Genomic DNA, 258,264 nt, shown 5'->3' on the forward strand with positions numbered 1-258,264 from the left:
ACATGGATGATCATAGATATCTCCGAATTAACTTGTTAAGAGATGTTATTATTCATCTCTAGACCAGGCAGGACTTGAACCAACGCCTTCTTTCTCAGACATAGGGACACTTCCAGTGCCACAAAATCCTCAGACAGTTACATACTTTATTCTTTTAATAGTTATCAGTAGCAAGGCCGGCATTTGTTCCCCACCCTACCCTAACCTGAAATTGATTAGCGTGATGGGCCATTTTAGAGGGCAATTTAGCTTCAGCCACATTATATATCTGGAGTCACATGTGGGCCAGTCAAGGTCAGGGTGTTACATGTCCTTCTCGATATGGCTGAGTGAACTAGATGGGCTTTTACAACAATTGATGGTAGCTTCAAGACACTGTTACTGAGATTAGCTTTACTTTTAAGAATTATTGACCAAATTAACATTCCACCAGGTGCTGCCGGGTGTGTGCGTGGGTTTGAACTCATGACTGACACTAGAGTCTGGGTCTTTGGATTGTGAGTCAAGTGACAATCCAGAGACAAATTGGTAGAATAGACAGATGGGGGCATTTGCAATTTTATGTAGAGAATTGTGAAGTGATCCATTTTGGTAAATAGCGATACTATATTGAACAAAATGGTACAAAACTAAAGTGGCTGCAGCAGCGTAGGGACTTAGATATATTTGTGCATATGTAATTTCACATGGCAGAAAAGTTGGGCATAGTTAAGAAATCAAAGTCATGGGTGTCATAACAGGGGCATTGATAAATGTTTACAAAGCTCTTATTTGGCCTCAACTGTGTACTGCATCCAATTCTGAGGACCACACTTTTAAAAAGATATGAAGGCATTCGAGAAGATGCAGGTAAAATTCGCCGAATGGTTCCTGGGATAGGCAATTTCAGCTAGGTAGATTCGTAAATTGAGACAGGTTTCTACAATGAAGACAAAGTTTAGAGGAGATTTGATTGAGCAATTTAAAATTGTGAGATGTCTGGACAGAGCAGATGGGGAAGAAACTGTTCCCACTTTTGAAATAATCACAAAAGAGGGCACTGGTTTAAGGAAATTGGTAAACGGAACAACAGACAGGAGTGAAAAAGACTTATAAAGTGAGTGTTTTGGATTAGGAATGACCAAGACTGTGTTAGACAGAAGGTGAGTCGTAGCTTTCAAAGAGCAATTGGATTATAATCTGAAAAAGGAAATAAAATATACAGGATTGCAGGGAGAGTGGCAGAAGGTGAATCCCTTAAGCTGTTACATACATGATAGGTTAAATGAGCTCCTGCGTTGTAAACATTCCATGATTCTATAGTTCTTCCCTGAAGAGACATAAGCGAACTGGGTGGGTTTCAGACCGCAGATTCCCATTCAATTTTAATGATAAAACAATTAAAACACCAGGAGGTTAAATTCTGAAAATATCACACTTGAATTGGAATGCAAACTCTTTGAATTAGTAGCCAAGAGCAAAACATGAAAAACCCGTGGACATTGGGAAAAACAAAATGGAGGGAATCTGTATTAAAAGTAATGAACTGTACTAAAAAGAAACAGCCCAAATTTGAAAGACATAAATACTCATCCAGGATTACAACAATTAAAAAAATGTAATTTAACAAAGTACCAACTCAACAATCAATTGTTAATTAATATACAGATATACGGATTAAATTCACACCCATAAGTAGCTCCCACTGTAACAGGCATATTAAGAAGAACTTCTAAACTTTGAAACACTATTCTACATTTAAGGACAATCATTGTAGGAGCTCATGCCAACTTTTGCGTGAGGTGTTAAGCCAAAACCACATCACTCCACTCTGTTGGACCGTTAGGATAAAGAGCAGGGGACCTATCCTCAGTGTCCTGGGCAAAAATATATAAGCGTCAGTAAACATCCCATTATGAGACATAGATGGTCCATTCATTCTCACGTGATGCACAGAATTGTCTGCTGCTTTTCCACATTTCAACATTGGCTATAAAGCTCTTTGGCATATTCTAAGATTGTGGAAGGAGGTAGAAAGGAAAGCTTTTCGCTGATCTTCTGCTTTCTACGCATGAGAACAACTTGAGAGTAGCCCCTACAGTGAGGGAGAGCCCAATACCAGATTCAGAGTGACAGAAGCCCCAATAGGAGACCACAGAGTGAGGGAGGCCCCAGTGGGTGACTACAGATTAAGGGAGCCTGCACAGTGATGAAGACCCTGACACAAAGTGAGAGATAGTCCAATAGGGAACCACACAGTGAGAGAGAAACCAATGGAAACCACACAGCAAGTGCGAAACCAATGGGAATCTGCAGAGAGTCCTTGACACCAGACCCAGTGAGGGAGAACCTAACAGCATGAGCAAGGGAGATCCCGACAGCATGAGCAAGGGAGATCCCAACAGCAGTAAACAGTGATGGGACTGCACAGAGCAGGGGAGGTCCCGATGGGACAATGCAGAGCGAAGGAGACCCTGATGAGACTGTGCAGAGTGAGGGAGACCCTGATGAAACTGTGTAGAGTGAAGCAGATTCTGATGAGACTGTGCAGTGAGGGTGACCCTGATGGGATTGTGCAGAACGTGGGAGACCCTGATGAGACTGTGCAGAACGTGGGAGACCCTGATGAGACTGTGCAGAACGAGGGAAACTCTGATGAGACTGTGCAGAGCGAGGGAGACCCTGATGGAACTGTGTGGAGTCAAGCAGATTCTGATGAGACTATGCAGAGCGAGGGAGACCCTGATGGGGTTGTGCAGAACGAGGGAGACCCTGATGAGACTGTGCAGAGCAAGGGAGACCCTGATGAGACTATGCAGAGCAAGGGAGACCCTGATGGAACTGTGCAGAGTGAAGCAGATTCTGATGGAACTGCGCAGAGCAAGGGAGACCCTTATGGGTCTGTGCACAGCAAGGGTGGTTCAGAGTGAGGGAGACCTGACAGGTCTGTACAGAGTTAAGGGTCCCTCTACACCGGCTCCGCGTAGGTGCTGGCCGTGCCAAGTAGGGCCAACCTACAGTTGTCAGCTGTAGTTTTGCTGTGCTGCTCTTTGAGATGTCGGCGGAGGGCGGGCTTGTGGGCGAAGCTCATGTGGCAGTAGTGGCAACAGTGAGGCCTGGCACCGCTGTGCAGGTTCATGTGGTCCTTGAGCGATCGGTTCTGGGTGAAGGTGCGGCCGCAGACGGTGCAGAGGTAGGGCTTGATGCCGGTGTGCACGTGGATGTGGCGGGCCAGGTTGACCCGCTGGTGGAACACCTTGCCGCATCTGGGGCACATGAAGAGCTTGTGGGCCTTCATGTGGGCCACCAGGTGCTCCGGGTGCTGGAAGGCCTGCGCGCACACGCTGCAGTGAATGGGCCGAGGGCAGGCCGGGCGGCCCAGGGGGGGCCCGCTCTCCTTGGCCGCCGAGCTGTCCTCATCGGAGGAGGAGCCCCTGCCACCGACCAGCACCGAGCCGTCCTCCTCCTCCTCCTCGGCAGCCTCGGAGAGCTCGGGGTGGGCCCCCTGCCGGGGGTCGCTGGGTTGGCTTCGAGAAGGTTCCGCCGCCGCCGCCGGGCCGTCCACCTCGGTGACCACGTAAACGTCATCGTCGTCGGTTGTCTCTGACGCCTCCTGGGCCCGAGCGCGAGGCCCAACGGTCACCCTGTCGTCCTCGAGCTTGATCCGGGGGTCGATGCACGTGGAGAGTGCGCGCCGGCACTCCTCCACCACGTGGTCCATCTGCAGGTAGCTGGCCGCCGTCAGGTAGCCGAGCACCTCCCCGCAGGGCACGTCGAGCGAGCCCGTGTAGCATGAGAGCAGCAGGCGGGAGAGCATCTCGGCGCCCTCGCTCAGCGCCACGCGCACCTCGGGCGACGGCTGCAGCAGGAACTGGTCGCGCAGGAACGGCGAGCACGCGGCCAGCACCACACGGTGGCCCGCGAACCGCAGCTGGCCTGTCACCACGGTCACGTCGCAGAAACGTTCCTCCACGCGGAGTTGGTTCATCCGGCTCAGGGTCGTCGACTCGTGGTGGAGGAACTGGAACTGAAGGACCTCTCTCGGCGCCATGGCCTCTCGAACTGTTCGAAATGGAGAGAGAGAGACAGATACACAAAAACAAAATGTCAAAGCCCCTCGTGAAACTGCGCCTGAGAAATAACCACCAAGGGGGACACGGAAACAAAAAAACAATTCCGCCCAACCGGGTCGGTGTCACGTGTAATGCGCCAATGGAGTCTACCCACATCTTTCCAGCTGCTTTTAGACTTCTGAAAGGACCTCGCAGCGGTAACTTTGTATTCCTCATTCTGTTCAATCACCCTGGGATCTTTGTGTCTCTGTACTGTTATGATCCGCTGTACTGCACCTGAAACAAAACTTTTCACTGTACTTGGGTACATGTGACAATTAAAAAAAAATCAAATCGTCCAAACCTCCACGCTTGGACAACTGTCAGTGTGGAGTTTGCACATTCTCTGCCTGTCTGTTGGTTTCCTCCCACAGTCCAAAGATGTTCCCGTTAAGTGAATTAGCTATGCTGTGTCCAGGGATGTGCAGGCTAAGCAGAATAGCCATGAGAAATGCAGGATTGTGGGCTTCAGAGGGTTGGTGAGGACTCAATGGATCGAATGGCCTGCTTCCACACTTTCGTGATTCTATGATAAACCCATCATTGTTACCTTTCAATCCCTTCTTCCTCTTGTGCTCACTAACTTCCTCTTCTGTGCAATGTGCAGCATTAGTTTCAATCTGTGTCTGTGGGAGTGAGTTTCACATCCTTCAGGAAAAAGACATTTCTCCTGAATTTCTTATTGGATCTTTAGTTATAGAACCAAGAATGCAGGACAGAAGAGTCCTATCTGCCAATCAAGTAGGGTAGCACAGTGGCTAGCACTGCTGCCCCACAGTGCTAGGGACCTGGGTTAAATTCTAGCCTCAGGTGACTGTCTGTGTGGAGTTTGCATATTTTCCCTGTGTCTGCATGGGTTTCCTCTGGGTGCTCTAGTTTTATTTCACAGTCCAAAGATGTGCAGGTTAGGTGAATTGACCATGCTAAATTGCCCATAGTGTTTGAGAATGTATTGGTCAGGTGCATTAGTCATGGGAAATGTAGAGTGGTAGGGGAATTGGTCTGAGTGGGATACATTACAGAAGTTCGGTATAGACATGTTGGGCCAAATTGCCTGTTTCCACACTGTAGGGATTCTATGACAAAATGTCTGTAAATCTATACTAGTTCCACTTTCCAGCACTTGGTCCATATCCTTGAATGTTATAGCATTTTATGTGCTCACTCAAGTTTTTTTTTGAAGGTTGTGAGATTTCCCACTTCAACTACCTCCCAGGCAGTGCACTCCAGATTCTCACCACACCTGGGTGAAAACTATTTTCCTCAAATCCCTTCTAATCCTCTTGCTTCCCATCTTAGAATGTTGCCCCTTATTCAAACAAGGGGGAAATAGCTGTTTTCTATCTAACCTGTCCATGCCCTCACAATCTGATATACCTCAATCAGGTTGCCTCTCAGTCTTTTCTATTCTAAAGTAAGCAACTTCACTTACCCAGCTTCTCTTCATAGTAAATATGCCCCATCCCAGGTAACATCCTGATGAATCTCCTCTACACCCCCTAAAGTGTGGTGACCAGAAGTGCACACAAATGTCTAGGTGTGTCCTAACCAAAGTCCTGTACATCTCCAACATAACCTCCCTGTTCTTGTAATCTCTGCTACAACTCATAAAGGCAAGTGTCCTGTGTGCCTTCATAACTACCCAAATAACCTGGCCTACAACCTACAGAGATCTGTGGACAAACACCTCAAGATTTCTCTGTTCCTCCTGTCCTTCCATTCATTGAGTACTCCCTTGTTACTTCTTCCAAATTGCATCACCTCACATTCTTAAGAGTTAAAATCCATCTGCCCAACTCATCTATTGCCTCCTGTAATCTAAGACTTCCCTCCTCACTGGCAATCACCTGGCCAATCTTTGTGTTATCTGTAAACTGATTTATCATACACCCACATTCTCATCTATACAATTTATCTATGTCACAAACAATAATGGACCCAGCAACATTCCTGTGGTACAGTACTGCAAAACAACTTCGAGTCATACACCACCCTGTGTCTCCTACCACCAAGCTAACTTTGGATCCAGCTTGCCAAGTTACCCAGGATCTTTAACATTTTCAGTTTCCCATGCCGGACCTTTTTTGAAGATTTATGGTCTTTGCCAAAAGATTAAACATGCTCTCAGAATCCACACTGTCAAAATTTTCCTACTTGTAAACATATTAGGCCACCTCTCTGCCACATTTTTCAGGAAAAATAAAGAGGACTGTGCCAGCCTGTCAATTCTTTCTGATTATCCTTATGAATCAACTCTGCACACTTTTCACTGTCTGTAAATCCTATTTGTAATATGTCGACCTCTAAATGTGGTCTAGCCAACATCTGAAGTGGGTTTTGTGTAGCTTTTCTACTTTGCAATCCTGTTCAACCAGATACAAAGCCTAGTGTTTATTTTGCTTTTTTTTAAAAATGGTTTTGCTAAAAAGTAGTTCAATCTGTAATGACTGATGTATTTATATTCCATGATTTGTTTGTCCCTCTAACCTACCTGGATTTGCACACAGTAAGTGCCCTTCCTATCTTCTACAAAATGCATTATTTTATATTTACATATTCAGCATCATTTGTCAAATATTTGACCCTTCTGTAAATTTACTAACATCTTGCTCAAATTGATTGCTTTCCTTCGCAGTGAAACAATGAAACTAACAGCAGGAATCTATATAGTTCCCAGCACCTGCTCCACCACTTAGTACAAGCATGGATTACCTTGGGCTTCAAATCCCCTTCTTCACAACTCCTCACAACCCTTTGATTCCTGTGTGATCAAACCAGCTGTCCATTTCAGCCTTAAATATACTCAATGATGGGGTATCCATATTCATCTCGGGTCAAGTAATTCATGACTCACAACCTCTAGCAAAGCAATTCTCCTAATCTTGATTCTAGACTAATGACTTCTTATTTGAAACACTGCCCTTTGTTCTAGATTCCCCATCCAGGGGCAAACAACCATTCAGTATCAATCTTGTAAAGGCCACTTTAAAATGCTGTATGTTTGATTGAGATCATCCCTGAGTCTTCTAAACACCAGAGAATATAGGTCAACCTGCACATCCCAGGGAGAAATCTCATGAATCTTTTCTGTACCAAATCCAAGTATGTCCTCTCTTAAAAATGGAGACCAAAATTGGACACAAGATGTGGTCCGTTGAAAGCTCTGTACAGCTGCAGCTGGACTTCTTTTATTCTTGTCTTCCCAGCTCCCTTGCAATAAAGGCCAAACTATCCCTCCTCACAATTTGGTATTGTCATGTGGAAACGTAATGTTGTGGCTCAAAGAGGGGCAGGACGAGATGTTAAATATTCCAACATACAAGGTGCTCAGGAAAGGGAAGAATAAAAAAGGCAAGAAGTGGCGATACGAGTTAAAAAGTGCAGGAGAAAAAAAGGGTATCCCAGAGAGATCAAAGACAACCGATTTGGCTTGAGCCAAGAGAACAGAAAAGGAGCAATTCAATTGCTTTGTGTAGCCCACAGGCTGTTAGCATAGGCCCACCCAGTGGGAAGGCTGCAGAGGAAAGGAAATTTGCAAGGAATTTACAAAGCCACACAAGAATCATGGAGTTGTCACAATGTGGGGCTGTAGACCTGTAGAACGTAAAGGGCACAACAGGGAAAGTGTTTTGAGAAGGTATAAAGAACTTCTCCTCAAGATGGTGCCAGAGGACTGCAGAACTGCAAATGTCAGATTCTTGTTCAAAACAAAGGTGTGAAGTTTAGGCCAGTCAGTTTAACTTTGGTGAGGAAGCATCTGGAGAAAAAAAGAACTCAGGACAAAACTAATAGCCATTTGGGCAAATGCAGATTTAATTAAGGAATGCCAACACAGATTTGTTAAGGGAATATGCTATTTTACGAACTTGCTGGAAATTTTTAATGAGGTGGCAGAAAGGATTGATGGAAGTAATGCTATAGATATGATGTGCACGGACATACAATAGTTTGACACAGTGCCACACTACATACTTGTGAGCAAAGTTATGGTTGATAGAATAAAAAGACAATGTTATCATGGATTTCAAATTGTCTGAGTGACAGGATGCAAAAAATACTTGTGAATGGGTACTTTTGAGTTGGAAGGAGTGTAGCTCCCCAGAGATCAGTGCTGGTAGCCTTGCTCTTTAAGACATATTTTAATGATCTAGACCTTGCTGCACAGGGCACAATTACAAACTTTGCAGATCACACAAAACTTGGAAGCGTTTTGAATGTAAACAAGTTGGTGGTATGGACAGACAAGTGGCAGATTAATTTCAGTGTAGATATCCCTGAGGTAATTGAGTTTGGTAGAAAGCATACAGACAGGCAATATAAAATAAAGAGTGAACAGGAGCAGAGGGAATTTGATGTACCTGTGAATAAGACATGTGAGTAAGAGAGGGGGAACAGCATTGTTGATAAAGCACACTATATCCTAGGCATTATTAATTGGAGCATGGACGCCAAGAGTGGGTTGTGCTAAATTTGTGAAAGACAGTGCTTCAGCTGCTATTAGAGTATTGAATCCAGTTTTTGGAAATACAAGAAAGCATTGAAGTACAGAAAAGATTAGCAAGAATAGGTCCAAGTATGAGGAACCTCAGTTATTTGGATTGATTGGAGAAGTTGAGACTGTTTTTCTTGCAGAAGAGAGGAGATTTGACAGCAGTATTCAAATTATGAGGAATTTGGACAACATAGATAAAAGATTGTTCCCATTGCTCATTGAGAAGGTCCAGAGTTAAGGAAGTTGAAAAAAGAAACAACAGAGGTACATCTTCATGTAGCAAGCAGTAAATATCGCATGCATGTGCTGCCTGAGAATGCCTGGAGGCAGTTTCAATCAAGGCATTCAAGAGGGAGTTAGGTTGAAAAAGGAAGTGAGTGCAGAGGTACGAGAAGTGGCTCTGGATGTGTGTATTAAGACCATTGATATAGGAACAAGGGTAGGTCCCTCAAGCCTGCTCCAATATTCTGACATTCCTAAATGTTTACTTTGCTGTATTTTCCCTATAATCATAGATTACTCTAACGATCAGGAATGTATTTACCTAAACCTTAATTTTCCACAAGGACTCTACTCTCATAGCTATCTATAGCAAGAAATTACAAAGACACTTCTTCATTGTCTTAAAATTGGTACTGTTTTATTCTGAGACTTTGCTTTCTATCCTGGATTCTCCCATGATAGGAAACATCCTCTCAGCATTTATCCTGTCAAGTCCCTTAAGCATCCTATATACTTCAATGCTATCACCTCTCATTCTTCTAAACACCTTTGAGTAGAGTCCCAGCCTCTTAAGCCCTTGCACAGAGGACAATACCAGAGATAATCCTCCTGAATCTTCTCTGCCTCTGCTTGATACCTTTGTTTAAATAAAAGGGACAAAAATATCACAGTAAACTAGATATGGTCTCACGAGTACCTTGTACAGTTACAGTAAGATGTCCCAACTCTCATACTGCAACCCCCTTGAAATAAATCACATCCTGACTTCCATAACACACAAAAAAACTGAAATAGTTACAAAAACTCAGCAGGTGTAGCAGCTTGTTCTCGACAGTTCTGAAGGGTTATTGAACCTGAAACGTTAACTTTGCTTTCTCTCCACAGATGCTGCAAAACCTGAGGTTTTCCTATATTTCTGTTTTTGTTTCTGATACTCAGCATCCGTAGTTCTTGGGTTTTCCAAGATTTCATGAGCATTCCCAATTACCTGTATGCTACCTTTCTGTTTTCATTTAGAAACCTGTTCTGTGTACGAATACGACAGGTCAAAAGAGCTCCTTCTATAGGCTAGTAACTTCTAGTAACCATTTTCTGATATAACCAACCATGGGCTGAGCATAACAAATGCTGGAGATCTGTGAAGTGCCTAGTCTGAAGATCAGGTGTTATTCCTTCAGTTTGCACTATGATTGACTCTAGCGTGCCAAGGACAGACAAGTGGGCATGCAAGCAGGCCACTATGTTAAAATGACTGGCTGCAGGCCAGACAGGGTTGTGCTTGCACACAAACTGAAGGCATTCTGCAAAGCTGTCAGCCAGACTGTTCATACTGTAGAAACCAAACACAGACTGAGTGACCCCTTTGCAGAATACCTCCAGCCTCATCTTCAGACTAGGCACTTTACAGCCTTCTGGATTTAATACTGTACTGAGTTCAACACCTTCAAATTGTGAACCAACCCCCCCCCCCCCCCCCCCCCCCCCCCCAATTCCTTGCATTTTTATTAGCTTCACTTGTTACATTCTCTGTCACAATGTTTTCTCTCCCCTTGCCCAACACCAGTGGGACTGTTTGTTCTTTCAAGTCTGGCAGTTAGAGATACCATTGTTCTGCATTCTCACATTCCCAGCACTTAATCTGAACTATCAACATTCTTTCTCCCTCAGCGTTCTACACTCTCCACCCACCCCTCCCCAACTATAACATAAATACTATCCCTTCCCCATTTCATTTCAGTTCTGATGAAGAATCATAGATATGTACAGCATGGAAACAGACCCTTCTGTCCAACTCATCCATGCTGTCCAGATATCCTAAATTAATCTAGTCCCATTTGAATTGAATTGAATTTATTGTCATATGCACAGAGGCACAGTGAAGAGCTTTGTCTTGCGAGCATTTGCCAGCACTTGACCCATATCCCTCTAAACCCTTCCTAATTTTAAATGCTGTAATTGTACCAGCCTCCACTACTTTCTCTGGCAGCTCACTTCATACACACACCGTCCTCTGTGTGGAAAACGTTGCCCCTTAGGTCCCTTTTATATCTTTCTAATTCTAATTCTAGTCTCCCCAACCCCAGGAAAAGTCCTCGTCTCTTTATCCTATCCGTGCCCCTCATGATTTTATAAACCTCTACATCAAAAAGTCATCTGGACTCGAAACGTTAGCTTGCGCTATTTCTCTCCCTCCACGGATTCTGTCGAATTCTCTGTGATCTCCAGCTTTTGTTGTTCTCAGAATGGTTTCCAGCATCTGCAGTGATTTGCTCCGACGTGCTTTGAGCACTTCCCACTCCCTCGTTGAAGAAGCACTGGCCCTTTAAAGGCTGGTCCTGCCCCTTCATCTGGTCAGGCCCCGCCCCCGTGCAGGTTAGGTCCCGCCCCCTCCGCTGCGCAATGACGTCACGGGCCGGGAGCCATGGCTTCCCTGGATGCTGAGGTGAGACAGCCGCTGAGGGAAGGGAATTCCTCTTTCCGATTTAAAAAATCGCCGCGACCCCCCACTTAACGCCGGGGACGCTTAGGCTGCTCTTCGCCCAACCCCGCTCAAATCCCATCCCGGCTTACATCTAAAACCGAGGCTTTTTCCTTTTCCCCTCCCCCGCTCTTTGCTGCTCCGTCGGCTCCGAGTCCACAGCGGCCATGGGTCTGAGGCGCTTTGTGAGGCGGAGAGGGGGAAGGAGACTGCTGATTGACAGCTGGGACCAGGGAACCTGGGCAACGCATGTGCTCCCCCTTGCGTTGGATTGAGTGGAATGCGTTATGCGCGATCCAGGGCTGAGGTTTGCGGGCGATCGATCGCGTCACCCCGTAACCTGTGTTGCGTATTGGCTATGTGTTGTGGGCTAGCTACGGAATGCATTACACAGGGTTAGGGTTGGCCTGCGATAATTGATGGTAGAACCCTGCGTCCTGTTTAATATATGTATCCCCGCCCCTTGGAGTGTTTGGACATGCGCTGCACAGAGGTTGGGGTGGAGAGAAAGGTGCGAACCCTGTAATCTGTGTAATGCAGTGACCTCCCGTTGTTGGCGGCTGGGAGGTATGCATTATACAGGCTTCGGCTGGGCCTTGATGGTCTGTATGATTGGTTTCCGATCCCCATATCCTGCAGAGTAAATAAACTGCTACTTGTTAACGTTGCAGAATGTCCGTTATCCAAGGTCCGGGGTGCGAATCTGGCCGACTCTATGGGTAGACATGCTGCCTTGTTGCTGTGCAATTTTTTTTTTCTCGGCAGGGTTTATTTGATTAATTTGCCAACCTGGGATTCTGTCCAGTTACTTTCTCTTCAGCTCAATAAAAGTGCCATTTTTATGTTGTAGATGGTGTATTATCATTTTTGTAGCGATGTTAAAATGCTCGAAAATTTGCCATATTTACTTGTCCGGATAATGCATACCTCTTTTCAGTTCTCTTTATCAACCTTGAAGATCGTTCAGAGGAAATGCTGCATTTTAATCTACCTTTCAATTATATATTGGGTCAAATGGTTAAGTTAAATACAAAGTTATGTGGGCAGATAGCCTTTTTCTGAGCGGCTGAAGGAAGGTGCGAGGGGAGTAGGTCAGACTTAGCACTGTTGATTGGCAAAGGTAGCAAGATTTGGTGTCAGAGGAGAACTGACAGAAGGCCATCCCAGCTGTAATGCATTCTCATGCCAAACAGACTGCTTCCTACATGTGTCAAGTTGGAGATTTGAGCCCAGTGTGGAATGAACACGTTCAATAGGTGATACGTGTCATGTTATCAGAGTACTTAACTAATTTTCAGCACAGAAGGTGTTTCTGTAAGGAGATGTGTTTCCGCCAATCATTCTTTTCAGACAATAAGTTGCAGGGCCCTTTCCCACTGATGCCCCCTTGGTGAAAAAGTACACTTCTAATCCCCTCTTACCTTTCTATTTATTTGTTTAGAAGCATAGTGTTTGGTTGTTGATTTCTCTGAAGGAAATGGATCCTTCCTATCCATACTGTCTATGCTCTTCATCATAGTTTACACTTCAATCAAATTTCCACTCAACCTCCTTTGTCCCAGAGAAAACACTTTCCACCAACATTCCCACTAAACTGTACAACTGCTCTGATGTGTAAACACATCGATTGGTATGCTAATGCCGTTTCCAATGTTAACTTTCGGTTTCAAAGTCTTGCACAAAAATAAACAGAATTAGAATGTAGCCGCCACACTGTCTGACCTTTCCTCATTGCTAAACTTTGTCACTCCCAGCAACTTCTGTGAACTTCCTCTGTGCCATCTTTAGTGCTCTCAAAGGCTTTTTGGAAATACAGATAATTTACATTGCTACAACACCACCATCTACTTTGCTACCTCCTCAAAAAGCACAATAATGTTGGTCAAGCAAGATCTTTGCTTTTGGAATCAATGCTGACATATCATTACTTTCCAATTCATTGTCACATTACATTAGCTATTTATTAGTCCTCTGGTGCACCCTTTTTCCTAATTAATTTTTTTTAAAGTGCAAAATTCCTTCTTCCCCAGCTTAATCCTTGACCAAGCGAGGAACTGATTTTAAAAAAAAGTGTTTTCCAACTTAGAGACCTGTCCTACCACTGTCTTTCTGTTCCTCTACACTTCTCAGTATCCTGACATCTATTGTGTATTCCTTCATCTTTTATTTCCCAAATGTGTTGCTTAGCTGTAGATTGTATTCTGCATGCCAAGTTCTGGTGCTGATGCTGGAAGTGTAAGGTGTTGCAAAGACCAAATCAGCTCCCAAGCAGATCATCTGAAGGCTTTTGCCAATGTTGTTAAGCAGTGGGATGAAGGACTTGTGTTGATTACTAGGTTACATGGTTACTAGGTGACAAATTGGTGCAGCTTATATTGAAGGGCAATTTGACAAATTGTTTCCAAAATTGGTTTTCTGGCAGGAAGCAGAGGGTGGTGATTGAAGGCTGTTTTGTAACTGAAAGCCTGTGTCCGGAAACTTACCATAGGGTTCGGTGCTCACTCCCTTGCTGTTTGTTTTGATGATCTATTGAGCTAGACATGAATGGAAGACATATGAACAGTAAGTCCGCATTTTACGCAAAAAAATGGATTTGGGAAATAGCCAGGAGGAAATCCATGGACTACATGATTACAGGTGGGCTAAATTTAATCCTGAAAGGCATGAAGTAATGCATTTTGAGAGTACTAACAAATAAGGACGTTCACATTGGATGGTAGGAGCCTGGGAAGTACAGAAGATCAGAAGGACCTTGGTGTGCATGTCCATAATCCATAAACATAGCAGTGTAGGCCGATTAAAGTGGTATTGAATACAAGAGCAAGGAGGTTATGATGGAACTGTTTGTAATGTTTGTTCGTCCACAGCTTTTTTTTCAGTTTTTAGTTCTGTTGTCACACCAAGGGAAGGATGTTACTGCCCTAGAGAGGGTGCAGGAAGTTGCTTGGATTGTGTGATTCAGCTATGAAGAGATAAGCTGGGCTTGTTTTCCTTTAAAGCAGCAAAATAGTCAAAACGTATAGTGCTGGAAAAACACAGGTCAGACATCATCCAAGGAGCAGGAGAGGCAACGTTTTGGGCATTAGCCCTTCATCAGGAATGATGAAGGCTAATTCCCAATGAAGGGCTAATGCCCAAAATGTCGACTCTCCTGCTCCTCAGATGGTGCCTCACCTGCTGTGATTTTTTTCAGTGCCACGGTTTTCGACTCTGACTCTCCAGCATCTGCAGTCCTCAAATTCTCCTAAGGCAGAGAAAGCTGAGAAGGAATTTGATTGAGGTAAACAAAGTTATGAGAGACATGCGGTAGATGGAGAGAAATGTTGCCCCTTTTGAGGGGCTAAAAACCAAGGGGCAATAAACGCAAGACATTTAAAGGGAATTTGAGGAAATCCTTCTTTACTCACAGGATTGTGGGTATCTGGAACTCGCTGCTTAAAAGTACAGTAGAGGCAAGACGCGTTAAGACATTTTAGAAGTACTTATATGAATACTAGAAATGCCATAACACACAAGTCCGCAGGTAATATGTTCAAAAATGGGATTAGAGTAGATGGATATTTGATTACTAGCACTGACATCGTGAGCCAAAGGGCCTTCTTTCCATGCTGCAAAACTTTAATTCTATATCCAGCCAGATGGCGTTGGTTAAGTGAAACCAAATCTGCCAGAATCCTTGTTGACTCAATCAAAACTAATCATCCTTTCAAAGGCTTCTGTTGGGTCACCCTCTAGCATATCCTTTCCTGACCTGTACCCACACAATTCTGTTTCCATCTTTTAATAATCTCTGCCTTTTCTCCAGTACTTACTACACTCTTTTTATGATAAAGTACCAGAACTGCATATTGTACTCTTTAGTGTGGTGTAGCTGAAAATGTGTTGCTGGAAAAGCACAGCAGGTCAGGCAGCATCCAAGGAACAGGAGAATCGACGTTTCGGGCATCAGCCCTTCTTCAGGAATATTGCCCGAAACATCGATTTTGCTGCTTCTCTGATGCTGCCTGAACTGCTGTGCTTTTCCAGCATCACTAATCCAGAATCTTCTTAAGTGTGGTGTAACCAGGGTTCGATACTTGTTTAGCATAACTTATCTTTTCATTTCAGAACTAGGGGCCATACATATAAGACAGTTACTAATACATCCAGAAGTCAAATGACACAGGTTATAATCCAACCAGGTTTATTCAAAACCACAAGCTTTTGGAGCATTTCTCCTTCATCAGGAAACTGATGAAAGAGCAGCGCTTCACAAGCTTGTGATTTTAAATCAGCCTGTTGTTGATAACCTGGTGTTGTATGACTTCTGACTTTGTCTACCCCAGTCCAAAACCAGCACCTATGCATTTAAAAATTCCAATTGTGAATTCAGGAAGCAGGTTTTTTGAGCAGTGTGTGGTAGAATGTGGGACTCACCACCCTGGAGAGCAATCGAGAGCTATCGTAACTGCCTTTTAAGGGAAAACTGGATGACTGCATGAAGAAGGAAAAGAAGGATGTGTTACTATACGGAAGTCGAATCCCTCTGTTTAATTAAACCAAACACCCAAAAAAGCTGGCCTTGCCTTGTAATCTGTTAAAATATGAATGACAGAGAACTCCTAAATTCTGCTATTTAAATAAAAATAGCAATTTATCATCTTAACGCTTTTAGTGAACACTAAACAACAACTATTCACAAATTCAAGCCCCCCACTTTTCTTAATTACTTACTATCTGACCCTACTTTGTAAAACAAAGTATGCTGTTCCAATTACACACTTATTAAACATTACAGTAACTTAATCTTAAGACCACACAGTCTCTGATTTTCTGCTGCCTTCAGTCTTCTGGCTGCTGATCTCCCTGGGTCTAATTTTTTTTTACTGTGAGTAGGTTTGACATGCAAAGGCACCTTTGATGGAGAGTGTTTTCTAATTTCTTTGAAAGCAGGATGTTAGATGGGCAGTTAGCTCTCCTGCTTTGGTCAATGGCAGTTGTTGGACTACTGGTGCTGGAAAAGCACAGCAGTTCAGGCAGTATCCAAGGAGCAGTAAAATCGACGTTTCGGGCAAAAGCCCTTCATCAGGAATATTGCCCGAAACGTCGGTTTTGCTGCTTCTCGGATGCTGCCTGAACTGCTGTGCTTTTCCAGCACCACTAATCCAGAATCTGGTTTCCAGCATCTGCAGTCATTGTTTTTACCAATGGCAGCTGCTATCTGACCAATTTTCTAAATACCCGCATGTTTAATGCCCCCCATGACACATTAAATTCCTATAAATTGATTGATTTCCAGGTGTCAAGATAATAAATTCAAACTCGATTGGGTTTTAGTATCCTGGCCATAATTTAAACTGAGTAGTTAAATTCAAATTGTTGTCAAAACAGCAACCAAAACTCAAGTCTCCATTTAACAGCCATTTGCTGCATGTATTTATTTTGGAACAGCTCGTCTCCCAGCCTTTCCTTGATTCTGCACTTTTAAGTTTACTTCAAAATTCAGAAAATAATTTTGTATTTTAAAACGAATGTACGTGCTTTCGACTTTGTAAAAGATGCAGTGATAGGATGGGTTGAAGAGGGTCATGTGGAGCCTCAGCTAGATGGACTGATTGATCTGTTCCTGTGCTGTAAATACCCCTTTTGTTACAATCCCACAATTGAGAAATCAATTGAAAGCAACGCTTTTTTATTGTCAGTGAAGCTAATGGTCGAGCACCTGCTGCTCCTCAGCTTGTGTTGTAAACTTTTCACTGTGTTTGATGGTCCAGGACAGGCCTTAGCTCAAAACAGAAGGCGCTGTTTCTCCTTGACGGTATGGTGAGTCGGATCAACAGTTTTGATCGCTTCCCTCTCCGTACTGTTCCTCGCCTTGTGCCTCAATCTCAGCCCTCTGTGACACTCTTCCGATGGAAAGCAGGGAAGTGTGGAATGCAAAAAGATGGAGGTTTCTTTTTGGGGCGAAAATAAAAAAGCCTCGGAGAAAGAGAGGGTTGGCGTTCTTCTCAAGTGCCAACTCCTCAACCCCATAGGACGCTTCCTGTTTTGCTGTGAGACGTGGTGATAGGGATCTGTCGGAATGTTGAGGTAGGACCTTCGAATCGATATAGTTCTCTTGGAACATCCTGAGTTGTTTTGCTTTCCTTTTCACAGGTGGTGGCTAACAGCCCGGTTGAAGCTGCAGTAGAACCAGAGCTCCTGGTACTGGACACAAGCCCCAGCTGTGAACTCGTCCAAGGTAAGATTACAGATTCAAAACGAACTGTTGTTCTGTCAGCAAAGGGCACAGCAATACGGCGTCGAGTGCAGAGAGAGGGAGGACACAATAATTTGCTTCTGGGGGTCCTCATGGTGAGTAGGGTTGCTGGCCAGTACAGTGGTAAGGAGAGAACTCCTTTGAGTGGTGTCTTGGGACCTTTTGTTCTCTTCCTAGTCAGGTCAAAGGGCTGAGAGATAGATAGCGGATGTGATTTAATATGGGAAAATGAAAAGTCAGCGAGATTGGATGGAAGCCGGGTGACTCTGCATGCGGCGGCAACCTATCTAATGTCAAGTAGCAGGAGAGCGACCTAGGTTTGGGTCATGCTGTTGATGTGGTTTCTTCAGTCAGTAGCTGTGCCTTTTCAGATAAGGTTGGGATGACAGGCCTTGGGGACAGGGATCTGAGGTAGGAGTGAGGTCTAAGGAACGTGGGGAGAGTAGTGAGTGGTGCTCTGGTCAGTCTGAGGAGAGAATGAAGGTCGGAGGTCTGTGGAAGGGATGAGGTGTAGTGAGAAATGAAGTGGGGAGATTCAAAGACAGGAGCAAGGGACTGCTAAACAGCAGAAGCAACATGTGAAAGGCAACTAAGTGAACCTACAACAAATGGAATCAGATCTGAAATCTCCAGTCCTGCCATATCTCGTTAAGAATTGTAGCAGACAGTTAAATGACTTTCAGGATGAGGAAGTTCCACAAATGTCCCCATCTTAGAATCATAGGATCCTGACAGTGTGGAAGCATGCTATTCAGCCCACCGAGTCCCGACCCACCTAAAGAGTATCCCACCCAGACCCTACTCTATCCCTGTAACCCCACAATTCCCATGGCTGATCCCTAGCCTGCACATTCTTGGACACAGCAATTTGCATGGCCAGTCCACCTAACCTACACATCTCTGGACTATGGCAGGAAACCAGAGCACCCGGAGGAAACCCACACAGACACCGGGAGAATGTGCAAACTCCACACAGGCAGTTGCCCGAAGTTGGAATCGAACCCGGATCCCTGGCACTGTGCAGCATTGGTGCGAATTGCTGAACCGCCATGCTGCCTATGTGTTCAGTGTTGGGAAAGTGCATCAGTGCAAAAGATTAAGCTGAAGCATTTGCACTCATCTTCAGCCAGAAGTTCAAACTGGCTGCTCCATCTCCTCCTCATCTAATTATAATTGCTGCATTATCAGTGCCCAGGCCTGAGCTCTGGAACTGCCCTCCTAACCCATTCAAATTTCCTTTCTCCTTGTCTTTTATTCTTAAGCCTGAATCATTTACCAAGCTTTTTGTCATCTTGTATTTTGTGATCATTTTTGTTATCTTTATTTTATATATTGTTGAAAAGCTGTGGAACCATCTTTCTGTCACTCATGAATAGACAAGCATACACATAAACTGAGATGTATACTATGGAAAGGTTGGGAAGGATTGAACAGACCTGTTGTCCAGGACAGAAAGGGAAGAATGACCTGATGGAGGGCTTTAAAACTATGGAAATGTTCATCTGGGTAGATTTGGGAAGATAGTTTCCACGTACGGAGAAGACGAAAACTAGGAGCCATAAGTGTAAGCTAGTCACTAATAACTCCAGTAGTCAATTCAGGAGAACCTACAGCGTGAGCCGAGTGTGGAACGCACAACTGCAGGGATCGGTTGAGATGCATAGCATGCATTTAAAGAGAAGTGGGATAAACACTTGATGGAGAAAGGAATTGATAGATACATTGATGGAATGAGATGAATTAGTGTGGAAGGAATCTTGTGTGGAACATGAACAGCTGCACAAACCAGTTAGGCCGATCAGCCTCTTTGACTTGTAAATGCTTTCTAATGTTTTGTAAGTAGAAGAAAATAGGAATAGGAGTAGGCCATTTGGCCCTTCGAGTCTGCTTTGCCATTGAATATACTCTTGGCTAATTGTCCAAATCAGTGCCCTGTTTCTGCTTTCTCCCCATACCCTTTGACACCTTTTGCACTTTTGAACAATTCAGTAATGGTGCTGTGTCAGTGCAGGCTGGTAATTATTGGTATTTGGTATTGGTATTAATAAATCTGAAATTGAAAGAAGACCATGAAACTTGTTGATGTGCATTTAGCTGGTCAGCAGTGCTTTCTTATCCAGACGTTCCCCGATTTATGAATGCTCATACTTGCGAACGAGATCCAATATTAATATTAATTTTAAAAAGCCAATGCACAAAGTTTTTCTCATACTTATGAAGGGTTATTTTATCTTGTATTGTGTTCAGACTTGCGTACAAATTGACTTATGAGCATACTCCAGAACGGAAGTCATTCACGACTTGGGGATTGTCTGTAGAGCCAGGATGTACACCTTGATGTTCTCAAGCTCTGTGACACAGTTGAGCATGCAATGAGAGGAATGTACCCTGGGAAATAGACATCATGTGGTTTTTAATTTGCAGGGATCGACGACGAGCCAGGGTTGTCCACCGAGAAAACTGGGCAGGTGCTAAATCCTGTGGCAGGCAGTGGAAACACAATGGGTAACATCACTTTGCAAAACAACAGCAGGGAGCTGCCGTGCCCTGGGACCAGCCAAGAGATTGTGGTGAAGACCCCCGATCCTGAGACTGTGGTGGTGCCGGGCCTGTTAGGGGAAGAGTCGGGAAGCAGTGAGCAGCAGTGCAAATCGAGCGAGCCCTTCCTGGCCTCAGAGTGCCCTTCGCCTGATGCTGTGGCTGCTAGTCGCCCAGTTTCTCAAACTGGAGCTCCTTCTGCCAAAAGTCTTGCAGGTAAACCCCGTACAAGTTTGCCCTCCCTCCCTGATGGTGAGTCATAGAGCATGAAAACAGACCCTTTGGTCCTACCTGAGAATTCTGGGTAATCCAAGATGGCGGATGGGAAAAAGAAACTAGCTGTCAGAGCTGATCCATTTTTGAAGTATTTTAGGTATTGGAGGGATTTCCTCAAATTCCAGGAGCAGCAATTACTGTTTTATGTGCTGTTGCATTGTTTTGGAACTTTGGGAGAAAATAGATTAAAACAACAACGCTTTTGAAAGGACGAAGACAGACAAAAGGCAGCGACCACATGGTCAATGAGGGAGAGAGAGAAAGAAACCAACACTGCTAACTGACACAGCAGAGAATCTGCACAGTTACTGCTTTTGCTGTTTGAGTTCATGTATCTGTAGACATTGGAGTGCATCCAGAAAAAATAACCAACAACAAAATTCATAGCTGACCTTGCAGGAACCTGTGTAGGAGAGCTGACAGCACAGGAACAGAAAAGTGCATTTTTTTAAAAATATGTAAACTTTGCTGCAAGTCCACAGTAGTGAGTAGAATGGGTTCTTTCTTATGTTTTACTGAGATCTGTGCCTTGGTTAAACTTTAAAAATAAATACCCTAAGTACTAAGTTAGCCTGGGGCTCTGTTTTTTGGAATAAAAAGACCACTCTATTTTCTGGGTGTGTAGATTGTGAAGTAGCAAAGATGGCCTTTAGTAGAGTGATGTGTTGGATATGGAAGTTTAGGTAGAGTTTCCAAGTTACTGATGATTATGTCAGCAGGGAGTGTCTTTGGTTGCAAATCCTAGCAGATCGCACCAATCGGTTGGAACAGCAGTTACAGGCAATGAGGAATTTACAAGGGCCAAGGGGTGTGATGCATGGCAGTTATAGGAAGGGGGGAAAGCTGCAGATACAGCTGAACTCCAGAATCGAATCGAATCTAATCTAATCTACAGCTGAACTCCAGGAAAGGTGGGTGGGTTGGCAGGTAGTGCAGGAATCTTCTGTGACTATCCCCATTTCAAATAAGTATGCTGTTTTTGAAAAATGTAGGGCTCTCAGGGGCAAGTGGCACGAACAGCGAAGTTTCTCTTATCAAGACTGGTTCTAACGTAATGAGAGTATGTTGCATTCCAAGCGATCAATTGTGATAGAGGGCTCTGTAGTCAGAGGCACAGACAGACATTTCTGCGGCCAGTAACAAAAAAATCAGAAATATGTGTTGCCTCTCTGGTGCCAGGATCAAGGATAGCCAGGAGACCGTGCAATATGTTCTCGAAGGGGAGAGGGACCAGCATGAGGTCATTGTACACATTGGAACTAGCAACTTAGGAAGGACAAGGATGACATTCTGATGGGAGAATATAGAAAGTTAGGCAGGAATTTAAAAAGGAGGTCCTCGAGGGTAGTACTATCTGGATTACTCCTGGTGTTACGAGCTAGTGAAGGTAGAAATAAGAGGATAGAGCAGTTGAATGCATGGCTTAGGAGCTGGTGCAGGGAAGAAAGGTTCAAATTTGTGGATCATTGGAATTTCTTCTGGAGTAGAAGTGACCTATACAAGAAGGACAGATTGCACCTGAATTTAGGAGGGGACTAATATACTGGCATGGGAGATTTGCTCGAGCTGCTCGGGAGGATTTAAACTGGTAAGGTGGAGGGGATGGGACCCAGGGAGATGGTGAGGAAAGAGATCAATCTGAGACTGGTACAGTTGGGAAAAGGAACAAGTGAAACAGTCAGGGCAGACAGTAACAAAAGCAGAGAACAATGTAGGACTGATAAATTAATCTGCATTTATGCCTAACAGGGAAGGCAAATGAACCCAGGACACGGTTAGGAACATGCAACTGGGATATCATAGCAATTACAGAGATGTGGTTCAGGGAATGTCAGGACTGGCAGCTTAATGTTCTAGGATACAAATGCTACAGGAATGATAGAATGTGGGGCAAGAAAGTAGGGCGAGTGGTGTTTCTGATAAGGGATTTTTATTGTTCTTAAGGAGGATATTCCTGGGAATGCATCCAGGGAAGATATTTGGTTGGAACTGGGAAATAAGAAAGGGATGATCACCTAATTGGGATTGTATTATAGACCCCTAATAGACAGCTGGAAATTGAGAAACAAATTTGTAAGGAGATTTCAATTATCTGTAAGAATAACCGGGTGGTTATGGTACGGGATTTTAACTTTTCAAACATAGACTGGGACTGCCATAATGTTAAGGGTTTAGATGGGGAGAAATTTGTTAAATGTGTATAAGAAAATTTTCTGATTTTGGTATGTGGATGTACCTACGAGAGAAGGTGCAAAACTTGACCTACTCTTGGGAAATAAGGCAGGACAGGTGACTGATATGTCATTGGGGAGCACTTTGGGGCCAGCGACCATAATTCTATTAGATTTATAATAGTGATGGAAAAGGATAGATCAGATCTAAAAGTTAAAGTTCGAAATTGGAGAAAGGCCAATTTTGATGGCATTCGGCAAGAACTTTCAAAAGCTGATTGGGGGCAGATGTTAGCAGGTAAAAGAATGGCTAGAAAATGGGAAGCCTTCAGAACTGAGATGAGAATCCAGAGACAGTATATTCCAGTGAGGGTGAAAGGAAAGGCTGGTAGGTATAAGGAATGCTGGATGATAAGAGAAATTGGGGGTTTGGTTAAGAAAAAGGAGGAAGCATATGTCAGGTATAGACAGCAGAGATCGAGTGAATCCTTAGTGTATAAAGACAGTAGGAATATACTGAAGAAGGAAATCAGGAGGGCAAAAAGGGAACATGAGATAGCTTTGGCAAATAGGATTAAGGAGAATCCAAATGGATTTCATAAATATACTAAGGACAAGAGGATAAGTAGGGATAGAATAGGGCCCCTCAAAGATCAGCAAGGCAGCTTATGTGTAGAGCTGCAGGAGATGGGGGAGATACTAAGCAAGTATTTTGCATCCATGTTTACTGTGGAGAAGAACACGGAAGATTATAGAATGTGGGGGTAAATGGTGACATCTTGAAAAATGCTGTATTACAGAGGAGGAGGTGCTTGAAATGCATAAAAGTGGAGAAGTCCCCAGGACATGATCAGGTATACCCTAGAACTCTGTGGGAAGCTAGAGAAGTAATTGCTGGGCCCTTGCTTGGATATTTGTATAATCGATAATCACAGATGAGGTGCCGGAAGATTGGAGGTTGGCGAGCATGGTGGCACTATTTAAGAAAGGTGGTAAGGACAAGCCAAGGAACTATAGACTGGTGAGCCTGACATCGGTGGTGGGCAAATTGTTGGAGGGAATCCTGAGGGACAGGATTTATATGAATTTGGAAAGGTAAGGGTTGATCAGGGATAGTCAACATGGCCTTGTACATGGGAAATTATGTCTCACAACCTTGATTGAGTTTTTAGAAGAAGTAACAAAGAGGAATGATGAAGGCAGAGCGGTAGACGTGATCTGTAAGGACTTCAATAAGGTGTTTGACAAGGTTCCTCATGGGAGACCGGTTAGCAAGGTTAGATAACATGAAGTATAGGGAGAACTAGCCATTTGGGTACAGAACTGTCTTGAAGGTAGAAGACAGAGGATGGTGATGGAGGGTTGTTTTTTCTGACTGGAGCTCTGTGACTGGTGGTGCGCCACAAGGGTTGGTGCTGAGTCCTCTGCTTTTTGTCATTTATATAAATGGTTTAGTTGTGAACATAGGAGGTATAGTTAATAAGTTTCCAGGTGACACCAAAATTGGAGGTGTAGCCAACAGCGAAGAACGTTATCTCCGAGTACAAATGGGATCTTGATCAGATGGGCCAATGGGTTGAGGAGTGGCAGATGGAATTTAATTTAGAGACATGCGAGGTGCTGCATTTTGGAAAACCAAATCTTAGCAGGACTTGTATGCTTAATGGTAAGGTCCTGTGGAGTGTTGCTGAACAGAGACCTTGGAGTGCAGGTTCATAATTGCAGGTAGATAGTATCGTGAAGAAGGTGTTTGGTATGTTTTCCTTTATTGGAGTTGGGAGGTCGTGTTGCAGAGATACAGGACCTTGGTTAGGCCACTGTTGGAATATTGTGTGCAATTCTGGTCTCCTTCCTATCGGAAAGATGTTGTGAAGCTTGAAAGGGTTCAGAAAAGATTTACAAGGATGTTGTCAGGGTTGGAGGATTTGAGCTATAGGGAGAGGCTGAATAGGCTGGGGCTATTTTCCCTGGAGAGTCAGAGGCTGAGGGTTGACCTTATAGAGGTTTATAAAATCATGAGGGGCACGGATAAGATAAGCAGACAAGGTCTTTTCCGTGGGGAGGAGGAGTCCAGAACCAGAGGGCATAGGTTTAGGGTGAGCGCAGAAAAATTTAAAAGGGATCTAAGTCACAACTTTTTCTCTCAGAGGATGGTGCGTGTATGGAATAAGCTACCAGAGGCAGTGGTGGAGACTGGTACAATGATAGCATTTAAAAGGCCTCTGCATGGGTATATTAATAGGAAGGGTTTAGAGGGATATGGGCCAGGTGCTGGCAAATGGGACTAGATTAGGTTAGGATATCTGGTTGGCATGGACAAGTTGGATCGAAGGGTCCGTTTCCGTGCTATACATCTCCATGACTCTAAACTCTAACAGCCTCTCACCTCTTCCACTCTTACTCCCTTGTTAGCACCTGTCTCTGGCCAGCTAGCACAATCACTTTTTAGCTGAGTTACATGTTGGACAGCAGATCTTTGGTAGGGATGGAACGTTTCAGAGGGTGCACGTTTTGTTGCACTAAATGGTAAGAAACCTTCTACTGGCAGAATGGTTGATGGTGAGTCATACAGCATGGAAATAGACCCTTCGGTCCCACCTGAGGATACTGGGTAATCCAAAATGGAGGACAAGAAATAAATTGTGGCTGTAAGAGCTGCTCCTTTTTTTTTGATCAATTTTCAATGTCTGAGCTGATTTCCTCTAATTCTTGGAGCAGTAATTTCTGTTTTATAAGCTGTTACATTGTTTTGGAACTTTTTGGGGGGGTGGGATGGTGAAGACCAAAACAACAGTACTTTAAAAAGGAGGAAGAGTGATTGTGCAGGGACCATATGGGAGGTAAAAGAAATGGAGCAGTAAACCTAGACAGCTGTCTGATCAGGCAGTGAACCTGCACAGCTGACTGCCTCTGCTGTTTAGTTTCAAGTCTCCCTGAGTTCATCTTAAGAAATATAACAGACAGTGAAATTCACAATTAACCTTGGGCAACCGGTGTATGGAGCTCAGTAGTGGAACAGGTAAGTGGCCACTTTTTCAAAAATGTAACCTTTAACTTTTGTTTGTAAATCTACAATAGTGAGGAGAAGTTTTTTTTATTATGTGTATTATTGAGAAATGTCTCGATTAAACATTAAGAGTATAAACACTGGTACTAAGTTATCCTGTAGCAGTAAGACTCTGCTATTTTCTGAGTCTGTAGTTTGTTAAGGTGCAAAGATGGCCTTTAGTAGGATTATATGCTCTTCCTGTCAGATGTAGGAGATTAGGGAGAGTTTCCATGTTACTGATGATGATTTCTGCAATAAGTGTGTTTGGTTGCAAGTCCTGTTGGATCACATGGATAGGTTGAAGTGACAGCTAGAGGCAGTGAGGAATGTAGAGGAACTGGGAATGTGATAGGTGGCAGTTGCAGAAGCGATAAGCAGGTGGTGCAGTAGTCTCCTGTGACTATTCCCATTTCAAGCAAGTACGCTGTTTGGGAAAATATGGGAGCTGATAGACTCTCACGGGAAATGTAGCACTAACAGCCAGTTTTCTGGTACCAAGTCTAGCTGTAATGTAACAAGGGGTCCGTCAGGTTCTAAGCGATGATAGGCGACTCTCTCGTCAGAGGCACAGACAGATGAGAACACAGCTGACAGCAAGACGTCAGAATGGTGTGTTGCTTCCCTAATTCCAGGATCAAGGATGTCTCAGAGAGGGGACAAAATAATCTTAAAGGGGAGATGGACAATCAGGATCTCATTGTACACACTAAAACTAACAATGTAGGAAAAGAAAAGTTTCTGTGGCAAGAACATACGAATAAGGCAGGTCCTCGACAGTAGTAATATCTGGGTTACTCCCAATGCCACAAGCTAGTGAGAGTAGGAATAGGAAGAAAGAACAGATGAATGTGTGGCGGAGAAGCTGGTGCAGGGGAGAAGGATTCACATTTTTGGATAATTGGAATCCTTTCTTTGGTAAAAATGACAGATTGTACCTGATTTGGAAGGGGACGAATATATTAATGAGGAGATTTGCTAGAGATTCTCTGGAGGATTTAAATGAGTAAGAGGGGAATCAATGGGACCTAGTGAGAAAAAAGATCAGCCTGAGACTGATGGGCATGCAGGAACAAAACAGAGAACAAGGTAGGATTAATAAATTTAAACTGCATTTATTTCAATGCAAGAGGCCTAATAGGGAAGTCAGATGAACTCGGATAGCACTGGGATATCATCGCAGTTACAGAGACATGGCTCAGGGATGGACAAGACTGGCAGCTTAATGTTCCAGGGTATGGATTGTATAGAAAGGATAGAAAGGGGGGCAAGAGAAGCATCTGGATGGGTATATGAAAAGGAAGGTTTAGAGGGATATGAATTAAATGTGGGCAAAGGGGACGATTAATTTAGGATATCTGGTCGGTATGGATGCGTTAGACTGAAGGGTTGGTTTCCATGATGTACAGTTCTATGATTTTATGCCATGCTAACCAGTTTCCTAAACTAAACTTGTCCCACTTGCCTGCATTTGGCCCATATCCTTCTAAACCTTTCCTATTCATGTACTTATTTGAATATCTTTTAAATGTTGTGACTGTACAGGCACCTTCTACTTCCTCTGGCAGTTCATTCCACACATGAGCCACCCTCTCTGAAAAACTTGCTCCTCAGGTCCCTTTTAAGTCTTTCTCCTCTCACCTTTTAAAAAATATGCACCCTAGTTTTGAAGTCACCCACTCTTGGGGAAAAGACCATGGCTATTCATCTTATCCATGCTTCTAATGATTTTATTTCAGGACCTTCCCCCCCCCCCCCCCCCCCCCCCCCAAACAACCTCTTCTGCTCCAGTGAAAAAAGGTTCCAGCCTATCCTTAAAACATAAACCCTCCAGACCCAGAATCATCCTGGTAAATATTTTCTGAGTAATGAAGGCCAATGTGCTAGTGTGCTAAATGTCTTGTTAATCGCTCAGTCTGCCTGTGCTGCAACTTTCAAAGAGCTATGTACCTGAACACCTAAAGGCAACTGATTTAAGATTATTGGCTAAGGGGCAAGACAGACGGAGGGAAACCATGTTTCTTTTATGGAGCAGGTTGTCATGGTTTAGAAGAACTTGTGATCTTCAATGCTGCCCGTCAGTTGTCTTTAGCCACTTTACCATCGGTGACCATGGCATTTGCTCCCTGGCCTCTAAATCTCTCCTTTTTCAAGACACCTCTTAAAACCATTCTCTGTTCAAGCTGCTACATTACATCTTCAGCGTAAAATTTTACTTTGTAAAGTACCTTAGGATGTTTCACTGCATTGATGGCTCTGGGCAAATGCAAGATGTGGTTGAAAGGGTGGTGGAGGTAAATTGACTAGTACCTTTCGAAAGAGATTTGGGATAATGCTTTGATGTGTAACAAATGAAATTGTTTGGATAAGGGAAAGAGCAGGGGATAGGGACAAACAGGACAGCTCTTCGGACAAGCCAGCACAAAAATGATTGGCTGTGTGACCTGCACCCATGCTGTTCCGATTTTGTGATGATTTATTTCCTTCCTCAGGCCACGCTGCTAAGACATTCCCTACCTCCCCCACCAAGGCTTTGGGTGCAAACAGAGCGAAGATGACACTAACCGGGATCAACAAGTCGCCGAACTCCATTCAGAGCCTTGCAATGAAGCTGCTCAGCGTGCCAACGGGGCGGGCGGGGAACGAGGTAGCGCCAGTTCCTGTCGAGGTGCAGAGACCAACCTCCACTCCGGATGAGAAACCCAAGGTCCACAAAGCAAGAAAGTCGATATCCAGATCCAGTGCCAGTCAGGTAGGTACTGATCAGGAAGGCTTGACTCCCTGTGCAGTGGCACGGAGCTCAGTTCATTGCCACATAGTGGCTGAGAGTATGCAAACATAATGGCCTTGAATGCTGTGTCTGGAGGAGACTGAGCGGGGGATATGATGGAGATGTGTAAAATGATGGAGGTAGATAGGGTAGACAAGAAGGAACTTTTTCCCCCTTGCTGGAGGGATCAATGACCAGGGAACATAGATATAAGAGCAATTTACTGCAGATGTTGTAATCTGAACTGAAAACAAAAGGATGCTGGAAATCCGTGTTGCAGACAGCATCCATGGAGAGAGAACAAACTAAAGTTTGAGTCTAGATGACTTCATCAGAGCTGGTGTGAAGTGTGGAGGGGGTCAGCATTAAAGTGATAGCGGGAGGGGTGGGGAGTCAGGAAAGATGGAGTGCTGGGGTGAGAGGCTGATTTAAGGTAAGGTGAGTGGCATGAGGTTTAGAGAGGATTTGAGAAAACCTTTTTCACCCAGAGGGTGGTGGGAATTTGGAAATCACTGCCTGTAAGGATTGTAGAGGCAGAAATCCTCTTAACATATAAGAGTTATTGAGGTGTGCACTTGAAATGGCAAGTGCACATCTCAATGCGGCAGACTGAATGCTGACAGATGGGATTAGAATAGTTAGCTTGTTGACCAGTGCAAACTCAGTGGGCCAAATGGCCTCTTTGTGCTGTAGACCTCTGCGACTCTATCTCGGCTGGGCGACAACAAGAGAAGAATTGGGAGCTGGGAGGTCACTGGTCCTTCCACAAACCGTTTCAGTGTAGGTCACCTCCAGGAATGGGAAGTTAAACCTGGGACCTTGTGACTCAGAGGCAAAAGTGCTTAATTTGGAGCACAGGATCTTGTGTGACACTCGTGGTACAGTACTGAAGGAGGTGGTTTCTGTCAGACGAGCCATTCTATCGAGGTTCTATCTTGCTGTGCCAGTGGATGTTATATACGAAAAATCCGGCAGAACCAGTTTGATAGAAAAGCCGAGAGAGTTATCAAAGCCGCAATTTACTCTTTAGTCGACATCTCAGAAATCGATTAGATGGTCATTATTGCATTGTTTTTTTTTGTGGAGACTGGCTGTGGGCATTTTGACCGCTGTGCTTCCAATAATAGAATGTTGACAGTACTTTGGAAAATGCTTCATTAGCTTAAAGAGGTGGTAAAAGGTCCTCCACAAGGAGAAGACTTCAGTGAAAACACTTGAGTTACATGACGAGGGGAGGGATAAGTTCAGGAAAATGTAGACTGACATTTTGTGGGGGGGGGAGAAGGGGTGGTTTCAAGAATATGGAGTGTATTTTTAAGGTGAGAGGAGAAAGATATAAAAAAGACATGAGCGGCACTTTTTTTTTAGAAGAGAGGGTGGGTCATGTGTGGAATGAACTTCCAGAGGAAGTGGTGGATGTGGGTATAGCTACAACATTTAAAAGGCATTTGGATAAGTACATGAATAAGAAATGTTTGGAGGAATGTAGACTAAGCGCAGGTACGTGGGGCTAGTTTAGTTTGGGATTATGGGTGGCATGGAGTGGTTGGACCAAAAGGTCAGTTCCCGTGCTATCTGACTCCATGACTGTAAAAAGATTTGAGTTTCAAACTCTGTGGACGATTGGTTGAAATATCTTCACTGTCATAGTATTGTGATTCGCACACTCTCAATCACCTCAAAACTAAAATTAATCCTGCTGTTTTTACACAGAGGTTGTCTATGGAGCTAGGGACCTTGCACATGGAACAGGCAGGCCAGATCCCTGGTGTGACGACGGAGCCAGACCTTGCAGTGCTGGGTCAAGATGAGAATCAGGAGGTGCACAGAGCGAGAAAATCAATACTGAAAGGTGGCTTTAGTCAGGTACGGTGCACAGAGCTCTCTCAGACTGAGCTGGAGAGCTATGGTTATCAAGGTTCTTTCAGTTTATCTAGGTGAGAACGAAGGCTGCAGACTGGATGAGCTAAGTGACCATGGCATCATGGTACAGAAAACTACTCCATATAGAGAAGTAATAAGGACTGCAGTAATAGAATCCCGACAGTGCAGCTAGAGGCCATTTGGCTCCTCAATTCTGTACTGATCCTCCTCCCAGTGTCCTACCCAAACCCAGTCCCCTCGTCTCGCCCTGTAATCCCACATTTACCATGGCTAGTCCACCTAGCCTGCATTCCCGGACACTACAGACAATTAAGCATGTTCAATCCTCCAACCTGCACATCTTTGGAAACCCACGCTGACATGGAGACAACATGCAAACTCCACACAAATAGACAGTCTCCCTACAGACCCAAAGCTGGAATTGAACGTGGGTCCCTGGCACTGTGAAGCAGCAGTGCTAATCACTGTGGCCAGTGCTGCCCTTTAGACAGTATTATTAAGGAACTTAGAATAGGACACTTCAATAAATTCAAGGTGATCAGGCAAAGTCAATATGATTTTGTTAAACCAAGTTTAATCAATTTATCATCATTCTTTGTGGAGGTAACTTGTGCTGTGGATATACTGTAACCAGCAAACAGCATGCAATTGTTTTGATTTGATTTATTATTGTCACGTACTGAGGTACAGTGAAAACTGTTGTTTTCTGTGCTATCCAGACAGATCATACCTTACGTAAGTACATCAGGGTAATAGATCAGAATCGACGTTTCGGGCATAAGCCCTTCTTCAGGTTTCTTGAAGAAGGGCTTATGCCCGAAACGTCGATTCTCCTTCTCCTTTGATGGTGCCTGACCTGCTGCGTTTTTCCAGCAACACATTTTTAAGCTCTGATCTCCAGCATCTGCAGTCCTCACTTTCTCCTAATAGATCTGAGTGCAGAATATAGTGGTACAACTGCAGAGAAGGTGCAGAGAAACATCAACTCTAATATATGAGAAGTCCGTTCATAAGCTTGATAACAGCAAGAATCTGTTCTTAAGTGTGTTGGTACATGTTTTCAAACTTTTGTATTTTCTGTCCGATGGAAGAGAGTATAGTGGGAGTGGGAGGGGTTTTTGATTATGTTGGCTACTTTCCTGAGGAAGCAGTTTATTTCCTCTTTACTGACATGATCCAGGCCATTCCGTTCATCATGTCTGCTCCACCATTCAGTAAGGTCATAGCTGATCTGATTGTAATCTCATATCCATATTCCTGCCTAGCCTGGTTAACCTCCAACCCTTGCTTAACAAGAATCTTATTTATCTCTGCCTTACAATGTTCAAGGTCTCTGCTTCCCCTGCTTTTCAGGAAGAGAGATCCAAAGACACTCAACGTTCTGAGAGAAAAAAAATCCATTAGCCAAATGTCTATTTCAAATAAGCAAACTCTGACTTTTAATCAATTAGTCCTAGACCCAGAAGAAGTATCCTCTCTGCCCTATCAAGATCTTTCAGGATTCTGTGTGTTTCAAACAAGTTGCCATTTACTCTTTTAACCTCCAGTAAACATAAGCCTACGTTTTCCAACCTTTCTTCCGAAAGTAACATGCTCATTCCTGTTATTGGTCTAGTAAACCTTCTCTAAACTGCCCCAAATGCATTTACAACCTTCATTAAATAAGGCTGTACTGTATAACTAAATAATATGGTATTCCAGATTTGGTCTCAGTAGTTCTTTGTATGATAGAACCTCCTTACTTTTGTATTGAACTCCCCATGCAATAATGCTAATGTTCCATTAGCTTTCCAAATTACCTGCTGTAACTGCGTACTAATCTTTTCCCAGATGCTTGTATAATTCAGAGCTCTGCAATTTCTTGCCATTTAGATAATATGCTTCTTTGATATTCTGCCTGCCAAAGTGAACAACTTCACATTTTGTTGATTATACTCCATTTTTCACAACTTTACCCGATTACTTAATCTAGAAATTATCTTTTTATAAACCTGCTTGTGTCAAGTCACTTGACTTTTTTGTGTTGTCAATAAAGTTGGCAAACGTATCTTCTGATCCCTGTGGCACACCACAGTTTACACCTTGAGCATTTACACCTACTTTCTGTTCTCTTAGCTTGCCAAACTTCTTTCCGTGCTTTTTTTAAAGTTGTACGTTTGCATTGTTTGCTGGGGAGGGCTGGATGTGCATAAACAATGCCATAATGTTGAGGCTCCCTTTGTACATAACTAGGTAGCCCATCTTCCTGCCTTTGATTTCCCTGATTTCTTTATCCTCACCTTGTGACTAATTATGCCTGACTGCACACAGAGCTTGGTGGAGAAGTTGGCGAGCTTGCCTGTTGGCCGGCCAGTTGGTGAAGGTCCTGGAGGAATAGCAGAGTCGGAACGTGCAGTGCATTCTCCGGACGAGAATCAGGATGTCCACCGAGCCCGAAAGTCGATTCTCAAAGGCAACTTCAGTCAGGTAAAGAGAGCTCACTTCACTTCTGAGGACTGGCAAACGAGATGGAGGGAGGTGTTTTTCTGCTGTTGTAATTAAAGTCAGAGGGTTGTCCAGCACAGAAACAGGCCCTTCGGTCCAACCCGAGCATGCCGACCAGATATCCTAAATTAATCTAAACCCATTTGCCAATATTTGGCCCATATCCCTCGGCACCTTTCCTATTCATATACTCATCCAGATGCCTTTTAAATGTTGTAATTAATCCAGTCTCCACCACTTGCTCTGGCAGCTTGTTCCATACATGCACCTCCCTCTGTATGAAAAGGTTACCCCTTAAATCTGTGCACTCTAGCTTTGGATTCCTCTAATCTGGTGAAAAGACCTTGGCTATTCACCCTATGCATGCACCTTTATGATTTTATAAACCTCTGTAAGGTCACCCCTCAGACTGAACTAATACCTGCTGCTCAATCCCACTCGCAGCCTATGCAATGCGGCCACCCTAACCTCCATATCATCTTGCCCATCTCTTTTTCATTGTCCTCTGCCTTTTCCATGCATCCCCTTCTGTCTTCACCATCCTCACAACCATTTCTGTCTTGACTTCTGTTTCTGATTGGTGTCCACAGCGGATGGCGGGTCTGCCGACTGGCCGAACAATCAATGAAGTTGGCGCAGAAACAGAGGTCACAGTCCCAGATCCGGAGGAATATCCAGAGATCCACAGAGCGAGAAAATCCTTTCTCTCAACAAACACCGGTCAGGTACAATGTGTCATGGTGGAAGTACAGATCCTTTGAGTGTGCCTTTGAGACCTGTTAAACACATGTCTAAAGCTGATGTGACGTCAATTGGCGAGTATTAACTTATTTGTCTTGTCCGTCTACCTTTTTATGCTCCATGACTTGTAATGAATTCAGAATTTGGCCAGGAGCCTTGCAAGTGAATCCATAGCCCAAGGCAGGAATGAAGTGTCAACAGCAACAGCAGAGAGACCGGATACTCACCAAGGCCAGGTGGAGAAAGCGAAGGTTCACAGGGCCAGGAAGTCGATGTTTAAACCCAGTCCTGCTCAGGTAAGTCTTACTTTGGGCATTGGCATAACTCAACTCATGATAGGAGCATGTGGGAACGCCAGAATTGACAGGTTAAATGCTGCAGGATCATTAAAGCACGCTGGGACGTGGTGCTAAGTTGGTGCTAATCATGAGAAAGCATGTGTAATTGTACTGGGGGTGAGAATGGATGGGACAAAATTCCATAGGCTTGTAAAATTCCAGTCTTGCACGCTTTTGGGTTTGGTATGTGACACGAATGGTATCGGCCTCCCCATGCAATGGGACTTGGAAATGCACACATCGAACCTGGAATCATTTAGGCAGTTTCTTTTATCTCCATGCATCAATTAGGCAAGTTATCAGGGTTTAGAAATTTTCGGACACCATTATCGAGTGAATCTCCGATCCTTCCTTCTCCAACCGACGCCTTCCCTTCTGATGGCTGAGAATCGAAGGGCATGGACTTCCTGAGGGGTGAATTTAAATCTGCTGGTCTGTGTGGCTTTGGGATTGACACACTGACGTCCTGTCTGTGAACCGCTTTTGGCCATTGGTTCTGAAATTCATTCCCCCGACAAGACCAGAGAAGACAACTCCCACTTTTCAAAAGCTGACCATCATCTCAGTTTGTCGAGATTAGGTTATTTTCTCTTATAAAGGCAGATGTCCTCTTGTATCCATCCATAGCTCAGTCAGTGGCACTCTGACTTTTGACTCCAAAGGTCATGGGATTGGATCCCATTCCAGGGATATGGGCTCAAAATCTGGACCGGCATTAGAATCAGTTGCGAACTGTAGACAACAAAGTCGATGGAGGGAGTTGGATGTATCGGAAATGCTAAAAGGGGCCTGAGTTTATCTGCGAAGCGTTGTATTCTTTCTCCTGCCTCACTTAGCCCCAAACGGTGCTGGATGAAGTCTGAATATGTTGGCCTTTTCCAGAAGTTGGTTGCTGGCGAGTCCAACTGGGTGACTGGATTCTCCCCTTTACAATTCTGAGATCTAGGTTTCCACCTCCCCAACCTAACTTACAGTGCTGTCTTTTTTTACGTATATGCTTAATGCTTATCAATATATTCCCCTTTCCTGCGCTACTTTGCTGGATTTACACTGTATGTAAACATGACTGTTTTATTTTGCTTCACAGATGAAGCTGGTGGAGATGAAAGGTGATTCTTGCCACCCGGATCCTGTGAACCCAACTATGCAGCAGCAGTTTGAATTGCTGCCGAGCAGAGGTACAGCTGAGGCAGAAGCAGGGGTGCCAGCAGGTAAAGGATGAGACCCTTTAAAAATTAGTGTGTGTGTGTGTGTGAGAGAGAGAGAGAGAGAGAGAGAGAGAGAGAGAGAGACAGACAGACAGACAGACAGACAGAGAGAGAAAGACCTCACTGCTCTACTCTCTCGTGAAGCCGTTGGCTGTTGAGTGAGTAGTATCTAGTCCTGCAGATCAGAAGGTCATGGGTTTGCGTCCATCTCTGGAAGATTCATCCATAAATCCAGACCGTCACTCCTGGTACATTACGAAAGGAGGACCCCATTGCTGGTGCACAGGGTGTCAGTACTGAGGGAGTGCCGCATTATCGAACTATCAAAGTTGCCACCTCCCAGGTGAGATGTTAAATTCAGTCCCAACTTCCCTCCACTCTCAAATGGATTCTTACCAAAAGAAGTGCTGTCCATATTTATCCCTCCACTAATGTCATGAAAGTAGATAACTTAACCCAATGGCTCAGTGGTTAGCTTCAGTTCCAGCTTTGGGTGACTGTCTGTGCGTCGTTTGAACATTATCCTCCTATCTGTGTGAGTTTTCTCCCACAGCCCAAAGATTTGGGTGGCACAGTGGTTAACACTGCATTTCTCACAGCGTCAGAGACCCCGGTTCGATTCCCACCTCAGGCGACAGACTGTGTGGTGTTTGCACATTCTCCCCATGTCTACATGGGTTTCCTCCGGGTGCTCCGGTTTCCTCCCACAGTCCAAAAATGTGCAGGTTAGGTGAATTGGCCATCCTAAATTGAAGGAGTAAATGTGGGGGAGGGGGTCTGTGTGGGTTGCGCTTTGATGGGTCGGTGTGGACTTGTTGGGCTAAAGGACCTGTTTCCACACTGTTTGTAATCTAATCTAATCTTATCTAATATGCAGACTAGGTGGACTAGCCATGGAAAATGCAGGGTTTGAGGGATAAGGTAGAGGGGTGGGTCTGGGTGGAATGGTCAGTGTGGACTCAATGGGTCGAATGGCCTTCCACACTGTAGGGATTCTAAGATTCTGTGAAAGTGTTTGGAGAAGCTCAGGGAGTCTGGCAGCATCGAGGAGCAGTTAACATTTTGAGTCCAATATGCTACTGCATCAGAACCAAAATGGTCATGATCAGGTTTCAGTTTGCAGAAGCTTGCTGGTTGTTCATTGACTGACTATAAAGAATTACATAGACTCACTGAAGTCCTATGTTAGAGTAAGGACTTCTTCTCTTCTCACTTAATGCCAAAGTCAAAGAGACATACAGCAGGGAAAACAAACCCGTCAACCAGATATCCTAAACTGGACTAGTCCCATTTGGCCCATATCCCTCTAAATCTCTTAAATGTTGCAATTGTACTCACCGCTACCGCTTCCTCTGGCAGCTTATTCCATACATGCACCAACCTCTATGTGAAAAAGTTGCCCATCAGGTCTCTTAAATCCTTACCACCTTTTAAACCAATGCTCTTTAGTTTTGGACTCCCCTACCCTGGGAAAAGACCTTTGCTATCCATCTTAACGATGCCCCTCATGACTTTATAAACCTATATAAGGTCACCCCTCAGCTTCTGACGCTCCAGAGAAAAACGTCCAGGCATATCCCGCCTCTCCCTGCAACTCAAACCCTCTCGTCCCAGCAACATTCTTCATCTTGCAGGCAGTTTAAACAATCACTGCTTAAACAAGGCTTGCTGCTCTTAACATGGTGTCAGAGTGGAGTTGAGCTTGCGTGTTGTTGACCAGAGGGACCTAGGGATGCAGGTTCATAGCCCCTTAAAGTGGCATCATCATTAGACAGGGTGGTGAAGAAAGTATTTGGCTTACCGTCATTGGTCGGAGCATTGATTACAGGTGTTGGGACGTCATGTTGCAGCTGTAGTAGACATTGGTGAGGCCACTTTAGAATCCTGTGTACAATTCTGGTCACTCTGCTGTAGGAAGGATGTTGTTAACCTAGAAGTAGTGCCCTTTTCCTGGTGAGATGAATGATACCAACTTTGTTAAGTTAGACTTTTTCTCTGATTCACAGCACTCATCAAGAAGAGAAAACCAGAAACCTTAGGCATGGAGTCCCCCAAAAAGATCAGTCTTCTGAAAGAAGAAATGGCCAAGGAGCCGACACCACTGGGATCTATGCGAGTGCGGTCCAGGGGAGGGGCTGATGCAGTAACCAGCAGTGGGGCTTTGGTGAGTACACCAACTATACACTGGTCTGACGCCAAGCCCTACCAGAGTATCCTTGTACAGATTCTTAACAATGTGATCACTATTGTGGTACTGGAGAGAGACAGAGAGAAGTTGATCTCCTTTATGGTCCGGAATGCAAAGGTTCTGTGCCACCATTTTTGAATATGAGCTTACAGAGATACCCCTGGTGTCGTGGTCAATGCTACCTCCTCAATCAGCATCTGAAAAATTAACTTTCTGGTTGCTTTCATATTGCTATTTCTTGAAAGATTGCTCTATACAATGGCCACTGTTTTGATCCCAGCTGATTAAGATTGAACATGTCCGATTCAAGCATCATACCTGGCTTGACTGGCCTCATGTTGTTTATTTTTAAGCTGTGAAGGTCAATCACTGAACACATTTGCAGAACAAAAGGTTTATTATGCAAAACAAATGTGAAGTATTTTGTATTAAACTGGACAAAATGTCGGAACCTTTTCAGTATAGCCACCAACAGAGGAATTCAAACTCACACTATTCTTTTTATCTCAGAAATGTTCTCAAAAAGATCAAACCCCAAGCAAGCATCCAACACTGTTTTCATGCTATGGCTTCTCGCTCAGGCTGTCACAGATGCATTCGGTTTTCTTCTGGCAAATCTCTGTTTTCACTGGATGATCTTTCTGCAGACACTGAAAATAAACTGCAAACTAAATTCTCTATTACCTTAACTTCAGAACAGATGCAGCAAGCATGTTGTTAACCAGCACCAAAGGGACTAGGTCTGTGTCACTTGATCAAGTATGCTGGTTGATCAAGAGGTCCATGTAATCAATGTAACAACACAAACTAAGTAATAGGTACATAATGCAGGGGGTATTCACATCACTAATCTACTTAATTTACAGCATAAATCACTTAAACAATAATGCAACTTTTGCCTGAAATAAAACTTACCAGCAGAGAGCCTTGTTACTCACACTCAACTGACAACTTGAAAATCGCGATAGTACAGTAAACTTTGGTTATTTGAGGCGTATAACTTTTGCTTGTTTAGTGAAGAGTGCTGGTTCATTAGGTGCCAACTAAAACAAAGCTTGCTGTATGTGAATTCCCTAAACTCTGTTTCAAGCAGCATTGTGCAAGTACTTAGTAGAGAGTTTAAAATTTCCTGTACCCACTCTTTGGTATGCACGTGCACACATCCACGCCTACCCCCACAGCTTCATTTTGGATTTTCGTGGACCATTATCACTGGGCATTAGTGCAATTTTTTTCCTATTTTTCTTTCCCCCAATGTCCTATACTGCCAGCCCCCATCTCCTTGAATGAGGTTTGTAAAATCTTTTAAAAACTGTTAAAAATGGAATGGAATCATGTCTCACCCTTCATAATACAATAAATGCAAAGTGTAAATTAAATGTTTAAGTTGTATATTGTTCCTAACATAAATGTTCAAAACTCTTTATCAGCTATGAAGTACTTGAGTATCCTGAAACTGAAAGTATTGCACAAATTCAAAAAAATCTCCCATTTCTCCCCCAACCTCCAATTTAGCCCTAAATTAGCAAGCAAACTTATGTACCTCATGCAGAATCATGTGTAAGGCTTCTTGTCGCCAACACCTCTTGTCAATAAATAAGGAAGTTTTGGATTTCCAAGATTGACTTGCTCTGAGATGCAAAAGAAAACATGGCACCCAAACTAAAATGGGCTGTGAGCGATGTTTCTCTGATATATGCACTGACTTTTTATGAAATTGCCTTTTAAACTTTGCAGCAGAGATAGTAATGTGGGTACCAAACGGGAAAATCAAATTGCTTCTGCCTCTTTTCAGAATTTGAGTGGTGCTATGAACAGGGTCCATCCACAAGAGGTGAAAGAGGTCACCAGGGTAGCTGGTTCTGTTCCAGTTCTGGATCTCTCCACGGAGGCAGAACCTGAGAAGGTGGTGGAGCCAATGGAAGTGTTAGATGAATGGGATACCGAGGTGGGCGATGACTTCAACCTCTTCTATGATAGTTACTCGGTGGATGGGAGAGCAGATTCTGATAAGTCTAGCAAGGTGAGTCCAGGAATATCTGTCTCCCACTGTCTGCATATTTCTCTCTAGGTGGACCCCACAGTCAGAGGGTCAGTACTGAGGGTTCACTGCCATGTTAGAGTGGCATTATTGAGGGAGCGCAGTACTGTTCTGGGTCAGAACTGAGGGAGCGCTGCAGTATCGGAGGATCGTCACTACAGGAGCACTACACTGTTGGAGGTGCAGTAATAAGGGAGCCCTGCACTGTCTGAGGGGCGACTGTTGGAGGGTCAGTGTGGAAGGAGTGCTGCACTGCTGAAGAGTTAGCACAGAGGTGCTAAGTGCTGACGGGTAATTTGCACAGACAGCACCACTGCTAGAGGGACAGTAATGAGGGAGCTCTGCACTGTGGGATGGTAGATACAAAGGGAGGGCTGCTGGAGGTTCAGTGTGAAACAGCGGTGTGATGTTGAAAGCTCTGTACAAGCAGAACATTGCACTGTCAGTGCATGAGGACTGAGGGTCTCCGTACAAACAGAGCCCATTGTGTGCATCAGTGCTGTTGTACCCTCCGTGATCACTGCCCTGGAGGGAAGCTGGCTTGGAGCTTTGTGATCACTGTTTCAGCTTTCTATTATAGACAATAAAAGTGAATGAAAAGACTCAGTAATATTTCCTCTTCCAGACTGAGGGTGATGCAGCTGAGGATCGATTGAGTGACGTGGAGGATGATGAGGAGGAGCTAGAGGGGTCTGGAAACATCTCTGACAGGGTACGTTGCTGTTGCATTCCTGCCTATCCAATTCCTTTTCTTGTTCATTGGGACTCTGGTATTGTGTTCTCTTCTTGGCACAGTGCCAACATCATTTTGTATTTTAAAAAAGAGGGGTGCCTTTATCGAGATGTCTTGACCGCATGCTCGTCTGGGCTGGCTTTGATAACCCGTATCAATGGGGTGGGGTGAGGATGTGTTTCCAGAATGACTCCACAAAGTCACAAAATACTTCTGCTAACCTTTCGGGAACGAGCACCCATTGTGTACTCCTTACTAATCAGGTGACTTCTCTGCACTAAACTCATTTCAGATTGCTTTTAAATAAGTAAATCATAAACTTGAGGTAGTTTGGGGGTAACCACGTAAACTCCCGTGCAGCTTTTGCGTTTTCCGAGTTTTAATCGCAACCCCCGTCCTCGATGAAACAATTGGCAGTTCCCAGGTCACAGTGACAGAAAGTGGACAATAGTGGGCAGCAAGCCATGAAGCTCTCAGCAGATTCAAACCTTTGGATTTCACAGCCTCTTGTTTCTCGTAAAACACTTGCCCTGATTTTCGGGATTTGAACTTGCCACTGACCCATTCAACTCACCCCGTACTGCAGCTCCAGTGGTATGCAGGTGAGTATATCAGTTCCAAGTATCAGTGAGTGTTGTGCTGGGTGCCATCTGTAAACGAGAAAAGAGCCATTTTGTTTTAACTTTTTTGATTCATCATCCTGGTTTGAAGAGGTAGTGAAGCAGACCACAGAATTCCAGAGAGTCACTCACCACCTGGTTCTCTTGCATGAAGAGGAGAATATGTTTCCTTTCTCCTGTTCCATTTTTGACATCCTGCTGCACTCGGCAGTGTTTCCAGTCATTCACCCTTTGCTGCCTGTGGGATCCTGCAGCAAACTTGCTGCCGCATTTCCTAACAGTGTTACATCACATGTCTCCAAAATGCTGTGAAGTGGGTTGTGAAATCCTGAGGTGGTGAAAGTGTTGTGCAAAATGCATCTTCCTTTTTCTTGGTTTGAAAGAGAATCTGTTCCAGTGCTCTGCTCTCTGCCTCCCTGATGGGAGATACAGGACAGTTGCATTGATGTCCCTCTGCCTTCTCTATATTTATCTCCCTCCTGGGAGAGCAAGTTCACCTGCACGTGAATGGGAAGCAAACAGGGATCAAAACTGCACATGGGCAATAAGTAGTGAGTCTAAATTAGGATCAGAATCAGCACAGGCTTGGTGGGCCAAAGGGCCTGTTCCTATGCTGTATTGAATTGTGTTTTATAATTGTTTAACAAGGATGAAAGTTTTAAAATTGAGAAGTGGTGCAACTGGGTGCCAATGTGGACAGTGATAGGGGAACAGGACTTGGTGTGTGTTAAAGTAGGTGTTTTGGATGAGCCTCGAGGACATTGTTGCCTATTCCAATACTCATTCACCTTCCACCCTCTTCAGCTCATCCAAAACTCCTATCACTGTGAGTAACTCAAACCTTGGCCTCCCTCCCCACCACCCAGTGAGCAGAAAGTCTTTGTATCTTGCTGGCATTTAACTACCCTTCACACGCCAAATCCGTTCTCTACTCATTCTCCGTTCTCCCTTCACTCATCCCCTCCAACAGACATCCCTATGTGTGTGTGGCCTCTGATCCCGCTGTCTAATTTCTGCAGAGCTCCAGTTCGAGTTTGAAAAGGAAAGGGAAGAAGAAGTGGAAGAGCGAGAGCCCATGGGTGAAGCCTACCCGAAAACGCAGGAGGAAAGAGCGCATGAAGCAGGGTAAAGGGGCAGGTAGGAGGTTGTTAGGCTGCTGGGAAGGGAGATGATCGGCTTTGGCAAGATCCCAGCCTTGCCTTCCACACCCTTTTTCCTCCCCAATCCATGTGTTATCCCGCCTGTCTCCTTTAGCAGTGGTCAATTCTGCTTAAAAGTCACACAACACCATGTTATAATCCAACAGGTTTAATTGGAAGCACACTAGCTTTCGGAGTGCTGCTCCTTCATCAGATGGTTGTGGAGTACACAATTGTAAGACACAGAATTTATCACAAAAGTTTACAGTGTGATGTAACTGAAATTATACATTGAAAAATACCTTGATTGTTTGTTTGTTGAGTCTTTAATCTGATCAAATGCCATGATGGTTTCACTTCTTTCATCTGTAAATCACAAAACTATTTTTTTTAAAAGTTACATTCTCAGGTTAACTGTAATAATTGGTGTTAGCCAGGTAATATGTTGAAGATGTTAGCCCCCTGTGTTCTCTCTTTGTGCCATAATGTTTAGACTGATTCTAATGTAAAAAGTAAGTTAACAGAGTTTTACGTTAATTCATGCAGTTTTTGAGCAAAGAACAATGTAGGGCAGCACGGTGGCTCAATGGTTAGCACTGCTGCCTAACAGCACCAGGCTCTCAGGTTCAATTCTGAGCTCTGGCTACTGTCTGTGTGGAGTTTGCACAGTCTCCCTGTGGCTGCATGGGTTTCCTCCGATTGCTCCGGTTTCCTCCCGCAGTCCAAAGATGTTAGGTGAATTGGCCATGTTAAATTGCCCATGGTGTTAGGTGCATTAGTCAGAGGGAATTGGGTCTGGGTGGGTTACTCTTCGGCGGGTCGGTGTGGATTTGTTGGGGCGAAGGGCCTGTTTCCACATGGTAGGGAATCTAATCTAATCTAACTCTGCAAGTACAAATTCATCCTACAAATGTGTGTGTGTGAGTGAGAGAGAGAGAAGGAGTGTCTGTGTGTGTGTGTGTGTGTGTGTGTGTGTGTGTGTATATAGTGCAATGATGGTCACCTGTAGTGTGATATGAACCCAAGGTCCCGGTTGAGGTCCTCTCTATGGGTACAGAGCTTGGCTACCTTTCGCTGCTGCCTGTCCCGAAGTCCGCCTTGGAGGATGCTCACCCGAAGGTCTGCCGTCGAATGCCCTGGACCACTGAAGTGTTCCCCAACTGGGAGGGAACACTCCTATCTGTTGATTGTTGTGCGGTGCCCATTCATCCGTTGTCGTAGCCTTTGCTCGGCTTCCCCAATGTACCATGCCTCAGGGCATCCTTGCCTACCACGTGTAAGATAGATGACATTGGCTTAGTCACATGAGTAGCTTCCATGCACATGGTGGGAGGTGTACATGAAAAGTAGCCGAGCAGAGGCTGATAGCTAAGTTCCGTACCCAGAGGGAGGGTCTCAACCGGGACCTTGGGTTCATGTCACACAACAGGTGACCACCATTGCACTATACACACACACACACACACAGGGACACTCGGACACAGGTATACTCACACATTCACACGTGCACCCCCTCACAGACTTAGATACTCTTGCGCACTCACAATCCCCTACGACAGATAGACAGACAGACACACACACACATGCACACATACACATCTATGGGGTGAATTTATACTTGTAGAGTTACATTGTACTTTGCTTAAAAACTGCATGAATTAATGTAAAACTCTGTTCACTCACTTTTTAGATTAGAATCAGTCTAAACATTATGGCACAGACAGAGAACACAGGGGGCTAACACCTTCAACATATTATCTGGCTAACACCAATTGTCTCAGTTAACCTGAGAATGTAACTTCTTAAAAAAAGTTTTGTGATTTACATATGAAAGAAGTGAAACTATCATGGCATTCAAACAGATGAAAGACTCAACAAACAATCAAGGTATTTTTCAATGTATAATTTCAGTTACATCACACTGTAAACTTTTTTGCTATAAATTCTGTGTCTTACAAATGTGTACTCCACAACCACCTGATGAAGGAGCGGTGCTCCGAAAGCTAGTGCTTCCAATTGAACCTGTTGGACTATAACCTGGTGTTGTGTAATTTTTAACTTTGTACACCGCAGTCCAACACTGGCATCTCCAAATCAGTTCTGGTTGATTGTGTCCCTGGAGGTTTCATCATATGACCTCCACACACACTATTGGTCACCTAACCCTTCCCAGCCAATAGTAAAATGATCATGTTCTTCGCCACTTCAGCGGAAGACTTTAACCTCCTCAACTCACCATCTCAAATATTCTTCATATCCTGGGGGAGGTGGATGGCATAGGGGTAATGAGACTGGACTAGTAATCTAGCAATCAAACCTAATGTTCCAGGAACACTGATTCAAATCCCCACCTTGGCTGGTGGGATTTAAATTCAGCTGAAATCTGGAATTGGTAGCAAATCTCCATGACGTTGATCATGAGTCTATCATCAATTGCCATAAAACTCATCTGATCTTTTAGGGCAGATACTCTGCCGACCTTACCTGAAGTGTCATCCATGTGACTCCAAGCCCTCACTAGTGTCATTGAGTCATAACTGCCCTCTGAAATTGCCCAGCAATCCACTCAGTTCAGGGCAATTGGGGATGAGCAATAAGTGCTAGTCTTGCAGAAAAAGGCTGGGAGTAAAAGATATAAGAAAATAATTTAGGAGAAACATTGTTTGACAAAGGCTTTTGTATTTCCCACCTCAAACTGCTTGCAGGCATGTCTATTAGATTAAACAATAATCCTTCATAATCTTAAAAGGGGCAGAATATTCAGCCTCAAGCTCGTTGCACAGTATTGCATAGAATATGCAGCACAGAGGCTCCTGGTTAGTCTGATTGGAAGATAAGCCAGAAGTGAGGTTTTGTCTTACACAGCCAGTTGCTGTGATATTGAATGCACTGCTTTGAAAGGCTGGTGGAAGTGGCTGTAATAGCAACTTCCAAAAAAAGTTAACGAATGGAAAGCAAGAATTATAAGGGCCCTAGGAAATTGAAGATCCAGCATTAACGCAATTGGCTGAATAGCCTTCCTTCTGTACCAAACATTTCTATTTTTCAATGCACGGTGAACAGTTTGGCTCTTCATTGTCTGTTCAAATTAGTTAACTGTTCTGGACAAGCTGTTATGTAGTTGAAGCAAGGAACAATGGTGTACAGTGCTTCCATGCCTTGTTATACATTTCATTGCATTAGTGTTACTGTTGGTGTGAAGCAAAGTCTCCTGAACGATGTATGCCAAATAATAAGAGTTGCACGCTTAAGATTTGAAGTGCATACTTGATAATATTATGTTCTTTTTGCAAGGTTATTTCATAATTACTGTGGCCATTCACCTTTCCAGGTTTTGTGAATCTCTCTGTGTGTCATAAGAGAATGTACAGGATGAGCTGACATGGCACATCTTGGTACCAGTACCATTCCAGAACTGGCCCCCTTTGAATGCTGGGTTACCCACTTTCGATATCTATCTCTTTGTCTCACTCTCTCTGTCATTCTTTCTCACTCTGTTTTTTTTAGTCTTCCTTCTTTTCTCCCTCTCCCGGTGGGGGTTTTGCCAAGGCATCTTGCTCCTGGGACGCTGTCAATGTTCACTCAGCAAGTCAGAATTGCTGTGTGGCAGCGTGCACTTTTGCACACCTAGTTACTGCGCATTGTTACATCCGAGAACTTTGGAAACTGATGGGGAGTGTGCACTTTTACACCTCTACATGGACTGATGACTGTAGCTCTCACAATCTTTAAATCACATGGCTGACTAGGAGTCTCTCCTGCTGTCACTACCTGTCATTGTCGTGTGCTAGAAGGATTTGCAGGTTGATACTTGACCTTTTTTGGCTGCACCTTCCTTAGCCAAAGGGACGGGACTGTAGAGTTTCTGGTTTAGAGGCAGGCATCCTGTGAGCAACATAAGATTCTCACTTGCCAATGACGCGCGAATATCAGCAGAGGGCAGCAGATTAAACCTTCTTTGCTTGGCTGTTTGCCATTCAGTGGAGTTCCAGCCAGCCCTAGTAATGCAAATTTTATCATTATTGCACACTACCTGTGTTATACTCACCATTGTGCATCTATCAGTTCATCATATCTCTGCCCGTTTCATTCACTGATTTCCTCTCTCTGTTAGTTCCAATGAGGCAGACAACAGCCGATTTCACAAAACTGAAAGAAGGTATGCAAGATGGTTGTTTTGTGCTATTTGTTTGACCTCCACTTTTTTGTCAGATCGTTGTGGTTGCTTTGCAATCCAGGTATCCCAGGGAGGAAGAGAGTAAACAGTTTAATCGTAAAGGGGGTGATGTGATCAAAAAGATTATGACTGTGAAGAATCAGGGTGTTTTAAAACCAGGAACAAATCTGTTTAAGGGAGTTGTCTGTAATTTGTTGGAGGTGATGGGTCTCAAAACTGGGGCTGTGGAAAGAACAATAAAGACAGTGAGGTTCTCCTATGGTCCCGATGCTGCAACGAAAGCAGATGTCCAGTTGAGCTGGAGAAGCCTTCTATTCCATGTGGGCAACCACTTGCCAAACACGGCTATGATTAGATCGATCTGAAACTTACCATTTGACCTACCCTCTAGAAGGGAAGAGTAGATGATCTGGAAAGGTTATAATCCCATCGATCGTGTTGGCATTTTCTGTCTGATGCCACCATGGGTGCACTTTACCCATGTGGGACCATCACCATCTCAAGGTACAACTAGAAATGAACAACATCTTCACCCACATCCACATAATTGAAAGAATGATGGATTGCTGCCTGATAGGGAATGAAACTCCTTCCACCCTTGCCCAGACACACACAGTCATTGAAAGTTACAACATTCTGCGCTTGCCTCACCTAAGTTTGAATGTCACTCCTCAGAGAGCGAATCCAACTCTGTACTTAACCTGAATGGCAGTTTTTTAATCTACTTTTCATTATTCTTGTGACACTGGAATAGGACTTGGATATATCAAAAAGTGGAGTCTCCTTGTATCACTGATGAAAGTACTTGTACACCTAGTCAATGCTGTCTCTGGTGCAACAACAATATAGGAATATACACAGATAAAGAGTTGGGTTTATCTGGTTCACCTTCTACAGTAGGGAGTTCTTTCTGAAACGATAGTAATTATTAGGCCGCTTTTGGAATACTGTGATCAGTTTTGGACTTCTTATCTAAGGAATGATGTACTCACATTGGAGGCAGACTGGAGAAGGTTCACACTAGGCTGATATTGAGTTTGGAGAGTTCTTCTTATGAGGAGAGGGTGCATAAGTTGGGCCTGTACTCGTCGGAGCTCCAAAGAAAGTGAAACATACAAGATTCTTGATGGGGTGGATGCGATAGAGTGTAGGACCAGAGGGAATAATCTCAGAATAAAGGGTGGCACATTTCAGACAGACGTGAGAAGGAATTTCTTCTGAGGGTTGTGAATCTCTGCAATTCTTTACCGGAGACGGCTGTGGAGACTGGGTCGTTAAGTGTTTTCAAGGCTGAGATGGACTTTTTTTATTAGGCTGGATGGCCTACTTCTGCTCCTACATCTTATAGGTTTATGGTCTTATCCTGGTAGAGATGGAATAATAGAATTGCTGATTAATTGCAGTAATCAGTCTCTTCATCAACGATTCTCCAACTGGCCAAGGCGAGAAATGAGGAAAGCGTCCATGATGGAGTGCTTTGGGAAATGTAGTTGCTAAGTCATCTGTTCCTACTAAACTATTCATGCTTGGCATAATGTCACTCTTCTAATCAGCCCTGCACTATGGGAAATGTTGTTGGTATATGTCCAAGCTGTTTTATGTGGGTCCTCTTGGGACCGAAGAGTCTGATCTGGGTTTGATGAGGATGTCCCCAGGACTGGCAAGTCGTCATTGATGTTGGTATTTAGGGAATCTCCATTTGCACCTCCTCTTAGTCCCTTCCGATGTACAACTAGAACAGATGGTCATCAAAAACACTGCAGCACTTTCCCAAGAGAGGTGGTCTGTAATGCTGAAGGTTGTAAGGCTCTATGTATATGCTTCAATGGAATGTGGACGTTGTGGACAAAGCCATTATTTGATGCCCATCTATAAATGCCCTTGAACTGAGTGGCTTGTCGGGCCACAATGGAGGACAGTGAAGAGGGGAGCGCATTGCCGTGGTTTAGGGATCGCGTGCCAGGCTAGACCCGGTAAGGACAGAAGACTTCTTCCTTTTGACGTACGTTAGTGAACCAGGTGGATCTTTACGTAAATGTATGATATTTGTCATACTTTCTGTTTCTGGGACTATATTTTATGTTCCAGATCTATCAATTGAATTTGAATTTAATTCATACCAGGTGTTTCTTTTATCATTTGTATTGGCCAATTTGATATTGTTTGCCGTAAAGCAATTTTCAATAAGGAAGACTGAAATATTGTTTTCTAAAAGAACTCCTATTTGTGTGTATGTATGGATGTGGACATCTGGTGAGAATGACAGTGTCCTTTCCTGCCCAGCCATCTGATAGCCCAGCTTTGTCCACACCTAACATCTGAGTGTAGAGTACTCAAATAAAAGTAAAATACTGAGAGATCAGGCACAAAAAGAGGTGTTTGAGGAGCTACGATCAGCAGAGAGAATCAAGAGATAACATTGAGTCCAACATGGCTCTTCACAGGTTTCAATGCCATTTGTTTTTTTGTTCATTTAGTTCTCATAATACCTGGTGCTGTGCTGAGCTTTGAAGCCTTGTCTCCAGACCCTAGGCTGTTCATAACCATCTACCCTGAAGGTGGTCTGTCTTCTTGAATCGCTGGAGTCCAGGAGTCGATGCTCTCACAAGAATCGATCACTGATCATGAAAAAATATGAAAGCATTGCAGCAGTTAGTTCAGTCTCATGATCTGTCAACATGAAAATGTTTTCATTACTACCCATTCAAGAATCTCTACTTACAATATTAGGATGGGAGTAACCATCTACCTCTGGTTCCTGCACAAGCTTGTAATTGACAGACTTAGAAGTTTGTTACAAAAGAATCAATACATTGGCTACAGTAGTTTTGTTGCCTGTGCTGATAATCCACAGAGTGCAATTAAATCCCATCCTGGCATTTGGAGATTTTGAATCTCTGAAAATAAAAATCTGGAATCAGTAAAAGTTGGATTAACTGTCATGGGTTGCTGGTTAAAGAAGGAAGAGCAAACTGAGTGGGCAAAGGATTCAACAAGTGGCAAAGAGCTCAGGAAACATGACTGAGGGGTTTCCAGATTGTGGGATCAAGACATGGTGTCACGGTGGCACAGTGGTTAGCACTGCTGCCTCACAGCGCCAGAGACCCGGGTTCAATTCCCGACTCAGGCGACTGACTGTGTGGAGTTTGTACATTCTCCCCGTGTCTGCGTGGGTTTCCTCCGGGTGCTCCGGTTTCCTCCCACAATCCAAAAGATGTGCACGTCAGGTGAATTGGCCATGCTAAATTGCCCGTAGTGTTAGGTAAAGGGGTAAATGTAGGGGAATGGATGGATTTCGCTTCGGCGGGTCGGTGTGGACTTATTGGGCCGAAGGGCCTGTTTCCACACTGTAAGTAATCTAATCTAATCTAAAAAAAAGATGAGAGTGAGGGAAGCCAGGCCAAGGTGTTGTAACGCAGCTGTGAGTGTCACAGAAGGCTTTTGAATTTGGTTAGTTTTGGAAAGTGTTTGGATGGAAAGTTTTGACCAAATTGATGTTTGCTTTGGGGGTGGATGAGGCCATTCAGCCCTTTGAACCAGTTCTGCCACTCAGTGTAGTCAGGCACCTCTCTCACTTTGATCGCATCAGCTTCATATCCCTTCATATCCTTGTTGTTTAAAGACATCACACTTGTAAATTTAAATGATTATTTCAGTTCTACTGCCAATTCTGAAAGAAAAACAGACTCTATTTTGTTTTTAAATGAAAAAGTGTTTCCTAACTTCGCTGCTGAATGACCTGACTCTGATTTAATGTTGTTTTCCTTTGCTCTCTACACTCCCTCAACCGTAGTTCTAATTTCTTTCCGTCTGCCTAATCAATACCCTAAAAGCCTCCATCACATTACCCATTTAACAATCTGTATTTCTAGGGAATATAAGCCCTTATTTTGTCTGACCTGTCTTTGTAAACCTTGGAGCCTTGGGCAGTATTTGTGGAGTACAGTTATGATCGATAGAGTATGGTGCCATAGTGATTACATTATTCTTCTAATAATCCAAGGACACTGGTTTACTGATCTAGGATCATGAGTTTGAAATTCAGCTTATTAATCAAATTTGGAATGAAAATGGTGATGGATGAATGCTAATTAATAAGTCTACAAACCCTACTGCATCACGTTCAGCTTCGGGGATGGGAGGGAAATCTGTCATCCTTCCTTGGTACACCTTTTGTGACATTACTCTCTGAAGAAAGTTATTCCATTATTGTTCAAAGAGACATCTCACCATCATCTTGAGGGCCATGAGGGATACGCAGTGAATTCTGGTCTTGCATGTCATGCCCATACCCCGTGAATGACTTTTTTTTTTAATTGCTGTTTAATTTCTAGATTGATCAGGACAGTAACTTGAGATGGAGTGAGTGAGGCAGTCATAGAGTCATGCAACACAGGAACAGGCCCTTCAGCCCAACTCATTCATTCTGACCAGGTTTCCCAACTGAACTAATCCCATATCCATCTAAACCTTGCCTATTCATGTACCTGTCCAATTCTCTTCTAAATGTTATAACTTTTATCTGCATCTACCGCTTCCTCTGGCAGTTCATTCCATAAACACAGCGCCCTCTTTCGAAAAAAAAGTGCCCCTTGGGTCCATTTTAAATCTTTCCCCTCTCACATTAAACTTATGCCCTGTACTTTTGAACTCCCCTCTTCTAGAGGAGACTTTGCTATTCATCTTATCTGTGTCCCTCATGAATTTATAAGCCTGTATAAGATCATCTATCAACCACCTACCCTCCAGGGAAAAACACTCAGCCTATCCAGCCGTCTCTTAAAACTCAAACCCTTCAGTCCGGGTAACGTCCTTGTCAGTCTTTTCTGCACCCTTTCCAATTTAATAGCATCCTTTCTATAGCACAGTGACCAAAACTGTACACAGTACTCCAAAGGTGGCCTGACCAACGTCCTGTATTTAGGTTTTCGTGACTGGATTACAACAGAAAACCTGGACAAAACATGAAAAACTACAGTGGTAACTTCAGAACCCATAGTGCAGTGGTAAATGTCAGGGCCTGTTGGCATTGTTGGATCTTGACAACCTTTTCTACAATGCCTCATGACATAACCATTTTTATGTACACAACCAGATCTTCAACGTTACCATTGATATTTTCCTTCATGCCTGAAGCCCTTGTGGCAAACCAGCCTCCAAGGCTGCTGATCTCCATCGAATCTGGTTCATGTCCTAAACAGTAGCTGCGTCCACGAAGCTGTAGGCCTTGGAGGAGGCTAAGGTACACCATATTTATCTTGGTTTGAAGACAGTCTGCTCTATTTCTTTTGTATTTGGCGCAGTGATGAATTCTTCAGGAGGAGGTGGAGTGGGGAGCCAGGCACAGAGCGAGTACACAGAAGTCCCACTGGGGTCTCTGGAGCTTCCCAATGAGGGCAGCCTTTCCCCACAGCCAACAGGTAGGTGTCCAGTTCATGCTCTGCTTTGCTTCAGTGGGCAGCTTGGTCTGCTTTAGAACGTGTTGATAAGGTGGGAGGGGAAAGGAAGAGAAGAGCTGATTTACACTGACCTTTGACCTTCATGGCCAAAGCCCCCATCCTGTAATTGGGAATTGGCCTTGGAATATGGGTGAAAATTATGTTTACAGGCTAAAGCAGAATACTCCGTAACAGTGACATTCACATCACAAGTGTCAGGTCTTGTCACCTTCAACAAGAGAGAATTTAGTCAATGTCCCTTGACATTCAGTGACATTGTCATCACTGATTCTCCCACTATCAGCATCCCAATACTTACCATTGACCAGGAACTAAACTGAATTAACTGTATTAGTGCTTTAACCGCATGAGCAAGTGAGAGGTTAGTAATTCTGTTGTAAATAAGTCATCTTCTAAATCCCCAGAGCCTGTCTACCATCTGTAACAAGGCACAACTCAGGAGGAGCGTGATAGAATACTTCCCATTTGCCTGGATAGGTCCAGCTCCAGTGGCACACATGACTTTTGACACCATTTTAGGAAATGCAGCCTGCTTGATTGGCACCTCATCCACATAAGTTCAATCCCTTCCCTACTGAGCCTCAGCAGCAGTGCGCTATTTCATCACCACTACCATCTAGAAGAATAAGGGCAGCAGATTGATGAGAACCCCGCCACATGGAAGTTCACCGCCAAGCAGCTAACTGACTTGAAAATATAGCACTGTTGCTTCAGCATCAATGGGTCAAACTTTGACCTCCCTCCCTAAGATCTAGCTAAGCACATCGACTGCAGCGTTTCAAGAAGGCAGCTCACCACCACCTTCTTGAGAGCGTCTAGTGTTGCGCCATAAATACTGGCCCAGACAGTGATACACATCCCATAAATGAATTTGTTCATAAATTGAGGATTCCGGAATCCAAGTTTCCATACAGCTGCTTAGTTAACCTGTTCCCTTGTCCTGTTTCGGTTGTTTTGCTGTTGTTACATTCCGTAAATGAGCTTTATTCTCAGGCCAAACAAAGCTGAAACAAGATAAAGTGAAGAATGACTGACTGTCATAAAGGAGAATCATTTCCTTTATTTTCACCTCTTCCTATACCCCATATGCTCCCAATTTCCCTGCCCTATTAGTAGTCAGACAGTCTGTTCCTCCCCAAACCTTCGGCTCCGCCCTCTGTCTCATTGTCACAACCACCAGTGCCACCAGCCCCATCTCCTCAGGCACAACCTCCACCCATGTCTGCATCCTCTGTCTCTCCAGATGCTTTTCCTTTGTCTGATGTAATTAAACCCCTTTTCAATAATGCCTGGTTAAACTCTCCACATCACTCTCCAGGGGTGTCCAATGATGCCAGCTCCATGGAAACGGATCGGTTTGAGGAGCTGCCGCTGTGCAGCTGCCGAATGGAGGCCCCAAAGATTGATCGCATCACTGAGCTCTCCAACAACAAGTGCATGGCGACTGAGAGCACTGATGGACAGGTGAGAGAGATGGGTGTGCCTGCCACAGGCTGACCACTCTGCAGACTGGTGACAGGAAAACCTAATGTTATCATCCATCCTTTATAACCAAATTAAACTCATCCCCAAGAGATTTCCCACTGGCATTCAATTAGCAAGCAGTTGTGAAAAGGTAGAGTGGGTCATATTAGGGGAAAAAAGGGAGATGTACTTTTAAAAGCACAGGGCAGGGCTAGAATGCTAATCAGTTCTCTGTATCATGTTTGTAGGATGCTGATGAAATACAAGTGTGGGATGATGGGTGGAATGAAGATTGATAAGAATGTACCACAATGGAATAAATTCGAATGGATAAATTCTGGTTTGGTTACTTGCGTCTCCGGTTGCTATAGGAACTGGAGGGGCTGGTTATGCCTGAAGGGCTGACCGTAATCTTCAAATCTTCCCTCGATTCTAAGAGAGAGGCAAGAGGATTGGAAATTGCCAAATATGATACCATTATTCACGAAAGGGTGTGAGAACTTTCTTAGCCATTGATTTGGGTTGTCAACACCATGATCAGGGAACAAACAAATCAACAGGCATTTGAAAAGATTTGAGTTAGTGAATGAGGGTTTTGTTAAAGATTTGATTTAATATAATTGAATCTTTGGATGAAGTCACAAGAAGATTGATGATGGGAAAGCAATGGGATGTTGTCTCTATGGGCTATAAGAAACCATACAGCAAAGTACCACATCAGCAAATGCAATGTTATCACTTTCTACAAAGGGAATGGAATGTAAAAGTCAGGATGATTTTCTACAGTTGTACAGGGCGGTGGAGAGTCCGTAACTGGAGTACTGTGTACAGTTTTCATCCCCTGATTTAAGAAGTGTTAATTCATTCAAAGCAGCTCAACAAATGTTCACTCCACTCATACCTGGTTTGGGAGAGTATCTTTTGAGGAGGGATTGGACAAGCAGGGCCTTGTATCCATTGTACTTCAGAAGAATAAGAGATGATTTTAGTGGAAACCATAAGATCATGGGAAGACTTGACAAGGTGGATCCTGAAAGAGTGTTTCTGTTTGTGAGAGAGACTGGAACTAGGGGGCACAGTTTCAAATAAGGCATCTCCCAGTTAAAATGAGGATGAAGGGAATATTTTACTCAGAAGTTTGAGTGTCTTTCGAACTGTCTTCCTGAGAGTACAGTGCAGGTAGGGACATTGAGCATTTTTACATCGTAGACAGGGATGTATGATGTGCAAGAGAGGTAAAGATTATCGGCAGAGGCCATATGGAATTAAGGCCACAGTCAGGTCAGACATAATATTGGTGAATGGCAGAACAGGTTGAAGGGGCCCAGAGGCTGCCTTCTCCCCCTTTTGTGTATTCTTCTGTAATCGAATTAAGGTTAAACAAATTAAGGCTCATGGAATTGGTGGATTGGCCGTTTTTAAAAAAAATACAGAAAACTGTGAGTCATAAGAAATAGTTATTTGAACAGACTGGAGATGGTCAACATGTTCCCTGAGGGTCGGTGCTTGGATCACTGCTATTTCCTAATGCTATACTGTATGATTGACTTGGATTCTGAAATGCAGAGTAAAATTTCAAAATTTGTGAATGATACCCAGCTTGTCAGTCTGGGCAATAGAAAAATTCCATTATTAATAAACATGGTCAAGGCCCAAAAAGATCCTTAAGGGCACCGTTAGTCACATCCTGCCTTTGCAAGTATCTATTTGTCATTCCTACTTTGTGTCCTTCTACTCAACCAGTTTCCAAACCGGTCTTCGATTCCACGAGCTTCGACTTTAGTTGACGCTATCTTGGGAGGGATTTTATCGAATGCCTCTTAATATGGGGAATGGCTGCATTTGATGATTGATTACTTATAACAGGGAATGACAAGGTTTACAGTTTGCTGTTTGTTTTCTGTCTTCCCAGCTGAGTGGCTGCAGTAACAGCATCACCAAATGTGAGACAATGAGACCGTCCAGTCGAGTGCCGCTGATGGTCCTGTGTGAAGTGCACAGGGCTCGAATGGTGAAACACCATTGCTGCCCGGGCTGTGGCTACTTCTGTACAGCGGTAAGTCCAGAAAAGTGAGCTAGGGGAAATAAACATTGATGTCTTGAAAACAGTCCACATTACTGAAGAATTAGTGCTGGAGGTCTTTAAAAAAACATAAAGGTGTATAAATCTCCAAGACCTGATCAAGTGTATCCCAGAATATTGTGGGAAGCCACAGAAGAAATTGCGGGGGCCCCTCAGCAGAGATCGTTTCTCATTGATAGCCACGGATGAGGTGCAGGATGACCTTTTTATATATTTTATGCTTTTATTTAAGAAAATCTGTCCGGAGAAGCCTGGGAACTATAATCCTGTGAGTTTGACATCAGTTACGGCTAAGTTGTTGGAGGGTATTCTGAGGGACAGGATTTACATGCATTTGGAGAGGCAAGGACTGATTAGGGATAGTCAGCATAGCCTTGAGTGAGAAACCAAGTCTCTCAAACTTGATTGAGTTTTTGAGGACGTAACCTGAAATATTGAGGGCAGAGTGGTAGACTTTGTCGACATGGACTAATTAGTAATGTTAGATCACATGCATTTCAGCATACAAAATTGGCTTGAGGTTGGCGGTAGAGGGTTTTTTGGACTGGCTGCCTGTCACCAGCAGTGTTCCGCAGGGATCAGTGCTGGCTCCACTTTTGTTTGTAATTTTGATGAACAATTTGTTTGGGAATTCAAGAGGCATTGTTAGTAAGTTTGTGGAACAGCAATCTGGTGGTACAGTCGACAGTGAAGAAGGTTATCTAAGATTACAGAGCAATTTGAGATTTTGGAGAAGATTTGTAACACAGGTTGTGGATCAAGTTGTAAAGTTTGCTGTACAACCTGAGCTACAAACACCAGTTCAGTGAGCAAATTTACAACCTAATTACAGAGGGACCTTGATCAGTCAGGCCAATGGGCTGAGAAGTGGCAAATGCGGTTTAATTTGGATAAATGTAAAGTATTGCATTTTGGTAAAACAAACAAAGGCAGGATTAGTACAGTTAATAGTAGGGTCGGGGCGATGTTGTCAAACAGAGAGACCTGGGGGTTCTGGAACATAGTTCTTTGAAAGTTGCATCACAGACCGGGTAGAATTCAGAATTGGTGCAATGTGCTACTTCATTCTTCCCTTTTACCTTAAATTGAAGAGACAGTCCCAAACATAACATCCTTATAAACCTCAAACTTGCAACATCTTTGCATGTCTGAAATCCAGTTACTACGCACTGATTGTTTTGTTCGACTGTGGTGAGGAGTGTTTTTTTTTAGATGTGCCATTAAGATTTATTTTTCCTGCATCTCGATTTATCTACGACCTCCCATTATACTCTGTGAACGGTCGCCAGTGCTATTTGCGTGGCGCGTGTGTGTGAGGCTTATTTTGGGCCATTTACAGGGATCGTTTCTGGAGTGTCACCCGGACTTCAGGATCACTCACCGTTTTCACAAGAGCTGCGTTTCCCAACTGAATGGGATGATCTTCTGCCCCCATTGTGGGGAGGATGCCTCTGAAGCACAGGAGATCACAGTGGCTAAAGCAGACACATCCAGCATGGTACCGGTGCCAGCACCTCCCAGCCAGGAGCACCTGATGAATGGCAGAGCCGACACCACACACGCTAGGTGAGCAGGAGCTGGATTATTGGATGCGGAGCTCTGAATGTATAGGGGGAGTCACAATCACACTAACGCACACCAAATGCTGTTTGTCAATCACCTCCAGATCCCCTGACATTTTACCATCTCATAATCTCAGGTCAGCCAAAACTCCAGACGTGCAGCATGTCCCATTCTACAATGGCTCCCTAGTCCAGCAATGTATTTGTTTCAATTTTCTTTCAGGTTTGTTTCCAAGCCCCTCTTTGACTTCCCTTGTCCCTGTCTCTGTAACATCCTTCAGCTCAACAACCATCCGAAACATCTGTGCTCCATTAATCCCAGTGTTCAGTCTCTCTCTCTCTCTCTCTGTCACTTCCCCATCCCATCTGTTTTCTCTCAAGCCTGCTCCTTATCACTTTAATCACGTTTTTGGTTTCTTGTTAGTTGTTTCCTTGTGTGGCTCACCAAAGTACGTCAGGGCACTTTACTCAGTTAAATGAAGATTGCTGTTGATATATATTAAGCTGAGGTATGATTGGAATTTCTTTAGGTCTTTCAGTGAGCTGTTTCTGTAGCTGGACTGAAACATTGTGTAGCATTGGAGTCAGATTCTGCTGAGCCCTTGCTCTGGACTGGGAGTGGCTGAAGTTACAACTTCCCCATTGAAAGCCTCTGTAATGCCCTATTTTTCCTCTGAAGTGCTCGAATGAGCGGGAACGGAGAAGCAAAGAAATCGAGCCTGGAACCCCCAGCAGACAGTATTGACAGCTCGGGCCCATCAATTGTCCTGCCGTCTGGAAAAACGCTGTCGGCTGTTGGACTTCCACCTGGACCTGGCAGAGAGGCTCTGGAGAAAGGGTTGGTTCTCCAACAAGCTGAGAGGTGAGTGGGAACTTTTTGGCAGAGTACTTGCACTCTTTGAAAGCTGAGGTATCTGACTATGCACACGCTGATGTATCTTTCTGATCCAAAGGTAACAAAGTTCAAAAAAGAAAGAAGCTTTTGTATTTCTCTTAAGAAGTTCCTATTTCTGACCATGAGTACATGTGGACTGTTGTTGTGACTGTGCAACTCCTGCCAGTGCTTCACCTGCTGGTGCTGTACCACAATTGCCAGTGCCATACCTGAGCTGCTAGTGCTCCAGTGCCAATGCTTTACCTATGTCCTTCAGTGCTGTACTTGGGCTGATGGTGCCACATTTGCCAGTGCTGGACTGAGGTGTTCCTGAACTGTCGGTACTGTACCTGAGCTGGTAGTGTCACACTTGCTGGTGCTTTGCTTAAATTGCATCTGAACAACCGATGCCATAACTACCTGGTGCAATATTATGTGTTACTAATGCACTGTGTAGCTGGTGTTTGCATTCTACATGGCAACTCAATCTTCAGCAAACCCTTCTTTTCCTTTCATTCATGTGGTCTTCTCTATCTTTCCCTCAGTTACATCTGTGCTACTCATATGAACCACTCCATGTGGTAGTGACTTCCACATCCAAACCACTGGGTAAAGAAGTTTCTCCTGAATTCTCTATTGTACTTTATTGAGATTTCTGGCTCTAGTTTTTGCTTCAAGTGGAGCACCTTCATCTGTCCTTAGGAATCTTTTTATCACATTAAAGAGCTTGAATAGGTCACCATCTGGTTTCTCCCCTGTAACCGTGAAACAATATCCCAATCCAGCCTTGACTGAGGCGGACTGTCACAGCCAAGATTTCCCTCCAGCTCCATCTCCATCTCCAACCTGACATTGCCTTCACTTGCTCATCATTGGTCAATCCACGTTGACGGGGCAAAGGGAGTCCGATGCAGGTTTGAGACTTTTCATGCAGGTTGAAGATCTCATCACAAGTCTTCGAGGGGATGGTGTCATCATTCTCTGTTGTGCAATATCGATGTTGTTTGTGTGACTGGATTTTATGTGGAGCGACCAATCTGACTGTCTTCCCTCGCAGGCGGAAGAAACTGCGATTTCATCCACGACAGCTATACCTCTGGGCCAAGCAGGGTGAACTGCAGAAAGTGCTGCTCATGCTGCGTAAGTGCATTTGGCCTTTTTCATCCCTTTTTGTCTTGTTTTTCTTGTAGGTAAGCAGTGTCTGTTGTGACAGAATTTTGAAAGATTGAAATTCTCTTGTAAGAGTAGGTGAGGGCTTGCCGTTAAGTATAGCAGGAGCATATGCACTCTGATAGAGTCGCAGAATAGGCAATGTACAGGAGACCAGCTGGCCCATCTTGCTGGCTGCTGTCTCCTTGAGGAAAGTGTTCTTTCCTTTTTCTATTGGTGTTGCTGGCAAGGCATTTGTTGACTGTTTAATCATCCATGGAAGCAATTTAGAATCGACCAAGTTGCTGTGGGTGTGGAGTCACACGCAGGTCAGATCAGTTAAGGATGGCAGATTCCTTTCACAGAAGGGTATGCATGAACCTGATAATAATACATGGTATTTCACAGTTGCCATTACTGAGACTCATCTTTGACTTTCCATTTTATTTTATAAACAATTGAATTTATTAATTTATTTTAAGTAGTTATTTGGTGGTACAGAACTTGAATATTGCTAAAAAGGCACAGTTTTGACCAAAATTTTTGACTGGCACTCATCAGGATATTTGCAAGAATGACAATGCAAGAAGAACAACTTTATATATACTGTGTGTAAAGGGAGTGCTATCAACCATCATTTCACAATATCCATGGCAAAGTCTCTAGCAAATAGAGACCACTTGCCAACCAGTTAACTCTTTTCTCAGAAACTGTAAAGCATTGCTTTCCTATCGTTGGCACACTGATGAAGGCCATGGCGAGTGGAAGATGAAAACAGTTAACAAGATATGTTTTTATTTGGAGAAAGGTCAATCTAATTTAGATTCCACCTGTTGCCATGGTGGAATTTGAAACCTGGGCCACTGGATTATCGGTCCATTGCTACATCACAAATGCATTTAGCTGCTCTGAATTTTTTCATGCAGCCTATAAATTTCTTGTCTCAAACATCTGTCCAGTTTCCTTTTCTGAATTATGATAGAGGAATGAAGGAAGTGCACGAGGAAACTTAAGAAACCATTTAGAAGGCCAAACAGGGGCATTAAAAAGGACTTCCGAACAGGATTAGGGAGAATTCTAAGATACTTTATAAATACGTTAAACAGAAGAGGTTAACCAGGAAATGAGTAGGGCCCATTACGGACCAAGGAAGCAAACTATATGTGAAGCCGCAGGATATTGGAAGGGTGTTGAAAGAATACTTCAGTTTTCACTCTGGAAAGGACAACTTAGGTACAGAATTCAGGAAAAGGGACTGAGGAATTTGCACTGTTTGACATAGAAAATGGGGTGGTATTGGACACTCTCTGTTGGGCTTACAAACCGACAAATCCCAAGGCCCAGGTTATTGCAGGAGGCGAGGCAGGAAATTGCTCAATTTTAATTCTTTTCTGGCCATGAGGTAGTACCAGAGCACTGGAGGATTGCCAATATGGTTCAACTTTTAAGAGGGATGGTAACAATGAACCAGGAAATTTCAGACCAGTGAGACTTGCGTTAGCAGTAAGGAAAGTATCAGAGAAAATTCTGAAGGAAAAATTTAACACCTACTTGGAAAAGCATGGGTTAATTAGGGATGGTCAGCATGGCTTTGTCAGAGAGATGTCACACCTAACAAATCTGTTAGAATTTTTTTGAAAATGTGATCATGTGGATGAGGGAAGGTTTGGTTGATGCAGTTTATATGGATTTTAGCAAAAGCTTTTGGCAAGGTCCCATATGGGGCACTGAGAAAGTTAAAGCACAAGGAATTGAGGGAAATTTGGCAAGATGTATCAGAAACTGGATTAGTAACGGGACACAAAGGGTAGTGGTAGAAGGCTGTTTGAGTGATTGGAGACTCTTGCTGTTATACGTGCAATGATTTCAGTGAAAATGTAGGGGGGAATGTTCAGCAGATTTGCAGATGACACCATGATTAGAAGACTGATCAATAACAAATAACATGATTGTAGCTAATAAGAAGATATAGGTGGATTGTCAGATAGACAGACCAGTGGCAGATGGTATTTAGCCCTGGTAAGTGTGAGGTGATGTACTTTGGGAGAAGAAACAAGAGAAGGATGCATTTAATGAATCTTAGGACCCTGCGTAGCTTAGAGGAACAGAGAGATCTTGGGGTAATTATTCACAGATCCCTGAAGTCGGCAGAATATGTGAATAGGAGGCCTATGGGACACTTGCTTTCATCAGTCTTGACATAGAGTGTAAGAGCAAGGAGATAATGTTGGAGTTATACAGAGCGTTGGTCAGGCCACAACTGGAGTTCTGTATGTGGATCTGGTCATCTCACTGCAGGAAGAATGGGATAGCATTAGAGGAATATAGAGAATGTTCAGCAGGATGTTGCCTGGAAATCAGAAATTAAGTTAAAGAGAGACTAGATCAGCTTGGATTGTTTTCTAGAGAACAGAGAAGACTGAGCCGGGGCATGATTGAGATGTGTAAGATTAAAGGGCATGGACAGGGGAAATAGAGAGCAGCTGCTCCCCTTGGTTGAGGGTCAGTCAGGATGGGGCATGGCTTTTAGGGTAAGGGGCAGGAGGTTCAGAGGGGATTCAGGAAAAACCTAGATTCCGGGTGGTGGGAATCTGGAATGCACTGCCTGGGAAGGTAATGGAGACCAGAAACCTTTTTATAACCATTTAAAAATGTTTGGATGAGCAGTTCAAATATCATAGCATTCAGAGATATGAGGCAAGTGCAGGAAATTGGGATTAACACACTTTTAGTGGTAGTTATATTGGCGCAGACTCTGGTAGAATCTTTGAATCTGCTTCCACCGCCCTTTTAGGTAGAACATACTTGATTGCCACAACTTATCACGTTTCCTCATCTTGTCTCCGATTCAGTTGTTGATGGTCTGAAACCTGTGTCCTTTGGTTACCTCCTGCTGCTCCAGAAACTATTTCTCTTCCCAAAACAGTTTGTAGTTTTAAAAGCCTCGATTAAATCAGCCTGGAACCTGCTCTGGCCAGAGAAGAAGACCTCTCCAAAACGCAACAGGCAGAAAGACACACATTACACAGAAGCGCACAAGCACGCAGACAGACCTACTCACAGCTAGACACATAAAAGCTCTAACCTGGGCTGAACAGGTGAAATGTCCTACTGTCGTGGCCATCGGTTTTGAATTCACGTGGCAAGTGGGAGCTCAGTTGTGTAACTGAGGCTGTAATGAGAGACATTTCCCCAGTGAAGGCTCAGATCCACAAGGTAGGGTGGAGGAAATACTGGCTGCTAAAGGTCCCATCGAAAGATTCCCACTGGTGCTCATTTGTTAAAAAATGCCTTGGGTAATCTGTGTAGCAGTGTGGCAACTGGAAAAGGGCTGAGGTGGTAGGTGAATGTTGGGAAGATGAAATGTCATTGCAGTTGGGGGTGCAGATGATGTTGTTACATCTTGTTGTCTCACCATTAGTTTTTAATCTTTGTTTTTTTTTAAATGCCTCTTCCCAGTGGATGACCACGATCCTAACTTCCAGACAGACCAGCAGAGCAGACGCATGCCACTCCATGCAGCCGCTCAGAAGGGTTACCTGGAGATTTGCCACATCCTGCTGCAGGTGAGAGAACGCTAACGGTTTGTCTGTCAAATGTGAGCGCGCACAAAGACAGGAGTTCTGATAGGGTTGTAGTTGTGCTTTGGAGTGTTTTGAGGGTATGCTGGTTATGTCAGATACTGGTCTGTCTTGTCTCTTGATATGCAGACTGCTACTGCTCACAGAGAATGTGATTTAGGAAGTTTTATTTATGTATTTTGAAATAAATGAATAAAAGTATGCAACTGTGTTCAGATGGCTCCCACGCGCAGCAATATACCATTTACCTCCAGAGGCTTGCTCCATTCACGCCATGCAGTTGAACATGGCTGATCTCTGGTTTCAGCTCTGCTTTCGCACTCTATATCTCTTGATTCCCAGTGAGACCAAAAATACATCTATCCTAACTGTAAACATACTTCATGAAAGTGCATCTGCAACTATTGAGTTTGAGAATTCGCAACTCTTTTAAGTGAATTCTCCTTATTGCAGTCTTAGACGACTGACCAACCATGAATGGGTATTCGTTAAACCAATGAGGATCTAGTGCAGAACCATCGGTGAACTATTGGGAAGTGCAAGAATCCAGTACAGAAAGGTCGACACTGCTGGTCTGAGGCAATGGACAAGCTCTAGTATGACTGCTTGGGGTCAGTGGACTGGACCATAATCAAGAATTCAGTGGCCAATCTAAATGAGTATGCCACTGCTGGCACTTCATCAGTAAGTATGCAGAGGGCTGCATGCTTAAGACATTAATCCAAGTGTTCCCCCACCGGAAGCCTTGGATAATCCAGAAGATCCACTCCCTACTGAAGTCATGTGACCCTGACCTATGCAAGAAATCTAGGTATGATCTTTACAAAGCCATCAAGGACACACTATCATCAATACCAGACTAAATTAGAATCTCATACTAACCACACGAACACATGTCAACTGAGGCAAGGCTTACACAGTACGACAGGCTACAAAGTGCAGTCGAGTAGAATCACTGACAGAAAGGCATCCATCCCCAACAAGCCCAATGCATTCTGTGCTCATTTTGAATAGAAGGTCAATGAAATGGTGTCATCTGCCCGGACAGCCTCAGGTGCACCTGTACTCACAGTCACTGCCACAGATTGCCCTTCTTGAGAGTGAACCCACAGAAAGCGCCTGGCCGGGATGGGGGTCCCTAGTTGTCTGCTCAGATCCTGTGTGAACCAGCTGGCGGGAGTGTTTGCATACATCTTTAACCCCTCCTTTACTACCTGCTTCAAGAAGACCACTATCGCCCTGGTGCCAAAGAAAAAAACGGGCAACATGCATTAATGATTACCACCCGGTAGCTTTGATATCTATCATTATAGAGCTTCAGACATTAGTAATGCCACACATCAGGGTGGTAAAAACAATGACTGCAGATGCTGGAAACCAGATTCTGGATTAGTGGTGCTGGAAGAGCACAGCAGTTCAGGCAGCATCCGAGGAGCAGCGAAATCGTCGTTTCGGGCAAAAGCCCTTCATCAGGAATAAAGGCAGAGCGCCTGAAGCATGGAGAGATAAGCTAGAGGAGGGTGGGAGTGGGGAGAAAGTAGCATAGACTCCAATAGGTACCTCACCCTAGTTCCAAACTTCCAGCTCAGCACTGTCCCCATGACTTGTCCGGACTTGTCCTACCTGCCTATCTCCTTTTCCACCTATCCACTCCACCCTCTCCTCCCTGACCTATCACCTTCATCCCCTCCCCCACTCACCTATGCTACTCTATGCTACTTTCTCCCCACCCCCACCCTCCTCTAGCTTATTTCTCCACGCTTCAGGCTCTCTGCCTTTATTCCTGATGAAGGGCTTTTGCCCAAAACGTTGACTTCACTGCTCCTCAGATGCTGTCTGAACTGCTGTGCTCTTCCAGCACCACTAATCCAGAATGCCACATGTCAACTTCAGCATCCCAGATTGCCTTAATTGCCTTAACTAGCCTACCATCGTGATAAGTCCTCGGCAGGTGCCATCTCCCTGGCCCTTCATTCATCCCTGGAACGTCTGGATAACAAGGGCACCTATATTGGATTCCTATTTATTGACTTCAGCTCCACCTTCAACACCATAATTACAACCAAACTCATCTCCAAACTCTTAAGACCTTGGACTCTGATCACCCCTCTGCGACTGGATCCTTGACTTCCTGACTTGCAGATCACAATCAGTAAGGATAGGCAACAACAACTCCTTCACAATAGTCCTCAGCACTGGTGCCCTGCCAGGCTGATACTATACTCATGACACACTCGTGACTGTGTGGCCAAATTCAACTCTAACTCCATTTACAAATTTGCTGATGCCATTACTGTAGTGGGTCTGATCTCAAACAACAATGAGACAATGTATAGGAAAGAGAGAGCTTAGTGGCATGGTATAAAGACGATAATCTCTGCTTCAATGTCAGGAAAACTGGTCATCAACTTCAGGAAGCAGGAGTGGAGGACTCACCCCTCTCTGTATCAATGGTGCTGAGCTAGAGGTGATAGAGTGCTTCAAGCTTCTAGAAGTAAATACCGCCATCAGTCTGTCCAGGTGCATTCATATCGCTGCTCCCATCAAGAAAGCACACCAATTCCTCTACATCCTCATAAAGCTAAGGAAATGTGGCATGTCCCCGAAGGATCTTTCCAATTTTTATAGATTCACTATAACTTCTTATTCAGATGCGTCACAGCTTGGTATGGCACTGATCTGCACAAGACTGCAAGAAATTAAGGGTTGTAAACACAGCCCAGTCCATCATGAAAACCACCTTCCTTCCTTTGACTCTATCTACACTTCCCATTGCCTCAAGAAAGTAATCAAAGACCCTTCCCATCCTGGTTATACTCTCTTCCACCGGGCAGAAGATACAAAAGTTTGAAAACACAAGTACCAATAGATTTAAGAACAGCTTCTTGCTGTTATCAGACTTATGAACGGACACCTCAACTCTTAGTGCTGATCTTTCTCTGCACCTTCTCTGTAGCTGTAACACTACATTCTGCATTCTGTTTTATTATCTTGATGTACTTATGTAAAGTATGACTTGTCTGGTTAGCACACAAAACAATACTTTTAACTGTATCTCTGTACATGAGACAATAACAAATCAAATCTAAGCAAAATCGTTGAGAACAAGGAGGAATTGCTGGGTGTATTCCAATTGCTGAGTTCCCGGCTCTATTTTCCCTGCATTATTTGCAGCTAGGGGACTTGTCCACTGCAATTTCCACTTCCACAGGCACCCTCTTGGCTATGATGCCACAGCCTGCAGTCAAGGCTGTTGTCGATTGAATGGATGTGGAATGGGGGTTAGGAGGCAAATAATTACAGCTGTTTGTGGAAGCATGCTCTCACGTGCTGCAAACAGTGAAATTGTTCATTCTGTCTCTCAGTTCTGTTTTAGAGCTACCCCCAGTGTCACTGTCTGTTCGTATAGGTCGTTCCACTATAATGCGTGTTTTGTTCATGCAAGTTCGCTATAATGCGATTGACGAATTGAGGACAATGTTTCTATAGAACTGACTGTGTAGACAAAAAATTGAGTAGAATGGGTGAGGTTCAGGCCTTGGTCTAGACTGGGTTTAGACCGCCCAAGGAGACTTTGGATCGGTGTATGGACAATTTTCTTAATGCAACGTAATCTTCTTAGAAACAGGAGGAGGCCAATCATTTCTTCTCTCGTGAGTTTATGTCTGACCCACGTCCTAACTCTAATCCATCTCTTGGGTCTATATTCCAGGATATCCTTGCTTAGCTAAAATATTTAACAATCTCAGATTTAAAATGATTTAGCTGAGATAACCTAACCTGACTGAGTTTTGTGGAAGAGTGTTCCATATTTCTGCTGCCTTATGTGTGAAGAAGTGTTGCTCTGATTTTTCAGGTTGTGTCACCTTTTGATTCAATTTGATTTTTATTATTGTCCCATGTAGTGATATACAGTGAAAAGTATTGTTTTGCATGCTATCTAGGCAAATCATACCTCACATAAGGACATCAGCGTAATAAATCAGAATGCAGAATATAATGTTGCCTTGTCCTAGGCAAACCCAGTTAGTGGGTGAGGTTTCTGTCTCTCCTACATGCCTGGTTCCTCTGATGATCGCAAAAGTCTCACTTCAAATAGGCATCTTAACAATTTGTTTAATCATAAATGTCATCCTGTTGCCAGAAGTCTGACTGCTGTGGATCTCCATCCTTGTCTGTTCTGTGCTGCCTTTATACATTCAACAACAATCCATTATATATACAACATTCATTTCCTATTGCTTCCTTTTTTTTAGTATTTTATTGATATTCCATCCAACAGTTGTCTTTATCTAACCCCATCTCTAATGGCATGACAAGAATATCTCTGCTCTAATTTATTCTTTTTGCGAGCCATTTCCTCATCAGTTTTCCTGACTGTAGGACATGCAAGGCAACTTCATATATGTCCACAATCTGGTATGCATTTGGTTTATCAACAGTTTGTTTTCCATGCAGGTTAGTGAGTACTTTAGCCATTTCAAAGAGAGTTGAGCATTGTGATTTGGCAATGGTGGAGATGATCACATGTATGGTGAAGGAGGCAGGGCTGGGCTGTGTGGACAGTTCCTGAAGGATCAAATGCCTACCTTTAATATATTATCCTTTAAAAGCAAAACTGTCAGCAAATAGATGAGCGCCAGCTGGCAGCAGGTAATATGAGAACAGGTGATCAACAACTTGGTAATAGAGAGAGGACTTGAGCCTCCTAAAGGAGCAGGCTGAGGAAGTCGATAGAGAGGGTTAGACAGGGAATTTCAAAGCTTTGGCTAAAAGCACAGCTGCCAGTGATGGTGCAATTGAAATTGGAGATGTGCTTTCTCAACTCTACTTGTGGAAGTGGCTGATTGCAACTGGAGAGGTGACCATTCCAGAACATTGTGACCCCAAGCTTCCTAAATTGGTATTTCCTGTCTAATAAATCTGTTTAAGACAGGGGTATGTAAGATTGGCTTCTTTCTGTCCTTCCTGTTAGGCTGGTGCAACTGTTGACGTATGTGACAAGCTCCAGAGGACTCCATTAATGGAAGCCATCATGAACAACCATTATGATGTTGTCAAATTACTGGCCAAGCATGGGGCATGCGTCTTCCACAAGGTAACTATTTGCCCAAGATGTGGTGAGAAGAATGTTCCCAAATAGTTTCTGGACTCAAAAACAGAAATTGCTGGGAAAACTCAGCAGCTCTGGCCCTCCCTCAGAGCACTGGACTAGAAAACGCTAACTCTGCTTTCTCTCCATAGGTACTGCCAGACCTGCTGAGGTTTTCCAGCAATTTCTGATTTTTGTTTATGATTTTCAACATCAGCGTTCTTTGTTTTTTGTTTTTTTTAAAGTTTCTGGACTACTTTGTTTTAGTGCAAATTCCATTGTACTATTCTGATCACACACACGTACCTTTCAGTACATCACGTTTTGATAACCTGCACCACATGGATTGCAGCAATTCAAGAATGCTGAAAGGCAATTGGGGTTGGGCACTCTCATTCCACGACCTAATTGAGATGACTGCATCCTGCCGAAATGGATTGAAAGGGTACAGAATGGCACAGTTCAGAATTTATCCATTCAGCCCATCAAAATTGTGCTGCAAGTTTTACGAAAATTTCACGTTCTATAATATCCCATCTCAGTAGTTAAGCCTTGAGAGTTTAACCACGTTTTGTTGGATGAACGAGTGTTATTAATGACTGGAGTTGCCTTGGTAATTATTGTCATTAGTATTTTGGGGTGGGGATGTGCACAAGGGGTCCTGTGCATCAGAGATTATAACACCCTACTGTTGGGGAATCAAGCAAAGTCATAGAATTGTAATGATTCAGGAGGAGGTCATTCAGCCTGTCTTGTTTGTGATAGGTCTCTGCAAGAACAGTTTCAACAAGTGCCGCCATTTTGCCCTTTCGTTGTAGCCCGGTAAATACTTTTCCTCAGGTGATTATACAGTTCACTTACAAATGTCTCAATTGAACTTGCCTTCATTGTGCTCTCGGGTTAGTGCGTTCCAGATCCTAATCGCTCACTGCATGAGATTTTTTTCCTCCTGCAACTTCATTTGTTTTACCAATTACCCTAAGTCAGTGATCTCTGGTTTTCAATATTTACTCAATTGGCAATGGATTCTTCCAATCTATCTTTGTCCAGATCCTTTTTGATTTTGAATGCACCTATCGAACCTTCTCCCAACCTGAAGACCGCAGCCTCTCTGGTCTATTCACACCTCTGAAGCCTCTGGTCATAAATCTTTGTTCACTCTTGCTAAAGCTGCCATTTCCTGGCTGAGATGCAGTGACCACACCTAGGTACCATACCACAGTTAGTTCTCAAAGCACTGTGTTGCTCAGTCCTTTGAGGAGAGGAGTTAGGAAGTGATGTTGTACAGGATGTTGGTGAGGCCTTTTCTGGAATACCGTGTCCAGTTCTGGTCACCCATTTATAGGAAGGATATTATTTAAGCTAGAGAGGGTTCAGAAGAGATTTACCAGGTATGGAAGGTTTGAGTAATAAGGAGAGGCTGGATAGGCTAGGACTTGTTTTACTAGAGCATATGAAGGTTTATAAAATCATGGGTACAGAGGGTTAATGATAGGTGTCTTTTCCCTAGGATGGGGGATTTCAAGTCTACGGGGCATATTTTTAAGATGAGAGAAGTTTTTTTTTAAAAAGACATGAAGGGCAAATGTTTTACACAGAGGGTGGTTCAGGTGTTGTATGATCTTGAGGAAGTAGTGAGTGTGGGTACAATTACAACTTACAAAAGACAGTTGCGTGAATACAAGGTTTGGAGGCATATGGATCAGGAGCAGGCAGGCAACACTGGTCTAGTTTGAAATTAACAATGGCGTGGACTGGTTGGACCAAAGGGTCTGTTTCCATGCTCTAAGACTCTATGACAAGTTTCTGGAAATCGTAAGTTGAGTTCATGACAACTTGGGAGTTTCTGCTCCGTGACAGGAAGAATTTGAAAGGACAGCTGAAAGTCTCTCACTTAACAGCCACTGAGAGAGCCTCCCGTCCCTGCCCTTGTGGGGAACATCTGGATTAATGTATTCTTTTGGCTGAGGGATGAGGATAAATTTCTTCACCCAAAGAGGAGTACGCCTGTGGAATTAACTGCCGCAGAAAGCATTTGAGACCTAAGCATTTATTGTTTGAGAAGATCTAGTTCTTCGAGCTAAAAGGTATGGGTGAAAGCAGAAACAGATTTTTTAAAAAAGTTTATTCATAGATGTAGGTGTCACTGGTTGGGCAGTCATTGCTCAGAGGGCAGTTAAGAGTCAGTCACATCGCTGGTAGTGTTTGGTCACATGTAGGCCAGACCAAGTAGGGGTGGGAGATTTCTTTTCCTAAATGAACCAGATGGATTTTTCCCTGATGATCAGCAAAGTTTTCATGGACATTGTTAGACTCTTATTTCCAGATTATTATTGAATTCAACTTCCACCATCTGCTATGGCAGGATTTGAATCCAGATTCCCAGAAAACTGCCTGGATCTCTGGATTAATGATCATATTGAATGGCAGAGCAGGCTGAAAATGGCTGAATGACCTGCTCCTGCTCTTTTTATTCTATGGTGTTGTGCATGAGATCTTGTTCTGCCCTGGTTGGTGTGTTTCTCCTGCCCGTCAGCAACTACAACCATGTTTTGTGAATGTTCTGTTGGATGTAAAACAGGCTGGAAGGTCCCTGTGGTGAGGTATGCTGTCATTTGCCTCTTAGGAATTAGATGCCTCCACTTGCCTACACCATGCTGCTAAGAATGGGAGTGTCCAAATGGTGCATTTCCTGCTAGCTACTGGACAAGTGGATTTAAACACACAGGTGAGTTGTTACCTATGTAAGTAGGGGCAGTGGACATGGATGAGGGTGTATGCATTTCAATCTAATCCTGTGCTAACTGCTTTAAACCGTAGAATCCATTTTTAGAGTGCGCGGGTAGGAAGAACACAGGCAACATAAAATAAAGGGAACACTCCAAAAGGAGTAGGGTGAGTTGGGTATAGTGGTACTTAAGTCATTAAAGGTGGGAGGTGTAATTGAGGGAGTTCTGAATAAAACATGCGGAATGCTAGTCTTTTTGAATAGGAGCATGAAGCATAGCAACAAGATTCCCCCCACCAATTCCATCTGATGGAACAGTCTGCATTTGCCTGGATGGGTGTAAGCATAACAACCCTCAAGGATGATCACCTTGTTTGGTACCTCATCCAACACCCTTCAACATTCACTGCCTCCAGCAAAGCATAATAGCAGCAATGTGTACCGTCTATAGGGTACACTGCTGTAACTCACCAAGTCTTCATAGGTAGTGCCTTCCAAATCAGCACATATTAGGAATAGCAGAAGATAAATGCAGAAGGAACACCACCTGTAAGATTCCCTCCAATTTATGCATCATTCTGACTTGGAATTATCTTACAGTCCCTTCACTGTCACTGTCAAAATTCTGGAAGTGTTTCCAATGTTACATCAAGGGCCGAAGGGCCTGTTCTTCGCTGTATTGTTCTATGTTTCTCTAATGGCATTGTGGGTTTATCTCACATGGACTGTCGCAGTTGAAGAAGACCGCTCACCACCACCGTCTCAAGAATGGGCAACAAACATTGGCCCAGCCAACAATGCCCTCATCCCATGGAAGAATATGTGATATAATTTTGAAAATTTAACACTCTTGATTCAAGACTTCTGAATGTACTAAAGCAGTTCATGTTTTGAGTTGAAATGTAATAATGAAGAGTTTTTTCCTAAATGGGTGATTTGATCAAGTTCCCCGTGAGCTCTGTGTGGTAATACAAACATGATTGTGCCAGAAACACACACAGACATTTCTGGAAAAACTCAGCAGATCTGGCAGCGTCTGTAGAGAGAAAGCAGTGTTAACGTTTTGGGTCCGGTGGCCCTCCTTCAGAACTAATTGTGCCAGAATGTGCTAAGTTCATCATCTAATCCTGTCTTAATTTACCCCTACTCACATAGGAATGATACTGGATGTTGAGGGGATATTGACCCCTGCAGGGTGGATTCAGGAAGGTGGAAGATAAATTGCCTTCTGACTTTCAGGAAATAATGAGATACTCTTGCTTTGAAAGACATGGAATATGCACAATCTGATTTGCCCTGAAAAGTGTATTTGTGTTTAAGCTACTACCTTTTATCATTAATATGCGAAATTTGGGTTTAATAGAATAAATTGACCCAGTACTTATTATGGAAGAGAGTTGGAGGAACATTTGCCCCACTTTTTAACTCATAGGAATGTGTTAGGGATAAATTTGTTTCATTTGTTGTGCAGCCAGATACTTTTCCTGTGTTTAAAGTTACAACTGTCCAGATTCTGTATTCAGCCTGATCCTTTCCATACAATATGACTAAGCTGGGTTTTTAAGTGCTATTAGTCAATGTGATTTTCTCTTTTTTTTTCCCTGTCTCTCCTTATAGGACAGTGGTGGTTGGACTCCGGTTATATGGGCAGCAGAACACAAGCACATTGAAATCATCAAACTGCTCCTAGGACGAGGGGCCAATGTCGCCTTGAAGGACAATGTGAGTAAACCTCTGGAGTCCTTGTTGCTGTAGCAGAGGGAGGTGTTGGTGACGGGTGGGGGAAGAGATAATAGGGTGCAGTGTAAAAATCAAACGTGATATATCTCAGCAGCTCATTCTCATGAAAATTAACGGGGCCAACACCTTTCTTTCCCTGAGACAAAGTGAATCTGATTCCCAGTCACAAGGTATGTCTTAAGGCCTGTTTTCTACAGTATTGGCTTTAAGCAAACGGTACCAAAAGTCATGTTGGAACAGGTTGAAATTCTCTCCATGTAAGGGCAAAGCTAAGGATTATGCATGTCAGTCTTCACACTTCCTTCCATTGAGGAGTAATCTTGTTTCTTTTTAAACCGATACCAGCAAATATCACAGGTGAGACAGATTACAATGACTGTCAATGCAATCACAGAGCTGAATTTCACCTGAGTCTATCTTCCCCTCAGGGGAACTGAGGGAATCCTGTTTGGGCCTGGCTTTCTGAGGAGCCAACTCTGATCTTAGTCCATTTTGAGGTCCGTGGTGAATAATATTCACATAGGATAGTGAAATCAGCATTCCTTTCCATTCAGTCAGCCATTTGTCAGGTGGGTTGTGGTTGATCAGTGTATACCAGAGGAGGTACAGCCCCCCCCCCCCCCCCCCCTCCACCCCACTAATCCCACAAAGATGCGTATATACACTGACACAAAGCTCTGAACCCAACATTGCTATTTTGGGCTGAAGTTTCACCTTGTGAAGAGAAAATGAGAAACCATTTTAAAACAAATGTACACCCTTTCACCCTGTCCTGGATCTCTTTAATCTCACAGGTCTGTGATCTCAGCAGTATAGACAGCTCAACAAGTCTCCATGAAACTCCATGACTACCCAAAGATATGTTAGGACAGCATGCACATGAGGCCTATGAGGTTCAAAATGGGAACTTGGGTGAAAACAGGATATCCCTTCAGTTGTTTATAACTGGCAGGAATACTGAACCAGCCTGCACTTGCAAAACCCAAAACAGAACATCTACTGTCAGACGTGACTTGGAAATTGGTCAGCACTCGCTTTTAGTATCCTAACAACCAATTTAAGATAATCAGTCAATCTAATTCACGCAAAGGCTAATCAGTTAAGCTCATTTACATTTGAAGGAAGTCCCCTATCATCAATTCAAAGCCCCATGTCTGCAAGATAAAAGGAATTTGTTTAAGCTTTGGGTATTTAGAATTACCCAGGAGCTTGGGGAACCTGTAGTTCCCTATTGGTTTCTCCATGACAATCCCTATAACTCACAATCGGAGTCAATTGCGAAACAATCATCAGCCTTTTCCTGGAGTGTGTAAATTGCAGTTGTTTAAAATTTGGAATTCCTGCTTTTGACCGAATGAGTGCAAAACAAAAAGCTTTGGCAACTTATCTCTCTTTGCAGCAATAATTAAAGTACATAGTTTTGTACAATGTTCATCTGTATTCTAATTTTTAAAATATAATTGAGTCTCTGCCTGTCAACTTTTGCAGTTGGTATTGTAAGTTGCTGGGCCGAATGGCCTGTATCAGTATGATAAAGTTTCTATCTAACCTACAATCTAACCTAGTGGGCGGCATGGTGGCACAGTGGTTAGCACTGCTGCCTCACAGTGCCAGAGACCCGGATTCAATTCCCACCTCAGGCGACTGACTGTGTGGAGTTTGCACATTCTCCCCATGTCTGCGTGGGTTTCCTCTGGGTGCTCCGGTTTCCTCCCACAGTCCAAAAGATGTGCAGGTCAGGTGAATTGGTCAGGTGAATTGGCCATGCTAAATTGCCCGTAGTGTTAGGTAAGGGGTAGATGTAGGGGTATGGGTGGGTTGCGCTTCGGCGGGGCGGTGTGGACTTGTTGGGCTGAATCTAATCTAATCTAATTAAACCCACCAAAGGACTGTCTTCACTCTCTTTTTCGGGACTGATCTTTTCCTCATGTCTGAACTGTGCTCGCATCTGACCCGTGTATAACTGCTGTGTTGCCCTCTTCATGGTTAGGAGGAGAACATCTGTTTACACTGGGCAGCCTTTGCTGGCTCCTCCGACATTGCCGAGGTACTTCTGAATGCCAGGTGTGATCTACACGCAGTGAACATGCATGGAGACACCCCGCTACACATCGCAGCTCGGGAGAACTTCTATGATTGTGTCATGTAAGTATCTATCTGCTTTGAATGGCATGTCTGAACTTGCGATGTGAAGTGTTAGTGGCTGTATCGGATACATTGCTGTTCCATAAACTGGCTGTCGCACAGCTATTTTAGACTTGACTGTTCATCCTCATCCGAACCTTAATCCAAAAACCTGTCACCCAACTCCTAACTCTCAACCAGCCCATTTTCCCTGTAACTGCCTGTACTTGCTGACTTGTATTGTCTTTCTTTTTCAGCACTACCTTGATTTTAAAATGATCATCATTGCTTTCAGTTCTCTTCATAACCTTGCCCTTCACTGTCTTCACAATATCTATGGCCCTCCAAGGTATCTTACTTTGCTGATTCTTGCCTATTGTGCATTGTCAGTGTCAGTGGTGCCACCACTGGCAACAAAACCGTCAGCCTAAGATCTGTAATTCCCTCGCTAAACATCTCTCACCTCTCTACTTTACCTCTTGATAAAGCTGCAGGACCTTCCAACATTTGAGGCCTTTGTCCAATGTTGCTCCTTTCGAGGCACTGTTTATCCTTTTAATTTTGTTCTTATTTTGCACATACGCAGTCTTCCTGTTCCAACAACATCACCACCTGCACTAGGAGCTGGTCATACACCTCTCCCTGGATACTCTGTTTACGTTTTCAAGTAGTTCATCAGCAATGATATGCGGACATCGCTGCACAGGTGATGCCCATCTCTTTTTGCCTCTGGGAAGGTGATGGACAAGGTTTCTTCTTGAACTGCAGCAAGCCTTGGGGATGGGTAGCACTTGGGGAAGTTCCAGGATTCTGACCCAGTGACATTGGTGAATTTCCATAGATGGTATGTAGGCTGGAGAACAATTTGCAGGTGGTGTTGAAGTCATGAATTTTCTGCCCTTGTCGTTTTAAGTGCTAGAGTTCCTGTGTTTGGAAGGTGCTGTCTTAAGGAACTTTGGTGATTGTGACAGGACATCCTGAAGATTGTGCAACGCCTGGATGTTTGGGGTGAAAGGAGTGAATATTGTCGGTGGCAGATGGGGTGAATCATGCAGCTTAAGATGTAATTTATAACCTGTTTTCTCAGAAGGATTTTTTCTTTGTGATTTTTTTTATTCAGCACCCCAAAGAGTTTGAAGAGAGGGTCAGAAGTGGAATAAGGTTAATTTGGGTCAGGAACTGCACTGCTGCAATTCTGAAGTGCACCACTAGGGATCAGTACAACCCATCTACAGTAAAATTAGACAATGTGCCAGTCCAGATTAGAGACTACATCCTAGTATTTGTGTACAGGCACATGAACACATACAGACATGCATACACGTGCCTGCACACGCACCTGCGCGCGCGCACCCACTTAACGGAACCTGAACTGAACAGCCATAAAAATACTTCGGGACTACAAGGGCAGGTCAGAATTAAGAGTTTTGCAGCAAGTAATTCACCCCCTGACCACCATCTACAAGTCAACAATGGGCTGGACTACTCAACATTTAGCTAGATAGGTACAGAGTCAAAAGGTATGGCAGGTGGAAAAGCACCGCAGATCAGGCAGCATCTGGGTAGGAGAGTTGACATTTCAGAATTCCTGATGAAGGACTTATGCCCGAGACGTCGACTCTCCTGCTCCTCGGATACTACCTGACCTGTGCTTTGCCAGCGGCATATTTTTCAACTCTGACTCTCCAGCATCTCACTTTCTCTTAGACGGGTACTGCTCCAACAAGACTCAAGAGGCTTGACACCACTCAGGAAGAAGCAGCCCATTTAACTAACACCCCACTGACCACCTTCGGTTGTCACTCACTCAATTGCTGCATCACTGTGTCCCTCAATATTAAGATGTACTGCAGCAATTACTGAAGGCAGGCTTGACTGCATAAAAGGATGATGGAGGTGGGAACCCTCATGACATCTAACTGGTATATAGACAAGTACTTTAAATGCCGTAGCATATCAGGCTACAGGAGTAACAAGTATTGGAAAATAAGATTTGAATAGATAGATGCTTGATGATTAGTGGGGACACGATTAGTGACGTTTCATGCTGTTGAAGATTTATTACTTCCTCAGTAGCTCTATCCAATCTGTGACCTCTACCAGCCGGAAGAAATGTTAAGATCCTTGAACTCCCTTCCTAACAGCACTGTGAGTGAACCTACACCAGGTGAACGACAGCACTTCAAGAAGGTGGCTCACAAGCACATTCTCAAGGGCAATTAGTGATGAGCACTAAGTACCCCCTCAGCTTGCTATCAAAACACCCAGTCCCCATGAACGGGTAAATCAAGACATACATAAAAGCACACAGATTACCAGGTACATTTCAAGATGTACAAACATTCTCATATAAAAAATCTAATTGAAGCATTTAAGGTGATGAAAGGGATTGCAGGATAGATGGGGAGAAATTATCCATTCTGAATCAGGGAATCTTTAGGGGTGATGTCAGAAAGTAATTCTTCACACAAAGGTTAGATTAAGTCTGGTACAATCTCATTAAAAAAAAAACTTTAATGCTGGAGGTCAAATAAAAATTTTACGATCTTATTAATCCAAATTAAGAAGCAAAATACTGTGGACGCCGGAAACCTGAAATAAAAACAGAAAGTGATGGAGAATCTCAGCAGGTCTGGCAGTATCTGTGGCAGCATCTCTCCACAGATGCTGCCAGACTTGCTGAGTTTCTCCAGCAGTTTGTTTAGAGAGTTTTTATTATAGAGACAGTAATGTGATGGACATTTATATAGTTAAAGAGTCAAACAGCATGGGAACAGACTCTTTGGTCCAACGAATCCATGCCCACCTTAATCCCAAAAAAAACTAGCCCTACCTGCCTGTGCTTGGCCCATATTCCTCCAAATATTTCTAATTTATGTAGTCATCCAGATATCTTGTAAAACATTGTTATAGTGCCCGCATCAACTACTTCCTCCGGAAGTTTGCTCCACACAAGAACCAATTGCTGTTTTAAAAAAAAATTGCCCCTTATGTCTCTTTATAATCTTCTCTCACCTTTTTTTAAAAATATGCCCCGAGTCTTGAAATCCCCTACCCAATGGAAAAGAGACCTACCATTAACCCTATCTATTCCCCTCATTATTTTATAAACCTCCAGAAGGTCACCCCTCCACCTCCTTAGTTGAAAAGTGGATGGTGGGGGATGGTCAGACGTAACTAAAGGGAAGGTCCAGGACACATTAGAGCGTGGGGCTTTAATTAAATACCAAAGATTTTATGGATCAAAAGGCAGTAACTGTAGGAAAGGAACAATGCATTGGTCCAGATTACGTGTTAGAATGGTAGAATAATGGACAGTTCTGTCTGAAAACAAAATTAGCAAAACGGAGTACAAAGTTCATGATTGATATTGTTGAACTCAGTGTTAAATCCAAAATTGAGATGCTGCTCCTCAAATTTACATTGACCATAAATATGATTTTTCTATGGTATTAGGCAAAGGTACATAAAGTAGATGAAGTCAAGTATGCTTCCTCTGGTTAAGAGCTAAATCTAGTAAGCAGTTTCTTTATTTGTTCATGAGGTGTAAGCATCCATAGCAAGATTTGTTGCCAGTCCCTAATTTCCCATGAGCATATTGGCTTGCTGTTTCAGTTCAGATGGCATTTGAGAGTCAGAGATGTACAGCATGGAAACAGACCCTTCGGTCCTACCCGTCAATGCCGACCAGATATCCCAACCCAATCTAGTCCTGCCTGCCAGCACCTAGCCCATGTGCCTCCCAACCCTTCCTGTTCATATACCCATCCAAATGCCTCTTAAATGTTGCAATTGTGCAAGCCTCCACCACTTCCTCTGACAGCTCATTCCATACCCGTACCACCCTCTGTGTGAAAAAGTTGCCCCTTCAGTGTCTTTTATATCTTTTCCCTCTCACCCTAAACCTATGCCATCTAGTTCTGGACTCCCTGACCCCAGGGAAAAAACTTTGCCTACTTATCCTATCCATGCCCCTCATAATTTTGTAAACTTCTAGGAGGTCACCCCTCAGCCTCTGACGCTCCAGGGAAAACAGCCCCAGCCTGTTCAGCCTCTCCCTATAGCTCAAAATCCTCCAACCTTGGCAACATCTTTGTAAATCCTTTCTGAACCCTTTCAAATTTCACAACATCTTTCCGATCTAGGTCTATGAAGTAGGAGCTGGAGTAAGACTGTCATGTGGGCTAGACCTAATACAGATTTACTTCTCTAAAGGATTTCCTACAATCGTTGACAATTTCATGGTCACCATCATTGAGACTGGCATTTTTTTGTAAATTTATTAACCTGATTTAAACTCCTTCACCTACCATGGTGGGATTTGAACTCATTTATGCCAGTGCCCTGGAGAAAAACATGAATGCTAGAACAGGCTTAAGGGGCTGGACAGTCTTTGTGTCTTTATTAAATTACTTAAAGGTTCTGAAGAGCAAAGGTGTTTAGGTGTTCTGGTGCATGTGTCTCAAAAGGTTAGTATGCAAGTACACCACAGGATAATCAAGACCATAAAACGTCAAAGACGCAGGAGGCCATTTGGCCCAATGAGGTTTTCCTGCTCCTCGGATACTGCCTGACCTGCTGTGCTTTTCCAGCACCACTCTGATCTAAACATTTGGCCCAATGAGTCCACTCCACCATTCAGTGAGATTGTGGTTGATCTTAATAATCCTAGCTTCCACTTTCCTGCCTTTTCCCCTAATCCTTGATTCCTTTGGTTAGAAATGCAAGAGTCTCGAAATGCACTAACTGACCCAGCCTCCACAGTAAAGAATCCCACAGCTTCACAACCCACTGAGAGAAAGAAAAACCTCCCCATCTGTCTTAAATGGGCAATGCCTTACTCAAGAAAGCTAACAGGGCGCTATTCTTTATTACAGGAGTCATCATGCATAAAGTTATGTTATGTTTGAGTTAGAGGGCCTGAACAATGCTGTCTCTTTTGAATACTGTGTAAAGCTTTAGTCTCCTTATTTAAGGAAGGATGTAAATGCATTAGAGGTGTCTCAGCAAAGGTTCGCTAGGTTGATAACTGGAATGTGTAGTAGGTTGTCTTGTGAGAGTAGGTTGCACAGGCTAGGCTTGTTTCTGGTGGAGTTTTGAAGATTCCGGATTGGATTATGTAAGATCCTGAATGATGTGAATAAGCTGGATGTGGAAAGAATCTATCTTCTTCTGGGTGAATCCCCGACTAGGAGGCACTGTTTAAAAGTTAGGCATTACCCTTTAAAGACACAAATGAGGAGAATATTATTGTTTTCCCTCCTGAGGATTGTGCAACTTTGCAACTTGCTACCTGAGAAGGTCATTGGATACTTCTAAGGCAGAGGTAGACATCTTCTTGCTAGGCAGGTGAAACGTGGGATAAATATTGGGCAAGAAAAGAATGAGAGAAGCTCCCTCACTGAGTTCTTGTATTGCAGACTGTTTCTGTCCCGTGGAGCGGACATCGAGGTGAAGAATCGTGAGGGAGATAGCCCTCTGGATTGCTGCATCATGAATTCTCAGGTCTGGTTCGCCCTGCAGCTCAACAAGAGGCTGAAACAAGGCATCTTGAATCGAGCAGTTCGCACGGAAAAGATAATCAGTAGGTGAGCTGGTTTCTGTGCTAAACCTTTGTGTTTGGATAGAGGTAAGGAGCACAGCCTATTCCTATGGGGCAAATTTATAATGACCTTTCTCTGATGACCTGCCACACAGTAGTCTCATGTGAAAAATTAGGAGTTCTGGAAACAAATAGCAAAGCAAGGTTAGAAAATATAGCAAGTGAAGAGTAAGGTTGAAGACAAATAGAAGGTTATCCTCCATGGTAAAAATACGAGGACCCCTTTTAATTATCTTTCACATCGATGACTTTGGTGAAAGAATGCATTTTTTTCTTCAGCCAGAAATGTCAATGGCGGGATGATCCATCTCACCCACCTCAGGTCGTCAGTATCACAGATACCGCAGTCTCCAGCAAGCTCAATTCATACCATGTTCTATCAAATGTCCGAAGGCACTGCCTGTTAGACTGTGTGACAGCATTTCCAGCATATGAGCTGGGATTGCTGCACCCTAGCCAAGCTAATCCAGTACAGCTGTAACAGTGGCATCTATCCAACAATGTGAAATGTTGTCAGTCATGCCCTCTCTAACAAAAAGGCAGGATAAATCCAACCTGGCCATTTGCCATCCTATCAGTCTGCTCCCTATTGCCAGAAAAGTGATGGATGGTACAATCATGTATGCCATTAGCCATAGGAACTTGAGTAGGGCATCATGCTCTTTGAGTCTGATTAACTACCTTAACTCTACTCCTGGTTTACTAACACCTTCCCACCCCGACCTCAAATTTACCTGGACCGTCTCCCTCCCCTTCCTAGACCTCTCCATTTCTATCTCGGACGACCGACTCAACACAGACATTTATTATAAACCAACTGACTTCCACAGCTACCTAGATTACACCTCCTCCCACCCTGCCCCCTGTAAAAACGCCATCCCATATTCCCAATTCCTTTGCCTCCACCGCATCTGCTCCCAAGAGGACCAATTCCAATACCAAACAACCCAGATGGCCTCCTTCTTCAAAGACCGCAATTTCCCCTCAGACGTGGTTGATGATGCTCTCCACCACAACTCCTCCACTTCCCGCTCCTCTGCCCTTGAACCCCGCCCCTCCAATCGCCACCAGGACAGAACCCCACTGGTCCTCACCTACCATGCCACCAACTTCCAGATACCTCGGATCATCCTTCGTCATTTCCGCCACCTCCAAACAGACCCCACCGCCAAGGATATATTTCCCTCCCCTCCCCTCCCCTATCAGCATTCCGGAAAGACCACTCCCTCCGCGACTCCCTCGTCAGGTCCACACCCTCCACCAACCCAACTTCCACTCCCGGCACCTACCCCTGCTACCGCAAGAAATGCAAAACTTGTGCTCACACCTCCCCCCTCACTTCCCTCCAAGGCCCCAAGGGATCCTTTCATATCCGTCACAAATTCGTCACCTCCACACACATCATTTACTGCATCCGCTGCACCTGATGTGGCCTCCTATACATTGGGGAGACAGGCCACCTACTTGCAGAACATTTCGGAGAACGCCTCTGGGACACCCGCACCAACTAACCCAACCGGCTCGTAGCTGAAGACTTTAACTTCCCCTCTCACTCCGCCAAGGACATGCAGGTCCTTGGCTGCCTCCATCGCCAGACCATGGCAACACGACACCTGGAGGAAGAGCGTCTCATCTTCTGCCTAGGAACCCTCCAACCACAAGGGATGAATGCAGATTTCTCCAGCTTCCTCATTTCCCCTCCCCCACCTTTTCTGAGTCCCAACCCTCGGACTCAGCATCGCCTTCTTGACCTGTAATCATCTTCCCGACATCTCTGCCCCCAACCCCTCTCTGGCCTATTACCCTCACCTTTAACCTCCTTCCACCTATCGCATTCCCAACGCCCCTCCCTATCTTTTATCTTGGCTTGCTTGGCACACCCTCCTCATTCCTGAAGAAGGGCTTATGCCCGAAACGTCGATGCTGCCTGACCTGCTGCGCTTTTCCAGCAACACATTTTTCAGCTCTGATCTCCAGCATCTGCAGTCCTCACTTTCTCTTATGACACTATTGCAAGTTTCCCCTCATTCCGTTAGTATACAAAAATCTATTAATTTCTGGCTTAGTAATCTGCTCCCTGATTCTCAGTTTGGGTTCTACCAGGCTCAGACCTCGTTTACAAACTGGTCTGACAGTGGACAAAAGAGTCAAATTCCAGAGGGGAAGTGAGAGTGACTACAGTTGACATTCAGACAGTATTTAGAGAGATTGTTGCATCCAGCAAAACGGGAGATAACAGGATCTGGGTTGGAGTAATACCTAGCTCAAAGGAAGGTTATGATTGTTGGAGGTCAGTCATGTTAGTCGCAGGGCATCATTGCAGGAGTTCTTCAGGGTAGTAGTGTCCTCAGATCAGCTGTTTCATTTATCAATTCTCCTCCACCACGTGGTCAGAAGTAAGGATGTTCATCAATGATTGTGTAATGTTAGTACCATTCGCAACTCCTCAGATGCTGAAGCAGTCTGTGTTGATATGACAAGTGGCAGATAATATTTGCGCCACACAATGGTCAGCTCTGACCAGAAAAAATTGAATGAGCATGCCTTGATAGTCAATGACATCACCACCACTGATGATCCCCTACTATCGACATCCGGGGGTTACCATTGATCAGAAACTGAACTTGACCAGCCATTTAAATAACGTAGCTTACTTCACTGTTGCTAGGTCAAAGTCTTGGAGCTCTCTGCTTAACAGTGCAATGGGTGCACTTAGATGCTAAATGGCAGTTCAAGATGGCAGCTCACCAGCTCCTTGAGGATAGTCGAGGATGGGCAACACCTTACCAGAGACATTGCCATTTCCCGACCAATGAATTATTTTAAAAAGCAAAGATTATTTGGAGCCAAATGACCTGATATAATGGTATCATAGAATCATTGAATTTTACAGGACAGACAGCGACCATTTGACCCATTGTGTCATTACCAACACCCTATACAATTACTTAGCTAGTCTCACTCTCCAGCCCTATCTCCATAGACCTCCTAACTTCATCTCTTTCAAATAGACATCATGCTGTCTTCATGAGAATGGTCCCAGAAATGAAAAGCTTAACATATGAGGATGTTTGAGGACTCTAGGTCTATACTCGATGGAGTTTAGAAGGATGAGGGGGGGGATCTAATTGAAACTTACAGAATATTGAATGGACAGTGATGTTGGTAAGATGTTTCCATTGGTAGGAGAGACAAGGACCCGAGGGCACCTTATAGAAAGGAGATAAGGAGAAACTTCTTGGACCAGAGAGTGGTGAATCTATGGAATTCACTATCACAGAAGGCTGCGGAGACCAGGTATTGAGTATATTTAAGACTAAGATAGATTAGTTTTGATTGTCAAGGGGATCAAGAGTGACAGGGAGAAAGCAGGAGAATGGGGTTGAGAAACTTAGCAGCCCGATAGAATCTACTCCACCATTCAATGGGCTGAATGATCTAATTTCTGTTCCTATGCCTTATGGTCTTATGGAATCTGCCTCCATCACTCTCTTAGGTAACGCACTCCAAATTCCCCACAATTCTGTAAGTGAGATTTCTCGATGGGAACTGGAAGTTGGCCTTGTTGCAGCAATTCAAGAAAGCTGGAAAACTGAAAGGAGCAATGTTACTGAGAATGCTGTTCTATTTGGTGTAGACTCGGAGAATCCCTTCAGTGTCGAAGCAGACTGTTCAGCCCATCAAGTCCACACCAATCCTCAGAAGAACATCCCACCCAGACCCATCCCCTGCCCCTGTACGCGGCGTTCCCCATTACACCTAACCTGCAAATATTAGGACTGGGAGTACACCAGAGCACCCGGAAGAAACCCGCGCAGACACCGGGATAACGTGTAAACTCTACACAGACAGTCACCCAAGGCTGGATCCCTGGTGCTGTGAGGCAGCAGTACTCGCCACTGTGCTGTCCCTTCAGTTCCATACTGCATTGTACCTTAACTCTGTCCTTGGCTTGGTCCAGTCTGACATTTCGTCCACGCTGGTTCCTCTTAGCGTTTTGTAAGTTAAGATAGCAAGAACATCTGAATGCACATTGCAGTCAACAAAGTATGTTCGAAGTGTGGTGCAGGTTGGGTGGCCTTTACCTGCACGTCTGAAAACTGAAAAGATCCAAAAACCAATGGTCTTTTGAAAGCGAGCCTAAACCTGTAAGGGTCAAAAACTGAAAATATCCTTTCTCCAATCATTGGTTGTTGCCAAGATTTTCAAATAAGCCATTCATATGTCATATAGGAAACCTGTCATATAGGAAACGTAGCAGCCAAATTTCTGCCAAGGGAGCAAACAGCAATGAGATGATTGTTGTACTCTTGTTTTATATTTTTCCTTCTAATTTAACCTGTTTTTCTAACCACACTGTTGAGATGGTATTGGACACACTTCTCGAGCAGGTGGGTCTTGAACCCAGGCCTCCCAGTCCAGGGGTAAGGACACTACCACTGCACCACAAGAGAGCCTACTCTTGTGTTGTTTTGCTGAACGCAATCCTTACTGGATTGGCGAGTGATGAGGGTTCAGTTTACTTGAGATTCTCTAAGAGCTTTCCTTAATGACTGGCAGTTACAGAACAAGTTATTTAACATACTCTTTCTCTGAAATGCAGCTGCCTGGTTTCCTCCGGTCTGGTGGTCATGGGGCATCATCCTCAGCTTATTTGCATTCTCAGCTCCTGAAGCAGCAACATAATTACAATGACCAAAGGCTCCCTGTTTCATGTAGGTGCAGTGATAAATATCAACTGTTCTTTCTCCAAATGGTGCCAATGTGGGAGCTTTCCTACTGAATTGAATTAAATTGAATTGTCTACAAATGAGTACAGTGAAAAGTTTGCAAGTCGCCACTTAGGGCACCATCAAAGATAGAGGGTAACTAGGTACAGATTGTTTAGCACAAGTTCTTGGTTGGGAGAGGTGGGGGATAGAAAATAAAGAAATAGAAAGTCCAGCAAGACAGATCGTAGGAATAAATTAGAAAATGGAGAAATAAAAAGTTCAGACCGAGCCTCCAATCTGCGCTGGGCTTTGACTCCAGACTGTCGCGGGCTTCACCTCAAGGCTATAATTCCACGCTGAGGCTCACTTTGGCCAAACAATCACTGCACCAGGCCAACAGGACACCTCAGTGGGTCCACACTGGGGCCGAGAGTCCGAGTCTGCACTGACGCTGGGAGCCCAGGACATCACCGAGAAGAAAGAAGAGCAGGAAGAAAACAGGAGGGGGAAAAGAAAAGAAGCTGAAGGAGCAGACGAGCTCCGGCTGAAGTGTCTTATTCCCCTCCCTTCTTGGATCACTGCCAAACTGAGTGGAGACACACATCCTGGTTTTAACGTCCCACCCTCTGTCAATGCTGCATTTCCTCAGCTCTGCACTGAGGGGCATCAGCATACATTTTGTGTTGCAATCTCAAACAATTTTTGTTGCCAGTTTTTGTCGAGCAAATGAAGAGAGCTAGAGGTGAGCTGCAACCGAAACTCTGTTGTTGTTTGGCCCTGCAAAACCTGCCTGGTAAGCTGCTTTGTGTCGTTCTGCGAAATGTGACGTGTCTGTTGGAGCTGGATGGGAATTGCCTTCACTGTTTTACAACTGCAGCACCACCACCACCACCCCCCCCCCCCCCCCCCCCCAACCATCAGCCTGTGGTTTGATCATCCTTTCTCTTGGAAAGAAAGGTCACAAGAACATTCAGTACCTTAAATTCACAACAAGATGTGAATGGAACAAGTGAGTGACAGATGGATTTCAGCACAGACAGTGTGAGCTCCTTCATCTTTGGACCAAAGTTAAAACAGTAGGTCAGACCTTTTACTTAAATGGAGACACAATCAAAGAGAGACAAAGACATAAAGAGATACGGAGGTTTGTGTAGAGAGATGGCAAAGGTGTAGTAGTCGGGTACAAAATAATTAGGCTAATTGCACATCAGCCTTACTACCTAAAGAAATAAATTGTGAAAAGGTACTGTTGTTACAACAGTTAAACAAAATACTGTTCGGATTACATTCAGAGTACAGTACACATTTCTTGGCAGCACACCTGCAGAAAGGACATATTGACCTTGGAACGAGTGCACAGAGATTTACCAGAGCTCCAAGGGTTAGATGACAAGGTGAGATTGCAGAAATTGACCCTGGAATTGTAAATGGTTAAGAAGTGCCCAGCATCCCCCATCCCTCTCTCTCTCTCTTTCCCACTCTCCCCACCTATATTTTTTCACTCTCTCGCTTGCTCTCTCGCGCTCATGCTTGCTTGCGCTCACGCTCGCTCTCGCTCTCTCTCACCCTGCTGTTTCCCCTTCCCACCCTCCTTTTCTCTTTCTCCCCCTTCCCTTACGTAGGGAAAGATTGGAGGGAGTTCAGAGGTTTGCTACCGTGATCCCTGGTAGGAAGGGATTGCCTTATAGGCAAAGGCTAAACAGGTTGGCACTGTATTCAATGGAGTTTAGAAGAATGAGAGGTGAGTTTATTGAAATATATAGAATTCATGAGGGTTTGCTGCAATAAATACTGAGATGATGTTATCCCTCGGGGCAGTCTGGGGGTAAGAGGACATAGTCTCAGAATAAAGAAGCTCCAACTTAAGATATTAGAAGATTTAGAATATTGTTTACGTCACTTTTGGAATACTGAATTTAAGATATCTATTTAGGATATCTAGTCAGTGTGGATGAGTTGGACCAAAGGGTCTGTTTCTGTGCTGTACACCTCTCAACATACGTGCACAAAGTTTGAGTCTCAATTCAAGCAAAAATGAAGCTAGAGCTGACTATATCTGGATCACTGTCTTTCCCAGGGACATTGCCAGAGGTTATGAAAATGTCCCAATACCTTGTGTGAATGCAGTGGATGCTGAAACCTCCCCGGAGGATTACAAATACATCTCTGAGAACTGTGAGACGTCCACGATGAACATTGACAGAAACATCACACATCTCCAGGTACTTGCTCCAGAGTTCATGTTTCGAATCAAGAATTTTAGTCCTGTTTTTAATCTCTGCGTTTCACGTTTTGAAGATTGTCGTTTTGCCCTGCAAAAGCTACCTGGCAAGCTGCTTTGTGTAGTTCTGTCAAAATCACTTCTCTACTAAAATGAGAGAAGAACTCTAGTTTCTCCATTTTGTCCAGGTTAAATGTGGAGTGATGTTTCAGATGTGTGACCCCTTTATTATATCTAGTTTCTCAGTTTGATGAAATACAAGCAGATATCCCAGTTCCCACCTGATCTCACCTTCAGTATATTTGCTGTATTCCTGTAAATGCCTGTCTCTCTCTCTCTCTCTTTCTCTGTCTGTCTCTCTCTCTCTCTCTCTCTCTCTCTCTCTCTCTCTCTCTCTCTCTCTCTCTCTCTCTCTCTCTCTCTCTCTCTCTCTCGCTTTCTCTGTCTGTCTCTCTCTCTCTCTCTCTCTCTCGCTTTCTCTGTCTGTCTCTCTCTCTCTCTCTCTCTCTCGCTTTCTCTGTCTGTCTCTCTCTCTCTCTCTTTCTCTGTCTGTCTCTCTCTCTCTCTCTCTCTCTCTCTCTTTCTCTGTCTGTCTCTCTCTCTCTCTCTTTCTCTGTCTGTCTCTCTCTCTCTCTCTCTCTCTCTTTTTCTCTGTCTGTCTGTCTGTCTCTTTCTGTTTCTCACACTCACAAATAAAAGCAAAGCACTGCAGTTGCTGGCGATCTGAGATAAAACCAGAAAGTGCTAGAGAAAATAGCACCATCCACAGAGAGAGATAAACAGAGTTCATTTTTTGAGTCAAATATTTTATCCCGTTTTTAATCTCTGCTTTTCTCACTGTAAGACATCAGAGCATGCAGGTCTTTGCTGTTTCTCTCACTCATATCATGACTTCCTCTACAGCACTGCACCTGCTTGGACGACTGCTCCTCTAGTAACTGCCTATGTGGACAGCTCAGTATTCGCTGCTGGTACGACAAGGTAAGCACACTCTCCACTTGTTGAGTTCCTCCAAGTGAATGCATGCATCTCCCTAGTAAGCTGGTGCAAATTTTAGAAAGCACTATGCAAATGAGAATGACAGACTTCAAGAGAACATAGATATGTGGGCAGATGGATGAAATTTAATGTAGAGAAATGGAAATGGTATAGAATCATACAATCGGTACAGTGTGGAAGCAGGTTCTTCGACCCATGGAATCCATACTGACCCAGACCCACCCCTGTACGCTATCCCTGTAACCCTGCATTTATCATGGCTAATCCACATTGCCTGTGCATTCCTGGACACTGCAGGACAATTTAGTATGGCTAACCCACCTAACCTGCACATCTTTGGACTGTGAGAGGAACCCGGAGTAACTGGAGGAAACCCGCTGCAGACACTGGGAGAATATGTAAACTCCATTTCATTGCCTGAAGCTAGAATCAAACCCATTCCCAGGCACTGTGAAGCAACAGGGCTAACCATTGAGCCAATATGCAGCCTGGTACATTTTAAGAGGGAGTAAAGGGAGATAAAGTGTAAAATGTGGGGGACAATAACACATTCCGAAACCTACCCAGAGTCAAGTTATTTTGGACCTGGTTAAGTGTAACGAGACCAAATAAATTAACAACTTAATAGAAAAGGATCTTGTCGGTTAAAGTGAATATAACATGATAGAGGGGAGGTGGTGACATACTCATGGTATGGACTGGTAATCCACTACCTTAGGCTAATACTTTTAAGAGTTCAAATCCCACCAATGGCAACTGGTGAAATTTGAATGAAATTAATAAAAATGTGGAATTAGAAAATGGTGAAATGGAGGAAAGAATCTGCCACCATGTGATTCCAGACCCACAGCAATGTGGTTGATTCTCAGTTGCCCTTTGGACATCTAGGGCTGTGCAATGAATGTTGGCCTAGCCAGTGATATCTCCATTCCTGTGAATCAATAGCATTTGACTTCATGTGGGTAGCTCTGAAATGGTCTGGCAAGCCACTCAGTTGTGTCAAAATGCAATAATGGCAACAAATACTGGCCTAGCCAGTGACACCCTTCAAGATTAGAAAAACTTTCAGCCAAAGTGAAATGAGGAAATAATTCCTTTACAGAAGGAAAGTGACATCTTTACCTTGTATAGCTGATGCGTGATTCCAGACCCACAGCAATGTGGCTGACAGCCAGGAACAGACAATAATTGCTGGTCGAACCAGCGATGCCCGCAACCCATGGCAGAATAAATAAAAGATATTTCGTGACTCTTAACAAAGATATATTCTGGTGAGAGTCTGTGAGAAGGGCCACCATGAGTAACCAGGGAGTTCAAAGATGGCGTGAAATTGGCGATCATGTACAAACATGCAAAGATTAATGGTTGGCCAGACGTTTGAGAAAATGTTAGAAACGTAAAAAGAATGATGAAAGAAAAAGTTGTTTTCTCGTGTCGCTACAGAGTGCAGCATGAAAACCTTTAGCTCCATGTCTCTTTTTAGCCATATTTAAATTGGGAAAAAATTGAGACAAAGTGAGGGAGTAACTTAAAATATTCAGGATCACTTGAGAAAAAAGTATCAGGAAAACTAATGGGATGAATACATGCATCCTTGGCTCTTAGAGTCATAGAGATGTACAGAATGGAAACAGACACTTCGGTCCAACTCGTCCATGCTGACCAGATATCACAACCCAATCAAATCTCACCTACCATCACCCAGCCCCTATCCCTCCAAACCCTTCCTATTCATATACCCGTCCAAATGCCTTTTAAATGTTGCAATTGTACCAGCCTCCAGCTCTTCCTCTGGCAGCTCATTCCATACACTTACCACCCTCTGCGTGGGAAAAAGTTGCCCCTTAGGTCTCTTTTATATCTTTCCCCTCTCACCCTAAACCTATGCCCTCTAGTTTTGGACTCCCCGACCCCAGGGAAAAGACTTTGTCTATTTATCCTATCCATGCCCCTCATAATTTTGTAAACCTCAGCCTCCGACGCTCCAGGGAAAACAGTCCTAGCCTGTTCAGCCTCTCCCCATAGCTGAAATCCTCCAACCCTGGCAACATCCTTGTAAATCTTTTCTGAACCCTTTCAAGTTTCACAACATCTTTCCGATAGGAAGGAGACCAGAATTGCACGCAGTATTCCAACAGAGGCCTAAGCAATGTCCTGTACAGCCGCAACAAGACCTCCCAACTCCTGTACTCAATACTCTGACCAATAAAGGAAAGCATACCAAACACCTTCTTAATTATCCTATGTACCTGTGACTCCACTTTCAAGGAGCTATGAACCTGCACTCCAAGGTCTCTTTGTTCAGCAACACTCCCTAGGACTTTTTTTTAGATTAGATTACTTACAGTGTGGAAACAGGCCCTTCAGCCCAACAAGTCCACACCGCCCCGCCGAAGCGTAACCCACCCATACCCCTACATCTACATCTACCCCTTACCTAACACTACGGGCAATTTAGCATGGCCCATTCACCTGACCTGCACATCTTTGGACTGTGGGAGGAAACCGGAGCACCCGGAGGAAACCCACGCAGACACGGGGAGAACGTGCAAACTCCACACAGAGAGTCGCCTGAGGCGGGAATTGAGTCTCTGGCGCTGTGAGGCAGCAGTGCTAACCACTGTGCCACCGTGCCACCCACTGCCACCGTGCCACCCACAAACTTGTACACTTAATGGTAAGGTCCTGCTAACATTTCCTTTCCCACAATGCAGCACCTCGTATTTATCTGAATTAAACTCCATCTGCCACTTCTCAGCCCATTGGCCAATCTGATCAAGATCCCGTTGTAATCCGAAGTAACTTTCTACGCTGCCCACTACGCCTCCAATTTTGGTGTCATCTGCAAACTTACGAAATATATCTCTTATGCTCGCATCCACATCATTTATATAAATGACAAAAAGTAGAGGACCCAGCACTGATCCTTGTGGCACTCCACTGGTCACAGGCCTCCATTCTGAAAAACAACTCTCCACCACCACCCTCTGTCTTCTACCTTTCGAGCTAGTTCTGTATCCAAATGGCTAGTACTCCCTGTATTCCATGAGATCTAACCTTGCAAATGACTCTCCCATGGGGAGCCTTGTCAAATGCCTTACTGAAGTCCACATAGATCACATCTACCACTCTGCCCTCATCAATCCTCTTTGTTACTTCTTCAAAAAACCTCAGTCAAGGTTTGTGAGACATGATTTCCCACGCACAAGCCATGTTGACTATCCCTAATCAGTCCTTACCTTTGCAAATACATGTACATCCTGTCCCTCTGGATTCCCTCCAGCAACTTGCCCACCACCGACGTCAGGCTCACTGGTCTATAGTTCCCTGGCTTGTCCCTACCGCCCTTCTTAAACAGTGGCACCACGTTAGCCAACCTCCAGTCTTCTGGCATCTCACCTGTGACTATCGATGATACAAATATCTCCGCAAGAGGCCCAGCAATCACTTCCATAGCTTCCCACAGAGTTGTCAGGTATCCCTGATCAGGTCCTGGGGATTTATCCACCTTTTGTACGTTTCAGGACATCCAGCACTTCCTCCTCTGTAATATGGACATTTTTCAAGATGTCACCATCTATTTCCCTACATTCTATATCTTCTATGCCCTTTTCCATTTAAAAGACATAGCTACAGAGATAGCAGATGGAATAGATTTAGTTTTCCAAAATTGCCTAGGTTCTGGAAAGTTTCCATTAGATTGAAAGTGTATTAACAGAACGGAAAGCAGGAAATGTATAGACTGGTTAATGTGTCTACAGCAGCAGATTGGGACCTGCATGCCAGAGCATATTGGTGACAGCAGCAGCAACTTTTCTTTGCCTAGTGTTATTAACCTCCTCAACTCTGCATTAAAATTAAGAACCAGGAGTGAAGCTTAAACATAAAGGATCTCCCATTTAGGACGACGTTGAGAAGGATGTATTTTCTGTGAGGGTCAATGGGCTCTACCTCGGGGTGCTGTGGAGGTTGGGTCAAGACTGTGTTAGATTTTGTGCTCTGCGGCAATGAAGAACTGACAGGAAAGTGGAGTGCAGTATCTGATCAGCCGTGATCATATTGAATGATGGAGTGGAGCTAAATTGGTCAAATGTCCTTTTCCTGTTTATAATGCTCTTATTCAAGATTGAGAACCAGAAGGCATCCTGTGAGAATTATTGGCAACAAAAGGCAATGGCATTGCAGGGAAAAATGCAGTGAAGGGTTTGCATCTAGAATGAAAGGTGAATACTAGTGGGAATGTACCTTACAAAGAAGAGTTAGATACGCACCTGAAGAGAACAGAAAGCAGGGCTAGAGGGAAAAGGTAAGGGAGTAAGATGAGCTAAGTAGCTGAAGCAGATAGCCAGCATGGTGACAATGGGCTGAATGGTTTCCTTCTGTGCTTCAACCACTCTCTGATTCTCTGGAGGAACATGGAGAAACCTATCTCTCTCTGTTATGGTCACAACACAGAGCAAAATAATGGCATATGTCAGACCCGGTCGATCCCCACTGTTAACCCACTTTCCCTCCTTTTTTAACCGAGAAGGATGGGCGTCTTTTACAAGAATTCAACAAGATTGAGCCGCCCCTGATCTTCGAGTGCAATCAGGCGTGTTCCTGCTGGCGGACATGCAAGAACCGTGTGGTGCAAAGTGGAATCAGGTAAGAGACGGTTGATGTATAGAGGTTAAACCCATCTCCCACTGCTCCTCTCACCCCTTTAAACTCAGTCGTCACTCATAGAACATAGAACATAGAAGAATACAGCGCAGTACAGGCCCTTCGGCCCTCGATGTTGCGCCGATCAAAGCCCACCTAACCTACACTAACCCACTATCCTCCATATACCTATCCAATGCCCGCTTAAATACCCATAAAGAGGGAGAGTCCACTACTGCTACTGGCAGGGCATTCCATGAACTTACGACTCGCTGAGTGAAGAACCTACCCCTAACATCAGTCCTATATCTACCCCCCTTAATTTAAAGCTATGCCCCCTTGTAATAGCTGACTCCATGCGTGGAAAAAGGTTCTCACTGTCAACCCTATCTAACCCCCTAATCATCTTGTACACCTCTATCAAGTCACCCCTAAACCTTCTTTTCTCCAATGAAAACAACCCCAAGTGCCTCAGCCTTTCCTCATAGGATCTTCCTACCATACCAGGCAACATCCTGGTAAACCTCCTCTGTACCCGTTCCAGTGCCTCCACATCCTTCCTATAGTATGGCGACCAAAACTGCACACAATATTCCAGATGCGGCCACACCAGAGTCTTATACAACTGCAGCATGACCTCAGGACTCCGGAACTCAATTCCTCTACCAATAAAAGCCAGTACGCCATATGCCTTCTTCACTGCACTATTTACCTGGGTGGCAACTTTCAGAGATCTGTGTACATGGACACCAAGATCCCTCTGCTCTTCCACACTACCAAGTAGTCTACCATTAGCCCAGTAATCCATCTTTTTATTACTCTTACCAAAGTGAATCACCTCACACTTAGCTACACTCCCTGATACAGTGTCCTATTGAAGGAAGTGGTTGGTGGCAGAGACCCCTCTCAACATTTCTCTGAACAGGCGTCTTGATTTGAAGAGTTTACCTCCTTTTATTTCCCCAGGTCTTCCTGTAATGTATTTTTCGTGAGCTTTCTCTTGAGAATTCTTCCCATCCCATTCCTCCTTTTTTGTGTTAAACTGAGGTGCCCAGTTCATGTCTGTCTGTGCCAAATAGACCACTCCCAATAATCCCATTGGTTATACCCCTCCCTGAACTGAGGGAATGAAGGGGGTAGAGGAGGAAATCCCTTGCTGGTCACTGTCCCCTTAACCCCTTCTTAACCATCCTCACTATTGCTTCTTCTGCATTTGAGGGAGGATCGTGGCAAGGAGGGTATCAACACCGGTGGATGATGCCTCTGCAGTCAAGCTGCTGTCCCAATGCTCACTGTTCCAGATCCTGCATGAGAAGGACAATTTGTACCTCTATTAGCTGAATCCCAGTGAGAATTCAGGAAGGCAATGAGGAAATTTAGGGAGAGAGGTGTGTGGGAACACATTGACCTAATTACTGGGTCGAATCTTGGAAGTGACTGAAGAACACTGAACTGCTGCTACCATGAGATTAGGGAATGGCAGTGGGTTTCACACTGATTATAAAAGATTGCCTTACACTGATTATTATCTTTTATTTTGCCGTGAAGAGTTCGCTTACAGCTCTATCGGACAGAGAAGATGGGCTGGGGTGTGCGAGCTCTGCAGGACATTCCACAGGGGACCTTCATCTGTGAGTAAGTACAGTGCACAAAATGCTCCATGATGTGTGATTCTGGCCATTCTGTGGCTCCTTCCAACCCTGCTGGCTTTTGGGTGTTCATTCCAATCAGCAACAACCTGCATCAGTGGACATGTCGATCGATAGGACTTTTAATAAACATTTGATCAGAAGACAAGCCTGATTGTCACTGTTCGTTCCCCAATGTAGGTTTCATAAACGGTGTTTGTCTGTCGGTCTATCTATCCTCTCTTTCACTTTTCTTTCTATCTCTCTTTTCTATCTCTCTCTCTCACTTTTCTCGCGTTTTTTGCTTTCTTTCTCTCTTTTTCTCTCTCTCTCTCTCTTTCTCTCTCTCCTTCTCTCCTTCTCTCTTTCTTTCTTCCTCTCTCTCTTTCTTTCTTTCTCTCTCGCTCTCTCTCTCTTCTTTCTCTCTCTCTCTCTCGTGCTCGCTCTCTCTCCCTCCTCTCTCTCTCTCTCTCTCTCTCTCTCCTTTTTCTACTTTGTTGGGTTTTTTTGAGTCTTGTCCCTGACCCTTCCCGAAACACACTCTGTCTTGTGCCAACCTGAGGAGGGGTTGTGTTAAGTAGACATTCCCTACTGCACCCGTTTCTATTTTTGGCATCAGTGGTTTGAGAGTGGAGTTTCCCACTGCACTGGGAATTAAGATAGGTAGATTGTTGTCTCTCACGCTGTCTGAATGCTGTACTGTTTGGTGTGAGATGTTAAAACAAGGCCTCACCAAACTGTTAAGTTGGTTGCAAAGGATCCCATGACGTTATTTCTGAAAAAGTGCAGAGGATTTGTCACTGATGTCCCTGACTAATCTTTGTCCCTCCACCAACATAAGGCAGAGTCAAAATCCTGGAACACCTTCATAGCATTGTGGATCTACCTCCACCAAATGGATTGCAGCTGTTCAAGAATGTGGCTCACCACCACCTCCCCTAGGGTAATTAGAGATGGACAATAAATGTTGGCCCAGCCAGCAGTGCCCACATTCTACGAATGAAAAAAAACCTCACAGATTATCTGGATGTCGTCACACACCTGGTGGTGGGAGTTTGTTTAGCATATTGCGAGCAGCTGCATTTCCTGCACTGCAGCAGTGACAGTTCTTCAGAAATAATTCATTGATTGTAAAAAGCTGAGGGACATCCATGTGGTCATCAAAGGTGTTATATAAATATAGTTTATTTTACTTGCTGATTGTCTAACTCTCCCAATCCTCGTGCTCTCTTTCTCTCTCACGCATTCTTACATGCACTGTTTCCCTCTCTCTTTTCTTCTGCTTGCTCACGCTTTCTCTCTCCCTTGTGCTCTGTCTTTCATGCTCTCACTTGCACTCTCTTCCTTTCTGTCTTGCGCTTGCTCCCCTATTCCTTTTGCTTTCTCCTCTTCTCACACCCTCTTCTTGCCTTTGCTCCTGTACATTTTAGGGGTCTTGCATAGTTTCAACTCGAATTCCAATGTGAACTTGTTCATTTGAGACTCTAACTAATCAAGCAGTTGGAGACAAGCTGAGTGCAGTAACTCAGGAAACTTTACTCAGGCTATGATTAATACCTATTAAAACAGGGCAGCTGTATTATGTTTGCTCTTACTTCCTGGTTCTGCTCAGGGTGCAGGTTAACACTTGGTTTCTTGGTCTCTCTCCAATGCCTTGAGGGCCTTTCACTTCCACTTGGGAGCTGGATAACTTCAGACTTCTCCAGTGCCTGCTGGTAACCTGAAGCTATTGCTTATTAGTTCTTTCCATGCTTCTAACCACTTCTTTAAAAAATCATTCATGGAATGTGAGTGTCACTGGCTGGACAAGCATTTACTGCCCATCCTGAATTGCTCAGAGGGTAGTGAAGAGTCAACTACATTGGGTCTAAAGTTGCGTGTAGGCCAGACCAGGTGAGGGTGGCACATTTCCTTCCCTAAAGGACATGAGTCAACCAGATGGGTTTTTCGGACAATTGGCAATGGTTTCATGGTCATCATTAGACTCTTGTCATTAGATTATTATTGAATTCAAAATCCACCATCTACCATGGTATGATTCCAACCCATGTACTGAGATCATTACCTGGATCTCTGGATTAATAGTCTAGGCCATTGCCTACCCTTTAATTTAAAACTTGACGTTTAAGTTGCCCTCAGCTAAGTAAAATTTATTGCTAATTGTATTGAGGGACACATGATAACTCTCTAATTGACTGGTATCACTTGCCCAATTCGTCTTGACTCGTTCCTTCACTCGTGATGGGCCCATCCTCTTCATTTGGTTTTGTTATTGTCACTTCTTCAGTAAGGATAATTTAAAAAGCTCTTTACCTCTTTGTAAATGGTAAATGGAAGTATTTGCAGTCAGCACAGAATGGTTATCTTTGTGCTCATCTCTCAATGTTGCCTGATTTGGCATTGTTCCCATTAAATCAGACACTTACTTAGCACTGCCAATTTACCTTTTTGGCCTTGAATGCTTGAAACCATTTACATTATCCTTTTTATGCCTGTTAAAACAAAACTAATACACAAAGTATTCTACTCTACAAATTACTTTAAATCATTGTACACGTTGTTACAAAGCCAACCCTTCATACAAAGATTGCACTTAGTCAATTGTGATACTACTATGTGGTTTTAATTCCTTGCTTGGCTAATAAGCCTCCAAGTACAGCATGTCTGTCTTATTCAACCTTTAGAAGCCTAAAGCTGAAAAGAAACAAAGCCCTCACCTTTGCAGCTTCAAGACTAAACTTTATTGTATTGTCTCCATCCTGTTCACAATCTCATTTGTCAGGTGAAGCTAAGCACAGTCGCATGGTGTCGAGTTCAAGATCAACATTGGCTACTGTTAAGCAGAACACTACAGTAATACCTTGATGAATATACTTGGATTATGGGATTTTCACTCAACTAAATCAATGCAGATGCTAGTTTCCCTCCTAATCCTACATGACCTCAACCGAGCTGTGTCTCTTTTGCATTCTCTCTGTCTGTCTCTCTTTACCCCATCCAACCCTCAACACCCATTGCCCTCTCCGCAGTGTTTCTAATTGTTTTATCTGTGATTCAGGTACGTTGGTGAGATCATTTCAGATGCTGAAGCGGACGTGCGTGAAGATGACTCCTACCTTTTTGACCTGGACAATAAGGTAATGCTATTTTATTGAGTGCTCACCTGGCTGCTGACTGAGGCTCAGTTGAGATGCCAAATAGTCAGCAATGCATAAATACCTGCACCATAGCTTCCCCTCGTACTGGTTCAGTGTTGGGTCAGAACTGAATGCAATATTCTCATAATTAGCTCAGTATTACCATCGGTGCTTGATGATCAAGTGGCCGCGGGTTTGAAGATTAATCTCACTGGGAATTCTGAGAGACAGAATTCATAGGCATTGTTATCTGTGTTTTAACAATTTTGCTTTGAATAGTTTTGTTTAATAATATCTAAATATTTGAGAGTTGGGGATAAAGCCTGATTAGTCAATGGGGCAATTAATGATTGGCGGGCATGGGATGAAATCTGTAGAAATGTGACCAACTCGAGATTACGACTTTCCTTCTGAGTTTTATAATTAAAGGTGCAGTGGGCTGCAGAAGATTCTTCATTGAAGCCTGACTCCAGTGAGGGTCATACATCAAATTATATCTGCAAGGTGTGAGACTTAATTTTTTTCTGTCTGTGTTGTGCTCCAGGATGGGGAAGTGTACTGCATTGATGCCCGTTACTATGGCAATGTGAGCCGCTTCATAAACCACCTGTGCGACCCCAACATCATTCCTGTACGCGTCTTCATGCTTCATCAGGACCTCCGATTCCCCCGGATTGCGTTCTTCAGCAGTCGGGATATCAAAACAGGCGAGGAGCTTGGGTGAGCTGTTCCTGAGGTCTCTGTGTCAGGATGCCTCCATACCAACTGCAACTACTTGTCCTTGTGTAGCGTTTTTGACCTTTTGCTATCTGTAGGAGAATCTTGAGCTGGGGAACATGGTTTAAAAAGAAAATGGGGAGTCTATCATTTAAGAATGAGATGAGGAGACGTTAATGACCATGTGAGAGAAGAAATTTCTCCTCCTCTCTGTGAAGGTATCTGAAACAAGAGGGCATACATTTAAAGTAATTGGCAAAAGAGGCAAAATTGACATAAAGAAAATAATCTTCATGTGGCCTGAGATTGTGGTAGAGGCAGGTTCAACCAAGACAGTCAAAAGGGAATTGAGCTGTCATCTAAAGAGGAAGAATGTGGGAAGTTACAAGGAGAAAGCAGGAGTATGACACTGATTGACATATGCTGATTGACCTGGTGCAGACACAAATCCCCCAAAGGCTTCCTCCTGTGGCAAAGTAATTCTGTGATTCTTCAAGATATAGAGTCACAGAGATGCACAGAATAGAAACAGGCCCTTCAGTCCAACTTGTCTATAAGGACCAGATACCCAAAAGTAATCTAGTCCCCTTTGCCAGCACTTGGCTCATATCTCTCTAAATCCTTCCTATTCATATACCAATCCATGTTCCTCATGAATATTGTAATTGTACCAGCCTCCTCCTTCACCACCTTTGAGCAATTCATTCCATACACGCACCTTTCACTGCGTGAAAACGTTGTTCCTTAGGTCCCTTTTAGATCTTGCCCCTCTCACTGTAAGGAGAAAGTGAGGACTGCTGATGCTAGAGATCAGAGCTGAAAATGTGTTGCTGGAAAAGCGCAGCAGAGGAGAAAGTGAGTTCTGGATTCTGCTACCTTGGGGAAAAGACCTTACCTATTTATCATTTCCATGATTTTATAAACCTCTACAAGGCCACCCCTCAGCATCTGACACTCCAGCGAAAACAGCCTCAGCCTATTCAGCCTCTCCCTTTAGTTCAAACCCTCCAACTCTTGCAAATATTCTTGCAAATCTTCCGTGAACCTTGACATGTTTAACTTTCCTATACATTCCTATAGGAATGAGACTAGATTTGAAGGCAGTATTCCAAAAGTGACTAACCAATGTCCTGTACAGCTGCAACATGGCCTCCCAACTCCTTTAGTCAATGCTCTGACCAGTAAAGGAAAGCATACCAAATGCCTCCTTCACTATCCTATCTACCTACAACTCTACCTTCAAGCAACAATGAACCTGCACTCCAAGGTCTCTTTGTTCATAAACACTCCCCGGTACTTACCATTAACTGTTTCAAACCTGCCCTGATTTGCCTTTCCAAAATGTAGCACCTCATATTTATCTACATTAAACTTCATCTACCACTCTGGCCCATCAGTCCATCTGATCAAGGTCCCATTTTCACTGTCCACTATACAGCCCATTTTGGTGTTATCTGTATGTTTACTGACATACCTCCTATATTCACATTGAAATTGTTTATACAGATGACAAAAAACAGTTGACAGAGCACTGATCCTTGCGGTACACTACAGGTCACCGGGGCTCGCACGCAGTGTGCTGCTGCCTCGTCTCCTGAACGGGGAGCAAACTTCACAGAAAACTCCAATCCCCAGAGGAAATCAATTATCCGAACGAAATAATGCCCCCCCGCCCCCATCTCTTGCAGATAATCGATGTTCCTCTGTACTGAAGTCAATATAGATCGTGTCCACCCTCTGCCCTCATCAATCCTCTGTGTCACTTTTTTTCAAATGCCTCAATCAAGTTAGTGAGACACTATGGCCATGTTGACCATCCCTAATCAATCCTTGCCTTTCCAAATATGTGTAAATCCTATCCCTCAGAATCCCCTCCAGTAATTTGCTCATCTTTGATGTCAAGCTCACCGGTCTACAGTTCCCTGGCTTTTCCTTACCATCTTTCTTAAATAATGGTACCACGTTAGCAACCCTCAGTATTCTGGCACCTCACCTATGGCTATCAGGGATACAAATCTCTCATCAAGCGGTCCAGCAATCAGTTCCCTATTTTCCCACAAAGATTAGGGTACACGTGATTCCGTCCCATTGTGGTCCCTTGTTGAAGACCCCCTCAAGCCAGGGTGCATCTCACCATCTACCTTGTGAAGTCTCACTGGGAAACGTGTTAGAGGCTCAAAAGGAGATGAAACTCCTCCGCCCAGCACCTCCCATTCTCTTCTGTGACATATGTTGTGATTTTGACTGCTCGTGCTCTTATTTTTTAAATTGATTTCCACACTTCTCTTCACCTTTTACCAGCTTTGATTACGGAGACCGGTTTTGGGACATCAAGTGTAAATATTTCACCTGCCAGTGCGGCTCGGAGAAATGCAAGCACTCCGCAGAGGCCATCGCCCTGGAGCAGAGTCGTTTGGCCAGGCTCGAGTCGTACCAGGATGCTATTCCCGAGAGCAGCCTGACTATAGTTGGACCACCGTGAGACCACCCAGCAATCATGGATTTCTCTCTGTACCTTCTCCCCACCTCTGCCCCACACTGAAACCTCCCTCCCCCACCCCCCAAACAACAACAGCACCACTACAAATCTCTGTTTCAACTACTTTCATTCAGAACTCTACAGCATTAAGACAGCAGCTAGCCCCAAGATCATTCATCCCAGCTGCGTGAGGAGCCGAGCTTAGCGGGGAAGTCGGGTTGGCATTTCCTTTCCCCATCTTTATGGCTCAAATGGTTTCCTTTCATCTCATAACTCCAGCCAAAGGCCTTAAGCTTCTCCTGAAGCCAGCAGACAGGTCTGCTAGGGGACCGGCATCCTGTGTGAGAGTCACTGTGTTAGTCTGCCTCTCTTCCAAAGGCAGGAATGTCCTGCTGCTAACCGCAGGACACCCTGGTCGAGCACCACACTTTTTAGAGGCACGAGTGGAGCTGCCTGTGTATCTCGACACTCTCCCCTACCGCTTGTAAGGAGCGCAGGTATTATCGCAGGATTCTGGTTTCACCTGGTTCTTTTCGCCCTGCATCTTAAACTGTGAATTTAATTTTTTTTTGTTTGTATTATTGTTATTAATTCATAATTAATCCAGGTGAACGCTTAGAATCAGGTTGCAGTTGCCTCGATCACGCGCAAGGCACAACCCTTGCGCGTCACCGAATGAATTCCTGGTGGAGCTTCTTCCTGTGTCTAGTTAATCTGGTTAAGAGATCGGCGGAAGTATCCAGACAGCCACCCTTGGTAAGGTGAGCAGCAGGACACCGATCCCTTGGGACTAGAGTGTGATGCCAGTCGTCTTCCAACAGTACGGTGAATACCTTGACACCATCTGACTTGCCTACTTAGAGAAGTATTGGGTCACACTTTCCACCTTTTGAAGGGGATTCTGTGAGCAATTATGTTGTCCTATCTCCTTATGTTTTTGCTGACCCTGATCTTGAAGTACACACGCATGTCAGCTTAAGTCTCTCTGTCTCCATTTATTTGCATTCTTTAAATGAATGTGGATATCTCAGGCTAGGCCAGCATTTGTTGTCCATCCACAACTGCCTTGGAAAAGGTGGTGGTGAGCTGCCTTCTTGTACCACTGCAGGCCATGTGGTGTAGATAGGAACTTGTGAGGGAAGGTGCTCCCATGTGTCTGCTGCCCATGTCCTTGTATAGGTTTTGAAATATGTAACTGTACCTTATGTCAGTCGAACTTTGATCCATTGGTCGAGTGAGAGCAAAAGCAGAGGAACTGGACCTGTGCTTATAAGGTGGGCATTAACACTGACCAGATAGAAACTCTAGGTTAGTGTTAATACTGGATAGGGGCAGGGGAAGCATTAATCCTCATTTAACAGCATGATAGTGCAGGCCCTGAAAATCTAAAATTAAAACAGCAAAGGTAGGAAATATTCAGGAGGTCAGAACAAAGCAGCATTTTGCTAAGGCTTAGTGGGTAACGCACTGGCAACTGTTTCAGGGGGAATAGCTTACAGAAAGCATCCCAAGATCATAATCCAGACTGACACTCTGACTGCAATATGAGAAGGCATTGCACGTTGGGAGGGTCAGTACTGAGGGAGTGCTACACTGTCAGAGGGTCAGTACTGAGGGAATGCTGCATTACCAAAGGAGCAATAGCAAGGTTGTGCTGCAGTGTCAGAGGAGATGTTAAGCCAAGAACCAGCCACTTCTCTTAGTTGGGTGTAAGATGTCTCGTACCCACAGTTTTGAGGCAGAACTAAGAAGATTTCCCTACTATCCTAGGCCAGTGTTTATCCTACAACTGACATTGTCTAAAAGAAAGTGGATAAGCTTTTTAGTCTTTTTTTTTGTGCTGTTTTGAGAGATCTTGCTGTGAGCAAATTGGATGCTGCTTCTATTCCTGCATTTGCAACACAAAGACTGTCCTTCATAAATGTAACAAAACAGAGCACTATAGGAGAATGGCATAAAATGCTAATGGTTCTGTTCTTCCCAGGAGGTCCCCCTCAGCCTACCACTGCCTCAAATCATCTAAATTGGCTTGGATTAAGTTGGTTCAATGTGACTCCAATGGAAAAATATCTGTTGTGATTTTTGTATGTGTACACCTTAAGAAATGTGTTATTTTAAAAAGAAAAATTATGTAATGGTATAGAGTGCATCCTGAACCTGGCTGTGAAGCTTTGTGACACTTAACTAGCCATTTTTCCAGTTCACCATCTGTGTCCAGCAACTGAAAAATACTTGCCCGCTCCACAGTTTGTCAACCTGGCTCAGATCTGGTTTCATGCACCCACTGGAATATGTGAGCAGGCACATACCTCAGTGGCGACTGAGTTGATGTTTGACAACATTTAATCAAGTCTATTCAGTTCTTGATGTTCTAAGGCTCTGGAAGACCCCACATCCATCCTTTAAAAAAAGTTTCTTTTTTTTCAGAAAGTACCAGATTTTGTTTCCATTTGATACTGTTCATTAAAAGATCATTATACTTTTTTTTTTAAATTGTTCCCTGAAATTTGTTTTTACTTCACATGTAATACTCTGTGAATTAATCTTACACATTGCTTTTCAGGAATACCATTATCAAATTTCCAACTGGAATGAGCAATTAGATTGTGTGTGGCTTAGGAATAGAATGGAATTTCACTTAGATCAAGGAATGCTCCAGAATGAAAATGTTACACTTTTCGTGTAAAACGATCTGATGGATACTCAGGCTAAATCAAAGATAATTTGCCTAAACAGGGCTTGACGTGGACTAAGAAGCAAGAAATCCCTCCAATCTTAGGAATAATGACCTAAATGAATTATGGGAATGATGATTCAAATGGAATTTTGGAAATGATCAACCAAATTCAAATGGAAACTCAACTTCTAGAAGGCTTTTGGTACAAGTTCCATATGAAAGGTTTCTCCACAAACCCAAGTCCTTAGCTCGAATATCTAACTTTTTTGGCACTGGAGAAGGAAACTGACCAAAAAATAGAGACACACAAGATCATGTTAGTGAGGGTGTGAGTAGGGTTACCTCAGGTCACCCCTCCTTGCAGTTTACATCGTTGAACTTCAGAAATTTGCTGAAAACAATGTCAAACTAGAAGGGGAGGTAAAATTAGAAGAAACCGCAGAGTAAGTTAGATGAAATATGTTAAGAAGTAGAATAATGTTCAATGTAAATTAATGCAGAAACATGCTAAAAGCCCTGTACGTGAGCATCAAGAGTCAACTGCACAGGAACTGGGGTCAGGGAGGTCAGGCAAGTTTCTCTCCCTGAAGTGTATTCATAAACCAACCGAAGTTTACAAAACTGCAGCAATTCTCATTTGTGGAAAAAAGATCAAAAATGGTGATTATTTCTTTAAATTCAGTTTTACAGATTCCGTAATGGGGCTTGAATTGAGGTGAGATGAGAGTGACAGCCCTTGGAATCAAGACTGTATATGACCAAGTATGGCACCAAGGAGCCCTAGAAAAACTGAAATCAGTGGGAATTAGGGGATGTTGGAAACATACCTAGCACGCAGGAAGGTGGTTGTGGTTGTTGGAGGTCAGTCAACTCAACTCGAGGACATCTTCGCAAGAGTACCTCAGGGTAGTGTCCTACGCCCAACCATCTTCCACAGCCTTATCAATGATCTTCCCTCCATCATGAGGTCAGAAATAGGAATGAATGCCATGATTGCTGAATGATCAGCACCATTCATATCTCCTCAGGTACTGAAGCAATCCATGTCTAAATTCAACAGGACCTAGAGGATATCCAGACTTGGGCTGATAAGTGGCAAGTAACGATTGAATATGGTGCAGTGATCATCTCCAATCAGCCATCAGTCCTTGACATTCAATGATTTTGCCATCACTAAAACCCCACTATCAACATCATGGAGGATACCATTGACCAGAAATCAACTGCATTTGTTATATAAGTTCATGGCGAACAACTCTCCTCATTCACCAAAACCTGTCCACCACCTACAAGGCACATATACAGAGTGTGGCAGAATACTCCCCGTTTTCCCGGATGAGTACAGCTCCAACAATACTCAAGGAGCTTAACACCATCCAGCACAAAACAGCCCACTTGATTGGCACCACACCCACAAGCATGCGCTCCCTCTACCACTGATGTTCAGTACTAGCATTGTGCACTATTTACAAGATGCACAGCAGAAATTTTACCAAAAATCCTCAGCACCTTCAAAGTCCACGACCACTTCCATCTAGAAGGACAAGGGCAGCAGATATGTGGGAACTCCACCACCTTAAAGTTACCTTCCAAGCCACTCAACATCCTGAGTTGGAAATGTACCACTGTCGCTAGGTCAAAGTTCTGAAATTCGCTCCCTAACCGTATTTTGGGTCTACTGACAGCCCATACACTTCAGCAGTTCAAGGAGGCAGCTCAACATTATCTTCTCAAGGGCAACTTAGAAAAGGTAGTAAATGTTTTACCAGCAGCATCCATATCCCACAAGTGAATTTTTTTAAAAAATTATATTCTCTGGGACGTCGTCCAGTACTACTAACAGTTTAAGTAGATTCCTAAATGGCTACAATTTGAAACTCATTTAGCTGAGAAACCTGGATGCCTTACAAATATATTGCAAAGGAGGTGTTCATTCATCCAAAGTGGGACTTTAGTCCATAGAGAGCTGCCAGGTGATATGATTGGCTGACAGCTAGTCTTGGACCCCCAGACGTCAGCAATGGCAGCTACTGAGATTAAACCCAATCTCCATGAAGAAGTAGAAGTCGCTGCTGAACCTCAGTTAAGAGCTGCTTGGGAGGATTTAAACTAGTGGAGTGGGACACGGAGATAGTGAGGAAAGAGATCAATCTGAGACTGGTACAGTTTGAGAACAGAAGCGAGTCAAACAGAGCAGGCAGGAACAAAGCAGAGAACAAGGTAGAACTGATAAATTGAACTGCATTTATTTCAATGCAAGAGGCAGAACAGGGAAAGCAGATGAACTCAGGTAATGGTTAGGGACATGGGACTGGGATATCAGCATTTACTGAAACATGGCTTAGGGATGGACAAGACTGACAGCTTAATGTTCCAGGTTACAAATGCTACAGGAAGGACAGAAAGGGAGGCAAGAGAGGAGGGGGAGTGGCGTTTTTGATAAGGGACAGCTGTACTGAGGGAAGATATTCCTGGAAGTACATCCAGGGATGTTATTTGGGTGGAACTGAGAAATAAGAAAGGGGTGCTCACCTTACTGGAATTGTATTATAGACCCCTTAGTAGTCAGCAGCAAATTGAGAAACATTTGTAAGGAGACTTCAGTAACCTGTAGGAATAATAGGGTGGTTATGGTAGGGGATTTTGACTTTCCAAACATAGACTGGGACTGCCATATTGTTAAGTGTGTACAAGAAAATTTTCAGTCAGTATCTGATGTACCTACTAGAGAAGATGCAAAACTTGAACCACTCTTGGGAAATAAGGCAGGGCAGGTGACAGATGTCAATGGGGGAGCACTATGGGGCCAGCGACCATAATTCTATTAGTTTTAAAATAGTGATGGAGAAGGATAGACCAGATTTAAAAATTGAAGTTCTAAATTGGAGGAAGGCTAATTTTAACAATATTGAGCAAGAACTCTCAAAAGCTGATTGGGGGCAGATATTTGCAGGCAAAGGGATGGCTAGAAAATGGGAAGCCTTCAGAAATGAGATAACGAGAATCCAGAGACAGTATATTCCAGTGAGGGTGAAAAGAAAGGCTGGTAGGTGTAGGGAATGTTGGATGACGAGAGAAATTGAGGGTTTAGTTAAGAAAAAGAAGGAAGCATATGTCAGGTAAAGACAGGATAGATCAAGTGAATCCTTAGAGTATGGAGGCAGTAGGTGCATACTTAAGAGGGAAATCAGGAGGGCAAAAAGTGGACATGAGATAGCTTTGGCAAATAGAGTTAAGGAAAATCCAAAGAGTTCTTACAAATACTTTAAGGATAATGGGTAACTAGGAAGAGAATAGGGCCCCTCAAAGATCAGCAAGGCAACCTTTGTGTGGAGCTGCAGGAGATGGGGAAGATACTAAACAAGTATTTTGCATCATTATTTACTGTGGAAAAGCACATGAAAGATGTAGATTGTAGGGAAAAAGATGGTGATATCTTGAAAAATGTCCATATTACAGAGTTGGAAGTGCTGCATGTCTTGAAATGCGAAAAAAAGTGGATAAATTCCCAGGACCTGATCAGGTGTACCCTAGAACTCTGTGGGAAGCTAGAGAAGTGATTGCTGGGCCTCTTGCTGAGATTTGTATCATCGATAGTCACAGGTGAGGTGCAGGAAGTCTGGAGGTTGGCAAACGTGGTGCCACTGTTTAAGAAAGGTGGTAAGGACTAGAGACCGGTGAACCTGATGTCGGTGGAGGGCAAGTTGTTGGAGGGAATCCTGAGGGGCAGAATGTCCATGTATTTGGAAAGGCAAGGACTGATTAAGGATAGTCAGCATGGCTTTATGTGTGAAAAATCATGTCTCACAAACTTGCTTGAGTTTTTTCAAGAAGTAACAAAGAGAATTAATGAGGGCAGAATGGTGGATGTGATCCAAATGGACTTCAGCAAGCTGTTTTGACAAGGTTCCGCATGGGAGGTTAGATCTCATGAATACAGGGAGAACTAGTCATTCGGATACAGAACTGGCTCAAATGTAGAAGACCGTGGGTGGTGGTGGAGGGATGTTTTTCAGACAGGAGGCCTCTAATCAGTGGAGTTCCACAAGGATTGGTGCTAGATCCACTACTTTTCATCATTTAAATAAATGATTTGAATGTGAACATAGGAGGTATTGTTAGTAAGTTTGCAGATGACACCAAAATTGGAGGGGTATTGGATGGCAAAGAATATTATCTCAGATTACAACAGAATCTTGATCAGATGGGTTGAGAAGTGGCAGGTGAAGTTTAATTTAGATAAATGCGTTTTGGGAAAGCAAATCTTAGCAAGATTTATACACTTAATGGTAATGCCATAGGGGGTTCATAGCTCCTTGAAAGAGTCACAGGTAGATAGGATAGTGAAGAAGGTGCTTTATTTGTCAGAGTATTAAGTACAGGAGTTGGGAGGTCATGTGGCTGTACAGGACATTGGTTAATTCACTTTTGGAATGTTGCATGCAATTCTGGCCTTCCTATTGGAAGGATGTTGTGAAACTTGAAAGGGTTCAGTAAAGATTTACAAGGATATTGCCAGGGTTGGAGCATTTGAGCTATAGGGAGAGGTTGGATAGGCTGTGACTGTTTTCCCTGGAGGCTGAGGGGTGACCTTATAGAGGTTTATAAAATCATGAGGGGCATGGATAAGGTAAATTTCAAGGTCTTTTCCCTGGTGTGGTGGGAGTCCAGAACTGGAGGGCATAGGTTTAGGGCGAGAGGGGTAAGATTTAAAAGGGACCTCAGGGGCAACTTCTTATGAAGAGGGTGGTGCATGTATAGAATGAGTTGCTAGAGGAAGTAGTGGAGGCTGATACAATTACAACATTTCAAAGGCATCTGGATGGGTATATGAATAGGAATAGTTTAGAGCGATATTGGTGAAGGGCTGGAAATGGGACTTGATTAACTTAGGATATGTGGTCGGCATGAACGAGTTGGACCAAAGGGTCTGTTTCTATGCTGTACATAGCTATGACTCGAAGATCATGGCAGATTTCATTCCTGCCCAATCTGGATAACCTTTCACCTTTTGTTTAACAAGAATCTATCCAGCTCTGCCTTAGAAATATTTGAGGACTCTTTCTACCACATTTTCAGAAAGACAGTCTCAAAAGCTCACAACCCTCTGAAAGAAGAAAAAGTGAGTCTGTTTTAGAATAGTGGCTCTCTACTTTTATATTCTTCCAAATAAAAACATCCTCTTCACATATACCCTGTCAACACTCTTCAGGATCTTGTGTTTCAATCAAGTCATTTCTTACACTTCAAAACTCGGGCAGATTTAAAACTCGGGCAGATTTAAATCTCGTCTGCCCAACCTTTCCTCATAACACACTCCTTCCACAAAATAGTATGGTAAGAACAAAGAACATTTACAACCCAGAAACAAGGCCCTCCAAACCCTTGCTGATCCAAATCCACTGTCTAAACCTATCGCCCAATTCCTAAGAATCTGTATGCCTTTGCTCCCCACCTACTCATACATCTGTCCACCCTAAATGAATCTACCATGCCTGCCTCTACTACCTCTGCTGGCAACGTGTTCCAGGCACCTACCGCCCTCTGTGTAAAGTACTTTCTGCGTGTATCCCCCTTAAAGTTCTATCCTCTCACCTTGAATGCGTGACCTCTCATTATTGAATCCCTCACCCTGGGGAAAAAGCTTATTTCTGATTTGCTTTCAATGTATTTACATCCTTTCTTAAGTAAGATGACCAATACTAATTACAGTGCTTATGTTAAGATGAGATGTAAAGGTTCAGTTAGGGTGATTGAGAATTATCAGTTGGCCAGGAAAGACCTAAAGAGAGAGCTAAGATGAGTGAGGAAGGGCCATGAGAAGTTGTTGGTGGATAGGATCAGGAAAAACCCTAAAGCTTTCTATAGGTATATAAGAGAGAAAAGAATGACTAGAATAATATTAGGGCCAATGAAGGACAGTAGTGGGAAGTTGTGCATGGATTCATTGGAAGAAGGATGTTGTGAAGCTGAAAGGGTTCAGAAAAGATTTACAAGGATGTTGCCAGGGTTGAAGGATTTGGGCTAAAGGGCCAGGTTGGACAGGGGAGGTCTGCTTTCCCTGGAGTGTTAGAGGCTGAAGGGTAATCTTATAGAGGTTTATAAAATCATGAGGGGCATGGATAGGGTAAATGTACAAGGTCTTTTCCCTGGGGTGGGGATGTCCAGAATTGGAGAGCATAGGTTTAGGGTGAGAGGGGAAAGATATAAAAGAAACCTCTAAGGGGCAAGTTTTTCATGCAGAGGATGGTGCATGCATGGAATGGACTGCCAGAGGAAGTGGTGGAGGCTAGTATAATTGCAACATTTTAAAAGGCATTTGGATGGGTATATGAATAGGAAGGGTTTGGAGGGATATGGGCCGGGTGCTGGCAGGTGGGACTAGATTGGGTTGGGATATCTGGTGGGCATGGATGAGTTGGACTGAAGTCTGTTTTTCCGTGCTGTACATCTCTATGACTCTAGATATGGGGAAGCACTAAATGAATATTTTTCATCAGTATCCACACTGGAAGAAGGCAATGTTGTCAAGGAGAGTACTGATATACGGGCTATGAGACTAGATGAAATTGAGGTTCACAAGGAGGAGGTGTTAGAAATTCTGAAAAGTGTGAAAATAGACAAATCCCCTGGGCCAAATGGGATTTATCCTATGATTCTCTGGGAAGCCAGAGAGTCTTTGCAGCGCCTTTGGCTTTGATCTTGATGTTGTCATTGTCTACAGGAATAGTGCCAGAAGACCAGAGAATAGCCAGTTCAAGAAGGGGAGTAGAAACAACCCTGCTAATTATAGACCAGTGAGCCTTACTTCAGTTGTGGGTTAAGTATTGGAAAAGGTTATCAGAGATAGGATTACAATCATCTGGAGAAGAATAAGTTGATTAGAGATAATCAATATGGTTTTGTGAAGGGAGGTCGTGCCTCACAAACCTTATTGAGTTCTTTGAGATGGTAACCAAACAATTAGATGAGAGTAAAGCAGTTGGTGTGGTGCATATAGGTTTCAGTAAGGTGTGTGATAAGGTTTCTCATGGTGGGCTATTGCAGAAAATATGGAGGCATGGGATTGAGGGTGATTTAGTGGTTTGATTGGCTAGCTGAAAGAAGACAGAAGGTGCTGGTTGATGGGAAGTGTTCATCCTGGAATTCAGTTACTAGTGGTGTACTGCAAGGATCTGTTTTGGGTCCAATGCTTTTTGTCATTTTTATAAACAATCTGGATGAGTGTAGAAGGAACGGTTGGTAAACTTGCTGATGACACTGGGGTCAGTACAGTTGTCGATAATGATGAAGGATGTTGTAGGTTACGAAGGGACAGAGATAAGCTGCAGAGCTGGACTGAGAGGTGGTAAACGGAGTTTAATGCAGAAAACTGAGGTGACTCACTTTGGAAGTAGTAACAGAATTGCAGAGCACTGTGCGAATGATAAGATTCTTAGTAGTGTAGATGAGCAGAGAGATCTCTGTGTCCGTGTAGATAGACCCCTCAAAGTTGCCACCCAGGTTGATAGGGCTGTTAAGAAGGCATACAGTGTGTTAGCTTTTATTAGAGGGATTGAGTTTCAGAACCATGAGGTCATGCTGCAGCTGTACAAAACTCTTGTGTGGCCACACTTGGAGTATTGTGTGCAATTCTGGCCACTGCATTATAGGAAGGATGTGGAAGCTCTGGAAAGGGTTCAAAGGAGATTTACTTGGATGTTGCCTGGTATGGATGGAAATTCTTAGGAGGGAAGATTGAGGGACTTGAGGCTGTTTTGATAGAGAAAAGAAGGCTGAGAGGTGACTTAATTGAGACATATAAGATAATCAGAGGGTTAGATTGGGTGGACAGTGAGAGCCTTTTTCCTAGGATGGTGATGACTAGCACAATGGGACATAGCTTCAAATTGAGGGGTGATGGATATAGGACAGATGTCGGAGGTAGTTTCTTTACTCCGAGAGTAGTAGGGGCATGGAACACACTGCCTGCAACAGTTGTAGACTTGCCAACTTTAGGGGCATTTAAATGGTCATTGGATAGGCATATAGACGAGAATAGAATAGTGTAGGTTAAGTGAGCTTCGGATTGGTTTCAGAGGGCAGCGCAACTGCGAGGGCTGAAGGACCTGTACTATGCTGTAATGTTCTTTGTACTCTAGATGCATTCTCACCAATGCCCTGCACAACTAAAGTGTATTCTGTTTTCCTGGTGACATTCTATTAGCTTTTCTACTTACTTGCTATACCTGCATACTTACCTTTTTTTGTGATTCATGAACTCAATCTGCCAGGTCACTCTGTATCTCAGAGCTCTCCAGTCTGTCAGTATTTTAGATAACATGTTTTTTTTTTATTCTTGCATACTCTCTTAATCTATCCAATTGCTTTGTAGATTTCTTGTGTCTTCTACACAGTGTACTTTCATATCTGTTTGTTTCATCAGCAAATTTGACAGCCATACTTTCAATACATTTATCTGTATTTTTTATAAATTGTAAACAGTTGAAGTCCTAGCGTCAACCCCTCTGGCACACCACTACTATTTTCCAAGCATAATCTCTATTACCTGGAAGAGCCAAGGCAGCAACAAGGGAACACCACCACTTGCAAGTGTCCTTCTAAGCTTCACACTGCCCTGACTTGAAAAAAAGCCCCGTTCCTTCGCTAAGTAAAAATCTTGGAATTTTTCCTAACAGCACAGATTGCAATGGATCAAGAAGGTTGCTTGTCAATGGAACGCTGCATGATGCGATGGTTATAAGGAGACACCGGGACTATTCATGCTGAAACTGCAAAGGAGAACAGCGAAGAAAGCAGAATTGGTCCATTTCAAACTTAAAGGGTATGAATCTGCAGAATGAGTGTGACTGCTGTAGCTCCACATGTCACCAGGTTACAAAAAAGGGCTCAAAATAATTAAGAAAGTAAACTGAGCAAATGCAATGATGCAAATTTATAAAGAGGTGGAAATAAATAACTTCAGAGATAGTTAATTCGGCTGATTTTAAGGGGAAGGAGAAGTTGCCTTACAAGGTTGCCTTACAAGGAGAGGTTGCCTTTAGAGTAGACAGTTAGAAACTTTTTCCCTGTGTACAACAGAGTGTTACAAGGGGACATAAATTTAGGGTGAAGGGTGGAAGGTATAGGGGAGATGTCGGGGTAGGTTTTTTACCCAGAGAGTGGTGGGGGCATGGAATGCGCTGCCTGTGGGAGTGGCAGAATCCGAATCATTGGTGACCTTTAAGCGGCAATTGGATAGGTACATGGATGGGTGCTTAAGCTAGGAGAAATGTTTGGCACAACATCGTGGGCCGAAGGGCCTGTTCTGTGCTGTATTGTTCTATGTTCTATGAAATTAAGGATATTGAACTGGTTTCATTGGAGTTTAGAAGAATTAAAGGTGATCTTGTTGAAATATCAGATCGTGAGGGTGTTGACAGGATCTAACCTGAGAAAATGTTTCTCCTTAAGGGAGAGACTAGAACTTGGGAGCACAATTCCAAAATAAGAGGTATCCCATTCAGATAGAGGTGTTTTATTCTCTCTCTCCCTCTCTGAGGGTCACTAATCTTTGGAATTGTCCAATAAGCAATGAAGGCAGGGTTATTGAATATATTCAAGGTTGAGTTAGTTTTTTGATTGATAGGTGGGCTGAGGATTATAGAGGAACAGTAGAATTCAGATAAGTTTTGTTTTGTATTCTTTGTACATGGGCATTTTTTTTATCCATTCCTAATTTTACTAAACAGTGTAGTTTGCTGGGTGGTTACAGGGAGAAGTTAAGAATGAATCACAATGCTGTGGATCTGGAGTCACGTGTAAGCCAGATCAGGTAAGATTGGTAGATTTTTATCTCCACAGGACATTAGTAAACTTGATTTTTTTTAAAAAACTGATAATTTCATGGTCACTATTACTGACAGGCTTTCAATTCCAGATTTTATTGACTAATTAGATTTAAATTCCACTATCTGCCAAGGTGGGATTTGAACCCCAGTCCCAAGATATTAACAAATAGCTTTGTGCATCAGGAACACTAGTTCAGCAACATAACCAGTTGGCTACTATCTCTCCATTATTGGACCTTATTGAATAAAGGAGTACATTCAATTTGTTGAATAGCCTGCTCCCAAATTTATCTCCTATTCTTAAGTTATTTAATATGGAACTTAAGCATGCAAAAAAAAAAATCCTCAAAACACCATTTTACATTTTAATCAGCCTGTTAGGACATGTGATGTTATGCCTTGAGGCTATTGCTGAGGCTCACTATAATTGTTCCTCAGGACCATAATTGTGGTTTCAAATATTTTTTTCTAATCAATCTGTTCAGAGATGTTATTACATACCTCTGGAGCAGGTGGGACTTAAACCTGGGCCTCCTAGCTCAGATGTAGGAACCCACCACTACGTCCCAAGAGCCCCCTCTCCATTGACTTCTTATCACCAAGTGTCTTCTGTCTATGTACAACCTTTGTGCATGGGTGTCCTGTTTCACTGAAATTTGAAGTCTTTATTCACTACAATTATGCTGTCACCACAGTGGCTATTGCTGCTAAAAGTCAGCAACAGGAAATCCTTGTGTCTCAGGCTCCTCTGACACAGAGCCAAAATAGTAATCCATTAACGTTTCTTCAGGAAGCAGGTGAGCAACGTGCTGCTTGGAATTTTGGGAGTAAACTATTTGCATATGACCTCTAAAGCAACAAATAATTTTCTATTTGTTGCACAAGGAAACTGATTCATTAATCTTTTGAGATCTCAACATGCTAGCTATATTGTTTTGAGTAAGCATTTTCCAGCAATTTGGCAATTATAATTGCAATTTACAATGCCATGATAATTCTTCCATTTGATTATGGCCTCACAGATATTTCAAGGTAGCATGGGTACCTATGTCTGTACAGCAGTATAACTTTTACAGCATTTTTTCCTTGAATCTAATTTATTTAACCCCCCCTCAATAATGAGTCAGAACAGTAGCAGGGATGAAGAGTGCTGCACTATCAGAAGAACTGTGTTAGGACACCAACCCCCCCCCCCCCCCCCCCCCCATTGTAGACGATCCCATTGAAAGCTTTTCTTTGATAACTCAGCTGGTACAACAGAGTACACACAAACAGAGAAAATAGAAGCAGAAGTAAACCATATGGTCCCTCAAACCTGCTCCACCTCTATCCAATAAGATCATGGCTGACCTGTTTGTGTTTTGGATTCTACATTTCCTCTACTACCTCAACATCACTTTATTCTCTCTGGTTATCAAGAATTCCCCTCTGTCTTAAACATATTCAATACTCCTGTTTGTACTGCCTTCTGAGACAGTGTTCCAAAGTCACATTAAACCTCTGAGGACTGTACAGGAATGCAAAGTCTATGTCCATGGGTTGCTTTGCGTTTAATTCCAGCTCATTGTAGTTAGTGGGCATTTATGTGACAGCTGTGACTCAGTTGGTACTAATTTCACCTCTGAACTGCAAGCTGCCAAGTTCAAGTCCCATTGCAGGGCTTGACTGCTTAAGAACCAAAGGCTGATAATCGCATTTATTAAACTGATGCCCGCCTACCTCTTCATGTGGATGTATAAGATTCCTTGTTAGGATTTATCCCTGGCCAATAATGACACTCTGAAAAGAGAAGTTTATTTAGTCATTACTGCTAATCACCTGCATCATAAAAGTAAATGTTGGTGGAATGTGGGTATTAGCCTGCAATGCCAGCACAACCAAAGCAGAGGCACTATTATGAAGAGCAGCATCTTTGTCCCTGTTAGGTTTATTTTTGATTCAGTATTATTATAATATGCAGTGATTTATTTTGTTACGGTTTGAGGTTTTGCTATGTACAGCTTTCTCCTGCGTTTCCTACAGTGACTGCATTTCAAAAAGTAGATAAATGGCTTCAAAGCACTTTTGAACATTGAGGTTAGGTAGTCTTTGATGAGACATGTTCAGTGGTTTACTGAGCATCTAGAATTCCAAAGTGAAGCTGAAGAAATGTCTAGCAGAGTAGCTAATGTGGAGTATTGCAATCAAGATAGAAATTGGATTCCAAAGAATTAGAGGAGGACAACTGGTTTTATGATGTGGGAATGGTAGGAAATGTTCATAACAGCTAGATGGGTAGAAAGAGAAATGAGTGGGTTGGATCATAAGACCTTCTCTCTATACCAGGCAACATCCTAGTAAATCTCCTCTGAACTCATTCCAAAGCTTCCACATACTTCCTATAATGCAATGACCTGAACTATACACAGCATTTCAAGTGCAGCCGCACCAGTTTTTTTTTTCAGCTGCAGCATGACCTTTTGGCTCTGAAACTCAATCCCTCTACCAATAAAAGCTAACAGACCATATGCCTTCTTAACAACCCTATCAGGCTGTGTGGCAACTTTCAGGGATCTACATACATGGACACCGAGATCTCTCTGCTCATCTACATTACCAAGAATCTTATCATTAGCCCAGTACTCTATTCCTGTTGCTCCTTCCAAAGTGAATCACCTCTCAGTTTTTCAAATTAAACTCCATTTGCCACCTCTCAGGCCAGCTCTGCCACTCATCTATGTCCTCCATAACCTGCAACATCCTTCACCACTATCCACAACTCCATTGACTTTCCTGTCATCTGCAAATTCACTAACCAATTCTTCTATGCCCTCATCCGGGTCATTTATAAAAACGACAAACAGCAGTGGCTCTGAAATAGATCCTTGTAGTACACCACTAGTAACTGAACTCCAGAATGAACATTTCCCTTCTGACTTCTTTCAGCGAGCCAATTTCTGATCCAAACCACTAAATGACCCTCAATCCCAAGCCTCTATATTTTCTGCAATAGCCTACCACGAGGAACCTTATCAAATGTCGTGCAGAAATCCATATCTACCACATCAACTGCTTTACCCTCATCCACTTGTTTGGTCACCATCTCAAAGAACTCAACAATGTTTGTGAGGCACGACCTATACTTCACAAAGCCATGTTGACTATTCCTAATAAAGTTCTTCCTCTCTAGATGATTTAAAATCCTAACTCTGATAACCTTTTCCAATACTTTACTCAGTGGTCTATAATTACAAGGGTTGTCTCTCCTCCCCTTCTTGAAAAAGGTTACAACATTTGCTATTCTCCTGTCTTCTGGCACTATTTCTGTAGACGATGACGACATAAAAATAAAAAGTAAAGGCTCTGTAATCTCCTCCCTGGCTTCCCAGAAATTCCTAGGATAAATCCCATCTGGCCCAGGAGATTTACCTATTTTCACCATTTCCAGAATTGCTAAACACCTACTCCTGTGAACCTCAATCCTGTCTTATCTAGTAGCTATATCTCAGTGTTCTCCTCGATAAAAATGTCTTTTTTCCAGTGTGAGTACTGATGTAAAATATTCATTTTAGCATTGCCTCATCTCCTTGGACTCTACGCACAACTTCCCATGACTATTCTTGATTGGCCCTAACCTTTCTCTCGTCATTCTTTTATTCATGATATACATATAGGATCAAGGAAAACCCTAAAACTTTCTATCTGTGAATGACTTGTCATTTCCCCTCTTGGCTCTGTTTAATTCTTCAGATCTTTCTTGGCTAACTTGTGCCATAATTGAGCCTTCACGTCTCCTGCTAACGTAAGCTTCTTCCTCTTGACAAAAGATTCAACTTCTTTAGTAAACCATGGCTTCCTCACTCAACCACTTCCTGCCTGCCTGACAGGTACATATTCATCAAGGACACACAGTAGCTGTTCCTTGAATAAGATTCACATTTCAATATACGTATCCACTGCAGTTTCCTTCCCCATTCTATGAATCCTAAATCTTGCCCAATTGCATCATAATTGTCTTTCCCCCAACAATAACTCTTACCAAGTGTTATATACCTATCCTTTTCCATCGCTAAAGTAAACATAACTGAATTGTGTCACTATCACCAAAGCGCTCACCGACCTCCAAATCTAACGCTTGGCCAGGTTCATTGCCCAGTTCCAAATCCAATGTGGCTTTGCTCCTTGTTGGCTTGTCTACATAGCTGCAAGGCACAAGTCATGACTGTGACAGAATACTCCCTATCTGCTTGGATGAGTGCAATTCCAACAACCCTCAGGAAGGTTGACACCCATCCAAGACAAAGCAGTCCACTTGATAGGTACCACATCCACTCCCTCTTCTACTGATGGTCAGCCACAGCAGTGTGCCATGACAAAATGCAAACATTTGTCAAAGATTCCTAGTAAGCACCTTTACACCCATGATCATCTCCATATAGAAGGATAAGGGCATTGGATACATGAGAATAACACCACCTGCAAGATTCGTCTCCAAGCCATTCTTTCACTACCAATTGTTCAAAATTCTGGTTATACCTACAAAGCATGGACTGCAGCCATTCAACAAGGGCGAAAGCAGTTCACCACCAGCTTCTCAAGACCGACTAGGGAAGGGTAATAAATGCTGGCTCAGTCTTGAATGCCCACATCCCAGAAGTGAATTTTAAAAAAGGCTTGAATGCAGGAAGTAACAGCACATCCAAAAGTCTTGGAGAGGAAAGGAATGTTGGAGATACCATAGTAGTTTACAAGGATAGTATGATCAAGGGTAGATTATTTTTGAGTAGGATGTGATCATAACAGATTTGAAAGAAAAGGCTGATTCCTAAAGAGAGAGTACTATAAGAAATAGTAGCTAACCATCATCTTCCTATGTTTTAATTTCAGGTCAACAGCATCTGCAGTGCTTTGCTCTCATTTTAGAGGGCGGCAGAGATTAAATTACAAAGATGTCATGGAAGGGAGTGGTCATAGTTGTAGTGACGGGACGAAGCATTTGCTTAGAATGGAAATGCCAAAATAATGATGATTAGATCATGGACATCAGAGAACAATGAGAGAGCAATTAAAAGCATCAGCGAGATTTATACTTAAGCACCAAAACAAACTGCAGTTAACATTGAATTTGTGTGCTCCCCCTGCCTCTTGATTACTGATGCGGTCAGGGGTTACTCGGATTCACCTTAAAGGCAACTTTTCTCCAGCTGGAGGACGACAGGTGCGTGTGGGCAGGGCCGGCAGGTGTCTATGGGAGGGACCAGCAGTTGCACGTGGCACGAGCGGGATGGGTGTGGTTGGCAGGTGAACGTGGGCGGGTATCTGTGGGAAGAACCAGTAGGTGTATGTGGGCAGAGGTGGGATGGGCGGGGTCGGCAGGTGGCGGTGGGCGGGGCTGGTTGGTGTGGGCGTGGTTGGCAGGTGGCGGTGGGCGGGGCTGGTTGGTGTGGGCGGGGTCGGCAGGTGTGCATAGGAAGGGAAGTGGTGCGGCTGACGCAGACAGTGGGGAGTTGTGTCTATGTTGTTCAGCCGTGCCGTGTCTTTGTGGACAGAGGGCCAAGGAGCGGTCCTGAGCAACCGGTAGCTGCAACAACAGAAGCAGGATGGGCAAGAAAAAGAAGGCTGAAAGCACCTCCGAGCCATACGGTAAGAGAGGAGAGGGAGAAAAACATGTTGACAGGGCTGGAGTAAAACATGGGTAATGGTTGGTCATGGACTGGGTTTGGGGGGGGGAGGGTTAAATTAAAGGATGAATCGTGGCAATGGCTGTGGAATGGCTTGATGGGCATGGAATAGGGTGGAAATAAGCAGGGTTGTATAAGATGGAGATGTTGAGAAGTGGGTTTATTGGTTGTAGGGTATTTGATGAGTGTGAATATGGATAGAATGGAGTGTGAGTCAATCATTGGGCTGGGTTAATTGGCTTTTTTGGGTGAACCTGAAGTTGAGAAGGCTATAGACAATGATTGGGAACTGAGTTGTAGGGTATGGAATAGGAGAGGAGTTGGGTAGTCACTGGATAGTGTGCAATATGGAGTTTGAAAGTGAGCAGGGAATAATTCCCTTTTTGACTCCATATGTACAAATTATTTGTTTTTTAAGTCAGGAAATCTGGCTTGAGACATGCTCAGTGTTTGAAATAATGTGTCAATCTCAATGTAACTCTCCCTTTCCACTTCTGTCTCCTCCTTTTAAGTGTGTTCCCAAAAGTCAATTCTGACAAATTCATTATTCTTAGCTGTTCTACAATGTATTTCTTCTTTTAAGGAAATGTTTGACTGTAGTCTGTAAGTGCTGTATGAAAGGACTCTGCACTATTGGTAACCATGGTGTGTGTGATTTACTGTCAGCAGGTATAGTACATATGGTCCCAGGGCTATGGGGTAATGTGACTCATGATATGGTGGTATTTGATTGAATGTTTCCACATGACTTCCTAGCAGACTGTTGTGCAAAGTGGTTAAAGTATGAAATTAATGAGTGCATTCCTGCCCCTAAATGATTATTTGGTTCGTTGGAGCTTCACATGAAAGTTAGTGATGTCTTCAAAGTTTCCTTAGCATTTACACAGTGACTCTAACTTAGCAATGGTAAGAGTTTTGAACTGGTAACTTTAATAATAGGTTTCACAACACAACAAGCAATACTTGTTTTATTTAATCTTTTTTTGTTTTCTGATCTCTCTTGTGTGACTTTGAACAATTCCTCAAGAGGAGGGAGGGTACAAAAATTGCAAATGGAAGACATTAATCTCTGTCCATCCAAATAATCCTGCATGCTTCTTATGAAGTTGAACATTGCATTATTTAAAGGAAACTTTTTTGAATAAAAAGGGAATATTTCACCTCCTTTGTCCCCAAAGCCTGTTCACCATATACAAGGCACAAGTGAGGATTGTGATAGAATACATCCAACTTGCCTGATGAGTACAGCTTCATTGACACTAAAGAAGCTTGACATTATCGAGATAATGTAAGTCTGATTGGCACCTTATCCACCACCTTGAACATACACTCCCTTCACCATGGATGCAAAGTAACAGTAGTGTGTGCCATTTACAAGGTGCAGTGCTGTTAGTCCCTAAGGTTTGTTTTCAACAGTCCCTACAATCTAGAAGGATAAAAATCAGCCAATACATGGGAAAGCGGCCTCCTGTGAGTTCCTGTCCAAACCAAACTGCAATTTGCGGTTCACAGATGAATACAATGAATTCTGGAGTCACAGCTTCAGTGGAATGTGACTCAATTGAGCAGACACTGGGAACCATATTGTACCTAGCAAACTGAAGAATACATGTGAGGTCATGAGGCCACTGGACTGCAGTGGGTGTGTCACCAGAAAGCAACTTGGCAAAGGAACCAAGAACCTTAACATTGATTCTCTAGAAAATTCACAGAAGTTTGAGCATGAAATGTGTAGCTCAACATCTCCAAGTGACAGTGTTGATGGTAGAAACCTGGAGACCAGGAGTTTAAATTATATTATCCACGATTTACTTATGGCTCTCAAGAAATAGACAATTGTAGAGTCTGGCTCAAACTTTAAAAATTCTTAAATTAATGTAGGTGGAAATGTAGAGCTGTTTCTGAAATATTGCAGTGCTAGTGTGGAGTAACAAACACCAAATCAATGACTTGACTAACTTTTAATTCAATCATTGTCAAGTTGAGCATTATTTACAGTCATAGTTACACTTTAGCCATCAATGTTAAAATGCTGATTGTGGAGCTCCTTTGTTAGCAGTTCCTCTTCCTTGATATTGAAGAGAATTCATGTGCAACCAGGTGATACACTGATAGTTTTCCAGAACTATGAACAGTTTAATACTCCTGCTTCTGAAGTTCAAAGACCTAAGTGCAACATTGCAAGGAAATTTGTACTTACCCCAGAAGGTAAGCAATGAGTCTTCACTGTGGGGAGGCAGTGGCTTAATGGTAATGTCACCAGACTAGGAACTCTGAGACCCAGGTTCATATACTGTGGGTCATGGGTTAAAAACCCATGATGACAGCAACTGGTGGAATTTTAAATTCAATGAGGTAAATTTGGAATGGAAACTTAGCTTCATTACTCAGAGTATCGTCAATTGTAAAACGTCATCTCATTCACTACTATCCTGAAGGGAAGGAAAATTGCCATCGCAGAAGACAATGTTTGGGAAATCTGGAAAATGGGGTCACACTTTCAGAATAAAGGGTTAGTGGCTTAGGACTAAATATGAGAAATATCTTGACTAGACTGAGAGTATCCACAGTACTCTCTTGAATCAAATCATTGAGCATATTTCAGATTGATAGATCTGAGGTATTAAGTGACACTGGGGATGAAGCAGGAAGGTGGGGTTAAGGTCAGCCATGATCTTGCTAAGTCTGAATTTGAAGGCTCCTGCTCCCATTTCAGTTGAAAGTGCTCTCTCCATTTTATGATCGTTGCAAATTTTTAAATCCACAAGCAAGGAGACCAGATGACCGACTCAAGAGCCAAATAATTGATGATCCACACTGCTGTTCAAATTCCATTCAACCCTCATTGGCCCTTTTTGCATAGCATTGTGTCCAATCACTGCTTAGTTACAGGTAGACACCAGTGGGCTCTCACTCACTTGAATGTCAGGGTGTGTCGTTTGCCCACAGGTTGAAGAGAAGGGAATCAAGTGTGGGAGTTGAGGTAAATTTGAGTATTGCAAAGAATGTTGTCAGTGTGGAAATAAAATCAATTTGAGGTGAAGCTAGGATAGGGATATGTATGATGTTTCTGTGAACAAGGGTGTTGCAGGAGATGGTGGGTTTGAGTTATAAAAATAGGCTGGATATGCTAAGACTTCCTTTCCCTGGAGTGTAGGAGGTTGAGCAGTGACCATAGAGGTTTATAAAATCATGACTGGCATAGATAATGTGAATAGCAAAGGTCTTTTCCCTTAGGTGGAGTAGCTCAAAACTATGGGGCATATATTTAAGATGAGAAAGATTTGAAAAGGATGTGGGCAACATTTTTATGCAATGGTTCATGTGGAGAGTGAGCTACTAGCAGAAGCAGTGGATGCAGGTACATTTTAAACATTTTGACATTTGGATAAGTACTTTGAATAGGAATGGTCTGGAGGATATAGGCTAAACAAAGGCAGGTGGCACTATTTTAGTTTGGGAACATGGTTGGCTTCGACTGAAGGGTCTGTTTCCATGCTGCATGATTGAGAGACTGAATGGATAGAGGTAGGCCTTTGTGCACTTATCAGTGCATGCTAGTTGAGGCAACATCTATTTGGAGCATTGCAATCCTGAACCCAACTGGTCCCCTCCTTGTAAGTAAATGAAGATCTTCCAACATAGCATGGGTCCATTGCAGAAGGAGGCTATTCTGTCTGTGTGTGTCTCTCTCTCTGCATCCCAGAGCCTGACCACTTGTCACTCTAAACTAACTTAAAAAGCCAAAGTCGTCCATAAATGCTGTTCAGCCATGGAGAGTCTCCTTAGTGAAACTTACTTGCACTCGTTCTGTGGCAAGGGACACGATGCGTTCAAGAATGTAGAACAGACCAGGGTGGACTGTAGCTTGGGTCTTGATCCAGCCCACAGGATTAAGTCCTGGACCAAGTAGCATGGCCACAACAATGCTGCTGATATCGTGAAGTGGATTTTAGAGTTAAAGGGTCTGGCAGTCATCTCTCCAATGGAAATTAGAGAGAAAAGAAACTTTGCCTAATTATGTAAAATAAATGGCAAGGCCACTGATTTTAATGGGATTAAATGCAAGCATTTGTCCAGAGGAGTGTTTGAATGAATGAAACCTGATATTGATCATGTTTTGGACCCAGTGGTAACTTGGATGAATATATGCTTTCCCCCAAACCAGCAGTCTTTACCACTGAGAAAGGCAAGGGTAGCAGGTGCTTTGAAACACTGCCACCTGCAAGTCATGCAGTGTCCTGTCTTGTAACTATATCACTGTTCCTTCAGGGTCATGGAACTCCCTCCCTTAGAATGCTATGGGCATACCGACACACAGACTCTGGTGATTCAAGGTGGGCAGCTCACCATCACCTTCTCCAGGGCAAATAAAGGTGGATAGTGTACTTCAGCACAGCCAGCAATGCTAACCTCCCACAAACAAATATGAAAACTTTGCTTGAATATGTAAAATAAATGGCAAGGCCACTGATGTAATGCAATTAAACTCAATCAGTTGTCCAGAGGAGTATTTGAATGAATGAAACCTGATATTGTTAAGGTTGTAGAAAGCAGGCATTTACGTGACAATGATTTTATCATCCTGTTACTGAGTAGTTAGCATCTATTTTTGTATTTACACAATAGAAAGACTCTTGATCCTATTTTAATTGGCCTCCTGCCTAGATTCAGATCTAACAAACTCCAGGAAGTATTGGTGTTTATTGTTTGCTGCATGCCCAAGGGGAATCTTTGTATATTGAGTTCAAATTCCTGGTGTGACCTTTTAAGCAAACAACACTTTTTTTTTTGAAAAGTCTCCAGTTTGTGCCTTAGTGTTTTTGTAGCAGGGCGTACGACTCAAGCTGCCTTCCTGCAGAAATGCTCCACAGTTGATTTGAAATACTGTCACTGCTGAAACGTGAGCAGCCACTGTGTGCAACAGACACCCACAAACAGAAGTGACTTGATCTGTGTTTGTGATGTAATTTAGTTCAAGCAATGGCACATCTCTTGTTTCATTGCTACTTATGCCTCAACCAAGCAGTTCATTGACAATTTGTTAACAAATTCAGGGAAGCCAGCTGTGTTTATCAGCACCAAGCAGATTGTTTTCTGGTTTGGCTTCCTGGGATGCCCCTCTGGTACCACCTCTGAATGGATATTCATCCATGCAAGACCCACTGAGTAACCAGAGGCTATATGGAGCATCAGAACTGACCTGGTAGAGACATTGACTCCACTACAGAGAGAACATCATCTGCTTTAATCTGAAGTGGCCATGGTCATCCTGTTGAATGGCAGAGCAAGCCTGAGGGACTGGTTTCTTAGATGTGATGGTGTGTGGTGATCTGAGAAGTTGCAGATGGAGTTTAATTTAGATAAATATGAAATGCTGCATTTTGGAAAAGCAAATCAGGGCAGGACTTATACACTTAATGGAAAGAGACGTTAGATACAGTTCATAGTTCCTTGAAAGTGGAGTTTCAGGTAGATAGATTAGATTCCCTACAGTATGGAAACAGGCCCTTCGACCCAACAAGTCTATACCCACCCTCTGAAGAATAACTCACCCAAGATCCCTACCCTATATTTACCCCTGACTAATGCGTGTAGGCAATTTAGCATGGCCAATTCACCTGACCCACACATCTTAGGAAGGAAACCAGAGTACCTGGAGTAAAAAAAAAACTGTTTGGTATGTTTTTGCTTATTGGTCAAAGCATTGAGTATAGAAGTTGGGAAGTCATGTTATGGCTGTACAGGACATTAGTTAGGCCACTTTTGGAATATTGTGTCCAATTCTGGTCTCCTTCCTGTTATAAGGATGTTGTGAGACTTGAAGGGGTTCAGAAAAGATTTGCAAGAATGGGGTGCCAGGGTTGGAGGTCTTGGTTATAGGAAGAGGCTAAATAAGCTGGGACTGTTTTCCCAGGTGCATTGAAGGCTGAGAGGTGACCTTTGTAGATATTTATAAAATCATGAGGGGAATGGATAGGGTAAATAGATAAGTCTTTTCCCTTGGGTGGGGGAATCCAGAACTAGAGGACACAGGTTTAAGGTGAGGGGGGGAAAAGATTTTAAAAGGGACTGATGTAGCAACTTTTTCATGCAGAGGATGCTGCATTTATGGAATGAGCTGCCAGAGGAAGCGGTGGAGGCCTCTACCATTAGAATGTTTTAAAGCCCATCTGGATGGGTATGTGATCAAGGAAGGGTTTAGAGGGCTATGGACCAAATACTGGCAAATAGAACTAAATTAATTTAGGATTGGACAAGTTAGAGCGAAGGGTCTATTTCCGTGCTGTACATCTCGATGACTCTACTCTGCCAATTATTGGATGGGAGAGACCGTGCTCAATAGGAAACCAAATCATTCCCAATCTGGATATCAGTTGAAAATGCAGCATTTGCTTTCAGATTTGTACTGATAACATCCTGTCTCCCTCAACACCACATTGTGACTCCTCCACTGTTGTTTCATTATCGGACTGCTTATTCATGTCCAAAAGGGGATGAGATGACTGAAGTATTTGGTACCTTGAGACTTGTCTATTCTAATGCACTTGACTGGTCTCCAACAATCTACCCTTTGTAAACATGTGGTCATCCAAGCTGCCTGTGTCTTAACACAAAGCAAATCTCATTTACCAATCAAGAGCACCCCACCCCCTACTTTAAGATTGTTAGGTAAAAAGGGGTAAATGTAGGGGAATGGGTGGGTTGCGCTTCATCAGGTCGGTGTGGACTTGTTGGGCCGAAGGGCCTGTTTCCCCACTGTAAGTAATCTAATCTAACTGCAATTTCTCCTCCAAGTCACTCACCATCCTGACCTCCAAATACATATTCTCATCCTTTCCAGTGTTGCTGAGTCAAAATCGTAGACTTGGCATTGAGTCTACATCGCCACCACCACAAGGGCAACTATGGATGGGCAATAAATGCTGACATAGCCAGTGACACCCATGTCCTATGAATGAATAAAATAAAATGAATTTTAAAAAAACAGACAATGTGGTGGTTTAGTCAGCACCTGCTTGGCATGTATTATTGGGGGCCTGGAGTCACATGAAGACCAGACCAGGTCAGAGCCACAGATTTTTTTCCCCACACTAAAGAAAGTTAGTGAGCTAGTCAGATTTTGAAGATATTTGATGATTGTTGCCAGGGTCAACATTACAGGGAGTAGTTTTATATTCTAGATCATTAACTGAATCTAAACTTCAGCTAATGTCATGTTGGATTTAAATGAACCCACCCAAGCATTAGCTTGGATCTGTGGATTGTTAGTCCAGTGATCACTGTATTTTCACCACCATACTACCATTTCTCCATCACATCATCTAGTAGCAAAGCTTGAAGCATAGACTATTATTATCTGGATGGGGTGTAGGACCAGAGTGTGGGCTAGTCTATTAGGGCTAGGACTAGGATTTGGAGTTAACCATCTGATATTAACATTTACTAAACCTGGCCAACGTTTACTGCCCATCTCTCATTGCATTTGACAAGCTGGAGGTGAGCTGCTGTCTTCACTGGCTGCTGTCCCTTTTGGGAAGGTGCACACAAAATGTTCTTCAGTAGAGAGACCCCAGGCATTGACCCAATTCCAAACCAGATGATGTATTCTCCCAGAAGGCAATTTGCAGATGGTCCATTGTCTCTGCTGCCTCCTCTAAGTGGTAGAAGTCATGTGTTTGAAAGATTCTGTGGAAAAAGCCTTAGCGGGTTGCTCCCAACCCTGTTGTTGACACTCCAGCACTAATCCCCCTCCAGGCAATAATTGTCAATGTGTGAGCTTCAAGCCTTGTTACTGACAACGTGATGGGGAGATGGTAGTGTAGTGGTGACTAGTGTAGCGATGTACACACTACTACCATTATCCATTAACAGTACAAGGAGTGAATGTTAATACTGGTTGATTTGGTGTGGATCTGTTTTATCTGGATGGTGTTGAGTTTCTTGTTGGAGCTGCACTCAACTAAACAAGTGAGGGTTATTCCATCACATGCCTGACATGAGGCTTGTAAACAATGGACAGGTTTGGGAACTCTAAGTCAGTTATTCAATCGAGTATTCCTAGTCTGACCTATTCATGGAGCCACTGTATTTATATAGCTATGTAGAAAAACTGGAGACAGGTTATAGATTGTTGTCATTCCACGTCACAAAGAAACACTGAGTCAACCAGCAAGTTGATTGCATGCAAGCTGTAGAAGAGGCAAAGAAGGAAATTAAAATCTGTCTGTCACCATGGAACTTTTCCATGTCCATGGGTGGAAAAAATAATTCCAAGAACTGCTTTAAAATTCCATGGTTGCTTTAAGTGCATTAAAAGGTCAGTTCATCAGCTCCTTCCAGGTATGTGAGTAGTAGTTCAAGAAGATTATTGGAGCCAATAGGTCTGAGATCACTAAAAGGACAATTGGGTGGTGTAGAATCTAGCTAAATGGGCCAAGTGGCCTTCCTCAGCCATATCTGCCCTGAGCGTCAAACACGCTCAGTGTAGATATTTCTTCAGTAAGCCTGTATCTGCTTCTGTTGGTGGCTGTGTGCTTGTGCTTGGCATCACTAAAGAAATATTTGCATTTCTATAATCCCATTCACAAAAGATATCTCAAAACAACCTTCCAATTGGTGGAGTACTTTTGAAAAGTGCAGTTGTGATATGGGGATCAAGGCAGCCAATGAACATCCAGTTATCTCCCAAAGCCGTACAATCTGTAGATGGGCACTGGCCTTGGACTATCCCCTGCTCTCCTTTGAAATACTGGAATGAGGTTTCTTATGTCTCCCTGAGCGGGCAGACCGGGATTTCTCTTTAACTTTTGGGTGCTGCTTGTAAATGATCCAAGTCCTCACTTTCCCTGCTGAACTTCAGTGCACGTTATATTACATGCAAATTGCTGGGCTGTGCCCTTTGTGTTTGTGCATCAGTCAGACAGAACAAGGCTCATTGAAGGCATGCAGCTAAAAGTGAAGAGACACTCCCAGGATATGGGTGATTGTGGCCAGAAAGGTAAAGCTGTCAGCACTAGGTGTACAAAAGGGAGTGACATCTATGCTCTTGGCAGCGCGGTGAAATGTAGAAACACGTGCAAAGGTGGGTTGGCATGGTGGCTGAGTGGTTAGCACTGCTGCCTCACAGCACCAGGGACCTGGGATTGATTCCCACCTTGGTTGACTGTGCAAACTCCACATAGACAATCTCCTTGTGTCTGCGTGGGTTTGCTCTGGTTTCCTCCCACAATACAAAGATGTGCCTGTTAGGTGAATTGGCTAAGCTAAATTGCCTGTCGTGTTAGGTGCATCAGTCAGGTAAATATAGGATAGGGGAATGGGTCTGTTTGGAGGGTCGGTGTGGACTTGTTGGGCCAGACTGTTTCCATACTGTAGGGCATCTAATCACCTCTGGCAAATTAGGATCCTGAGGCAGGCACAGCTCACTGATTAATGGATGAGACATTGCAGGAGGAGACTGTTGAGTCTGTGCTGGTTCCACTTAGTCGTGCTTTATGCATTTTGTGCTTCCCCAAAATGCTGCAGATTTTTTTTTTCTCTTGCCCTTTCGGGTACTTATCCAGTTTCTGGCTTTTTGTTTGATTGAAAGCGTACTACTGAATCTGCTTCCACTGGCATTTAACCCCAGTTTCTCTAGTCTCTCCACATCAACTGCATTCCTTAGCACCATTCTTTTAAACGTCCTCCTACCTTTCTCCAGGCCTTGACATCCTAAAGTGTGGCACCCAGAAGTGCTCCAGCCCTTCCCTACGAGTGATTTCTGAAGAATTTAGCAGAGAGTGGGGACTATGACAGGCAGTTCCATTTTGGTAGCAGCTCAGTCCCTCCTCCACATCATGCCACCCTATCATTCCATCCTGTCATCTCCTTCCTCTCCCATTCACCTGTACTCCAGTCCATCCAAATAAAGTTGCTGTGAAGGCCGATAGCATACCTGCCAGTCCCAATCTTTATTTACAGAGATGCAGCTTGCAAGCAGGCATTTCCAAACTCAACAACACAGCTTCGAGTCTGTTTCTCTTTACTGGAGCTCAGTGCTCCACTGTCCATTTAATGCACAGTGTCACAAATCATTTCATTGCACGATAAGCCCCCTTCCGTGAAGTTCATTTAATGAACGCATGGTTCTTTATGCCAAGGTATGCAAACTTTAATCATGCAACATTACACAGTCAATTTAATTTTTCTGGATGCACCCTAGAATGCATTGTATCTGGATGCATCACAGCTTGGTAGAGCAACTGCTCTGCCCAGACCACAAGAAATTAGAGAATTATACGTCTTGCTGCCTTGGGGAAAGCAGCCAACATAACCAAAGACCCCTCCCAACCCCATTATATTCCTTCCACCCTCTTCCATCAGGCTGAAGAGACAAAAAAAATGTGAAAACACATACCAACAGGTTCAAGAACAGATTCTTCACTGTTTGTTATCAGATACATGAACGGACATCTCCTATTAGTTGCTCTTTCTCTGCATCTTCTCTGTAACTGCAACACTGTTCTAGTATCCTGATGTACTTATGTAAGGTATGATTTGTCCAGTTAACATGCAAAACAATATTTTTCACTGTATCCTGGTACATGTGACAATAATAAAACAAATCAAATTGAATCCTGACCTGAGCTGCTGTTCCAGCATGCTAGTACACCCACCTTGGATGTCCTGTCCCCTCCTAGATGCCATGCTCCCCTTCACCTTTGCCAAACCAAAGTAAGCAGCCCAACATACAAGACAATTCTCTCCAAATTAATGTTCCCACGAAAGCAATCTTTCCTGGAGATAGATGAGAAGATGTAGCCTTGCTCAAAAGCCAGCTGTCCCTATCTGGTGCAGTAACTGTGTAACTGACATGTCTGTCTTCTAACCCAAAGATCTGTCACTGACATTTATTTAACTACAATTCACTGAACACAATTGGAATCTCTCAGCTTTACTTTTGCCAAAATGATTAGCCTGCAAGTTTCTTCAATTCAATTCAAATTCCTTCATTACTGTCTGCCTCTGTGCATCTCCTTTTTCTGTCTGCGTGACCACATTAGTTTTATTTTAACTGAAGCTGATGGGAGGACATTGAGAATATACTGGTGATTGCCACATATACATGTTGCTGTTGTGACTGAACAGCTATTCTGAGACAATCCTACCTCTGGCCACAGTCACGTTCATAAGAAGATCTCCTCCTCAATTCTGACTTGCAAAATAAGTTGGTTCCTTCATTGTGACAGAGTCATAGACGTACAGCAAGTAAACAGACCCTTTGCTCCAAATTGTCCATACCGACCAGATATCCCAACCTAATCTTATCCCGTTTATCAGCATTTGGCCCATATCCCTCCAAACCCTTCCTATTCATATACCCATCCAGCAACCTTTTTTTAAATGTTGCAAGTGTAATGGCCTCCACCACTTCCTCTGGCAGCTCATTCCATACAGCTACTTGTTTTTCTGTGTGGGAAAAAGTTGCCCCTTAGGTGTCTCTTTATATCTTTTTCCCCTTACCCTAATTCTATGCCCTCTCGTCTGGACTCCCCCCACCCCTGGGAAAAGACCTTGTCTACTTACTGTATCCATGCCCCTCATAATTTTGTAAACCTCTATAAGGTCACTCCTCCGCCTCTGCTCCAGGGAAAATAGTCCTAGCTGATTCAACTTCTCCCTCTAGCTCAAATTCTCCAACTCTGGCAACATCCTTGTAAATCTTTTCTGAACCCTTTCAAGTTTCAGAATATCCTTCTGATAGGAAGGAGACCAGAATTGCATGCAATATTCCAAAATTTGCCTATCAGTCAGTGTATTAGCCCTGAACCAACTTAACACCAGGTCTTTTTTTTTTAAACCTTTTTTATTTTAAGTGCTTTGGTTTTCTGTCATGTCCATGACGCATCTCTCTTCAAGATTGGCTCTACTTGTCCTTCCTGCAAACCATTTCCCCACTACCACCACTTCTCCCTGTAACACTGCAATTCATCCCATAGACATAGGCTGAATGGCCTAATTTGTGCTCTATCGAATCTGCTCTGCCATTCAATTATGGCTGATAACTTTCTCAACCTCTTTGTCCTCCTTTCTCCCTGTGACTCTTGAACCCCTTGATACTCATGAGCCTATCTTCCTCTTCAGGTAACGATACAAATCTCTTTAAAAGCCATGATTGAATCTGCTTCCACGACACCCTCTCGGGCAACACAATCTAGATTTGCTGCGTAAGAGTGTTTCCTCCTGTCACCATTGCTGCTTCTGTTCTCAATCCCTCCAGCAGAACATTCCTGATTTTGAACAGACTTTTTAAAATCTGCTTTCAACTTTCACTTTTCCAAGGAATATTGTCCCAACTTTTCTAATGTGACTACATGACTAAAAGTCCTCATTCCTGGAAGCATATTGGTGTCTTCCTTGCACTCCCATCAAATGCCTTTACATCCATGTTAAAGAACAACACCTAGAACTGGATGTAAAAGCACGGAGGTTTGTCAAGATACAAATTTTAATGGAAGGTCTTGGCATTTGTATTCTCTGCCTGGAATCCTACGTGTTTTATGAGGATTATCTTACAAACTTTATCTAAGTTTACATCAAGTACTTACATAAAACTATAAAGAGAGCTGATGATTCTTTTAAAATGCATTGTGAAGCAAATTAGCCTCTACAATTTAGTGATAAGAAACTGAATGTCATGATACCAGGTCAAGGACAACCTAGCAGATTATATTTTTTCTAAATTGCTAATTTTATGATGATAGCTTTTTCTTAACTTGCTATTACTCATAAACATTCTTGATGCAAAATTTTCCTACCCTTTGGACGAAAGGAATCCACTGGTTTGTATCCTCGGGTGTTTCTGGATATCTGGATTTGTTTTGTTTATTATTTTTGAGATATTTTGCTGGCAAAGCCAGTATTTGGTACCCATCTCTAATTGCCCTTGAACTGAGTTGAAAGGGTATTCAGCATTCAACCACGTATGTTTGATTTGGAGCCACATGTATATCATAGTGATAGATCCTATAGTCCAACCTGTTCAAGCTAACATGATATCCTCAATTAATCCAGTTGCTTTTATTCTATATCCATTTAAACCATTCCTATTCAAGCACCCATTCAGTTGACTATTTTTAAAAGTGGTAGTTGTACAAGTCTCCTCCAACTCCTTTGGCAGCTCACTCCATACACACACCACCCAATGCATGAAGTTTCCCCTTGGGTCCCTTTTAAATCTAACCCCCCAACCCCCTCAACTTCTGTATAGACCAAATGTCCTAAACTTAAAAGACATTATAATGATTGATAGCTTTATGGTCAACATTACTGAGAGTGGCTTATTAACTCTAAAATTAATTATTAAAATTTTAAATTAACAGGCCATTGTGTTGGAATTTGAACTCTCATTTCCCCAGGGCACTCATCTGAATCTCTGGATTGCTAATCTATTGGAGAGTTGGGGAGCTAATACTTCAGAGGTCAAGGTTAAACATCTGGGGATATGAGTTCAAATCCCAACCTAGCAGCTGTGGAATTTTGGTTCTGTTAACAACTCAGATGTTGAAAGCCAACCTCAGATAATTACTATGAAGCCAGTCTTATAAAAGCCAGTCTGATTCACTAATTTCATTTAGAGAAGCAAATCTGCTGTGTCTACCCAGTGTGATCCAGACCCACAGTAATGTAGCTGACTTTTAACTGCTCTTTACAACTGCCCAGCAAGCAACTCCATATAAGGGCAACTAGGGATAGGCATCAAATGCTGTCCATATTAGTGATGCTCACATCTCATGAAAGAACATGAAGATAAAAAGATTTAGTGACATTCCCACTATTTCTGCAGTTAGGCCCAGATTGTTCTAGAGTTAACAGAACTCCATAAGGAGTCTAAGTCCAATGGAAGGGTGGGGTTTGGCTGATGGGGATTGGGTAGGATTGGAGCCCATGCTGGGCAAAAGGAGAAATCATGAATTTAGCTCAACTGGAAAACCATCTGGTGGAGACTGAGGATCCCAGGAATCATCTGGAAGCCATTCACCAAAGCTAGAATAGCTCTCCTCCTTAATTGGAAGGAGACATAGCCCAAAACGTGCCCTCACTCCTCAACCTCGCATACAGCTGTGGGCAAATTACAGTTTAAAAAAAAACCCAAACCGTCCCACAGCCTGGAGGGGTTTCAGGCACTTAGCTGGAGGGGCAGGACAAACAGCTTATTTCATGTGGAGTTGATTGGTAATATCAATAGGCTGGTATTCAAGTCCCAAACTGGTACTCTGGTATCATTTTGAGTCCCATCACAATTGATTGTGGAATTTAATTTCAATTAATTTTAAGGAAAAGGCTTTCAATGCCAGATTTATTCACTCATGAACTGTAGGTGTCTAGTTGTCCTTGAGCAGGTGAGTTGCCGCCTTGAACTGCTGCAGTCCATTTTGCGTAGATACATCCACAATGGTATTGGGAAGGGAGTTACAGGATTCTTATCCAGTGACACAGAAGGAACTGTGATATATTTCCAATTTCAGTAATGGTAAGTGGCTTGGAGGGGAACTTTCAGATGGTGGTGGTTCTCATTTATTTGCTGTCTCTGTCCTTCTAGATAGTTGTGAAGGCAGGTTTTGAAGGTGATGTCGAAGGAACCTTGATGAATTTCCATAGTGCACCTTGTAGATGGTACCCAAAGATGCTATAAAGTGTCAGTAGTGGAGGGAGGGAATATTTCTGGATGTAATACCAATCCATTCTCAATTAAGTTCTCAGCTGCCATCCTTGTCTGGTCTATATATGATTCACCATAACCATGACTCTGATATTTAGGGATGGCAACACATGCTGCCCTTGCCAGTAAGGACCACATCCCACAAAAGGAAGCTGGAGTGGCATGGTGACTCAGTGGTGAACACAGCTGACTCGCTGTTCCAGGGACCTAGGTTCAATTCCACCCTTGGGCAACTATCTGTGTGGAATTTGCACATTCTCCCTGAATCCTGTGAATTTCTGCCCGGTGCTCCGATTTTCTCCCACAGTTCAAAGATGTGCACATTTAGATTGGCCATGCTCAATTACCCATAATGTTGAGGGATGTACAGATTGGGTACATTTAGCCAATGGGAAAATGCAAGGTTGCAGAGAGAGGGTAAGGAGATGGAGCTGGGTGGGAAACCATTCAAAGAATCAATGTGGACGCTGGGCTGAATTGCCTGCTTTCATAACTATAGGGATTCTATGAAACTGGCCCATGAAAATCAGCAAAGAGAAGTAGTACATAAATAAGCATAGGAAATGTTTGGAGAACTGTTTGACAGTATAATGGAATGTATTGTACTGTAGTTGATATTGTGGTCATGGAGTTTCAATATCTAATAGCACTGCTTTTTGAAGTAAACAAACTGGTAAGTCTGAAGGAAAGCAAACAGAATGAGGTGGTTAGATGGGAGGGATCAGATCCTTGTTTCAGGAAGGAGTTGGGGAAAATAGATTATTTTCAGTTTCTACAATACTGTACTTGGTTTACCCTGCAATTGAGTACAATTGGGCATTACAACATAGGCTTACATTTTTTTTTGGTTTTGTTTCTGCCGTGTGAAAATGAACACACTCAACACACAAAAATAAACTTTATATATAATTTACTTGGGTGCATAAATATCAATGCAACTTTGTAACTGAGGATTCAGCCTGGTGAACTGCTGAGACACAGCAGAAGAACAAGGTGGTCAGGCCAGATATGCAAGATATTTCAAACCTCTTCAAGAATGGCAGCAAAACAGAAAGTGCAGACATTCTGGCTTTGAGAAGGGGCTGCTAATCTCTTTGAGCAGGCTAGTTTCAGTTTCACGATGCAAGTGTGAGGTGTGATTGCCTGGGCCAAAATCAAGAAACTTGACCTTTTTCAATGTTTGCAACACGTGGGAAGCTAGGGAAGTAACTGCTCGGCCTCTTCCTGATACAGGTGATAGTCACAGGTGACGTGCCAGAAGACTGGAGGTTGGCTAACGTGGTGCTGCTGTTTAAGAAAGGTGGTAAGGACAAGCCAGGGAGCTATAGACCAGTGAGCCTGATGTCAGTGTTGGAGGGTATCCTGAGGGATAGGATTTATACTTATTTGGAAAGGCAAGGACTGATTAGGGATAGTCAACATGGCTTTGTACGTGAGAAATCATGTCTCACCATCTTGACTGAGTATCTTGAAAAGTGCAAAGAGGATTGCTGAGGGCAGAATGGTGAATGTGATCTATGTGGACTTCAGTAAGGGTTCGACAAGGGTCCCCATGGGAGACTGATTAGCAAGGTTAGATCTCACGGAATACAGGGAGGACTAGCCATCTGGCTACAGAACTGCCTCAAAGGTAGAAGACCGTGGATGGTGGTGAAGGGTTGTTTTTCAGACTGGAGGCCTGTGACCAGTGGAGTGCCACAAGGATTTGTGCTGGCTCCCCTACTTTTTGTCACTTACATAAATGATTTGGATATGAACGTAGGTATAGTTAGTAAGTTTGCAGATGACACCAAAATTGGAGGTGTAGTGGACAGCAAAGAAGGTTACCTCTGATTACAACAGGATCTTGACCAGATGGGTCAATGGGCTGAGAAGTGGCAGATGGAGTAAAATTCTGATAAATGTGAGGTGCTGCATTTTGGGAGAGCAAATCAGAGCAGGACTTATACACTTAATGGTAAGGTCTAGAGACTGTTGCTGAACAAAGACCTTGGAGTGCATGTTCGTAGCTCCTTGAAAGTGGAGTTGCAGGTAGACAGGATAGTGAAGAAGGCATTTGGTATGCATTCCTCTATTAGTCATGTTGCAGCTGTACAGGACATTAGCCACTTTTGGAATATTGCATGCAATTCTGATCTTCTTAGCGGAAGGATGTTGTGCAAGGGTTCAAAAAAGATTTTTCAAGGATGTTGCCAAGGTTGAAGGATTTGAGCCATAGAGAGAGGCTGAATAGACTGGGACTGCTTTCCTTGTGGGATCGGAGGCTGAGGGGTGATCATATAGAGGTTTATAAAATCATGAGGGGCATGGCTAGGGTAAATAGCAGTGTTTTCCCTGGGGTGGGAGAGTCCAGAACTAGAGGGCATAGGTTTAGGGTGAGAGGGGAAGATCTAAAAGCGACATCAGGGGCAACTTTTTCACACAGGGTGGTACCTGAATGGAAGGAGCTGCCAGAGGAAGTGGTGGAGGCTGGTACAGTTGCAACATTTCAAAGGCATCTAGATAGTAGATGAACAGGAAGGGTTTGGAGTGGTATGGGACTAGATTAAGTTGGGATATCTGGTTGACATGGACGAATTGGACCGAAGGGTCTGTTTCCGTGCTGTACATTTCTATGACTCTGAATTGAAGTGATTGCATTCGCCACCCGGAGGCTGAATTGGCGATTGAACAGCCCGCAAGGACTGAGTCATCAAGTCAAAAAAAGTATGCAAACACGTGGAAGTGTAACAAAAATAGACACATGCAGCGAGGTAGCAGGAGCGTGATGGAGGGATCAGTGAACAAGAATGTGGATTTCAATTAAAATCCAATACACCCGGACATAAAGCAGAGAGCAGTGACATTCCTCCATGGAAATGGTCTGTGGCCTACAGAAATGTCGTCATACTTTCAAATCCCTTTTATTGAGAGCCGTATGTCAGTTGGCGGCCTGGCGGGGGGAAAATCCCTGGACAGTCCATTGTCAGTATCATTGCTCTTTTCTCCATCATGCATTTTCAGAAGTGGACCCTCTCGCACACGTAAGGGTCTGAAACTTGGGCAAGCTTGAGAGTTTCTCGGGGATTCACGGTGCCCACCATTCACTGATGCAAACTCAAACACAGGCTCAATGCACAAAATGCAGACCATAGTTTGAACTCGGTGAGCTCTGAGGAGTTCAAGGGTTCAGCTCACTCCACGGCGAGCCTGGGACTCTAACCAGGGGAGTTCCGCACTGTCTTTCAGGCACGACGTTTCTTTTATTTTTGAGAGAATTCTTCCGGTGTCCTGGGCCAATATTCATCCTGCAAGCCATGCCGCATAAAAACAGGATCAGCGTCACACAGCTGCCTGTGGGATCTTGCTGTGCGTCGAAATTCCTGCAAGAGTGGCCACTCTCCGCAGAAGCCTGTCACACTGACCTCCCTGAGAGCCCGAGAAGGTTGCGAGAGGACTGCAAGTAATGTGAATGTTGTAGATTGTAAAACATCATCTCCTCTGTTACCAAAGCGATTCGCCACAATCCTGAGTTACAACCAGCCGTCTCCTGAGAAATTCCCTTCAGGTGAAAAGTGAATTTAAGAAAAAGAAATGTCCGTGACAACAGTTCCTTTGTTGCCGAATTTATTCCAAATGCCAGTTTCAGGAAAAAATCCTGAAAAACAGTAAGAAGTACAAGAGTAGGCCATTCAACCCTTCAATAGGATAATGGCTGATACTACATTCCTTGGGGTCCACTTTCCTGCCCTTTTCCTGTAACCCTTAATTATAATATTGATCAAGAATGTATCTATCTTAACCTTAAACATACACAAGGACTCTGCTCCTACAGTTCCAAAGACACTCAAACATCTGAAAGGATAAAAGCTCCTCTCTCTCAAACTGGCATCCTTTTTGTTCTGAGAGTACTATTCTCTCTCTCTCTCTGGTCCCAGACTCCCGTGTAATGGGAAGCATCCTCTCCGCATTTAGCCTGTCAAGCCCCTTAAGAATGCTACATCATCTTTAGCTTTTGGAGTGCTCCTTGTTCATGTGGTAAGAATGATCACCCCTCATTCTCCTAAAATCCAGGGAGTAGATTCCTTACCTGTTTAATCTTTGTTCATAAATAATCTTGCTCCCTACCCCACCCAATAACCGGGATCACTCCAGTGAGCCTTCTCCAATGAAATGATATCTTTGCTTGAATAAAGGGACCAAACCTGTTCACAGTACTCCAGGTATGGTCTCCCCAGCACTATGTACAGTTGAAGTAAGACTTTTGAACTTTTTTGTATACTCCACCCCAGTTGAAATCAGGGCCAATATTTCAAAGCCTTGCTGATTACCTGCTGCATCCCTCTCCTAGCTTTCTGTATTTTGTGCACAAGTAACCCCAAGTCCCTCTCTGTTGCAGCTATTCTCGAGTTACTCAAAATTCTATTCTTTTGTTCTCCCTTCAAAAGTGAACCACTCCAAATTTGCCCACATTATTGTCTATTTGCCAGTTTTCTTGGCTGTAGTTCAAAGACAGTTTTTTTTAAAATTAATTTTTCAACTAATTTACTCTTTGCCCAATCATATTACCACCAATTAAACTGCTCCTGTTCCATTTCTACCTAAGCATAGAATTTTATTCAACAGAGTTTAATTCTGATAAATGTGAGGTGCTGCATTTTGGGAAAGCAAATCTTAGCAGGACTTATACACTTAATGGTAAGGTCCTAGGGAGTGTTGCTGAACAAAGAGACCTTAGTGCAGGTTCATAGCTCCTTGAAAGTGGAGTTGCAGGTAGATAGGATAGTGAAGATGTTTGGTATGCTTTCCTTTATTGGTCAGAGTATTGAGTTACAGGAGTTGGGAGGTCATGTAGCGGCTGTACAGGACATTGGTTAGGCCACTGCTGGAAAATTGCGTACATTTCTGGTCTTCCTATCGGAAAGATGTTGTGAAACTTGAAAGGGTTCAGAAAAGATTTGCAAGGATGTTACCAGGGTTGGAGGATCTGAGCTACAGGGAGAGGCTGAACAGGCTGAATCTGTTTTCCCTGGAGCGTCGGAGGCTGAAGGGTGACCTTATTGAGGTTTACAAAATTATGTGGGGTGTGGATAGGGTAAATAGGCAAAGTCTTTTTCCCTGGGGTCGGGGAGTCCAGAACTAAAGGGTATAGGTTTAGGGTGAGAGGGGACAGATATAAAAGAGACCTAAGGGGCAACTTTTTCACGCAGAGGGTGGTATGTGTATGGAATGAGCTGCCAGAGGAAGTGTTGGAGGCTGGTACAATTGCAACATTTTAAGAGGCATTTGGATGGGTGTATGAATAGGATGGGTTTTGAGGGACATGGGTCGGGTGCTGGCAGGTGGGACTAGATTGGATTGGGATATCTGGTTGGTGTGGACAGGTTGGACCGAAGGGTCTGTTTCCATGCTGTATATCTCTGACTCTATGACTAGGTTATAGTCCAACAGGTCTCTTTAGAAGCACTAGCTTTGAGTGCTGCTTGTTCATCAGGTGGTAAGGAGCAGCGCTCCGAAAGCTAGTGCTTCCAAAAAACCATTGGATTATAACCTGGTGTTGTGATTTTTAACTTTGTATACCCCAGTCCAACACCAGTACCTCAAAGCCATGGAATTTTGTTTTCTTCCCCACTTTACCCAACCAGGATGCTTAAAGGTGGGTGGTAAAGGGAGTGCTAGCAAAATCCATGCCTAGTGGCCCTGCAATTTCAGCAACATAAAGTCTGAGTGTTGGCCACTATGGGCACTAGGGAAGAGGTGACTTTGGAGGCTGGAGTTCAGAGATCAGTCTAGGCTATCAGCAAGGTCTGTTGGTGAAACCAGTTGGGAAGGGGACTGCAGTTGGGAGGCCAGCAGACGTGTGATTTCCCCCCACCCCCCGGGTGCAACTGATGGGAATGGTGGCTCAGTGGTTAGTACTGCTGCCTCATGGCACCAGGGACCTGGTTTTGATTCCACCTTCTGGTTACTGTGCAAACTCCACACAGACATTCTTCCCCCTGCATTTGTATGGGTTTCCTCCCAAAGTCCAAAGATGAGCAAGTTGGGTGGGATTGGCTGTGCTTAACCTGCCACTAGTGTTCAATGGACTTTTGGATCTAAGGGGAACAGGAAATAGTTCCTTCGGAACATGGGACTCTGTGGTGAGTAAAGCAGTCATTAAATGGAACTGAACTAATTAGAAAATTGTTATGACGCTAGCGTTTTATAGCTGTTTTAGTGATAAAACTGTTTGTGGCAATGCCTTATCACCTGAAGGGAATTTCACAGCAGGCAGCTAGCTATAACCAGGAAAGGACTCTTGTGATGTAATGGCAGTGTCCTTGCATTTGAGCCAGGAGCCTGAGTTCAAATCCAGAAATGGGCAGTAAGAGTCATAGAGCTGTGCTGCCCGGAAACAGACCCTTCAGTCCAACTCGTCCAACTGACCAGATATCCCAATCTAATCTTGGCCGATGTCCCTCTGAACCCTTCCTATTTCTATACCCATCCAGATGCATTTTAAATGTTATAACTGAACCAGCCTCCGAATTCCTCTGGCAGCTCATTCCATACACGCACCACCCTCTGTGTGGGAAAAAGTTGCCCCTTGGGTCCTTTTTAAATCTTTCCCCTCTATGCCCTCTATTTGTAGATTCCGCCACCCTGGAAAAAGATCTTGGCTATTCACCCTATTCATGCCCCTTATGATCTTATAAACCTGCATAAGGTTGTCCCACAGCCTTGGACACTTCAGGCCAAACAACCCCAGACTATTCAGCTTCTCCCTATAGCTCAAACCTGCCAATCCTGGCAACATCTTTTATAAATTGTTTCTGAACTTTTCAAGTTTCACAACACCGTCCTATAGGGAGACCAGAATTGCACACAATATTGCAAAAGTGTCCTAACCAATGTCCTGTACAACCACAACATGACCTCCCAGCACTCCTACTCAATGCATTGACCAATAAAGGCAAGCATGCGAAACGCCACTTTTGCTAACCTATCTACCTGTGAATCCACTTTCAAGGAACTATGATCCTGCACTCCACATTCTTTGTTAAGCAACACTGCTCAGGATCTTACCATTTGAGTGTATAAGTCCTACCCTGATTTGCCTTTCAAAAATGCCGCACCTCACATTTGTCTAAATTAAACTCCATCTGCCACTCCTCTGCCCACCTGACCATCTGATCAAGATCCCATTGTACTGTGTTAACCTTCTTCATTGTCCATTATCCCTCCAATTTTGGTACCCTCCACAACTTACTAATCATACATCCTGTGTTCACTTTCAAGGCATTATTTTGAAATAACAAAAGCAGTGGATCATCTCTGAACAGGTTGATTGAAAATATCTCGCTATAACTTGGGGAATTTTGCATGATCCTTTCGTGTTAGAAAACACTTCACAGTACCATGTAATAATGATCATTTGTGACTTTTATGACCTCAGGATATTCAATTGTGCTTCACATTTGTTCCCTTGTGAGGTATAATCACCACCACAGGATATTCAGTGGTTCAATTCTTCATGGCAATATCCCACAAACTGACATGGATCCTGGTTATTTTAGTGGTATGGCTTGCAGAATAGATATTGAAAAGTTGCCCAGTGGATTTCATCTTGCATCCAACCAAGAAAGAATATGTGGTCTTATCTGAAGCATGTGCATCTCTAGCAGTGCAGAACTCTTTCAGTATTTCAGTACTGTTAGTGATGGCTTGAATCAAAGCTCGAGTTTTTCTTCCCCCCCCCCCAATCAAACCCTGCCAACATTAGCCTTCTCCTGCTTTCACCCTCCAGCCTCCCCTCTGAATGAATCCAGCGGCCTTGACCACTCTGTGTGGGTGAGTTGTCTCACTCTCGCTTTCTGGATCAAGAGGCTCCTCCTGAATTCCCAGTAAGATTTGTTAGTGACACTGTTGCATTGATGTCCCTTAACCCTGATTTGGTCAGTGAAGGTAAAAGTCTTCTCCACTTCTAATGAGTCAAGCTCTCTCGTAATCTTGGAGGGGTATGGGCCGGGTGTTGGCAGGTGGGACTAGATTGGGTTGGGATATCTGGTCGGCATGGACGGATTGGACCAAAGGGTCTGTTTCCATGCTGTACATCTCTATGACTCTATGACTGGGTTTTTTTGTCATGAGTGGCAGTATCATGTCAATGATGGATAGTGATTAATTAAATGTACATATGCAAATACTTATATAATAATGCTCTTTGTCACTGGATATCTCCAGGAAGTTTGATAATGTATCTGTTTCTAAGTCTGATCTAATAAGCAGAGGAGAGAGTGCATAAAGAGTTTTATCAAGAATGAAAGGCCATAGTACTGTTGGCAACCTTGCCATCTAACACAGTAGTGCACACAGCTCAAAAGTCACAACAGGGGAGATGCTGAATTGATCTTGAATAAACAAGTTTATTAGCATTGTGCAGTGCTCTGATCACCAAGATTACCAGGGAGATCAAACAGCCTTGGGGAAGTTGCAATTGAGATTCTGAACACTGAAAGCATGGGAGAACGAACAGACTGGGCTTGTCCTTAGAGCAAGAGAAAAGGCTGTGTTTGGGGTGGAGAAACCTGACAGGAGGCTTGAAGGTTATGATGGCATTCAATGGGAGAGATACAGACAGGATGTTTCCACTGTAGGGTCATAAGAGGTCATCAATGTAAGAAAATCATTAATAAATAAATCCAGTGGAAACTTCCAACTCTTCCCTTCTTTAGCCAGAGAATGGTGTCAATATGGAACTGGGTGTGACTGGGAGTGGTTCTACATGGAGTCCTAGAATCCCTATTGGGCAGTTAAAGGCCATTCAGATATCCCACACTTCTCATGGCTAACACAGCTAGCCTGCGCACCCCTGCACTCTATGGGGCAATTTACCATTGCCAATCCACCTACACTGCCCATCTTGGAAATGTGGGACAAAATGGGGGTATCCAGAGATGCATTTGATGGAAAGCCAGAAAAGTGTTTGGAGCAGAAGTGAATAGAACAGTCCATCGATAACATAATGGAAGAGGATCATGTGGAGAATAAACATCAGCATGGAACATCAGAGCCTGTTTCTGAACGGTAAATATTTTGCATTACTAGAAGTGCAGCTTCCAGTTGATCTGGCAGAATTGAAATTTCCCTCGCCCTGTTGGCTTAGCTTATAGTACAATACAATTCCTAAAGTGCATAATTTATGGAAGTGTAACCCAACAAGCACGTTATTGCTGGAGATCTGAAATTTTCTGAAACAAGAAATATGAGAGCAGGAGACGGCATCTGTGGAGAGAGATAAACCGTCTTCTCTACATTGGTGAGACTGAACGTCAAGTAAGGGCACGTTTTGCCAAGCATCTCAGCTGGGCCTTCAGAGGCTGACCTGAGTTGCCAGTCACCGCCTACTTCCCACTCCCTTTCTGACCTGACCATCCTCTGCCTCCTCCACTGCCACAGTGAATCAGACCACAACTTGGAGTCACACCTGAATCTTCCGCCTGCGCAGCCTACAGCCCAGAGAACTCAACATTTGAGTTCTCCCATTTCAAATAACCTCTTCCCATCCTGACTCCCCTTGCAGCCCCTCCCTTTCCCATCCATTCATCTGACTGACCCTTCCAGCCACCAATCTGATTCATTTCTCCCATTGACCAACCAGGCCATATCCTCTACCTGTGTTTACCTATCATTACTTCACCACTCCACCCCTCTCCCTTTCCCAACCCCCCTTCCTTTATCTGCAGCTCACCTTACCCCCAAGCTCTGAAGAAGGGTTACACCCAAAACATTGGCTACTCTACCTCCTGATGTTGCCTGGCTTGCTAAGTTCTGGACTACCTTTGGATTCTAGCATCTGCAGTTTTCATTTGACACACTTAACAATCATAGCACAGAAACAGATCCTAAAGTCCAACTAGTCCATGCTGACCATAATGCTAAACTAAAGTAGTCCCACCTGCCTGTGCTTGGCCCATATCATTCCAAATATTTCTTATTCATGAACTTACCCAAATGCCTTTAAACATTGTGACTGTACTGCATCCACTACTTTCTCAGGAAGTTCCACACAGGAATCACTCCATGTTTTTTTTTTTAAAATGCCCCCCACTCTTTAAATCTTTGTCCTCTCACCATTTAAAAATACTTTCTTTTTCTTAGAACGTTTCAGTTTTGTCTCAGATCCGGGATTGAGAGAATTTGGAGATATAATTGAGGTTTGAGCAGGGATGGCTAGGACAGGTCCGCGATGGGCTGGAAGGGGTTAAATGACAGAGAATCCTCTAAGGACCACTGGGATTGCGGGAGAAAGTGAGGACTGGAGATCAGAGTCGAGAATGTGTTGCTGGAAAAGCACAGCAGGTCAGGCAGCATCCGAGGAACAGAAGTGTCGACGTTTCGGGCATAAACCCTTCATCAGGAATGCCTGCTCCTTGGATGCTGCCTGACCTGTTGTGCTTTTCCAGCACCACACACAACGCAGATTATCGATCGGGCAAGAAACGATGTAACTTTCTGAACTTGCCTGTGCTGTTGTGTGCAAGGGAAATCTTTTTTTTAAAAAAAACTGAAGTGCATAATTTACGGAATGGAACGTATGGAGTTGATGCTGTAAAGTTGTTTCAGCTAGGCATTTCCTAAATCTAAAAGTTTCTGGAGTTTACCTGACTTGTTCAAAATGGCAGCGAAGATCAGAAAGAATGAGGTTGGCACAATAGCTCAGTGGTTAGCACTGTTACCTCTTAGTACCACGGAGCTGGGTTCGATTCTAGCTTCTGGCAACTGACGGTGTGGAGTCTGCACGGGTTTTCTCCCACAGTCCAAAGATGTGCACCTAACACTACGGGCATTGGGCAGGGGAATGGGTCTGGGTGGGTTACTCTTCAGAGGGTTGGTGTAAAAGTGTTGGGCCGCAGGGTCTGTTTCCATACTGTAGTGAACCTAATCTAAAACAGAGTCCCAAATGTTTTGGTCACTTCCTTATTCACTGATCCGAGAAAATGGAGGTGTGTGTGTGTGTGTGGCGGGGTTTGGGGCGTATTCTACTGTTTGGTAGTGTGAGAGAGACTGAGTGCAGATGGGTCCCATTACTGTCGACTGTCAGTACTGTCACTTTTTTAATTGTTATGAGTCCCTACAGAAAGAGGCCATTCAGCCCATCGAGACCCTCCAGAGAGCACCTCACCCTGCAATTCCTGTGGCTAATCTAGCTAGCCCATATGTGTCTCCCTGACTATAGGAGGAAACCCAAACAGACACTGGGGAGAATGTGCAAACTCCACACGGACAGTCGCCCGAGGCTGGTATCGAACCAGTGAGGCAGCAGTGCTAACCGTTGTAAGAGGAGATTTCCAAAGAACGTTGCCAGGCCTCGAAAGAAGCAGCTTTGGGGCTAGGATTGTCTTTTATTTCTCCTCTTGGGGCAGTGAGGTGACTTTATCGAGATGAACAAAATAACAAAGGGCTTGAACAGAATGGGCAAGGAAGACTTTTTTTTCCTCTAGTGGTGAGTCAGTCACCAGGTGCCCTGTCCTGAAGATGAACCAGAGAAGAATCAGTGGGGAAGGGTATTGTGTGGCAGTGGTAATGTCCATACTTCTGGGTTGGGAGGCCTGGGTTCAAGGCCCACCTTCTGCAGAAGTGTGTCTGAACAGATTGGTGAGAAAATACCAAGAAAGGTTAGAGGGGATTCCAGGGAAACTCTCAGCAACAGCAGCATTTGTTTGGGCGGGGGGGTTGGTGAACAACCAGTATCTAAGGAGAGAGAAACCGAGTCAACGTTTTGGCTCCAGTTGCCCATGTTCAGAACGCGAATGAGGAAAACATTTTTATTTTTAAAAATAAAACCTGTTGTCAATCCGGTACAAACACAGAAATTGCAAGGAAAAGGTCTGATTCTGAGAGAAGTTCACTCCACCCGAAACGTTAACTCTGATTTCTCTCCCAGATGTTGCCCGGCCTGCTTAGCTTTTCCAGCAATATGTGTGTTTTTATTTTGTGAGGAAAAAGTTTTGTCATGCAGACCGGGGTTGTGTCTGCATTTATGCTCAGTTTCACGGCCGAAGTGGAAACCCGGAACCTATTTCAAAGGAATCGGTGTGCCTACCTGAAGCACTAGGTAAGTGGGAGGAGGATGGGTGGCTAGTACAGTCAACCGATGGGCCGAACGGCTGCTTTCAGTGCCTGAACATTCTGTCGGAACGATGTTCCTGCTCTTGCCCAGAATCAATCTACCCCGCCCCCCGAGTTTGATTAACATGCAGCATTTCCATGTTACTGACTGGGTGGCTGGCTGTCCCTGGAAGTTACGAGTCAACTGGACGGTTACCTACATTTGAAAAGGAGCAGGAATTGTGATCCTCTCAGGAGAACCAATCCCCGAATGTTGATGTCTGGTTCGTTCCCTGCCCACTGGTGGCCTCCCACTCTCCCAGTGAAACCTGACTTTCCTGTTCCCCTTCCTGAGTCAGAGGTGCACAGCACGGAACAGACCTTTTTTCGGTCCACCTTGTCCATGCAGACTAGATATCCTCACCTCATCTCGCCCCGTTTGCCAGCATTTGGTCCAAACCCCGCCCCCAACCCCTCCTATTCATATACCTATCCAGATGCCTTTTTATATGTTGTAACTGTACCAACCTCCTCCACTTCCTTCGACAGCTCATTCCATACATTGCAGCACCCACTGCATGAAAGGTCCCTTTTAAATCTTTTCCCTCTCATCCTAAACCTATTATGGCTCAGTGGTTAGCACTGCTGCCTCAGTGCCAGGGAGTCGGGTTCGATTCTAGCTTCTCTGTGGGGAGATTGCACATTTTGTCTGTGTGGGTTTCTTCTGGGTGTTCCAGTTTCCTCACTCCAAAGACATGTAGATCAGGTGAATTGGCCATGCAAAATTGCCAATAGTGTTAGGTGCATTAGTCAGAGGGAAATGGGTCTGGATGGGTTACTGTTTGGAGGGTTGGTATGAACTTATTGGGCCAAATGGCTTGTTTCCACACTGTAGGGAAACTATCTATTCTAATCTAGTTCTGGACTTTTGTTTTTCTCCACCCCCACCCCAGGGAAGAGGGACTTTGTCCATTTATCCTGCACATGCCCCTCATAATTTTGGGAATCTCTAAGGTCACCCATCAACCTCCGACACTCCAGGGAAAACAGCCCCAGCCTAGTCGGTCTCTCCATATAGCTCAAACCCTCCAACCCTGGCAACATCCTTGTAAATCTTTTCTGAACCCTTTCAAGTTTCATAACATCCTTTGTTTAGCAGGAAATTGAAGACTATTCCAAAAGTGGCCTAACCGGTGTTCTGTATAGTCACAACATGACCTCCCAATTCATACTCCATGCAAAGTAGTTTAAATCTCACTGCTTTTTAGTCTCCAAATAAACCAGTCGAGCCACTATATAGGTCTGGTTACTGGTAAAACACATCAAATTTAAAAATACTATATACTAATGCACGAAGTATTAGAAATAAGATGGATGAGCTTGAGGTTCTTTTGGAAATTAGCAGCTATGATATTGTGGGGATAACTGAGACGTGGCTTCAAGTGGACAGGGCCTGGGAAATGAATATTCAAGGCTATAAGGACAGACTGACGGACAGAGGGGGTGGGGTGGCCCTGTTGGTAAGGGATGATATTCTGTCCCTTGCGAGGGGGGGACCTAGAATTAGGGGAAGTAGAGTCAGTATGGATAGAGCTGAGAAATTCTAAGGGTAGAAAGACCCTCATGGAAGTTTATCTACAGGCCCCCAAAGAGTAGTCTGGATGTCAGATGTAAGTTGAATCAGGAACTGAAATTGGCCTGTCGCAAAGATGTTACTACAGTTGTTATGGGGGATTTCAACATGCAGGTAGACTCGGAGAATCAGGATGGTATTGGACCTCAAGAAAGAGACTATGTGGAGTGCCTCCGAGATGGATTCTAAGAACAGCTGGTGCTGGAGCCTATCCAGGGAGAAGGCAATTCTGGATCTGGTATTGTACAATGAACCAGAATTGATCAGGGACCTCTAAGTGAAGGAGCCATTAGGAGGTAGTGACCATAATATAATAAGCTACAATCTGCAATTTGAAATGGAGAGGGTACAATCGGTAGTGACAATATTTCAGTTGAATAAAGGGAACTGTGGATCTATGAGGGAGGAGCTGGCCAAAGTTCAATGGTGCAATACCTTAGCAGGGATGACAGTGGAGGAACAATGGCAGATATTTCTGGGTATGATGCAGGATCAGTTCATTCCAAAAAGGAAGAAAGATCCTAGGAGGAGGCAGGGGTGGCCATGGCTGACGAGGGGAGTTAAGAAACATAAAGTCAAAAGAGAAAAAGTATAACATAGCAAAGATAAGTGGGAAAACGGAGGACTAGGAAGCTTTTAAAGAACAACAGAGGATTACTCAGAAGGAAATACGCAGAGGAAAAAATGAGGTACAAAGGTCAACTGGCTAAAAATATAAAGGAGGATAGTAAAAGCTTTCTTAGGTATGTGAAAGAGAAAAAAGTGGTTAAGACTAAAATTGGCCCTTGAAGACGGAAACAGGGAAATATATGACGTGGAACAAAGAAATGGCAGAAGAGTTGAATTGGTACTTCAGATCTGTGTTCACTGGGGAAGACACGAGCAATCTCCCAGAGGTAAGTGGCTGAAGGACCTGAACTTAAGGGAATTTATATTTTGCCAGGAATTGGTGTTGGAGAGACTGTTAGGTCTGAAGGTTGATAAGTCCCCGGGGCCTGATGGTCTACATCCCAGGGTACTGAAGGAGGTGGCTCGGGAAATCGTGGATGCGTTGGTGATTATTTTCCAGAGTTCGATAGATTCAGGATCAGCTCCTGCGGATTGGAGGGCGGCTAATGTTGTACCACTTAAAGGAGCGAAAGAGAAAACAGAATTACAGACCAGTTAGTTTGACTTCAGTGGTGGGAAAAATGCTGCAGTCAATGATAAAGGATGAAATTACAACACCTCTCGATAGCAGTAACAGGATAGATCAGAGGCAGCATGGATTTATGAAGGGGAAATCATGCTTGACTAATCTTCTGGAATTTTTTGAGGATGTAACTCTGAAGATGGACAAGGGAGATCCAGTAGATGTAGTGTACCTGGACTTTCAGAAAGCTTTTGATAAAGTCCCACATAGGAGGTTAGTGAGCAAAATTAGGGCGCATGGTATTGGGGGCAAAGTACTGACTTGCATTGAAAATTGGTTGGCTGACAGGAAACAAAAAGTAGTAATAAACGGCTCCATTTCGGAATGGCAGGCAGTGACCAGTGGGATACTGCAGGGGTCTGTGTTGGGACTGCAGCTTTTTACAATATATATTAATGATATAGAATATGGTATTAGTAATAACATTAGCAAATTTGCTGATGATACAAAGCTGGGTGGTGGGTTGAAATGTGAGGAGGATGTTAGGAGATTACAGGATGACCTGGACAGGTAAGGTGAGTGGTCAGATGCATGGCAGATGCAGTTTAATGTGAATAAATGTATGGTTATCCACTTTGGTGGCAAGAACAGGAAGGCAGATTACTACCTAAATGGAATCAATTTAGGTAAAGGGGCAGTACAAATAGATCTGGATGTTCTTGTACACCAGTCAATGAAGGTAAGCATGCAGGTACAGCAGGTAGTGAAGAAAGCTAATAGCATGCTGGCCTTCAGAACAAGAGGGATTGAGAGAAGAAGGAAAGAGGTTCTTCTGCAGCTGTACAGGGTCCTGGTGAGACCACACCTAGAGTATTGTGTGTAGTTCTGGTCTCCAAATTTGAGGAAAGACTATTGGCTATTGAGGGAGTGCAGCGTAGGTTCACGAGGTCAATTCCTGGAATGGTGGGACTGTCTTATGTTGAAAGATTGGAGTGACTGGGCTTGTATACCCTTGAGCTTAGACCTGAGAGGGGATCTGAGTGAGACGTATAAGATTATTAAAGGAAGGGGCACTCTGGAGGCAGGAAACCTGTTTCTGCTGATGGGAGAGTCCTGAACCAGAGGACAAACTTAAAAACAAGGGGTAGGCCATTTAGGACAGTGATGAGTAGAAACTTTTTCACCCAGAGAGTGGTGGGTGTGTGGAATGCTCTGCCTGAGAAGGCAGTGGAGGCCCAGTCTCTGGATTCATTTAAGAAAGAGTTGGATAGAGCTCTCCAGGATTGTGGAATCAAGGGTTATGGAGATAAGGCAGGAACAGGATACTCATTAAGGATGATCAGCCATGATCATGTTGAATGGTGGTGCAGGCTCGAAGGGCAGAATGGCCTACTCCTGCACCTATTGTCTATTCTTGAGCCCACAACACTGCCCACTTTTTTTTCCCCCACTGAATTGCTATATACAAGTACAAATCTTGTCACAAAAAGTATATGAGGAATTTGGGACTTCAGAGTGATATATTACAGTCATACCACTGCTTTAATTTCACCTCACTCCCTTCTCCAGTGCCGATGTAGATCTTAAAGTATTTGTTGAGCTTTTGGGATCTGATTGTTACAAAATGCAGCAGGATCTGAAACAAAAACAGAAATCACTGAAGAAACTCAGCAGGTCCTTAGGCATCCATGGGGAGGAAGCAGAGTTAATGTTTCAGATCCAGTGACTCTTCATCAAAACGGAAGGATCTAACTTGGATTTATGAGCTCAGTTATGCTGGGGGAGCTGTTGCCATTGGGCTCTACAGTCCCCAGAGGTATCCAAGGTATTTGAATGAAAAGAGAATACTGCAGATGCTAGAGATCTGAAGCAAACACACCAAATGCTAGAAAAATTTTGAAGAACAGTCATACCAGACAGGAAACATTAACCACTTGTTTCTCTCTTCTCACTTTCCCCAGCCCTTTTCTGTACTTGTGCCAGGGAACTTGAACATGAATCCAGGACTGGGAGATCTAATATGCACTAGAAAGACAGACAGATTTGTCTGCCTTGAAGCCCTTCCGACATATACTTCACTGTTGGAATGTAGGAAGTCCACAAACAGCAATGTGGAAGTGGGCCATTCATCCCATTGAATCTACACTGACCCTCTGAAGAGCATCCCACCCCACCCTTGGAGCCCTTCATTTCCCATGGCCAATTCACCTAGCCTGCACATCCTTGGACTGTGGGAGGAAACCAGAGCACCTGATCGATCCTGAGATAAATGGGAGGGGGTTAGGGCTGGGGGAATAGTAACTGGGAATGTGATAGATGAAGGTGTGGGTGGAAATGATAGGGTGGAGCAGATGGGAAGGGTGGAAGAGGGACGGGTAGGACCAGTCAAGGGAGAGGGGTCAAGTTGGAGACTTTGGGACTGAGATAAGGTTGGGGGAGGGAAAATGAGGAAACTGGTAAAATCCACATTGTTCCCATGTGGTTCAAGGGTGGAGGAGTGGGAAGTGGTGGAGATACGCTAGAGAGCATTGTCGATGATGTGGAAGGGGAAATTAGTTTTTCAAGAAGGCGGCCGTTTGGGATGTTCCGTGGTAGAATTGGACATCCTGGGAACAGATTACCAATTCCTCCATCTCTGCTGTATGAGCGTTGATGTTTTTACAGGAGATAGGCTGGAAGGAGCTGTAGTCCAGGTAGCTGTGGGAGTCGAGTGTCACCCCTAGGAGCTTGGCTTAAAAACAATCACCAACAATCTGTCGTGGACCACCCCTATTGATGCAACCATCAAGAAGATACAACAGTGTCTCTACTTCCTCAGGAGGCTAAGGAAGTTGACATGTCTATAAGGACACTCTCTCCAACTTTTATCTCTGCACCATAGAAAACATTCAAGCTGGGTGCATCATGTCTTTCTATGGCAACTGCTGTCCCCAGGACTGTAAAACTACAGTGTGTTGTGAACACAGTCCAGTCCATGCAAGCCAACCACCTATCCATTTGATTTCACCTACACTTCTGGCTGCCTCTGTCAACATCATCAAAAACCAGGAGCAAGTGAGGACTGTAGATGTTGGAGATTAAAGTCAAAACGTGTGGCACTGGAAAAGCACAGCAGTTCAGGCAGCATTCCAGAAACAGGAGAATAGATGTTTAGGCATAAGGTAAAAACAATGACTGCAGATTCTGGATTAGTGGTGCTGGAAGAGCACAGTAGTTCAGGCAGCATCCGAGAAACAGTAAAATCGACGTTTCTGGCAAAAGCCCTTCATCAGGAATACAGGCAGAGAGAGCCTGAAGGGTGAAGAGATAAGCTAGAGGAGGGTGGGGGTGGGGAGAAAGTAGCAGAGTACAATAGGTGAGTGGGGGAGGGGATGAAGGTGATAGGTCAGGGAGGAGGGTGGAGTGGATAGGTGGAAAAGAAGATAGGCAGGTAGGACAAGTCACTTCAACCCCAGGGCATCAATGTGGACTTCAACAGTTTCCTCCATTTTCCCCTTCTTCCCCCCCCCCCCGCCACCTCACCCCAGTTCCAAACTTCCAGCTCAGCACTGTCCAACAAGGCCTTAAAGGAGCCTTCCACATCCGTCAAAGTTTTACTTGCACATCCACCAATATTATTTATTGTATCTGTTGCTCCCGATGTGGTCTCCTCTACATTTGGGGAGACTGGACGCCTCCTAGCAGAGTGCTTTAGGGAACATCTCCGGGACACCCGCACCAATCAACCACACCACCCTGTGGCCCAACATTTCAACTCACCCCTACCCCCCCTCTGCCGAGGACATGGAGGTCCTGGGTCTCCTTCACTGCCGCTCCCTCACCACCAGACGCCTGGAGGAAGAACGCCTCATCTTCCACCTCAGAACACTTCAACCCCAGAGCATCAATGTGGACTTCAACAGTTTCCTCATTTTCCCCTTTTCCCCCACCTCACCCCAGTTCCAAACTTCCAGCTCAGCACTGTCCCCATGACTCGTCCTACCTGCCTATCTTCCTTTCCACCTATCCACTCCACCCTCTTTTCCCACCCCCGATCTATCACCTTCATCCCCTCCCCCACTCACCTATTGTACTCTATGCTACTTTTTCCCCAACTCGACCCTCCTCTAGCTTATCTCTCCACCCTTCAGGCTCTCTGTGCCTGTATTCCTGATGAAGGGCTTTTGCCCGAAATGTCGATTTTACTGCTCCTCAGATGCTGCCTGAACGACTGTGCTCTTCCGGCACCACTAATCCAGTTCAGGCATAAGCCCTACATCATAGACCACTCCCACCGAGTTTTAATCTCTTCCAGCCTCTTCCAACAGGTAGAAAATTCAAAACTTAAACACAACTACCAACAGATTCAAGAACAGCTTCTTCGCCTGCTGCTATTAGACTTCTGAGTGGACCTTTCAAATCTCAAACCTAATGTCAATCTCGCCTTTGCACTTTCTTTGCAGCAGTAACGTTGTATTCCTCGCTCTGTTCTATCCCCCTGTGGTCTTTGTTATGTTATGGCCTGCCTGTACTTCTCGCAAAACAGAACTTTGTACCATACCTGGGTACGTGCGACAATAATAAATCAAATCAAATCAAATCAAAACTTGCTCTTCCTTGAAAAGGGTAACGTGCCTCCACCCAAGAGAGCAGTCAGGATGTCGGTTTGACAACACCTCTGAAAGATTCCCTCCGCGTTGCATTGGGATTGTCACCCGGGTCTACCGCCTCCGCTCTGGAATTCCCTCCCTGAAGCTTTTGGCTTCTCTACCTCCGGGAGCGACAGCAATAGAGGGGAAGAGGCTGTGGTTAGGCCGACTACAATCGTTGAATGACTTCCCTCTGTCTTTTGAGCGTGTGTCCAAATTCAGAGCTGGAAGGGTGATGCGATTTCAACTGTTGTGGAATAGTGTTGAATGACTGTGGGTTTTGCTTGTGTGCACTGCCTTTCCCCTATCTGAGAGTTAACCTTCGCTGTCTCTGATCCCTGTTAACACTTGAGCTCTCTCATTTATGAATGCAACCGCGCTCATTGTTAATCGAGCAGCGGTGCGGAACTGTACTGTGTTGTCCTGCATACCTGCTTCTCGGGTAACCGTAAACTCGATTTGTTCTGATTAATTTTTAAAGCAGTCTCCGAAAGCCTCCCCTGATTTGAATTTCTAAAGGAGGCAGAGCGCCCCGCGGATATACCAGTCTCCGCGTTCGCGTTGCTCGCAGAGCACAGCCCTCCTTTTTCGAATCATTTTGCAAGAGACAATCAGCGGTGGCTTTCCTGAGCTCGGGTCTTTCACAGCCGATGAAGAGCTTTTGTGAAGTGTAGTCAAGTAACGTTGCAATGTGGGAAATGTGCTCTGAGACTTTGTGGACAGCAAAATCCCACAACAGCAATGGGGTAACGGACGTGCATCTCTGGGGTTTTTTTTTGGATCATCTTGACTAAGGGATAAACATTGCCCAGTCTGCTGCAGACAATCCCTGTGCTCTGACAAACGTGTGAAAAATGAGGGATGATCTTATTGAAATTCACAAGATTCTGAGGTATGGTTTGACAGAGGAAATGATGGGAAGAAGTTTCCAGTAGTCAGATAATCTCAGCTCCAGGTCATAGTCACAGAATAAAGGAACAGACATTTAAAACAGTTGCAAGAAAGTCTCTTCTCCCAGAGAGGGGTAATGAATGTCAGTTTCTCTACCTCCGTGTTCTGGAGGCTAGATCATGGAAAGCATTTGAAAAGAGGCACAAAAGTTCTTGAAATATCAAAAGTTGAATTGGCATAGAAGAGGAAGAGAGGCCTAGGGCACATCAGCCATGATCAAGGAGAACGGTGCAGCAGACATAAGGGGCCGAATGGCCCACTCCACATTCTACTCCTTATGAAAAAGGAGCAGGAGTAGCAGCCTGCTCAGCCAGTCAATAAGCTAATGCCTGCTACTGTACATTCCTGCAGCAGGTGGGACTTCAACCCATGTCTCGTGGTCTAGAGGTAGAGACATGATCACTGCACCACAAGAATCCCATGTGACTGATTTTCTTGTAACCTCAAGTGGGTGGCACAGTGGCTCAGTGGTTAGCGCTGCTGCCTCACAGTGCCAGGAACCTGGGTTCAATTTCCACCTTGTGCAAACTCCGCACAGACAGATGTCCATTCTCCCTGTGTCTGTGTGGGTTTCCTCCAGGTGCTCCGGTTTCCTCCCACAGTCCAAAGGTGGTGCAGGTCAGGGTGAATTGCCGTGCTAAATTGCCCATGGTGGTTGGTGCATTAGTCAGAGGGAAATGGGTCTGGTGGGTTATTCTGCGGAGGGTCGGTATGGACTTGTTTGGTCGAAGGGCCTGTCCCCACACTGTAGGGGAATCTAATCTGCATCCTCTCCAAATCATTGCAATGAGGTAGTTTATGTTTTCCAGAGAGGGGGAGACAGGATGGTGATTTAACAGAGCCACTGACGGTGTGGCACTCCCTCAATCTTGTGTGAGGAGGGTCTGCTTTACCGTTGCATCAAAGTATTCTTGTTGAGGTTTACCACCTTGAATTTATAGAGAGCCTGAGGAATGTGATTTTTAAAGAAAATTAAACTCTTCTTTCACATTGCGGCTTGCATTTCATCTCGAGTCATGGATGTCGGAGAAACTTTGGGGGAAAGATCTGTCGGCTCCCACCTTGAAGCCTCCTCCATACCTGGCCAGCCACTGTGCTCTGATAAGAGTAACTGTTAAAATGCAGTGAGTGAGGCGTCATGTCTAAGAATTTACAAGCTTCAATTCCTAGGGGTGTGTTCATTTATACTGGGGCTCTGTGGGTCTCTGACCAACTGGTGAGCCATTATGTTTATTGACAGGGCCGGACTTAGGGTAGGGGGTAGGGGGTGGGAGGGTTGGCAAAGAGCTCTACTCCTGGGATGGCATGTGTTGGTGGCTGAGGAGGGAGGCGGTTTGTGATTCTGCAACTTGGATATGGATTGGTTGGAGAACATTGTGCTCCTGGGGTGGGGAGTTTGTGTGGTTCTTTTGTCAGTGTTTATCCAGGGTTGCAATGCTCTTGTCTGTTTGGTAAACTGCGGTGCTCAGTATTACTGATGAGGTGAGGCTGTGGTGAGATTTACTGTGTGCTGCACCATCTGTTCGTCAATCCTCTGAAGGGACAGCTCTGCTCCCTGTGGACTGAATTGTGTACAATCTAACTGAGCTGCTGTTACCTGACTGCATCACTGATGAAATGTTTTCTTCGCTTTTGGTGTTTGAGGAAGTAATTGTTTGCCCCCATTCCATTTTCAGACTGTCCAACTCTGTTCTGGGGTAAATCAGTTATTGGTGTTGGGGGTGGGAGTTAGGCTGCTGCAATTAGTAATGATTTTAAGACTGGGTGTGTAGAAGGGAGAGTTTTAAGGAGGAAGGAAGAAGAAGCAGGAATAGGTCATCTGGTGCTCCAGTCTGCTCTTCCATTTAATAAGGTCACGGCTGGTCTTTTTGGGGACTCGACTCCACTTACCCGCTCGCTCATCTGAACCCTTAATTCCTTTACTAATCAAAAGTCTATCTATCTTTGCCTATAAAAACATTCAACGCAGTAGCCTCAACTGCTTCACTGGGCAGGGAATTCCACAGATTCACAACCCTTTTGGGTGAAGAAGTTCCTCTTCAACTCTGTCAGAAATCTGGTCCCCCTTATTTTGAGGCTATACCTCTAGTTTCACCCTTTGATGAAAGCAACCTCTCTGCTTCTATCTCATCTAATCTCTTTGTAATTTTTATATGTTTCTATCAGATCCTCACCCCCGCACCCTCTTCTCTCCTCTCCCCTCCCCACCACCTCAAATTCCAGCGGGTATAGTCTAGTGAGAGTTAATGGGCAGAATGACTCTTCCTCATTTGCCAACCATACAGCAAGAGAAGATTGATGGAGATTAGACTGAATGGTGAGAAAACAAAACTTAGTTTGAGCTAGTTGTGACAGTAATGTCCCTGGATTAGTTAATCCAGAGGCCTAGGCTAAAGCTCTAGGGTCATGGTTTCAAATCCCACCATGAAATTTAAATAATTCCTGAATATATCTGGAATCAAAATTTCATTCCAGTACGAGGCACCATGAAGTGATCATTAATTTGTTGGAATCCCATCCTTGCCAAAGTCTAGCCTATGTGTACCATGTGACCCATAACAGCATGCTTGACTCTTAACTGCTCTCTTGGGCAAATAGAGATGAACCACAAATGCTGAACTTGCCCACAGCACATAGATGTGTAGGGGAGGGGAGGAGGGGGGGGTGCAGAAAGAGAGAGAGCTGGGAGAATGAGATGAAAAAAACTGCTTGGAGTAAAACAATACTTTGCTACACCTATACCAGGCACTAGTCAGGCCACACTTTTTGTATCTGTGAACAGTTTTTGGACCCCTCATCTAAGGAAAGATCTACTTGAACTGGAGTCCAGAGAAAGTTCAGTCGGTTGCACCTGGGTTTGGAGCAGTTATCTTGGGGTGAGGAGTAGCTTGGGCTTGTAATACAGAAGATTGGGAGGGGATCTTTATTGGAACATAGAAAATTCATAGGACGTTTAACAACAGGGTAGATGCATAAAGAGACTCTCCCGCAAGAGAGAAACAAGGATAATCTGAGTAAGAGCTCGTCCATTTGGGACAGATGAGGAATTTCTTCTCATGGGGAGTGGTGAGTTTGTGGAATTCTTTATTGTCGAGGTCTGCGAGACTGGGAAATCAAGTATATTCGAAGCTGAAACTGGCAGCATTTTAATCCATAAGGGAATCACTGATGATGAGGATAGGGAAGGAAAGTGGAGTTGAGCACTATTAGATGATGATGCTGAGGAGGTGCTGGTGTTGGATTGGGGTGGACAAAGGTAAAACACTCAATGCCAGGTTATAGTCCAACAAGTTTATTTGGAAGTACTAACTTTCGGAGCACTGGTCCTTCAGGTAGCTAGTCCTGACTGGCTACCTGACGAAGAAACAGCACACCAAAATCTAGTACTTCCCAATAAATCTGGACTATAACCTGGTGTTGAGTTTTAATTAGGTTATGTTTTCATTTCAATGGCAGAACAAAAGACTTGATGGCTTGCTTACATTCCTTTGTCTTGAAGCATATCTTAACACTGTTTTAGCAGTGAGGAGTGTGTTGCTAAGGCCTGCTCTTCACAATAAGTGATCAGTGTGTTAGAGACTGTGAAAGGTGAGTTTGATGCCTTCTGACAGTGCTTATGGTTCACGAGTCATTTTTGGGCTTTCAGTGATTGTGACATGAGGATAGTGCCTTATATACACACCATCATGCACATCGGAACTCAAATGCTGTTGAGAAAGTAGATAGATTGAAGAGGAAGATCTGTGTGACTTGAAATTTTTGAGACTGAGCGAAATGAATTGAAGTTTGAAAGTAAGGATTTTGAGGGATATAAAATTGAGATAAAGGTCAACTACAGTTTGATTTGTCAAATTGACCACTTTCTGTTTTCGTTTTTTAAAAAAAAATTGTTCATGGGATTTGAGCATTGCTGCCTGGGCCAGCATTTATTGCCCATCCCCAATTATCTTGGAGAAACTGGGCTGCCCTGTCGAACTACAACAGTCCTCAGGTATAGAAACGCCCACTGTGTTATGAGGGAGAGAGTTCCAAGTTTTTGACAGTGACAGTGAATGAACGATTAACATAGTGTCACAAAGTTGGTCTTTTTTTTTCCAAAAGCTGTTTCTTTTCTCAAGGATACTGTGTCCTTGATTTTATTTTTCAGAGGGGTCGTAAACAGGCCAGGCTCCAATTTAGTTTGGTACAGATATGAAAAGGATTTTGAGACCTTTGTATGTAAACAGATGAGACTTCAGGACAAAGTGGTTATGTTTTAGAAGTGACCTATATAATGGAAGGGAGTGGTCAGCTCTCTCTAGCTGAGCAGTTCAGTCCAGAACTAGTTAGGAGTTCAACAGTGGACTGTGTGGAAACGGTTTCCTAAATGCACTCTTTCTGTCCTTCTGACTTCAACCTGTAAGCATCTATTCCATTTTGTTTAACTGTATTTTAAGTCGGTGGGGGGGGGGGGATGCTTACTGGGACTATTGTGTATATTTGAAACAGCATAATTAAGGCTAGATTGGATAGACTGAGTTCTGTAGGGGTTCTTTATTCTGTCCTTTGTGTTTCGTTGTGTAATTTTGTGAATAAAGTTTTTTTTTGTCTGGTTTAAAACCTGGCAGTCAGCCTCACGAACTGACTCTGGGTAATTTTCACTGTACCCTTAGCAAAACAAATTGCAACGTTATGGTCTGGGATTCCTGCTTAAGAAAGTGTTTGGTGTGGCCTAGTCCATAACAGTAGTTTTGAAAAATGCATTCATGGGATGTGGGTATCGTTGGCTAGGCCATCATATAATGCCCATCCCTAGTTGCCCTTGAAGGTAGTGGTAGCCTGTTGCCTTGAACTGTGCTGTGATAGATTCATTAGGATGGATGTTCTAGGATTTTGACCCAGTGACAGTGACATATTTCCAAGTAACAGTGGTGAATTTCTGAGGGGAACTTGCAAATGGTGGTGTTCCTGACACACCTGCTGCCCTTGTCCTTCTAGATGGTGGGTTGGTTCAATGGAAGGGTGCTTTGTGAATTACTGCAGTGTAGCTTGTGTGTAAATTCTTGCTGCCATTGTGTATCAGTGCTGGAGAGAGCGATTTGTTGAAGTGGACCACTTTGTCTGATAAGACTACAGAGAATAATTATTCAGAAGTTTAATGGTAGTGATTAATTCAAAATTAGTACACAGTCCGAAATGCTAATGTTCTTCAGATTTCCATGCCTTTCTCAATCGCAGATCAGTTTCCCTGAGGTAACATGCTATGTTTGTTGCTAGGACTTTGATCTGCAGTCTGCTCTAACCTATAGAATTGTGTTTTAGTTGTTAGTGACTCAGGGACTTGTTTTTGTTTTTATTCAGGCCTCAATAGGATGATGATGTCACTGGCGAGCTAGCATTTATTGCCCATTCCCAAGTGTGGTCTCATTCCAGAGGGTGTTTGAGTCACATTGCTGTGGGTCCAGAATCACATGTAGGCCTGACTGGGTAACGAAGGAAGAATTTCCTTCCCTAAGCACATCAGTGAACCTGATGAGTCTTTTCTTTTTTTCTCCAAACAATTGATGATAACTCTAATTGAGACTAACTCTATACTCCATTCAACTGAATGGTAATTCCAATAATGTTGAGATTTGCACCCATTTTCCTAGAAGATTCACAATGTCCTCCAGATAACTAGTCCAGTGACATTACCAATATGCCACCATGTTAAATCATAAAATGTAGGAGTAGAAGTCTGTTCTCCCGCTCAATGAGATCATGTCGATCTTTCTTTCCCCAGTGTTACAACTGGGCTGTCCTCCCAACTATCTAACCCTAATCCTTACTGAACCCAGTTTTGCAAATCTGGTCTTGAGACTAGACTAATCCTGGCTTGTGGTCAGGCAGCATCCGGGGAGCAGGAGAGTTGATAAAAGGCTTATGCCTGAAACATTGACTCTCCTGCTCCTTGGATGCTGCCTGACCTGCTGTGCTTATCCAGCACCACACTCTGAACTCTGAACTCTGATCTCCAGCATCTGCAGTCCTCACTTTCTCCTAGTTTTGGCTCGTCTTTTTGTGTGTTTTGGTTTAGCTGATTCCCTGATACATTGGTGCTGTCGGTTTCAGCAAAACCTGGTCTTTGACAGAATAGAATTAATGAATAGTCAACGTGATGTTAAAAGGGGCACGTCTTGTGAAGCCAATGTTTATTGAATCTTGTGAGGAAGTAACTAGGTAGAAGCCTTCATGCAATCCTCCTCAGTCACTGCCAAACCTTCTCTATAATATCTTTTAAACATTCAAAAGCAGAAATGCAACATTTCATGTCCTTCCTTATCACCATCCCACCTTCTAAATGAAACTGTGATTCACCTACAGTTGTTTTGATTCAGTTTGTTCATGACCTGGAATCTTTCACAATGGGTTGGCTGAATGTGTGTAGTTGAGTGTTTTGCAGAATGGCTCCCTTGAAGTCTGTGACCACAACTCTGACTTCCAGTTGCTGCATTTGAACTGTTTCAGTACCTAAGGAGTCATTAAATGGTGCTGAATACTGTGCAATCATTGGCAAACATCCCCACTTTCGACCTTTTTTAGATGGAGGGAACATCAGAGTGGCGAAGCAGCTGTAGATTGTTAGGTCTAGGGCGCTATCACGAGGAACTCCTGGGGAGATGTCCTGGTTTGACTGACCTCAAACAAGCCCAACCGTCTTCCTCAATTACAACATTTAAAAGACATTGGATAAGTACATGATTAGGAAAGGTTTGGAGCGATGTGGGCCAGGAGCAGGCAGGTAGGACTAGTTTAGTTTGGGATTATGTTCAGCATGGACTGGTTGGACTGAAGGGTCTGTTTCCATGATGTATGACTCTCTTTGACTCCAGGGTATATGACACTATATGATTCTAACCAGTGGGAGAGCTCCTCCTTCTCCCCACACCCCTCCCCAGTTCCCACGTCTTCAGTTTTTCTTGGGTTCCTTGATTCACTCAGTCAAATGCTGCCTTTGATATTAATGGCAGTCACACTTCCTACTGTGAGTTCAGCTGCTCTAGGAGCTCTGTAGACTTGGCAGAATTCAAACTGACAGAGTTGTAAGCAAGTTATTGCTGAATAAGTGCTACTCGATAATACTATCGATGACCACTTTCCTCACCTTGCTGATTACGGAGAGTAGACTGGGGCATTAATTGACTGACTGCGTTGGATTTGTCCTGTAGATGGGACATCTCTGGACAGTTTTCCACACTAGCAGGTAGATGCTAATGTTGTAACTTTGGATGAATGTTTATATTATTGTTAATATTGTTATCATTTGGGAATTTGGATTTCATAGTAAAAGTGAATGCTCCAATCTCCCCTTTCAAATGTGCAGCCTTTTTATTTAAAGACGAAATCTGTTTTCGTCTTGTTTGATGTAAACATGATCAGTGTCTGAAACATAGTCTCCATCTGTAAAGCAGCTCCTTTTCAATGCATATCACATTTTTATAAATCTCCAGCGCATTTTAAAATAAGCTTTGGTGCAAAGATTGTTTTGCAATACTGAATGGTGTACTTTTCATTTTAAATTTTAGAAACTAAGATCTTCTTTTATCAATTTAACAGCACCATTCCTTAATCTCACAGCACAGAAACAGGCTCTTTTGGCTCACCATGTTTCTACCAACCAACCAACAAATGCTAAACTACACTAATCGATGCTTGATCAATAGCCTTCAATGTCCTGGTATTTTAATTGCTCATCCAGCTGCTTCTTAAATCTTGACTACCTGCTTCCACCATCCCCTCAGGTCTCATATTCTTCTACTCTCTGGGTGAAAATATTTTGTTTTTTCTCCATTCTCCTCTAAACCACTTGCTCCTCACCTTAAACGTCTGCCCTCTGGTCTTTGAAGCCTCCTCAAATTCTCGTGATCTGCTCTGCCTATGCCCCTCATGATTTTGTACGCCTCCTCTCTCTAAGAAAAACTAATCCAGCCCGTCTAGTCTCTTCTCGTTACTGAGATGTTTCATCTCCAGCAACATCCTGGTGCTCGCTCGCGCTCTCTCGTGCAATCACCTCCTTCCAATAGAACTGAGCGCACACAGCATTCTGTCTGTTTTCCTCTTTTTTTTTTACCAAACTTTTAATGTCACTCAACATCCAGGGTTTCTTGGACTTGCTGCCCTCGCCGGTCACTCTTTAGAGGGACACGCTGGCCCTGCATTCTCGCGATACTACGTTTTAAAGATTCCCACTTTGCAAACATAAGTTTATCTGCAAGTAGTTGCTCCCAGTCTATGTTTGCTAGATCCTGTCTAATGATAGGCAAATCGGCCTTACCCCAACTTCTGCACTTTCCTTCTCCCTTTCCATTATAACGTTGAGACTTAACGTTACAACCACTATCCCCAAAATGCTTGTCCATTTTAACTTCAACCACTTGGCTGCCTTCATTCCCCAGGATTACGTCTAGGGCTGTCCCCATCCCCAGTAGCACGAAGTACAAACCAGCACAAAAAGCTCTCCTGAATGCACTTTGGAATTTCCACCCCCCATCTAATCGTTTGACATGAAAGCGGTCCTGGTCTAACGTAAGTAAAGTTAGAACCTCAGGCAGTCTTACCGCTGGCTTACTTGCGCCTTTTCTGTGAATTTGTTGGTTGGTTTGACTGCTGTGTTGACCTTTTTCTGTGGTTTTTAAAACCCCTGAGACGGAGCCAAGTTTGGGCACTGGGAGGGGGTTGGGGGGGGGTGCGGCGGGGTGGTGCGGTGTGGGTTGTGGAACGCGGTGTTGCATTTGTAGCTAACAGCTGAAACACAGGCTGCTCTCACCCTTCATATTTCCGTTTTGTTACCAGGGGAGCCATCCAAATATGATCCGACTTTCAGGGGACCAATCAAAAACAGGTAAGATTCAAAACGTGTACTGTTCCCCACATCTGTGGGGGTAGATAATCCCAAAGAGTCTTTTGATGGAGAGGTTTCCCCCACCATGGTGCTGACTGATCTCTGCGCTTTAGCTTCCCCAACCAGCAGAAACGACCTCTCACTGGCTACCCTATCAAGCCCCTTTAGAAGCTTGTACATTTCGATACAATACAATGCACCTCCCATTCTTCTGAGCTCCAGCAACTGATGACCTGAATTACTCAGCTTTCCATTGTAGAACATCGTTCTTTTTGACTGGCCTGAATCCGACCGGCCTTCAGCAATCTTCTGTGCTGAAGATCTGACTTTCTGACTCTGACTCGAACCCTGTGCATCCCGACTGTCAAATCAACCCAGTGAGCCTTCACTCCTTCCTTTTTTAAATATTGATACAAAACCTGCAAACACTGGTTAACAAACATCCAAATAAGCTATTGATCTTACTTTGCTCGTAAGTCAGTCAGTTTTTAATTCTTGGAGACTCCCCAGTGTGTTCCTGGTCGGAAGGCACTGACTGAGTCTGCAAATGTGCCAAGGTGATCGAATTCCGTTTCTCGATGTGCCCTGATGCGATTTAAACAGGATCGATACTCAAATGCTATACACACTTCAACTTGCGAGCCCAAGGTACAATGTGACCTAAGTGCATAATGTTAAGGTTTAGAGGGTTTTGAGGAATTTTGGGGCTTATGCCTGAAATGTCGATTCTCCTGCTCCTCTGATGCTGCCTGACCTGCTGTGCTTTTCCAGCACCACACTCTCTCGACTCTAATCTGCAGACCTCACTTCCGCCTACATTAATTCCGATCTCCCTTTTTGTTAACTTTCCGATGCTTGTTTATTGAACATGAATTGTTTTTAAGTGTATGCATTAACTAGGGACTCACCTTCGCTCCTAAAAATGGAAGTAATCTGAAACTTGGGATTATTAGTTTCGCAGATGACTGTGAAGATAAAAATACCCATGAAAAGTCTATGAAAGAGACTCTTTCTTCCCCCCCCCCCCCCCCCGCCTCAGCTATTTATAAAGCAGTACTGTTTAATCTACTGTTTCCCAGTTTTAACCGGGTACAATAACATGATTAGAATGGGCGTAGCATAATGTAGTCTCTTTTTATGTTCAGTGCTCCATAGCTGCTTTTTTTTCAATTTACTTTTACTTTGGTTTGTTTTTTCTTAATCTTGCCTCTCCTTTTCTCTCAGAGCACACAACCTTCCTCCCACCTCCCCGCAAACCAAGATTCAGCTTCACTGATATTAGAAGGGTACTGTACAGTCGAGAGAGCGTGGTGCTGGAAAAGCACAGCAGGTCAGGCAGCATCAGAGGAGCAGGAGTGATTCCTGATGAAGGACTTCTACCCCAAACATCGACTCTCCTGTTCCTGGGATGCTGCCTGACCTGTGCTTTTCCAGCACCGCACTCTCTTGACTGTAATCTCCAGCATCTGTAATCCTCACTTTCGCCTTGGAAAGGTACAGTTGACTGTGTGAAATACTTTGGTCGCTTGGTCAGTGTTTTGGGCTGATCAGGCTTTTATAAACCCGTTCTAACATCGTCTCATGTGGCTTGGTATTGAACTGAGTTTTGTTTGTGCTCCTGTGTTGCACCTGAGGATTGCTTTAACTAAAGGCGCTCTTTAAATGCAATTATCCTGTGGCTCCACATGAAATAGAGGCGTTCCCTTTTAAAGGCACTTCAGGCATTTTAGTTAAGCAACCAATTATGGGCAAAGGTGTTTATAAACTGGGAGTGAAGGGACACACGTCAGGGTGCAGTCTAAGTACAACATAATGTTGTTACAAGTGCGTGGGACTTGTTCTCTGTACAGCATTTTCCTGATTTTTTTTTTTAAACCTTGTGAAGTCCATCCCAAATAGGCATGGTGGCAGGTTGAAGCGAGCCAGAATTGTATCCTGGCCAAGTATTCACTTTCAGTATCTTTGCCTGTGAGGAAAATGAGTTTTCAATTGAGACACTAACAAAACCTGCTCAAACTAAAATCACAAAACACCAGGTTATAGTCCAACAGGTTCATTCGGAAGCACTAGCTTTCGGAGTGCTGCTCCTTCAACCACCTGAAGGAGCAGCGTTCCAAAAGCTAGTGCTTACAGATAAACCTGTTGGACTATAACCTGGTGTTGTGTGATTTTTAACTTTGTCCACCCCAGTCCAACACTGTCTCCTCTACATCACTGCTGAAAATAGGCCTGTGTTTTAGTGAGAGGTCAACTCGACCTGACACATTAACTTTGTTCTTCGCTCCAGTGGTGTTGGCTGACTTGAGAATTTCCATCATCTTAGACATTTTTTGTCATCAGATTTCCAATGTCTGCAACATTTTTGCTTTTTGTTTTTTTTTGTGCTGGCGTGAAGGGTCCCCGTAGAGGTTGGGCTGTGTTGCCCCCATTAGAGGCCTGATGTAAGGATTTATGGCCCTCGTTTTTCCTTTTGCCAAGTTTGAAACCTTATAGGGAAAGATTCAAAACTTTCAGCTAAATGTCCAAACATCTCCGTCAAAACAAAGACAAAAGGCATTTTAAAGATAAAGATTACCAGGCCACTGATGCCCAGTCCTTTAGGGGAAAAAGTACATCGTGAAAGCTGACTCCAGCTGAGGGGTTGAGCATGGGAGCGACAGTTACTTTAATGTTGTGAGCAATTTTCCTGTGCTCTCTGGCTAGAAGGATTCAGGCATGTGGCTAACACAACGTAAACAGCCAGGTCTTGGGACGCAGGGTATATAGGAAAGTGCTCAGATTCCAGGGCAGTCCTAGTCAAGTGGCAGTGCTCAACAGGCAGCTGATGTCTTCAGATGGAAGATGAACCAGAAAAGGAGGAGGAGAACTTGGAAGAGTTTTTGATCGACATGGCCAGAGAGCAGGATTCTCTTTCACTCCTTTTATTTTAATGCGATCAAGACATTTTGTGGAGCTACCTCGTTTGTCCTCATTTGTGAATTAACCTCGACTATCTTGTATTGTTTGAGTTAGGAGTTAAAGCTTTAGCTGTAACAAGCAAAGCTCAAGCAGAGAAATGTTTAACAAATGAGACATTCAAATTGTCAAGGCTACTAACTGGAAGTCATGCGGAAAGAGCTTTGGGTAAAAGAACAGACGAGGTCTCTGAAAAGACTGTGGAAAAGCAAAGATAGCATGAGACATGTGGACATTTGATTGAAGTGTGGGAATTGTAATACGTATGCGGTAATCTGCACAAAGATCAAAGATGTCTGGTTACCTACCAGAATGAGTTTTACACCTCATGATATGAAGTTTACCACAATGCACCTGGGCGTGAAATAAATGACCATAACTTATTGACAAGTCTAAACATTTGTAAAGTTGATCCCATTACATTTTGTCTGATTTGAGTAATATGTCACATGTAGGCTGTTGCATCTTAACAAGCTTAATAAACTATCTTAAAAACTCCTTACAAATGGTTCACTTTTTATATTCGATAACTATGATCCCAAAACGCAAAATGTACACTGGGCAGGTCAGGATGTGGTGCTCAGAGTAAGGGGAAGGGGAAGGCTTCGTGGTATTGTCTCTGGACTGCTAATCTAGAGACCATGGTAATGTTCTGAGGACCCCATTTTCAAATCCCTCCAAGACAGATGGTGGAATTAAATCTATCTGGAATTAGAGGTCTAATGATGACTGTAAATCCATTCTCAATTGTCAGGGGAAAAAAATGTCCTTCAGGGAAGGATACTGCCATCCTTAACTGGTCTGGCCTACTTGTGATTCTAGACCCACAGCAATGTGGTTGACTCCTAACAGCCCTCTGACCAATTACAGATGGCCAATAAATGCTGGTCTAGCCATTGACAACCACATCCCATGAATGAATAAAAAATAAAATTGATGGACTGTCTCCAATGCCCTTGGATGGTACCTAGCTGGGGGCCAGTGCTCTCCAGGTGCTGAGCGGACATTTCAATCATTGATTTTTTTTTTCTCTGGTTACGGACTCCAGTATCTCTGTCCATCTTTTGCCTGCAGGAGTTGCACTGACATCCTCTGCTGCGTGCTGTTTATGATCTTCATTGTGGGTTACATGATCGTGGGGATATTGGGTAAGTATTGCATCGGGTTTAATTTTGTCTTCCTCAGTCACTATATTGCCATGATTTGTTGTATCTGATTTTAAACCCCCACCCTGTGGCCTCCTCCATCACACGCAGACCTTCTCTCCTTCCACTCCAACCTTTTACACCTGAGTGACTTTCGTATCTTTTGATCTAAGATGGCAGGTGATCAGTGGATCCAATCTTTGGGGAAGAGGAAGAATATTATCTATGATGCCTTCTCTCACCCTGTATGTTACCCAAAGAGCATCAAGACAAATTGCATCTTGTCTATCTATACGAATCTCCTAAATGGGCTCTGAAAGAGGCCACTCAGCCTCTCTGTCCTCCTTCACCACTCGATCCAATCACAATTGATCTCCTACCTAAAATCCACATTATTGCATTATAACCATGTCTCTCAATCCAGGACTGACCTGAAAGTGATCTGGACCAATAACACTGGTATGGTGTGTTGGCGGAGTCCAGGAATTCTGCTATGCATAATGCACCTCCCTGTTTCCTATCTGCCATCTACAAGGCACAAGTCAGGAGTGTGATGAAACATTCCCTACTTGTTCGGTCTGTGTGTGTGCAGCTCCAAGAACACTTGGGAAGCTTGACATAGTCTCACTCGAAGCACCTGTTTTGATGCAGTGTGTTTTAATGTCTGCAAGATGAATTGGGCAATTGTCTTCAACAGTCAAGCATCACCATTAGTTGATTGCATAATTGCAAATAAAAGCTGCACTCCATCCTCACTGCAGTTGGCTGAACTTTAATTTACATCACTTTTTAGACTTTCCCAGGAGATTTTGAAAATCTGTTCAACAGGTATAGAACCCCATTTGCAAGGTGTTTTGTGGATGTTTACACTGTTGGATGGGTTGTGAATGCTGCAAAGACTGAGCTCGGTGAATGTTTATGACACAAACATGAACATCTTTGGAATCCTGCCTAATATTTACACAGCAGGACAGGGCTGGGACCAGTTAATTCGTGGCACTGAGACATCCTGCTTTTTGTTCTTCCTTTTAAATAAAGTGGTTCTGTTTGCAAAAGGGGCTGGTACTGAGAGAGCCACCAAGGATCTCTCCCCCTCAATGATTACATTTCTTGGCTAGAACATGTTGGTGCCTTTTCTTACCTTGGGCATTTTATCAACTGCATCATGGGATCAGTGTGACTCTACTGAAAGAGGAGTTCTGCTTTCTGCACTCCAGATTGCCTTTCTGTCCCCAAACACCCTCTGGGCCTGATGGTGGTGCTGTGGTCACATTACTGTTTTTGGACTGCAGACTAACTCTTCTCCTCTTGAGATCAAAGTCCAACCACAACAACTTTGAAATTTGTTCTCAGCTTGTAAAATGTAGAGTTAGAGAAACTATTCTTGGTACTAATAATCATGAAACTTGTTGTCATAAAAACCCATCTGGTTCCTGAATGTACTTCAGGGATGGAAATCTGCCTTCTTTACTTGATCTGGCCTAAATGTGACTCATCCAGACCCACAACAATGAGCCCAATTCTTAATTTCACTTTGAATTTACCAGGCAAGCCACATTTTGTACCAAACTGCTGCTGGCTTGACAATGCCTTCAGACTGTAGTGGTTCAAGTAGGTAGCTCACCACCACCACCACCATGACACCAGTTCGAGATGGGCAACAGGTCTTGCCAGTGACTCCTACATCCCAAGAGTTTTTTTTTGAACATCCCATTTAAAATTCCTGTGTCCTTTTTTTTATATAATGCTAACTAACTAATAAACCTGTCACACTAATTCCATACTCCCCCCAACTGGTAGCAAGATGAAACTGCAGCTATACAACTTTTCATGGGAATTTAAATGTGGCGATTGTAGGAATAGTTTATCACATAGGGAGGAGTCTCTCTGTAAAATTTCAATAAAAATCAAAAAATGTCATGAACCACCGAAGGAATCCTCTGATTTTCCCTACTCTTCCTCACACCGCTCTGCTCATTATTTCCTCCTCCTAAATGTGCATTCAATTCTTTTAGTTGTTTAGTACAGGCATTGCTAAACTAAAGACACACATTTTTGGCGTGGTCTCTGTCTTGCACTCGTCAGGACAATTTGCACGTTTTCCTCTAATAGGGTGTGGCCATCCATTCAGAAAGATCTTCTGCCTAACTCTAAATTGAGTAACATAGCGTAGTGCTGGTGTGAGACCAAGTATGCAGACTAAACATCCTAAAGACCGGCTGCTCATCTCAAACAACGTACACCTCTCAAACAATGCATACGTATGTCTGTTCACAACAAGCAAGTAACTAACTGCACCCACCCAGACCATGCTTTGAAATCACACAAGTGTCCAACACTCGATCTGTAATAGGACCACATTTGCTAAATAATCTTGTGTGCAAAGATTTACGCTAAGCCGATTTATATTGTCAGATGGGTTTTAGTGTGGTGCATGTGTGCATATTGGTACTAATACATGGAACTCTATTGTATGCAGACGGGAAAAAACAAGTACACACAGTGTGCCTGTTTCAGCAAAAAGAAATGAGTGACAACCATTTTCATTTGTTAGGGCATTGCCATTAGAAACTAATCACCATTCAACCTGTCTGGTTTAAAATTGCAATAACACTTTGACCATTAGCTATCAGTCATCATTAACTGGTGCATCGACAATGGCAATGCCTCCTTGCAATCGGTGTCCACTTTTCAACTTATCAACACTCTTTCCCCTCACATAGTACAAAATGTTGACTTACCTTTTATCTTGGTACTTTGCAACTTGTCCTGATGAGTGCAAGATGAAAACTTTTGACAAAATGTCTTTTCAGGTACAAAAACAGAAATTGCTGGAAAAGCTCAGCAGGTCTGGCCGCATCTGTGGAGGGAAAGCGGAGAGTTAATTCTTCTGATCCAGTGACCTATCCTGAGGACCTGAAACCTGGACCTGGACCCAAAACATTAACTCTCCACTTTCTTTCCACCAGATGTGGCCAGACCTGCTGAACATTTCCAGCAATTTCTGATTTTTTTTTGTTTCTGATGAACCTCACCTACAGTTCTTTCGATTATTTTCTTTTATTGTCTTCTGGTTCCCAAAAGTTAGAAATAATCATAGTTTAGGTGCGAAACATTAGACCTACATGGCGTGTATTTCTTTCAACTTTCCCTGTATCCAGTAAGCTGATATTGTACATTGTTACTCAGCACATGGTTGCAGTGTGAGAATGAATCTGTCACCTGGGATATATATTCAAATAACCATCAGCTCCTGCCCTTTTATAGATTGGACAAAATAGTGCACACCTTTCTCTGAAATTCACATTCCTTCCCATTTGCTTCTGGCACTGGTCTGTTGGCCACTTATTTCAGCAAGTCTGACTGTGTGTTTGAAATGAGCTTGTTATCAGTGTTTATTGTTGACTGTTTGTTGTGGTATTTTCCAGCTTGGTTATATGGAGACCCACGTGAAGTGATCTATCCCAGGAACTCCACTGGCATGTACTGTGGCATTGGCACTAATGAGTAAGTAGCAGCTGTGCTGGGTTTTAGAGGGAGATGGCACCAAAAGACTTTGCAGCTTCAAGGTGCATTGTATCACCTGAGCATTGGGGTTTGGGAGTGGACTGCGGGAGTCAGCTGGACCTGTTGGTTACAAGTATGTCCACGTCCATTTCAATGCATAGATAGATCTCCTCTGCTCATACAGCCCCTATTTTCTCTCCCTGTTCTTCCTCACAAAATGTAACACCACCTACTTTTCTGTATATTGAGTTTATTCTTCAGAATTGAGATAGCAGCAAAAGACAGAACAGTGGTATCTGCAGCTGTTGGAAAATCCTGTCCTGTGAATTGCTGTCAGGTTAGCAATATGTGTAGATTCCAGGGTGATGGTTCCTCCAGTCAAATAATTTGGCAGTGAGTTTGTGAGGCTTGGTACCAGAGCTGCCTGGTACCAATGAAACTAACGGTGCATTGACAAGATGATGGGATTAAGGGGTTGGGTATGAGTGTTCGCTTCGCTCAGTTGACGTCCCAGACACCTATCAATTGTGGTGGGATGGTGATGAAGAAATGTTTCAATGTTTGTTGGAAGTCCACACCCTGACACATGCATTTTATTTTCCAAGGGATAAACCCTACGTCTTCTACTTTGACATCCTGAAATGTGCCTCTCCAACAGGCATCCTGGCCTCTGCCCTCAATGGCCTTCAGTGTCCAACAACTCAGGTAATGTCTGTGTGAGGATTGTTCGTTGCAGCACAAGAAATAGGGGTAGGCCTGCAAATATGTCTCCCCTTCCATTGACATCATGAGTGATTTTCAACCTTGAATCTAGTTTTCAGTATGACCCTCTATATCCCGAAGCCCCTCCATGCTCAAGTGACCTTGAGGTAGACAAATTCACAAAAGAGTCGCAATCATTTAGATGAAGAAATTATGCATCATCTACTCTCTCAATCCTCTACAAATTTGAGAAGTTTCCGTAAAACCATCTCTTGTCCTTCTAAACCTAATGGAATAAGAGCCTAGTCTACTCAATCTCACCAAATCAGACCATTTTCCCCCATTCCAGGAACCAGCATGGTGAACTGTCATTGCACCCTGGAAGGCAATAATTCCTTTCTTGGGTACAGACACCAAATCTGTGCACAGAATTCCAGTAGTCCTGTATGATTGTAATAGGATTTCTATACTTTTTTCATACGCAAGTCTCCTTGTAATAAAGACTAACTTAAGTACTTGTTGTACATACATAACATTTTGTGATCTACAAGGATGCACAGATCTTGTTGTATGTCACCTCTTGCGACCAGAGCACTGACAGATGTCTTAACAACAGTACGTATTCCAGAATCAGAATTGTTAGTGTGTAGAGGGAGGCTGTTCAGCCCACCATGCCTGTGCCAACTCTCCAAGTGAGCATCTTACCCAGTGTCGTTGTCCTGCTTTGCCCAGTAACCCCATACATTGTTTCCTTAACATCCAAGTAATTAATGCCTGATCAACTTTCCTCCCCCCTTTTTACTCTCAGGCAATGCACACTCCATACCTTAACCACTTGCTGCACGCGAAAGATCTTTCTCATGTCACTTTTTTTTTCCTCCTTGTACTAATTGCTTTAAATCTGAGCCCACTCATTTTTGATCTTTGCAACAGTGGTAACATTGTGTTTGTATTCCAGACCCCTCATGAGTTTGAGTACTTCCATCAGATGTCCTCTTCGCTGCCTTCTCTGCCAACCGAACAGGCTCAGCTACTCTAATCTATCTTCATAACTAACATTGCCCATCCTGGTAAACCTCACCTGCACTGTTTCCAATCCTTCGCCTCAATCCTAAAATTAGGTGCTCGGAGCTAGGTTGAATACTTCAGCTGAGGTCAACTTCTTCACCTCACTCTATATAGTTGCACCCTTTTTAATAAATGCTAGGATACCATTTGCTTTAGTAATTGCTCTGTCCACCAACCATGTCACCCTTTTAATAATTTGTGTACATATAGACTTGGGTTTCTTAGCTCCTGCAACCCCTTTTGAGTTGTACCCTCTTATTTTATTGTCTCCCTATGTTCTACCAATCTCCCCACATTTCTCCACATCGGACTACATCTGCCATCTATCTGCCCACTCCAACAATTTTCCCATATCTGTTTTTGATGTTTTGCACTTTCCTCCTCGCAATTTACAATGCTTCCAAATATCATATCATTTCCAAGTTTTGAAATTGTGTGCCCTGTATCCTGGGGCTGGATATATCACGAAAAGCAAGGATTCCAACACTGCCCCCTGGGACTACCTGCAACAAACCTCCCTCCGGGCTGAAAAGCATCCATTGACCATTGCTTTGGGTTTCCTGTCCCCCACTAATTTTTGTATCCATGTTGCTATGGTCCCTTATACTCTATGACCTGTAACTTTGCTGTAATTGTGCAGCCTTTTTTAAAGTCTATTCTCACTACATCAACCGCATTGCCCTGGCCAACTCTCTATGACCTCTTCAAGTTCCATTAAGTTAGTCAGTTATGATTTTCCCGGGAGAAACTGGTTCTGTTCAATTAACTCCAGTTTGCCCACGTGAATATTATTAAACTGTCTGTCTGTATTTTCTTGAAGAAGCACATATTGTTTGTAAATCTGTAGTTCTCTGGCATCACCCCCGAGTCTGAGGAATATAAGAAATAGGAGTACAAGTCAATCATTTGGCCCCTCGATCCTTTCTCTCCATTCTGTAAGATAACGGTTGATCTGCCTTAGGCCTTAAGTTCTCTTTTTTTTTTCTCCTCTCATCCCATCTTTCTTAACTCCTCAATATATCCACAATCCATCCTTCTCATTAAATACTATCAGTGATCTATCTTCCATTACTCTGAGGTAAAGAATTCCAGATATTTACTCCCCTCTGAGAGAAATTCCTTCGCATCTCAGTTTTAGAGTCAGAGATGAACAGCATGGAAACAGACCCTTCAGTCCAACCCGTGCATGCCAACCAGATATCCCAACCCAATCTAGTCCCATCTTGCCAGCACCTGGCCCATATCCCTCCAAACCCTTCCTACCCATATACCCATCCAGATGCCTCTTAAATATTGCAATTGTACCAGCCTCCTCCACTTCCTCTGGCAGCTCATTCCATACACTCACCACCCTCTGCATGGAAAAAGTTGTCCTTTAGGTCTCTTTTATATCTTTCCTCTCCCCTCTCAATCTAAACCTATGCCCTCTAGTTCTGGACTCCCCCATCCCAGGGAAAAGACGTTGACTATCCTATCCATGCCCCTGAGGGTCCCCTTATTCTGTGACTGTGTTCCCTGATTTGAGATTCCCTGAGTAGTAGAAATGTCTTCTCACCATCTCCCCTGTCGAGTACCCTCTGTGAGAATCTTTTATGTTTCAATAAGATTACCCCTCGTGCTTCAAAACTCCAATGAATTAAAGCCCAACCTGTTCAGCTGTTCTTGATAAGTGAACTCTTTTTTTTTTTTTTCCCCCTAGTGAACAGTTTATTGAATTTCTTTTGAAACCTCCGCCCACCCCCCAAATCTAGCTGTTCAACCAAATGTTACATTATTACCTCCTTCAGAACACTTGGTGCTGTGTCAGGTCGTTCTGCTAGTTTTTAACACTCTTAAAGGTACAATACCCCTTACACCTTCGTAACAAGACAGCAACTCACCGTCACCTTTTCAAAGGCAACTAGAGATGGGTAATAAATATTGGCCCTGCCAGTCCACAAATGACTTTTCTTTTTAAAAATTGCGGTGCCATAGACATGATTCTGGCTGCAGTCCCTTGACAAACAATTGTTCTCATCAGTTTTAGGAAGGGAATCCTGGTTGAGGAGTGGGATGATTTTAGGGGGACTCCTGTACTGCCTGCATGTTCCTTTTTCAACTGCCTGATGCTAGCTGACCTGCTCTCCGTGTGGCTTTCGGCTTCGTTGAGGCACTGCCGTGACCCCAGTTGCTGCTTCAGTTTTGAATCCTGGAGCGTGAGCTGCTGCATCTGATGACACTCCCTGCGCGAGTGACTATCCAGGATATAGGAAACATCCTGAAAATCCCACGTGGAGCAGGTTGTGCATTCTCCTGGTCAAGGCCATTCCTTTATTTATTAACTTTGCTCTGCCAACAAAGTCTTATCAGTATTAATAAACAAATGAATTACAATTATTAATAAAACCTTACTTCCACTGATAAATCTGACTAATATTTAACACCCCTTACAAGTTGCAATAAACCAAATTTAAAACACCATTTACACCCTCTGAACTGAATTGCAAGTGAACCAAATTTGCGACAATGTTCAGCCTATGTCTCGCTCAGATATAGTCTTGAAACTGTGTGTCCCTTATGAACCAGAATTGCCAGTGTTTTCCTTTTCCTGATCAAGGGGCTTGCTTGAGGTTCCTTGCTGTCCCAATGCCGGTTTCGCTGAAAAATTTCACAGCAATGTTAATGGAACGGATTTTAATGTTATTGCTGACCATATCAATACAAGGCTAATCCTGCTCTTGTACGTCAGAGGACCTATGCACTTTCACAGGCTGCTCCCCTTTTTTACCCCAGTTGAAATGCTCCACCTCTTTTTTTTCTCTCTTGGCAGGTCTGTGTTTCGCAATGTCCCAATAAATTCTGGCTTCCAGTAACCTCATTTGTATCAGGAATTTCGCCTTCAATTGTCTTCGAACAGGAATACTGCAATCCTTCCATTGACTTGACGACGACCACGCTGGTGAGTATGGCTGGTTGGAGGGTTTGAGCTGCAGGGAGAGGCTGAACATACTTTTGACTATATTCCCTGGAGGGTCGGAGGCTGAGGGATGACCTTATACAGGTTTATAAAATCACGAGGGGCTTGGATAAGATTTCTAATGAAGGACATATGCCTGGAACATTGACTCTCCTGCTCCTCAGGTGCTGCCTGACCTGCTGTGCTTTTCCAGCGCCACCATTTTTCAACTCACTTCTCCAGCATTTGCAGTCATCACTTTCTCCTGGCTGTGTACAAACTTTTCCTTGAACGGTGTCTCGTGTGATTGCTTGATACTTTTTTTTTTCTTTATTCATTCACATGATGAGGGCATCACTGGCCAAGCTAGCATTTATTGCCCATCCCTAATTGCCCAGAGGGCAGTTAAAAGTCAACCACATTGTTGTGGGTCTGGAGTCACACATGTAGGCCAGACCAGGTAAGGATGGCAGTTTCCTTCCCTAAAGGGCATTAGTGACCCAGATGGGGTTTTCTGACAATCGACAATGGATTCATGGTCATTAAATTCTTAATACTGGCTATTTATTGAGTTCAAATTCCACCAAATGCCGTGGCGGGGTTTGAACCCAGAAAATTATCTGGATCTCTGGATTAATAGTCCAGCAATAGTACCACCTACTTACTGTGTTAACTATTCTGTGCTGAGTGTCTGTCGCAGTAGCTCAGTGAGTCGGTCTTGCTGTGGAATTGGAAAGTTGCGTGTTGGAACTTCACACCAGATCTTTGAGCTTGAAGATCAAGGTTATGACAGTCCAGTGTCAGTCATGAGGGCCAGTGCTCTGGCCAAGGTCCTGTCTGATGACGGGAAAGATCTACCAACCACTAGAAACTCTCCTGCACCAAATGTGGATTCCTGACCATTTTTATTTCTGCGACAACATCATTAAAGTAACAGAGATCACATGGATTGCAACACCCATAAGATAAAGGAGCAGAATTAGACCCTTCAGCCCATCAAGTGTGCTGCACTATTTGATCATGGCCAATTTGTTTCTCAACCTCCATTCCCCTGCCTTCTCCCTGTAACCCTTGATCCCCTCACCAACCAAGAACCCATCCATGTCTGTCTGAAATGCATTCTATGACTTGGCCTCCACAGCCCTCTGCAGCAATACGTTTCACAAATTCACCACCCTCTGGCTAAAATTATTCCTCCACCACCACCTCTCCATTTTAAAGGGGTGTCTCTGCGATCTGAGGGTGTGCCTTCGGGTCGTAGACTCTCCTGCCAGTGGAATCAATCCTGCCTGTGGGAGCTTGCTGTGCACAAACCAGATTAAGGCATGTAATCAGTTCATTGCTTTTTGTTCAGGGATATCCTGAGACTGGAATATTTTTTCCTTGCTGATGGGGGGGGGGGGGGGGATGATAGTGGTAATGTCGCTGGACTAGCAAGTCACCAGCCCAGACTAACACTGGCTGGGTGGGTGTGGAGAAAACACAGGTTATAGGGTAAACAGGCAGACAACTAGCAATCAGCATCCATGAACACCAACTGGCCACTGAATGCTATAACCAGTTGTCCCTAGTAGCCATACCTGCAGATGATAAGGACCACAAATTTGCCTGGGACATCACCATGATCATAGGACAAGCTAAACACAGGACAGACAGAATTTCTAAAAGCATGGCACTCAGCCACGGACTCAATCAACAAGCTAACAGACCTGGACTCAATATACCAGCCACTACAACACATAACTGGAACTGGCAACCGGAAGCAGCAGAAACAGAACCAAATAAATTCCAGAAGACACGGTACAGCAATGCTTCACGAGAGGCTCCAAAACATAGAATCGTAGAGTCCCTGCATTGTGGAAACATTCAGCCCAACAAGTCTACACTGATCCTCCGAAGAGCAACCCACCCAGATCCATTCTCCTAACCTATTACTTTATATTTACTCCTGACTAATGCCGCTAACCTACATATCCCTGAATGCTATGGGCAATTTAGCGTAGCCAATTCAACTAATCTGCACATCTTTGGATTATGGGAGGAAACCCAGGCAGACACTGGGAGAATGTGCAAACTCCGCACAGACAGTCACCAGAGGCTGGAATCAAACCTGGGTCCCTGGCGCTGTGAGGCAGCAGTACTGACCACTGAACGGCCCTAAGCACCAAAGATCTCACCTAGGCCGCAGGGGACAAATTGTCTGCAAATCAACTTCCTGGCTCTGTGAACCACAGCAACTGGCACCTACGCTACAAATCTTTACACAAGTCTTGAACAGGTTCACATCTCACCACATCTGGTGGAACTTTGTTTTAATTAAAACAATGAAAAGCTCTCAGGTTCACAGCCAATCATCAATTTTTGTGAAGACCTATGGGTACTACTGAACCATATGATGATAGTAGTTCCTCTTGTTGACCAGACCTACAGCATTGTGGCTGGCCTTTCCCTCCTCACCAGAGCCATTCGGGATGCTGGCCTTGCCAGGGATACCCCCGTCCCATTAAAGGATTTTTAAAAGTTCTTCCTTTTTTGTTTTCATTGAACCCCTTTCACCACTGTTCAGTATCCTCCCTTCCCTCTGCACCATAGGCACATAACGCTCAATCAAAATATCAGTGATTGTCCATCCTCGTGTGTGTTGTCAGGAAACAAAAGTAAACAAACTAAATCCGTCTTCAACTTTTTTTTTATTGCAGACACCACAAGATATTTTGCTGAAAGAACTGTGTCCAAAATACACGATTCCAAGCACGCCATGTAAGTGTCTGATGTTTCCTGATACAGGTTTCAGTTGGAGACTTGTCCCTTGGGGATGTTGCTGTCCCTGTATCTGTACTTTAAGGAGCAGTTTCACGGGTTGTAGGAGATGCCTTGATCAGGTTGGGAGAAACCCCTCCATTTCAGCATCTGATTTTCAGCAATGAGGAAGGAATGTTCTCTGAAGGTTTGGGAACTTCTTAATTACTTTCCAAAAGGGCGGGCAACAGGGAGGGATATTCTTCAGTTTGAATGCCAAGAGTCAACTTGTGTGTGGTGCAGGGGCTTTTGAGTGGTTAACTGTGCTGACGTTTGGGAGATCTTGCTCGGCATAGATTGCCTTCAGTGATTTCTCACTCCCAAGTGCTGAGTGCTGTGTACTCTGGGATTTAGGGGTTGTCAGTGTAAAAACACTACGCTTTTTTTTTCTCAGATCATAGTTCCTTTGAAAGTGGAGTTGCAGGTAGACAGGGTGGTGAAGAAGGCGTTTGGGTATGCTTTCTTTTGTTGGTCGGTGCATTGAGTACAGGAGTTGGGAGGACATGTTGCAGCTGTACAAGACATTGGTTAGGCCACCTTTGGAAAATTGTGTGCAATTCTGGTCTCCTTCCTATTGGAAGGATGTTGTGAAACATCGGATTCAGAAAAGGTTTGTAAGGATGTTGCCAAAGTTGGAGGGTTTGAGCCATAGGGAAAAGCTGAATAGACTGGGGCTATTTTCCCACAGAGTGTCGGAAGCTGAGGGGAGAACTTATAGGGGCTTATGAAACCATGAGGGACATGGATAGGCTAAGTAGACAAGGTCTTTTTGAATGGGGTAGGTGAGTCCAAAACAAGAGGGCTTAAGTTTAAGGTGAGAAAGAAAAGATTTTAAAAGGGACTTAAGGAGCACCTTTTTTCAGAGGGTGGTGTGTGCACAGAATGAGCTGCCTGGTGAGATGGAGGAGGTGGTATAATTGCAACATTTAAAAAGTATCTGGATTGGTTTATGAAGGGTTTAGAGGGCCAAATGCTGGCAAATGGAATTAGATTTATTTAGGATATCTGGTCAGCACGGACGGGTTGGGCCAAAGGATCTGTTTCTGTGCTGAATCTCTAAATCACCAGCTTCTGTTTGTCATTTGCAGTCCTTGGTCGGTGTGTGCCAAAGATAGGTGATGTGTTCCCTGCCAACTTTACCCTTAACGGTGCTGGCAATGAGACAGCTGAAGAGGTGAAAACTGCTGTTGGGTAAGTCCATGGAGAAGGCTTATGTAGAGATGTGATTGCTTTCAGACAGACAGACATTTTCAAGGGTGCTTTATTCCACTTTCCCCGACTTAGCTCCTCTCTTGACTCATCTGCCACTGACTCTTTCAGCCCCCGTCCTCATTGCCTGTAAATTTGACTAATTCAAAGGCATCCTTCCTGCCTTCTTACCTGCCACTTACCATAAGCTTCAGTTCATTCACAACACTGCTACCCATGTTTTAGCTCAGTGTCTTCTGCCATTTTACCTCCACTCCTACTGCTTCCACTCTCTGTGCTCACTGATCTCTGTTGGCAACCTTGGATTTTGTAATACACATTCTGTTTTCAATTTCCCATAGGCCTGAATCCCTCTCCCACCCCCCCCCCCCCCCACCCCAATCCATGTAATGTCCTCCATGACCTCCTGAGATATCTAACCGCAATTTCATTCTTATTCATAAAGTCAGTCATACAGCATGAAAACAGACCCTTTGGTCATACTAATCCATGCTGACCTAAACTAAACTCGTCCCCAGTGTCCTGCTCCTGGCCCATATCCCTCCAATCCCTTTCCTATTCAATGAATCCAAATGTCTTCGAAATGTTGTCATTGCACCTGCATCCACCACTTCCTCAAGAAGTTCATTCTACACACTAAACACCCTCAGTCCAAAAAGGATTTGGCCCCCATGTCTATTTTTTAAAATTTCTCTCCTCACACCTTACAAATGTGCCCCATAGTCTTGAAATCGCCCATTCTAGGAGAAAGACAACTACCATTAACTGTATCCATACCCTTCATTATTTTATAAACTTCTTAAGGTCGCCTCTCAACGTTGAACATTCCAGTGAGAGAAGTCCCAGCCTATTCAGCCCTGAGAGCATCGCTGGCTGGGCCAACATTTATTACCCATTGTTAATTGCTACTTGAAATAACCATTTCAGAGGGCAGTTAAGAGTCATCAACCACATTGCTGTGGGTCTGGGGTTGCATGTAGGTCAGACCAGGAATCGATTGGCAGATTCCCTAAAGGGCACTGGAAATCAACAATGCTCACCATGAGGCTGGATCTTAATTCCAGATTTTCGCTGATTCAAATTTCACCATCCACCATGGTGAGATTCGACCCCCATGCCCTCAATGACCTGGGTCCATGGATAACTAGCCCAGTGACGATATCACTGTGCACCAGTCTTTTCTGCAGAATCCTTTAACTCTTTGCTCCTGTGTGCCTCTCATTTCAATCACTCCTCCTTTGGCTGCCAGGGGCTCTGTTGCTTGGGCCCCAGTTCCTTTCTGCCTTGCACTCCTGAAACTACTTTTTCCCTTCCCACCATCCACCACCCCAAACCTAAACCCATCCGTACCCCTTTTCTTCCAAGGCTCCATGCCACATGTTTGCAATAGTAGCCTCCTGTGAGGTATCTTGGGGCCATGTACAATGTTGAAGGTACTGTATGTTGAATTGCTGTTTGAGGTGGGGGTTCTTGTATGAGGTTGGCTGGGAGGGAGCGGGTGGGGAGGGGAAATCGTTTCTTGATGTTACTTGTGTTGGAGGCTAACTATTATCTTGTCTGTTCCAGGGATTTGTTGGGTAGCTTCAATGCCAGGGAGGTGGGGATGAGGATTTTTGAAGATTTTACCAAGTCCTGGTACTGGATATTAATGTGAGTTCCCTTTGCATCCATCGATTCACCATGCACACCAGATTTAACAGGGACTGCTAACACACTGCTTCTTTCATCAATAATAATTTCCCTGCTGCTGTCCTTTTTAATTTCATTTCCCACCCAGTTTGTGTACCTTCTGAGGTTTCCCTCCATTCCAATTCCAAGAAATGGGACAGTTTTTAACTGTCCAGTTAAGGCAGGCCAAACTCAATCTTTTTAATACTGGCTGCTATGCATGAACGGTTTCATTCTGTGCCTTGACATATAAGGGAATCAAGGATATATGGGCAACAGGCTGGAGGAGGCAACAATCCAATTAGCCACCACCTCATTGAATGATAGAATAAGGGGCTGAATGGCCTACTCTTACAAAATTGTATGTCCAACTGAACTTCCCTCCATTTCCAACTGGGGGACTTCTTGTGTAGTCACATCATGTAATTCTTCTGGTGCTCTGTGGGGTAGCCCTCCGGTCAGAAGTCATCTAGATGGTGTGGTCCTTTTACAGTGTGTGCCCTCTCCCAGGATTGTTTCTAATCTGCTATTTGCACAATCCACCAGCTTCCTTTGGCAATCAGTGGACCATCTATCACATTGAGATGTTGATGATTTGCGAGGACTCTATTCGCTTGGAGTTGGAATGGAGCTGATAACATGGGAATAAGATTATGGATGTACGAACATATGAATTAGGTGCAGATCTTGGCTGATCTATTTGTTGCAAACTCCACATTTCCATCTGTCCCCAATAACCTGATTCCCTTCCCAAGTAAGAAACTATCTACCTCTGCCTTTAAAAAAAATTGGAATGCTCTACTTCCAATATTCCCTGACAGAGTCCCAAAGTTGTACAACCTCCTTTAGAGGAAACATTTCTCCTCATCTCTTGACAGAGAATCCCTACAGTTTTGACACAGATATTTGGCACACGGAGTCCACATCGACCCTCAGAAAGGCATCTACCCATCACTGTAACCCCTGCACTTCCCATGACTAATCCACTAAGCCTGCACATTCCTGTGGGCAATTTGTGTGGCTAATTCACCTAACCTGCATATCTGTGGAGGAAAACCAGACAGCCATAGGGAGAATGTGCAAACTCCACAAAGACAGTCATCTCCAGGGTTGGAATTGAACCTAGGTCCCTGGCATTGTGAGGCAGTCGTGCTAACCATTAAGTGTTCCACCCCTGAAGACTTTGATCAGACCTCCCTTTTAATTTTCTAAATTCCACAGAAAACTGGTCTAATTTGTATACTTTGTCCTCATAACTTAATCCCAGGTATCATTTTTGTGAACCTAAATGTGCTCCCTCAGAGGCCAGATATCCTTCCTGGGGTGTGGTACACACACCTGCTTACAGCACTCCAAGTGGAATCTATTCAAGGTTTTTGTATAACTGCAGTATAATGCCTGGAAATTCTGGAACTCTGATTTCTTTACAAGCTCCCCTTTATTCATAATCCACATTACCCCTTCAAAGTAAATTGGTTAAATAGATTTCACAAAACCATGCTGATTCCTTGTTTTTCTACATGTTTCATTAGTGTATAACCATCTTAGTGCTTGATTTTAACACCCTCCCAGGACAAGCTAATCAATCAGTGCTTTCCTTTTTTTTTTACTGCCTGTTTCCCTTCTTGAATATATTCACTATAGAGATGTACAGCATGCAAACAGACCCCTTGGTCCAACCCGTGCATGCCGACCAGATAGCCCCACCTGCCAGCACCTGGCCCACATTCTTCCAAACATTTCCTATTCATATACCCATCCAGATGTACCAGCCTCTATCACTTCCTCTGGCAGCTCATTCCATACACGTACCACCCTCTGTGTGAAAAAGTTGCTCCTTAGATCTCTTATCTTCCCCTCTCGCCCTATACCTGTGCCCTCTAGTTCTGGACTCGCCGACCCCAGGGAAAAAGACTTTGCCTATTTATCCTATCCATGCCCCCTCATGCCCCTGATGCTCCAAGGAAAACAGCCCCAGCCTATTCAGCCTCTCCCTATAGCTCAGATCCTCCAAACCTGGCAACATCCTTGTAAATCTTTTCTGAACCCTTTCAAGTTTCACAACATCTTTCCGATAGGAATTTTCAGTCTTTTGGGAATCAAGTGAATTGTGGAAAATTAACACCCATGCATCCACTACCTTATTTCCCAGCTCTTTTTAAGTCAGATGAAATTCGTCATGACCCAGGGAGTGCTGTAAGCAGGTGTGTGTACCACACCCCAGGAAGGATATCTGGCCTCTGAGGAAGCACATTTAGGTTCACAAAAATGATACCTGGGATTAAGTTATGAGGACAAAGTATACAAATTAGACCAGTTTTCTGTGGAATTTAGAAAATTAAAAGGGAGGTCTGATCAAAGTCTTCAGGGGTGGAACACTTAATGGTTAGCACGACTGCCTCACAATGCCAGGGACCAGGTTCAATTCCAACCCTGGAGATGACTGTCTTTGTGGAGTTTGCACATTTTCCCTATGGCTGTCTGGTTTTCTCCACAGATATTCATGTCCATCAGTTTGCCAGTACCGCATTCCTAATATTATAACTTCACTAATGTTTCTCTCTCCACCAGCTCCAGATTTACAGATGTGAAGACAGAAGTGAAATATTTATTCATTTGATCCATTGTTTCCTTTTTTCTATCCTAATAAATACCTAGTCTCATTCTGTCGGAGACCAGCATTCCAATTACATTTCTTCCTTTTAATTCTAAAACTCTTACCATCTGTGTTTTTTTCACAATCCTATCTAGCTCCCTCTGTTATTCTAATTGATTCCGTTCATAGAATCATAGAATCACTACAATGTAGAAGCAGGCCATTCAGCCCATTGTGTCCATACTGACCGTCTGAAGAGCAGCCCACCCCACCACCCTATCCCTGTAAGCCTGCATTTCCAATGGCCGGTCCACCTAGCTTGCACATCTGTGGGAAGAAAGCAGCGCACCCGGAGGAAACCCCCGCAGATATGGGGGAAATATGCAAACTTTGCCTGAGGGTGGAATCGAACCACGCTAATCACTGTGCTACCCAATTAATCATCTGACCATTCTCTTTATATTTGGTTCAAACATCTGATATACAATTGCTTGAGAGGAATAGCAAGTTTTTTATCCCCTCCAGTTTGGTGCTTGGTTTTAACTCCTTTAGCTAACCACAAATAGTGAGTCCTCCTGTTGGGATTGTCCTTTATAGTAGGAATGCACTATCTTAAGTATTCCGAAATATCTCCTTCAATGTCCATCACTACTTCTCAATTGATCTGTCCCTGTGCCTATCCCAGATCTCTTCATTTCAGGCAGCTCAGCATTCTGGCCCACAGTGTTGTCTGTTATAAACCTTTAATAGCTAACATTAGCCCCTTGCTTCTCCTGTTCAAACTGTATGTAACTGGTGGTGAAAATTAAGGCTTTTTTTTTTCTCTTTCATCCCTCACTGCCTCCCTTGAAAAGTGGCCTGGTAATTGCTATGCTAGTGAGTCTGCTGTTCATGGTACTCTTGAGGTTCCTGGCAGGAATTCTGGTCTGGATCATGATCATTGCCTTGATTGTTGTCATTGCTTACGGTGAGTATCCCTTTCACTTCATCATTATTCGCTCTCGCGCTCGCTCGCTCTCTCGATCTCGCTCTCCTTCCTGCGCCCTCTCCCACCCGCCTGCCTTCTCCTTTTTTCTTTTTCTTTTTCTTTTTTCTTCCTCATGAGCAGGATATGTTTCCACCTCCTGGAAGCTGCCCTCTTTGCCTTTTAATGAGTGTGGCAAGTGGGGAGCAGAGGGGCTGGTGTTAATCACCACAACATTTTCAGCCTTTGACTTCCTCTTGTGACTGCATTTCATTGTGTGGACTCCACTCCACCATCTGTGTTTACTCAATAAGTCAAGGACAGTGTCAAACTTGAGAGAAAAAGTATGTAATTGTACAAAGGTGAGTGGTAGGTTAGATGATTCGACAGAATATAATGAGCCAGAGATTGACTAAAAGGTTAATCCGGAGGAAGGATTGAGGGGAAGTTAACTAGAAATCGAAAAGCAAATAACAGCAGTTTCACCAGGCATTTTAAAAGGAAGAGAGTTAGTAAAATGTGCTTTGGTCCTCCAGAGAGTGATCTGACCCCCAGTGGATCAGTTAGTCACTCTGAAAGACAACTTTTCCAAGATAGTTTGCTGACTGGTAGCTCGATGACATTGTCACTGGCCTAGCGATCCAGAGTCCAGACTCATGTTGTGGGGAGATGGGTTTGAATCCTACAATGGCAGATGGTGAAATTTGAACTCAGTAAAAATCTGGAATTAAAACTTAGTCCATGGGTGGCTGTGTTGCCACTGTTGGTTTGCTGCAAATGCCCACCTGGTTCACTTTTTGTTTTGGTGGGGCAGGGGGAGAAGGAAATCTGCTTCCCTTGCCTGGTCTGTTCAACATGTGACTCCAGACCCACAGCAATGTGATTGTTTTAGAATATCCATCCGAAGTGGCTGAGTAATCCACTCGTTCAAGAGCAGTTTGGGATGGAGAATAAATACTGGCCCTGTCAGCAGCACTCGTAACCTATGGGCAAATTAAACAAAAACAGCTCAATGGGGCTGATCAATCATGAACTAATTGGGTTTGTGGGTCAAGGATGTTGCCAGGGTTGGGGGGTTTGAGCTGTAGGGAGAGGTTGAATAGGCTGGGGCTGTTTTCCCTAGAGTGTCAGAGGCTGCGGGGTAACCTTACAGAAGTTCATAAAATCATGAGGGTTATGGATAGGATAAATAGACAAGGTCTCTTCCCTGGGGTGGGGGTCTCCAGAACTAGATGGCATAGGTTTAGGGTGAAAGGGAAAAGATATGAAAAAGACCTAAGGGGCAACGTTTTCACACAGAGGGTGGTACGTGTATGGAATGAGCTGCCAGAGGAAGTGGTGGAAGCTAGTACAAGTGCAACATTGAAAAGGCATTTGGATGGGTATATGAATAGGAAGGGTTTGGAGGGATATGGGCCGGGTGCTGGCAGGTGGGACTAGATTGGGTTGGGATATCTGGTCAGCATGGACAGGTTGGACCAAAGGGTTTGTTTCTGTGCTGTACAAACCCTATGACTGCACGACCACCTCCTGTTGCACCTCTAGAAGCTGCCTTCTCAATGTTTCACAGGAGGACATTCCAGCCAATGCTGCTGGAAATCAGTCAACAGGGGCCCTTTCAACAATCACTGAGCACGGGGATAATGGAAGGAACTCAGGAGAGAGGCAGAGGCACGTGAAGAAAATTGAACAATTCCTTTTCTTGCATGAGTCTGTTCTTCAGGTGTGAGTGATCCAGATCAGGGCATGTTTATTGTCCATCTCTATCTGTCCAGAGGCTGCAAACATTCAGTTCAGAGTAATTTCTCTCTGAAGGGAATTAACAGAGTGGTTCAGTTTTCGGTCAATCGTTCTGCTCCAAAAGTCACCTTTTGAAGTCCACATCAGTTGAGTGTGGTCTGTTTTCAGCAGCATAGGCTGATTTGGGAATTCTTCGTTCACTAAAATGCTTAGAAACCTTCTACACTCGCCCTGGTCTCAATTTTGCTGTAATCAATGGCTGCTTTGAATACTTTGTGTCCTCTCATTTCAGGGATCTGGCACAGCTACTGGGAGTATGACACTCTCAACAAGCAAGGGGCGACCATCACGTCTATCGGATTCACCACGGATCTCCAGGTCTACGGACAAGTCAAGGAGACCTGGCTGGCTGTATGTGAGTATTTCTGGAAAGCTACAGAAAATTGTGCATCACTCACAGGCACAAAATCGCCTCCCTGCTGCAAGAGGGTAATCTCCCAGATTCTGCCCTGACTAAGAGGTGGGAAAAGGGCTGACTCTCAATTTTATGCTCTTCATTAGAGTAACCCTGTGAAGGGTCTCCAGTGAAAATTTCACAGTCGCAGGACAGTGCGGAAGGAGGTCGCTCAGTATTCCTGATGAAGGGCTTTTGCCCGAAACGTTGATTTCGCTGCTCGTTGGATGCTGCCTGAACTGCTGTGCTCTTCCAGCACCACTAATCCAGTACCCCGCCTATCATGTCTGCTTTGCCTCTTCAACTGGCCCGCTGCTCTTTCCCTCTGTCTTCTCCCCATGAGTAAGCATGTTCTTCCTTTTTTTTTTTTGGATAATAATCCCATTCCATAGAATCCCTACAATGTGGAAACAGGCCATTCGGCCCAAGTCCACAACAACACTGAGGAGTATCCCACCCAGACCCATCCCCCTACCCTATCAGCCTGCATTTCCCATGGCTAATGCACCTAACTGACACGTTCCTAAACACTCTATGGGTGATTTGGCATGGCCAATACACCTAACTTACACATCGTTGGACATTCCCTCTTGAATGCCTCAATTAAAACTGCGTCCAATGCACTCTCTGCCAGTGCTCAGTGGATCTTAACTACGCTGCATGGAAAGGTTTTTTTCTTATTTGCTATTGTTTCTTTTTGCGGGTTTCTTTGTGTGCCCCCACGGTTCTTGATCCTTACCACAAAGGGAACACTTTTTCTCCCTTTCTCCCCTGCCTGGACCCTTTGAGATTTTTGACCACCTATATCAGAACTCCTCTTGGCCCTCCCTTCTCCAAGGAACGGGGTCCTGGCTTTTCCAATCGACCTTGTGTTACTCATCTGTGAGCCACTTCTGCAAATCTTTTCTGTGATCTCGCTAATGCTATCGCGTCCCTGACAAAGTGTTGTGCAGTTCGCCTCATGATTAGTGAGAGGGAGAGGAAGTTAGGCCTGAGTGTGTGCAATATTCCTGTTTTGCAGTGATCATCCTGGCTGTCCTGGAGGTTATCATCCTGCTGCTCCTGATCTTCCTGCGGAAGAGAATCCTTATTGCAATCGCGCTCATCAAAGAGGCCAGCAAGTAGGTAGAGCGTTTGGAACCTGTGCCCAGCCATTTGCAATGTGTGCCTGGCATGGCCCGCTCTCAAGCAAATCCCCAACTTGGGGAAGAGTGTCTTGTCATCCCCTTGGTAGTGGGTGATGTGTGTCACTGTGCAGTTCCCAATGCCACCCTGTCAATGTGGGCTGAATGAGCCTAGAAGGCAAACAGGGCACCCATCGCTGTTCCCAAGACCCTTGTCAGCCTCGATTGGCTTTCAAACCCACTTCTTAATCCAGGAGAAAGTGAGGACTGCAGATGCTGGGGATCAGTGCTGAAAAATGTGTTGCTGGAAAAGCGCAGCAGGTCAGGCAGCATCCAAGGAGCAGGAGAATCGACGTTTTGGGCATCAGCCCTCCTTCAGGAATCATTCCTGGAGAAGGGCTTATGCCCGAAACATCGATTCTCCTGCTCCTTGGTTGCTGCCTGACCTGCTGCGCTTTTCCAGCAACACATTTTTCAGCACTACTTCTTAATCCTCCAAGGTATGGGCGACGTTCCCCTTCAGACTTAGCAAGGCATGGCTTAGGAATGCCTGTAGGCCATTCAGCCCCTTGAACCTTCTCCTCCACCTTTTAAAAAGCTAATTTCACCTTGACTTCAGATTTCTGTCTGCCCCTGGGAGCGTCTCACCTACTCCTGGGGATCTGTCTATCTCTGTCTTAAAATATAATTAGACTTTTGTTTTTTTTTTTCAGGGGTAAGAGAGTTCCAAAGACTCTTGACCCTTTTGAGGAAAATAAATGCTTCCTCCCCTCTGTTGTTGAATGGGGGTGCCCTTTACTTTTAAACACTGACACCACCTTCGAGATGTTCCCACAAGAGGAAGCATTTTCATACGTCTCCCCTATCAAGACCCCTACAAGTCCAACCTGCTCACCTCCAGCACACAATTGTGCCGGTGTGGTTTTTGAAAGGACTCACTCACACTCCTTTGTCGAGGAAGAGGTCACTCAAGCTAAACTGAGTTGAGGTGATTTTTCTATTAACAAATAAGTCAGGAATTACTGATGGGGCAGGTAGAAACGCCAGGTCAAGGCTACATTCTGATTGGATGAGGTCTGATTTCAATTGGGTTCGCTCCACGTGATGTCACGAAACAGTTGGGGGCACTGGATACAGTGAAGGTGACAGGCCCTGATAACATTCCAGCAATAGTACTGAAGACATGTGCTCCAGAACTTGCCGCACCCCTGACCAAGCTCTTCCCAGTGCAGCTACAACACTGGCATCTTCCCAACAATATGGAAAATTGCCGGGGTTTGTTCTGTACGCACAGCAGGACAAATCCAACCCGGCTGAATACTGCCCCATCAGTCCACACTCTCTCTCATCAGCTAAGTGGGAGGTGTCCCCCCAACAGTGCTATCGAATAGCACCTGCCCAGCAGTGACTGGCTCAGTCACACCCAGTTTGGGTTCTGCCAGTGCCACTAAACTCCTGCTGCGTTTCCTATTTGACGCGTGACCATTCAGCCCATCTAGCCTGCTCTGTCATTCTGTAAGATCATGGTGCTCTGATTACTCAACATTGCTGCCTACCTCTTCCTGACAGAGTTTCGCCCCTTGTTTATCAATAATCTGTCTACTTCTACCCTTTTTTGAAAAAAGGACGTGGCTTCCATGGCCTTTTTGAGGAAGAGATAGATATCACACTCAATCTTAAATGGTGCTTACACATGGATAGTTAAGACTAATTTATGTTCTTTACAAATAAGTGCCAGTACCAATAACAAAGTATGGAAAACTTATTGATTTCTCTCTTATTCAACAGGGCGATTGGTCACATCATGTCATCACTTCTTTACCCCTTAGTCACCTTTGTTCTCCTGCTGATTTGTGTGGCTTACTGGGGAATGACTGCTCTGTATCTTTGCACTGCTTGGCCTGTCCCACCACTGCAGACTTGGGATTACACTGGCCTGAACTTAGAATAGAAATGTCTCCATTATCTCATGTCGTGTGTTGTAAGGGGGAGTGACTTGGCTGCCTTGCATTCCCCATACCCAACAACAACGTGCATTTCTAAAGCACCTCTAACATAGACCTCCCAAGGCAATGTGCAGGAGGGGATTGCAGAGCAAACAGCAATGCAGCTGAGCCACGTAAGGAAACTTTAGGTTGGGTGTCCAAAAGCCGAGGAGAAAGTGAGGAATGCAGATGCTGGAGATCAGAGCTGAAAATGTGTTGCTGGAAAAGCACAGCAGGGTCAGGCAGCATCCAAGGAACAGGAGAGTCGACATTTCGGGCATCAGCCCTTCTTCAGGAGATGCCTGGAGAAGGGCTGATGCCCGAAACGTCGATTCTCCTGTCCAAAAGCCAAGCCAAAAAAAGGTAGATTTTTGAGGAGTGTCATTAAAGGAGAGTGGAAAGACAAAGCAATGTAGAGGGTGAATTCTGTAACTCAGGACTCAAACCAGTGAGACCACGACTACCAGCAATGGACCAGTTCCAATTGGCCACATTCCGGAGAGGACGGAATTGAAGGTGCACAGATAGCCAGGGGAAGGAGTAGAGAGTCAGGCAACGTATCTGAGCTGGCAGGAGTAGGGAAGAAGTCAGGACCACACCTTCAGGGTAAAAAGTAACACTGAGACTGAGCCCAGAGATGGGCACTGTCGCCAAGGAGAGGGATGGAAGTGATTTGCGTAGGCAGTGGAATTTGGACCAAGAGCTACAGTGTCAATTTCCCAAAGCAGGGGACGTTTCATTGATCCAGTGTGGGATGGATGGTCAGATGGATTAGCCACAGTGGAGGATTCGAGAGACTGGTGGTGCTGAGGTAGAGCTGAATGTTGCTAGCACACTCAATGCAACTAAATGTGGCAGAGGTGGCTCAGTGGTTAGCACTGCTGCCTCACAGCACCAAGGACCTGGATTTGATTCTAGCCTCAGGTAACTATCTGTGTGGAATTTACACATTGTCGCCATGCCTGTGTTGGCTTCCTCCGGGTGTTCTGGTTTTCGCCCACAGTCTGAAGATGTGCAGATTAGGTGAGTTGGCTGTGCTAAATTGCCCGTAGGTTAGGAGCAGTAGTTAGTGGTAAATGTAGAGCAATAGGGTAGGAGAATGTGTCACTCTTCGGAGGGTTGGTGTGGACTTGTTGGACCAAATGGCTTTATTCCACACTGTAAAAGACCACTGTGGGGTTAGAATCTGAATGCTGCCTTTCAATTCAAGGGTTGACTTAGGATTCCTCTTTTTTTATTTTTTAAATTGTCTTTGTTTCCAAAAGCTACTTTTCCAGCCACTGCCTGTTTCTTTAACGTTTGATGCCATGCAGATATCTGGCCACATCAGGGCAGCCACTGTATCGGGTGGTGAACTTGGGCCAGTCAACTCCCAGCTGCGATGCCATCCCTGGCAATGAAACCTGTGACCCCTTGGTAAGTAGATCTGTCTGAAATATCGGGAGCAATCTGGTGCCCTAGACATGCTGTGTGGAGGAAATGGTGAGGAAGAAGGTTTCAATGCTGACCTCACTATCATCCAGCCTCTGTCCAATTAATCCCCAGATGTGAAGGCTCTCTAATACGATTGCCACTAACTCACACAGCCTAGGGAAAAGAGCTGGGAATTTGTCTTGCAAACGTTTCATCCCCTGTCTAGGTGACATCCTCAGTGCTTGGGAGCCTCCTGTAAGCGCTTCTGTGCTGTTTCCTCCGGCATTTATAGTGGCCTGTCTCTGCCGCTTCCGGTTGTCAGTTCGAGCTGTCCGCTGTAGTGGCCGGTATATTGGGTCCAGGTCGATGTATTTGTTGATGGTCTGTGGATGAGTGCCATGCCTCTAGGAATTCCCTGGCTGTTCTCCGTTTGGCTTGCCCTATAATGGTAGTGTTGTCCCAGTCAAATTCATGTTGCTTGTCATCTGTGTGTGTGGCTACTAAGGATAGCTGGTCGTGTCGTTTCGTGGCTAGTTGGTGTTCATGTATACGGATCGTTAACTGTCTTCCTGTTTGTCCGATGTAGTGTTTTGTGCAGTCCTTGCATGGGATTTTGTACACTACATTAGTTTTGCTCATGTTGGGTATCGGGTCCTTTGTTCTGGTGAGTTGTTGTCTGTGCGTGGCTGTTGGTTTGTGTGCTGTTATGAGTCCTAGTGGTCGCAGTAGTCTGGCTGTCAGTTCAGAAATGCTCCTGATGTATGGTAGTGTGGCTAGTCCTTTGGGTTGCGGCATGTCCTCGTTCCGCTGTCTCTCCCTTAGGCATCTGTTGATGAAATTGCGAGGGTATCCGTTTTTGGCGAATACTTTGTATAGGTGTTCCTCTTCCTCTTTTTGTCATTCTGGTGTGCTGCAGTGTGTTGTGGCCCTTTTGAATAGTGTCCTGATCCAACTTCGTTTGTGTGTGTTGGGGTGGTTGCTTTCATAGTTTAGGACTTGGTCTGTGTGTGTGTGGCTTTCCTGTAAACCTTTGTGGTGAATTCTCCGTTCGGTGTTCTCTGTACCATCACGTCTAGGAATGGGAGTTGGTTGTCCTTTTCTTCCTCTCTAGTGAATCGGATTCCTGTGAGTGTGGCATTGATGATCTGGTGTGTGTTCTCTATTTCTGTGTTTTTAATTATTACCAAAGGTGTCATCTACGTATCTGACCCAGAGTTTGGGTGGAAGTTGTGGTAAGACTGTTTGTTCTAACCTTTGCCTTACTGCTTCTGCTACGAGTCCAGAGATCGGTGAGCCCATGGGTGTTCCGTTGATTTGTTCGTATATTTGGTTATTGAATGTGAAGTGTGTTGTGAGGCACAAGTCCAGTAGTTTAAGTATGCCGTCTTTGTTGATAGGTTCAACGTCCTGTTGTCTGTTATGTCTGTCCAGCAGGTTGGCTATTGTTTCTTTGGCTAGTGTTTTGTCGATGGAGGTGAACAGTGCCGTTACATCGAATGAGACCATAGACAAGGAAGAAACTATGGTCTCATTCGATGTAACGGCACTGTTCACCTCCATCGACAAAACACTAGCCAAAGAAACAATAGCCAACCTGCTGGACAGACAAAACAGACAACAGGACGTTGAACCTATCAACAAAGACGGCATACTTAAACTGCTGGACTTGTGCCTCACAACACACTTCACATTCAATAACCAAATATACGAACAAATCAACGGAACACCCATGGGCTCACCGATCTCTGGACTCGTAGCAGAAGCAGTAATGCAAAGGTTAGAACAAACAGTCTTACCACAACTTCCACCCAAACTCTGGGTCAGATACGTGGATGACCCCATTGTAATAATTAAAAACACAGAAATAGAGAACACACACCAGATCATCAATGCCACACTCACAGGAATCCGATTCACTAGAGAGGAAGAAAAGGACAACCAACTCCCATTCCTTGACGTGATGGTACAGAGAACACCGAACGGAGAATTCATCACAAAGGTTTACAGGAAAGCCACACACACAGACCAAGTCCTAAACTATGAAAGCAACCACCCCAACACACACAAACGAAGTTGGATCAGGACACTATTCAAAAGGGCCACAACACACTGCAGCACACCAGAACTACAAAAAGAGGAAGAGGAACACCTATACAAAGTATTCGCCAAAAACGGATACCCTCGCAATTTCATCAACAGATGCCTAAGGGAGAGACAGCGGAACGAGGACATGCCGCAACCCAAAGGACTAGCCACACTACCATACATCAGGAGCATTTCTGAACTGACAGCCAGACTACTGCGACCACTAGGACTCATAACAGCACACAAACCAACAGCCACGCACAGACAACAACTCACCAGAACAAAGGACCCGATACCCAACATGAGCAAAACTAATGTAGTGTACAAAATCCCATGCAAGGACTGCACAAAACACTACATCAGACAAACAGGAAGACAGTTAACGATCCGTATACATGAACACCAACTAGCCACGAAACGACACGACCAGCTATCCTTAGTAGCCACACACACAGATGACAAGCAACATGAATTTGACTGGGACAACACTACCATTATAGGGCAAGCCAAACAGAGAACAGCCAGGGAATTCCTAGAGGCATGGCACTCATCCACAGACCATCAACAAACACATCGACCTGGACCCAATATACCGGCCACTACAGCGGACAGCTCGAACTGACAACCGGAAGCGGCAGACAGGCCACTATAAATGCCGGAGGAAACAGCACAGAAGTGCTTCACAGGAGGCTCCCAAGCACTGAGGATGTCACCTAGACAGGGGACGAAATGTTTGCAAGACAAATTCCCAGCTCGGCGAACAGAACCACAAAACGAGCACCCGAGCTACAAATCTTCTCCCAAACTTTGAACTAGGGAAAAGACCTTTGCTATTCACTTTATCTATGCCCCTCATGATTTTATAAACCTCCATAGAATAGAATATCCTTTATTGTCATGTGTATGCAAGTATCCAAGCACAGGAACACAGTGAAATGTTTATAAGGTCAGTTGCTTCAATTCTGTTATTGTCTCACACTTCATTCACTCTGCTTCATTCATGTATCTGAAAACGTTGACGACAATTGAAACGTAAACCGATCCATTCCCTCTGGGCGCTTACCGTAAATAACAGTTCATTGAACAAAAAAGAACTGCAAACTCTGGATATCAGAAACAAAAGAGTTGAAATTGCTGGGGAAAATCAGCAGGTCTGACAGCATCTGGTGTGAAACTTGATGTTGTGAAACTTGAAAGGGTTCAGAAAAGATTTACAAAGATGTTGCTAGGGTTGGAGGATTTGAGCTACAGGGAGAGGCTGAACAGGCTGGGGCTGTTTTCCCTGGAGCGTCTGAGGCTGAGGGGTAACCATACAGAGGTTTATAAAATCATGAGGGGCATGGATAGGGTAAATAGACAAGGTCTTTTCCCTGGGGTGGGGGAGACTAGAATTAGAGGGTGTAGGTTTAGGATGAGAGGGGAAAGATATAAAAAAGATCTAAGGAGCAACTTCTTCATGCATGAGGAGGTGCATGTATGGAATGAGCTGCCAGGAAAAGTGGTGGAGGCTGGTACAATTACAACATTTAAAAAGCATGTGGATGGTTACAGGGATTGGAAGGATTTAGAGGGATATGTGCTGGTTGCTGACAAATGGGACTAGATTAGGTTGGGATATCTAGTCAGCATGGGTGAATTGATTTTCCTCTGAAGGATCAGCAAATCCTTCTATGCCAGTCTGTATGACTCGAAGCCAACCGACAGCGCGGCCTCCCAGTCGTTCCTGTCCTCTATCACGGAGGACCTAGACGACGGAACACGAGAGAGGCTGGACCAGCTGCTATCTCTGGATGAGCTGACCAAGGCCCTCGAGTCCTTCGAAAAGAATAAAACTCCCGGAAGCGACGGCTTACCGGTCGAGATCTATTCCGCTCTTTGGGACTTGATCGGCCGGGACCTGCTGGAGGTGTATGTCAGTATGCTTCGGGCAGGTACCATGAGTGAATCCATGAGGAAAGGCATCATCACCCTCATCTACAAGCGGAAGGGGGAGAGGGAGGAAATTAGAAATTGGAGACCGATCTCACTGGTAAACACAGACTACAAAATCTTGTCAAAGGTCATCGCCAACTGGGTCAGGTCTACTCTGGGATCGGTGATCCACCCGGACCAAACCTGTGCTGCACCGGGCAGGAAGATCGCTGAGAGTCTCGCACTCCTCAGAGATACGATCGCCTACGTGCAGGACAGGGGGGTGGACACCTGCCTCATCAGCCTGGACCAGGAGAAAGCCTTTGACAGGATAATGCATACATATATGAGGGATGTCCACTCCAAAATAGGCTTTGGGGAGGGAATTGGTAATTGGATTAGACTGCTCTACACCAACATTGTCAGTGCAGTCTCGATCAATGGGTAAGAATCAGATAGCTTCCCAGTAAGATCTGGAGTCAGGCAGGGCTGCCCTCTCTCTCCTGCCTTGTTTGTGTGCTGCATAGAACCATTTGCCGAATCCATCAGGAAGGATTCGAGCCTGAGAGGGGTGATTATTCCTGGCAGCGGGGGCCTGCAGGTTAAGGCCTCCCTGTACATGGATGACGTCGCCGTTTTCTGCTCTGATCTGCTGTCCGTGCACAGACTCATGTGTATCTGTGACCAGTTTGACGGGCCTCGGGGGGGCCAAGGTAAACCGAGGCAAGAGCGAAGCCATGCTCTTCGGGAACTGGGCCGACCAATCCTCGATCCCCCTTCACCATCAGGACTGACCACCTGAAGGTGCTGGGTATTTGGTTAGGGGGGCTGGGGCGTGCACCAAGACGTGGGAGGAGCAGTTCAGGAAGGTGAGACAGAAACTAGGCAGATGGGAGCAACAGTCGCGCTCCATCGGGGGGAGAAAACCTGGTCATCAGGTGTGAGGTACTCTATTGTTATACATGGCACAGGTCTGGCCTATCCCCAGAACCTGTGCTGCCGCAGTCACCTGGGCCATCTTCCACTTCATCTGGAGATCAAAGATGGACCGGGTCCGAAGAGACACAATGTACAAAGACTGCTCTAATGGGGGAAGAACACGCCAAATGCCACCCTCACCCTGATGGCCACCTTTGTGTGTGGCTGCATCGAGCTGTGCGTGGATCCCCGGTACGCAAACACCAAGTGTCACTACGTACTGAGGTTCTACCTGTCCCTGGTGTTGCAAAGGATGGGCCTGGCCTTGCTGCCACGGAACGCTCCGAGTAGTTGGACCGTTCTGTATTACCTGTCCTGCATGGAGAAATTTATGAAGAAAAACACCTTTGACCACAACTCCATCAGGAAGTGATCAGCACATAGTGTCCTTGAGACCCTTCGGTAAAAGGAGAAGGCAGATCCTGTCGAGCGGTTCCCTGAGCAGATGTGGCGCTGTGATGTGGGACTCCGTGCTCTACGGCCTGTTCCCCGGGACTCTCACCGAGACGAACACACCTGGAGAATCATCAACTTGGTGAAGGACGCTCTCTGGGCGGTCCAAAACCTGTTGATCTTCCAGCTGAAGGTGTTGACCCCGACTGAGTGTTGCAGACTGGCACATTCCAAGGTCCAGGTGTTGAGGGACGCGCTGAAGCTTGGGGCAGCTGCTGCCAAGACGCGGTGGGGAAAGACCACCGTGTAACATCTGCCTGCCTAAGTAGAACAGGGGCCCACGCGGTCATTTGGGCTTTGCTGGCACCTCAGCTAAATGTAATCGCACCAACCTGTAAATAGGAATGACTGCTCTGTTTCGATAGGCAAAGAAATGGCATGTTTACATATGTATGGCATGTCCAGTTGTATAGATCAAAGTATTTATGTATAAAGTATATTTTTGAAATTAAAAAAATCTAGTCAGCATGGATGAGTTGGACTGAATGGTCTGTTCTGTGCTGTTCGAGAACTCCCTGTGGAGAGAAAGCAGTGTTGATGTTTCAGTCCAGTGGCCCTCCTTCAGAACTGTATTTGAGTCTGAATTTCTGTTTTCATTTCCAAATTCATTGCCGCTTAAACTGGCAGTCCAACCAGGAAACAACAGCTCGCACTTCCCCAATGTGGGAATGTCGACTTTTGTCCCCTTCTCCAATGTGATTCTTCATTGCCATCCGAGGATGAGCAAAGTAGATTAGACTACTGATTCCGAGCCCCGACTTGAACCTTTTTAAGAATAGAACGTATCCCCAGGACTTTGTGTTCCTGTGGTAAATTATTTATCATTGTACTTTTCACCTTGTAATTGGCTGTTCTTGGCCTTCCACCCAAAATGCATCACTTCACATTTGCCAGCGCTTGCATTACTGCTGCGAAAACACACAATCAAGTTACAGAATTACAGAAAATCCAAAATTTAAAAAACCCACAAAGGGTGGGAAAACTCTTGTTTCTGATGCGATATCACCTCTGCCTGAAACTTTAACTCTGTCTCCCTCTCCACAAATATATGTTCTGACTTGCTGAGTATTTCCAGCAATATCTCTGTTCATTTTTTTTTATTTGAAGTTAGTCTGTCCATTTCATCAGACTGCCTCGAAACCACCTCAAACCTCCCTGGTCTTTTTCGCTATTTCACGTTTCCTGTCTGCCTTGAGGGTTGATGTTCCAACCCTGTGGGTCTAAATCTGGGTCTTCTGCAGATGGTCAGAAGGAGTGGCGAGACTGGCCTGAGAGACGAGGGCGTGCACAAATGATCCTCGTGAATTGCAACTGTTTCTTCCTTCTGCAGTCCTTCAACGCCTCCAAGTACAACTGTGAGGGGGTGAAGTGTGCCTTCTACAAGTACAACGACGAGGGAATCTTGCAGCGGAACCTCTTCAACCTCCAGATCTACAACATCATTGGCTTCTTATGGTGCATGAACTTTGTCATCGCGCTGGGCCAGTGCACCCTGGCTGGGGCTTTCGCCTCCTATTACTGGGCCTTCAAGAAACCAGCGGACATTCCCTATTTTGCAGTCTCCGGTTCCTTCATTCGCTCCCTCAGGTAAGTGTTCCACTCCACCACTGGAATGGAGCTCCTTCAGAATTTAAGGGGTCAGGACACTGTCTGTCTGTCTTTTATTTCAACATCCATTTGAACACGTGGCAATAATACAATGTGGGGGAAATACACGAACTTGCCCATGTCAGCAGGTAGAGTAGTAAGTGAGAAAAGTAAATGGAGTTTCTTACTCATTCTTGGGATGTGGACATTGCTGGCTCGGCCTGCATTTAGTGCCTATCCCTAATTATACCACTTATTCTCCCCTACCTGCTGAGGACAGTTAAGAGTCACATATAGATTAGATTACTTACAGCGTGGAAACAGGCCCTTCTGCCCAACAAGTCCACACTGACCCACCCTACGGGCAATTTACCATACCTTGCCTGCACATTTTTGTGACTGTAGGAGGAAGCCCACGCAGAGACTGGGAGAACGTGCAAACTCCACACAGACAGTTGCCTGAGGTGGGAATTGAACCCGGGTCTCTGGCACTGTTAGGCAGCAGTGCTAACCACTGTGCCACCATGCCACCTCACATCAGGCAAGTTTCCTTGTCCAAAGAACTTCAGTGAACCAGATAGGCTGTTCCTGACAACCCACAATGGATCCACGGTCATCCCTAGACTCTTCTGGATTTTTATTGAATTCAAATTCCACTGTCTGCTGAAACTGGTTTCGAACCCAGTGCCCCAGAGCATTACCTGGTTCTCTGGAGTAAAGACTCTAGTGATGATACCACGAGGCCACCACCTGCCCTCTAATTTCTCCCCAGATCCCCCTGACTGCAGAATGCTGCAGTACTGTATAGGGAAAAGTTGGGTGTCCTGGTGCATTAATTGTTACATGTTGGTGTGCAGGTCGAGCAAGTAATGTGAAGCTACTATGGCTTTAATGTTTTTTGTGTAGGTTGTGACAGAGGTTCTGAGCAGTCTGTTCCAAGCCAATAAAGTAAACAACTTGTGAGGCCTTGGGGATTTTTTTTTTTAATCAGTGTGAATGGGTGGGGTCAAGCTCCCACAGAACCAGGATCTTGGGTTAACTTTCAGTAGTTTATGGGGTTTGGAAGCTGCAATATATCTCTCCCTACTATAGCAAAACACTTGAGTTCTGAGTTTTCTTTTTTTCCCCCTCCTGGACTGGAAAAATATTGTATGTGAGATAACCTATTTCACTGAATTTGCCTTTGTCAAGGGTGTGGTTATGGGATGTTACTATCTTGGAACAGCCTCTAATATATGTTACTTATTTATTTTATATATATTTTTATTTTATATATACATATGTGTGTTTTGTTTCAAGCCCAGTAGTTTGACAAATTGAATTGCAGCAGGTACACAACTCCTTACACTTTCTTTTTAAAATAGAAACAGTTAGGGTCTAGGCTTTCTTCTTGAGGGGGTTTGGTCTGGTCCATAACAGTAGTTAGAAATCCAAAAGAAAAGTTGGTAATTATTCCAAGGAGTTTGGAGTTACAAAGTGGGGAAGGTTTGTTGCAATTGTACAGACCAGGGTGAGACTGCTCCTAGACTCCAGAATCTAGTTTTGGTCTCCTTGGAAGCATGGAGGCAGTGACCCAGACTGTTAATCCAGAGACCAGGGTAATACTCTGCAGACCTGGGTTCAAATCCCACCATGGCAGATTGTTTATTGAATTGAAATTCCCCAAACTGGAAATCAGAGTCAAATGTCAACTAGGAAACTTTTTGTTTGGGGGGAAAAAACCCACCTGGCTGACATGTCACTCCAATGCAGTTGAGTCTTAACTGCCCACTGGGCAATTAGGGATGGACAATAAGTGCTGACCTAACCAGTGAATCCCACATCCCACAATTCAATAAACAAAGTTCAAAGAATGTAGGCTCGGCCAATTCCTGGGATAGAGGGATTACACTAAACTGACTGGAGGCAGGAAGACTAAGCTAAGGATGAACTTCTAATGAATTGCTAATCCTTCCAGTTCTTTACCCCACCACCCCCCCCCCCCCCCCCCCCGCCCCGAGTGAAGTGGAGGCCGAGGTCATTAATATATTCAAGACTGATTTAGATTTCTGATCTCCCTGGCAGGTCAAGGATTAGGAGGGCAAGGAGCATCAAGGTGGAGTCAAGGTCATGATGAGATCAGCCATGGTCTGACTAAATCATGATGGAGGCTCAAAGTGCTGCTATTTGCCCACCTCATGGGTCTTCCTGCCTGACATCCACACCCAGTGGGGAGGTGATGACATAGTACGCTACTAATCCAGAACTCCAGGCTAATGTGCTGGGGAATATGTGTCTGAATCGCACCATGGGCCAGATGGCAAAAATTTGAATTAGCTAAAAGAGCTAGTCTAATGGTGATCCGGTAATCACTATTGACTGTTGTGAAAAAAAACTATCTGGTTCGCTTGCATCCTTTGGGAAGGATGTTTTCTGGTCTGGCCTACATGTGACTCCAGACCAATTCTGGCTGAGCCATCAACATCCACATCCATGTACAGATTTAAAAAAAAAACCCACTGCAGGACCCACAGAATACCAAACCGATATCGCATATGTTCTTCTATTGGTTTCACCTGATTTCCCAGCTAGAAACTGAGACAGACCCCTCAGTGTCCACATGGTTTCCCAAGATGCCTGGGTCCTATCCCATGTGTCTCACTGGAATGTCGAGTGAGTGAGATGTTGAGAGGGTTGGCATCATATGTATACTGGGATGGAGATGATTCCTACATGCATGCTGTAAGTTATCATGGTTTGATGAGATTGACTGACTGCTTATCCCTAGGTATCACACTGGCTCTCTGGCCTTTGGAGCACTGATCCTAACCATTGTCCAGCTCATAAGAATTATCCTGGAATACTTGGATCACAAGCTGAAACGTAAGAGCCTTGAATTCCAACACTTTGTTTATTTTTCTGTCATTGCACTTTGAGAGCTATAATATGGCTGTGTGTATGGGTGTAAGGGAGAAAGCAGGAATTGACATGAGTCATCCTTCCCTCACTGAACCTCTATCAGGGCAATGAAATTTGCTGTGCTTGAGATTACGATCATTTGAGATCTCCTGCAGTCAGCTGGAACTATTGCCTCAGCAGAACATTGCAATGTGTTGTGGGGTTATTAGATTACTTAGTAAGTAAGTAATTAGATTAGATTAGATTAGATTACTATTCGATTACTAAGTGTGGAAACAGGCCCTTCGGCCCAACAAGTCCACACCGCCCCGCCGAAGCGTAACCCACCCATACCCCTACATCTACATCTACCCCTACCTAACACTACAGGCAATTTAGCATGGCCAATTCACCTGACCTGCACGTCTTTGGACTGTGGGAGGAAACCGGAGCACCCGGAGGAAACCCACGCAGACATGGGGAGAACGTGCAAACTCCACACAGTCAGTCGCCTGAGGCAGGAATTGAACCCGGGTCTCTGGGGCTGTGAGACAGCAGTGCTAACCACTGTGCCACCGTGCCGCCCAGTGGTAATGTTCCTATCTTATTTGAGCAAAGTGGTCTATGTACAAGACCCAACTGCTTCAGAGGTGTGTTGTAAATCTCTAAATAGGTTGATTAACAATATTTGTAATGTCCTGTGGATCAGTCTCTGTGGTGCAGTTGACCAGTGTGTTGAAGGGTTAATCAAAATGTTGCTGGTTCAAGACCATCTAGGGATGAAGCTTTTGTTGTTTTGCGAGGCTGTCATGGCGCACTGCCCATACCTCTGGGGCAGGAAGCCCAGGTTGAAGACCGACCTGCTCCACAGGTGTGTAACAATATCTTTGAACAGGTTGATTTAAAAATATCTATAGCATCTTGCAGAATTTATGGGAATCACTACTTTCGATTCACGGTAGAATCAGGTGAATTGTGGGTCTTGTGGTGCAGTGTTAACATTCCTACCTCTGACCCAGAGAATTCAGGTTCAAGTCCTGCCTATCCTGAAGGTGTGTCCTAACATTCCCCATTAACTGGGCTGGTGTAAAATAAAAAAATAATAATTTTTAAAAGTCTGGGTGTCTGCTTTATTTTGGCGTGGCCTTGGATCAAATTAAAGATTGAATAGGATCATAGGACTATGTTAACTGAAAAGCAAAGGCTGAGAACTGATTTGTTAGAGGTTTTCTTTTAACCAAAATAAGGTTTCTTCGTTTTCACTTGTCAATTGTTTGTCAATTATCTTAAATTTGTATCTTCTGGAACACCTCTTCCTCTCAGTGGAAACAGGCTATTACTTGTTTTGTGATCCTGAAAATAATTTCTGATTTCCAACAGTTTGTGGCTTTCCCAATATCTCATTGCTGCTCCTTTCTTTCCTACAGATTATCATAATCCCTTTACCAAATTCCTGTTGTGTTGTCTTAAGTGTTGCTTTTGGTGCCTGGAGAAATTTATCAAGTTCCTAAATCGTAACGCCTACATCATGGTGAGTAAGGAGTTGGCCGTAATAGTAAATAACCTCATGTTACTGAGTGATTCCTCAGTGATTCATCACCTTTTTTATCTCTGCCTCATTATAGATTGCTGTCTATGGTAAGAATTTCTGTGTGTCAGCCAAAAATGCATTCAAGCTCTTGATGAGGAATGTGGTCAGGTAGGTGTATGTTGCAGAAATTTCTGAAATCAAACTCAGTGTTGTCGTTTTGCATCTGGGGGCGAGAGTAGAGGTGGAGGGTTGTTGCAGTTGTGAGAGTAAATCAACTCTTCAATCTTAAGCTCCATGGCATAGTCCAGGACTCGCGTTCTCTGTCTCTGTCTGTGTGTCTGTCTCTCCTCCCTCCCTCCCTCCCTCCCTCCCTCTCCTCCCTCCCTCCCTCTCCTCTCTCTCTCTCTCTCTCTCTCTCTCTCTCTCTCTCTCTCTCTCTCTCTGTCTCTCTCTCTCTCTCTCTCTCTCTCTCTCTCTCTCTCTGTCTCTCTGTCTCTCTGTGTCTCCTTTTCCCCCCCCCCCCCCACCGTCTGTCTCCCCCCTGCCCTGTCTGTCTCTTTTTCCCCCCCCCCACCTCTGTCTGTCTTTCTTCCCCCCCCTGTCTGTCTCCCTCTCTGGTGCAATCTTGTACTCTCACTGTTTTCAATGATTTGATGCTGTGTCTCATGCCTCCTACCCCGCATTGATTGGATTGCGAAATGTAAGGGGAAAGCTGCTGTCTGGGGCTTCTCCTTTTGATCGTAGTGAGTAAGAGCAGAAAAGTGGGCTAAACAAGCATCAAGGTGTATCTTAGCTGCTGGTGAGAGAGGCTCTCCCCCGGTGATCCTTCCTTCCTTCATGTCAGAACTCTCAATCCTTCCACAGGGCTGCCTGTTCTTCCACAAAGTAGGTCAACAAAGAGATACAGTGGTTCTTGTTGAGGTTGGTCACCTGTAACTCCATGATGCAGACCATTGGAGCAGTTCTCTGGGATGCTCACTGAGATAACTACAGACTGCAGCTGCAGGTCCACCAACCCTTGAAAGTCACTCTTCAGCCTCCTGAAACCTACTCCCCTTCCAATGATTTTGATGACCAATGTTGGAGCCTGGCACATTCCATGGTCAAGGACTATGTGCTGATGGAAGTATTAGGCTTGGGGCAGTTGCACAATGGGCAAATATCAATTCCATGATAGTTTCCAGCTTCTTGGGTACTGAGAGAAAAGGCTGACAACCTCGGAAAATAGACAATAGACAATAGACAATAGACAATAGATGCAGGAGTAGGCCATTCTGCCCTTCGAGCCTGCACCGCCATTCAATATGATCATGGCTGATCATTCCTAATTAGTATCCTGTTCCAGCCTTATCTCCATACCCCTTGACTCCACTATCTTTAAGAGCTCTATCCAATTCTTTCTTAAAAGAATCCAGAGACTGGGCCTCCACTGCCCTCTGGGGCAGAGCATTCCACACAGCCACCACTCTCTGGGTGAAGTAGTTTCTCCTCATCTCTGTCCTAAATGGTCTACCCTGTATTTTTAAGTTGTGTCCTCTGGTTCGGCACTCCCCCATCAACGGAAATATGTTCCCTCCTGCCAGAGTGTCCAGTCCTTTCATAAGCCTATACGTTTCAATCAGATCCCCTCTCAGTCTTCTAAACTCAAGGGTATACAAGCCCAGTCGCTTCAGTCTTTCCGTGTAAGGCAATCCTGCCATTCCAGGAATTGACCTCGTGAACCTACGCTGCACTCCCTCAATAGCCAGAATGTCTTTCCTCAAATTTGGAGACCAGAACTGCACACAGTACTCCAGGTGTGGTCTCACCAGGGCCCTGTACAGCTGCAGAAGCACCTCTTTGCTTCTATACTCAATCCCTCTTGTTATGAAGGCCAGCATGCTATTAGCCTTCTTCACGACCTGCTGTACCTGCATGCTTGCCTTCATTGACTGGTGGACAAGAACACCCAGATCTCTCTGAACAGCCCCTTTACCTAATTTGATACCATTGAGGTAGTAATCTGCCTTCCTGTTCTTGCCACCAAAGTGGATAACCAGACATTTATCCACATTAAACTGCATCTGCCATGCATCTGCCCACTCACCTAACTTGTCCAGGTCACCCTGTAATCCCCTAACATCCTCATCACATTTCACCCTACCACCTAGCTTTGTGTCATCAGCAAATTTGCTAATGTTATTGCTGATACCATCTTCTATATCATTTACATATATTGTAAAAAGCTGCGGTCCCAGCACGGATCCCTGCGGTACCCCACTGGTCACTGCCTGCCATTTCGAAATGGAGCCGTTAATCACTACCCTTTGTTTCCTATTAGCCAACCAATTCTCTATCCAATCTAGTACTTTGCCCCCAATCCCGTGCGCCCTAATTTTACTCACTAACCTCTTGTGTGGGACTTTATCAAAAGCTTTCTGAAAGTCCAGGTACAGTACATCCACTGGATCTCCCTCGTCCATCTTCCGAGTTACATCCTCAAAAAATTCCAGAAGATTAGTCAAGCATGATTTCCCCTTCATAAATCCATGCTGACTCTGTCCTATCCTGTTACTATTATCCAGATGTGCCGTAATTTCATCCTTTATAATAGACTCCAGCATCTTTCCCACCACTGAGGTCAGACTAACTGGTCTATAATTTCCTGCTTTCTACCACCCACCCTTCTTAAAAAGTGGCACAACATTAGCCGCCCTCCAATCCTCAGGAACCGACCCCGATTCTATTGAACTCTGGAAAATAATCACCAGCGCATCCACGATTTCCCGAGCCACCTCCTTCAGTACCCTGGGATGCAGGCCATCAGGTCCCGGAGACTTATCAACCTTCAGACCTAACAGTCTCTCCAACACCAAATCCTGGCAAATAGAAATTCCCTTAAGTTCAGGTCCTTCAGCCACTGTTACCTCAGGGAGATTGCTTGTGTCTTCCCCAGTGAACACAGATCTGAAGTACCCATTTAATTCCTCTGCCATTTCTTCGTTCCCAGTAATATATTCCCCTGCTTCTGTCTTCAAGGGCCCAATTTTTGTCCTAACCATTTTTTTGCCTTGGACATACCTAAAAAAGCTTTTACTATCCTCCTTTATATTCTTGGCCAGTTTACCTTCGTACCTCATTTTTTCTCTGCGTATTTCCTTCTTACTAATCCTCTGTTGTTCTTTAAAAGCTTCCCAGTCCTCCGTTTTCCCGCTTATCTTCGCTAAGTTATACTTTTTCTCTTTTAACCTTATATGTTTCTTTACTTCCCTTGTCAGCCACGGCCGCCCATGTCTCCTCCTGGGATCTTTCTTCCTTTTAGGAATGAACTGATCCTGCATCTTCTGCATTATACACAGAAATATCTGCCATTGTTCCTCCACGGTCTTCCCTGTTAAGGTATTAAACCATTGAACTTTGGCCAGTTGCTCCCTCATAGCTCCATGTTTTACACAAACTGGAAATATATATTGTATATATTTGTAATGTAAGTAGAGTGAGGGAGTTCATGTACTGTGTTGAATGAAACTGGTCTATATTTCACTTTATGCAATGTTCAGTTTGATATGTTAAGTAATGTACTTTTCACATTTTTAAAAAAGTCATATTTTGCGAGTGGGGGGGGGGGTAGTGGTGAAGAAGCAGAATCCACAGGAGGCGGTGAGAGATTTCCTTTCATCAAAACTGCATTGCGATGCATTCGAGCATGTTGTCTGAATGAATGAATGACCGACAGACACACACACACACATGCAATAATGACTCTTAAAGGGAATCTGATATTAAATGAACTGTAAATGCGAGACTCTCCATCCTCCACTGACCAGCCAACCCCACCCTCCCACTGCCCTGAGTCTTCAGACCCTGTGGGGCAGTAGGCTCTGAGCCACCTGGGGAGAGTGGGGTTGGTGTTGGGAGAGGGGGAGTGGAAACCGTGATTGTACCCTGGAGGGAATGGGTGCCTTGTGTTTTTGAGAAGGGTGGGTTTGGAGTGTCAAAATTCTGATCTACATTGTTACCTTGGCAACCATTCACAATGCGCCTGTTTTCCTCTTCCTTCATCCCATCAGGGTGGTGGTGCTGGACAAGATCACAGACTTGCTCTTGCTTTTCGGGAAGCTCCTTGTTGTTGGTGGTGTAGGTGAGTTCACTGACAGTGTGCTGCGTTGAGCAGATAAAGAAAATCCCTCTTCTAATCTGCTGTGTGCACGATCTTAGAAACCCTGCTTTAAGTTAGCTTTGCTTAATGAGAGGTTAATGATTTCACCGGCTGTTGGAAGCTTTGTGTGGAGAGTAGAGAAACTATTCCTGCAGGTCGGAGAGTTTAGGACCGAGAGAGACAAAAGAAAAGTTTGGAGGTAGACTCTTTGGGAGAGATGTTCAGAAGATCATCTTAAGGGTGGCACAGTAGTCAGCACTGCTGCTTCACTGCATCAGGGACCCGGGTTCAATTCCAGCCTCTGGCTACTGTCTGTGTGGAGTTTATGTTCTCCCTGTGTCTGTATGGGTTTCTTCCCATGGTCGAAAGATGTGTAGGTTAGGTGGATTGGCTGTGCTAAATTGTCCATAGTGTCCAGGGATGTGCAGGTCAGGTGCATTAGCCAGGGGAAATGCAAGGTTACAGATTTAGGATAGGGGGATGCTTTTCGGAGGGTCGGTGTGGACTTGATGGGCCAAATGACCTGCTTCCACACTCTAAGATTCTATGATTCTTCACACAATGGCAATAGTACATGGAACTCTTCAATTTAGCCTGTACTGTTCGAGGTTGCTAATCGAATCAAACCAGACATTGGTCGACCATTGCAAGGCAGGGACCATGAAGGAATATGGAGCTGGAGTGGGCACAGAGTGGGTACCAGGACGGGACTGGATGCTTTAACATAGTCGGCCAGTAGGGGGCATGAGGCCACCTACCTGCAATGTGGACATTCTCCAGCGTTTCACCCGCTTTCCCCACCTCCCCCACCCCCACTCCGTCCCATCTCCTCTCTCTCTCTCATTGGCTGCTGACTCTCATTGACCAGGTGAAGGCCACGGAGGAATCTGTAACGGGTGGTCGAATAACACCTCATTCTCATCCTGGTTCAAGCGAGAGTAGGTAGGGGAAAGGGACTGGTCGTGAGGTAGGCAATGGGCCAGCAGAGTTTTGGATGACTGTTGAGAGGGGCTGAACAGTCCTAACTTCCTGCATCCCGGCGGGATGTATTGGAGGTCTTGGGGCGAGAGGTTGGTGCCATCCAGGAAGAGATGTGTTGACAAGAGATGGAGGTCAAATAAAAGCTGAGTCGTTCTCTGCAGAGGATGTAGTCATTGTGGGAAGTCGATGGCAGGAAGGAATGCTGAAGGATTACATGAAATGCCATTGGTTTGGGAGTTGCCATCATCTGGGGGATTCTTAAATTTCACCACAAACTAATCCACCCCAGTTCACAGAATCATCTTATGATCTTTACATAGACATTGTTACTGCAGTTTTTTGGCCTTTCACCTCCTAAGAACAAATACAATCAATTTGTTTTCTCATGTTTTTGCTTTGCTAGGTGTTTTGGCATTTTTCTTCTTCACTGGACGGATAGAAATTCCTAACCCGACATTCCAGGCTCCTACCTTGAACTATTATTGGCTGCCAATACTGGTAGGTGTGAATCCTGAAACTGCCTGAGTGCAGGGAAAGGGGTCCGAGTGCTAACATCAATGGGCTAGTAACCTAGAGGCCCAGGCTAATTCTTTAGGGGCCAGGGTTCAAATCATACTGGTAGAATTTTAGGTTCCGTGACTGTGAGTCTCTCATTTCTTGTTGTAAAAAAAATTAATCGGGTTCGCCTGTGCCCTTTTGGGAAAGAAATCACCGAACCATGCAGTTTCCAGAAGAGGCCCAATCCCTTACAGACCATTTACAAAACTGGGGTGAAGAGGAGAGGAGAGAAGGAAAGTTCTTTTCTTTCAGTTAGCTGCCAGGAATGTGGGAGGAGGAAGAAATCTGTGATTTAACACCACCCCTCTCTCTCTCTCTCTCTCTCCGTGTCCTACACAGACTCTGGTCGTCGGCTCCTATATGATTGCCCACGGGTTCTTCAGTGTTTACAATATGTGCGTCGACACGCTGTTCCTCTGCTTCTGTAAGTAACACGTTCTCTTTGTTGCACATCCCCAGCGGGAGACGGGTCTGGGCAGGACTTTTCGTGAGGAAACGATATTAAAATAAAATTAAATGTGAATAAAATAAAATCCAGTTAAATTAGAATTTTTAAAGAAAAAACTGACGTGTTTAGATTTTGGCCGCTATTCCCGGGGAGCTTGTTGCAGGGAGATTCCCGCGTGGCGACTGCACATCCCACTTCAGAAAGCACTTCACTGCGGGGGCGGGAGGGGGCGCTTGCTCAGCAAAGGCGGCGGCGGCAGCACAGAGGGCGCTATCTCAATGCAACTCCGTCTTTTCCCCCTTTTTAAAAAAAAATCTGTTCTCGCCCGCAGTGGAGGATCTCGAGAGGAACGACGGCTCGGCGGAAAAGCCTTACTACATGCCCTCATCCCTGATGAAAATTCTCAATAAGAAAAACAAACCCGTCAAATCGAAGGAGAAGAAATAAGCTCCCGGCCGCCTGCAAGTTCAGACGTTGTAAGACGGTTGAACGCCATTCGTTACTACTTTTTTTTAATGTTCAAGGGGAAGAGAGCAGACTTGGGGAGGATTAGCCGAAAGACTTCCAGAAGAATCCCACTCCCTCCATCCCTCCCTCTAAGTGTAGAATCAACAGCCCCATCGTGGAATAGATTAAAAATAACATGGGGATTCTTTCCACTTCTGTCAATGAACGGGATTGCACCTCCGCGTTTCGGGATCTCCCCATCCTGGCAATTTTCTTGTTCCCTAGCCAGTTCTGATAAAAGGGATTCTACTGGCACACACTCTTGGCACCTTAATAACTACCTTATTCCTACGTTCAGGATTGGCTCGGTGATGCCCTCCAGAGCCCATCAGCTGCTTAAAGTATGCTTTTAATTTTATTTAACATTGGTTGGCCCACGGATATTATTGACTCAGTCCTCCCTGACCTTAATCCAAGGGGAGTTAGATTTGTTGCAGTTAATATTTACAACTTGTGCCTTTTGGGGGGAAAAAATGACTTTTTTTTCTCCCTGAAGTAAATTGTATTAAGTGCACTCTAACTCTCCTTCTCTCTAACATTTCCTCATTTCCTGTCACTCACCCTCTCTCTCTCTCTCTCTCTCTCTCCTTTATATGGGTAAGACAATATTCTGATTGATTGATTGATTGATTGAGGTCACAAACAGTGTTCCCACATATACCATCCTCATTATGGAAAGATTTTCTCTTGATATAAAACCAGTCTGAGCCCTCAGTACGTGGAGGAGCTTGACAGCAGCCTCAGCCCGGCAGGAAGTCCTTGACGTCTGACCCTGAGACAGCACCAATGTGAAACCTCACACCCTTTCTAGCAGCGAAACCGGAAATTAAGACAGGCCCAGGACAAGGGTGGTGTTCAGACCCCAACGTAATGTCGACCATGTCACGATAAACAGTGTTGTATAATGTCTTTGTTAATGCCACCATATTACATTATAGTCCCAGTGGGATCAATGTAGAGAAAAGGATGGGAGGGGACAATGTGCTGTGCTCATCCCCTTTAATCTTCCAGGAGCCCCTGTAGCTGGACCAGATCTAGAGCTCTGTGAATGCCAAGCCTTCTCCAGTCTCTGCCTTTATTTACCCTCTGGTGCAAAGGGAAGGTGATAATCTGAAGTGGCATCTTGGTGCTGCAGTTATTGGCCTTATTTCTTCTTTGTTCAGCTCAGTCCCACTTTGGGGGCCCACAAGAGTTTGCCTGACATTTGAGTCCATTGAGGATATGAGACATTCTCTGCAGTGAACTGAATAGCTGTAGCTGGATTTCTGTGAACAGCAACAAAAAAAGGGAATGATTTTCAAAGTCTGCCCTTGGGTCTGAGACAGGAACTGAATGCCCTTTGGGCTGTGGTGGCAAGATCAGTCAGCCGGTAATTGAGTCTGTGCTGCTCTGATGTCTGACTCCCCCTTAACACCCAATCCACCCCACTCAACTACCCAGTCTTGTAATGTTCACTGGATATTAAATCCCTTTGTTTCCTCCACCTTTTTCAGGAGGTGGGAGAGGGGTGTTCTGTCAATGTAATTTTTCACCTTTCAAAGATCGGAACAAAATTTCTGGATATATTATCAAAACCAAACAAAATCCAACTGCAAGCGTTGCAGTTAGTCTTAGGCTCCATCAACAGTTGGACTCACTGACAGCTTCAGATGTCTCCCATCTGAGGAAAATGTTTTTTTTCTGTGCAACAAGCAAGAAAGGTAACCCTTCTGATTTTTTTTCATTCTATTTCTCTGTGTTGGGGTGATTCTTCACGGGGCATGTGGCTCGTCATCTGGTGAGGGGATGAGTGAGGAGGGGGCTCCCTCGTTTCCTATTGTTGAACATTCAGTTACGAGCCTGTACCACTGACTAATCTTCCCAGCCCCAAGGTCACTGGCTTCACTAACCCAGCACCAGTTGTTTGGTGTCACCGAGCTCTGTGCCATGCTGAGGCTCCACACATTATTGAAGGGTGCGACTGTGATTATTTATTTATTGATTGTTTTACACAATTTATCCAACAAAGAACATTTTGTTCAAATTCTTGTTCTTCCCCCATCCGTATGATGGTAACAGTTGTGAAGCCCATTTTATATTAGAGTTAATAGCAATCTCCCTGGGCTGTTTGTGATTTTACTGCTGGGTTCCAACATGCTTTAAATACCAATCAGGAATTCTTCAGAATTGTATGAAAATCGGATTTTTAAAAAAACTTTAAAATGTTTAAGTTAAAGCAAAACCTTCAGGGTAATCTTGTCTGTTAGACTGGCTGGCTGGACATCTGATTTGCACTGCAGGGTGACACTAACCGCATGGGTTCAATTCCTGCGTGAGGTAAGGCTTCAGTGAAGGTCCCAAATCCTCAGCCTTATCCCTCATTTAAGGTGTGATGACCCTTGGGATAAACCACAACAGTCACCCCTCTCCAATGAGAGACCAGCTTCTCTACGACTACAGTGACATGACCTTTACCAACTCCAAGCTGAGTGACTTCCAATTGAATGAAAATTTCTGGGTGGGTTTGGGAAATGGGGAATGCAGACAGCGTGCATTTATAGTTACCCTATACTCTCATCATGATCAATCAGAATACTTTCTTTTACCCCCTTTTTTTTCTCTCTCTGTCTCTCCTACCTCTGTATCTCAGTTTCTGGTATCCAACCGTGATTGCACTTTGAGATTCTTTAAGCAGCCAGTGATTGAAGAAGGGGAAACAGGGTCTTCCCTCTTAATCTTGTTTTTGGGGGGTAGGGAGGAGGGTTTGTTGTAATGAATTGACACTCTGGCACTTCAACCTGTTCACTGAGGAGGCTAATGATAGCGGCAGGGCCTGAAGTCTGCATGAAGCCACTTCCTGGAACAGACTGCTGGGCTTGTCCGCACACTGAACACAGTAACCTGTGTTCCAGTGTCTGAATTGTCTTTAACATGTGCCTTGGCGGTGACAGGATTGGGGGATGGTGTGGTGGAATGGGGTTTCTCAGGTTATCTCTGAGCCAAGTTGTGGTCTGGACCTCAGAGCCTTTGACACTTTGGATTAAATTTACAATCTGGTTGATGTAGTTGTTATTTTCCATTGTTTTAAGATGTGCCTTGTACATCTCTCTGCTTGACGAGCTGAGGACAATTTGCTTCTGGACAAAATAATTTGGATGACACCAAGCGAGACCTGAGCTCGGTGGAAAATCCTTTCAGATTTTAGATTATGATCATGAGTGGACTGAGAGTTGACTGACTGTCAGAATGGGATTGTGCTGCAGCCCAATGCTCATCGTGAGAGGTCCTTTACTATCCAAATCGCTGCTCATGATTTTTATACCATGCTAATTTCTTCTAAGGATGAACAAAGTGAATTTTATATGAAAGCTTAACATTTTTAATTGCTGTGCATTGGACATGAGTGAGTCATGTGAATTATGGTGTCAGCTTCCAAAACTGAGCAGTTGGAATAATCATGTTTCTCTTTAAACATCTTAACTGTTTTTTCCCCTCCTCCACCCCATTATGATAAACAGTGGTCTGCAGTCACTCACTGGATAGTGACCTCCTAGATCCTGTAACTCAATGGTTTAATCTGAAGGGCACTTTTCTGAATGCGAAATCAAATGTTTGCAAACAGTATTGGAGTTAATATCCAGGCTGTTTTTAACCCTGATTCTCCATCACTTTCTCACAACATCATTGCACTAGACTACGGACTGGTTCAGTCATTTTGCTTAGACTGGATTTAGCTGTTGATCAGTTTGTTTTCACAGATGTTTCATAGCTCTGTTAATAAAGATAATTGTGAATGATCCTGGTGGTGTTTAAATATTATTGCCTCTCCAACGCTAACAAACATTGTACCCTTTGTAAAATTCAACTCATTTGAATCTCTACTGCCCATGTTCCTAACTCCAAGCTTGGTATCTTAATCGGTCACCCCCTTCTACTCTTTGCTGACCTACATTAGCTTTGATAACCTTCCCAACCCTCCATCCTCCCTATCTCTATAAATTAATGAGAGGCCATCAAATCGTATTCAACCTGAAAATGTGATGTAATGCACTTGGGAGGGCTAACAATACTGGGATTAGACTATACCTGCCTATAGTTAGAGCTTGGAAAGTATTGAACATCAGAGGGACCTTGGGCAGATCCACGGATCTCTGAAGGTAGCAGAGCAGGTAAATAAGAGAGTTAAGAAGGCATATGAGACACCTGCTTTTATTAGATGAGGCATAAAATAGAAGAACGGGGTGATTTTGCTGAAACTGACAAAACACTGGTTAGGCCTCAATAGGAGTAGTGTGCAGTTTGGTCACCACCTTACAGGAACGGTGTGATTTCATTAGAGAATTTGCAGAGGGGATGTACTGAGGTGCTACTTGGACTGCAGGGTCTGAGTTGTGGGGGATAATTGGAGTTTGTTTTGCTTGGAGAAGTGAAATTGAGAGGGAAGCTGAGAGATGTTAATGAAGTACACAGATAGGGTGGATAGGAAGCTGACTTTTCTATTAGTACAGGGGTCAGTAACCAGAGGGAAGAGATGAAAGGTAAGAGGTAGAAGGCTAAGAGCAGGGTTGTTGGTCAAAAACTGGAAATTTCAATTAATGCAGTCAGATCTTTGACTAGCGGGGCCTGGATAGGCTGAATGGCCTCCTTCCATGCTGTAAAGGCTTGAGTCTATAATCATGCACAGTCTTTAAAATAAATTCCATTTGCTCCCTGCTCCCAAATGCTCAATTGTTCATAATTTCTGAAATCCTTTTTAACTCTATCAGTTGCAATAGCGCAGTACGGGCCCTTCAGCCCTTGATGTTGCACCAACTTGTAGAACCAATCTGAACCCCATCTAACCTACACTATTCCATTATCATCCATATGCCTATCCAATGACCATTTAAATGTCCTTAAAGTTGGCAAGTTACAGGCAGTGCATTCCATGCCCCTACTACTGAGTAAAGAAACTACCTCTGACATCGGTCCTATATCTATCACTCAATTCAAAGCTATGTCCCTCATGCTAGGCATCACCATCCAAGGAAAAAGGCTCTCACTGTCCAACCTACCTAACCCTCTGTCTCAATTAAGTCACCTCTCAACCTTCTTTAACAAAGTCAGCCTCCAGTCCCTCAGCCTTTCCTCCATAAGACATTCCCTCCATACCAGATCACATTCTAGTAAATCTCCTCTGAATCCTTTCCAAAGCTTCCATGTCCTTCCTATTAATGTGGTGTATGTAATACTCCAACTGTGGCTGCACCAGAGGTTTGTACAGCTGCAGCATGATCTCATGGTTCTGAAACTCAATCCCTCTACCAATAAAAGCTAACACACAGTATGCCTTCTTAACAACCCTACCAACCTGGGTGGCAACTGTCAAGGATCTATGTACCTAGACACCGAGATCTTTCTGTTCACTACACTACCAAGAATCTTACCATTAGCTCAGTATTCTGTATTCTTGTAACTCCTTACAAAGTGAATCACTCACACTTGTCTGCATTAAACTCCATTTGCCACCTCTCAGTCCAGTTCTGCAGCTTATCTATGTCTCTCTGTAACCGACAATGTCTTTCATCACTATTCACAATTCTACCAACCTTCATGTCATCCACAAATGTACTAACCCACCTTTCTACCCTCTCATTCAGGTAATTTATAAAAATGACAAACAACAGTGGACCCAAAACAGATCCTTGCAGTATACCACTAGTAACTGAACTGCAGGATGAATATTTCCCATCAACCACCACCCTCTGTCTTTTTTCAGCTAATCAATTCCTGGTCCAAACCGCTAAATCACCCACTATTTCATGCCTCCATATTTTGTGCAATAGTTTACCATGAGGAACCTTAGCAAATGCCTTACTGAAATCTCTTCTCTTCTCCCAGTAATACCTCTACCATGTTTTACCACAATGTAGATCAACCTTTTCAAAAGTGTTTCAAATGGCTTCAAACTTTACTCTTGGGAAGCATGTAAAGACTTTGATAGTGTTAAGGAATACTTTGCTATCTAACTCCACTGTAAAATTATGACTTTTACTCCTTTTGTCACTTTTCATTAATCAGTCTTTATTGAGTCACTAATAATTTCCCCTTCCACTAGTATTATACCATCAAGCACTCAGCAGAAGGTTGCATTATCTGTTTTTGAATCAACCTCGTCTGTGATGTTATTACACATCTCTGGAGCAGGTCTCTTGGCTCAGAGATAGGGAGCACAACAATCCTTAGAGTGGCATTGTATTTCTCCATCTTCAATACAATGAGATATACTTGGCAACAGAGACACAGACATACAGTGATGACAATAGAGCAACACACACTCAGGTGCAGAAACGTAGAGGGTGACATGTAGCCTTCTTAACTGATAGAAAAACACTTGATATACAGTGACATAGTGGCATGCTCAGACAATCGCACATATGCAGCAATACACTCCTATGGGATCACACAGCAACAGATGCACAACTGCAATGACATAATCATGTTGAAATAGACGTACAGAATGACACACTCAGACAGAGATGCAGGCACAATATCAGATCAAGTTCTTTTTGAAAGTGAAGAGGGTTTCTTCCTCTACCATTCCGTTGGACAGTGAGATTCAGACCTCTGTTACCCACTGAGTGAATTGGAATAAGGGGAAATAGGACAAATAAATGATCCTTCCACTAAATCACCCCTCCTCCTAGTAATTGTTTCATTAATCAACAACATGATCTCCCATTACTTTTCTTTCATCCTCTATCTCTGAAAACCCTGGCAGCAGAATTGTTGTTCTATACCTGCCTAGCTATGCCTCAGTAATGGTGATAATGTCTATGGCGTATCAACCTGTGCTCTCAACTCATCCACCATACTTTAATACAAGAAACGTAAGAAATATGTTCTAGTATTCATTGTCTAAGTCTTATGTTACTAATTTACAGCCTCTTGTATAAAACTCATTTATCTCTTCAAAGATTTCTGCCTCTTGGCACGATTTAAATTGCAACTAGATTATAGTGTATAGTTCTGGTCACTATTACACAAAAGATGTGATCAAGTTCGACAGAATGGAGGACAGTTAGAGAGTATGTTGCTGAAACTGGAGAATTTCAGAACTATGGAATTTTTTTTTACAGACTGGTTGTTTTCTGATGTAACAGATGTGGTTATATAAAGATTTGATAGATGTGCATTCAGTTGTGAGCTTGCTAGATAGTATCACAGCAGCCCATTTCGTTACCCTTCTCATGATTGATTTCGGAAGACTCCACGTGAGAGTGTTGGATAAACACGGTCTTTTCCAGCAATTTCTGTTTTTGTTACTGAATTCCAGCAACCGCCCTTCTGTCGGGAAAGGTGTAATGGCATCTCAGGCGTCCCATTATGCATTGCGCTACTGCATACGCCCGACACCCCAAGGCGGCGAGGAGGGGGCGGGGCGAAGCCGGCTGCCGGTCTTGAGTCTGCGTAGTAGGACGTCGGTGCGACCGGCAGGGACTGACGAGCTTGCGCACTCGCCGGAATGCTATAACTTGCAATATAATGTGCAAAAGCACGGTGGCTCAGAGGTTAGCACTGCTGCATTATAACACCAAGGTCCCAGGTTCGCTTCCAGTCTCGGGCGACTGTCTGTGTGGAGTTTGCACGTTCTTCAGTTTCCTCCCACAGTCACAAAGATGTGCAGGTTAGGGATGAATTGGCCATGATAAGTTGCCCATAGTGTTAGGTTACTCTTTGGAGGGTCGATGTGGACTTGTTGGGCCGAAGGGCCTGTCCCCACACTGTAGGGGATCTGATCTAATTTAAGGTTTGTTGGAAGTACTAGCTTTTGGAGCACTGCTCTTCAACAGATAGCTGAATTAGTCACGTTTGGCTCATATCCCTCTAAACCTTTTTTTATTGTCACGTGTACCTAGCTTCAGTGTTTTGTTTGCGTACAGTACAGGCAGATCATACCACACACAACCATAATAGAACATTCTATTCATGTACTTGTCCAAATAGTTTTTAAATGTTGTAATTGTAGTCGCCTCTACCACTTCCTTTGGCTTTGGTTCTATATACACACCACCCTCTGAGTGGAAAAAAGTTGTCCCTCAGGTCCCTTTTAAATCTTTCCTCTTTCACATGAATCTATGCCCTCTAGATTTGAACTCCTCTACCCTTAGGAAAAGACCTTGGCTATTCCCCTTATCTATGCCTCTCATGATTTTATAAACCTCTATAAAGCCAATGCTCCAGGGGAAAAAAAATGCCAACCTACCCAGCCTCTCCTAATTCAAACCCTCCAATCTCGGTTGCATCCTTGTAAATCTTTCCTGTACCCTTTCCAATTAACTAACATCCTTCATTTATCAGGGTGATCAGGATTGTACGCAGTACTGCAAAAGTGGCCTCATCGATATCTTGTACAGGTACAACCTGATGTCCCAAGTCCTAAACTCAATGCTCATACCAGTGAAGGCAAGCATTTCAAATGCCTTCTTCACCACCCTGTGTACATTTGGCACTACTTTCAAGGAAGTATGCACCTACGCCCCTAGATCTCTCTGTTTGACAACACAACCCAGGGCCCCACTATTAACAATGTAAGTCTTGCCCTGGTTTGTCTTACCCAAATGGACACCTCAGATTTATCTAAATGAAATTCTAGCTACCACTCATTGGCCCAATAGATCCAGAACACGTTATGCTGTTCGATAACCTTCTTCACTGTCCAGTATTGCACACATTCTGGTATCATCCACTAACCATGCCTCCAATATTCTCATTGAAATAGTTTGTATAAACAGTAAACAACAATGGACCTAGCATCAATCCTTGCTGTACACCACTGGTAACAGGCCTTCAGTCTGAACAACAACCCTCCACTATCACTAGCTCTCCCTGGATCCCATGCAATCTAACCCTACTAACCAGTCTACTTTGGACATCAACATTTCACAACATTTCACCGTTTATTCTTTTTTCTACCAAAGTGCATAACTTCATACTTATTCATATGATATTCTATCTGCTATGTTCTTGCCCATTTACTTGACCTGTCCAAATTTGCTTGAAGCCCTGCATCATCTTCACAAGTTGTATTCCCATCTAATTTTGTGTTACCAGCACAATTGGAAATATTACAGATGATCTCTACATTCAAATCATTAATGTAGATTTTGAATAGCTACGGACCTAGAACTAGTCGTTGTGTAACCCCAGCCTGCCATTGGAAGAATGGCTTGTTTACTTCCACACTTTGCTTTCTATCTGCTAATCAGCTTTCAATCCACACTAGAATATTACCCCCCAATTCCCATGTGCTGTAATTTTATTTTTTAACTTCCTGTGTGGGTCCTTATGAAAAGCCTCCTGAAAATCCAAATACATGTGATTATTGAACCTTCTCCTACAATAACGTCCTCGAAAACAGTATCCCCTTTTCATAAATGAATGTTGGCTCCACCAGATCCTACTTCTATTTTCTAAATCTTCAGTTATAACACCTTTTATAATTGATCCTAACATTTTCCTGATGTTAAGCTGACACATGTGGAGCTTTCTGTGCTAGTTCCTTCAATGACAATTAAAAAAAGGTTACTCGTGTGATTACTCAAGGCTTAAACATATGAGGAATATTTGAGGACTCTGGGACTATACTCGATGGAGTTTAAAAGGATGAGGGGGGGGATCTGATTAACACTTTCAGAATAATGGACAGAATGGATGTTAGAAAGACGTTTCCATTGGCAGGAGAGATGAGGACTTGAGGGCACTGCCTTAGAGTAAAGGGAAGACCTTTTAGAACAGAGATAAGGAGAAACTTCTTTGGCCATGAAATGGTGAATCTGTGTAATTCATTGCCAAAGAACGCCGTGGAGGCCACGTCATTGAGTATATCTAAAGACAGAATATGTAAGTTCTTGATTGCCAAGGAGATCAAAAGTTATGGGGAGAAAGTGGGAAAATGGGGTTGAAAACCCTATCAGCCACGATTGAATGTTGGAGCAAACTTGATGGGCTGAGTGGCCTATCTCTTATAATCTTATGGGTTTGGGTAATTAACAATCAAACACATTATTGTGGGTCTGGAGTGACATGTAGGCCAGACAAGGTAAGAGCTATAGTGAACCAGATGGAGTTTTCCTGAAATTCATGCAATGGGTTCATGGTCATCAATAGGCTCAGAATTCTGGATTGACATTTGGGTCCTCCGTATAGTACCTGGGTTTTTAGATGAATAGCTTAGCCATAGTGAGACTAGGCCATCACCAGCCCACCCACAATGTTATATGTTACTTGCTATAACATTTTTTAAAACAGCCACCAATGCTTCTGTTATCTTTCTAGCCCCCTTCAACACTCTCTGGGGTGTAGATTATTTTGAAGGATTTATTAATTTCATTCCGGTTAACTTTCAAGAATTCCTAAATTGAGCGCTGAGTCAAGAGGGGCGGAGCTAAAGGCCGCAACTTCCGAAACTACAGCGCAATCGGCTGTGGATCGGGTCCGGACTCTCGAACAGCGAGTCCAGACCTTAGAGAATCATATTGATGACCTCGATAATCGAGGTCGTCGAAAAAATATTTGTTTGCTGGGCCTTCCCGAACGGGAAGAGGAAGGCCAGCTTACAGCGTTTCTCGAACCGTGGCTGCCACAGCTTTTAAATCTGGAGGCTGGATCAGACCAGGTAAGAGTAGAATGGGTCTACCGGGTTGCAATACGCGGGCCCAGCTTGAACCAGCGTCCCCGCCCGGTCCTGTTCCGGCTGCAGAGCTATAAGGAGAGGCAGATACTCCTAGAAGCCTCTAGAAATCTTGGAAAAGATTCCCAAGCCATGATCTATAAAGGATCCAAGATCATATTATTCCAGGACCTTTCCCCAGCTCTGGTCCAAAAGAGGAAGGCATTCGATGAGGCGAAGAAGTGTTTAAGGGACTTAAATATTCAGTACTCCTTAGGCTACCCAGCGACGCTACGCTTTAACTGTAAAGGATCCGTGTATAACTTCGGATTGCCGGAAAAGGCTAAGGAATTTTTGGACTCTCTTAGATAAATTGTAAGAGATAATGGATGTTGGTTTGCCTTCCCCCCCCCCCCCCCCCCCCACTCCGGTTTATATCCCCCCCCCTTTCTTTTCTTTTTACCTTACTGCTTAATATTATCTTGGGGGGTGGGGATTTATTTATTTGTTCTCTATTTAACGATTTTCTCCCCCCCCCCCCTTGGTTTTCTTTTTATTATTCTATAGAAGCCAGGGGGTCTAGTTAATGTTGGTGGGGGGAGGTGGTTACCTTATTCTATTTTACCTCTGTCTCTAGGAGCGGGGTTGTTTTCCCTTGTTATTTTGTATTATGATATTTAATTATTATTTGTTGAGGTTGTAATTTTATAGTTATATATGTTTATACATAGTATTAACATTACCAAATATATCCAGGTGTTGTTGTGGGTGGGTGGGTGGGTGGGTGGGTGAGGGTAGGGTGCTAACTGTTAACTCTAGCTTTGTAGTATATCTGAATTCTCCTCATCTTATTGAGGAGCACCTGGGTCAAGGGTGGGGAGAGGATACAATGGACCTTTGGAAAGGAAGTGACACCCCATGGGAACAAGGGGGAAAATCTCCATTTAAGTACTTTTTTTTATTATTTAGGAATAGTTTTTTATTATACTGTTGTGAGTGTATTAGAGAGCCTTTATTTTTGTGAATTTTATATGCTCGGGATGTTCTGGATAGGGTTTCCCCTCCCAAGGGGTCTCAGATTTGCCCGGACGATTATGGTTGATCATTTGGTTAAGTGGTGCACCTGGAATGTCAAGGGGTGTAATTCGCCAGTCAAAAGGAAGAAAATATTATCAAATCTCAAGAAAGAAAGAGTTGATACAGCTCTCCTACAGGAGACACACTTATTGGATAAAGAACACTTGAAATTACAACAGGGTGGATTTGATCAGGCCTTTTTTCATCTTTTAGCTCAAAAAGCAGGGGAGTTGTTATTCTTGTTCGGAAGAATTTCCCTTTCAAAATCCTAAATCAGATAAAAGATGAATCGGGATGATATAATCTCATTCAAGCCCTTGTAAATGGAGAGGAATATGGGATTTTAAATTTGTACTGCTCCCCGGCACACCCCTTTAAATTTATAACGGAAGCCTTCTCAAAATTGATGGCTCTTGGTGTCCGTCATACAATTATAGGGGGAGACTTTAATTGTATTATGGATCCGGAAATAGATAGGATTCCCAAGAGTACTGCAGGAGTATCTCCCTGATCTAGACAATTGGTGGATCTGAACAAAGAATTAGGATTAGTAGATGTATGGAGATGGCTTCATCCACAGGGCAGAGATTTTTCTTTTTACTCCAATCCACATAAATGTCATATGTTTTTTTTGCCCCCTCGATTTTTTTTTTAAATTCCATATCATCCTGTAAAATAGGTAGTGTAGCAATTTCCAACCACGCTGCTGTATATATATGGAAATCAAGGCAAGGAACAATGGGACATCCCCTCGGCATTGGCATATGGACCCCTTCCTGATGAAAGATAGTAAATTTGTAAAGTACTTCTCTCAAGAATTTAAAACATTTTTAGAAATTAATTTAGGTATGGCTAGCAACCCATCAATGATGTGGGAGACCATCAAAGCTTACGCGTGAGGTTTGATCATCTCATACTCAGCAACCCAGAAAAAATTAAAGGGAGAACAACAGCGTCTGCTCGAAGCTCGCTTAAAAGCAGCTGAAACAGCTTACGCTGATAGACCTTCTATTATCAAATTGCAAAGGATTATGGCCCTTAGGACAGCTCTAAATACTACGCTTACCCAAACGGCTAAGAGGGAAACATTATTTGCAAAACAAAGGTTATATGAATTTGGCGACAAACTGGGTAGATACTTAGCATTTAGAACATAGAACATAGAACAATACAGCACAGAACAGGCCCTTCGGCCCACAATGTTGTGCCGAACTTCTATCCTAGATTAAGCACCCATCCATGTACCTATCCAAATGCCGCCTAAAGGTCGCCGTTTTTCTTGCAAAGAAAAAAAAGGCCCCTCAAACTATCACGTCTATCAAGGAAAGTACGGGTATTTTGACTCATGATCACAAAAGGATTAATGCAATCTTTAGAAAATTTTATTCTGATTGATATAAATTGCAGGATTGTGAAGACAGGACTAGGAGGATGCAATCATTTTTTAAAAATTTTACCTTTCCGGGCCTAACTCTGGAACAGGTATCAGTCTTAAATGCTCCCCTAACAGTCCAAGAAATACTTGACACAATTAGGCAACTTCAGAGCGGTAAGGCACCTGGCCCAGATGGTTTTCAAGCTGAATTCTATAAAGAATTTACAGAAATATTGGCTGGTCCACTTATGGACATGTATAACTATGCATATAGTCAGGGCTGTCTCCCGCCTTCGTTGAAAGAGGCAAATATCTCTCTTATCCTTAAAAAATGAAAGGATCCAGAAGATTGTACATCATACAGACCAATATCCTTGCTAAATGTAGATTTTAAAATCCTTTCTAAAACGTTAGCATTGAGACTAGAAAGGGTACCGCCACATATAATAAAGGAAGATCAGACGGGGTTTATTAAGGGCCGTAGATCATCCAATAATATTAGAAGGGTTTTGAATATGATTCAAGCCTGCCATCAGGGAAAGATACCAGGAGTAGCAGTCTCATTAGATGCGGGAAAAGGCATTCAATAGGGTTGAATGTCATATTTGTTTTACACATTGGAAAGGTTTGGCGTTGGACAGGTGTTTAACAAATGGGTCTCAACATTGTATAGTGATCCCAAAGCAGTTGTGGTTACCAATGGATTAGGCTCGGATAGCTTCAGTGTGGGTAGGGGCTGCCATCAGGGATGTCCTCTCTCGCCATTGTTATTTACGCTAATAATTGAACCACTAGCAGAAGCTATACAGGTTGATCCTAATATAACAGCCCCGAGGATTGGTACAGGTAAACATAAAATAACCCTTTATGCAGATGATGTTCTTCTATTCCTCAGTAATCCTTTGATATCCGTACCTCACTTAATTCAAGTTATAAATACATTTAGCGCATCCTCAGGCTATAAAATTAATTTCTCAAAATCGGAGGCTATGCCAATGGGTGGCCTTGCTATGATACCCCACTTAGTGGATGGATCCCATTTTCCCTTTCTTTGGTCCCTGTAGGGTTTCTTATATTTAGGCATTTTTATTACCCCAGTATTTGGTCAGTTATACAAGGCTAATTTTGTGCATTTACTGGAGAGGATAAGGCAGGACCTCCAGCGATGGGGAGACCTTCCAATTTCATGGCTGGGTAGAGTAGCACTAATTAAAATGATTGTCCTGCCCCGTCTCCTATACCCTATGAGAATGCTTCCGGTGATGCTGCCGAGGCTGGCACTATGTAAATTATATGGCTGGTTGGGTTCCTTTATCTGGAATCATAGACAGCCCCTCATTAAGCTGAAGAAGCTACAGCTGCCACAGGCAAGGGGAGGATTGGATTTCCTAGATTTCAGGAAATATCAGTTAAGTTCCCTATTAAGTTACATAGCTGATTGGGTTTTGTCTGATCTGCAATCAATCTGGCTGGACATCGAGGATTCTCAAATAAAATGCCCACTTATTAACCTTTTATTTTCAGACAAGAGGAAAATCATTACGGATCACTGTAAAAACCCTATAAGACTAAACACAATTAAAGCTTGGAATATAGTGCGGCAAAATGAGGGCAACTCACATAAAACATCCCCCTATGAGCCGATAGTGGGAGCATGGGGATTCCAACCGGGGTTTACAGATGCCACTTTTAAACTCTGGAGATCCAGGGGTATCTTATGTCTAGGGGACCTATTTAAAGATGGGGTCCTGATGTCTTTTGAACAGCTGCGTCAGAAATTCAGATTACCTCTTTCGATACTTCCAAATTCGAGATTATATACAGAAGAAGACTATGTTATTAGATAGTCTTTATAAATCAGATAGAGAATGTAGAGTACTACGACCAATGAGAGTATTTTCTGTCAGTATTATTTATCATTTACTACATGATGAAGTATCGGGCGATATGGACAACCTGCTTAAAACATGGGATCAGGAATTGGGTCTAGAAATCTCTATAGAAATGTGCAATGACATTTGGGAAATCGCCAGAAGAATCACCATCTGTAACAGAACTCAGGCTATCCAGCTGAAGATACTTCATAGGGCCCATATAGCACCAGATCGATTGGCAAAATTTAAGGCAGGAGCATCTCCAATGTGTCCCAAATGTAAAATAGAGGTGGGCACTCTTGTACATTGCCTATGGACCTGTCATAAGATCCGTAGATACTAGACTAAAGTAGCAAGTACCCTGACAGAAATTTTAGGAACGGAAATTAAAGTGGACCCTGTATCTCTCATTTTGGGCTTTTCGAACTTACCCTCCCTGGATATGCACAAGAAGAGACTATTTTCTATTCTCTCTTTCTGTGCAAGGAAAAATATTTTGGTAAACTGGGTGGCTGAGGGCCCCCCTGGACTTTCAAATTTGCACAGATTAATAATGGAATGTATTCCCCTTGACTTCCTTACAAATATAGTGCACCGAAAGACTGAATTATTTCATAAAATATGGCAGCCCTTCTTGAATTATATGAATACAGATATTTCGGCTATCCTAACAAGGGATTTTATTTAATTGAGATTACGAACCTGGCTGGTCCAGGGCCCCTTGGGAGAGGAATCCCACACGAATACGGGTTTTGTTACATTTGATGTTAACACATTCCGAGCATGTATCTCACTACCCAATTTCTATGTTATTCATTATTTTTTCTTCTTCTTTCTCTTATTTGAATAATGTAAGAGACTTAAATATACACTCTGGTTAGTTGTAGGTAAGATTAGTAGCTCGTTGAGTTTTGTTTTTTTTCTCGGTATTTTACTTTTGTTAAATTTTGGTTATTATATATTTAAGATTTAATTGTATACCAATGTTTGTACTTGAGAGTTTTATTTATTTTTGTAAACTTCTAAAAATGTTAGATTTCTTAAAAAAAATCTATTAAAAAAAGAATTCCTTGGTTGACAGGGCTGGGGGTTTTGTGGATGAACTCTGAGTTCACATTTTCTGTTGTGTGAAGAATGATTAGTGAGAAAGCATCCATGTATAGGTCTGTACAGATTTCACTGTTAAATTAAGTAGAAAAAATTACACACAGTTACATGTTCATTAAAATATCTCTCCTGGGTAGGCACTGAATACATTTCAATTTATTGCTGGGATTACATATACTATGTAGCACAGCGTTCACACAGAACTTTACATCACAGGGATAGGCCCACATCAAACACTTCCATATCACTCGATTTTATCTCACCCCATCAGTACATCATTACGTTCTTTCTCTCTCAAACTTGTTCAGCCTTCCCTTTACGATGCAGTGAAGCGTTTCACATTCTAACCACACTTTGGCTCAAGAAGTTTCTCCTGAATTCCTGACTGATTTATTGGTAACTATCGGAAACTGGGATTACACAGTACAGGGTCACATTGAGAATATAGGCAAAAGTGAGGACTGCAGATGCTGGAAATCAGAGTCTAGATTAGAGTGGTGCTGGAAAAGCACAGCAGGTCAGGCAGCATCCGAGGAGTAGGAAAATCAATGTTTCGGGCAAAAACCCTTCATCAGGACTGAAAGCTCCTGATTCAAGCCTGATGAAGGGCTTTTGCCCGAAACATCGATTTTCCTACTCCTCGGATGCTGCCTGACTTGCTGTGCTTTTCCAGCACCACTTTAATCTTGCAGAGTTACATTGTACTTTGCTCAAAAACTGCGTGCATTCATGTAGAACTCTGAGCTCAAAAACTGCATGAATTTATGTAAAACTCTGTTATCTCACTTTTTAGATTAGAATCAATCTAAACATCATGGCAAAGACAGAGAACACAGGGGGGCAACACCTTCAACATATTGTCTAGCTGTCACCATTGTTAACAGCTAACCTGAGAATGCAACTTTTAAAAAAAAATGTTTTGTGATTTACACATGAAAGAAGTGAAACTACACTGTATTCTAACAGATGAAAGGCTTAACAATCAATTTTTCAATGTATAATTTCAGTTACATCACACTGTAAATTTTTGCTATAAATTCTGTGTTACGATCGAGCCCTCCACTATCACCTGATGAAGGAGCGTCGCTCCGAAAGCTAGTGTGCTTCCAATTAAACCTGTTGGACTATAACCTGGTGTTGTGTGATTTTTCATTTTAATCTAGACACATTGAGAATATCACAATACAGTGAAGTGCTGCCTACAATATGGGATCCTGCCACCTGGTGGCGATAGTGCCTCACCTTTCGGGCCGAATACTGTTCTCTGCAATAAATCTCCAGTACAGGACAGTCGTGACCTCCAAACATTCTTCCCTTCACCCACAACTGGGCGTTTGGATTGCCAGAGTATGTCTACATGCCAGTGGGCCCAGATCCTGAATGTCTGGAGAAGCAGATATTTGCTACAATGAGATCGCAGTGATGGATTGCGTCCAGGCATTTGTTTCTTGACTTTATCTCATATAAAACACACAGCAGCAAGCTCAGCAAGACTTAGACAATAAATGCATGTTTCTAAGGTGGTGTAAAAGGAGACCGGAATCTTCATATGATTGAAAATCTTGGCTACTTTCAAGGGAAGGTGTTAGTAATGACTTTGATATCGCTGTGGGGAGTTGTGAATTTCTGGACACAGTGCTGTGATGTGGTCTTAAGGTGGAAATTGTTAATTAACAATCGATGTGAGTTTAATTGTTAGGGGCATTGCTATTTCCAGGCTTTTAGGAATCTATTATTAAAATGTGAAAGATTTCCCTAACACTGGCATGAAAGTGAATTGGGTCAGAGGAATGCTAAAGCAAAGCAATACTGCAGCAAAATAGTTCCCCTTAAAGAGGGAGACCTGTGTGCCAACTTTGGAGTCTGCTGTTTATTCACTGGCTTGCTGTAGAGCTTATACAGTTTAGCTCAGCGCAAAGCAGAAAGTGAACTTTAAATATTCACAACTCTGGCTTAGAACTGAACTGTCCAGCACAAGAACAGGCCCTCTAGCCCGCAATGAGTTCCTTAGGTCTTTTTGCAAGTTTCTGTTTATGTTAAGCTTAGAAGCAGCATCTAAGCACTGATCAATCAAACACAGTGATCACAGATCAATCCACAAGCCAAATACAGATCAATTAAACCATTGAACACTGCAGGTCAATTGTAAACTGGAATGCAACAATGGTTTAAAAATTGCCATGGATGCCTTTGGTACCCATCTGTCGGTTAATGGACCTGTAGGGTTTGTCATTGTCTAGCCAGAAGTAGGCACTCTGGTGCTGGCATTGCCAGTTACATTCACACCTCTTGATCTTCATGACATGCTTGACAATAAATCCTCTGACCAGGCAGTAGAAACGCACTCTCATGGTCCTGGTCTCAGCAGGGTAACAGCAGCGCCCATCCGTGCACAGGCCACAGTATTTGGGCTTGTATTTCCTCAGGCTGGTGCAACCTTGGTAAGAAATCAGCCTGGGCTCCAGCTCCTTCTTGCTGTTCCGACACCTCTTGCCTCCCTGTAACACAGAAGGATTTGGCCCACAGTGAAAATTGGCCAGGGTGAAGATTCCTAAAATAGGGTAGGTCCCTTTTGAAGAACATCATTGTGTTTTCAAAACATCAACTTAACTTTCAAATCTCTCCTTGACCTGCCCCTCCCAGACTTATCCAGGATCTCCTCCCATCTCACAACTTCCTGAAAAATGATGTGGAGGTGCCAGGGTTGGTCTGGGGTGGACAAAGTCAGGAGTCACGTGACACCAGCTTATAGTCCAACCAGTTTATTTGAAATCACAAGTTTTTGGAGCACTGCTGCGATTTGAAATCTTGTGACTTCAAATAGACCCGCTTGAAAATAACCTGGTGTTGTGAGACTTCCTGACAAATCTGTATTCCTCCAATTCTGGCTTCATGCACTTCCCGGATTGGCGGCCAACCTTCAGCCACCCGAGGGGCTTGGTTGTGAAACTCTTTCCTTCAAGCTCTCCCCCTTCTGTGAGGTGCTCTTTGAAAGCTACTTCTGAGACAAATTTGTAGTCATTCCACTCATACAGTGCAACCTGTGAAAATGATCCAGAACATCATATTGCAGTGTGCCCTAATAAATTGATCTACAGCAAAACATAGTGGAAGATGCCACCATACATGATGCAGCTCGCTACCACACTGCTTTAGAACTACACATGATGGTTCAGAGTGTCACATTAATCTAGAACTGTCTATTACAGTGCAAGATTCCACATTAATTTACAGCTATACATTACAGTTCAGCTGTCATGTTAATCCAGAGCAATATTTTACAGTAAAACTGACGCATTGACTGAGAAATATGCAATTATGGTACAGGTTATGATATTGGTCTAGAAGTAGTTAAGGATGTCATGTTGATCTCAATCTATACCTTACAGCAAAGGTTGCTACAAAATCTACAACCATGCACTGCAGTGAAGGTTCTCATGTTCTAGAGCTGCACATTACAGTTCATTTTGTCACATTGATCTCGAAATACACTTCACAGTTCAGGGTGTCATGTTGATCCAGGACTATACCTTACATGGTATGCTGCCATGTTCATCCATTACTATTCAGTACAGTGGAAGTTGTCACATGGTGTAACTGCACTTATAGTTCAGGCTGTCATATTTATCTAAAACTCAACCTTATAGTGGAGTTTGGCACATTGCTGTAGAACTATATTTTATCATGCACACCCTCACACTGTACAACCACAAAGCATTACGAAGCAGCCTTTCACATTGTTCTAGAATAACACATCACAGCAAAGACTGCCACACTATTCTAGAATAACACACTGCCACTAAAGATTGATCTAGAACAGCACACTGTAGTGAAGACATTATGGGTCTAGTTTGGTTCAGGAATCTTGGTTGACATGATCGAGTTTGACTGTATGACTCTATAACAACACATTACAGTGAAAACTGTCACATTGATCAAAAACAAGACATTAATGTACTGCTTATTACATTGATTAATAAGATAATAAGGAATGGTAATTTAATTAATAAGATATGATAATGTTTGATTCAACTGGATCTGCCACGTGGTTCTTCCCTCTGCTAAGACTAACCTGGAGATTGACCTCGTTGAGCATATCACAGGGCCGGATCTGGCACAGTCTAGTCTCCCATTTCGGATGACACCAGGTGTTGTTGGTGCTCAGCCTGGATGAAATTCCCATGCCACAGGTCTGCGAACAGGTCGACCACTTTGTGTTCCTGACCAGGCAGTCAGGATAGCTGAAGTTTTGTCTCTTCAACTGACCTTTCAGCTCTGAAGCAACAAAGAGATGAACAACAAAAACAGCATACACACACAAATGCCTCCACCAATGGATTTACATTTGTGCACAGCATGGACGCTCACAAAATATGCCCCAGCACACACCTATAAGATCTCACTCCACACACACACACACACACACACATATACACTTGTGATATTTTACACACAATTCATAAAAGTGCAAGCATAATGACACACTCACAAACACACAGGGACATTCACAGCAGTATTAATGGCACCAGCCTATCTCATCCTCTACTGCACCCACATACACATATGTGCACAACCACATACAATTTCAAGAACTCGAACTGCACAAAACAAACACAGACGTGAATAGCTGCATGGCACACACTTACAGACATACATACAGGCAGATGTACACATGCAGACACAGACACATATATACACATAAGCGGACACACAAATGCACACCCACAAACATGTATACATGCATATACACACACAGATATATACACACAGAAACACGTGCACACTGACACACACAACACAGATACTCACACAGAGACATACATGCATGCATGGACACACCCAAACATACAAATGCTCCAGTACTATCTTCATGCATTTTTTTCATTTTACTTTCATGTCGATTGTGAAACTGCCTATGTTAATATCTATGGGGTTAATTAGTCCTTGACAGGTTCAGACAGCATATTCATTTTATATTCCTGTCCATGTTATGTTTTATTAAACTTGCTTAGAGAATATAATTAATCAGTCTCTGTGTAGAATTGAGATCTGGCTTTAGCCAATCCGAGGAGAGGTGGTATGGAAAGGTGTAGGAGGTGGTTACATTTAGAATTGAATTATTGCCTGCAAACCATGCCCCTAGTAATGATTCCACAAAATCAGACAGTTATCAAAAGGGATCACACTGGGAAAATGTCCCAAGAATAGGACTATTTCGAGGATTTCTTCAAAATAACTGCTCAGGGATAAAGGACCTAGTGGTCTCCTCCTGCACCCTACAATGCTAGGCCTTTGAATTGCATCTGATCTCGGAGTGCGAGTGATGGCTATGAAGACAAAATGCTGAGAGGGACACACTAAAGCCTGGGGCAGCTGCCGTCAAGGTGCAAGACCACTGACTGAGGTCTTTCTGACAAGGTTAGATGGGGCAGAAGTGGGTACTGCGGTTGCTGGAGATTCGAGTCAAGATCAGAGTGGTGCTGGAAAAGCACAGCAGGTCAGGCAGCATCCGAGGAGCAGGAAAATCGACGTTTCGGGCAAAAGCCCTTAATCAGAAATCAGGAAAAGGTTTGGTGGTGGGGTCTGTTCAGTTATGGGAACTCTCATGTAAATATAATCTTGTACAAGTAAGAGGTGCCTTGGGTTGGCTTGTTGGACAGAGTCAAATGTTTGCTTCTGAGGAAAGGTAACTCGACCCAAAGCATTAACTCTTATTTCTCTCCACAGATGCTGCCAGACCTGCTGAGCTTTTCCAGCAATTTCTGTTTTTGTTTCTGATTTACAGCATCAGCAGTTCTTTATTCAGTGTTTGCTTGTTTCCTGATGTACAGAACCGAACTGCTTTTGTGACTTATATATGTGTGTGTATATATATTTTTTTTTAACTGAAGAAAGTATAGTTTCGAAATTTAACAAAAAGTACCAGAGCGGCCAAAGTAGCGTTTGACATCCAGGCGGTCAGGGTTCAGGGTCTTGTGTTTTGTTTCCAACTTGCGGGGCACTGCATTCGGCGACTTGACCGCTTTCCCGAGGCCGGCGACCAACTCCCTCCACTCGGGCGGCGCCCACGCCTTGCGGTCCTCAGAGCGGGGCGTCACGCACTTCCACCGCTCGCAGCAGGTGCCAGCCACCTTGACGGGCCGAGCGTCCGCGCAGGAGGCGGGCGGCGCAGGCAGCTTCTCCGGGCAGAGCGGGGAGCAGTGGGCCCTGCCCTCCCGGCAGCTGCACCGCAGCCTACAGCTCTTCATGAAGCTCTCGCCGTGTTGGAAAACTCTGCCGTTCAGGAAGCAAGGCCGTCCCATGTTGCTGGCTGCAAGGAGAGGACAAGAGAGAGGGTGGGAGGGATTGTAGCAACTGGAAAAACAGCCAAAGATGCTGGAATGGTATTTTTTTTTGTTCGCTCCTTTCGGGTCTGCATTGATTGCCCAGAGAGCAGCTGAGAGTCATGCCACACTGCTGTGGGCCTGGAGTCACGTGTTGGCCAGTTTCCTTCCCTAAAGGCCATCGGTGAACCAGATGGGTTTTCCCAACCATGGTCATCCTTAGACTCTTAATTCCAAATTTTTATTGGGTTCAAATTGAAAATTTCACACCATATGCTATGGCGGGATTCGAACCCAGATCCCCAGAACATTACCTGGGTTTCTGGAATAACGGCCCAGTAATAAAAACCACGAGGCCATCACCTCCCCTGTCTTGTATCCCCAGAAACAGAAATTTCTGAGGTGAAAAATAACACTCAGCAGGTCTGGCAGCATCTGTAGAGAGAAATCAGAGTTCCAGGTGCTACATTCAGCACAGATGCTGCCAGACCTGCTGAGGTTTTCCAGCAATCTCTGAGACATCTGGCCTGTTTCTGAGGGGGTTGGGGGATTTGTCTTCAGCATGAGAGCCTCTGTTACATTGACAATGTCAAATTGATCTGCCCTTTCTGATCTATCTGCTAATCCTAGTGGAAGGTTACTTGGCAGGAGTAGTGTGCTGATCCCATTGATGTCAGATTAAATGCCATCATGTGACCTAAACCAGTACTTTTTTTTATCGACCTGTTCAGGGAGGGTATGACATGCCTCTAGAGCAGGTTAGGACTTTGCATCTGAGTTGGAGACACTGTGTCACAAGAGCACTTACTGAAGCCAGTGAATGGGATGCTAATTTTTTTTAAAAAAACAATCCTTTACATAGTGATTTAAACAGAGTCAGTCGACTAGACCTTTCTAGAATATGAGTTCCCTGATTGGGGTTGTTAATCTGATCCAATAAGGGAGCCCTGGCTGACAGATAAAAAGGGGAGTGTCAGAGATACTGCCATTCTGACAACTGACTCTGAACAGGCAGTATGAAAGGCAAGAATGGGCTGACACAGTGGCTTACTGGTTAGCACTGCTGCCTCACAGCACCAAGGACCCAGGTTCACTTCCAGCCTCGGGTGACTGTCTGTGTGGAGTTTGCACATTCTCCCCGTGTCTGCGTGGGTTTGCTCCGGGTGCTCCGGTTTCCTCCCTCAATCCAAAGATGCGCAGGTCAGGTGGATTGGCTGTGCTAAATTGTAGGTTAGGTGCATTAGTCGGGGTAAATGTAGAGTGATAGGGTAGAGGAGTGGGTCAGTGTGGACTTGTTGGGCCGAAGGGCCTGTTTCCACATTGTAGGGATTCCATGATTCTATGTTCATGTGTAAATAAAGGGTGATTTGGTGATGGGATACCAGCCTCCATGGAGTTATTTCACTTTTCAATGCAGTGAATCTGGAATGACCCTCGTGGCAGTGTGGGGAGGCAGATTCAATGCATGCACTCAAGAGGATCTGAGATGATTGTTTAAGTAGAAACAGGGTTTCAGGGGAAAAGGCAGAAGGATGGGCCGAGTCACGGTGCTCATTCGGAGAATCAGTGCAGACACGTTGGGCCGAATGGTCCCTTTTTGCACCCTGACGTTGCTGTCACTCTGTAAATGCCCTCAATCAGTGCCGTGGATCTGTAAATGCCCTGAATGTCTCCTGATGTGGCTGGTTGTGTGAGAGGAAGGGGAATGTCTTATTCAGGGGCCACCAGGTGTCCTTACCTCTGCAGATTCCGGTTGTGGCATTTTCCCTGGCCTCCAATTGGCAGCGGAGCCCGCGGTCACGGTCGCAAGGTCGAAGCAAGCCACATTCCTCATTGAACTGCCGAGCACAAACTGAGCAGCAGCCGCAGTCGTCCAGAACCAGGGGCACGCTTGGACGGCACAGCGTGGGTTTTGGGCAGTGACACTGCGCGGGGCACTTTGCCTGTGGAGAAAAGAGATTCTTCAAGGATCCGGACCAGACCCTCTCAAAACATTATAAGAAAGTACCCTCAACCCTAACATTTTCTTATGTTAAGCATAACGTGCTGTGTTCCAGGTGCAATTCAAATGGTCAAACTACTCAACATTAGCAAAACACCATTTATTTAAACACTATAGTTAAAAATACAGCAAAAAGAGTCCCAGAATAACTTAACTCTATTGCAAAACTTAACAGAATAATAGATGCAGTAACTATTACAAATTAACTGTTCCAATATATTAAAATCCCATAAATACCACCCATGGCAAAAAATGGAAAATTCAGAGAAATAGATTTGTCTCACAGATAACCCAGCAGCTGAGAGAAACCCCAGCTTCCAGCTGTAACTGAGTGAGGGAAAAATAGCCTCTATTTCTCCAAAACCCCAGCAGCTCCTTAAAGCTAAGTCTAAGACTAAAACTAAATTAGAAAGCTTGGTTTGTGAGAGCTGGCCACACCCATCCAGGCTGCTTCTATTGTTCCATTTTAAAAAAGTACCCAAGGCCTACCAAGGTTTACCACCTTTCTAAGCAGGCAGCTCAATACCCCTGTCTTAAAACCTCTCTTTTTTAAAAAAAAAAGGCAAACTACACTTCTTAAAGCCACAGATTTCACTGTCATTTTCCTAGATGTTTGTTTGAACTCCCATCTCCCCGAAGACAATAAATCTTCATTCATGCAGCACCTTACCCTGTTGCAATAAAGCATATGACAACCACAGAAGCCGTAATGTGGGGAAATTCAATTGGCAATGGGGCACAGCAGGATCCCACCAACAGCAGAAAGTAAAGGACTAGTCAGTCTCTTTTCAGCTCTAGGAATCTATTTTGCTAAATGTTGGAGGGAAGGTTACTCACTGCTCTTCTTAGAATTAGTTACTACTTGAACGTTTATAGCCTGTCTCTGAGGGGAGATAAGACTGTAACTTTAATTAGGAAATCTGTCACATCATTGACAGTCGAATGTTCTCTCAGTACCACACAGGAAGTATGAGTACAAATGTTGTGGGCAGGTCTTCAGGAGTTAATCCCCAAACAACGCAATCTCAGACTTAATCTTGCAAAGAAACCTACCTCCTTTCCAGGTCTTTCTTTCTTAAATATCTCACTCCCATCGTGTTCCTCTCTAAACATTTCCTTTCTAGGTGTTATGCTCATTCCCAGGTATTAGTCTCAAAATAACTTCCTCACCCCACCAGCTGTTATCCTTAAAGTAACTCTCTGCAAGTTGTTATTGTCCACAATGTTTGACCTTGAGCTGTAAACCTCTAAATAACACTCTCTACCCCAGGTATTATTCTCTAAGTATCTCCCTCCCTCCCAGGTCTAAATGACCCACTCCAGAGGTTTCTTGCTCTAAGTAACTCATTCCCAGTTTAATAATTCCTCTTTTTAGGTGTTTATGTTTTAAATAACCCCCTCCCTACTGGCATCATTGTCAGAATAACCTTGGATGTGTTATTTCTTCAAAAGCCCCCGCCCAGTTTAAATTCTCTCAGAAATTTTCTCCCAGGCTTTATTTTCAAAATGTTACAGTTCTAGGTGTTAATCTATAATGAACTCCCCCCTTCCCATGTGCCATGGTCTAAATAACTCACTCCTGGTTACTATTCTCCTGATGAAGGGCTTTTGCCCGAAACGTTGATTTCGCTGCTCGTTGGATGCTGCCTGAACTGCTGTGCTCTTCCAGCACCACTAATCCAGTATCCACATCACCCATCCCTAGTGCCAGTCTCCAAAGAACTCATCCCCTCACAGATGTGATATTCTAAATACCTCAGTCCCAGATAAGATTTTCTAAATGAGCTACTCTGAGGATTATCCTCCATGTAATTCGCCCCTTACAGGTCTTATTGTCAAAATAATTCCCTCCAAGATGTTATTCTCTAAATGATCAATCCCTGGTATTATTCCTTAAATTTATGCCTGGAGGATTTATTCCCAGATCTCTGTATAGCTCACTACCTGATGGCTGTTCCCTGTATAATTGAAACTGTGAAGTTATCTGCTGCAGAGGTTTGGAGAGGCTGGCTCATTAAGTATTTTCAAGGTTAAAATAGACAGATTTTTAATGAGTGAGGGAACCAAAGGCGATGAGGAAAAGGCAGCAAAGTGGAGTTGAGGATTGTCAAATCAACCTTGATCTCATTGAATGGCTAAACAGACTCGATGGGCTGAATGGCCTACTTCTGCTCCTACATAGAATCATAGTACAGCACGGAAACAGACCCTTTGGTCCTACATCTTATGATGTAATTCATTCCTAGTCTTTTTTTTAGCTTAGAGTCAGTCCCCTGAACTGAGGAGATTCTAAATTTCCTGGGTTTTTAAAAACCGTTTTTGCCTGCCAGAGGAGATTTTCATCTCCTGGTTTTATTTTTTTTAAATATAATTTTTCATTCCTAGTTTACATAATTATTGGAGTGGGTCCACATATTACTCACTACTTCAGAATGCTATTTCTCATATCGATGAATCCCCACTCTGTTACTTCCCATATCATTCTCTCCCATGCGCTGCTCCTATACATCTCAGTTCTGGTATAATATTCCCCATCTATCTCATTCCCAGATGTCATTCCTTGTCTACCTCACTCCCAGTCTGCGCTGTTGTTCCATTGCTGGGAATGACAGAATTGTAATAGTCATATATTCTCTCACCACGTCAGCGCGGCTGGATTGTCCCAGGAACAGGAGATACCCGCACCACAACAGCAGACTGCCATCCAGTCTCAAACTACAGAGACCCCTCTTCCTCCTGGAGCCCATGGCTGTTAGAAACTTGTTCATCGCTGAAACTGCAGATCAAAATAATGAAATAATTGCAGCCATTAAACTTCAAGACAATGGCAACAAATTGTGTGGGAGAGGCTGGGGAAATGGAGGTTGGGTGTGAGCACTTGACTAATCTTGAAAACTGCACTGCTATGGAACTCCCCAAAGAGTGAAGGCAATGGATGTGGGAATTTCTCCACTTACGCTGAGCAGTGGTCTCCACCCCAAGGCTGAGGGATTATCCCATTGTCAGGTGGCAGAAGGTTAGAAGTTGCAACTGAGTACTGGCTAAATAAAAAAGAAAGCTTATACGAAAAAAAGGCTCATTTCATGTTCTGCCTGAGAAGCAAATTATTGTGAGCCTTGCTCCCACACTCAAGATGAAATTCTCAATGTTTCCTCTCGATAATCTGTGTATCTGTGTTTGTTTTCGACATGCTTATTTATGTATATACATGCCCGTCTGCTCAGATAAAGGTGCAAAAAGAGATAAACCAGTGGCTACAATTCCTGGAGAGGCGCTGACTCAGCACCCTACAATCGCCTTTCTCAGAATTATTCCTGGCACAGCTCCTCTCAGTTCACAGGGACTTTTGTTGTCGCTTTTGCTCACACTGTTTTCCATTATCACTGTCCCTTTTGGCAATACATCCAGGGAAATGCAGAGGTGGTTTCTAAAGCAATTTACCACCCGTGGAGTCTTAACAGTGGTCACATTCGCAGAAGGAGACCATTCAGCCCCTCTTTCTTGAGCATTTTCTGGCCCCCTGCCTCAGCAACTCACCCAGTCAGGCCCTTTTCCCTCAGAGTCCGTTCTCATCGGATGCCTGTCCAATTCTTGTTGGAATGCTCAATGGAATTTATCTTCATCACAACTCTCAGGCAGTACATTCCAACCTCAAATCACCTCACTGTGTAGTTAAGGAAGATATACTTTTTGCTTCTGCCAATCTCCACTAATTCATGTCTTCTACTTTCTGATCCTTCCAGCAAGAGGAACACCATTTCTCCATTGTTTCTGTCTGGACACCCATGTTGTTTGAAGGACTCTACCAAGCTGCTTGGTCATTTCTTTCTGCAAACAGATGCCACCTTTCCAATCTAACAATGCACTGATTTCTTTTTAATTTCAAAAACACTTTATTCATAAAAATATCTTTATGTACATACATAGTCACTGAAGCAGTTCAGTTCTCTACAGTAGCACACAAAGAAACAAACAAACATTGGAGTTTGACACTGTTCAACAAATAAACAAGATTACATTTGCATGTATTTGAGGCAATCAATAACTGAGTAAAGAAGCCTTCAATAACTGAACGGACCCACATTTAACTTCAACAGCAACACCTCAAGATAGTGGTCTGCCTTGGCGGCAGCTGCCCCAATCTTTACTGCGTCCTCAGGACGTAGTCCTGGGCCTTGGGATATGCCAGTCTGCAACACCTGGTCGGGATCAACCCCTTGCTCTGGGAGATCAAGTTTTGGGCAGACCAAAGAGTGTCTTTCACCGAGTTGATGGTCCTCCAAGTGCAGTCGATGTTTGTTTCGGTGTGCATCCCAGGGAACAGACCGTAGAGCACAGAGTCCTGCATTCATGGAGCTGCTTCAGATGAACCTTGATAAAAACCACTGCATTTCCCTCCAGACCATCTTTACAAAGGCACATTCCAGCTGGAGGTTTGTAATAGTCTCAATTCCCCTGCAGCCACTTTGAGGATCTGACGTTCCTCATCCCTGAAATTGTCCTTTACTGCACCCCCTCTAATGCCTTCACATCCTTCCTAAAATATGCATGAAGTAATTCCTTTTAGGGTAATGCAATGCAATGTTGGGACAAAAGGTTCAGTCGTGCCTCTGCTCCCAACTCAAATAGCTGAACTTAACAGAAACAAACACAACACCAATGTCTGATCTGGTCAAAGAAAAGGAAAATCAGCAGCCACTCACCCGTCATCTTGCGTCCCTTCTTGTTAGGCTCAATGACTGAAGACTATTTTAATTCAGGAAAGGAATTACTTGTTTTATTCTTAAACCCTCAGAGCTCCTCCTCAGCACTTACTGTGACGCTGTTGATGTTTACGCCATTTTATCAGATTTCCAAGAAACCTCTGTACTTGTGCCTCTTCTTATAATCTCCGCTAAAGGAGAAGTCTCTCCAAATGCCTGTCCTTTTCCTATTCCTTCTGTTGTCACTATATCAGACTAGATTACTTACAGTGTGGAAACAGGCCCTTCGGCCCTATCAGTCCACACCGACCCTCTGAAGCATAATCCACCCAAACCCATCTCCCTCTGACTATTGCACCTAACACTATGGGCAATTTAGCATGGTCAATTCACCCCAATCTGCACATCTTTGGTCTGTGGGAGGAAACCGGAGCACCCAGAGGAAACCCACGCAGACACAGGGAGAAAGTGCAAACTCCACACAGACAGTCACCCATGGCTGGAATCTAACCTGGGACCCTGGTGCTGTGAGGCAGCAGTGCTAACTGCTGAGCCACCATGCTGCCCAAAATTAATCAGATACTTTTGCACAAGTCAAGTTGTAGTCATCTGCTTTGCTCAAAGAACAAGACTAAGTAGTAGAAGGACGCACCAGCCGCTTAATAGGTTGATAGACTGCAAAATAATGCTAAAAGCATCAGTTTAGAATTCCTTTTCCATTTCACCATCTACTACCCTCACTTTGAAACACTCCTTAAAATTTATTTCTTCAACCAAGCCTTTGGATCTCCAGTCCTAATATCTCTTGATGTCACACTGTGTCAATGTTTTGCTGGGAAGCTACTGAGAAACATAAAGCTGGCCAATAAAAGCTTCTTTCCATAGGTGTAAAGAAACTATTGGCTTGGTCAAATGTGGACCCGTTAAAATGGTGAATTTAAAGTATAAAATGGGGAAGTGATGGAGAGACAGCACCAGGAATATTGTACAGAGGAATCTCGATTATCTCAATTTTGGATTATCCAAACTAGATCTCAAGGTCCCATTAACAATGTTACATTAAAGGGGTAAGTGAGTTTGGACTACCTCTGCTGAAGAACGTGTGGAAATGATAGCAATAGAAAAAGAAACACAAGCACCCTAAGCATCAGCGACTAGATATTTTTTACATAAGGGTTAGTTACACAGCCCTTTGCAAAAGTAAGTGCTTCACTCCTGTCACTTTACTGGCCGTTCATGAAAAAAATGGAGGAGAAAATAAACGTATGCGCAAGGCTGGGTTTCGATCGCAACACTGAGTTCGGCGGAAACTGACAAATACTCTTATGATTGTAGAAGCTGTTCAGGACCTTGTTTAATGCTGGGATTTCATATATTTATGTGATGGTAAGGGTTTAGCCAGTCTCACTTTACCCTGCAATTTGCAGAATGCAAAGATTAGTTTGTTTAAATAGCAGGCTCATCAAAATTGTAGACTGAAACAAACTCTCCAGTAGAGCACAGAGTTAGATCAGCATGGCTTCCCTTGTTGAAGGTCAAATTGATTATCTGAATAATCAATTATCTGAATGAAATAATGCCCGCGCACCTTGTTTGGAAAATTGAGGTTCCTCTGTATACGGTTTTGTTCTCCTGATCAAAGGAAGAAATTGCTGACTACAGACAGAGTGCAGAAAACGTTTAGGAGGGTAGGAAACCGGGCCTGTATTCTCTAGAGTTTTGAAGAAAGTGAGGTAATCTCATTGAAACCTTGCACAATTCTAACACAGTGGATGCAGATAGGATGTCTGCCTTTTTACAACTTGATTCATGGGGTGTTGGTGTTCATTTATTGCCCATTCCTAATTGGCCAGAGAGCAGTTATAATTAATGACCTTACTTTGCGGTATAAAGTCACCTGTAGAACAGGTAAGGTTGGCAGATTTCCGTCCCTAAAGGAGATTAGAAACCAGATGTGGTTTATTTTTAATGACAAATGACAGTGGTTACTTCCAGTTTTCCAGATTTTTGTTGAATTCAAATCAATCCATCGACCCATGGTAGTACTCAAATGTAGGTCCCCAAAGCATTATCCTGGGTCTGAATTACTACTATAGAATCCCAACAGTGTGGAAGCAGGCCATTCGGCTCATCGAGTCCACACTGAACCTCCGAAGAACACGCCACCCAGACCCAGCATCTCCCCCTTACCCTAGCCCTGCAATTACCATTGCTAATTCAATTAACTTGCAAATCCCTGGATACTGTGGCCAAACCACCTAACCTGCACATATCTGGAGTATGGGACGACACCCATACAGATATGGGGAAAATGTGCAAATGCCATACAAACAGTTTTGAGGGTGGAATTGAACCTGGGTCACTGGCTTAATGTTATTAGACCAGTAACATTACACTACTCCACCATCTACCCTGTTGGTGAGTCTAAAATCAGGGGATGTAATTTCAGAATAATGAGCAATCTATTTCAGACAGAGGTGAGGAGGAATTTCACAAGGGCTGATGAATCTTTGGAACTATTGACCCAGGGAGCTTAATTACTAAGCAGATTCAAAAGACGGATATCTGGAGACTAGTTGTATCAAGGGATATGGAGTTAGGCTGATGATACTGATGATCGGTCATGATCCTGTTGAATGTGGGGCAGGCTTGATACGCTGAATGAGTTACTCCTTCTCCTATATTGCTACGATCCTACGATTATGCTCCTGTGAACATTTCGCAATGCTTCATCATGTTAATGGCGCTACGGCAATGCAAGTTCCTGTTGCTGCCTCACCTGGCAAGGTTGGACCTTCAGCCATGGCATCTGCCTGGACTTATGTAGCACTGTTGTCCACTGACTGACCCAGTAAGTGGAGTGGAGTGGTGGTGATATGTATGTCCTCCCTTACCCTGGAACAAATATCCTGACTGACATGGAGCACTTGAGCCTGGAGCACAGCCATTTTGGTTAAGTCGCAAACTGTGGTCAGTGTTTGCATACATTTGCCCTGCCATGTCTCAAACCCCTTCAGGAGAGGAGGGTAAGGGAAAACTTCCAGAACGCTGGGCACGGGGCACCCTGACATATCCTTCTGTGTTCCAAAAATATCCTTTACACATAAAATTTGTAAAAGTTCCTTCCAAAGCATTCTCATTGAAAACTGCATAAGGGGCAATAAGATTTTCTCCAGACATTACATTCATACATTTGCAATACTCCTATATTTACTCTATATTCTCCATGTCAGGCAAGGGATTCCATACTGGAAATTTCATACTACATTCCGTATTCACTGATATCTGTAGAGCCTCTGAAACTGGAAAGGTTGTGTTGCGTTGATACACAGTTTGATCAGTTGCCCTCTCTCTCTCTCTCTCTCTCTCTGAATCTGATATTCACTGTCGTACTGAAGCTGCACAGGGCTGATTAGAGACAGGAGACTGCGATAGGACACAGGGCTGGACAAAGGCAGTAAGGGAAACAGAAAGTGTCTAATTTTGACTCTGGATAACAGAGTTGTGTGGTTGACAGCCAGTGGGGCAGCCCACACAATAACTCCAGCTTTTAATAGCAAAGGAGGTTAGGAGGCAGAATGTGAGAAATAAGCTGCTAATCCACCATCAAATACAGGCCGACCTAGTGGCTCAGTTGTTAGTCCTGCTCCATCACAGGGCCAGGGACCTGTATTCAATTCTACTCCCACAGTCCAAAGATGTACAGACTAGATGGATTAGACATGGGAAACGCAGGGTAGAGGCGGGGTGGTGGATCTGTGTGGAAAAACGTGAGGACTGCAGATGCTGGAAACCAGAGTTTAGATCAGAGTGGCGCTGGAAAAGCACAGCAGGTCACGGCAGTATCCGAGGAGCAGGAAAATCGACGTTTCGGGCAAAAGCCCTTCATCAGGAATAGAGTCAATGGGCCGAATGGCCTACTTCCACACTGTAAGGATTCTGTGACTCTATATTCAAAATCCAAATTCACCCCACGGTACAAAAGGAGACAGACTTATTGAGAGAGTAAGAGACAGGGATAGAGTGGATAAAGGATAGAATAAAAGAGATTGAGAGGCAGGATAAAGAGGTGGAGAAAAGGGGAATAAATACAAGTTTGCTGAAAAGAATGAGGGAAGTCAAAGAATTTGGAAAGCCATTTAGTCCAGAAATTAAAACATTTTGTATCTTAATTAGTTCCAGAATGTTAGTTTACATTACGCTGGGAGATTGTTTGAAGTCTCAATCAATCCTTGTGCCTCTCTGTGTGAAGAATCACTCATTGACATCAATCCACCGTTCGCTTTGTGATTTTCAATTTGTTTCATTTCATCTCACTGACTGAATTTGAGGTATTACCCTGTGCTTATATTTGCAGAGTTCCTTTAGACACCTTCATGAGATCATTTCTCAGGCAGCTGCTTATTCTTAGAGACCTTGCCACATTCCAGTTGTGGATGGTGGTGGATAACCAACAGCCACCAGGAGGAGGAGAAGGAGGCTTCAAACACATCACCTATCCTCAATGGTGAGGAGCCCAACATGTTAGTGAAAAAGACAAGGCTAAAGCATATGCAACCAGCTTCAGCCAAAAGTGTCAAGTGTCATGACCTCCCCCCCCGCCCCCCCCCCCCCCCCCCCAGCCTTCAGCCAATTCCAGTCACTCCAAGTGATATCAAAAACCAACTAAGGGTTCTGGACACTGCAAAGGGGTTGACAAAATTCCCGCAATAAGACTGAAGACTTGCACTCCAAGTTGTTACTGCCCTTTCAATCCGCTCTTGATCATCAGTAAAGTGAAGGAAGTGGTCATTGACAGTGAGCTTAAGTAGTAAATGTTTAGCAATAACTTGCTCACAGACACTCAGTTTGGGTTCTGTCAGGGCCACAAAGTTCCTGACCTTATTATAGCCTTGGTGAAAACATGGACAGTGGAGCTGGATTCCAGAGCTATGATGAGAGAGACAGAGGGGTGCAGAAGAAGACTCATAATCCTGACATTCATTTCTGAGCCAGTCCCAGTCTTTCACTCCAGCCCTTTTCTTTTATTTGACTGAGCTGTCAGTCTGTTCTAGAAGATACAATTTTGAAACATTAATTCTGTCAGGTTCATCCAGTTGTTGCATTAACCTTCAGTTATGTCCTCTTGCCTGTTCCTTTGTCTCTGATCGACTGACCTGTTGACCCACCTTCATTGGTCTAATGCTTGCAAAATCTTGGACCATCTCTTTCTGTCTCTATCGCTCCCTTTCCTCGATTAGCTCAACTAGTCTTCAGTCATCAGAGATGGTTAGTCAGCCCCCGTTTATTTTTATATTCATAAGGTGTGAACGTTACTGACTGGGCCACCATTTGTTTTGTGATTCATTCATAGGATAACAGTGTTGCTGACCTGGCCAGCATTCATTGCCCAGCCCTAATTGACCAGAGGGCAGTTGAGAGTCAACCACATTGCTGTGGGTGTGGAATCACATGCAGGCCAGACCAGGTAAGGGTCGCAGTATCCTTCCCTAAAGGACATTAGTGAACCAGGTGGGATTTCCTGACAATTGATTCATGGACTACATTAAGATTCCCAATTCTGACTTTTTATTGAATTCAAATTTCATCATCTGCCAAGGTGGTAAAGTGGGAGATGGCACAGGGCAGGGTGACACTAGACACACGGACACACAAGATGGCCACTGAGCCATAAGCTGGCCACTTGTCACACAAGATGGCTGCCAGACCACATATGGAGAGAGACAACAGAGCAAATACAGACACTACATGGGGCCACTAGAATGCCAGCACAATGCACTCACAACCTAGTTGATTAGTTTAAGGCCGGTGGGGGAGAGAATACACATGAATACCATATACTGCCTGCCGAAGTGTCTGGGTCCGGCCAACACCTTTGATAGAAATGCTAACAGTTTGATACGGACTCAATACAAAGTGCTAATAGCCAGGGGTGTAGTAATCATCCTTCTCAGTAAGAGCGATTAGTGTCCATTACTACAGCAATGGACTTCTGTGCAGAAGCTGAAATTGACAATATCTGCATTGAAACTGACAACGACCACGCTGAAATTAACAAAGGCTGTGCTGGAACTGACAATGACTGCCCTGAAACTATGAATGATTCGGCAATGTTTACAATAAACAAACCATTTTACAAAGACAATAATCTCATCACTGACCTATTATATTACAAAATGTATAAAAGCGTATAAATGTATACATATGCTCTGGGTCGAGAGAAGACTCGCATCTGACCACTGTGCTGTTGGTGTCTTTCTCTCCTTGGAGCTCCGATATTTCCTTGTACAACAAACTCTGTCATTGAACTCCAACTCTGACTCCAAGGCTGGTGATTTTCCCCACAACAATTGGTGCTGTGAACAGGGTTCTTCTTACTGGTGCCCTGGTGGAAGGCCACGATCAGGGAGCTGGGGTGAGAACCAATTTGTACCTGCAAACGGGAAGAGTCAGACCAGGCCAAAGACAGTTTAAGAAGTATACCAATTGTAATGACTAACTTGCTAAAACATTTATGTGCACGTCTGTGGAGAATAACTGTTAACTGTATTAACTGTTGTAAGAACCTGCTGCTTGTGCTGAAACAATCAGAGGACAAGGTAGTGCCTGTCTCAAAAAACCCTACCTTAAATTGGTTGTTAAGAGGGGTAGCTCCCCCCCCCCCCCCCCCCCACTACACCAAGGTTGGGATTTGAAGTGGGAATTGAGGCACCAAGGACACTAGGAGTTGTGAGGCAAAGTCAGGTAACATTGGACTCTGTAGGGGTGAACAATGCAGAGTCCAGTTAGAGTTTAAGTTAAAAGTTGAGTGCTGTTTGTATTTGTAATTTCCAATGTGGTGAGGAAGAGGAGCTGATCACTCTGACCAAGAGCCAAACCTCAGTGGAGCGCACGTTACCCTGGTGGGGAGCGTGGACACTGTGAGTAACTGTGACACCCTGTCAGTCCATTGTAGAACAACAGAGCTTGAATAGTGGCGGTGACCGGGAGGGTAAAGAGTCCCATCGGTAGAGAGCACACCGGGCTACAGGTAGGTTTCTGGGCCAATTGGGAGGAGGTATTGGGTCAGTAGAGGTGGCCAGGAGGGTAGAAGATTCCCGGTAAAGAGTACACCCTACTGAGCCAGCATTCCCAGCCAACTGGTAGGTACCGACTAGTAGTGGTGGCCGGGAGGGTAGAGCAGTCCCACCGGTAGAGAGCACACATTGCTAGGAGGCTGCTACAGCTGTACGGATGGTGCTGGGACAGTATTATTGGCCGGGGGGGGGGGGTGGGGGTAGAGAAGTCTCCACTGGATAGGAACACTTTACTGTTGGTAGTATCGGAGGGGTACACAATCTGTTAAATGGCAGATCAAAGTTTTAAGGGGAATACTTCAGGTTGTCCTAGTTGAGAAACACAAGGCAGACAGACAAGGGTTGACAGAACAAATGAAGAAAAGTGGTTGGGATCCATCCCAAGACAACAGAGAGAGTGGATAGGTAAACAGAAACAGAATAAGAGACCTAAGGGTCAATATTTCCATGCAGAGGGTGGTACGTGTACGGAATGAGCTGCCAGAGGAAGTCGTGGAGGCTGGTACAATTGTAACATTTAAAAGGCATCTGGATGGATATATGAATAGGAAGGGTTTGGAGGGATATGGGTTGGGTACTGGTAAGTGGGACTAGATTGAGTTGGGATATCTGGTCGGCATGGTCGGGTTGGACCGAAGGGTCTGTTTCCGTGCTATACATCTCTATGACTCTAAAACTAAAAAGATAGGGGTAATATTAGCACACCAAATAGCAGGCCTAATTGAACACGGGAGTGCCTCCACAAGTAGGTGGAGAAAGGACCAGGAACAAATTAAAGAGTTGGAGGACAGATTACAAGAGTTAAAGCAGGAGCGAAGGAACGAGCTTAAAAATTCAGACATGGATTCGCTTCCTCCTTAGAAGGCCGTCCAGCAGGGACCAACTGCTCCCTCTGGTGGATGAACTGTGCAAGAGTATAACTTAGCACCAATTATGAGAGGAGGAACAGACTTACAGTCCCAAGTGAATTATAAACCCTTCATCCCAGGGGAGAGGCAGCAGATTATGGCCTCCCTGGGCAAATTACAGCTCCGAAGCTCAAACACCAGGTTCTGGGTAGTGTATGGGCAGGGCACCAACCACACCTGAGAGACATACACCAGCTGGTCTGGACCCGATGCCACAGCAGCCTGAGACTTTAGGGAGGACGGTGGACACATGCTGTCGCCCTTACAGCCCAGATAGATGCTCAGCAGGCCCCCTTCACCAATTTTAAAGGGGAAATCCAGAGGGTGCTAGGAAATACTCCCATGAACTGGAGCAAGATCACGACCACTAAGTTAAAGGGAAAGGAGCCTCTGAGTATGGGAAATGATTATTTAGGGTCTCTCAGGAATATTCAGGGCAAGCAAACCCAGATTGAGGGGGTGGGAGGGGGGATACCAGGTATTCATCCAAGCTTTGAGAGATGGGCTCTCTAGCACAGTGGGCTAGCAGCGTGCAGGAGGCAGAAGTTCCTGCAATAAAGGCAAGGCCTGACAAAGCAGCCAACCAAAACAGGGCGAGAGTAGGATAAAACTATCCAGCCACAACTGTGGGCAACAGGGACACTTTGCTAGAGAATGTAGGGCCCCATGAGCATGGAATAGAGCAGGGAACAATGTAAAATACTGCAGCCACTGCAACAGCATAGGACACATAGAAGCAGTGTGCTGGGAAAAGCAAGGGGCACTCCCAACCACCACCCGGAACACTGCGGAACCATGGGAATCCCGAGGTCAGCAGAGCTGACAACCAGCTGCCCCCATTTGTGAGTGTAAGGGAGAGGGAGAATTTACTTGCCCATAATAATAGGAGGGAGGAAATGTGAAATGCTAGTAGACACAGGAGTGGCCGTATCCATCACAAACCTGCCCTTACCCTACACAAATAAAATGATTCACTTACCTGGGGAAGGTGAGGATAAAACATCAGCTTACCTAAGTGAAACTACCCTCGTAGAAATAAACAATATACATATATCCCCATGAAATTCTACATATGCCAAAAATAACGAGGGCACCATATTGGGCAATGACCTCATGAGAGAATATAATGTTCTAACTGATTGTGCAAAAGGGAAATTGATTTAGTGCAGGCAGGATGGTCGAAAGACCAAGACTGGGAAATATACAAGTCACCTTGAAACTATTAAAGTGGCTATCATCACCAATAGTGGCTGGAGCCTTCAAAAGCGGGGGATTCAGAGCCATCTGCACCTCCATACCCGGAGCATGGGCAGAAACCAAGTTAGATACAGATACAGATTCGGAGATGCCGGTGTTGGACTGGGGTGTACAAAGTTAAAAATCACACAACACCAGGTTATAGTCCAACAGGTTTAATTGGAAGCACTAGCTTTCGGAGCGCCGCTCCTTCATCAGGTGACAATCACCTGATGAAGGAGCATCGCTCCGAAAGCTAGTGTGCTTCCAATTAAACCTGTTGGATTATAACCTGGCGTTGTGTGATTTTTAACTAGATACAGGTCTAGTTAACATAGACTCGATAAGGGTTCCCGGACCGGAGAGCATAAGCCAAACCGGCAATATCCAATAAAACCCGAAGCAGGAAAAGCAGTTGTGGAGATAGTGAAAGGACTAGTGAAACAGGGAATCCTGAAAGAAACCATAAGTACAACTAATTCCCCAACTTGGCCAGTAATAAAGCTTAATGGTAGCTACAGGCTCACCATTGATTATACAGAACGAAATACAGTTACCTCAAATTGCACCCCATGGTAGCAGACCCCTCAGTATTTTAAATGCCTTAGCCCCCAAATACAAGATTTTTACTGTTTTAGACGTAGCCAACAGATTCTGGTCTATCCATTACACCCTGAGTCCCAGAATGAATTCCACTTTACAGTAAGGGACAGGCAGTGCAGGTGGTTTTGCCTGCCACAAGGGTTCCACTACAGCCTCACTATTGTTCACAGGGTGATGAGTATCCTTCTGAAGAGAATATATGTACCAAAGGATGGCACTGCCCTCCAATACGTAGATGATATCCTAATTGCCTCAGAGTCCAAGTCAGGACACCAGGATGCTTTATGTCTATTATTACAGGAATTGGCAACCACAGGGTTTAAAGTTAGCCCCACAAAGGCACAAATTGGCAAAACACAATTCTTACACCTGGGACACCTTATATCCAAGGCATCAAAGAAATGCCCAACGACCTCAAGAAGGCCATTCAACAGATGCCATGACCTGCCACTGTCAGGGGAGTCCGAAAGGTCCTGGGGTTATTCAACTACAGTTGGAGCTTTATACCCAAGTTCGCAAAATTGGCTGAACCAATCCAGAGATTAATTAAAGGAGGCAAACCTGCCTTGGAACCTGTAACCAAGGGGGCCAGAACAGGAGGAGGCATAGAGTCAGCTTAAAACTTGACTCATATCCGCCCCTGGGCTAGGGCTGCCTGATCCCAACAAGGATTTTCACATCCACTGTAATAATGAGGGAGGGTTTTACTCCACAGTGGTCAACCAAGAGCATGGTAGCAGAATAAGGCCCATAGGGTACACTCAACTACAGAAGGGCCAGTAGTCACTGGGTACCCAGGTGCATAGCAGCCTCAGACTGTGCTGCTTGGGTCTTTAGGATTAGCGAGCCCATAGTAATGACAGACAATGTCATTCTCCACCCTAATCACACTGTAGTAGAGATGCTAAACATGGGGAAACTGAGGGCCATCTCCAAAAAGAAAAGGGCAAAGTGGGAGGCAGTTCTTTTATCCCCAAGTCAGTCTGTGGTAATAGTTAGGGATACGCGAGAAAACTCAGCTGAGGGAATTCTAGACACAGGGGAACCCCACAATTGTGGGGATAAATATGAGGATGAAGATGGGGGGGGGGGGGGGGGGGGAGTGTAAAAGATACCCCCCTAAACACAGCCAAGGAGACCCTCTTTATAGATGGGTCACGAAAATATGTAGCAGGGTCGCCCCGAACAGGATAGGCTGTGGTAAATTATAAGTTATAAACAGTTATGTCCAGAAGGATTGATGGAAGTCAGTCCACACAGGGAGCAGAACTGGTAGCACACACCAATGCACTGGAACTGGAAACAGTCAATATGCCTTTGGTGTAGTGTAGTCCATGACTAATATGGTGGCATGGGGTAGAAGAGGGTTCACCACTGTGGGGGAGACCCGTATCAGACACCAATGAAGAATTCAGGCACTATTGTGTGCCAGTGAACAGCCAAAAGAGGCTGCAGTAAGAAAAATAAAAGCCCATCAAAAGGAGCCAGCAAAAGAAGAGTCCAGGTTGGCTAAAATTCAAAGGAAACCAGGCAGCAGACTGAGCAGCTCAGAAAGCCCTAGAACAAGAAGCCATTGACAAGGCTGCAATAGCCACTGTTGAATTAGCAAAAGACGCTATCCAAATTCAGCAGCTTCAGGAGGACACCCCGCAGGAAGAGAGAGAGAGAAATGGGAACTGCCAGGGGCAATTCAAAGGGGAGGGTGGTGTCTGGAGGCGCGCTGACAAGGTGGCAGCACCAGTGTGTATACAGAACACATTTCTTGAACTGCAGCACGGGCTGTCCCATACAGGTAGAGAGACCATGATAGTAAGCCTAGGGAGAGAGTGGTGGTGGAAGGGAATGGGAAGAGACATGGCCAAGTACTGCCGCAGATGCGTGGTTTGTGCACAACATAACCACGGTTTGGATGGCACGGTGGCACAGTGGTTAGCACGACTGCCTCACAGCACCAGAGACCCAAGTTCAATTCCTGCCTCAGGCAACTGTCTGTGTGGAGTTTGCACGTTCTCCCTGTGTCTGCGTGGGTTTTCTCCGGGTGCTCCGGTTTCCTCCCAAAGTCCAAAAATGTGCAGGTTAGGGGAATTGGCCATGCTAAATTACCCGTAGTATTAGGTGAATGGGTCTGGGTGGGTTGCTCTTTGGAGGGTCGGTGTGGACTTGTTGGGCCGAAGGGCCTGTTTCCACACTGTAAGTAATCTAATACTCTAGAGAGACCCATGAAAGTTAGGATGGGACATCCTAACCCAGACCAAGGGGACCCTGGGAACACCTTCAGATAGATTTCACAGGGCCACTACCACCTTCCTGTGGGAAAAGGTACTGCCTAGTCATTGTAGACCAATTCACCTGGTGGGTAGTGCATTCCTGACCAAAAGCTGCACTGCGACCACAGTAGCCAGAATATTAGTGGAGGAGGTAATCCTGAGGTGGGCGGGGCGGGGGGGTACCCCTCCAGATCGACTCCAACCAAGGGACGCATTTTACAGGCAAGGTCATGAAGGCTGCCAATTACTCGGCACTAGACCAAGTTTCACATTCCCTGTCATCCCCAGAGCTCAGGGATGGTAGAGAGAATGAATAGAACACTCAAAAATACTTTAGCTAAGGCTCTGCAAACCTCAGGCAGAACATGGGCTGAGGTGCTGCCAGCCGTAATAATGAAATTAAGAGCCACCATAAATCAGGCAACTGGGCTAACACCATAGGAATTAATGACCAGGCGAGCAATGCAATTGGCGGAGATGATAATCAGAGGTGGCACTGATGTGGGTCCACTAAAAGACAAAATTCGGCAGTATGTGATAGAATTAAGCACCCAAGTGTGGAAATCTGTAATTGACAAAGAGGACAAAAAGGACAAGGCAGAGGAACTTGAAATCTTCCCTGAGGTCCCAGCAGCAGGAAGCCGCATCCTGGTGACACTGCCCGACAAACCAGGCTTTGCCCCAAAGTGGAATGGGGCCATATGACGTGGTAATAAGTGGGGTCACCTGGGCCTGCCTGGACATGAAAGGAAAAGGCACATGGAAGCACTGGACCCAATTCAAACTGTTTAAAGACTCCTATGACCAAACTCATGTCATTGACCATTCCCCAGGTGCAGACAGGAATGGCGGACAAGATGGTCATCCCAGGGGGAGCACCGACAACACAACAGAACAAACCACACAGAAGCACGACTGCACCTCCAGACGAAAACAAAGACTTTGACTGATAACTTTATTGAACTGCAAGATGTATCTACCTGTATACATTTCACTGTATTGCGACTGTTGGGAGCATGTCACTGTTTGAACATAACCTCTTCTATAAAATCCACCTAAGTTTACATGGGAACCAAACTGTCTGCTATCCACTGGTTCGATCACTAGAATCCCTATTTGTGGCCACCCTGGTGTTGACCCCTCGTGACCTGTATACAGTAGACACCTTGGGAGCTCAGTGTAAGGGGCAAATAGGAAAATACAAACAGGGACTCCTGTGTGTAGCTGGGCAGGACCACTGGCTCATGAGGCTGGGCCCCCAAGCCTAGGGAAGGGAAGACCCATGTAAAACCTGGTAATTACCCACTCTGTTTCACAGGGCAGAGATGGGGATGCATTTATGCCCCGGTTTCCAAAATGACTCATGCGTCCAGACACAGTGCACCTATCAGCGCTATACAGTCATCGGGGGACAGTTTACTTGCACCTGCAGCAAGCAGGAATGTTTGAATGTGACCACGGGCAGACAATTCACATGTGGTCAGTGCAATGGCACCCATGTCAGCTCTGCCACATGGACATACCTGTTCGATACTTAGCAGCTGGGGGGCATACCCGGGGGTTCAGGAGCAATGTGGGTGGACAGACCAATGGAAGGACAGGACAATGTATGTTACCGAGCGGTGATGGGATTTGTTTTTCTATTTAAGGGGATTTACGCAACAGACACCCGAGACTTCCCAAACCTGTTCACGGTGGAGACAATTGCACCCCTTTCTGTACCCCTGCTGGAGCATGACCAGACAAGGATAGTGACTCACTCCATCAGCCAGGATATCTGTGCTGACTGGCAGATCCCCACCACCTTGGGGTCAGCATTGGGGTATGGATTCTTGGGATTTCTATCTTTGGGTGGGGGTGCACACAGCAGGGGTCGGCAGCGCTAAAAAATGAAATTACTTTGGATGTGGCCTGACTATCTTAGTCAATATTACCTCAAAAGCTCTGGAAGCAATTAATACAGGGTTGGCTGAACTCAGACTCTATACACAGCAGACACGTTACACGGTGGATTATCAATTAGCACAGCACGGGGAGTTTGCACAATTATTGGTGACAATTGTATCACCCATGGTATTGATGACTCTTATAACATTGCAGAGGCCATCAAGAATATCTGAGACCAACTCGATCATTTTTGACAGGGAGCTACAATTACAGACAGCTGGCTAAATTGGTTGATAGGTAAATCTTGTGGACCCTATTTGGCACATGGGATAGTTCTCCTCATTGCACTCGTGCTGATATTCTGTGTGGGCCTCAGTTTTATAGCTCTGCTTAATGCACTACTGACGAGAACTGTGCCAGCGGTGAGTGTCACCACGGAAAGCCCCCATGATACCCCTCAGGAGGAGGAGCTCCTAGAGATGATCTACCTCTACATGTAAATTGGGTGGTCTGGGGTAGATTGCCGAAGTTGCCTCCTTGACTACAAAGGGGGGAGTGAAGTGGGAGATGGCACGGGGCAGGGTGACACTAGGCATACGAACACACAAGATGGCCGCTAAGCCGTAAGTTGATCACTTGACACACAAGATGGCCACCGGACCACAATATGGAGAGAGACAGCGGAACAAATACAGATACTGCCTGGGGCCACCAGAATGCCAGCACAATGCACTTACAATCTAGTTGATTAGTTTAAGGTGGATGAGGGAGAGAATACACATGAATACCATATATAGTACTGCCCGCTGAAGTGTCTGGGTCCAGCCAACACCTTTGATAGAAATGCTAACAATTTGATACCATCTCAATACAAAGTGCTAATAGCCAGACCTGCAGAAATCTTTCCTCTCAGGAAGAGCAATTAATGCCCATTACTACAGCAATGGACTTCTGCGCAGACATTGAAACTGACAATGACCATGCTGAAAATAACAAAGGCTGTGCTGGAACTGACAATGACTGCTTTGAAAATATCAATGGTTCTGCAATGTTTACAATAAACAATCTATGTTACAAAGACAATAATCTCATCACTGACCTAGTGTATTACAAAACGTATAAAAGTATCTTGCCATGTGCTTTGGGCTGAGAGAAGAATCGCAGCTGACCACTGTGCTGTTGGTGTCTTTCTCTCCCTGGAGCTCCGGTATTTCCTTGTACAATAAACTCTGGCATCAAACCCCCACTCTGATTCAGAGGCTGGTGATTTTCCCCACAACAGTGGGATTCAAACTCGGTTCTCTGGATTAACGGTCTAGCGATAATACCACTAGGCCATCGCCTACTGTTAAAGGAAGCTCCTTAGTCAGCATGTTCCAAACCCAGGACCACTACATCCTAGAAGGACAAGGGAGACAGATACATGGAAACTTCACCATCTACAAGCTCCCCTCCAAGCACCTCACCATCCTGATTTGGAAATATATTGCCATTCTTTCAGGGTTGCTGGGTCACAATCCTGGAACTTCTTCTCTAACAGTGTGCCCAACTGGACTGCAGTGGTTCAAGAAAGCTGCTCACCACCATTTTCTCAAGGACAATTAGTAGCAGGCAATAAGTGCCTCCAAAACAAAGCCAAACCTCGGCCAAACTGTTAAAGTTGTCTTCAGGATCCAGGCTAGTGGGCCATTGTAGTTGCAGCTGGTATGCAGACTCGAGACAGCAAGAGAATCCTACTCGACCTAAACTGAGTAGGATAAGTCATTGGCCGTATCCAGGAGAGTGCACAACCTGAGATGTCCACCTATGTCCGGTTTAGAACAGTTTAATTGCTTAGCAACATCCAAATCAGAACCAATCAAAATAAATGACTGGTTAAATAGTCATCTGGTTTTAATGGTGGCTGATGGTAACACGGCCATCTCAGTGATTGCAGAACCAGCTTTTTAACAAATTTCACTCTGGATTCTAGCCTTTAAGTTTGCATGAGACCTTGGCTAGGCTGCAAGCCTATACCACGAACCTTTACAGATTAAGGCTGCAACTTCTCTTCCAGAGTCTTCAGAGAAGCAGCTAGTTCAGTTACTAGTGATTGTGGTAAAAGGCTCAGGCCCAAGCCCAAGCTTAATGGGGCAAAATTAGTTACAAGAGATTCACCTTGATTGGCTCAACTTTCTTTTAATTAGAATGCCTGACTGAAGTCCTAATTAAATACCTGTAAGTATTCCAGGGAGGTCTGGGGACTATCAAAGAAGCCAAGGCCACCTTGCATATAGACCAGAAAGCAATTCCATGATTCTGGAAGGCATGTCCAGTGCCATTTGCCTTACAGGCAAAAGTAGAGGCAGAAACCAGAAAGCTGGAAAGTGAAGGAATCATCAGACCAGGCCGGTTTGTGGAATGGACAGAACCAGTCGGAGTGAATGTAAAGCTCAACAGGTCAATTCGCCTTTGTGAGGATTTTAAACAAACAGTAAATTGTGTTTTCACAGTTGGATAAATATCCATTCCCTTGCATAGAGATTTATATGCAAAGCTGGGAGTTGGGGGTGGTGTGTATGGGTGTGTGCTGTCCTGACTATGAGCCATGCTTACTTACAATTGCATTTAGATGAGGACCCCCAGAAGTATGCAACACTTAATACCCTTAAGAGCTTGCACCAATATACAAGACTGTCAGCTGCAGCATTGTCAGCCTGTGCAATTTTTCAGTAGAGGATGGAAAACATTTTGCATGGTCTGCCTCGGGTCACGATTTATCTAGATGATGTTCTAAATACAGGGAAAATTAATAAGGAACACTTAGAGAGCTTGGACATTGTCCAAGACAGACATATGTTTAAGCAGGGAAACATGTGTGATCCAGGCCTGCTTGAGCTACAGAGTCAGAAAGACTGGGTTACACCCATTGGAAGATAAAGTGAGGGTGATCAAAGTGCCCTGGCTCACACTTCTGTCCAGAAACTTCGGTCATTTCATGGACCTGTAAATTATTACTGATATTTCAAACATAATCTGGCCTCCATCCTTGCATTGGAAATGGTCGCGTAGACAAGTCCAAGGTGTCTGCACACTATGATCTCAAGGAAGATCTGGCATTGACATACAATGCCTTCCCAAGTGGCATCAGGGTAGTATTAATTCATAGATGATCCAATGGAGAGGAATGCCCAATAGTGTGTGCATCCAGGACTTGTGCTAATGCAGTGTGCAAATACACACAGATAGAGAAAGAAAGACTGGCGGTCATATCTGGAGTCAGGAACTTCCACCAATACCTTGATGGATGATCATTTGTGATAATAATGGACCCACAACCCCTACCTGATCTGCTTAAAGAGGACAAGGCAGTGCCACCCACAGCTTCAGGCCACATTCAGCCATGTTCTCTAATACTAAGTGCTTTTAATTACATGTTCAATCACCCATCCGGGAGGCTGAGTAGCAAATACAGATACATTGAGCTGCCTCCCATTGGCAGATACACAACTGGTGGTACCCGCAATGGAGGAGTCTATAATGGTATTAAATTTTCTCAGCATGCTCCCAGTCACAGCTGACAAATCAGACTTTGGATGCATAAAGACCCATTCCTGTCAAAACTGAAACAACTGTTGATATGGAAAACCAACTGGCCATCACAACTAGAATTGAAACCTTCTTTGGACCCAGAGGGAGACCAGCTCACAGTAGAGGATATTGTTATGGGAAGCAAGAGTGATTGCCCTAAGCAAAGGTCGCCACCAGACCCTGGCTGAACTCTACCAGAGCCACCCAGGGGTGCCCAAGATGAAGATGTTGGTGAGAGGTTGTGTATGGTACCAGGCCTGGATGCAGACATAGCCGTGCAGATGGGGCAGTGTCCAGAGTGCCAACAAGGTCAAAGATTACTGCCAGAAGCTCCCCCTTATACATGGGAATGGCCAGATAAACCTTGCACTAGGTTGCTCATCAACTATGCAGGACCTTTCATGGGCTCAATGTTCACTATGCTCACATCGACTCTCCTGCTCCTCAGATACTGCCTTACTGGCTGTGCTTTTCCAGCACCACACTTTTCGATACAGTCCCTTTGCCAAACATGGGGACAATGATTAAAAAGCTGGGTGCATCTTTTTCAGTACATGACATCCCCAAAGTGTTGCTCACTTGGTCCATCGCTTACCAGCAGTGAATTTGAGTATTTCCTAAAGTCAAATGGGAATTGTCTTGAAGAAACAGCCTTCCTAGATACCAAACTGTCATGGTTGTTATTTGATTATAGGACCACCCTACATGCAACTCCAGCAGAGTGGCTAATGAGTAGAAGACTCCGCACCAAGTTAAGTCTCACCTTCCTGGACTTGGGGGCAGGGTTGAGAAACAGTGTCAGCAATGCCAATGTCAGAGACACAAGACTCCACCAGTGAGAGAGACAATTTGATACAGAGATGAAGTTTGGTGTAAGAATCTCAGAAATGGTTCCCGCTTGGGTAAATGGCGTGGTCGACACAAGGTCAGGACTAGTGATGTATAAAGTTTGGACGAGTGCAACAGACCTGAACAAGCACGTGGTCTGTATAAAAGTCACAAATTTGCAAACAGTGTTGGGGAAAAACATGCCTTGCCTCTCAGGACAGTCAGAGGGGCTGCCAGAACCTGTGTGTTCACCCTCTCCAACAAGCATTGATGAGTCCTCTGAATCAGAGTTGGACATGATGGATGTAACCACCTTGACACCTCTGCTGCTGGAAGAATAGAGTCAAATTCTACTGAAGCACCCCTGACACAAGAGGCCAGCTCCTGTGCATTACACGCCGGCTGTAACGAATGCCGATTTGGAGGAACCTGACCTGGAGGCTCTCCAAGAAAAAGGACCAGCCTATGTCCTCAGACTCAAAGGAGTGGGATGTAGTGATTGTAACAAAATCAGCAAGCTGGACATCATAGAATAGAAGCTCCCTGGGGCTGTTAATCTGCTCCAATCATGGAGCCCTGGCTGACAGATTTAAAAAATGGAGCGTCAGAAATTCTGACATTCGGAGAGCTGACACTGGAGAACCAGCACCAGAGTCAAGGTTGCTTAATGTATAAATAAAGGGTGACTTGGTGACTGGATACCTGCCTCTGAGGAGTTATTTCACCCATAACATTTGAAATTCTAGAGAAGAGAGGCCTCATTTGAAATCTTTCCTCATGCCCTATTTATTTCAACACTGACAGTCCTTTTGGGGCAGCAGTTGACAGTGCATTCTTGGTCTAACTGTAAATCTACTATTTTTGTCTGACTACACTGTGCTCTGGCACACTTCTATCAGATTTCGCCTTTAACTTTTCCTGTGCTCCAGGGATAAAAAGCCCAATATCTCCAGACTTACTTCTCAATACAATGGCAGACAAACCCAAGGAAAACAAAATCATACTGTTGAAGGGTACAGAGCGATGGTGAGAGCAACAGAGGACAAACTGAGAATGCCTAGGGTCAGGACTGTTTGAGTGGAAGAAGGTATTGGGTTGTTGGATAGCAAGATAGAGAAAAAGACTCTAGAGAAAGTGGGGCAGTGTAATGTCCCTAACCCTGAGCTAGGAGGCCCGGGTTCAAGCCCCACCTGCTCCAGAGGTGTATAATAGCAAAGTGCAGGTTCATAGCTCCTTGAAAGTGGAGTCGCAGGTCGTGAAGAAGGCATTTGGTGTGCTTTCCTTTATTAGTCTGAGTACAGGAGTTGGGAGGTCATGTTGCAGCTGTACAGGACATTGGTTAGGCCACTGTTGGAATATTGCATGCAATTCTGGTCTCCTTCCTATCGGAAAGATGTTGTGAAACTTGAAAGGGCTCAGGAAAGATTTACAAGGATGTTGCCAGGGTTGGAGGATCTGAGCTACAGGGAGAGGCTGAACAGGCTGGGGCTGTTTTCCCTGGAGCGTCGGAGGCTGAGGGGTGACCTTATAGAGGTTTATAAAATCATGACGGGCATGGATAGGATTAGGGTGAGAGGGGAAAGATATAAAAGAGACCTAAGGGGCAACTTTTTCATGCAGAGTGTGGTACATGTATGGAATGAGCTTCCAGAGGGTGTGGTGGAGGCTTGTACAATTGCAACATTTAAGAGGCATCTAGATGGGTATATGAATAGGAAGGGTTTGGAGGGATATGGGCTGGGCGCTGGCAGGTGGGACGAGATTGGGTTGGGATATGGACGAGTTGGACCGAAGGGTCTGTTTCCATGCTGTACATCTCTATGACTCTATAACTTTGAACAGGTAGATTGAGAAAATATTAAGAAAGAGCAGAAATGTGGAAGGAGGTATCTGTGGGGGGAATAGCGCCACCAGTGGGTTACATGTGATACGGCTTCTCTAACCCAAGCAGCGTCCTCCCTGGAGGGAAATTCAAGTTTCGTGCTGCCACACTGAGGGGGAAGGATTGAATCTGCAGGAGAGCAGCAGGTTCTGAACACAACGGTGCTGTGGCTTATAAAACTGAATGCTCTCCCTCCACCCTACTTGCCTCCCCCACCCCAAGTTGGATGCTCTCTGTGTTATTTGAATTCCTGAAGATTTCCTCCCCTTATTTAGTGGCCTCCCGTCTACCTCACAAATTTAAAGAAAAATTCCCCGAGCCTCATTCTGCTTAAGACTTTAAAGAAAAATTCCCCGAGCCTCATTCTGCTTAAGACAGCACCTTGCATCCAGACGGCACTTTTGGCTCCGTTAGCGGAGCGAGGTTTCAAGTCAATTGACGAGGGCTGGGGTGCAATTTTCTGCCGGTCATCCTCCCTTCCCCAACCCCCCCCCCCCCCCGTTTGCCGCTCTCTTGCGTCGCACTGAGCCGGAGGGCCGAGAGTTCGAGTCTCAATCAACCCCCCGCCCCGCAGAGACCT

At 44.1% G+C, this 258,264-nt stretch overlaps 4 protein-coding genes across 8 annotated transcripts; 2 read left to right on the top strand and 2 right to left on the bottom strand.

Moving 5' to 3' along the window:
- Positions 1–1,578: 1,578 nt before the first annotated feature.
- Positions 1,579–11,453, bottom strand: LOC140455344 (zinc finger and BTB domain-containing protein 12-like). Its single transcript, XM_072550126.1, is given in 3 exon segments — positions 1,579–4,041; positions 11,377–11,402; positions 11,404–11,453. Coding segments are annotated over 3 exon segments (1,170 nt in total). The 3' UTR covers positions 1,579–2,947.
- Positions 11,185–102,364, top strand: LOC140455342 (histone-lysine N-methyltransferase EHMT2-like). Of its 3 annotated transcripts, none has more exons than XM_072550121.1 (33): positions 11,185–11,248; positions 17,420–17,504; positions 19,947–20,276; positions 28,046–28,305; positions 30,037–30,189; positions 32,518–32,673; positions 33,282–33,416; positions 33,573–33,728; positions 34,858–34,981; positions 36,985–37,142; positions 38,962–39,189; positions 39,833–39,919; positions 41,580–41,697; positions 51,180–51,296; positions 52,654–52,799; positions 54,712–54,855; positions 56,222–56,448; positions 57,124–57,306; positions 58,376–58,458; positions 61,927–62,033; positions 67,024–67,146; positions 67,906–67,980; positions 69,767–69,868; positions 71,486–71,590; positions 73,599–73,753; positions 79,153–79,320; positions 86,124–86,268; positions 87,171–87,248; positions 91,798–91,913; positions 93,459–93,545; positions 96,597–96,675; positions 97,220–97,395; positions 99,694–102,364. In XM_072550121.1, exons 1-33 carry the CDS (start codon positions 11,228–11,230, stop codon positions 99,872–99,874), a joined length of 4,608 nt encoding a protein of 1,535 aa, XP_072406222.1. In that variant the 5' UTR covers positions 11,185–11,227; the 3' UTR covers positions 99,875–102,364. The 3 variants fall into 3 exon arrangements, with proteins under 3 accessions (XP_072406222.1, XP_072406223.1, XP_072406225.1); XM_072550122.1 differs by having other exon boundaries at positions 41,580–41,685; XM_072550124.1 differs by lacking the exon at positions 67,906–67,980.
- A 15,502-nt stretch (positions 102,365–117,866) lies between these two features.
- Positions 117,867–212,113, top strand: slc44a4 (solute carrier family 44 member 4). Its single transcript, XM_072550127.1, has 22 exons — positions 117,867–118,000; positions 161,970–162,018; positions 166,048–166,121; positions 169,547–169,625; positions 170,231–170,330; positions 174,205–174,333; positions 177,030–177,090; positions 178,218–178,320; positions 179,905–179,988; positions 183,457–183,569; positions 185,599–185,721; positions 186,782–186,881; positions 188,673–188,765; positions 190,183–190,285; positions 197,040–197,296; positions 200,064–200,158; positions 201,601–201,704; positions 201,799–201,872; positions 205,754–205,824; positions 207,227–207,321; positions 207,721–207,805; positions 208,161–212,113. Exons 1-22 carry the CDS (start codon positions 117,958–117,960, stop codon positions 208,274–208,276), a joined length of 2,151 nt encoding a protein of 716 aa, XP_072406228.1. The 5' UTR covers positions 117,867–117,957; the 3' UTR covers positions 208,277–212,113.
- Positions 212,114–225,066: 12,953 nt separating this feature from the next.
- LOC140455346 (CCN family member 1-like) lies at positions 225,067–237,582 on the bottom strand. Of its 3 annotated transcripts, XM_072550130.1 has the most exons (7): positions 237,428–237,582; positions 235,364–235,500; positions 232,461–232,665; positions 230,323–230,709; positions 228,472–228,674; positions 226,686–226,897; positions 225,067–225,783 (listed from the first exon to the last, which is right to left on the bottom strand). In XM_072550130.1, the coding sequence occupies exons 1-7, from the start codon at positions 237,432–237,434 to the stop codon at positions 225,753–225,755; spliced, it is 1,182 nt and encodes a 393-aa protein (XP_072406231.1). In that variant the 5' UTR covers positions 237,435–237,582; the 3' UTR covers positions 225,067–225,752. The 3 variants fall into 3 exon arrangements, with proteins under 3 accessions (XP_072406231.1, XP_072406229.1, XP_072406230.1); XM_072550128.1 differs by having other exon boundaries at positions 225,067–226,897; XM_072550129.1 differs by lacking the exon at positions 237,428–237,582 and adding an exon at positions 235,682–235,803 and having other exon boundaries at positions 225,067–226,897.
- Positions 237,583–258,264: the final 20,682 nt, after the last annotated feature.

The sequence above is a fragment of the Chiloscyllium punctatum genome, chromosome 30, assembly GCF_047496795.1.
Source record: "Chiloscyllium punctatum isolate Juve2018m chromosome 30, sChiPun1.3, whole genome shotgun sequence".
In the NCBI taxonomy this organism is placed as follows: Eukaryota; Metazoa; Chordata; class Chondrichthyes; order Orectolobiformes; family Hemiscylliidae; genus Chiloscyllium; species Chiloscyllium punctatum.

Bases quoted from the DNA above. Each gene is read 5' to 3' on its own strand.
- LOC140455342 (XM_072550121.1), top strand. From the start codon at position 11,228: ATGGCTTCCCTGGATGCTGAG. The intron at 33,729-34,857 runs GTAAGTCTTACT...TTTGCTTCACAG, and splicing joins TTAAACCCAGTCCTGCTCAG to ATGAAGCTGGTGGAGATGAA. The intron at 87,249-91,797 runs GTAAGCACACTC...TTAACCGAGAAG, and splicing joins TTCGCTGCTGGTACGACAAG to GATGGGCGTCTTTTACAAGA.
- slc44a4 (XM_072550127.1), top strand. From the start codon at position 117,958: ATGGGCAAGAAAAAGAAGGCTGAAAGCACCTCCGAGCCATACG. The intron at 174,334-177,029 runs GTGAGTATGGCT...TTTTTATTGCAG, and splicing joins ACTTGACGACGACCACGCTG to ACACCACAAGATATTTTGCT. The intron at 201,705-201,798 runs GTGAGTAAGGAG...GCCTCATTATAG, and splicing joins ATCGTAACGCCTACATCATG to ATTGCTGTCTATGGTAAGAA.
- LOC140455346 (XM_072550128.1), bottom strand. The intron at 228,675-230,322 runs GTACTTTTTGTT...TTGTTGCTTCAG, and splicing joins ACGCTACTTTGGCCGCTCTG to AGCTGAAAGGTCAGTTGAAG. The intron at 226,898-228,471 runs GTTAGTCTTAGC...TCTGTGTTACAG, and splicing joins TCAACGAGGTCAATCTCCAG to GGAGGCAAGAGGTGTCGGAA.